At 40.6% G+C, this 279,733-nt stretch overlaps 2 protein-coding genes across 3 annotated transcripts; both read right to left on the reverse strand.

Annotated features, from left to right (window-relative positions):
* Nucleotides 1-6,236: 6,236 nt before the first annotated feature.
* Nucleotides 6,237-13,296, reverse strand: FRRS1L (ferric chelate reductase 1 like). Its single transcript, XM_058831118.1, has 5 exons — nt 13,089-13,296; nt 11,309-11,393; nt 10,699-10,837; nt 7,335-7,581; nt 6,237-6,852 (listed from the first exon to the last, which is right to left on the reverse strand). The coding sequence occupies exons 1-5, from the start codon at nt 13,294-13,296 to the stop codon at nt 6,680-6,682; spliced, it is 852 nt and encodes a 283-aa protein (XP_058687101.1). The 3' UTR covers nt 6,237-6,679.
* A 21,440-nt stretch (nt 13,297-34,736) lies between these two features.
* Nucleotides 34,737-202,414, reverse strand: EPB41L4B (erythrocyte membrane protein band 4.1 like 4B). Of its 2 annotated transcripts, XM_058833180.1 has the most exons (25): nt 201,983-202,414; nt 151,903-152,007; nt 141,718-141,760; nt 139,476-139,554; nt 136,048-136,092; nt 135,284-135,336; nt 131,079-131,199; nt 130,381-130,468; nt 129,747-129,835; nt 129,449-129,518; nt 129,107-129,276; nt 128,894-129,003; nt 126,862-126,892; nt 126,352-126,385; nt 125,277-125,344; nt 107,504-107,685; nt 101,608-101,723; nt 92,158-92,283; nt 80,995-81,062; nt 68,098-68,202; nt 65,086-65,224; nt 64,568-64,645; nt 45,110-45,178; nt 41,135-41,298; nt 34,737-39,548 (listed from the first exon to the last, which is right to left on the reverse strand). In XM_058833180.1, the coding sequence occupies exons 1-25, from the start codon at nt 202,280-202,282 to the stop codon at nt 39,479-39,481; spliced, it is 2,523 nt and encodes an 840-aa protein (XP_058689163.1). In that variant the 5' UTR covers nt 202,283-202,414; the 3' UTR covers nt 34,737-39,478. The 2 variants fall into 2 exon arrangements, with proteins under 2 accessions (XP_058689163.1, XP_058689162.1); XM_058833179.1 differs by lacking the exons at nt 34,737-39,548; nt 41,135-41,298; nt 45,110-45,178; ... (5 more) ...; nt 101,608-101,723; nt 107,504-107,685 and adding an exon at nt 120,874-122,299.
* Between the last annotated feature and the right edge of the window lie 77,319 nt (nt 202,415-279,733).

Here is a 279,733-nt window from a genome sequence, read left to right on the forward strand (position 1 = left end):
CTCCTAGGTTTAACTGTGGCTTCTGTGCTTCCTTTCCTATTACCCTAATACTCTTTATGACAACTTTCTTTTGACTTACTGAACTTTCTCTTATTCCAGCTTGTATGGAAAAAAAGTGGAAATAACACTGTAATATGTCTAAGACCGTGAGGCTAATTTTTGTACTGAAGAAAGAAGGTGTGTGTATAAGACCTGCAAACATAATTCCCACATATGTAATATCTCAGGTTTCTATATTTTTTTTCCTCAATAATTCTGTCTCTCCAAAATCAGCTAGGAATCCGGCAACATGTAAGATTCTGTGTTTTGTCTTGTCTCCAGAGCAGAATTTAGCCTTTTGTTTTTAGACTCTTGGATAATCCTTGTATGAGTCTCAGACTTTACATGCACACACAAATACCTTCACCTAAATCACATTGCCTAAACATTGATTCTGTGAAGAATACTTTTCATTATCTAAACCTTACAGATCACTGTTGTGAAAAGTCAGCAGGAATATTTTTATTCCTTAGCACAAAACCTAAGTAAATTTTTCATTTATTTGATCTTCCACCAACACCACCATAGGAAATTGAACTGAATGACGTCAAAACTAAGAGAGAAATATGAAGCTAAATCATGAGTTACCATAAAATGTTCGCTTCCCTGAGTAAGCATTGGAGCCATAACAGATTTGCAGCTGCTCAGCACTTCTGAAAAATCCAATTACTTCTTCAAAACGCAAATATGAATTTAAGAATCATATAGAAACAGCTCAGGAAAGTACTGGTAATTCTGTAATGCTCTGGTCCATAAAGAGTACAACACCTTTACAGAAAATGTCTTAAGAATGTCACATAAAAGTTCATCTTGTAAGGACCTTCCTGATTATCCTCTAATTACAGATCAGAACAAGCTTATGTGAAGCAGCAGCTGTTCTAAGATACAGTTTGTTAAGTCCTGCACTTATTCCAACCTCACACAGGTTTGGAAGAACATTCCTACTTAAGCTAAGAAACACAGAAAGAGGCCAAAAGCAACAATTCTGAATGACTATGGAACCAAGTCAAGGGAAATTCTGATGGGACCTTAGGAAAAGGTTCTTCTCTAAGAGGGTGCCCAGTCACTGGAACAGGCTCTGCAGAGAAATTCAAGGAGCATCTGGATGATGCTCTTGAGTCATATGGGTTAATTTTAGGCAGTCCTGTGAGGAACACAGTGTTTGTTGGACTCCAAGATCCTTACAGGTCCCTTCCAACCTGAAATAGTCTATGAGTTCTATTCAAAATACTTAGTAATCCAAGAGAGAAAAAAAAAAAATCTGTCCCTTTCTTTACAGCAGATTCGTTGCTATTGCCAAGTCATAACAGATTTTCAAAGCAAGTAATGTCTTTTAAGTCTGCATTTTCACACCTATCAACTCCACAAGCTGCACACATCCTCTCTGACATTTCAAAATTGCACTGCTTTTTCCTCACTCTCCGAGCCCAAATTAGGTAAGTTAAATAACCATGTTTAAGCACATAAAATTTTATCAAACCTACTGTGAAAATAGAAAACAAAGTTAGCAAAGTGATTATTTCATATTAATAAAAAATGTTTAGAAAAGGCTTACCTAGATCTTATTCTGTATTTGCAAAAATCAGACACCTCAATATACAAATTGCATATCAATAACTAGATAAGAAAAAGAATATAAAAAGATGGCATATGGTTAAAAAACTTATTTTCTTATTTATTAATTTTTGTACACAGGGACTTGACATTTTCTTTAAAATCTTACAGTTAGATCCATATCTGGCAGGTAGAGGGAGAGCTGCCCAGACTGCTACAGAAATACTGATAATGAAATTTTAATCAGAGGAGCTAATGTACAAATCTGTTCAGATTTAGAGCCCCCATCTTTTATACTCAGACTGCAGCCAGCAGAGAGTACCTGTTCACCAGCCATTCTACAAACTAAGCAGATACTCCCTGCTGCAGCCAACTGCTGCTATTGCCTCTGGGGTCTTGTTGAGTTTTTGTACCTCTGAAGGCCAGATCAAGCCTTCAGCTCTTACCTTGGAGCTTGACAGCAGAGGACATCTTGTGGCATGGTCATGCGATGCCCACATCAGCCCTTAGGGACCTGCCTAAAAGGCAAAAACTCTCAAATCATACTCTATTCCTTCCTAACCCTACAGCAAGAAATATTTGCTTGGATAAAGAATGCCAGACTGGCACTGCCATATGTAAATTTATACAAATATAGAAAGAATGCCAAAAGCATTAGCCCTTCCTTGTCATTTGTCCATTTACTAGCAGTCTCCCCATTCTTCTGTTCCAAACTCTTTGGAGTCACCAATGTCTCACTGTGCAGCATTCAAGCAAACTGCTTTGCCAGTTTCATTGCATGGGGTTAAAAAGGATCATACCAATTCATGTAAGCTATGCATATCCACAACTCCATGAAGCACTGAAACACTGTAATATTTAAAAGTATTTCTGATTCTATCATAAATCAAAGGCTGTATGCAAAGTCATATTTTGTATAAAACACTAACACAAAAGCTACTACTGAATATAACCGGTATTAGACCTTTTGTAATTTTCTGAAATACATATTTCCTTATTGTTATACCAGATACTTTACTTTGGGGAAATTATTTGGAGATGTTAAAACAAGACGAGGGTGAGGGGAAGTTCGCTGCTACACAACAGTGTGCCAAACCAAAGAAACTAGAGTCACAAAATGCCATTTAAATGCTATCAAAGTTACATAATTTGCATATAAACTTTAATTCTGGCTCTGGAGTACTGGAGGATGCAAACTTCCAATGGACCCAGAAAAGATCTGAAAGACTAGACAGTAAATGTTTGATGCATTGGAGGGATGAGAAAGTAAGGTAAGGAGAAGACAAAAAAAAAAAAAAAAAAAAAAAAAAAAAAAAAAAAGGAAGGCCTGTGTCTTCCCTTAATCTTATAGAAGTTATATTAATTATTGCAGTAACTTAGAAATAACTGCATAGTTTTCTAGTGCACAGAGGCAGTTGCAGGGCTCTTTTTTTGGTTCAGACCCAGGATATGGTGCCCCAAGTGAGCTTCAAGATCACTGCCTGGGTGTCATGCTGATGTACACCACACTCCAGTCATTCTCTAATCCCTGTGCTGAAGATTGGGAGTCAGTGCCAAACTCAGCTTGAACATAATTTAACCCAAACTGGGGGTTTCTTCAGATTAGGGAGGCCAAAAGTGTTTCTTTTTTTACTGCCCAAGTACTGCAAAACCCATCAAGACAAACAAGAAGGCCACAGAGGGAGTCCCAACTTTGCTCATCAATATGTTCTCTTTCAAAACCAGAATATTTCCATTGTAATACTAGAAGACAGCATTGCCCATTATCCAATGACATTACCAAGTCAGATACATGGGGTTTTTTTTTGGGGGGTGGGGGGGAGAGGAGGGAATCAATTCGATTTCACCTATACCTAAAAAAAAACCCAGGTATTTGATAATTTAAAAAAAAAAAAAAAAGCAAAAAAAAAATCTTTCAAATTTGTAACCACAGTCAAATTTCCAAACACCACCATATTCTAAATATGACTTCTCTAAACTCAGTGCCTGTGTATTAAGTCACTCTGCAGCAAAAAATTCTTAAAATTAAAGCACTTAGGAAATGTGTTCTTTAACAGTTTTTTGTTTGGTAGTGATTGCACTAAAGAAACAAAAAGTTATTTGGGGAAGACAATATCTGCCTCCTTTTCCAAAGCAGGGCTTTTCTTCTAGTTTGTGTTGGTAGAAAAACTTATTAGAAAAATAATAGAACAAAAAAATCTTTGAAATGCCACAATCAATTAAAAATTACCTTGAAGACTGTTACTTTATAGTAATTTTGTGCAACAGGGATAAATCTTGCTTTTCAATATTAAAAAGAACAAAAAGGCAAAATGTGAAAACCAAAATACTTTCCATGACAAGTTACTATGTCCACTTAAATGTTAAGACTTACCAAGTACCATACAAACTTACACACTATGTTTCCCTTATAACTTTTTCCTCCTCAGATTTCATCCTAGCTACCAATTTCTAGATATTCATACCTTCTTTATTTGTCAGCTTGATTTTCCCACTGTGAAGAGGAACTCTTAGATAAACTCAATGCTAAAGTCAACCATCCATTTAAATTCCAGATAATAGATTGTTTTGCTGCTTCCTGTGGCCTTTTATTTCCTTCCTTTTGATTAGAAACACTTTATTAGGCTAATTAAGTACTGTGAGCTTAGGTGAAATATTTTTAGAAGTGCACATTTGTGCTAGTACTTCAACAAGAGAAAAATACAATGACAAAACCACAGCACACTAACAAGTAATCTTCAAAAGGAAAAAAAAAATAAAGTAAAATACTCTGCTCTTGCTTCAAATCCTGAACTTTAACCACATCTGACTCCATACATGTAGAAAGCAGATTGATAGCTATCACACAATTTTACCTTGGTATTATTATTGTCATCTATAACATACCTGCATGCTCAGGTCCAACCAGGCTATCTTAAATCCAGAGTTCTATTAAAGAAGAAAAGAGGAGCCAAACAGGATTTCTATCCAAGTTCAGTACCTTTAAATTATTAAATTAGCCCTTTAGTGGGTAATCAAGTAAATGGCTGAAACAGTAAAAACCAAGCCATAAACTAAAGCAACCCTTAGGCTCTAAGAACTGCAATATCTTAGCTGCCTAAAATTAGCACAAAGGAGAAAGAATTTACCCTAATGATTTCTTCACTTCACCTGTTTGCTGAATGTAAAGCTCATTATCCAGGCTTCTGCTTATCTGCTCCAGCCAATCTTAAGGCTAAATTACACAGCTGTTGTGGTCCAAAGCAGGCCTCATTAGGTGGTCTCTACTTGATCAGATGATGAGTAAGTTAACCAACCTGAGAGAAGTAATTTATACTAAATAAAGCTACTGTATGCAGTTTAGAAGTTCACCTCTGAATTTCTCTTCCCTCTCCTGAACTCTAGTCCAGTAATTTTAAGTGAAAAAATCCTTAAAGACATCCATGAAAATATAAAATATTAATCAATCTTTTGAAATAGGGATAAAGTGTTTGTTATGAAGATAAGTTCATCTTCAATCTAATTCATATACCTTAAGCTTAGATTTGAAGAATTCTGAGCCTAAAAAACTTAGATTACAAACATCAATCTGTGAATAATGATGCAAACCCAGCCAAGCTAGTTAATCATTTTATACTCCATGCAGCAATGAGAATAGAAAGGAGTCGCATTACATATACTTTACCAGATTCTATGTTAGAGAGTCCTCAAGTTTACACATTAGATAAAACTTTGGCACTATTTAGATTTTAATTCTACTTAAGTAGAATTTTAGTGTAAGTTGGAAAGTGAATGAGTAACCTTACCTAAGCACATTTGACGGCTACATGTAAACGTGTCATACACTTCCTATTACATGAAGAACAGAAATTCTCCACTCAAAGATTTTATAATATTCTGTGGCTCATAAATGCATTTTGAACTTTTCAACTCTGTAATATTTAGCATTCCTCTTCTACTATTTATTTGTGTTAAAAACAGCTAATGTGTTTCCTTTTTAGCTCATCTTTTTTGCACAATGCCTATATTTTAGCACTGGTTTGATGAATGAAAGATACTGCTGTTCTTATTAATCCCTGTCTTTCCTTACAAGTAATTTCATTTATATTTCTTTGTAAGGTAACACCAGCTGCCCACAGTCACCCTTAGTATGAACAGGATTTAGTGGCATACAATACAGAAAAAGGGATTACTTCATACTACTGCACAATTACTGAAAAATATATTTACATATCAGCAAAATTGCTGTTTTTTCATAAAAAGAGAAAAATTGATTTCATCTATTAGGAGGACATCCTATGGCTTGTTGGAAACTTTTATATTCTGCGTGTTTTACACCTGGTTTTCCTATGTATGGAGAATTTATATTGCTGTATTCTCCCTTGCCCTGGTTTAAATCACTTTATATCTCACTCTTAAAAGAAGTAGCCATTTCTTTTAAAAAGGCTATTGAAACACAATACAGACATTCATCACCTCTTTCTGTTGAAAGAAAAAAATCATAATGCTTGAGTATGCAAGTTTGGTTTTGGAAAGTACCACAGCAAGTACACCGTGATAAATATAAAGAAAAAAAAAATAAAAATTGGGAGAATTGTCCACTACTGAAGAGCAGTTTTTATCCTGCTGTGTTGGTTTCCAGATCTTAAGATCAGAAACTGCATTTCGAGTTGTGCTGTCTTCTGTAGAAGTACCAAGCAGCATTGCAGTGTTTTCGCAAATTTGCTTTTTTGTAGCAATTTGGAAGGCAATTTTGTTATTTGATAAGATGTCCATCACTAAATTCACCTAAACACACATACAGACACCCCTCCCAAACACACACACACACATTGATTTTACAAAAATCTCATGTTCCTCAAGCAAGTAATCACAACACTGAAAATATTCTCCTATGTGTTCACTGATTATTCTTAAATGATTTGTCACCACTCTGCCACTCAAGGGAGATGATTATTTCACTCTTCTGAGAAGCTAACTATGTTCAAAAGCAGCTAGATGAGGATGGTGATGTGATATAAATTCCAATAGAAAAATCCATTGTCCATCCATATAGCCGTCCATCCTGAGAAACTTCCACTGACAAATTCTTGCTGTTTTCCATTGGTCATGGGGTTCCCATCAATAAATAGAAGGTCAGTGCAACAATGAGGAGCAAGCAGAATGGAGAAGAGAAGGTCTGATAGGCAGCTGAAGGCATGAAAATATCTTCATACTTGTAAATACTGACAACACGCTCTGACACAGGTGGAGAGTCTATATCATGACGAGTTATAGAACCTTTAGCAGGTAAGGACAGAAAGAAATAACGTCAGATGAAATTTTTCTATAACTCTACTGAAGAAACAGGTAGGCAGACAGGTAATTTTCAAACCTATGGAAGCATGCAATATTACACTGTCAGGGAGTAGGCTCATTTCTTTGCTTTCTGAAATTAAAGTTCTGAATAAAAGAAATTAAATTCAAGTAAACAACAAGCATGTTTCAAAGAAATTAAGAACTTCAGGTTATGAAGTTCTTCTAAACTCAGCTTTGGGAAATGGGGATAGTAGATGTATAGCCAAGAAAACAAGACATGTTGGACTTTTTTCTTTCCATCTTTTATCCATTTTTAAGCCTCATGCTGCCAGAATTTTAGTTCATTAAAAAAAAAAAAAAAAAAAAAGAGGGGGAGAGGGCATGTCTAAAAAGCATCATGTAATTGAAGGACATTTATTAATTTTGGCACAATAATTTAATTGGTAACACAGAGATCAACTTACCCTGGATTGCTGGACCCCAAGCAAACAGGTAGTACCAACTCAAGTGCAAATCTACGATAGTTTCTTCTCGGGGAACATACACAGGACGCTTGAATCGACATGTTACACGATTGTTTTCAAAAACCCCTTCCTCATCTCTAGCGGGGTTTCTCTGGATTTCCTTAGCCCACTGACCAACATTATAGAAGTGCTGTATTCGGACTCTTCCGTTGTCATCATGAACACAAGCCATGACGTCATCTCCTCCCTACAAGGTTAAAAAATTTGGAAGATGGGAAACAAAATGGTCATAAAACACTTGCTGATTTATGTATGTAATTTTAATTATTCAAAACTAATCAAGACCTGGGATGCTCTTTCCTTCTTTCTAAGTTATATATATGCAAATATTTGTTCCCCTAACCAAGTGTCTTCAGTAAGATTGTAAAGCACATTAAGTGGGTAGCAATAGTTACACATTGTTACTATCTCTGAATTCTCTTTTGGATCTTTCTAAGAGTTATTTTACTTAACATATATTTGTAGGATATGATATCACTCTGACATTGTATAATTAATTGATCTGTGGAAGGCTGTTTTCTTTTGTTATTTGTGAAGTTCTGGCATACTGCTTCATAAAATGTGGCAGTCTTGAATCCCTGATGTGTACAAAGTCCACAGCATCAAATCACAGACAGAAAACCAATATACTTTAGTGAGACAGAGGAAATAAACCTACTACATATGAGAAAATAATAGCATCAATTACAGTAAGTCTTTTCTATATCCCTTCTCATGTTCACTTAAGGGAACATCATTACTCGTATCTCTTATTTCTTGTAAGAAATGTTCAGCATGTAATAATAGAATACAGTATACCCCAAGATAAAAAGAGAAAAGGTAATCAATATGTGCTTCTTCACTTAGCATAAACAGCCACCCAAGAACGAACAGACAGAAGGAAGAAGGAGACACTTATTTGTAGAGGTCATTCATCGAAATACAAAAGCAGTTGCTGGAAGAGTTACTCAAGGTGACTGACAGAGTGGTAGAGCACAGGGATGAGCATTAACTTCAGGAGTGCTATCTCATAGAAGCCCCAGCAGCAAGAGCCATTAGAACACTATTCAAGCTGGATGAGTGCCACAGCTATCAGTGTTGTATTAAGCACAGGCCCTACTCCTCCCATACTCGTCTTTCTGATATGTCATACTGATGAAAGACATGATGCTTGCTAGTGTGATCATTCCTCAGTTCTTTATTACAGGGAAAAGAGACAAAAAGGATGTATTTCAGCACTATGGGAATATTGCAATGTGCATTTGTAAAAGATGTGCCAGAAGTGAGGGGAAAGAGGGGACACATGCCTGAAGAGCTTCTGCACCTTGATGCTGCTGCAGACAACCTTTCCACCCTCTATCTTGAGACTATCACTGCTCTCCATAACTTATTTCCCAAGTTTAACTTCTATAAAACTAAGCACAAATCCCTCATTCTTAAGTACAAAGAGGCAAAAATAAAGGTGCTTTTGCACTGAAGGAAAATTATTAAAAAGGAAAGAAAAAAGCATTTTGAATCTCAGTTAACAGAATGATATTTCAAAATACGGCCAAGGCAAAAAAGCCTTAAAGTGGAAAAGCATAATGTTGAGACAAAGAAATAGGTCATAGGACTTTAAAAAAAATCTATTGAGGACACAAAGTAGTTTTTTTTCCTCAATTTCTGAAGCTATCCAGGCCACACCATTTTGATTAGGGCCTCTAAAGCACAGCCCATTTCTCACAGATAAGCTGTTCCGACCCAGAGCCATCTTATCATCAAAGCCTGTGCATCCCAGGACACCAAAACATCCTGGAAGTTATGAAAAAGATGAAGTCAGCAGGGGAGCCAGAGAGGAACTGAGAGATGCTAGCTGGCTTAGCCCAGCTGACTTATGGGCATTACATGATATGCGGAGCAAATTTGGAAGCAAAACCTTTTACTTTACACTTTGTTTATTCTTTTTACCAAAAACTTAGCCTTAACCTGCTGCTTGCTGTGTTTGCATTCCAAGTGGCTGATGAGAAGAAGGCAGGGGACCCTGGGGTCCACCACAGGTACCTCGCAGTCACAAAACTGGTAACACAATCTGATAGCTTGGGGACAAATACTTAAAGGCACTGAGCTGCTTTAAAAACCCTGTTGAGTACCTGCATTGGCAAGATTCTAAACTCTTCCCAAAATCTGGCTGCAAAGATGCTCTTTACATCAAAACCACAAACTGTTTCTTGTGACATGAACTGTTCTTTATGATACAAAAACCTTCTACTGTCATTGTGTTTATTTACAGTGTCATATTAAAACACATGTAGTAACAACTGAGAAGCACTTATCCTCACATTTTCTTTCTATTTCTCATTTTGGGTCTAGTAAAACTCTGTTAAGTCAGTGAAAGTCTTCCAGTTCATTTTTTGTGGATCCTAGCCCAGGACATCTAATTCCTGTATTTTTTCAGACTTCCAACACTGCAAGAAACTGTCCTTTCTTTGACTTGTGACTTACAACATAGGTGCAGTATTGTTCTATATACTCAGGAGAGTTTCTGTACATGAGCACCTATATTAGAAACTTCATTTTAATCCTAAACATTTTACCAAGGATCACACACAAAACATCTTTGCATGAGTCACCTATTGCCCAGGCTTTTTAAGTCCACATATTACATGCTTCTGTTTTGCTCACTGGAACTCAACGAAAAGTGGAGCTTTTGAATAAAAAAGTACAGGAATAAGCATAAAACAGAACCCAATAAAAATCCAGAAGAGAGAGAAGAAATTTTAACAAGACTGCCTTCTTCAGCATAAATGTTTAAATTAGCAGGAGTCATTTTGTCACACACTTATGGCTTCCCTGGCACAACAAATATGTATGAAAGAAACACAAAAATTTCCCAAGTTAAATAGTGAAATAAAATTTTATACTGTTGAAAGTCAGCTGATTTTCTGAAGAATAAAATTATTTGCTATTCAGTTTATGATGTGTCTTTTGCCCAAATTACACTGACATAAAGTGCAACAGGAAATTTCCATGTGAATTGGCTTATCCCTGAGGGCTTTTCTAATTAAAAGGCAAAAAGCTAGTGACATTCAAACATTCAGAGCTGAACTGAAATTCTGTTGTAGTTCTCACAGAAGAAGGAATAGGAGATGTTAGGAAGGATGAAGCAGTTTTCTGTGAGGCAGTGCTCCCAGGAGGGCTACTGAATGGTGCTTTGTTTTCAGCAAGTCAGTTTTACCTTATATGCTCTGTTTCTCACTGCTCAAATATATAAATGTATATAAACCATTTGTATCCTAGCACAGGAAAGTGTGTATATTGCACACATAAAAAACTGTACATAGCTTACCATTTTCTTATCTGAGGAAAATCCAACTGCCACCCAGCCATCTGTGTCGGCACTCAACTCAAATTCAACATCAGCTCCTATTCTACGGTAACTTAGAAAGTAGTCACAAGTCTCTGCATTGCATCCAGGTTTACCATACCTAAATGGAATTGGAAATATACAGAACTTTTTCCTTGAAATTTCCTGTTATGTAACTTAATAAAGATTTTACAAGAGAAAGCTAAAATAATGTATTTTGGTATAATGGCAGTAAAGCATATATTCTGCTAGACATAAAGTTGCATTTATTATTTGCAATTATTACTCTTTTAGTGTAAGAATAATAGTATTCAAACAGTACAGCAAACAATAACACAAAATATTACTCTCTTGACCTTCCTTGCTCTGTTTTTTTTAAAGAGCTTCACGAAAATATAAGAAGAACTGTAGGTCCAGAACTATGACATGTATTCTTAAATACTGTCCTCAAATAATGTAGCTTGTACTACAAAGTATGTTCTTAAATAACAAGCATTTATTAAAATGACTATGAAACACTAACCAAAGTCTCCAATATCATCAGCCAGCATCTGTGAATGTAAAGGTATCTGCACTCTTATCTCAGACTGACCTGAAGCATCCCTTGGTTTTCCCACAGTCATCCACTCTGATTTTTGCAAATGGGTCCACAGGAGGAGCAGTGGGGAAAGGGTAACCTGTATAATCAGAATAAACCATTACTAAATAAAATACAAGGACTAAAAATCAATAATACTAAAGAGAAGGTGTTCCAGTAGCATCTACTTTGCTGATAACTGAGCTGTTCAGATGAGTGACTACTTTCTGATGTACACAATCCACTGCTCACATGGTCCTGGATCCAGATACCAATGCAACATGAATAACTGAAAACAAAAAATTTCTAAGGTTTCCTCCTTTCATCAAGGAGGGATAAGAATGCTGGAAGGCAAAAGCTAAACGTAAGGCAGCATGACCATGGACTATTGCAGTCAACTAACAATTAGGGATCTACGCTCAGCTCTCTCTTTGTGCACTCCTAGTCCCCTCAGGAAATCCATAAGGGAACTGACTCCTTAGCCATAAATGACAGCATTAGGTATAAATGCAGAGCTGTAGAAACTGATACGGAAAGGATCTTATAACACATCCTCCTTTATGAAGAATAATAAAACACACATTGCAATAAAAGGTAAGAGAGTATCAGGACAGGGAATTGCCTGCAGTTCTGGCCTGCAATCACTTGTGAAGGCAGACCCAGAAGAGCAGGCAACGAGAGTTATGATTCCAAGCAATCCAGTCTGCTGGACTATAGTACCAAAGAGAAAGTGAGAATGTTTATTAGCAGACCTATCCAGTCTTGGCTTGTGGGAGCTGGAGTCTGTTGCATAAGCACAGATATTTTAACAGGATGTTCTTTTACTTAGACAGATGAAAACCAAAATGCTAGCTGTAGAACTAGAAAGTCCTCTGAAAATGCTTCATTGAGTAGGAAGAGTGCTTCACTGCATAGGAAATTAACACTGCAGTGAGTTACAGCATCAGCGCGCAAACTTTTGACCTACACAATTTTGGGCATTCAGGAGCCCTGATTCACTTCCCTAGATTTCTGACAATGGCAATGGAGAAAGCATGCTGTAAGCTGCAAATCACAGTTCCACTAACTCTATCGAGGGCCGGGTCAATTACCCTGCATAAATAAGTTTGCAGAATTTCACAGCTGTGTGTATCAATGCATTACTGAAACACAGGTCACAGGACATGCAATTTTCTTACTCCTTACTTCTTTTCAAATCCACTGAACAAATGGTTTTCAATGCAGCCTTGCCGCAAAAGTGGAGTTTTAACATTCCGCCATCGTAAATTAAAAAAAAAAAACAAACCAACACACCAAAACCCACGACCACGTTGCTCCTTGACACTTTACGGCATCACATGTCCTTTCGAAGCCCACACAACCGAGGGCTCGTTTTTACGCTACCAGCCCGGAAAGCTTTGCAAGAGGGGAAGGCGAGGCGCCGCCGGCCGGCCCCGCTCTGCAGGAAGGCGACAGCCCCCAGCCCGAGCTCCCGCCCGGGGGTTGCCCGTGTCCGGGGATATGCCCGTGTCCGGGGATATGCCCGTGGAGAGAGGAGGCGGCTCTGCGCAGAGCGGGGCAGGACAGCTGCCCCCGCTGCGGTCCCGTTGCCGAGCGGCAGCGCAGGCTGAGGCCGCCCGGCCGGCGGAAGATGGCGGCGGGCGCTGGCCTTCGTGCTGAACGACGCTGCCACAGCCTCCCGCCCGCCGTCCCCGCGCCCGCCCGGCCCGGCGCTCCCTCCCGGCCCCGGCCGGGCCGGGCCCCTCGCCCGCTGCGCCCCGCCCGGCCCCGACGCCCGCCCCGGCCGCCGCCGCACCCTCCTCGGAGAGGTAGCGCAGGTCGTAGAACTCGCTGGCGAAGGTGCCGTACGAGGAGTCGTGGTGCCGTGCCGCCTCCTCGCCGTGCTCCCCGCCGCCCGCCTCCCGCCGCCCGCCGCCCTCCTCCGCCGGGCTGGCGGCGGAGCCGGCCAGGAGCAGCAGCAGCAGCAGCAGCCGCCGCCGAGCGCCGCGGCTCCGCTCCGCCATGGCGGCGGCGGCGGGGCGGGGAGGCGGCGGCGCCCGAGCGCGGCTCCGCGGGGGAGCGGGGGCGGCCGCCGGGGGCATCCAGCCCCGGGGACGGGCCGTGCCGGAGGGACCGCGGCGGTGGTGGGCGAAGGGACGGCGTGGGAGGGTGTTGGGGGAAAAGGTGTCGGGGCGGCGGGGATGCGCGGGGGAGCGAGATGAGCCGGGAGAGGGATGCGCGGGCGGTCAGAGGCACAGCCCCGGCAGCACCGAGCCCTCCCGCAGGGACCGCCGCCCAGGGGTTGCGCGGTGGCCTTCCCTGGACCGCTGATTTCCCGCATCCCGCAGCGCGCCCCACCCCGCAGAAAGCCCGCCGCGGGGACGTCTCCAGCCGCCCGGGCACAGCTGTCGAGGGGCAGTACCCAGCCTCTCCTGGCTGCCCCCGTGGCCTCGATTCACTAAAGCCTCTTGCCATGTGCTTCAAGAGGACGTGATAAATCCTGCTCGGCAGTTGCCGGACAAACTTAGCTGTTTTCCTATATTTTAAAATTTATTTTATTATTATTACTATAATTTTAATGACTTCTGGGATGGGACTGGAGATGCAGCGCGACTTAACATTCTTTTCAGGTAAAACCCCATGGCAGTGAGCTTTTGTTATCTGATTGCATGTTCTTGCTTTCTATTTTATACAACGTAACTGCAGAGATACCAATATACTCCAAACCGGGCAGGACTGAAGGAAATCCCAGGTTGCCCCCGAAGTTGTCTTGGGCTCTGGTATTTGAAGCTGGACTTGCAACTAGGCATTAAGCATGCAGCTGCATTCTTGCTGCGCTCTGGTATCCACGAGTTGATGGAGGAACCATGCCCTTTCATCCACTGCATTTGTAAAAGTGGCTTTTTTTTCTTGGGTTTGGGTTCCTGTCCTTTATATTTTTATATAACAACATTTTCATTTTTATATTATTATGCATGGCCACACTTCCTCCTCTGAGAGTCTGGAATAAAATTCAGCAAAACATCAGGGGGGAGGAGGGAGAAAGAAGAAGACACAGTGGTCAGTAATATTCTAGAAATTAAAAAAACCCTCAATTTGAATGTTTTCTTTTTTTAGTATCAATGACTAAGTTACCGACTGAGTTACTATCAATGTCTGAGTTACTTTTTGGTGGGGCACGGAGACTGCCCAAGACCTAGGCTGCATTAGGGATAAGTTCACTCCCTTGGGCTGAGCAGTTGCTTGTCATACCCGGAGTGTGCTCAGCTGCATCACAGGGAGGATGTTAATTCACATCTCCATGGTTTAGTCTGGTGGAGTAGCATGATATTTCTCACTGAAGGTAGAGGAATAGCCTCACAGAGGGAAAAAATAACTTGCGAAAATAATACCAGTTGCATGCAAATTCAACATGTTCCCAGTAGCATATGGAAAATGCTATAGGAAAGCAACAGCAAGTTCAACAGCAAAATGTCAAGCCCCTTCTTCCTACCACACTGAGCTTGGCAAACTTTAGCAGGCTAGTGGAAAACAAGCAAACAAATGGCAATAGAAAAGCCCGTATAAATCAGGCTAACAGGAAAGTAAGGCTACAGCTTTCTGGCAATAATTAACTCTGATGAAGGCCCCCATCTCTCTTTTTGAAATAGCTAGCTGAGGGTTGTGGTGCCTGTGAAAAAGCATTTGCTCAGTGAGAGAGCAGCTGTCAGCTGCTTGCTGGTTTTTCCTCCCTGGGAACAAGCTTTAGCACACTGAGATATGGGCAATGCTTCACAGTTACCATAAACACTAAGGATATTTGTCATGTATTGTTTGTGCCTACATGACACCTATCATTTTAAATCTGGCAGCTGAAATAACTAACTGTGATTACAGTGGAGCTGCACTGATTTTCTAAAGTGAAGCTATGGCTAAGAGACTGACCTTCCTCCGAGTAAATCCTTAAAAGTTAAAACTAAAATACTCCTGAAATTTTTGTTGCTTAGTGGAGCCTCTTGTGCTTGTCTGAAGGTTGTCCCTATCTCAAAAATGGGTTGCTCATGGGAAGCAACATCACATTGAGACATGTGGAGCTCTAATGAATACCTTCAGTTTTCAGCAGGCAGAAAGGTCTACCCTGCAACTAACAGCACTGCCAGCAGCACTGCAAGAAAGATCTTTATCTGATTAAGTAATTGAGGTTGTCATAAAAAAAAACAGTAGTAGAAAGAGCCCAAACTGTAATTGCATGAGCAGCCTTAACCCTCAAATGCCTGAACTCTCTGAATGCCATATTTCTCAGCTTGCAACACCTTTCTTAGAGGAGACACAGACAAGCAGTGTGAGAACCTCAGGCTGGAAGGCATTGCCATCCTCTGGCAGCAGGAGTCCTCTTGCTTTTGCTGAATTAGAGGTGTGAGCATTTCCACCACTTCTTGCACCATCGCCTGCTGCCTTAGGGGGATCTAGCAGTCAAATTATTTGAGTGATTAATTGCTCTAGTTTGGGGAATTCTGTGGTGCTAGCACTCAGTCTGTGGGTGTCTTTCCAGGACTGGAGACCAGATTTATCCCCAGCCTATCCTTGAGGCCCACCATGCCTTCTTTCTTGGCTGTTTTTGTCATTCAAAGTATACCTTTCCCCTGGAGGCTCATGCTTTTTGGGACCTTTGGACTAGAAATTAAAGTTTCAGGGATAAGCCATACTTCATATAACAGACATTCAGAAAAAAAAATCTTGTTTAGTTCTCCTGGTCATTTCCACCCAATCAGCATGTACTGAAAAATTAGTATGTATACATCAGTGCTGACTGAAAAAACAGCTCCTGAGACAGCAGTTTTCTTACAGTAAATCTGTAGTAACCTGAACCTGAGTTTGTAATTCCTGTGCAGTTTTCTCAAACCCTTACAATGCTCTTGTTCAATGTGGGGAATGTATCTACTCTACAAGTGATTTATCTTGGGCTTTCCTTTATTAAACAACAATAAATTGAGAAATTTGACTCATAAGTTTTCATTAGCAGTCATTTATCCCATGCTCTAATTAACCACCTGGGGCTCTACAGAAGCATGCTTGTGGTGTTCATTACTCAGACTAAAATGTGGGAGAAAAAATGGTAGGAATTTCTTGAAAGCAGAGCTTTTTCACAGCCCACAAAACAGAATGATGATGGAAAATATGTCAAATGCCAATAGATGAAGTATATCTCCTATGAGAAAAGTGAAAACGAAGTATCTGCCTTAGAGAAACCAAAACATTACAAGGGAAAAAGATGTGTGCTATTTCTGAAAGCTGCTCACAAAAGAGATGAGTGAGCTTTTTGGAGGCATGGTATTGCTTCAGATCTTCTGGAGAAAGGCAAGAAAATATAAACTCTTGATATGCTATCATCCAAATAAAAACTGTGTTATATCCTTAGATCATATTTTGCTCAGCACTGTTGAATTTTTCATTTTCTGCTGTCGCTTAGTTATGTATCTGGTCTTGCTTCAATAGTAATCATGCCATTGCAGCCACTACTGCTCACAATAGCACTCTTTCTGTAAAATTAAACTAATGTAGGAAAAAACAATGTCTCCAGGCTCTTTTCCATGAGCATAACGTACACCAATCTAAAGACTAAGCCCAGAACTAAATCAGCATGGGTTTTGCTTCAGTAAGCAATATGTACCCTTCCCAAGGTATATTAAAACTGCAGCTTTTTTTGTTTGTTAGTTTGTTTGGGTGTTTATGTGTGTGTTGGTTTACATCAGGTAGTTTCTAAGTCTTCTCCCAAGACTGCATTCTTTTACCTTCTGGAACTCTTTACTACCCCAGCTGGGATGCAGTTCTGGGAGGTATATCTACCCTGAAAGCCAGATCTACCAGATGGTGGCACAATCTGCACCAGGAGATTCTGGAGCAAAATGTTTCACTTTTTTTTAAAAAAAGTCCTCATTACAAAGAAGTTATTTTTAGTATTATTCTAATTAGGATCCAAAACAGAGCAGCCTTTTATTAGAATTGGTAATAAAGAGCATTACACTGGGGCCTCCCTGTGCATAAATACCCCTTCCTTACTATGCAATAATTGGCCTGGAGAGCAGAAAAATTCAGCTTGTATTAGCAAAGAGTTCATTTAGGTAGGAATGTTTTAAAGAGTTTAAGCAGCATTAATTCAATTAATTCCACATGTGACAATGTCATTTTATCCTAATTATTTAAGAATTCAGAAATGGGGGGGGAAAGAAAAAGAGAAACTCTGTTCCCTCATGAGACTTCATCTGAAGAGTTACAGTAAAATCCCTGTAAGTTTGCCTGGATAAAAATAACCACTTAAAACAGCCTTTCCCCAATCCCAATACAGCTATCCCTGAGTCAAAATAATAATAATAATAATAATAATAATAATAATAATAATAATAATAATAATAATAATAATAATAATAATAATAATAATAATAATAATAATAATAATAATAATAATAATATTGCCCTTATCTTCTAGGTGATTTCAAGTGGGTGAGAGAAGGCAGCAGAGGAGCTGCTTTTGGCTCACTCCTCTGCAGTAAAGGTGCTTTTTGTATGTCCTGACCGAGGCATCTTCAGCCAGGGGATCTGAGGGACATAGGCCTTTGCTCCTCCTGAGTACAGGCTACTGGAGAGTATGTTTTGTTTCAAACAACCCATGGATAAACTCCGGCATTAGGGCAGTTTTTTGTTTCTCTTGGAGTCTTTAGCGTGCAGGTGAAGAGCAGCCCCCAGGCTCCAAGAACATGCTCCAAGTCTGGTTCATGGAAAAAGCATCCCGGTCATTCCATGCGGCTTCATTTGCTGGCCCCTGCCCAAATACACCCAGCGCTCTCTACACATTTTCGGGCCTGGGCTGCAGGACAGGTGCTTTCTCTCCCCTCCGCAAAGGGTTACAGGTGCTTTCTCTCCCCTCCGCGTTGCGTTACAGCCGCAAGTGCAGCTTCGGGGTATTTTGGAGGAGAGGGGGAAGGAGGGGCAGACGAGAGAGAAGAAATCGAGGAGATGGATCTGAGTGTCCCCAGGAGACAGCCGGTTTTAGCCGGGCAGAGACGGTGGCAGGAGCTTCCCGGGCCGGGCACCTGCCGTGTGCCGGAGCATCTCCCGGAGCCGCCGGGGACAGCCGGGGCTGGCAATGGCACCCGCCCGCCGCCGAGCGGCACCACGGCACCGAGCGACGGCAGGTCCCCGAAAAACATACGGGAAACGGGGCTTTTCCCTCGCTCCAGCAGGAGGGGGATGGAGGGGACGCTGCCCGGGGAGCCCCTCAGAGCCAGTCCGGGGAGCTTGAGGCAGCCGGGATCATCCCTGCTGACCATCTCGAACAAGGCGCGCACACAAATGACTGGAAAACTAGCGGGACTGCAAGTCGGACTTCTCAGTTCTTAAGCAATAGCATGGAAAAGGTTTCTGAAGAGGTAGGGTGAGTTACACAGCGAGGAAGGGAAATTCCAGCCCAAATTCCAGCTTTTGTCTCAAGCTTCCCTCCTTGCATTTCACTATCTACAGACATGTCCATAGACGGCGAAGCCAGTCCGATGCACAAGTGGCTTCACTGACTTTAAAAAAAAAAAAAAAAAAAAAATCTGTTATTTTGTTCACATAAAACCAAGGGAAAATTAGTTATATGCAAAGTTTTGGGTACCAAAGAAGTTCATACTAATGGAGAAGAGTTATACCTCTCAAAAACCTCACTCCAGGCTTTGGTAATGTCCTTGAGGTGCATAGGAGTCATCGAACCATGGATGCAGGGACAAACTAAACAAAGAACAAGTTACTCTGATGTACAAAAGATCCCATACACCTGCAAGTGTACAACATACAACATCCAATTTTGTAGACACTTGATATATTGTTTTGAACTGCTTTTAAACTCTTTAACTCTGTTAAAAAGAGAGACATTTTTAACACTGTAATTTATATAAGTTGCTACTAATATTTAAATTAGCAAAGTCAGGTTTACTCCTCAAAAAATCAATGAACTGAGGGTTCATCATGCTTTATTTATCCAGACAGATTAACATATGGGAATGTTAATGAAGCAGTGTTATTTAACAGAGCAAAACATTTTGCAAAAGACAAGATTAAGAAACACTTATACCATTTAGTGTGGAGTTAATAGCATCGTATTTGAAGGCTGTTTGAGGCAAAGATGGGGATCTCTAGCCACTCTTACACCTCTTTTTTCTACTAGCTGAAAAAATTGTAGCATTGATAGATGGTTGTGATTTTCTGGTTAAGATCTTCATGTGACCCAAGCCATAAAGAATACTGAACTTGTTTTCTTGTTTCTACTATGGAAGAATGTAATATATCCTAGGGTTAATTCAGTGTTTTTTCATACAGATGTTTACAAGGATTAATTAAAAATAAGTATTTAACTGGCTTATCTTCATTTGGCATTCAATACCTGCCTGGAGGAAAGGTTTCCAACAGCCCATGCTGTGTAGTAGTCCCTTCCCCATGCTTTGCAATAGTCCCTTCCCTTACACTTCAAAAAAATGAGAGCATGTTATGAATTCTGAAGCCATTTCAGTATGTCATTAAGCTGATGCTTTTGAGTTTTGTTCTGATGCTGTTGCCATGCCAATTTGGGACAGGAAAACAGTCTCTAAGCATTTACTGAAAACATTGCTCATCAGCTGGGAAAAAAAAAATATGAGGAAAAAATCCAGACATCAATCTGGTACTTGAAGAGAAGCACAAGCTCTCCTGTTCTGGCAGCCGGTTCTCCCACATGTACACAGAGCCCTCTCCCTGCCATTGTGAAATATTCACATATGTCAACCACCCAAAAATGTAGCAGTGGAGAGCAAAAGAGCACTAAACAGAGGCTTTCTTGCCACTACCCACAGGCAGTCACAGTGTTGCTGGGTTGACACTCAACAGCTTTACCAAGCTCAGGCCACACTGGGACAGCAAGATTTTTCTCCATAAAGGTTGATGAGCACAAACCCTAAACCCAGACATAGAAAGAGCAATTAAACAATATTTACTGCGTGATATGGACAGTTTAAATTTGCCCTCTGAGTATTCTTATGGACCATGAGAAATTAGTTTTTCCACTCCCTTAGGCCTTTTGTGCCCTGGCCACATGCTGAAGGAAGACATTGCAGGTGGATAGAGAGTGCAATTGGCTGAGGAGGTGATGTGATTTAATTGTGCAGGCTCCAGGCAAAATGGTAACTGGCAGGCAGGCTCAGGCAGGATGCTGCTATAACCTCAGCTTCAGGCATCCCTCAAGGATAGAGTTAATGGTGTGTGGCACTAGGAATTGCAAAACAGCACAGCTTTTTCCATCCATAGTAAACAATGTTTCTTCTCATGAAATGTCTCAGCAATTAGTTGAAGTATATTTAGAAGCATTCATGTTTGATAAAACAACACAAAGAAAAAACCTCAATCTCATCAGAACTTTCATTCATAGTGAGGTATTAATATTGATAGTATTTTCAAAGTGAAAGTCAAGAACAAGGTTTTGGTTTTCTAATCTAGTTTTGGGAATCAGAGTTCTTTGTTTCTACCATTTTGTTCAAACTCATGACATCATACTGTTGCTTATTGTATTCATATTTATTTTGTGTGTCAAAAAGAATTTAACAGCATCAGAAAAAGGAAACTGGATACTTTGCATAGTGTTTACCCATGGGAAAGTTTTACTTTTGTTCCCGGTTTGAAGAAAGTTCTCCAAACACAAGAAACTCCTCCTTCTGACCAGGTTTTCTCTAAAGATCAGCCCATGTTAAACTAAGGTTGCCGCAGTCACCCCAGCCCCTCCACCCCTCTCCCTGCCCTCGCATGATGACTCAACTTCTAATGACACAGTCACACATGGGTTTTTCCACAGCACCTGTCCCATTTGACAGCCTGTAATGAATGAAAGGATTGAGCAATGTTTATTTTTATCTTCTCTTTTATATTTGAGCTCTGCTTTGGGGACAACTGCCAAAAGCATATTTAACCACTTACTTTTAAAGACTTGCATTCATCCTTCCAGTTGCGTCCCCATGCTTATGAAATTGACCTTCATAACTACAGGTAAGTACAGTCACAGTTTCCTAGTAGAAGACTATTTTACTCAACTTTTCTGGTTAAAGAACTGACCCAGCAGTCACTTCAATTTCTGTGTTTCTCATAAAGGAACATTTCATCTTTGGGGGAAAATGGAGCTCCTCCAGCTCTTCCACAGCACTGTAGTTTTAATAGAGAGAGTCATCCTGACCCATTCCACACAGGAATGCTATTACTTACTGCATGTAAAACATTTAGCGAGACAGCTGGCCATGGGCCTGAGGGATGCTCACATGGACAATGCAAGCTGTGTCAACAAGCACTAGCTTAACAATCATGTAGGCACAACTGCAAAAACAAACAACTCTTTTGCTTCCTTGATCCTTGTTTAAACAAATGATGCTCACATCACTTTCCATTTTCTTCAGTGGCTGTCCTCTATCATCAGCAGTCTCATTTCCTTGTGCTGTTTTCCTTCTATCTGTTCCCATACTGGGAGGGTTTGACAGGTACGTGACCCAAGAAGGGGCTGACAGAGAGCCTAAGAGATGTAAACCCCCAGCACCTTCTCTTACCCCGAACTTTCCTCTTCAGTCCTGGCTGCTCTTCCCCTGGAAACCCACCCATTTCCAGTGGATGTTTGCAGGCAGAAGAACTTCCTCTGTGTATGCACAACCATGACAGGCAGCAGCGCACCTCTCTGCCAGCTCCAGCTCATTGGGTGTGCTTGGCCAGCAGAAATAGCAAAGCATAAGAAACCTACAGTGAAACCTTTGCTAGGTATGATGTTTGCACAGACAAGAGCATGAGTATTTTGATCCATTTGTCGAGTGCTTTCACTTTTCCATTTACCAGGAGGAGCAAAGAGGATGGCCAGTCAAGGGCTGTGCAGGGGACCAAACCTTTGGCTTTGTGTGCTCTGGAACAATGGTTCCCGTCTGCTTACATCAGTCCCTTTTTACAGATTAGCTCCTCAAACCTCCATGACCAGGCAGTAGAGGAGTGACTGGCCACAGGGGACTGTATCATTCCTTATCCACGACCAGAGGGCTGAGCAGGCTGGATCATTTCCTAACACACGCAAGCACCTACAGTCCCTGTTTGTACAGCTGTGTATCCTTCAGGGGAGCTGCTCACCTAACCTGACCTTGTCAGATGCCTGAACTGTGTTGCAGGTGAGTAAAAAGGAAAGTGTTTCTGGATGCAGCCACAGAGTGAGTCCAGCTGCACTGCACCCTGCTCTGCTTTCAGCGTGTGGCAAAAGAAAGCAGAAAGAGAAGACAACATTTACAGAAGTTATCAGTGGGAAAAGGAGTGAGTGCCTTTACAGAAAATCTCTTCCCCAGATACTATTCACATTCACATGTTCACATCTAAGCGTGGTTTTTCAGGGACCTGCCCATCTTGCCTCCCTTTCCCCTCCCATGGATTTCTGCTCAGCAGGTTCCACAGGGGTAAAGCAGTCTTTAACAGAGACCTCTGTTCATTAGCTATCGGTGGTTATTGTTGTAGGAGGCCCACAGGTGAGCTCAAGCCTTCATTTTTCCAGGTGATGGATCCGTAAAGATGCAGCAGGTCCCTGCTGTAGGGCTGGCCCTGAAATGAGGCAGCAGATCACAGCAAGCTTTGAAATACCAGCCCCAGCTGCTACCTCAAGGTCCAGATTAACCAGTGAGTTCCCCAGAGAGTGACATTACCAAAATCTCTTGGTGAGCTGACTCCACAGGCTGGAAGGGAAAAATAATATTTCAAATAAGAGGACTGGCAGAGTTCAAAGGGATAATAAGCATTTAAATTCAACATGAAAGACCTCTTCCTCAGCAGAGCTTTAGGATGGAATGTAGCCAGGCAGATAAGCTATTTAAAAGCCCCTTTAATCTATTAACATGGAGATTTTTGTCGTAATTAAAAACATCCCCCTATTCAATCACCTTAAAGGAAAAATGATACAAAATGTAATTTATTTTTCTATTTGAATCCTTTATAAAAGAACAGCAAAAACATTTTTTCTTTGTAGGGAATCACATTGTCATTAAAATTATCTTTGAGAGAAAATTAATTTAATCTATTTTGTTGCTCATATTTTAGCTCCCAATGAACGGTTGTACTTGTATTTCAACAAAAAAGGTAGCCTACATGTTTACTTCCCAAGTGATTAATTTTCTGACCATAAGTAATAGTGAGACAACTTAAAATTATTTTTTTTCATATATTTCCTGATATCGCAGAAGATGCTGTAGAAAATAATGCCAGCTCATGCAGAAAACACACATTCTTTTTTGTTTGTTTTTTTGGGTTTTTTTTTTGTGCATTTGGAAGTAAACCACATTGAAAGAAGCCAGCCTACTTTGCAGAAAGCAAAACAGACAAAATAGTGCCATGCACTCATATTCAGCAAAGCTTATGGGTACCAGAAAAGGAAGATGACACTTCAGGAGCTACAGAGTGACACCAGTGCGCCTCTCTCCTTTCTTAATTTACTAGGTCTAAGTCCTGTCTACTGTGGGAGTCCCCTCTTCCCTCTAAGACAGCTGTTGACTATCTAGCTCACAATGATGAAGAATAGAAGAAAAATTAATACAACCAGAGAAACTTTCACAAAGCAGCCACAGCAGGGATGCTTCAGACAGAAACATGGCATCTGAATGGAAACAGGCAGTCCTTAGCAGGACAAGGGTTACTGTTCATTTTGTTTTCAGGCAGATTTGCAGACCTGAGTGGTTACAGAGGAAGAGCAGCATATGGGACATGCGTGAAACCTCACTGAGCCTCCCACGCAGTGCTAAGCCAGTTAGCTAAGAACCTAATCCTGGGCAGGGAAAATATCACCATCTGACAGGGCTTTGCTAGTGTGAAGCAGTATTTCTCACAAGCTGAGAAGCTGTTCAGTGGTACAGCTGTGGTGAATCTGAAGATGTATCGTGTTGATCTTACTAGACCTGAAGATGTTGCAGGGTTCTTTGCTTGTCATGCTTCTATTGCTTTGCACTCCTCAGATTTTTAGAAAACGCCTTTTCTGTGAATCCTTCTTCATTTCAAATTGATACTGACTAAACTGGAAGATCCAGAAGGAGCATATATCACAGTATATCAAAATGCATCAGCTCAGTGTTACCTCTGGTTTATAGCACAGCTGTGTGCTGACCCAGCTCCATTGTTTTGTCCCTGGAACTTGGCCAACCAGCTTCTACAAAAAGCCTTTTGTTGGACCGCAAAACCTGAAAAAAAATTTGAAAATACCCCATGTTCTTCATGATGTCTTGAGCAGTGCAATTTCAAGTGCATCTTACCCTCTCATGATGTCAAAAATGATCAAACTTACCTGAAAAGTGATCTCCTTACCTGAATTGAAAATGCTGAAGCAGCTGAAGTAGCTGCTACCAAGCAGCTTCATAAGGTGGAACATCCTCATGTACCCATCTGTACAGCCCTGGTGTCCTGTCTGAGGCAGAGAACATATGCTGAATGGCAACTACCATATGAGATTGCTACCTGACAGGGCTCTTCAAGATCACCCTTCACTAAGAATATTGGATATGTGTATTTCGTCCTATAGATCTGTATAGATTCAGAGCAGCATCTACCTTTTTACAAGTAAGGAGCATCTGCATCACCTTAGCTATTTATAATATAAATTTCATATCAGCCTTTCCAAGCAGGTCTAAATCACAGACATCATCCTGCTTTCCTTGGCAGCTTAGTCCTCTACCTTCACCCTTCAGAAACTTGATGAAAAATGCTAATTTCCACCAGGCTCTATTTGTTCCTGTTCCTTAGAGGGTGTCTGTGCAGGCCACAAGCTGAACAGAGCTGTGCCAGCTTGGCAGCAGGCATCAGCTGTGGTAAGACTTGCTTACCAAGCCTTCAGCACTGCCATGTTCTGCCTTGTGCAGCACAGGCAGCCCTTCCTTGAGCATAGATGTCTGGAAGAACAGAAAAGGCAGGATCCACCTGAGGTGCCTGGATGGTTCCTAGGTATTAAATCTATTTAGTCACAGCTTGAAACTAAATCTATTTGAGGGCTGTTTGATGACTTTAGTTAATTAAAGGCTCTTATTTAATGTTGGTTACCCCTACATTTAGTGAAAAAAAAAAGAGGTTATTTCCAATATTGTCTCTTTGGATAAGAGGAACTAGCTTCTTTTGCTGATATAATCTCCTCTTAGTAAGTAACCAAGAAAAATTCATTATTGTCTCCTGAAGCTAAAGAAATGTCAAAGGTATTAAAACATTACATTTTGTTGCAGAGAGACCTGTGAAATAAGCCAGTAGGCTGCCTGAAGGCAAGATCTGAGATTACTCATCTGATTCTGCTGCTGTGATATGGCATTGTGGCATACAATTGCTGTGAGTCACCCCCTCCCTTGTCAAGGTTCACACAAATGGCTGTGCACCATTTATCATGGTTATAATGGACTCAAAAGGGACAGAACTAGAAACCAAGAGCTATTTGTGAAGTTGATTTTCAGAACAAAATATGAGCTTGTTAGAATCTGGTTGGTTTTTTTTACCAGTGCCACATAAAATGCTGCACGTGATCTGATCAGATGATGCTGAGAAAAAAGACAGCATTAAATAATTTGGGTTCAGCCAGTTGGTGCTCAGAATCATCTAAATGCCCTAAAAAAAATTATTTCTTCTAATTAATCTCTTTTCTTCTACCTATCTTTCCTGGTCATATTCTTTTTTTATTATACTCCTTTTCAAGTGCATTGGGAAGACAAGATGAAAAAATCTTTGCCTGGTGAAAGAACCTGTTCTGTCTGTGTGTTCAAGGTGCCCATTCCTCTTGTTCACCTCCTGGGGACTGTGTCCAGCTGTTGCTCTGTCCTTCAGCTGCTGCCTTTAAGCTTACCATGACCCGTATTTCTGAACTTGCTTGAGTTAAACCATACAGAGGCAGGCAGTTGTCATCCCGCATGTATCAGCAGCCTCGGTTTCTCTCTTTGCTGGCCAGGACAGCCTATGGGATGCCCTTGGCTTATTTCACCCTTCCTTCAGGATGCCTGAAACTGTCACAGATCACAGTGGGACAGCCATTCCACCAGCACATTTCTTCCCTTTCTCTGAGTATATGTTTTAGAGGCAATAAATACTTCTGGGCTTTCACAGAAAAAAAACCAAAAAAACAACCCACAACAAAGCCAAACAAAACAGGAAGAATGGCTTTTTTGACAGTTTGAAAAAAGCAGATTAAGGGTTTTTTTCCATTTCTTTGTTGTAGAAGGTGGGAAAAAATGAGCTGTAGAACTACAGTAAGGGGCATCAGCCAACATTCTTTCTCTACTAGCCTATGGCCTCACTGCCACATAAACCAGTGCTAAAGCAGAGAGGCCTTGGTGCTTAAAAAGCACATTTCCTCAGACACCACTTTTGAATTAGAATGTATTTTCACATCAAAAATCACATCACCACCATCACTTCAGCCTCCACAGAGTAAGGAAACTAATCAAGCTATAGCAAAGCCTTATTGCCTTCTCACTAACTTTCTTCTGGGTTTTGTTGTTTAGCCTGGAGAAAAGATAACTGACAGAAAACCTCGTTAATGTCTGTGAGTATCTAAAGGAAGGGTGCCAAGAAGATGGATCCAGGCTCTTCCTGGTGGTGCAAAGTAATAGAACAAGAGGCAATGAGCAGAAACTGATGCACAAGAAAATCCCCTTGAAAATGAGGAAAATCTTTACTGTGCAGGTGACCATGCACTGGAAGAGGTTGTCCAGAGACTCTATGGAGTCTCCCTCATTATTCAAGATTTGCTAGCCTTCAGGTCTTTTTTCTAAGGAGAAATGAGAACTTTTTCAGTTTTGAGTGGTGTGTATTCTTCAGAGTGGAGGCAATGCTTTATTCCTGTCAGATTCTGAACAAGGTTTATGTATCTCGTGCCCACAGCAGAGTGATTTTCATCAGTCTCCATGCACGTGGAACCTTTCAGCTGAGATAGATCAGCCCCTGGAGATGGTAGGTTCCTATGCAGTTGCCCATGCTACCAACAGTTTCTGTTTATTTCAGAGTGTTTTCAGGGGTGAGCCCTCTCCCTGCTTCTCAAGAGCCCAAAAGTAAGGAAAGCCCATTCAGTAGGTCTGCCCTGACTGTGGGGCTTTGCTCAGCTGCTGCTGAAATGAGGGTTTCATTTGACTCTCTTATTGCCAGTCAGAAATGCTCAATTTTAGTGGTTCGAGTCTCCTTGAGATATTTCAAGACAGCTCTCAACCACTCCCCACTCAACCATTCCCCACTGTTGCCTTGCTGGAAAGCAGACATAGCTGCTATGCTATAGCTCCTGCTCCAAGGAAGAAAGGAAATGAAAACAGCTGAACTACCCCAGTCTCTGAAGGCCAGGAGCCACAGGTACATTTTCATGTGCCTCACGTTTGCATGGGAAGAGTGCACAGATTCAGTTTGTGAAATACATTCTATACTCAGACTTCTCTCAGTGTCTCCTCTTCCTCACCCGGGGAAGATCCAACCTTGATCTTGATTATCAATTTAATGCTCAAAAAAGATATCCCAGACTATCCTTAAAAGGCTCTTGCCATGTATCCAGGTCCAGATGCAACCTCCAGGGAGCCTCAAACACAGAAGAGCCAGAACTCACAGTGGACCCAGGCTGGTACTGGCACGAGACACAGATCTAATCCGGAGAGGGACACCACCAAATAAAAACTGCAGCTACATCACAGCCTCCAGCTCTTCTCTACCTTTCTGCAGCTTTGTTTTCACTTTGACCTTTTGCTAGGGTGTACTATGGGGTGCGTGCCCTGTTCTCTGTACTCTGAAGGCAGACAATCTCTTTTGGGCTTTAGGCACTTTTGGCTCTTCTTTCTCCAGAAGCCTGGCCCCGAAGACAGCTAACTCCCCCAGCCATCCCTCCATCCCTAGGCCTGTCCACAGCACTGGACTCTTCTTTTATCTCCCAGCTGAGCTGTCCTTCCCCATGGTGCTTTACAAACCTCTTCCCCAGGACTTCTGCCCCACATCCTGGCTCCACCCTGGCACAGAGGATGAGATCTGTGCACTTCCTGAGTCACTGCAAGCCAAACAGGCAAAGCTCAGCCCTGAGGATTTGTCAAACCCTGACCATGCCAGGCACAGAGAAGAAAATAACTCTGCTATCTTTTTCAGAGCAGGCTGTAGCTTTGTGCCTTCGTTATGTATTACTCTTGTCATCAGCCAAAAAGCATGCAGGAAAACAGCCAAGCCTAGCTTATCAAATATGCCTGGTAAGAATATCTTGTGGCTTGGCACAGCACACAGCATAGGCGAATGCTTCTGCTGCAACTATTTGAATTTCCCTGGCTATTTTGGAGGGAAGCCAAGGGGACCAGTCTCATCCTGAAGCTGGTCATGAGTGTCTTGCTGAACCAAGGCCAAAATTTCCCTAGAAGAAAAAAGGCAGAGTTTATATAAGCGTGAAAATCAACAACAACCAAAAAATCTTTACTCTCATTTCCATAAGGCATGGAAATGAGGAACAAATCCACAGCAAATTAGCTAGAGATGAACATTTGGATTCAGATTTCATTAACTTGCACATCTGGTTAAAATAAGGCACAATTTATTGCAAGCTCAAAGGAGATGTATGGGCCTCTATTAAATGATTAGGGAGACGTGTCTCCCTCCTCCCCCAATTACTTGTTTCTTGTTTTAATTTCATAATAGCCGGTTTGAAATTTTCACAAACACTAATGGGATCTGTTTTCCCTCATGAGAGTTCACTCCACCTCCTTTGATAATCAAAGATATGACAAGGTAGCAGCCTTTAGCAGAAGATTGTTGGCACAGTCCTGGGCACAGTCTGCCAGGATGGACTCAGCAGAGCTGTGAATGACAAGTCTGCCCTAATGCCCTGATGCTTCCCTACCCAGAAAGACAGCACAGTGTTTATAAAAAGTCACTCTTCCATATTAATGAAATGGCTTGCACTAAGTGGGTGTATAGCTAAGGTGAGAACCAGGCACCTGATGGTGACATTAAGCACCTGAGGGTGGGGGTGGCAGTGCCAGCCATGGTATGCTCTGGGGAGCTGCAGGTGCTGTGAGTTTTCCACCACCAAGCCCTGTTCTGTCCCATCCTTGCCAGGCTGCTGGAGCTCTCAGCCAGCCCATGTGCCCCACATTTTGTACCCCAAGACTGCAGGATGCTACTGTCTGCATAGCCCCAGGGCGGAAAGGTATTGGTAGTCCAATCCATTGCTTTTCTTCACGGCAATTCTGCATCCCTAAATAATGTGATTCTTTAACCTGATATTGTAAAATTTTCCCAAAAGGCAGTCTCCATCCTCTCAGGGGGAAACTGGTGGGCTAAGAATTATGTCACTTCTCAGGTACCCAAGAGTATGGAAAGGTAAAGGTTACTCCAAATAACCCTCATGTATGTCATTGTTTACTCCTAGCAAAAGTTCAGCTGACAGTGTTAGGTGTGTGAGGAAGAAATTAAGCAGCCGTGGGTTTCATGTGGCAGCTGGAGCTGAAAGTACTTAGTTACTGCTCAAGCCCACACAGTAAGGCTGTGGAAGAGATACATACATAATTCATATACTTTTAATTAAATGGCAACATCTTTCAATATATTGAATTTGCTGCAATTACATTTATTGCAATTACCTTTTTCTCTTCACACCCTTTGACCTACTGAAGCACCACTTTTTTTTTTCTTTCAGTTACAATATGAGCATAAACAACACTTATTGGACTTCAGGACTAGACATGACAAAGGAGACCCAGAGCTGTTCCAGGCTGTCCCCACTGGAGACAGCAGTGCCAGAACAGGCATGCCCAAGGGCCACTGAGGGAGAAACTGCCCTGAGCTGATCCACAGCTGCAGGGAACAAGTCCTGTATGTCCTAAACCTCCTCTCTGGATACAGTGTTCTTGGGAGGGTTTTCAAGCAAGCAAAGCTGTCCTGCAGGACCTTTGTTCCAGCAGAGATCACAGTGCAGCCAGGACTGTGCAAGCAGGGGTGAACAGGCTGGTGGGAACAGTGGTTTGGGACTGGCAGAGGTGGCCCTTGGACACCAACTGAGACAAGGATTTCATTCAGGAGGAGAGTGTCCCTAGAAAGTGAAGCCTGTTCCTTTTGCCATTGAATTTGTAGGTAATGCACACAGCTAGGAGATGTGCCACCTCTGAGGAGCAGGCTGCTGAGACCCACCATGGCACATTCTTCTCTGTTGAACTCATTGCTCTGCTCCCCACAGTCTGTGATGGGATCTACTGGGTGCAGTGCAGGGTCAGTGTCTGGGTCTGCTGGGCTGTGCTGGGGACCACTCGTGTGGGAAGATGTTTCAAGGCACAAAGGATGGGCCACAGGACTGGCAGTGCAAGGTTCAAGTCACTGCACTAATCCAGTTTTTCCAGAGAGGGAACCTAAATCATCCTGCTGGGGAAGGATGGGAGATAGAAATCCCACAAGGGTAGAATGAGGGTGAAGAAAGGAAACTTCTCCCTCTTCCACCACACCCCCCATTTCTTTCCAGTGCTTCAAAGTTTAGCACAGCAATATGGAGCAGCATAGCAAACGACCTCAGCGGTAGGAAGGGATAAAAGGGTGGTGATTGCTACTATGTAGGATTATGGTGAGGACAGGGAGGCCGCAAAAATACTCTATTTGAAGCAAGAAGAAAGAAAGAAGACAGGAGGAAGTCTGGGAGGAAGGGAAGGAGAAAGAGAGGGAGGGAGCTAGGGATAGAAGGTGATTTTGTCACGTTTTTTGGGGTGCCCCCATTCACTAAGGCCTCACTGATAAAATTGAGAGTAACCATCCAAAATACAAGAGCAAAATTACTCACTTCAGGGGTAGGATATCCTCTCTTTAACATTTCTCCTCTGTGTCCGTCTCTGGTGCCATGGAATAGACAGGACAGTCACCGGGGCTGAGCAGTGTATCCACAGATATTTACTGGACTTGATGGGAGCTCCTGCAGCCCTGGCTGATGGCAGACCCTCATTAGCCAGCTGGTCTCTAGTGAGATGTCATCTCATGGAGGCTTCCTGGTTGGCAAGAGAACCTGTTGTGCTGTAATGCCTGTTAGACACTGGACCCAGGACAACAGAAGGGGAAGTGAGAGAGAAGTGAAAGACAGAGGAAAGGTAGAAAAGTGCAGATGGAGGAGCACCTTCTGAGAGTCAGGGAAAGCAAGAGCTAGCAAGGGCCTTAAAAAAGGAAAAAGGTTTTCAACTGAAAAGTCAACAAAGCCAGAGGTGCTTGTGTGGGAGGGGTGCTCAAGTGGGTAAAGGAAGCAGGCACCCATGAACCAGTCTGTGAGTGAGTGCCAAGCAGAGGAGGGAGGAGCATTGGCAGGGTGGCACAGAAAGGCACTGAGAGGCTGCGAGGCAGGTCATTAGAGGAGATGCCTTCTGTTCCTGGTGGCTCGCAATAACCAGGGCAAGTTGTCAGGAAGGCACACTGAGCCTTGGCATGTTGAGCTGGAACTGTAAAAATGGGAATGCTCTTGGGCTGCAGAGCTAAGTCAGCTCCAGCACTTCCTATCCCTGTCTTCATACGCCGGCAGCCTTGGTGGAGGTGCTTCTCAGGGGCTGTCATCCCCGCATTGCCGCAGGGGAACTGTGAGCCAGTGTGACAAGGGCACTGCCGCTCTCATTCAGAGCAAGCATGTGTACTGCCAAAGGCACTGGCTGCAACTCTGCTGCAGGCCTTGCTCTGTTCCTTGAGCAGAGATTGGTCCTGTGGGGTTTAGTCAGCTTTGGAGGGCACAAGTTTGAAATGTCTTTGCAGGAAGGAGGAATGATCAGTCTCACAGTGATGTTTCTACCACTAAATCCCTAATTTTGCACACTCAGGTAGAGGGCAGCTCACACTGATCTTTCTTCCCAGACCATCACGCATCTTCTCATGGCCTCACAACATGGGCAGAAGACAGCCTCCAAAACCTCAGAGCCTCAGCATTTATGTTTATGGGTGTCTCTTACATACACAAGCGCCACAGCTCTCAGCCTCAACAGCCCCAAACCCTCCCTGGGTGGCCATGGAGCTGCAAATATCTCAGCTCCCAGCAAGATAGTGCATGTCCCACCTTGGAGAATGAAGAGGTTGAGTCAGCCACAGCAAGAAATGTACCCCAAGAAGGACAGAAGTGCTGAGTGCTATTAGCACTCCTCCCTCCAAAAGCCCCACACAATTTTTGTTGTCTCATGCCATACCACCTTGTGTTCTTACCAAGCTTGGCATTGCTGGAAGGGGACCAGCAGCCAGAGCAGAGAATGAGACACCACAGAAATCATGCTTTTTTGGTTGTTCTTTTTGAGAGCAAGGCAAATAATTAAAAAAATAAGATATTTGAGTTCTTCACATCATGGAGTCCCTAGGATGCTAAGTTGACTGACCAAATATCTTTTAGGAAAGTAATTATTGCTGTGGTTTCTTGGATTTCCAGAAGAGTTTGCTAATAAAAGGCAGAGGAAGAATAATGAAGGAGGGTTAACTTGCTCCCTGCTTGAAGAACTGAATAATCACTGCATGAAATAATAGAGATCCATGTGGTTTTTATGCCACTCTGATGACACAGCTGAGCACTCACTGGCATTATATAGCAAACACACACTGTAAAAATACTCATTTAAAAATAACATAATTAGTACCAATTGCATATTGCTTATGTAATGAGGCAATTTTATATTTGTAATTTTAAAATAAAGTAAAAAGGCAAATAACGTTTCAGGCAGTACTTTGCCGTCAGGCTCCCCAGCAGGTGACAGTGTGGGTTGCTTTCTGCTCTCTTTTTCGCTGTTGTTTACCCCTATTCTCCTGACCATCACAGACCCTAAAGGCTGGTGAGGAGACACCTCAGAGACCAGATGTGCTACTGGCAGCACATAAGATGTAGTTGTAATGGTCAGGGTCGTCAAACACATCTAAACTGCTAAATCTAAATGCCACAGCTAAACTGCTCCTATTTCTAGCTCCTCACAAAAAGGGCAAGCCTGCTCTCCTCATCTGACACCAGAAGCTGAGCTGCTCCCATGAGCCTGTCCTGGGGTGGCTGGGAAAGGGCAATAGTTGAACTTTTATTTCCCTCATTCCCTGGTGTATCCTCCTGCACAATCTGGTCACAACCAGACCTGACTCTGGGTTTGCTGCAGGGCTGCCCTTCAGGTCAAGTTGCACTTGGGCAGGGGGATCCCAGTGCTGATCAGCCCCAAAGGCTTCACTGTGCTTGGCAAAGGCATGGCCATTGTCTTTCATGAGTCTTGGGCTTCCTTCCACTTGCCTGTGTTCGCACCCTGATGCGTGCCTTCCTACCCCCTTCCCCTTGCTGCTACAGGATTTTTGCACCACAGCCAGGCTGAAACCATTGCCTTATTGTCCCTCTGCCCCAACATAACAGAGCCTGTATGCAAAGTCTGTTTTCTGCTTGAGAAAGCATGTCCCCAGAGATACAGAATTAATCTCAGTGACTTCACACTCAGTCTCATAGATCAGTCATCTGATAACTAACCAAAAGATTGTTCAGATTTACATCTCTGAAGTCCCCACACTTTTCCATTGCAGCTGAATTCCACAAGAGTATTTGCTGACCTTTTAGTGTGCAGCTTCTCATTACACTGCACCTCAGAACACTATTCTTTAGCAAAGTTCTTTATTAAGGAGAATTAATTAACTAAGTTTGCTGTCTGGATAATCAATTTTCTTGGTATAAATTGAGTAGAGTTGGAAGAATGCTTATCTGTTGCTCCTCTGACTTCCCCTCATAGAGAATAAAAATAGAAGAAGATCCAGATGGAGAAATTGGGTTGGGATCAGATTCCTTCTGAATACTGAGTTTTGGCAACCTCAGAAAATGGGGTGAACATTGCTGGGATTTAATTTCGTAAGTGCACTGGGAAAGTTAATGTCAAAATGTTCTGATTTAGAGATCTTTGAAGGAAAGGGAAATGTTTCATTCTGCAGCAACTTTTTATTTAGACATTGAAAGAAAGGCAAAATCAAAGGCAAAAATCCAAGTGAAACATTTTAATTGTGTTTGAGAAAAAATACAGTGAACAGGCTTTGTTTGTTTTGGTTTTTTTGGTGGGTATGTTTTTAAATTTTCCTCGATGGAGCAATTTAACAACCTGGTGTCTCTCAGCCCTGTGTGGAACATTCCTCCCCACCCCTTCCACTCTAGTAATACTTTCTGCTGCCTTTTGAGCCCTAGATGAAAGCCCAAAAACCTGCCAAGTTCTGTGTTTGTCTACCTTGATCCTGCCAGTGTTTTTCTGGCTCTGGAATGCAGCAAAGTGTGCCCCACCTAATGACCCCACAGACGACTGGCACCCTACAACACTAGACTATAAACTGGAGGAAACCCTCTGGGCTTTACGAAGAATTGCATTGTAATTTTTTTTATGATGGTAGATCCACTTTCCTAGCAAGCAAATGTTTAATTGGCATGTTGCCCCTTGCCTCCTAAATGACTGGTTTGACTACAAATTGCTCAGACTCTGTGATTTATTTTTCATCTCTTTTATTGCAGGCATGAATACAGGAACAGGTAAACAGCTGAGCCGTAAAAGTTTCTCTTTAGGCATGTTTTCAACAAAATGCCATCATACACTGTCTGATGATACACGCTGCTACTCAGTTTAAACAAAATGGTGTGAGCAGTCTTGCTTTAAAGCTGCTACCCACCACTCAGTGCTGCAGCTGCCAAAGAAGCCTTCTCCTCCACTTACTCTCTATCTTCCCTCCTTCCCCACGTCATCTACAGCTTCTTTTACGGCACTTAACTTTACAAAACACAGTGAGGCTAATCTTACATGCAATTACAGATCAGTCTCAGTATATTTATTGCAAACTCCTTGAACATCAGGACATTAAAAAAAAAAAAGAAAGAAAAAAAAAGAAAAAATATTCCATTGCATAATTACAAGTAGTTTTTTTGTAGCAAATGAAACAGAAATATATTCAGAAAAAAATAAATAAATAAAAGCAAAGGTTATTCGTAAACAGTTCAAACAAAACATGATGCTGCCTCCAATGAAACATTTCACTGCATTGCCAGCTCTGTTTCAAATGGGCACGTAGGCATCCTGTTGCAAGAGAGTGAAGCCATGAACTGAAACTTTGGAGGAGTTAATTTTCAAATTTTGCACTTCCAGGGTCTATGAAACATCGAAAGTCTGCACACACGGTGGGATCTGAGAGAGGTGTTAAATCTCAACCAACGTTTCTAAAGAAAACCCGGTTATTCCTTTTAAAACAAAATATTGGGAACAGCTGAGCCACACAAAAACAAAGCACGATTTGTTGGCTTCAATAAGAGACTGCAAAATGAGAAAATATTTAACTCCTTGCATAGCTATGTAAATGGCCAATAGATTTTGCTGGAATCACCCAAACATGACAACACTGCATTCAGCTGCTTAGAGACTTCACGCTGAAAAGCTGGGATCTGCTGACGGGGTCAGAGCATCACTCGGGGCCCTGTGAAAAGCCGGGGTCACCCCTGATTAGCTTTGCCAGTGTGGCTATAACAGGAGGTTTCATCAACCAGCTGCTCCCAGATGGAGCGTGACTATAGCGAAGCCTCTGTGCTTATGTCACTGTAAGTTGTTATCCCAGCTCTCTGTTCTTCCACAAGGGATAAAAGCTATCCTAACAAAAGGATATTTCTCGCAGTTTATTTACACCTAAAGCGCAAGGCTTTCGCCGGCAGAGCTACGCCGATCACAAATCGTACCTCGAAGCTGAACCCTGGATGATGCAGCTGAGTCAGCAAGGGTTTGCAATGTAGACCTAGCCAGAGGGACGGAAAGCAGGATTCATCTCACTTAACTTTAATCTGTATAAAGGTAGACACTTTAAGTCAGAGGCACCTCTGGAAGACAGTTCCTTTGATCTCTCATCAGGTGAGAGCTGGGCATTTTAATGTTAGATGAGATAAACCCTTTCCCAGGAGAGCTGAAGAGACAAAATCCTTTCAGCCACCCTTTCCTGTCACCAGTTCTGGAGACCATGCTTCAGAAGGCTGCTGTTCAAATGCATTATCTTTACATATGTCAATGTACATGAGAGTGATAGCCTGTGCTGGGCTTCATGCTGCCACATCTACATATGCAAGCTTAAAGCTAGCTCAGATACCTCTGCACTATTATATAGACATACCTTCAGGCAGAGTATCCTTTAACACCTGTAAAGTTTAACTGTAGGGGCAAATCTGCAATATCTACCCCTCTGCAATATGTTCATGTAGACACTGTCTTGTTCACAGTAGTTTTGGGTAACAGGTGTCCTAACACTGTAATTCCCAACCAGAGGTGAGGCAGAAGTGTTTCTTCAGAGGATGTGAAAACTGAGATGCTGAAGCATGGCTGAAGAAGGTACGTAGTAAGAAAGAACAAGATGATGACATTCCACAGTTAAAAGTTTAGTTTGATATCAGTAAAGCAGTTTTAATAAAGCTCCATTAGACTGCAGAATAGGAAACGGTGGCAGCCAGTGGATAAGACACTAAAACACGACAAGGCAACGTACTTGGAGTTGTTCTGTAGAAAATGTCCCACAGAAATTAAGGAGACACATAAGCCTTCCCCTCTTCTCCTCATGGGAAGCAAAGGAGGAGGAATTTCTGCCCTTCTTCAGCTATCCCAGAGCATGCCTCAGCTATAAAGACTTGGCCATATAAACCTTGGTTCACATTGTTTTCCAGTTCTGACTATTTCAGCTGAAGAAATTTTATACAATGGGAGCAAAAATGATGCATTAAAAACAGTAAAATAATAGTCTGTTTATGAGCCAGTACATCTTATGCGCTAAAGGCCCATAGTTTAGTTTTGCCAAAGGCTTTTGCTTAAGTGACCAGACTGTCCTAACATGAATCTGTTTTGCCCCCAAAACCTGAAGGCATATTGTGGGGTTCCTAAAGTCCACTCCATGGCAATCAGTATGACTGAAAGGTGTGTTTGGATTTTTTTCTGTTTGTTTTTTTCCCCCGGGTTTTCCTTGATAGTGACTTTGTGAAACTGTTGCCAGTTCAAACACAATTGGCTTCTGCCTAACAGGCAGAAAACTAGATTCAGTTAGTCAGCACTGGGCCACTCTTAACCTTACTTAATTTTCCTCTCCCAAACCAGCATTTCTAGTTAAAATTTTCTTTTATTTGTTCTTCAAAATGCTCACTCTCACTTGGACACAGGCAAAACGTGCTGCTGCTTCTCCCTCACCAATACCTTCTGGGAAGCGGTGAGAAAAGAGTAGCAGGAAATTGCATTATTTTGTGCCTGTGCATTTTCCCCTCCTTTCTGATTTCCTCACAGGGATTTAATGTACCTAATCAATTTTTAAGAACCCTGGATTGATGGAGTGGGGCATTAAAACATAAGGAACAGAAGTGTCCTGGCACTGTAACGAGAGGGTAGACAGCATACAAGTCATATCTGATTACCCAAAAAAGTCATTGGAATGTTCTTAAATCTACAGTCCAGGTATGGTTTTGTGGCTTCTTGTGCCCACTGCTTGTGTTGAGCCACTTGATTAAATTTTTTAATGTTCTTTTCTATCTAACTGTTGTGCTGTGTATTTTGACCCAGTTTATGGCAACCAGAAAGTTTTGGGTTTGGTGGATTTAAATGGGAAGCCTAATGCTAATTTTTTTGTCCTAGCAAATATAAAATAGACAAATCATTTTATACCTTCACACTGCAATCCACAGTCTTATGAAGATCTCCAGAACTCTCGTCTTAGAAAAACAGCAGAAGCTAACTCTGAAGGAAACCCAGCCTCACAGCATTCACTTCCCAGCCTCCACACAAACAAACTTCTTAAGCTGAGATAAAGCCATTGTAATCAGTGCCAGATGAAGGGCAATCTTTTATAGTAACACAAATTACAGAACATAGTGTACAGAGTAACAGAAAAATATACATCTTCAGCCATACAAAATGCACAAAAGCTTTCCTGTTGAAAGAGTACCTTGTAGCTGACAGTCAGATGTTGTAAGTTTTCTAGATGACCCTGCACTACTGAAGAAGGGGAAACAGAGACCTTTTCTTTCCCTAGGAGACAGTTGGTAGCATTACCTGTATACCACTAATTCCCTCCCTGCGGTTGCGGCTCTGCTAGTGCTGGACCACCCACCCCACCTCATGCCTGAGATAGCTCCACTGGATGTAGAGGCTGCTTGGGTGTTGGAGGTGAACGGGATGTATAGCCAGGCACATCCTCCACAGGTTTGCTGGGACAGACGTGCTGATAGGTAGAGTTAAAAATATGGGTATAGGCACAGCTATGCCATAAACTGTCATTGTTCTTGTTCTTAAAAGAGACCAATCAATTCATGTCAGTCAGGAAGGTGGTTTATTTACCCAGGAAGGAAAAAATTCTCCATATGTGAGCTACGTCCACACCGCTGAGGCTCTGCAACCTTCAGTGCTGGGGCAGATGTCTGAGTGTGGGCTAGCCCTAAAGCCTAGGCAAACTGGAGAAGGTAAAACTCTGCACTCACTTTAAAAAAGTCAGTATCAAGCTAGAAAGTCAGTAGCAAATTATTTTAAACAACGGATTCTTTTCCATCCATCATTGGAAATACCTTAAGATTTATTTAGCTGAAGGTTTAGGTCAAGGTGACAAGCTATAGGGAGTATTGGGTGTGTATATCTGTGTGGTGGGGTGTCTCTCCCCCTTGCAGCTATTTATATCTCTGAGTGAAGGTTAAGGTTAGGAATTTAATAAGACAGCCATTTATTCTGTGGAGACTAACAGTCCTGGGGTTAGGATGCAATAATCATTCTTCTGCTTTAAAAATGGTTCTCTTAACAAATAGCAGTAGCTCATTGCAATTTTCAGTTGTACAAAATGACATATTTTCTATGTTACTATCAAAATATTCTGCATAACATTAATTTCTGTGCACTTATTAACATATGTACAGAACAGTGTTTCCCAATAGAAATCAGTATGCTCCTTGCTGATCCTCTTTGCCCTAGATTTACCAAAACCAAACCAGAAATTAATTGTGTTAATAGTATAAAATCTCAGGAGAGATAAAGGATTGAAGGTTTATTTCCCAGCAGCAAATGAATAAAGGAACTCCTTCAAGTTAAAGTCTAGCCGAGACGTAATTTTAACCAACCGTGGTGAATCCAGGCGAGCCAGGAATATCACACATTTTCCCAATGCATTATGTTGAGTACACAGAAGCAGAGGAATGTAAACAGACAGAAGGCACATGAAAGGCCCCAATCCATTCTCCATCTGACGGAAGTGCGAATTTCATAATTCTGTCATCAAGAGTCTTTTCATCATTTTCTCTCTCTCAAGTTCACGCCTCAGAGTCTCAGCACTGTGTAATTAATGCACAAACAGCCAATTATGGGAACAATAAGTCTCAGATTTCAATTTAAAATAATTAACATTTTCAAAATACCAAAGGAGGGGGGAAAAAAGGTCAGACTCAATTCAGTGAAAAAACAGATAACTGGTGGCTGATTCAAAAACAAGTATCGCTTGATATTTCTGAAGAGCAAACAGAGGCAAGAAGAAGGATATAAAAAGATCCACATGGCAAAACAGTTTATAATTTCATCTAACCCCATTAAAGGCTACTGATTTCAAAGGAAGCTGGACAAGGACTCTAAAAATGGAGCAGATACAGTAAATTCCATTATGAAAGAATACCGGTACAGTCTTCTGCTCTTTGGTGTAATCTGATATTGAGGGATATCTACATATCTATATAGATATATAGATGTTCTGAATTTACCACAGTCCTTCACATATCAGGATGCCAAAATCAGAACCTGAGGTCCTTGCTCTCACCAATTCACTCCAGAGCCCATAGGCTTTGTAACCCTGGGAGTGCCCTGAGTTAGCAATTCCATTTCTGAAACTGTTTACCATGCTTTTCTGATTTTTAGATATATCTCACATTTGTAACAAAGTTTGGAGATTTAAACTGCATTGCAGAAACCTTGAATCCCATTCATGGACAAGCAGGGGTAGAATCACCCACTTGTACTCGAGCCATCTTACAGAAGCTGAGTTCAGCACTACAGCTTCAGAGTTACATTTTCACTGGAATGATAAATTCTTAGATGAGTTAGCAGTGTTGAACAAGTGTGCAGGTGCAATTAACCAACATCTGCAAAAAATAATTAGCAACCAAAAATAGGAATTGACTAGGAATCCAAAAGTAAAAAAGTCTAATTCATTATTATGTCAAAGAAACACTTTTCATAAGGTTTGGACTATTTGTGCTCCAGAAGTACTGAGTACATCCACTGATACATTTATATTCAGTAAATTATCAGCTTTGAGAAGTTCAGCTTTGAATAAATTACAGAATAAGGAGCCAGCATGCAAAACCAGTAGAATGAAAGAATAGAAAACTGAAGAGTCTGCCTGTGGAAAGGTGGTATAGCTTCTTGTTTCTCTGAGAAATTACAAGACCACTGTAGTTTGACATTAGTAAAAAAGAAAAAAATAAAAAGAGGAAAAAAAAAGAAAACCAATGCCTGTTTTTCATTTAGAAGAACCGACATTTCTCAACCTCAGCTTTCCCCCATGTACATCTAATTTCAAAAAACAAATTGTAATGGCAATTATTAAAACAAAACCTTTGTGGTTCAGACAAAATGACTTGCCTGAGGAAAATCTTCACGCTTTCTCTCCAGGCCATTGGCCACAGAAACGGTGTACTGCTGGCTGCAGCAGTTAATTAAGGTAGGCTTTTTTTAATCTCAGAGCATGAGAGGATGAGTTACAGATATTTCTTTACATAACCCACCTATTCTGAAGTAGTCAAGCAATAATCTTTTGGTATAAGAGAAAATGACACTTTATGGTATTTATGAAAGAAAAAGGGAAACCAAGCTGATTCTTTTGATGCAGAAAGCATCATAGTATTTCTGTGAAAGAACTGCACAGTACCTGTCTGCCAGCGAAATGGGCTTATGCGACGTATATACTGTCTGGACTGTTGGTGTTGGTATAGTCTCTGCCAGAGACCTCAGGACAGGTGATGGAGACACCAGCGTAATCTTAGGAGATGACTGCACCCCACAGCACTGTAATTTGCTGTCTGCAAATTCTGCCTAAAAATAAAAAAATAAAAAATTATACACACAGATAAAGAAAAAAATGTAGGTTAGCTTCTACTGGTCTCGCCATTCTTCACTTTCCAACTCATTGCCAAGCACTCAGTAACAGCAACTAAGAATGAGAACAATTGAGAGGCTGTGGCTATAACCTCTCAGCGCAGCCTCTGCAGATGCTGGACAGCCACCTCTTTTGATGCCTGAGGAACAAGCCTGATTGCAACATGCACCAGGTGAAATGACACTGCACGTATGAGACTGGCAGCATTCAGGTAAAAAAAATGATCAGTTTGGAGAATGACACTTATCATTATTGCATTTTCCCTAAAAACTATGCAGAATGTTGACAACACGAGATTCCTGGAATGTGCTTCAGTAGTCCTACACAATGTGCTGGTGAGTCATCTAACTAATCTGTGTTTTTTTAACAGCTGGGAGTCTGGGCTTTTAGGAATCCAGGTTTCAAAATCTCCATCCCTTTCCCACTTTTGCTAACTGGAACATGCCTCAAGAGAGATATTCTTGCAGTACCCAGTGAAAGGCAATGTTAAGGCAATATTGAAAGTGGAGATTTAAGACAAGCAGCAAGCAACCATCCATCTCCTGTCTTTTAGGTGAGGTATTTCAGCAAAACAATATTATAGCAAAGACTGGGCTAATTTTACAACCAGAGGAGGAGGATCCCTAAAGACCAAACAGCCCTGTCTTGCTTTTTGGCATGGGCTATTTCTCATGCCAAACAACAACAGCTAGTGTCTGTGGCTCATGTCTGACCCTGACCTGAGAAGAATACAGAGCAACTGCAGTTATCAGTGTGTGAGGATCATTAAAACACACTCCTACTGGTATCAGCTACCTTTCTTCTTCGATGACTATTTCTTCTGGACATGGTTCAGAGTCTAAGGCAGGAAGGAAGAAAAGTCACCATAATAAGAAAGCAGCTATTTGAAGAGCAACTTTTTTTTTTTTTTTTGGTCTAATTATTTCTCAAATTCTGCAGCCCTCTAGTGATTCACAAACTTAGTTTAAACAGTGGGAAAACTATTTGAGCCCAGAAAAGACTGGCAGTTTTAGGTTTGCTTGATTATTGTCACTTTTTAACATGTCTAAACACATCTTTAATGATCCAAAATAACCTTTGAAGCAAAAGGAATTCCATTAATTTCAAAAAAATTAGTAAAATGGAAAATCAATTAATGAAACTCTCCTGTGTGTAAATAATGGCTAATATAATCTGCTCAAAATTCTCTGTCATTCAGCTTTTAAAACTCAACCTTACAAAATGCAGGGGTATGAAATTTGGTGTTCCTCATACAGGATCCCTGTGCTACGAAGACTGACAGATCTTACTCTATGGCATGAGAAGAAGACATCACTCTGAAGGTCATATATTCTCCCAGCCTCACTGAAATCAGCAGTGATGACCAACTACACTTGCTGAAAAATTGCCTTGAATCCCATAATGTGTTTGCTCTGGATGATTATTTAACAGTAGATATCCAAAGTATCTTTTTGTATATATGTCTGATTGCACAGTACACTTAAGCCAAATATTTAACTGACCTAAACAGACATAATTTCATTAATTTAAATCTATGTGACTTACACCTGCCTGAGAATATGGCCATCATGCCTGCCATTTTTCTGTGGAAATCTCTGAAATTCAGATGGTTCCTGGCTTGATTTAAACATTTCAGGTAACCAAGTCATCTAATTTTTCATCTGATCAAATCAACACAACTGCATATACACCACCAAATTTGAAGCTGTACATAAAAGGTAAAGCCTTCTAAATGTCACTAATCCTTTTCCTGCTTAATAATATTTTAATGTTTCCTTCCATTTAAAAAAGAAGAAAAAAAAGGAGTGAAGGGGAAGGATAAACAAGGAAAGGAAACAACAAAAAAAAGAAAACAATTAACAAACATTACCATCTGGGTCTGTGTGTGACTGAAGACCATTGAGAGTTAAATCTGCCTCCAAGTCCTAGCTACCCTTCCCTTACAGCTCCTGCCTGTGGTGTAGCTCTCAGCAGTGCATCAGGATGATCTGAACTGCTGCTGTGGAGAGACACCTCCCTTTGGGCTGGGACATAGGGCCAAGAAACACAGGACCAAAGCCACCTAACCCCTCCTAATCGTCTTCCATCTCTGTGCAGTCCCGTAGGTAGTTGCCTGTTTGCTCCAGATAGTTGTACATAACTCACTAAAAGGAATGTACAAGATCATGTGATGCATCATACATCATTTTATTATTGAAATGGTACTTTAAATATTTGTGATCTCGATTTTGTCCTCCACCCTGCCCAGAAAAATAGAAATCTGGGCGGAGAAGATGGGATTTCAGAAACATTAGTTTGAATTCTGCTTTGCTTCTTTCCTCCTGATAGAACATAACAAAAATTAAACATCTGAATTTGCCATGAAAGAGCCATTTTCTGCAATATGGAAATTTCTGTGAGTATATTGGTAGATCTTCTGTTTGTATTTTAGATTTCTGACCCCCCAATTATGAAAATGTATGTTATATAGCCCTCCAAAATTTTACTTTCATCCTAACTGCCAGAGACAGAAAAACAACATCTGACAATCAATACTAATTAGTGGGAAAGCTATTTTGGGGGGGCACATCATTTTGCTTAGATAAAGGAGTACTGTGAAATATGCATGCACTGAACTTTGAGTTAGCTTTCATCACAATTGTATGGTCTGGACTTGGCTGACACAATGAAACACTGCTGTGACATTCCTGTGTGCTTTCAAATGCATTTAATTAGAGCTCAACTGTGGCACTTACACAGCTTGGGGAGGCTAACTAACTCTGGCTTTAAAGTACCTATTTGGAGAAAAAAATCACATTTACATAAAAGCCCATGATCAGGTTTATTGTGAAAGAAAAGCCTCTTTCTTTAAATCATTAAATACAAACAGAACCTTCACATGATCCAACAGTGAATGAAGTTACTCATCTTGGATTATATGCCAGATATAGATTGCTGCAACCAGTAAAATTTAAGGTCAAAGTCTGAAATGCTTCATTTTTCAAATGTAACTTTAAAATTTTAAGTCATTTGACATGGTGTTTATAAGCAGGGTGTTTTTTAAAGAGTAGTTAATTTTGTCATACTTTTTTTATCCTACTTATTACATAATGCCTCTGCCACCAAAGCAAGATTTTGATCATACTTACTTTTAAAATTGTCAGATAAGTTTTTTCTGTTTGTATGTAGTTTACCACACCAAAGTCCCTAAATCACATCTTCTTTGAAAATTTAACAAGAATGCAGTTCAATATTGGATTCAAGTTTTTGGGTAAACATGAGAGTTTGTACAAAGATACCACTGTAGTCATTCACACACTAACTATAATTCTTTAAAATTCAGCTGTAAATTCAATGAGAATCAGGGCCCTCTTTGTGATGGCACAGCAGGCGGTTTCAGGCAGGAAGCCATGCAGTTGATAGACAGAGGACTAAGTCTTCCCATTCCATTACTGCTCCCTGTAAAGATGTTATGGAGCTTCACAAGGGACCTCTACAGTCCTGAAATCAGCATTTTGGGAGTGACTTCATTCGTGGTGAACCTTGACCTTCAACTTTTAGTCCTCTGTCTAGTAAGGAGCAATGTCTGAATGCAGGCAACATTTCTGTATAATGGGAATATTTAACTGCTTCGTACTCTTAATTTCTACTTGGAATTTCTATTTTTTATTTTTTTGAGGAATGCTTAATGCATAGATTTCTAACACTTAAAAAAAATCAGTTGGAATTGTGTTAAAACACAGTTTTTTAGTTGCACATTCTACTTACAGAAAACTGTGGTACTGTTGTAAAGGGATCGAAAAAAGGATTAGATGTATCAGCAGGGAATGTCTTTATCTTTAAAAAAAGATAAAGAAAAAGATGTTACTTTCAGAGCATAAAAATGCAAAAGAAAAAAAAAAAGCAGCAAAGCATTGCAACTATAGTGACATATCAAACAAATCAGAGCAGTTCAGCAGTGCTTGGACCAGACCCAAAAAAGACCCTTCCAAAAATGCATACAGAAACCTGATGATGAATAGTCAAGGCATAAATATGAAAACTTAATAAATTCACTTTACCATGTAATTAAATATGTTGAGCAAATACAGACCTGGTTGCATACAATATATCTTCCAATTCTGTCACCAGAATTATTATGTGATTCTTTCAGCCAGAACTACATTTTAACACATGCAATATGAAGTGCAGGAGCAAAATTTTTCTGTACAGGAACTTTGGCTAAAGAACTTGTGCTTTAAATATTTTAGACTTCCAAATTTTCACTTACACAGTTGCTACTGAAGACAAAAAATCACGCAAGTTGGGATCAAAAGAAAATAATTTATTAAAATACCACATGGGCAACTGTTTGTTTCAGGCAGCTAGGAGGCCCTGTGTTGAGCTAGGAGGGCTGTGGACAAAGGATGAGCCTTGGAGGTTTTTTGAAAAGTGTGTGGAGACAAAGAGGGGAGAGAGCAACATATCCATCTGCTGAGAGGACTTGGTCCATAAGGATATAGTCACTGGTGTGACCAGACCCTGCTGGAAGTCACTTCTGCCCTTAAAATAGTTTCAAACAATTAGCTGAAATTAAAAATGTATAAAAGCAGCAACAATCTCTGTCCCACTTCATTGTGAATGCTGTTGCTAATTATTTTCCATTTTAGAATGCAGACATTATTATTCATTCATTCATTCATTCATTCATTCATAGGACAAAATAGCAAATAAACATTTGAGTTTTGAATAGCACTTCATGTGTTCCTTTTGGAAAATTACATTTTTCACTGTAAAGGCATGTTTTTCACTTTATTACAGAAACTGCTGTGCATTGGTTTGTTATGCATGTCTTCAATCGTGATTTATTAACTACAGTAATATACCTGTTGTTTAATAATGAGGTAAGCTACCTTGAGGGCCCTGAGCCCCTGTAGGCCAAAGAAAAACCTGGAAATATGACATCAAATATAATTAAGTAAATGTACAGTGTTTATTTTGCAAATAAAATAGCAGGAACATATTGGCTTATAAGGGTACCAAGGGAAATTAACAGCTATCTGCAGGCTCGCTTCCACAAACATGTGGAATTCAGCTTAGCGTTAATTGTCAGGCTTCTTACATGACGAGTATGGATAGCAAGGATACTGTCAAGCATGTAAATAACTTTTTAAAAGAGTAAAGGTGTTTGTAAATCAATTATACAGGTGCAAATGAACTAATGGATCTGCGAAGGAGAAATTATTTCAAACCACAATTTTCTATGCAAACTTATTAAAGGAAGTTTCACAATCCTTTTACAGTCCTATATTCATGTCTCTTAGCAAAGTATTTGCAAAGTATAGCAAATGTTTGCTACATTATGATTGAACCTAGCTCATTGGATGGACACAATAGCTCCTCACAAGTTTGTTATGTTACATTATACCCAGAGCCAAACCTGGACAGCTGTAGCAGGTCTCACTTTTTTGAGAGACAGCAAATACCCATGAGCTCAGGCTGACATTCTCAGGTTATGAAGGGTTTACAATATGATGTTACTGTACAAAGTACAAGTGTACTCAGTTACAAATAAAATCTTTGAGACAAAGACAAACAGAGATGGGAAGCTGGTTGCTCATGTGTGGTATGAGTTTGATATCCCACCGCTAAAATCTCTCCAATTTTGCTGGTTAGTCTCATTAAGGAAATGAAGCACTGTTACTGAACATAGGAAAGAAAAATTATGCAGAATACTGGAGAGTCCACTGAGATTTGGGAGCAGAGGCACATTACAGGAGTCAGCCTGATCACATCCTGTGACCCAGAGCCATGCAGAATACCATCTTGCAAAACCAGCACTTCAATCTTTGGATGTGTGTGAGGCCAGCCTATGTATCAAAACACGGCAAGAAATGGTTAACCTTAATGGTTTAGTTATCAGTGTGAGTCCCTCTCTTGGGCAGCTGTGCTTTTTTAATCTTGAGAATAGGACAATATCAACAAATGAAAGGCTCTCTGGATTGGACCCCTCAAATTTCTGTCCTTTTAAACTAAGTGGAAAGAGTAATTAGGGAGCAGAGGGGAAAAACCCATACCTGTGTTCAATTTAAGAGTGACAAACAGAAATCATCCCGCTTAGCCTTTAATATTTACTCTTTCTTGCTCTCATATTTTATTGCCTCTGAGATCAGGCCACTGTTACTCAAAAGGCACAATAGAGTTTATTGGTTTGGCTCAGGCCTTGATTAAATTATTGCCGCCAGCTTCCACAGGCAGGGCAGAGAATCAACACTGTTGTTGCCTCTTCAGCATTGGCAAGAAGTTCTTAACTATTAATGGCTTGGCTCTTCTGAGTAGGAAGCTAGTACAGCATCCTAATCCATACAATAGCAGAAAAAAAAATATTTAAGAATGTTGTTCAGACAGAGGATATGCAGGATGGGGAGACAACAGCGTGGAAAGCATCACTTTAAAAATTGGTTTATGTGAAACTTGATCTGGAAATTTGAAAGGTCTCTTCATCCAGGAATATACTTTGCCTACTTTGACCTAACTGTCCTGCATGTTCACCATGGCCAGCAGTAGCAGTTGCCAGGACCTGGAAGGGGGAAGAAAAGCCTATGATTCCCATCCTACCGCACAAGGAAAGCAGCGTCATGGGTGAGTCTCTTCCTTACCCTTGCACTGGAGTTGAGTTTATTGTGTCAAGTCAAAAATCTCAGAGTAACTCAGAAAGCAAAACAACTCCCTGACAGAACCTAAACTTTATCCCTTCCCCACATGGCCTCTCTCCCTGCCCTAGGAGAAAGACACACCTTTACATATCTCCTAACTCACATGGAAGAAGCAGACTCTTAAATTTTCCAGGATGCTTTCTTCTCCCTGTTGGAGCAGCATCAGTTGAAAGATGCCACCTGGGAACTGGAAGAAGGGCAGAGCCAACTCTACCTCCTACTTCAAAGCTGCAGCTCCTCCAGCATCTGGAGAACCTCAGCAGCTTCCAGGCTTTACCTGGGATGGCACACACGACGGGAAAAGGAAGAGGGAAGTGGAAGTAGCAGTTCCATGGGCAGGTTGATCTCATGCAGCTGAACTCCAGCTGCTCAGAGATTCAAAACACAGAAGCTGTCAGTGCATGGATTGCCTATGCACTGACATAGACCAGAGTGAAGTTTGCTGTCTGCTTTGGTATGAAACAAGTAACATCTTTAAAGTCTACAGGTGGGTACAATTCCTGTGGTGGCAGATGAAGCAGCAATCTCATCCACATTGCTCATAGAATGCCCACACATGGGTATTTTCTGGTACAGAGAGGCTCTTCCACGGGAGCAAAAGAAACTAACTGGTGTCACAGGGGCTACAGAAGTATGGTGAGCAACAGGAGGCTAGAGCTGTGCTCTCCATAACAACACAGACAGGATTTTAAGTGCAAAACTTGATTTCAAGTACACTTGCTCTCTCTGCAGGAGAGTCTTGCAGCCAAAGTCACAGCCATAAAATAACCTTTAAGGCAAGCCCCATGAGTAACTGTCAGGTTGCAGGGGCATGGCATGAAAGGGGAGTGAAGAAGCTTGGCATTCCAGAGGCATCTCACATGCTGAGGGATTGTTTCATAACCTGAAATGCCCCTTGCTTGAAAGGTCAGGGTGCATTACCATAGCAGAATTACTTTGGACAAGTAGCTCCTTGTCTGGAATATTTAGCTTGGCAAGTTGAGAATTTACTAAGCTTAAAAGAACGATTGACTCTCTCTCTCTCTATATATATATAATAAAAAAAAAGAAGAAAGAAGGAAAAAAGAGAAAAGAATAATAAAGAAAGAATCAGTATATTCTCAGAAGAAATCCAATGGTTGAGTAACCTTTAAAGTGAAATTTCTGAAATCCAGTCAGATCTAACAGTTACATTGATTTTTGTGGGAAAAAAAGCAAAAACTTATTCCTCTGTGGATTATTTTCTGCTATTACTCAAAGATTCTTTCTGCATTATTGCTTTCTCAGTGACATATTTTGGAGGAATCTTTGCCACAACCAGAAATAATTAACAGCACTGATTTTCCTTGATATTTATATAGCAAGGGAGAATGAAGAAGAGTGAAGGAAGAAAGAGGACAAGAGGACAAGAATCTTTCCCTTTTCATTACATTTGTGCAAAGAGTTCTTCTGGATGAAATTTCACATCTCAGTAAAAACAATGGCACATTCCCGAAATACCTTTTAGATGAGTTAGGAGAAAAAAGAAAGTAACTTTCTCATAAAAACAAATGGAAGTGCAAGGAGATAAAGAAAGAGTACCTTTGTTAAGTGACATAAAATCAGGTATTTTGGTATTTCTATCAGAAGGAAATATTACAAATGTCCTTGCTCTGAGAAAAAACCAAAACTCTACATTTGGGAGCAGTGGGCTTAATTTGGATACATTCCCTTGCCTTTGGAATAGTATACTCACTGCCCTGGCACAACCATCCTTCCACAAAGGTACAGAAACATTTTCTGCCATTGACCCTTTGCCTGGCTGCCATCCCCTGCACCTTGACTGGAGGCATTTGTAACATTATGGTGAAGACGAGTGATCTCAGCGCCTTCGCACTGTCACTTTATATACTGGCTAGATGGATGACAGACTTTAGGCCAAACACTTCATAGGATTCCCATGAGTTGCAGCAAGAAGAGGCAGAGCTGCTAACACCTGAAGCAGTGTCATAAATAAGGCCCTCAGGAAACACATAGAGCCAGAGGAATATTCTGTCGTGCTTTATTTCAAAATACACAATGTAAGTTGAATACCATTGTATATCTATACAGCACAGAGACTTGTTTCTACGCATCAAATTAGAAAAGGACATCAGCTGAAAAGGATGTTGCACTAGCATTTCCCAGTTCTGACATGCGATATGACTTTAAAAATACCGATTAACCATTAGGCCTGGTTTCCAAAACCAGTGTGAAGATTCTAGACTCCGCAATTTTTCAGTAAAGCTCCTTGTCTGCTGTCATACCATTTCCGTGGCTGAAATGAATACTAAAGCAGAAAATGTAAACCCAAAGAGTTTCTGGTATTTTTCACCATGCAATATCTACATGGACAAACAAATTCTTTTGAGTGGGAACAGTTCCAGGCTCAAATGATTGAACACTTGGCTTATGTCAACCTCAGTTCATGTCCTTCTTGTGTGGCAACATAACCAGCATGATAGTTACACTGCCAGGATGCACAGGGAGAAAATCAGACCAAAACAGTGCAGGAAACTTGCAATAGGACAGAAACATAAATCAGCAATACTACTGACTAATGAGTCTTGGAAAAAGCTGTGTGAACTAAATGCCCTGATGAAACATGTTTGGTGCAAATCCCACGCGCGTAGGATTACAGGCCACCTTCTTTTCATGGGATGCAGGATTTTTTCTAGTTTTTAAATTGATATCCAGGCGTTAGTGTCAGCAGACAGATTTTGCTCACACTCATTAAAGAGGGCACTTCTGCAGAAATGTACTATTAAAAACACCCTGAGGCACCAAAAGAGAAATTTGTTAAGAAGGTAGGGTTCTGCACAAGCCACTAAGCCAGGGAAGAAGAAGGTACGTTTTCAGAACCTCCCTGCCCTGTCACCCTCTCTGAGGAGACAACACTGGAAAATCTCCCTAATAGCTCCACCTGATATTTGGGTCTCCCTTATTCATTTTGCAAAAAACTAGGGGAGTCTGGAGCTCAAGGAAATGCTTTCAAGAATATTCATTAATTCCTAAGAACCAACATAAGTGAATCCAAGTCTGTGGCTCATCTGATTTGGTGTGAGTTTCCACAGGACCGCTGTGCAGCAGTACAGAATCCCCCTCCCCACAGGTACTGAAACACAGATTTACCAATTCCTTCTGGTAAACTGAAAAAGCTCCACTTTGAAAGCTCCGTGTTCATCCTACATGAATTTTTTTATGAGACAAGTTCTCTTAAGGCCCCCTCAAATGGTGAACTTGCCGTTCCTCTGCTCACTGATGTACACCAGTCCTTCTTTGGACCTTACTGCAGGCTGAGTCCACCTGTCCTGGAACACGACCTGGCAGCATACACTGCTTTCTTGATGTCTCACCAGCTGCTTGTACTTTCCTCTCCATCAGGTATTTTCCTCCCTCTCAGAGGGACTTTGTGCAATCCTTCCTAACACAGAGGCATTGTCAGGAGATGGCTATGTGGCTCCTTGACTGTGCTCCAGTGACTTCTGTCTCCCAAATCAATGCCAAGGGAGCTCATGGGAGTAGAAGGTATAGAAGGTTCAGTCTCTGAAAAAGCTTGGATTTTCTGCAGATATAGCATTTCACAGATACTTTATGCATAGTAGTTTGTGGCTGAAGTATAAACTGTACACTATTTGCAAGCAGGTCTACCTAAATCACAGTAGTTAAGATGCCCTGGATGTAATCCTGAATCTTCATGTCAACTTCCGTATAAATTTGCATGGATAGCCCTAAAAATTTTGTTGGTGCTAGTATCTTTTATATGCTACCTTTTAGGGATCAAGTACTCTAGATTTTCACTCAAAGGATTGTAATTATGGGTTGCTAGCAAAGGGATTTCAGAGGTATTGGGAGAGCATGAGGGACAACCGTAATAGTGTTATTAAATCAGTCCAGCATCTCTACAGCACATTGGAAGAAAATTAATGTCCTGGATCATTTTTACAACATAACTTTGCCTTGTGAATATTTTTGAGGAGACATTCTTCAAAAAAATATGGAATAAGAGCAATTTAGATGTGACAAAACAAGACAGTGTCCATGTTCTCACAGTCTTCAGGATATTCAGTACTCTTTTGCCTGTGCTGTGAAGGCCAGCAAGTTTAAGCAGAACATAACCACAGAACGGGCTGTCAACCCAGTCACCATCCCCTGAGGAAAATGTGGCAAGACAAAATGATGTCACAGTCTTGGTGTGTTGGCTAAAATGCAGACTAAAGATTGCAGCATTTGCTCGGTCTTTGTTTAAAACACAGAAAATGAAGCAGACAGAAAGCAGTAGGTACCCACTGTACATGGTTGTTCTCCAACATTTGCTGCATTAGTTGCATTTCTGGGACAGCTAATGCAAAGTTACCTTTTCTGTCCCTTGGCTTTTATCAATGAACTCAACGGTGATCCAGTGGTAGGTGCCTACACCACGTGCACAGCCAACAAAATCAAGTGGCATCTCTGCAGATGGAGGCTGTTTTCACAGAAGAAAGTCACTAAAGATGGATAACATGAAGAGGAGGAAATGAGTGTTGTGATTCTTGCTGGCTGAGAGTGCCCCAGGTAAGCCATATACTCCCAATTTTACTGCCAGCAACCAGACAGTATTTTGTATCAGATGGAAAAACTCACTCCCTCACCACACATGATTATTTATAACTACAAACACTGATGGATCATCACCCAATGATTGGTTAGTTCACCAAGAGTTATTAACACAGAGGCTTCGAACCCAGGAACATTCCCACAAAGGCTGATTAATAACCATGCAACACACCTGCCCTTTTTTAGAATCCTCACGATCACATTCCTCTCTTGAAAAGTTATGATAGATTGGCACAAGCAGTGTACTGCTTGACCTTAGTCCAACACAAACAAATAGTTTGTCTCTCTACTGTAATCAATCTCTACTTGTGTAAGAGCAAAAGCTGGCTGGAAGTCCTTAAGTGTCCAGAAACTCAACCCATCACAGTCTCCTTGAATGTCAGGATAGTAAGAAATACTTTGCACTAATTTTCTGTCCTATTTTTCTGGGCTATTGAGCTCTGATAAAATCCCCAGGAGTTTATACAGTTCATTATTATAAAGGAAAAGAATAGCACAGGTAGATTAAAGTCAGTGGAGCTGCAGAAAAAGTATTAAAATTACAAACTGGTGCACTATTTATGTATCTATTCAGAAGGACACTTGAGTGTATTTTCAACTTCAGCATGTGACCAGTCCCAGGGACTACCGCAGCCCTGATCCATACACGTGCCTACAAATTTTGGTGACCTCTCATAAATTATGATCTCAAGTACACATGGGAGTGCTGAGTGCAGTGCTGTGCTGCAGCTGTCCCACTGCTCCAAAAATCTACTCTGAATTAAACTTCTATAAGACAATAATAATTTTCCATCATAATATGTTGCCTTTTCCAATATGCATCAAGGAAGCAGAGCATTGCTTCTTTAAATGTAGTGGATACAAAACTATTTGATTCTATCAACAAGACCAGCTGGAGTAGAAGCTGAAAGTCTATAAGGAGCAATGTGTTGCTTGGTTTAAGATTTGTACATGAACAAATTCAATCCCATATTGAGTAAATCTTTTGTGATAAATGTTAAAAATAAAAACCTATTTATTCATAATGTCACACCCTTGACTGTGAATCATTCATATTGCCAGCCATCAAGCATTAAATAAACATAAATATTGTCTTGGATGCAAGTAAAATCTAGTTGTGTTCAAACACAAGAGCTCATTAGGCATATACAGATTCAAACACCTGCACTGTAATACTTTGCCAATTCAGTGCCATGAAACCCATCAGATGTCTCTGTACCATGTTACCCTAAAAGCCAGTCTCCCAGTCCGAGACACTGCACTCAGGTATATCCCACGGCTGAAGAGATTAGTCCCAGCCAAGGGATAATCCAAATCAATTAGGGCTATTAGCACATAAAGCATTCTTTCCCATCCTTAATTACAAAAGAAATATCTCCTTTGGACTAAGAGCACAAGTACAGAAATCTTCTGCTTGGCCCAGGAATGACAGCAGTTTCAGTTCCAGAAGGCTGTTCTATCATTTAAGCAGAGCTCTGCTTCCCCATATTTTGTTTATTGAGCAAAAGATTCAGAGGATTCATTATTAAAGACATTTCTATGAAGGCAACTGAAGAACATTATAATTTTGCAGGGAGCAGGAAAAGTAAAACGGAAATGAAAGAGAGGCCAAACAATGACAGTCCTCTCCCCAGATTGTGGCATCTCTTCAAGGGCAGAAATACACTACGAATAAAATGTCACAGGCAGATCCTGGTCCCCAGTCACCGACTTCCTGCCCATCCCAACAGGTGCTCACAGGTAAGCCAAACTGAGGCTGGAGATTTCCTCTGAGGCACGTTTCCAATACCACTGCCTCAAAGACCCCTTCTCAGCACCATGTGGTACCAAAACACTATTGTCTGGCAACTTCTGCTGATGTTGGGGTCCCGGGGAAGATTATAATTAACTCTTTCAATTCAGAAAGAATTGAATTTCTTCCCAAGAGCCCTGGGATAGATGCAGGCTACACTACCCAGGATACACTCTCTTCTTGCAGAAGCGTGAGAGCAGGGTGTTGTTCTGATTTGTTGGATTTCGCCTTTTAGTTTGGTTTGGGGGTTTATTTTGCAATCCTATGTCTGGTGCTTTTTGAGTGTGCTCTCTATGAGCTTGGGAACTAACTATTCCTGGTGCAGGAATATGCCCAACTTGAGCCACACTACAGATGGAATGAAAGCCTTTATCCATACTGCCTCACCACCCCTGCTCTTGATGAGGAAGAAAAGAGAAAACAATTTCTTCAACCCTTTCTCCAAACCAGTAGTAGCAACACAGGAGAGATCTGAAGGCCAAAATTGCTTTAGAGGCACACACAGTCATGGGCTCCCCTGACCACCAATATTTTGAAGAGAATAAGCTTTGTCTGAAGTCTGGGCAGCTCAGCTACTGATGTGAACACATGAATTCTGTCTCTATGTGAGCACTTGAGCTTCATGGTTATAAATTTTGACAGTTTGTTCAACTTGGATGCAGCATGGAATGAGTGCCAAATCTTGCACAAATTCAGGTGGTCGGAAGCCCACTGTGCTTGGCACATGACTTCCCATCTCCAGCACTGCCAACAGGGCTCTCAGCAGAGCATGTGCACATGGCTGGGTGTGTATGCCAGATGGCAGGGCCAGCTCCTTCATCACAATCAATCCTGACAATACCTGGTACTTCGCCAGGAAGAGGCCAGGTGACATTCCACAGCGCTGGAGCACTTGAAAGATTCTAGTCAACTTTTTGACAAAGGACCAATAATTGACATTAAGTTGCTAACTGAGTTTTAAAGAGGCTCACTTTCCTGACCTTACCATTGTATCTCCTAGAGAGTAGGGCATTTGGTCTTGGTTTGCTGAAAATTAGAAGAATGTCAACCATAAAGCAAGTCATAAATCCATAGTTCTTCCATAGTGATGGTTTTGTGGACAGGTTCCAAGGAATAATTCTGAGAAGTATGCAAGAACTGCTTTCTATTAAACAGGTTTAAAATGGTTGTATAGAATATCTACCTCTGCAGAGTTTTCCTTCCTCAGCACAAAACAGTTTAGCTTTTTTTTTTTGAAGGGTCATATAAGGGATAATGAAAGGAAGGGAACCCTTCCTACTGAGTTATTGGTTTGCAATCCAGCTACTATGATAGCTAATAAGCTAGAATTAGGGAACTCCTGTTTTCTTTCTCCCACAATTAAATTACAATTTTCTTCTATGACATACAATGTCTGGGGCAAGGCACAGAACTGTGGAATTACCACAGATGTTCTGAGGTTTATGCAAACTTTAATTTTATCAGTTTGACTTACTGGTTATTCTACTATTGCCATTCCTCTAAGACTTGTATTAAGCTCTGTATAAAGTCATAGCAAAAGATCTGTCTGGATGTAAATCTCACAAGTCAATGATTGTATTTATGTTTTGGTTTTGCTCGCTAGTAGACGGACTACAGAAAATTAAATATATATTATACATCAGTAGAGAATTTACTCACTGTTATGAATAGCAGCAAAAGCAGAATAGGCCAGAGGGGAAAATCTCTGGTCACTTAGGTACCACTTGTGGTTCATCAAAAAGGACTACTACTGCTTAGGAATTCTCATCAGAAAATGTCTATTTATTCAAACTGAATGTGTTACAAAAGAAATGGTGCTGATTCAATTTTCTCTATACTTATAAAATAAATTTTAAAAGCTTTCAATCAGCACTTTGTCAGTGCAGTTTTTAGTGCCTAATTCAGAAATGACTTTTTGGTTGGAAACATGAGTTCATTGAAATTAATAACCCAGCATTACTTGAAAATAAAACACTATTTAATTTCAAATTGGCCTGATCTTTCTATCTATTCTTCTTACTACTCTCTGACATTCAGTTCAGGATAGTTTCCAAAATACAGGCTTTTGAAAGGAAAATGTAGACAACCAGACTGTACTCTAATCAAAGAAGAAAAAACGATTTCCTATCAGTTCTGATTATTCAATTGTGTGGCAAATAAAAAGAAAGTTTACTTGATCTTTTTGCTGGTTCTACAAGTTGAGTCACCCAGCTAGTCAAAAAACAGTTCAGAAAGCAGATGTTCCCATTTTCTGCTGAAGCTTGGAGACATTCAATTGAAATTCCACAGAACAGCGAAGCTGTTAGCATCACATTTGTTATCACACTGTAAAAATGTGAATCAGAATTACACATATATCAATTCATTAGATGGCTGGAAAATAAACAAACACACAATAGTTACTCACTGAAGTCTAAATGCAGTTGTCACTAATCACAGTGAGGAAGAGAAATTAGGAACTTTGCAGCTGCTGAGACAAAAGGAATAATGTACTTCGCAGGCCAAAACAAAGGTGATCAATATGCCTTTATCAAAAGTCTGTGTGACATAACAGCTTCATCACTGTACTTGTCTCATTGAGAGCAAATGTAAAAACATATACCTGGCTTCAGTCTTTGCACAGAAGCTGAGAATTTTTGTATCACATCGATTATTGTAGAGTAGAAGAGGAGACTCAGCCAGTACAAAAAGATGATGCTTTATACTCTATGTCTGAAAAGCCCTGTCTATGTATTGTTCACTTTTATTCTTTTATTCTTCTTAGGCAGATGTTATACCTGCTTACTGATGCTCAGAACATGGAACATATTCACTTGAAAAGTAAAGCAATAACCTTAAACATAAAAGACTCTGAGCGAAAGTATGATTGAACATATCAGACCTGATTTACAACAATACACAGGTTATAAAAGCTTTGCTAAAGATTTGCCTTTTCCACTTGCTTGTAGGAGGTAGATGCCAGCTGGTTTAAAATCTGTTTGCTTGAATTTACTAGATTCCTTTCACTTACTCTGATGTTGATTTCAAGCAAAAGAGAAAGCTGCTACTGCCATGGAATGATCCTTTTTTATTTTTTTTTTTTTTTTCCTGAGGAGGAAGGAGAAAGGGAGAAAGGGATTTTAGGTAGTTTTCTTCTTCTTTTTTCTTTTTTTTTTTTAAGCTTCAATAATGTTCATGACCCTCAAGCTTTCTGACCTTCCTAAACACTGTTGAAGTGGTGGCAAGCTATATCACTTCAGAGGTACTGAGAAAAGCTCTGGCCTAAAAATGGTTGGTGCACTAATTGCACAAAAGGAGAAACACACAGACAATCTTGCACTGCTGTGCCTGTGGTGTTTGGCAGATGCTCTCCATCATCAGGGAGCAGACTCCTTGGGACCTTGCCTGTCAGTTGGCCTCAAGTCACTGCAGTCAAGCACATCCTATACCCCCCTCCCATAAATTGATCCAACTTTAAAGTAATTTCCACAGCCCTTCTTTCTGGATTACTACTCCAGAAACTACACTGCTTGCAAATGTATCACTCCTACAGTTCTCAGGAGAGCCATCTGTGAAACTCCAGGGTTTCATAGATGATTTGACCTAAAGCTAAGTCATTTTGTTTGTAGAGTTAGTGTTCATCCCCACTAAGGAACAGATTAAACCATCCAGCACCCGTCTACAGGAGGAGCTACACGTGCAGCTGTGACAACCTCGGTCCTCCAGCTTCATAGGCAAGTGTGAAAATGGTCACTGATCCCTCCACTGAACAGGCACAGCAAACATCCCACCACTGTGCAATGATCTCACAGTCATTAGCTACAGAGCATTTTTCTGATTCTCTCTCTCTGCAGGCACACAGGTTGTGCAGGATCCTCCAAGTCGTCTGGTGTAAATATCTTCTCAAATGAGATCCCATCTGCTCAGGCCTGCTATGGAGTCCAGCCAAAGTCTTAAGTTCCAGGACCAGCTCTGCTTGCATGATCTGGCAGGAACCAGATTTACTGATAGGCATTTTCACATTTTATAACTTCTACGACCAGGAGGCAGGCACATGGAATGCCAGAGAACGGTTAGGACAGCATCTTAAAAAGCAAAAAAGGTGACAAAAAATAATTGTACATGGCAGAATTTATCACTTCTCCAGGGAAAAGCTTCTGCCCTTTTGATCCAAACTATCTCCTGACATTGCACCTCACCTTCATCTTTATAAGTTTTATAAAATGTTACCCAGTGGACCATTGATTATTCAAAAGCACTGAATTAAATGATACATGCCTGAACTTTTTTCTGTTTAATGCCTTCCCCTATTTTTGGAAACTTTTCTTGCTCATATACACATCATATTCAATTTATCACGGGGTCCACAAGTGCAAAGTCAGCAATGGATTTCACTTTGTGGATATTTTTATATTTTGGAGAATTTACTTTCAATTAGTTAAAGAAATAGGGGGTGTTGAATCATCTTTCATATATCTACAGAGTGCAACAACTTGTTCTGCTCAGCATACAGATAATGGGGTAAAATATATTGAGCCAATGAATTTAAATTACTTTAAATGGAGGAAAAATAAAAAGTAAATGTAGAAGATTGCAGTACATCTTTTAGAATTCTCTAATTTCTTCACTGACTACTTCTATAATGGATGAATAGGAGCGAGTCCCTAAAGAGCTGAGAAATAGCAGTCAAAGAGTTTTAGTCACTTTAGTGAATTTTAAACTAAGATTCAAGGGGCTGTCTCTGAGACTGACAGTCAGTTATCTTCCCTGTTCGTAATTCAACAGACTGCTTGTGAAACTGGCATCCACCAACAAAGCCCTATACTTTGCAGAGCTACATATTAGTCACAAGTCCTATTTATAATGCTTTATGTGCTCACCCATTTATCTGGTTGCCCAAAGACTATGATTCTCCTAAAATATTCCCAGTCCCATCCCTAGTTACTGACATGCCTTATATAACCTAAATGATGCTCAGGTAATGTGCATTTGCTTGATTCAAGCTGTGTGCTCCCAGGAGCCTTACACTGCGTGGGCCCTCAAGCGATTCCTGCAAATCCTCAGTCAAATGTGTTGTACTCAGTTTGACTGAGCCTTCCACTGCACCCCTTTGCAATCTGTTCTCATCCAGCTGATGCCCCTTTCTTGCAGCAGGAAAGAATGGTCCTTTGCAATATGAGTAAATTTAGAGTCTTTCTTGAGTTCACATGGATTTATTAGATTTATTGCCTGTTGCTGTAAGTTTTTTGTATTGAAGTTGTTTGTTTTAGCAATTGCTTTTCTATGCTTTTTTCTTAGTTTAATATGGAGTTAAAGAACATGAACTGGGAATAAATGTGCATTTGACATCCTGCTTGCTGCTTTCCTTATTTCTATGTGTAACAGATGAACAATTTATTTTCACAAATTCTTGTGCTCATAATTGGCCATTGCATGTAAGTTTGAGTGTGCCAATACTGCTAATTGAGAAGCTGGCTTGGGAAATAGCATTTTTAATACTCCCCTTTGAATATTTTGCATAGTCATTGCATCCAACTCATTGTACACTGGGAAACTTTTTTTGTTGCTGTTTTTGTGATGACAATATAAAAGTAGGAAGCTTCTAATTCTGAAATATATCACCCAGTCTTCAAGAGTCCTATTTTTTCTTCAGTATGTAGTTCACCATAAGTAAAGCATTTATAAATTTGTCTCTGCCTGGGCTGTTTTAAAGATCTTGGGTGGGGGCATGCAAAGATACTTGATCTACACTTTCAGGCAGTTAGATAGTAGATACATGCTAATGTTCTTATCAAATATCAGTCTTGAATTACATTATAGTCACTCTTGTTTAGAATTCCATGACAAAAGGACTGGTTATGGATGTATTAGAGTTTGATATGTTTGCCTGTCTTGCACTGAAAAATTGCTTTGCACAGAAAGTGAAAAGTTCTTCAAAATGAAAGCAAAAAGTACTGAACTCACTTCCCACTCTGTTATTTGGCTTATTGCAACCTTGTCATATTGTCATAAAAATTTAGCAGCTAAAAATTAAATTAACTCTTCTTTATTAATATATAAAACATTAAAGGGGAGTGGAATGAAAAGATACATTACTTATTTTGCTCCATTCACTACCTCTTTCTCTATGATCTCTTTACTATCCATTATCTACTGAGAGTTTGCAGTTTACTGAGTGTTTTATCACCTCCATCAAGATACAAAAACTTCTCCCAGTTTCCCTCTGAGCTGACTCACTTTTGACCTGGCTACCTTCACTGTATTTCCAAAATAGTACATGCTAATGCATCAAATTCTGTGCACTTTCAGACTAAGTGAGATCCCTTTGGATGAACAGGGTTGCATGCCCTAGCAATGCTATCACTAAAATAGACATACTTGTTTCCAACTCATTTTAAATAAAAATATCTTGTATTACACTGGAAACTTTTTTTTTTTTTCATTTTTTAACTACCATACTGGCGATTGATATGTTTTAAATGTTATATATCTCAAGCTTTAAAAAGGCAAATAGTTTTCTACTTTCTGTTTTCCACCAATAGATGGCAGGAGAAGCTCTAGAAAATTATTCACTTGATACAGCATGAGATAGCCTATAATTTGAAAGTACATAGCCAGCTGTTAAATTACTGCTCTCTGATACCTCTTTAGATGTGATCATGACTTAGTCCTAGCCCATCCACCTTGCATAACAAACCTTAGTCTAAGTTTAGGAATAGCTCCATGTTGTATGTAAAACTCTTATTTCTTTTGTCCTACTCCTCTAGGTCAAACTGAAGTTTGTGCATGCTGGCTTTCTCTCTTGGTTGAGAAGGTATTGTCAGCGTGGTGTAGCAGCTGTTACATTAATTCAGGGTCTTAAGATTGAGCTTTCTGTAACTAAACAAGAAAAGCTCTGCATTCATACATGTCAGAAATCACACTGATTATAAGCTGCAACAGAACAGCTTAAAGCTCCAGCTTTGGTTTCCAGTTCCAGAAAAGCTAGAAACACAAGAAGGGAGTGCAGGAGGACAAAAAGCCTACTACACTGACAAAATTTATTCTAATATACCTCATTAAGGATGCTCCTAATGTGAAAATAAATTCTTCATATACAATGCTGTATTTTTTTTTATCCATTTGCTCTTTCCGAAACACAAAAGCAAGAGGATTGAATCTTTTTTATATACAAGCTAAAAGGATGTGGTGCTAAAAGTCACAATAGAGTGGTAAAAAAAGATAAGTATTTTCTTCTGCACACGTTATAATTAAGGACAACAAGTAATATGTTGTAGTCAATTAATTGTAGAATCTAATTGAAAAATTAATAGAAGTGTGCATAAACCACAGGGTTCTAGGACTGCAGAGCACAAAAAGATACCTTCCCCTCTAGGCAATCTGCATTAGTAAATGTACATTATTTTTCCTGCAAGATGATTTCCTGAAATCAGTCTGCCTCGTAATTGCCCTACTGTTACTGGCAGTCTAATATTGATGACTAAGTGACCATTAGAGATCAGCTGGTTCTTATATATATCATAATACCTCCTCCAGGCTGAACGAGTAGACAAATTTGATTGCTCTCATCCCTGCATGGTAGCCTTGATGACTTCTATTAATTCACTCAATTCAGTAATCTTTACTTTTTTATAAGTTAATTTGGTTTTCTGAGCTCCACTTCTAAGTGTAATTCTCAGCATTTATTCCACTGTATTTGGTATATTCCACTGTTTTGCTGGTGACAGCAGCAAAATATGGATAAAACCCAAGGTCATCAGGAAGCATCAGTGGTTAGACACTGAACAACAAAGATCATGCAGCTCAGTCAGTGACTATTAATCACTCTCTACGAGTAATGTTACAGAGAAGAAGGGAGAATATCTAAAGCTGCTTGAAATTAACAGCTCTCCAGTGAACTGGGGAAGTTTGGAAGCATATATCATGACCAAAACAAATGACAAAACCTAATTTTGGATGACCAATTTAGGTGTCTTTATCTTTGCATGACACTCTGCAGGAAAACCTTGACTGCACAGGAACCTGAACTTCCATCTCTATCACCTCAGGCAAATACCCCAAATAAGACAACATGAAGGACCCCTTCAGATACTGTACTTGTCACTGAATGTGAAACAAATGGGTGCAATTAACACACAAATTCCCAAGGGCCAGGTCACAGCATGCAAAACCAGCACGTGACCACAGACTTGACAGTAACATGATGCTAAGTTGTGCATTACCTTGACCCTCAAATAACAGCACATTCTATCACAACAGAATTTTTAAATAATCAGACTGTCTCAAAGCTACACATTTGCCCTTAGCTTGTCTTTGCTTGGAGCTTCTCTCCCTGAAGAGTAAACTTTTCATTCAAACCTCAACTGAGAGCAGCCTATAGTCACTGAAACTGCAGAGAAAGGTCTGTAAACAATACCTGCTCTGTAGAGAACAAGCTGACCTTTATAGATGTTAAACAAAACAAAAAGGGTTGATTGATGCTGGGCAGTACCTGCTCTCCAAAATATTAAAACCAAGAAAGTCAATGGAAGGTTAGTTCATGAACATAGTGTGATAAATTATGTCAGTGGGTGGTGGGGTAGGGAAGGGGAAAACATGATTTGGTAAAATATTTAGGGCAAAAAGCCTGTATCGTCAGCTGGAAAAGGAAAAGTGTGTAATGCTGACTTCTGTTAAATGGAAAAGAAACCAAACCCAAACCTATGTTATCTAGAGCAGATCAGTTGCTGAAGTCTCCATGACTCATTTTTTTAAATTCTGATTAACACAGTAAGAGATTGTATGTTTTGTAGAATAAGAAATCTATTTGTAGACTCCAACAGATAAATGTGCTACTAATATAGAAAAGGACACTCTAACCTAGATAGAATCATAGATTCACTTGTGTTGGAAAAGGCCCTTCAGAGCATTAAGTCCAAGCACAACCCAGCACTGCCAAGTTTCCCCTCAAACCATGTCCCTCAGTGCAACATCCACAAGTCTTTTAAATACCTCCGGGGCTGTCAGCTCAACCGCTTCCCTGGGCAGCATGTGCCAATGCTTTATAAAACTTTCTGTGAAGAAACTGCTATTAATATGCAATTTAAGGAGTAATTTGAAGCCATTTCTTCTTGTCCTGTCACTTCTGACTCGAGAAGAGACCGATACCTACCTCACTACAACCTCCTTTCTGGTAGTTTCGTTGTCAGTCTGCCTGTGTCTTGTCAAGCCCCACAGCTCTCATCCAGTGGTAACAGGACACAAGCAGTTACTTACAGACAACTACAATACTGTCCAGAACCAAAGGCACAACCCCACAGCAGATTTCCAATACTGTAAAATAGGACCTAAACCTGTAGTGGCAGCAATGCCCAGGACAGAATTACCTTAATACAAAAACATTTATGCCCAAAATATAGTGCTGTCCTTGTCATTATTTTTATACTCTTTAACTGTGGTTTCTGGAAGACAGCAAAAATCCCTTTGGACAGCAGAGGAGATATCTGGCATTAGAGTTATTTGCAATGCAGGATAACTTGGAGGAAGTTAAGGATTGTGTTATGATTATGCAAGAAATCTGCTGAGAATCTGAGATGAAAGAGTTGAGATCGCTGGAGTCAAGAGGCATTTTGCTTTCAGTGGGACTGGCATCTCTCCCTGGCTTTTAAGCAAAAATATAAATCATGTAGCTCCAAAAAAATAAGTTAATAATCAATACAGTTTAGTCAATTTTGTCTAAAGTGAGGAAGAGAACTCTGCTAATGAAACATGAAAGTGCAGGTACACGTCTTGGGATTGGCTATTAGGTAAGCTCTGAACAAAATAGGGACAAAAAAAAATGACTTCAGACAACTCCCAAAAGCAAAGTTATGATCACATTAGGAATCTGTGTTAAAGGGACAAAGAAGCTCGTGAAACCAGTGCAGCAAAGTGTAAAGATCAGAGAGAGAACACAAGTAGTTATAGTTAAATGCATTCATAAGATCAGCCATAACACTTGTTGATGTGGACTGATTTTCAGAAATTCTGAGCTGAGTTTGACAGAGGCTCAGGATCACTGAATATCAAGGAAACTTACTTTATTCCTGTGCACTCCCTAACACACTGCATTGTATCCCATTCATTTTAGCTGCAGACAAATGACTGAAACCTTCTACATTTTCCTGGTTACAAACTAAAACTATTTACCATTGGTGTGGCCTCTGTGAAATCCATCAGGAGATCACCTGGCTCCAATGCAAATGTACTCCCAGCATCTGTAGAACTCTAAGGGCAAAAACAGAGACCCAGCATTGGAATAAAGAACCACTTAATTTCTGCAATTTTGTTAGTTATTTCTGTTGGGCTTTTTTAATTCCTTAAAGCACAGATTGTCAATGGATTTAAAATTTGACACCATGTCTTTCAGGTATGGCTACTCAGGAAAGATAAGGAACACAACTATGCATCTTTAAAATCCAGGTGAGTTATCCTGATCCACTGCCCACTGATGCTGATGAAAAAACTGTTATCCATTTTAGCTGGGTCTTAGAGCAGGCTCTAAATACTTCCTTACACAAGTTAAACATCTTTCTACAACTCTGCATTAAAAAACTACTCTTAAATGTAGAATCACTCCATCTAGGGAAAGCTTTTTACTCAGAGTTCCCTCCTACCCCTTCTGAATCCTCTCCCAAGTGACATAAGCTCATCTCTTTGTGTGTTACCTTGCCACCAGGCGAAACCTGTGCTTGTCCTTCCGATGTTTGTGGCGTACACGTCTTCTGCGATCCAGGAGATGCTGAAGATACAGGTGTTGATGCTGCTGCTGCTGCTGCCAGTGCTGGAGGAAGGTCATCTTCATCACTGCCATTGATAAAAACAGAGAGATTTTCTCATTAGAAAATGCCACTGGACCTTTGACTGCACTTGTATCAGGGGAGGCACTGGTAACCTGTATGTCTGCTGTAGTGCTTTGAAGTGAAGCTCCGCTTCCTCTTCCCTCTGAAATGCAGCTACCTTTTCAAGTAAATTTTTTTTAAGCTTTAAAGATTCCTTAAAAATGGGTTGGCTAGGTACTTCTCATCTGCAAATGGAAACCTGATGGTTATTACGTGCAAGTACCGTTTCTATGGATTATGTATATAAATGCATAAATGAAGTGACTAGATATCACTGTAATGTTTATTCTTCTCTATGGAGGCTGGCAGCATTGATAAGAACAGATACGGTGACATCCATTCATGGATATGACTGCTTCATTGGTTTCAGACAACAGTAGATTTGACAGCCATTATGGAGCTAGTCTCTGCTGCTATTTTCAAACTGTTTTTAAAGGAATTTTATTGACTCAAAAAAGGATCTCTTTAAAAAGATTCTTGTGAGGGTATCTTTTTCCTGTCCCATTTATTCCATTTACAGAGAAAACATTTTATTTAAGACGAGGTTGCGCATTTCCCCTGGGCTTTAGGCCTTCAAGCTGAACTCTTTCCATCTCACCTACTGTCACTATTAAATGAAAGCCAGTAAAGAATGTTATACCTTCATTTACTTTTGCAGAACCCCATTGGCTACAGATCACTGGGATCAGTCAGCCCTGAGTCAGGATGTTTCCAGTTGTTAATTGCAATTGGATGGAAGTAAACAGAGTCATAATTTGGCCTATGGAAGCCTTATTACTAGGAATGGTGTGTGAAAAGGAAAGACTACAGATTGACAGCTTAATGCACAGCGAAAAATAATGAGAAAAATTACTTCTGCTCATAAAACAGAACTAATTTTGACTAGCAATTAGGTACTCACAGTGCACAGAAGCCTGCCATGCCAGCTTGACAGATACTTCCAGAACAGAACTACACTTGATTTAGTGCCACTTGAAGGCAGAATGCCTGGGCAACACAAAAAACTTCAAAACTACATGACACACAGGTTACACAACCTTATGCTGGGTTGCCTAGCAATGTTTTTTTTAATTATGATATAAAATTTTCGTGATTAATACTATCTTTTTCAAATGTCATTTTTTATTTCTTCTGGGTAAGCATAGACTTCAGCACCACAACATGCACAGTATACAGGTTTTATGCTGGAAAGAAAATGTGAAATATTTTGGACCTGTTGAATAGACATTTTTGTAATGTAACAAGCCCAGAGCTCGGCTGTTGACCTAGTTAATCTCTCTTTCAGAAACATGTAGCTGACATTTCCCTAGCCCTTGCTCCCCACTCTCAGCAGGAATTCACTGGCACCCTCCCCATTAGTGCTGGGTAAATATACTCTGGTGCATACATGGAAGTGGAAAATTAAGAGTTAGGGCTGATTTATCAGCCATCAAGCACACTAGCTGTAAGACTGAGAATTGGCCTTCACTGTATTACTTTCACAACAATCCTTCACTGTTTTTTCACATTTACTGTATTTGCATTCCAGATACAAAGTAATTTGTAAGGTAATGCAAGGTAATTTAAATTGAAAAGAATTTGAGTTTACAAAAAGAAAAGAAAAAATTACAGCCCATATTTTTATCTGGGGAGTCTTTGGCCCTACACATGGCCACGGCATAGGTGACATCTGTGGTTAGATGTGTTCACCTACTGTTCCTCACACCTAGTACTTGACAACCGAAAACCCACATGGGAGCAAGACATATTCAAAACTGTTCCTCAAAACCTCATCAATCAGAAAGTGATTGTTTGTTTCCACATGCCATTCTTGGCCTCGTGAACAAATACCTATTTGGCTAATAGCTTATTTTCCTCGTCTCTTCAATTTGACTAGTTCTTCTGCTTCTTGTCCTAAATAATTTTTTTGGTTTTGGCAATACAGATTGCTAAAAAGACAATGTTAAATGTTAAAATGCTCTTAACAGTGAAAAAAAAGATAACAACATATTGATATTTATTAGAATCCTTTTGAAGAGACAGAAAGGTTTTCCTAAGGTTGATATGTATTTACTGATATTAGAATATTGAAATCCTGGGTGGACTAACATCTGCCATTCCACACACAAAGCATACATATTTTTTTCTTTATTATAGCATTGGTATTCTTGTACTAATAAGTTTATGCTGACATTATCTCTTTTTCCCCTTAATTTCTGGTGGCCTTGTCTGTCTTTTCATGGGAGGACAAATCAACACTGACTTTCACTTCTGCTCAGTACCTCACATCTCTAGAGACTTTCAAGTGGAATGAATTATGTGTAAATGGGATGCCCTGTAGGCACAGATCCCTCTTTCCAGGACTAAGAGAATTCATTTTGCCGGCTGTAGCTGTAGCAGGCTCAGCAATTTCTTCATGTGACAAATCACAGAGAGAGAGGGTGTGCTCTCTGAGAGGGAATGGCTCACAGCACAGCTGGATGCCCCAACAACTAAAGACTGTTTTCCTCATTTTGCAAATGGGATTGTAATGAAGCCAGCAGAGCAGCTTGCTCAAGCTCACACCAGGTCTTTGACATTTCATGTGGTAAAGAGGTTTTTAATTCCTAATCCATAAACTCGGGAAAAGGTGGATGGCCTGCAATTCAAAGGGTTAGCCACTGCAGAGGAAAGGCAAATTCATTTTGTATTAAAAGCATGAAGATTCTCAGTGATGAAAGGAATCATATTGGTATAAGATCATTATCATGTAATTGCACTCATGACTTTCAGAAGGCATAGCTAGAGCAATAATTAGCATCCCTTTCATTTTGAGCTGCAGTAGGCAAAACCACAAAGATAGTGCTGTGTGTTACTCACAAACTGTATTGCCTCGTTAACTTCCTCACACGAGGAGCTTTAACCTCCTGCTTTTCTGTAGGGACAGTTGTTGGTGTAGTTTCAGGTCTCACGGGAGCTGGACTTCTAAAAATAGCAAGAAAAAATATGTCATACAGGCTCTATTTAAACTGCTTCATGCATGTCAACCAAGTCCTAACTCATCAACACTTATTTATCTTGCAAAGTGGCAAGTGCCCATTGAAGTTCATCCTTTATGTTCCATTTATAGTTCACAGGCCAGTGTGTGTACAGAAAAGGATGTGTGAACTCACCCTCCTGTGCTGGGCATACCATTTACAGAAGCAGCCACTGGTTACAAACACAGAGCCCATGTGAAAGACCATGTGGAAATGTCACTGTTTCCAAAATACCACATTTTAATAAGAGACCAGCACTTCAGTCACATCAGAAATATTTTTACAAAACTTATGTTTAACAAAAGCTATTTCATGAATTGTGAAACCTGTTCTGCTTAAAATAGTTTTTATTTTAAATTAAACATTATTCTCCCACAGTTGAAAGAGCAACTCAAGGGAAATGAACTAATGGATTTGATCCAAGAAAAATGATTAAATTTTTTTTCCAACTTTCTAGAAAAAAGAAAAACTCAGATGTGTTTCAGATGCTCATTAATGTGAAAAACATCTGCAGAACTCCAACAAAAGACTGATATGGCAATGAGGAGGTCCACATGAAGGAATCTTCTCCTTAACCATTTATCAGTAGAATTAACTCAGGCTCCAATAAAAAAAAAAACAAAAACATAAATAAAAGCTCCTCATGACCTTGGGAGGAAACCATTTCAACCATGAGCTTGAGGAGCATGAAGACACATGAAACATCTTAAATACTCTTTTTATTTGAAGCAACAGGTTATGATTAAATATACTCTATGTGTACTATAAACATAAGAAATATGACAAACATTTTAAAAAATAATTTGAAATTCCTGATTAACAATTTGTGAAATGGTATTCTGCCATCTAATCTGAAGTCGGATTCTAAATTAGTAACTTGAGCAGCCCTACTGATTGCTGATGGGACTGCTGATGCACTGAGGTACATTCCACAAATGGCAAAAGTTTTTCTAGTCTACTTGCATTGTATTAGCCTTCTAAAGCCTTAATAAGATACACATGTTTAATCTGCACAATTGCAGATCCCTCTCATGCCCCTGTGTGTTTTAAGCTTCGTTAACTCTCTTTGATAACTTCTGAACCTGATGTCGAGCTGCAACTGAACCTACAGGGATGGCACAGCCTTCAGGTTACATATTCAGTTTTCCTAAATATTTTTTAGTCTTTGGAGAGGTCACAGAGCATAAGATGGAATAATGGAAAGTATTAAAGTACAAAGGTCATAAATCAATCATAAACCTGACTACTAGTTCCATTTCTCATGAAGCAACTTTTGTCAATTATTTACTCACTATTTGTTCCCATTAATTTCAAGAAGTTAGTATAGATGGCAGAAATATATCTATATAGATATATTTCCTCTCCCCAGTTCAAATTTCAGTGTCAGCCATTTATATCACTGATTTCTCAATGATATTAATGCAGAACAAGCCAGCCAGATCTGAAGGAAGACCTTTTACTGAGTTTGTTAGGCTACTAGGCTGGCGGATAAAGGGAAGATGAGCAAAGGGAAAAAAAAAATTAAAAAAAAATAGGCCCAAATAATCTATTTTAATCTTGAATTCAATATATCTGACTTGAAAATCTGTGAATCAACATCATTTATGGAAGTTTTGATAGTTTTGAACATTTCACAAGATCATTTTGATCAAGTCAGACTTTAGATCGGAAGACAACACTAGCTCTTCTTTTGCTGAAGCAAAGGTAGCTTCTGGTTACTGAAAAAATTACGTGTTCAATTTACCCAAAGTGATTTCCAATTGAAGTCTGACATAAACAGGATAAATATGTTATGACACATCAAACAATGGATAGCCAAATTCTGAAGGGGTGTAAATGAATGTTATTATTATGTCATTATTTTCAGCTCAAATACATTCGCTGACATTCTTGCTCTGTATGAGTGGTCCTCACAACTCTCCAATAATTTTGTAAGAGTGTATGATACAATTTTTAAACCTTTTAATCAACTCAGTGAGAGTGGAAACAAAAATAGTGGTATAAAATTTCTCAGGACAACATTATAACCTGTGATTTAATTAAGTCATACTTCCACACAAAGGAAGAGTTGGAGTGATAATTTCAGCTCTTTTGTTTCATTTTACAAAGCCTGTGTTAACTCCTTTGGAATACCAAGGTTTGTAATTCAAAGAAAAATAAGAGGAAGAGGTTGGGTGTGGCTTTTGAAGCAGTTATTTCAATTGTCACAATCAACTTTTTGTTTGAAAAGATGTAATGCAATTTTGTAACTAAAGCAGTTTACAGAGAGTTCAAAGTTATAAAACAGATGCATATGAAAAATTTTTAAATTCAAAGTCTGAATTAATGCTGAAAAAATGTTTAACATGAAGAATTTCACTCAACTGTAAATAAAATGCTTGAGATACAAACAGCACCTACTCTCTAATCCAATAAAAAGATGAAAAACTTATTTTCCTTTGAATGCTGCAGATTTTCAAGTAGGAAAAAAAGTCAAGTAAACATTAGACATACCTACTCCTTTTTCAGTCATTGTAATTGCTCAGATAAACTACTTATGTTTTATATCACACCAGTAAAGTATTCCACTCCTTATGTTCAAAATCAGTAAGCATTTTAAAAGCACAATCTTCTTTCCCATTATGATAAAATTTTGCCATAAATTTTGTTAGAGGTTGGCAGCAGCAACTACCTTTCCCTGATATTTATCAGGCCTCTGGAGGAGACACAAGCACCATTTATTGCACATTTTGAGAAGCTACAGGTTAGCTAGGAAGTAAATTGAAGTTACCCCTGAAAGAAAAGGAGCTGTGGCAATGCCTCTACCCAAAGAGGCCATTAGCACAAGATGAAATGTTAGACTAGTCCTACAAACTGCAGAGCTGGATTTTTTCCCTCATTAAAACCTTGCTAGGTTACCTCTTTCAACACCAGAATAAAAATTCCATGACAGCTCCTGTTTCATCTCCAAACACTCTTCCTCAGTCTGAACCTGCTCAAAAGTGTTGCTACTCTCTCAACAGCAACTAGATGCAAGAAGTGCTCAGCTTGACCAACCCAGCACCCAATCTGTGTTTTAAAAATGGCAGGCTTTTAATATCACAGAAACTCTCTGTGGTATGAGAAAAATATGAGAAAAATCTCATTGGTATTCCAGAAAAAGTAGCAGAATAACTTCTGTTATTATCCTTTGATTTCTACAGCCAGAATTCTTATATGGAAAGATATTATTTTTGAAGAGAAGCCCTGTAATTATTTCAATTATTTAAATAGAGTGATTATGTACAGATATCACCATTTCAAGTTTGTAGTCCTATATAAATTACACAGCTATATAAACTACTGTAGTGCTGTACAAAGTCTATAGCTTGAGGAAAATTGAAAGTGTTAAAGGATCAGTGGGACTCAGAATTAAAATGAAAATGTACAGTGTATTGCAGTTCCTCTAGAAGGCTCTTTTTCAATGTCATTAATTCATAAGAAACCTTTTTCCTGTAACAGTACCCAACCACTACTGCATACAAATGAAGGTACTGAAGCAAGACAGAGTTACTTAATGACCTGGCACCTTACATAAAAATCTGTCACTTCCTGGTGGCAATGACAATAACAACCACGAATGTCAGCCTGCAGTGGCAGGTCATCAGCAACTGCCTGTGCACTGAGAGCCGCAGCACACTCCTGAGCCACAGCCAGCACATTCTCCTGAACTAGCTTCAGCCTGTTCCACAAACCTGCACAGCAACACAAACATGACCCAGAGAGAGATCCCCTCCAAACGCAAGGAATCTGTTTTGTTCTCAGACTAGCGGCCAAGGAGGCGACCGAAACCAAAACTGCTCACAAAAAGAAATCACCCTGTGGAACATTTCAAGAGACCACAGAGGTGCACAGGTTTAGCTTGAACCTTCCTTGGGGGTGGCATGCATGTGCTCATGCTGAGGGAGCCAGGGTGGCCACCACACCTTGGCTCAGTTTGCAGGGCTGAGGCTGCACTGCTCCTGCACCCCCTCTTCTGTGTGCTGTACCTTCCTTGTCCCCTGCCTGCTAAGGTGGCTCTGAGCAGACCCTCATACTTGTTTGAAACGTGGCAACATCAAGTAATTTGATTTGTGGGATCAAATTATTGTCCACCTAATAAATGGAACGGCATTAATTAACTTCTCTTACCTTGGAGGATCCAGTTCAGGATTTTTAAACCACCAAAGTCTGCTGGGGGAACACAATTCCTGCACTTGTCTTTAACAAACTTTATCCTCTTTGCTTCTCTTTGTGCCTGTTTTGTCATCTGGAACAATCCCTCTCCCTGTGTCTTCCCAAACTGATGCCAAGAGATAGAGGATAAAAGCCCTGTGATTTACACAGATACAGCCAGCTGCATGAAAGTTGACCTGCTTTCAGGTGCTGACTCATGGAAAAGGAAAAAAAAAGCCCCAGAGGTTGATTTTGGCTTCAGAATTCCCTTTGAGTGGGAAAATGATAGCGAAAACTTGGGAAGGACAAGCAAGAAAGAAAGGAAAGAAAAGGAAAAATATTTAATAGATGCATTCTCTTGTATATTGAAGACATAGCCTAACAAGCTAAGCAAACACAAACACTCAAATCTTTCCTAAGCCTGTGCTCTAAGGATTTCACACATTTCTTTTCCAAAGGTCATCTGAAGTTAAGAAACAGTATGTTCTTTTTTACTTTGATAAGATAGCTTTTCTCAGAAGACAGGTTATCTTTTCAAAACCTTACTTGGACATTTTAAAGCTACTGCCCATATCAAATCTTCTGAATCAAGATTTGTGCTTCTTTTAACCTCCATACTCTCCTCCCTATAGATTGCAGATGTAAAACAAAGATCCTTGCTACAGCTTATGTGCTTTTCTTACTCACAAATTGAGCTCTGTTTCTCTTAAAGGAAAAAATGCCCACCCCTCCATTGCCCTTACAATGAAAATGTAAGTGCAGTCCAGACAAAAATACGGTGCTCCTGAGGTCTTCCAGATAGATAATGATGGTACAGGAGCTGCTCTTCTCTCACAGCTTGGGTAATGCAGGAGGTCAACACCTGGTATCTAAGGTCAAACAGAGCTGCAAATCCTACCCCTCCTCACAACCACCAGGACAGCCATTATGAATTCTGTGCTTTCCAAAGAGCCTAGGCACAATTTAGGGGACACGGGACAGAGCCAAAGAAATGGGTATTTCATTAGCTTAACCTTATCTGAAAGGTCTGAGTACTGCTCCTTTCTCTGTAGTTTGGAGGTTAAGAACACAATTACAAACAATTCATCAGCATTTGGCTTCAGGCAGCATGTCAAAGAGGTCTTTAAGACTCAGAATGAAGTCAAAGAACATACCTAGGTGTGCTATCTGCAATCTTTAATGCAGACTGGCATGCAAAGACTATTCAAGAGCTCAGCTTGAAGTTATTACTTTGATGCAGAAATTACTGCATAAGGTTCCTGCAAAAAGCTAAAGCAGTAGATCCATTAACCTGTCCATGGAATGAGGCCACAGTGATGTGTATTTAGATAATTTGCTTTATTTTTGGAAATGTTGGTTGAAATTTTTCAGTTGGAGAATGATTCTTCTTTATTATTTTTTTAAGGTAAATACAGAATGAGAAAAGGAGCTTTTTAAAACTAATTCACATTTCTTAGGAAGAAGCCAGACTAGATAATGTTTTTAGTTTACCTAGAATATTTCACAATATATTTAGAAGGAGATATTTAAATGTGATATTTCAGACCCTGTGTCACAGAGTTAACTCCATTCTGAGTTTAGGAAAGAGCAGCCTGCTCGAATCCACTGAAGTTCATGCCAGGTACGACTAAGCACATAATTCTTGATCACCTTTAGTTCCAAACTTCCTGAAAGTTCTTTTGGATATATCTAGTTTTCTAGCGAACGGAAGTCTTCAACTTGAGGAAACAAGCTGCCCATAATCATCCATGTGACATATCAGGTAGCATGAAAGCCACCCTGACATTCACTGGAAGTATATGTGTAAAAACAGATACTGAGGTGCTAGTTTCAGATAGAATTGTCTACAGATCAGGCAAACATCACTACACTTTGCACCTTGCTTATACAGTCTTATTTTGAGAGCACCTGCAGAGAGCCAGAGTTCTCCAAAAAACATGTTTCAGGTTCAGACTGCAGCAGGTATGTCAGCAGGACGTTAGCTCAGAGAGCAAAAGATGACAATTTAAATGTTAATATAGTTTGTGCAGGTGAGAACAGAGAGGGAAAAGCACAAGGGTGCATGCATTACTTTGCAAGACGCTCCTTCCCTGATGATACACGGAAGTTCTATTTTAGAAGTATCACTTTGGTCACGAAAGGTGTCAGACATTTTCCCATAAATTGAAAGGCAGCCAGACTCAAAGCCCAGTGCACCTCAGAGGCACAAGCCACAGCAGGTTAATCACATTCTGACAATCTGTATGAGCAAAGCTTACTCTGCAGTGGGCATTCAGAAGAGTGCCTGAGATCGCATCTCCTTTTTCATCTGCACCCCGTAAAACTTGATATAATTTAATGTTTTCCACCCTTCTTTTCTGGTGTGCAGCATCATCAAGCTCTATGAGATAACATTTAATTTTACGTTATGTGTTGAGCAGCTCCTAATGCAATTAGTCTCAATGTAATGGCGTAATTTGGTTTTGGATGGGAAGATTTACAAAGAAAATTAGAATAAATGAATGCACAAAGCACCAGCTGGTGCTTATACCTACTCCCACATAAGAAGAATATTTCTATTTGCAATCCTATGAAAGATGAGATAATTTGGATAACAAGGATCAACAAAGGGTGATGCAGCAGTTGGTCTAAACACAAAGAAATCCACAGACAAATCCTGAACCATGTGGGATATAAAGCCTGCCAAAGCTGGCAGTAATCCAAAAGCATATTTTAAGGGAAATAAATATTGCAGTGCATAAATGTACCACATGGTGAATGACAGCAAGTGGCAACAGCAACAAGAACAGTAATAACTGACCAGCCAGCTCAAGAGCTTCAGCTGAAGAGGGCTCCTGACTGACAAATGAAATTGTGTTTACACTTTTGATCACTATTTTGAGTAAGAGGATGTGTAATCTCCATCCTGTATTTGGAGGTTTTCAAACTCCAGATAGACAAAGCCATGGCTGACTTGATCTAGTGTTGGTCACACTCCTGCCTTGAGCCCTCATAAAATGAAGACTAACATGTAGCATATGCAGAAGGCATTAGTGTTTGCATGCACTAAACATAAAATATCTAAGCTTTCCTGAGCAGCACATGAACATGAAGAAAAGTATATATTATCAGCAATAATAAACTAATAAATAAATAATAAACTAAATATTTAAACTAAAATTTAGTTTGGCAAACAGGCTATGCCCAAAGACAACCAGGATTTTGCCTTGTCCTAAGTAGTAGCAATTCCTAACATCTGGACTATTTTGATGTAATTGTTAACTCTGGAATTCCTTAAGCCAGTACAGCAGAATTACACCTGGGCTTGCATTCAGACATATTTGAAGAAGCAAACAAAACAAAAAAAGTGCAGACCTTTATCTTAAATACAGTCCAAATCTGTATGAGTGAACCTGCATGCACATGCACACAGGTATCCATGCTACAGGCTTATCCAGGTGGTCATAGCCAGAAAGAAAACATACTTCAAAGAGTTTTCAGGAGAAATTCATGTATAGGCATTGGGGAAATTCTACAGATGGTGCTTTGAATAAGAAAAGAAATCCTCTTGATGGGGTTCTGTGGTTAGCCATATATTCCTTATATTTAATAAATTAAGCAGGCTCACAATTAGGCAATACATTTCTGCAAAAAAAGTTCACGAGTTTATCTTTCTAGCATCCATCCCTTTACTGAGAAATCGGTGAGGTTTATAAAAAGGTGAAAAGGTGACTTTGTGATTCACATTCCCTTGATATGCTGCAGAAGAGAAACCTCCATGTCCCAAATCAGAAGGCAGGACACATCCCTGATCAAGAGGAAAGTGTGACCAGAGGTGATAGGAAAGCTGCTGATTACATTTTTCATTTTTTTCTATTTTGCACAACATCTTACTTCCTTCATTATACTTCCTTCATTGTTTCTGGCAGAGAGCTGGAGCCCTGATGTCTCAAGGCTAAAAGAATCAAATACTAAAAAAAAATAGTTGGTGGAGGCAGGGGATGAGACCTATGAAAACTATACTTAAGAACATTTGGTAATCTCAAACCTGAATTAAATTAGATATCTAATCGGCAAATTCTCCCACAGCACTTCTCCCTCAACACTTCCATATGGACACAGAGACACATACTTGAGTGTAAGGAATTCTCTAACAGATGGGAAAATACCTCTGCTGCTTCCTCATAATCCCTTATGGATCACTTGCCACCATGACAGGTTCTTTTACAATACTAAAGGAGAAATGGATCTGTTAGAAAGACTTTTCAAGCTCTTTTGTAAGATGAATTCCTCTTGTTGGTTTTTAAAAGGACTTGACATGATCACTTCTTCCCTGGTACACTTGGGGTCTACATCCCAAAAGAAGTACCATTAAAAATCCTTGCAAAATGACTGCCATATACAAATTCCAAACTAACCCAGTGCTGACACAAGTACATTTTTACTACATGCCTTAAAAAAGGGTGCCTCACCACCTGAAGTGGTAACTGCAAACTAACTGTATCTATTTTTGATTCAACACAGATAGTATAAAAAGAAAAAAAAAACCCAACAACAGCAACAAAAATAGCAAGAAAAAACCCAAATCAAAACAAACAAACAAACAAAAAACCCCCTACTTTTCCCCCAGGTGTTTCATCTTCCAAAAACCAAGGTTCTCTTCTGTCTTGTCCAAAATGCATACAGCCCAGCTATGTGGTTACTAGCACACAGTTACAGAGTACATATTACTTTGGTGTTGGAGAAAACGTGTGCTTTCAGATCTGTTGTAACAGAGGTGTAATAAAGAAAGGTCTGACTCTGAAGAAGAGTCTTATCAAGGTAACTCATGGCTCTTCTATTTAACCTGCTAGAGAAACTCCCCTCCTGTTAGCTGCTCCCATTTGACTTTGTTCAGTTGAGAGCTCTGTCACATGCAGCCCAGATGGATCCAGCTGAGGCAACCATCCAACTTCCCTGCAGCCACTGTCCAGATCTGCAGCTCTGTTACAGGTTATCAGCAAAGCAGCAGGGTCAGCAAGGGGAATGTATGACCATGTCCCAATACACACAGTCCCAATGCACTCTATCAGTCTTAATTGAGGATTAAAGAGGATGTAAGCTAGAACACTGCAGCACGTATTGGGTTACTGAGTCACCAGCTTTTCCTTCATTTAATGTTGGAACCAGTACTTGAAAGAGTCTGGGAGGGGAAAAAAAAAAAATCCTATCCAGAGGAGGAAAGCCTATAGAAACATGCAGGACTGCTCTCCAAAAGCAGGGAGTGAGAGAGGACTGTGGTCTGCTGTGATCCCACATCATCCTACAGCTTAATCTTGTGTGTACAGGTTACCTATTAACAGCAGGATCAGGACACAACCTTGCACTTCCAGCCTGTGCACAAAATGACAGAGGAAATTTAACAAGATTTCTCCTCCTGAAAGCTGACAAATTAGTGCTATTTCAGCTACAGCTCTGATTCCCCCTTCCTCATATTTAAAATTACTTACATAAAGAAGTGTCTGGAGTTTGCCAGAAGACACGGAAAACAGGTGGATAAACTGCCTGATACATGACAACTTTGTATAAGTACAGCATTATCCTGAGGCCATGCCCAAGAAAATGACTGGAGACCTACTTGTAGGAAAAGTGGCTATACCACACATACATATGAGTAATTACTAGTTGAACCAGAACTAATTCTACAAAGAGCTATAGCAATTGTTAGCCAAATTGAGTCTGTCATGGCAGATGCTAAAATAATTGCTCAGGGAGATTACAGGCCATATCCAAGCAGTTAATTCCTTAGAAGTGTAATATTCAGAATGGCAATGGAAGAGCAGACAAAATGGTAGCAAAGAGCACAGTTTTTAATCAAACAAGCACTACTGCCCTCCTCTGTCATCCGCTAGTTCTCTATTTATATGAACAATTCATGCTTCAGTTACTGCTCAAAACTGCATATGTGTGCTTAGTAGCTGGCCTGAATGAATTTCCCTATGTCTTGGGTTTGGAAAAAACAAAGAATTTTGTAGTGTTTTGTACAGTCAGCAGTGTGAAAAATACACAAAGTCATTCTCTCTGCTATAAATCCCTTGCATGAAAAGAGTGGAGTATTGCTAAAACACTGTGACAGCAACTGGTTTTAACCAGCAAGATATTTCAGCAAACAGAGAGTCCTCAAAGATTCACAGAGGTGCTGTTTATAGAAAAGTCTGCATGGGTACTTTCAGGGAAAAAAATATATATTCCACATGGAAGGGTTTTTTACCAAGGGTTCTTTTGCTTGTCTCTGCCAGAGAAGAGAAAAGCTCCAAGATAATTTGTCTCCCTGTATGAACTAACCCTTGGCTCTACTCAGATGCAATTCCTAGCAGAGCAAAGGCTCATTTATGTCCATCAAATTCCACTAGATAGAGGTTATAGAGGATGTTATTTGCAAATAGGTCACATGCTGGCTGGCTGCAAAAGTGCATATATTCCTGCAGAAAGGGTAGCTGCTTGAAGGAGAGAGAGAATGGTTTGACACTGGATTTATTTTGCATTTTTCTCTGAGCTTTGAATGCAAGCAGTTAAAATCAGTCTATCTCTTAAAACTGGTCTATCCCTGAGCATTGATTACTTGTATATGTGCACTTTCAGGACACAGCGAAAAAAGAATACCATTTCATTTGGCAGAACTCACTGTAGAGGAAATGATGCTTGACATAACAGATAAAAATAAATATTAGACAAATATGCAGCAGAATGCTGCATACCAAGAACTCCAAAGTTACTTTTACAATTTTATAAGCTTGGATGTGTGTGAAAGAAAACAGTGAAATTTGCTTTGCAGCCAGGTTACCAACGTTACCTCATGCTGAAGAGTACTTTACATCACAAAGCACACCACTCATTTACAGTTCAACATGATGCAGCAGGAGAGAACCTATTCCAAAAGGTGGAGTAAAAAGGCTTTTCTACAGATGTTATGCAGAAGTTCAGCAGAAGTGATTAAGGAAAATAAGTCTGTAGCCACATTCCCAGTCACGAAGGGATATACAAATTAGGTCCTCCTGAACTGCTTCTGGAAGTGACAGCAAACCAACAAAGGGTGTTGTGGCAGGGACAACATATGAAACAAAGAAATAGGTCACTGTGCAATGTGTGTGTATGTGATGAATTTTCTTAAGAAAGAAAACAATTTTCTCAAGACAATTTTGTGGAGGTGTAAGAAGTGCAATGGAACAGAAGAAAAATGGGTGGTTCTAAATATCAAATAGACATTACAGCCTCTTGGACAAACAAATGAGAAAATCATGGCCTATCAGGTGAGACATTTCAGCTCCTCAGGGTATCCTGAGATAAGAGACTGGGAAACTGGGAATCACAGCTGCACTGCAAGCAAGCCAGGCGGTGCCATGGGAGGCAATAGCATGGCCTCTTGTGTCTCCTCCTGCCTCAGCACCACCAACCATTCCCACCATTCTTCTCTAGGTAGCTGCTGTCATCAAGCAAACACAGCAACTCTGCTAGCCCAGTCTGGTCAGAAAGGAATTTCTGAATGAAGTGGTTTCTGAAGGCTAGTGTAGATTTATCACATCATAGGAAAGATACACATCTGAAATAAAGGTTGACAAATTTTCCCAACTTAAGATGCTTCTTTTTGAGTTCAGAATGACTTAATTTTTCAAATGTAATTCATTACCACCCTCAACTAGACTTTTCTATAAGGTGAATAAATGTCTGTTTTCTGTTGCAAGAATCACCAACTGAAAGTTATAAAATAAAACAGTGAGATGACTAGTGCTCCAGTGCATATGTATATTACATGAACATATATAACAAGCAGATACACTGGCATAATTAGCTGATTAATAGCCATGCTGTAAATCTGTAATATTTTTCCCTCAAACTATCCTCTCAGATTTCAACACTGAAGATGTCCAAAGTGATAGTACTACCACACACATAGAGGCAGATGATTTCCAAATGCTCCTGCTGTAAACCTCCTCTCTAATCACCTGCTGGAAGACAGCACATTCAAATAATGTTTACAATTAATATGCCTCTTCAAAATGGCCACTCCAATAAAGAAAGCCAATTATCTTCTGTCAACAGAAGAAAAGTACAATCAAAAGTAGTCACTACTGTCTGCAAAAGAGCCATTTTTCCAAAGGCTGTATACCAAATACCTCTTCTTCTGTGAAGAAAAGACCTTGCACAAATCAGGAAAATGCAGACAAGGGGATATTCCAGTTTGGACACCTAACATGTTTCTAATAGAAAAGTAACGAAAACTGACTTATTTTTATATAAGCTTTTCTAAGATTATCACTAGACCTGATTTCTTACCCAGAGCTTTTGTCATTTATTCAAATAGATACACTCAGTCTGATATTTAAAGCTGAGCTTTTTTCAATTCTTAAACTGTATCTGCTATATATGTATAAAATAAACACTGTTCTGACAGCCACCTTCTCCTCAAGTCATTGCATGGTGAACTTTACAGAGCAACCTGGAGATATGAAAATTGAGCTGTAACAATGGGTTGAGATAATGTTTAGGAAATGCTTCATTACATCATACATTAATTTTATGCTTCCCCTACAGACAAGAAGCAACAGACCTTACATTAGGGTCCTGCAGACTGGAGGTCTTACTGGGATTTACAAAAGAGGTCTCTTCTTTCACAGCCTGTTAAAAGAAAGGGCCAAAGTTAGTACAATATCCATGCACTTAGTATAATACAACTGTTTATTAAAAAAATATTCCTGTAAGCATCTCAGAAAACTGCAGTACCCAAAATGCCTATTCTGTCCAGATCTAAAAGACATGATCTTCTTGGGCTTTCATATCCTACAGCTGAGACTCACTGTGATGAGCAACAATGTACAATGTGCAGGGCAATAGTGTAAGGAAGAGATTGGTACTGGAGGAGAAAGAAAGGAACACTGACATTTATGGTTCCTCCAGAAAGCACTTGAGCAGAAATCATACAAAATCTGCACAGACAAACGTATTGTAGTTGAGCTGTCCTTTCAATTGGAGTAGAATAAATATTTATGTAGCCTAACTGAAATAATGATGCCAACTTTTCATTCAGTCTTTGAAAACCTAACTGAAAAATGTGATCCCCTACATATATTCACACTGTATGCACAATTCACAGAAAATCTCACCCACTACTGCTCTCTGCTAAATTACAGAGTCCTGTCTATCATATACCATTTGTCTGTCGAGTTGAAAATACCAGTATTGCAAACTAACTTACACGGAAATTGCTTTATCACCTAGGAAATGCCCAGTCTGGGCAGGTGTTGATATACTCTTCATCTGAGATGCAGTATTCCACAATCCATGTGTACATGCCAGTGTGAGGACAACACTGCCCCCCCACTACAGAAAATGCTGACTACAGAGACAAAAGTATCACCAAATCAGTCAGGGACTTTTCAGACTGTGACATTTGCACCCTGCTACATGAGCAGAAGGGGACTGAAATAGTCCCACAACAGAGTGATTTTTCAGTGTTCAGTATCTGAACCACAGTAATTTGAGGCCATAGGTCCAGATCAAATTAAATTAAATGTGTCAGTCTAATCCTCTTAAAAAAGGATGAAACAGATTTCTTCAAATCCATCAAATCCAAATCAAAGGATTTTACAGACTTGTAAAAATATTGTAATGTTATGTAAGACCTTCCATTCAATAAAAAATTATATATTCTATTTGAGGGTACTCATAAGAAAAGGAAACAAAATCAAAGCTGAGTTTCTTCTATATATTAGAGATGAACTAAAATTAAAATATAAGTAGGGATACTCAATCCTTGGAGAAATTACCGAAGCTGTGATAGGTTTGGGTTTGTTTTCCTCTTATACTAGGAGGAACAGAACCTTCATTGCCACCTCCTAGATCACTATTTACCAGATCATCAGCCATGGTGGGAAGGGACTGTTCTAGCTTGTACACACAATTAACTGTATGGGCAATTAAACTGGAACCTGGGAGCCTGACAGAAAGTGAACTCTGCTCTGGGTCTTCTCCAGCCAGGCAAGCACCTGAGGTGATGGGTTAGACAGCATTTTGAGACAAGTCCTCTAGTAGTAAGTTCATCCCTTCCTATTAGAATTGTTGAACCTTGCATATTGATACCAAACCCATCACCTGCAGAGAGGGGACTCTCTGACCCTCACCAGCAGGTTTGTCCCTCTCCTAGGGGTCTAGTTTACACAGAGGAAGCTGGCTTACAGCTAGGTTACTTGGAGGAGAACAGGATCAGCAATAGCTACTGCAGAAGCTCCACTCCTATATAGTGCCCTTACATATTTGGGTTTAATGTCCCTCAGGCAGAGGGGTTTCCTCAGTCCTGCACAAACACTTCAGAAATTAAGGAATCAGATAAATGTGGGACATAATCACAACACTACTGTCCTTGTAATTCAGCCACCAAATGTTTTGCTGCTCAGGTTTTCAGTGAATAAGTGTTACATCATATACCATTTGGGGATCAGGGGTGCAATTATTAAAATTTTAATAAATCTGTAGCTTTAAGAAATTCAGATCAGTTTTAGTAAACTTTTTTTACTCGTCTTCTAGTAGCTCTGTCTAGCATAATGTTTATTCAAAATCTATTGCTTTCTTGAAAGGGAAGAAAAAAATTTTAAGGACTTGAGAGAAAGCATTGAAAATCATTCTTTGTTGGCATAGATGAGCAGTGGAAGCAATATTTCTTTGTTCTACAGAAATTATAATGCTTTTTATAAAGCTGTTTGGTTTCTGAAATCTGTAAACATGAATCCAGCTGTCAGAAACCTAATACAAAGTCTCTTCTTCCACACTGATGTCTTAGCAGCATTTTATTGTTAAGTCTGTCAAGTTAGCTGCTTATTATATGTCAAACTGGTTACTTTTTAAAACTATAAATTTTAGTGCATTCCAATTTTCACCAAATTATTTGATCTGCATTTGAAGATGCACTTGAACACAAGAACAGAAAAGAGATTACAGAGATCAAGAATGCAATGCAGGGGTTGTGACCAGTAATGAAATTATTAAAATTCCACCTACTTAAATGCTATAAGACATGGATCTCATTAGCCAGCTGAGAGGGCTTCACTGTGTTAGACCCTTGTCTCCTGCTCAGCTCCATGACACATTATTTCTCTCTTCTGTAGTCTTCTCTGCATTGGAAGGCTAAGGTTGCATCTCAAGATGTCATATATTCCTAAGCAGCATGACCAGCATTCTCCATCAAGGAGGGATTTCTCTTAGTACTAATTTTTCTCTGTTATTACTCACGTTTTAGAGATCAGAAAAGACTCCTGTACCCACAAGTAAGCACTGAAGACCAGTGAGCAGGTAGTCACACTCTAAATTGTAAGGGGAGAGGGAGCATGCCAAGAAATGGCGGCGGGGGGGGGGGGGGGGCCTGAACAGCCTCAGGTGATGAGGTCTGCCCTCAGGGTGCCATGGGATGTGCATTGGCAGCTACAGGTTAACAAGGATGGGCTCATTCTTCTCCCCTTATGACTCTTCTCCTTATCTGTGGATGAACAGATTTGGGAAAATGTTATACCTGCAAACCCTTCTGCAAAGGGCTTCAGCCATCAGAAAGTGTACCCCCCTTGCTTCACTTTAGGGCTTATTGGCTTTTAGGTTGTTCGTTTCAGAACAAGGTCAGTAAATCATCAACTGGCAGCCTGTCACTTTTATTCTTCTTCTTCTTAATGCTGCAAATCACATTCACTAATCACAGAAGGACTCAGCCCTCCTGAAAAGACATGACTGTAGAACAAGGGTTATGCTTGTAGACAACCTTTACAATGAAATGCCCAGATGGTTTGCCTTCCTTTAAGAACAAGTGCACCTGCTGGGGCCGGGATTTGGGTTTCCATTGCAGGATGTCTCCCAGCAATGGAGCAAGGGGGTTTAGCAGAGGGAAGCAAGAGGTATCTGGTAAGGAATGTACACAGAGAGCTGTGCAGAGGCTCTCACCCACTGAAAGCCCAGCACTGAGCTGTGTAAGAAAGACAGAGGCAGAAGCAAAGCATGGAGCTGCTTAGATCTTAACCAAGGCAGATTCTCCCCTCCCACAGAGGTTGCTGCTCTGAGGGAGAGATTTCAGGGCTTAGCAGACCTGGAAGCCTAATTTATACAGAAGCAGATTAATTTAATAATTACCCAAAGAGAAACAAGATACTCTTCTGGCTACCAGACTGCAAACTAAATTAAAAGTTGATATATATAATCCATCCACATAATGCCATTCTCTTTCTTTATCTGCATCAGGCTCAGAGGAAAAGAAAAATCATTAATGTTCTGATTTCATATGCCATTAACTTTCTGGATGATGTTAAAAACAAAGAATTATTTTATCATTTTAAACATTACTTTATGCTATTTAGGGACAAAAAACATGACTGGGCAGCAATGCCATTGTATAGGCTCTCTTCAAATATGATTATTAAGAAATAGTTTCACCAAAGGATGAAAAGAGGAGAAAAGAATTTAAGTAAAATAAAATTTTGCCCACAACTCTCTAAGCCATCTACCTATGGGCAGCCTGGGAGTTCTCAGACTGCTTTTCAGTCAGCTCCTGAGCACTGCTAATCCCTGCTGCTGCCTTGGCAGCCAGGTCCTTTGGAGCCTTAGAGAGGGGGTGGATGCTCCAGGGATGCTAGAGCAGACTCTGCTGAGCTTTCTAGAGGGGGTGGGAACACTTTCTGGCCCATGAGAGTAATCCCATGCATGAATTCATAAGTCCTGGTGGCTGGATTTGCCTAGTGAACAGCAGCTCCTTCAGTTTTCTTCTGATTAAAGAGTTAGCCCCAGGATAATAATGGAGGACAGAACCTTGAAATGGGAATTGGTTGCACCAAGCATGTATCAAGAGAGAAAATACAGTAAAGACAGAACTTTGGGTGCAGCCTTCTGTGATTTTTGCCAGTGGAGCACTGTGCAAAGCAGTCTGTGTTCTTCATGCCTCAAGCCAACACCCTGGGGAGCTAATGCCACCTGTGCCTCTCCTCCATCACACGGGACATTGCTGCAGCTCTCACCTCCACTGACCCAAAACAGGAGTACTTTGGATAAGCAAAAAAACTGCATGAAGAAGCAGATCACTGCAGACAAGGGGGACTATCAGGTTCTCATCTGAGAAAGACAAGGGTCTAGAAAGCTCATAGGAAACATATGATGGCTCTTATTTAGCAATTTCACAAAGTTCTCAGTTGCAGAAAGGAAGGGAGAGCAAAACAGCTTTCAAGTGTTTGAAGATCTTTAAAGGTAAGGAAGGAATGACTCTCACTGCAGTGGCCTGGAAATACTTCTGTATTTTGGCTCTTTCTGAATCTCTAATGATGGTAAGGAAGCATGAATCATATTTGATTTTTCAGCTCTTTATCAACATTTTTATCTTTTGTCAGCCATGCCAAATGTTGGCTGATCTCATTAGATAATACAGGCTAAGGAACATGTCATCAGGAAGAATGTTCTGCCAAGGTAAACCTACCTTGGTGATTTAATATGTCAAATGTAACTTTTCAGGCAGAAAATCATGATGTTTATGTCTCTTGGGAACAGACTACTCTGTTTTTCTCCCTCTGAACAAGGCCTGGCACCACGGGCTGTGGCGGGGCTCTTACACATCAAGGCAATTAACAGAACTTGTCTCATCATGTCCTGGCACTTAGAGGCAGCCAGAGAGGAGACAGAGCTGACATACCCACAGCTCTCAGTCTTGTGACACCACTGCCACATTTGCCTCCACTATCCCAGGGAATAAATTCAAGACCTCATCAGTTCCCACATTCTGTTTATGTAAATCTTCACTCCCCTTCTGTACCTCCAGCAAGGCTGCCACATCATTTCCTCAGTTCCTCGCCTGATTTTGAGGTATCATTGCTGACACACTTCTAATGAGCTGCCATGTATCATATGTGTATCACACACAATCAAAATCTTGTACTTTTACACCTGTGGAACCATCAAATTCCTGTAGCCTAACTTTTTAAGTTGAGCAAATCTGTTTCCACATAGCAACTGAACACAGACAATTTGAAGCTGAGCTGTTTTTAAATTCCATTGTTATGAACCATTATAACTGATGTGATGCTGCACTTGCTGCTGTTCCAGTTGAGAGTCCCAGTGCAGTTGCTTCTTTTTACCTAGCCTGAAACTTGACAGTGAGGTTATTGCTCATCCAAGTGGGTGACTAACAGCAACAGCTTTAGCAAGGAAGGCACAGTGTACATAAGGAGCTGTGGAAGCTTCCCCCACAGCCTGAACACCTCAGCTGCGACCTGTTATGCTCACATAATTTCAGTTCTGATCTCTGTGCAGACTGTCAAATTGTGCAGTAGCTCGATGCTGTGAATAAGGATGGATGGAGGGAGGGAGGAAAAGAGGAGAGGGAAGCAAACAGCACCTAATTCATGATGGAAGGAGCCTGAAATGTTGGAAAAGCTGATCCTTTCAAGATAGTTAAGTCAACATCTAGTGAAAGCTGAAAATTCCTCTGGGTATCCAGAAGGATTTATTTAAGTCCTTTTATAAGAAAGATTGCATATGATTATAAATCCTCAAGTGTCTTCCCCTCACCTACTCTATTTTCATTCATGACCTGATTAGGGTTTGAATCCAGATCTCCTTAAGTGAATAAAGCTCCAAAGACCCAGCTTACATAAAGACTGATTTTTTTCTAGAAGTACACGGTAAAAGCATCTGGACTTCGAAGATGACAAGTCCTTACATCTTTCCTTAAAGGAGGCAGAACACTAAAAGAGACAAAGAATTGTCAAAAATGTAGCCATGACACACTAGCACTGTGGATCACCTCACTTATACACCTTTTCTACCATAAATAATGCATAGATGCCAGTCTCATTTACATTGCAGCCATGGCTTGCATCTATGTGGAGAGCACAGGATGACACCAGTATCCTGCATGACCCGAGGATATTTTCTGTATTAGGGACCAGTCCTTTCCTCAAGACAACTCTAAACAGCACAGGCAACCTGCACTTACTCACATATTTGCAACACTTAAGGCAAAACTGCATGATATTCAGCCTGTACTTGTTTCTAGGAAAGGGAGAAAAAAGAGAGATGGCTATCGGCCTGGCCTCGAGATTTACATGTGTATAGGCTTGCCAAGAAAGTTAGTGTGTGAAAGGACTTAGAGGACTGAGCGTCCCTTTGTTCAGCCTAAATGTCCCTTTGTTTACTGAGAACCAAGGCAGGGGAATCAATGACGGGAGAACCCAAACCTGGCTCATTGAAGGTACCTCTCCCCGGCCAAGAGTTTCCATTGGGGTTGAAAAGGAAGAAGAAACAAATGGGATTTTGTGTGCTCTTTTGTAAGGATCCTGCAGCTCCAAACCACCTTTTCTCACCACATTTTTTTCTCAGCAAACAACCCATAATGTAGCTCGGTAGTACTGTCACCTCTATTTGTCTTCTATAAATTGCACTGCAAAAAAGTGCCTGCAGAATGAGCTTGGCCTTCCTTTGTCTGCAGACAAGGGGAAGATGTGAGTGATGCAAAAATCAGCTGCAGCAGAAATCTGTGAGAAACGGGATCCTTCCCTGTGCTAACCTGCTAGACGCACATCAACCCAAGGATTTAGGAGAGCCTGGGTAACAGGTGCAGAATACAGACACCACTTGTGGATGACAAACTGCTAGAACGCAACACACACTGCCTGCCAAAATAAAAAACCCTGCTGAGATAGCTGTACATTTGCTCAGGACCCTGTGCTTAATTTTAAGGACAATTAGGATTTGTCCAAAGCCAAAATGGATATAAATAGCAACTGAAACCTGCAAGTATCTTCCCTTCATCACTTGGGCCGTGAACTTTTTGGCAAAAGGGACTCTTTGTGATACTAACAAGTCATGTCTGCTCAATCACAGCATATCAGCACTGACTCATGCAAGCTGCAAAAGGGGGTTTTAAATGCTAGGGAGAGCTGGTCTTTTGTATTCTGACAGCTCCTTACTGCTGCTTTATACTAGTACCTCTCAAATGAAGAGCCTGGAATATATGCAAAAAAAAAAAAAAAAAAAAAAAAAAAAGATATGTCAGTTGCTTCACAGTGTTTAGGGCTCCCCTGGAGCTTAATTATGGGGGAGCTGTGACATGTAGTGTGTCAGCTAAAAGGTGGCATATCCCTGTGGCACAGTTTGAGAGGTGTGTTGTGAAATATTACTCATTTGCTCTTGCCCTACAGGTAACTCTGTGGCATGTCCCGTGCAAACCACAGGTTCCCACAGCTGCGTGTGGGTTCCTCACACTTCTCACCTGTGGGGTCCATGGCAGTGAGCTCCTAGATCCAGCTTACAGCATCCCCATGCACATGGCAGTTTGATTCTACATTTAGCACATAGTTATCCACATCTTCTCCAAATAATTTTTTTTTTTTTTTAACCCTCACTCATGATAGTTTTCTGCTGCTCTGTAAACCACAAGCAGGGATAAGTGATCAGCACCATAATCTTACAAATTTTTGGTGTCTAAGTCAGAGCTATAACTGTGGGAGATGTACTGTCCCCTAGGAATGTGATAAAGCGCTCTTCAGCACAATTCTGAAATGAAGAAGCACAGAAATCATATTCCAGGATATATTTTCAAATGCCTAGTAACATTTCCCCTGGTTTCATTTTTTTAGATCATATGCACTGGAATCATTAATTTCTAAGGCTCTCTTTTGTGTTGGTGCCTAGCTACCATTAAAAAAAAAAGTAAACTACAAAAAATTTCTGGCCCAGCTTATATTTTCCATTTGCAAACATCTACTCCATTCTCTGAATTAACAAGGAACAGCTTCTTCTTCTACTACATGCAGGAGGTGCTTTCATAAACTTGTCACATCCTGATGTTAGTAGCATATGGTATTGAAAATATTCCTACTGCTTGAAGGGAGAGCTGTTACAAATGCTTCAAGCAACAGTTTGTTAATTCTGGATGCGATCCTACAGTGCACCAATATTTTTCTCATGCTTTTAAACCTAACCATAATGAAGATGCCCCATGAAGTTTCAAAAAGAATGAGCAAGACCATAGATTTTTTGGGGCCCTCAGAAGAACATTTCCTTCCAAACATCAATGTGCATAAGTGTTTCTTTCTTCCTCCTTTTACAAACTAGAGGAGCAAATTCTCTTTTTTTACCTTCTTTTTTATTTTTTTTGTGCTATCATGAAATATGGGAATAACTGTGCTCTACATGAGGAAAAGCAATGCTGCCTTGCTTTACAACTCAAGGAATATAGGCTGTGCCTTACAGAGCCTCGATGCACCTCTTGCTCTGGCTAACTAGTAAATTGAAATATGACAGTACAAAAAAAAGAAGAGATGAGAAATTGGAGTGTTACAAGTAAGGCCAGAAGGCAAGACTTCTCAGGGATGAAATATGGAACTGGCATCAAAAGACAGAATTGGGCAGAGGATAACATCATTAGCCTTCCAGATATACTGAGCAGCAAGATATGTCAGATGGGGTCAAAGAGGTGCAGGATCACAGCCCTGGGGGAATACATGGAGTTAAATAGTTGTCTTCCATGAACAAAATTATTCCTTATCTGCTCCCTTAAAAGGATGCTGTGTGTCTCAGCAGCGTAATTCCATCCCAGCTCACTTTTCCCAGAAGATGACAGAACTGACACTGGGAAATGGCTTAGCTATTGGTATTCATCTAGTTGTCTGGGGGGCTGGGGGCAGGTAGAGAGAATAATTGGGTGGGTTTATAATATCCAATAAATGTGGTTTATCAGGTCCTCCTGTAGCTGCCTTCCCTTCTCCACCTTCTAGATGACAAAGGTTGTGCTTCCACTGATTCCTTTACCATGACCATTTTTTCTACTCTTTTCAGTGCTTGTGTAGCCACAGCTTCTCACTGTAACAGCTGATCATTGTTTGGTCTCTGCCTGCTTATTTTTGCAGTGTATCTGAGAAGGGTGATCTTTCATAATTGACAGAAGGGGAGCTCAAGTACAGAAGAATTCATCTGTAATTACACAGGCAATTCTGTGGCTAAGCAGGTAGCTGAATGAGGACTTCTAAGATTAAGGTGACTTCCTAATTTACTGGCTATAAATCTTAAACCATACTTTGTTAGCAGTGAAAACTTCAGGGAATTCAAACTGAACCTTATGCCATTATTTTTCCACAATATATGCTATACTGAAACAGCCATCTTTACCTTCTCTCTCCTGAAATAATAAGATTGTTCTCATTGAGGCCAAGTCCACAGACATCTACTTGATCCTATTTGACTTTTAAAGCCATGTGAAAAACAACGCAGGCAAGAAGGAAAAGAGGAATGCTCAGTTTGCTCTGAAAGTGATTTACAACACAGCAGCAGCTAAAGAATATGGTTATGGCAGAAAAAGCAACCCAGAACGTTTTCTCTTGGAAAGCCTCAGACTGAGAAATTAAGGCAGAGCAGGTCAATTGACATATGCATACGCTGAGCGTATTTCCTATCTTGCCTTAATAATGTATTCTGAATGCAGCAGCACACACTGCCTCCAGCCTTTAACTATCCAGTCAAACATGACCATTAAGCATATTCAGGAGAAAATACAAATATGAGAAGTATACCATGACATCCTGTAGAAAAGACACACAGGAAAAACAGAGGGTAAACCCAAGGGCAGAAATATGCTGCATAAAACACAGTTGATACAACACAGAATTCAGAGAGGTGAAAGAACTGCTTTAAGCAGAAATAAAAAGAAAAAAAAATCACCCAAACAACTACTTCCTCCTTATGCTGCCAGATTTATGGTTTCTGCTATTGAAACCTAAGGCAGTCAGAATAACCAAATTTTTGATGCTTCCTTAGATCTAGCTAGACCAGATGTAATGTAGCTCTCAAATGAAAGTTCTTTCAGGGAACAACAAATACATAAAGCTGATAGTTAACAAAGTCCTTTGTGGGACAAGTTGACCTGGTATGCTATTGTGAAAAGAAACAAAGCAATGGAAATACCAACATAATTTCTATTCAAAGAGAATGGTGTGCTTAAGGATACCACAAGAACTTGGGATAACATTACAAAAATCTTTCTACATCTATTTTTGTTCCTAAAACTTTGCATATGGCTTTAATTTTTGGCACAAATGGCATTATCTCTTGTTCACAAATTTCACATTTTAGATTTAAACCTCTGACTGGGAGAATAACTTTTTACAGTCATGCTATTTAGCATCAGTTTTCAGTTGTATGGCATCATTAAAAGCGTATTTTTGAAACAGGATGTATCTAATATAAGCATTAACCAAACAGTGAAAATAGAAGCTTAAAATTGAGTTCAAAACACACAAAGAAGTAGGAAAACAAAAGACTAGCTAATATTTCACACTCAGACATCTAAAGCTATTACCCTGAAATAAGGGTTGAATTTGGATATATAGATATTATCATTAGAACAATCTTAAACCCAGTTTCCCTGAGTAGTACATAGTCTCAGAAAACTCTAGAGGTTACTCTTTCTAAGCTACAAAGTAAGTAAAAGCTACAGTGACAAAACAGAGATTTCCTTAGGCCATCTTTCCTATTTTCTCAGCCTCTCTTGGCTGTATTAATCATGACAGTAAGGATAAATTTCCTACCATATCAATCTTTTTGAGTTACCTGAAGAAACTGAAGGGCAGCAACAGAACACTATGTCAATGTGCATACTTGAATAAAAATAAGGTGCTTCCTCAGAAGGAACAATGGGATTTTGGAAAACTGGTGAAAGCTATGCCAAAACTAAAAAAGTAGAATATTAAGCACAGATTACCTGGGCACCTACTCTAAAAGCAGCTTCCACTTGAGCTTTGAGGATGTTGCACTTCAAATGGTCAGGTACAGATGAAGGTGACACGGGGGCATGAAGAGTCTTTTCCGATACCTTCTTCTCTTCAGCCTATGTTTATTAAAAAGCAGCGACATACATTAGAAAGATAAGTTCATAAAATTATCAAAGATTAAATTTTTACTTGTAATAATTTGATTCAGCAATACTGGCTACAACTTCCATATTTATACCCTGATATATACACCTTAGAAGCTTTCAAAATATTTAATGACTTGATACTATGTTCAAGACAAGAATAGCCCCAGGGAAACCTGAGTAATAGAATCAAGAAAACGATGTGGAATGAAGATACATTAAAAAAACCCAGCCAAGGCCAGGAGTGGTTGCTCAAACCTGTGATTATACTGAGGAAACGAAACATTGTCTCAGAATATCCCACAGAAGGCTGAAGAGCAAACAGCACAGCTGTAGTGAACACTATAACCTTAAAATGCAGAGATTTGCAAGTTTAACCAGAGAAATACGAATGAATCTCCACTTAATTGCAAGCCAAGCAAAATCTCCATAATCAGAAGAAAAATCAAGGAACTTTAAGCATTACTGATGCTGTTTCCACTTGATATCAATCCTTTACCTACGCAGTGCTCTGAATCAGAAATTTTGGCCTCAGGACATCTAGTGTGGTGCCCTAGCTAAACATGACCTAACGGTTTTATGCCTTGAACAAACTATATCCATCAGAAATTCCACATTAATAAACTTCCCACGCAGAAAAGGAAAACAAAAAGACAATGTAATGCTAATGTATCAACAAAGAGAGTATGAGACCAGGATTATAAACATGAACTCTTAAAAAATCAAACTGTAATATGTCACATATTTTTAGAGAATATCTGGGCAACAGCATAGCAGCCATTGCAAACTTCCCTATTCTTCCTGTAAGTGACACCTGAATTACAGATGAGTAACAGCCTCAATTGTGCATTCATATTCTGCTCTCATGGCTGAGAAGGGCGAGTGGTTGTATATACCCAGACAGAACAGACATGTAATGCTGTTACTCAGATATCAGCCAAAACAGGTACAATGCATCAGTACACCAGGTCTAGTGATCCTTGAGGTTCACCTCTGTCAAGTGTTTCAAAACAGAACAAATCATTTTGTTGCCACTGAAATTATAATATAATTAACCCTTTAACTTAAAAATCTGTCTCCTTTATCCTTCCTTCTGCCCTCCCCCATGCCATCCCACTGGCTGATGGTAACTACAGTCTTACTGACTCTTTCCTCAGGTCCTTGAGCAAGCACAGACAAATGTGTGACATATCAGGATTCAGGGGACACTTTCTGCAAGTGGAGCAAGTCACAAAAGCGATTGTGTTGCCTGAGGAAACTGTTCAGCAAATACTGGGGAGGAAAAGAGCCAGACCTTAGGAGAACTCTGTTGAGACTGCAAGATATTTATGTGTAAGCAAAGTTGGTCTAGCAGCCTTCTGCATCCAAAATACCATAGCTGCCAGGTATGATTTTGAACAACTGTCTGTTAAAAGACTGCTCATCATGAGATTATTTTTCCTTCCAAGATTATAATAGTTCTTACATGTTTATTTGTCAAGATACGTTTATATTTTTAGAGGAAGATATATTTGGACTTCCTATTCTCCCCAGTCTCCTCCTAAGGGAAAAAGAAAATACATAAAATGAAAAGTGACAGTGTCTATCTGGAGCAACTTATGGAACTGTAGTCATCTATTCTGTCTTAAATATAATAGTAGTAGCTTGGGAAGTATATGAAGAAAAAAACCCTGGCAAATCTAAACATAAGATATTTGATTGCCATAGGTGTCTTTTCTGGGATACTCCTAAAGTTGAGAAGTGGAGATAAGCAAAAGGACAAAATTATTTGTAAAGAAAGCACAGCTTTTACTTCACTGATATTCTTGGTAGACAAAGTGAACACATTTTAAAAAGGCTGTTATTACTGCCAGCTTTCATGTGTATTGATTTCTAACAGCAGAAAAAACAACACACTAAGCAGTGGCATTTCTAAAGACCATGCAAAATCCCACCTTTGTTTTAATACTGTATACCAATTAAATCACACTTCACTCAAGCAAGACTAAACAATTGTATTTTACTTGCTATAGCAAGACAAGGCTTGTTTAGGAGACAAGCTTGTTTCATAACAAGAAACGTTCCCAAGTCCCATCCTTCTGTTATTCACATGGATATAGATATTTTTCAGTCCTGTTGTTCCTCTTTCACTGCCCAATTTTCCCACACTGACCAAGAGGAAGATAAAAGCTCCCAGGGGTGCTCTATAGCTGGGAATCCTCAAAAGATCTAAATCTCCCGCTGTATTCAGTATTGTGCAGATGACTCCATTTAATGGAGAGCCCCAGTGTGAGATCTGATGTGCAGGTCTCACATTGAGATTTTTGAGAGGTCCAGATGCTGATGGTGGCTGAACTGGCTGAAAGAGAAAGCTGCTGCTAGAAGGTGCACACTTCTCAGGAGCCAATCCTGGGTATTCAGTTCTGCTTTAGTCCTTGTTCAGGTCACACTTTAAGGGTTTCATCTTCAAGCAAGCAAAACTTGCAAGGGGAGCAGCAGCACCATTAGTGACTGGTCACACAAGAGGAGCAGACACTGCTGCAGTTGCTGCTCACTTGTCCTGCTCAGCAGCTGCTGAGCCAACAGCCAAAGGCCACCATGTCCCCCTGCCCCAGTGGAAATGCCGACTGCACACAAACCACACACAGGGCGTGGGAGTTCTTAGCCTGACCCAGGCCTTTAGCTTCTCAACATACATCAGAGGCTCCTTTGCCAGCCTGCCTTGGCAGTGACAGGCTTGTCTGCCACAGAGCAGCACATCCTGAACCATTGCTGAATTCTGCTCTCCCACAGCTGATTAGCTGAGACTATCACACGCAGAGTCAGTGGCACTGAGGATCCAGATGTAAAGTAAACTTTCATCACAGAACAAAGCAGCACCTCCATTCTAAGCAGCACACATTCATTCAGTTCTAAGCATCTGTATAAGTTCCTATTTTTCCATAATGTCACTAATCTTCACATACAAGCTCATTGATCCCCCAATTTACCTCCTAAAGTATAACTGTCATAAAGAATGCAAAAGAAAATAAAATACTTCATGTCTATAAAAGCACATGCAGAATCTTCCATGGTTCAATTCACTAGTTTATAAGAAAATCAAAGATCTAAAACCTGTTTACATTAGGAATCTCCAAAGACTATTACTACAAGAATAAAAGCTTTATTCTACTTTATTTTGCTGTATAACAAAGAAATTTTATATTTCCAGAATCCTCACTGCTCGCAGCATAAAGACAGCAGCTAGGTATTCATCAGTTGAGCCAGGCTGGCAGTTATTAACATTGTTTTTTTATAATTTATAAACTCAGAGTATTCTATTTGGAAGTGATTAGAATGCTAAACATGCCAGGATGTTAATGAAACGTCCTATTTTATTATTTTTATTATGCAATTCAAAAGAATCTTAGATGCCCCTTTCTAGTGAAAGTCCTAGAGACAAACTTGCATTTGATTTGAAAGAGATAATATTTTTGCTTAGAATTGCAATTTAAACTCATCCTAAAAGGTTTAGAAATTAAGAAAAAGCCCATTAAGATATCCGATAACACTCCAGTTTTCCATGTCCAATTCTGTTGATCTCAATAAAAGCAGTATGTTTACATTTCTTTCACCATTAATGTGGAATATTATTTTTCCATAGAAGGAGAACACTGGAGAATTGCATTTAAATGGAAAAAGTCAAACAAGCTCAGATATATATGCATATAAAATTAGAGGCTTTTTTCCTTTTTGTAATTGAGGTCTTACATTTGCTTTTGCCCCTCCCAAACATTTACTTTAAATTCAATTACATTTGCTGATACTAGAACTGAAGGCAGATTTGTAGAGTGTTAGATAATGATGACACTGACTTTGGTTTGCAAAGCTAAGTGAATATTAAGTACACACACAGAATATAAAAATAGTTTAATGAAACACAGCAATACCACTCCTGTACATAACATTTCCAAGCCCTGCTTTAAAAGATTCATGCTTTGTTCCACATCAAACTTTGTACCAAGAGCAAGATTCATGATCTTGTGCCTCTGTGAATTTATTGATAGCCTCTTCTTAGCCAAACAGCATGTTTAAAACATCTATTTGACTGAAGATAACTGAAGAATAGAATGAATATTTTTTTTAGGAATGCTGGTCTATTTTTGTCTCTAGTCATCACTATGAGTGGGAGGTAAAATTTTAACAAAGACAACACAAATATATAGGTTCTGAAAGCACACTACCTAACTGAGATTTGGTGGGACTCAACTACATCTGCAAATGTGCGTGGAAATCTACAGACTCTTTTGCCCCTTTTTCACCAGGAAATTTATTGCTTTTAACCATGTGACAGCTAACACCAATTATGAACAGACACCACAATGATAAGACCTATACAATTATTCTTATTTGAGGAAAAGTTTACAAGCACAAACTGCATCTTCTTTATTAGAAAAAAGTACAATTGAACAAACAAACAAACAAACCCCTCATTAAGCTGTCAGACAGACTCTTTTCCTCAGGTTAGCCATTAGTTGGTCTAATGAAAGATATAACTCCCAGTAAATCTTGTTATGCTTATATCCTCGGAGTAAACCTCTTTAGTTCTTGGTATCAAATTTATTTTATAAAATGCTACCTCTGTCACTGCTAGCTTCACGACAGTCTTAGTGGACCATGGTAGCCATGTTTCCTGGCATATACCCTCTGATCCATGTATCACACAGAAGAGTCTCAGGTACATCAACACGGTGGGTTCATTCTTGGGTTTGCTTAAACTACAAATGATTTCTGGAACCCCTGGCTTTGGGCGTCTGTTATGCAGGGAGCAGGTAGTTCCACATATTTTTGCAGGTGGTATTATTTGGAAGCAAACAATCTGTGTTACAGGGCAGTCCTAGAATATAGTTTTACCCTGCTAGCAAAAGGCTATAAGTTCTGAGCAGAGTTTGCAAAGGCATTAAGGCTCGTCAGGCTGGCTGACTGAACCTTTCTCAATCTGCCTGCAGCTTTGTTCTAATAAATTAAGCTGTAGCAGCAATAATTTTGTATAGAAAACAATAACACCAGTATTCTTTGTAGAATAAGGTATTTATGACTCTAACACAAACGTAGTTTAAAGCAGTGAAGGGCTGACATGGAAACAGGGGCCTTGAGAAGGGAAGACACAGGACATGGTGTAGAAGAGTGCTGATATGGAGTGATAGTGCAAAGGGCACAGTCTGGCACTGGGGACCCATGGCTATAAACAACTCATCAATGGCTGGCTAAACTGCAGACCTGAAATTGGACAAAATTGGGTTTAGGGGCAATAAAGAGAGCGAAGACATAATATATAGCATATATATGTAAAAGCCACCACATACAGTAAATTGGGGTGTAATGCAAAGATGTAGATTGAGGAAGAAAGAGAAAGATGTAAAGGCTTATTTGAAAACATACGAAAGGACCCAAAGGATATTGTAGAGTGAGGGGAAAGAAGAAAACATGAATATGGCTGGATAGAACATTGGAACAGGCTTGCCAGGGAAGTGGTTGAGTCACCATCCCTGGAGGTATTTAAAAGATGTGTAAATGTGGCACTGAGGGACATGGTTTAGTGCTGGACTTGGCATTGCTGGCTCAACAGTTGGACATGATGGCCCGAAAGGTCTTTTCCAACCTAAATGATTCCATGATTCTATAACCATCATAATTCCCCCTCTGACCCCACCAGAATGAAATCATCAACATTAGGACCCACAGGTGTAGGGAAAGGGTGAGCATAACACCAGGAAAAGAGGTAGAAACAATCTGAAATGTATTATTATTCTTTCTTTTTATGCAATAATTACAGCTGGGCTAATAATTACTAGACTCCCAAGATTTCAGAAATGCTAACAATACATTCTTGGCTTTATATTACACACAAACACACACACACACACACACACACACACAAAGCAACTAGGGATGAGTGAACACATTTTTGTAATGAAAGGCTTCCAAGAAGAAAATCAGAAATACATTCATAGCTGCAACACTTCGGATTGTCTGTCTTGGAGATTAAGGAGTCTGCTAGCACCAAAGGGCATGAAACACAAGTTGAAACAGACTTTCATCATTCAGTAGGTGGACAGACATGTACACCGTACCAAACAGCACTGGAAAAGAGGTTGGACACATCCATTCATCATTCCCATGAGACAAAGTTTGCTGTAGCAGACAATCAAATTAATTAACTGCAGAATCTAATTTACCCAATTTCTTGCTAATTCTCCTATGGGTCGATTATTAAGCCTGACAAATTCTAGCCTGAAAGCACTTTGCCTGAAAAAAAATAACAATTAGCAACAGGAAGAGAGAGTGAAAACTGGGACTCCACAACAGATGTGGAAATGGTTGTTTTTTGGTTTGTTTTTTTTTTTTTAATCAGAAATAAAGTAAATTAAACAGCTTTGTAACAGCATCACTGGTTTTATTTAAGCATAATATTTTGGAGGATGCAAAAGTAGGCCGTAAAAAGCACTTAGTAGACCAGAAATCAATGGACCAGTGCATGAGAGGAGTTAGCACATTTTTTTGCCAGAAACTAGACACACTGAACACTCATTAAAATCTGTTTGCTGCTGGACTGAGCAGCTAGTTAACTACCATAACCAAAGGAACTTTAATGCCCCACTCTCAGTTAAAAATTCTTGTCACACTTTGGGGTTGTTCAATCCTGTCAAACCTGCCTTGTTGCCTTTCTGCTGGGTAGTGCTCTATGGCATTTCAGCCCAGGGTTAGCCCAATATTTGCAGCATGTTCCTCTCTTTCACTTGAGAAGTCATCTGCTGAGGCAACTCCAGGCTCTGCTCAGAGCTCAGGGACCTGTGGTTTGTTTGTTTTAGCTTTGTGAGCTCTGTATACACATTTCACCAGGATCTAGGTCAGACAATGGTGCTTGAAGTAGAAACCACCAGCAAAAGACCAAAATAACTTCAGAATTATTTGTTGGTCACAACCTGTAATGTAAGAGCTGGATCACTGAAATGCTTTCCAGTGGTGACTGGGCCAGTTTCAAGAGTATGTACAATTTTCAGATTGCTAAAAACAGTAATTTTAATAAATTTTGAGGGGCTGGCCTCTTTTGCATTCACATGGTAGCTGCTGTTCATGGGAATGCTGCCCAGTTCTTAAACCCAAACCCTCAATGACTGCCAGGGGAGGGTTTTCATTAGACAGCCTATGTCTCTAGCCTTGCCTTTTGCTGAGCTTCTGCCAGAAACAGAAGTATTTAGCAGCTCTTGATGCTCATTACAAGACTTTTTCATCAGCTAAACTTTGACTGATGGCAGACTCATCACTGCAGACACAGGCTGCATTTGCTGTGCAGCTGCATTTATTGTGAAGCTCTGACTTGTTATGATACTGGGTTCTGCTAATTAGTCCTTAAATAAATAATCCATCTGACTGTAGACAAGATTCTAGAGCCGTCAGGACAAGCCAAGAAAACCTTTAATTATAGAATTGCTGAGTCCTCCCGCCACAGACTTGCAGTGAATATGAACGAGCGAGAGGATCAGAGATCAGGCAGATGTTGCAGGTACAATATTTTAATTACTTGCACATTATGATGGGATATAGGACCAAAGTGTTCTAAGCTTTCAGCTTAAGAAAGAAGACAGATTGTAAATCAACTCATTTTGAAATCACAGGGGTACCATTAAGATCACATCTCTGAATCTTTTGTGCAACATAGGTCAGATTGGTTTACACAGTTGTGCACTGTGATCAGTGTGGGGGGAGTCCTTCACTGTGGCCCTTTAAATGTCAAAAAACAGCTCTCAGTGAGCTCAATAGTGTAGGACAGTCCTTTAAAGCATGTTTTGGACATTGCACCTGAGAGAATGCGCTCTGCTGGGGTTCAGATAGAGTATCAGTAATCACATCTGAGCTACACAAGTCCTCTCACAAGACATGGTTATTCATTGGATGAGTCTGAGATGGAGAATTTTCCTTTGGTAAACTATGTCAGTGCTTAAAAACCTTTGCCTATAAAAAGCTGTACTTATTACCAGTTGAGAATATTTCTAGAAGATGAACATGAGAAATGTACATCGGAATAAAAGACGACTTTTGCATTTCACCCCAGTTTGTTGACTTTATGCTTTATCTTTTTAATTCCCACTTGAGCTAGACAAAATTAGAAACCAAATAGATTTGGGAGAAAGTCTAAAATATTCCTTCCTCTGTTCATTGAGAAATCTCCAAAAATCATGACTACATTAATAAGGCATAAGGACTGCAGTCCATATCTGAACTACACCACAATCCTATGGCAAACACTGAACATGGTTCAAGGAATTCTTAATGATAGTAAATCCACTGCATAATGGAATAAATTCAATTAACTGTAATGTTGGAAAAAAAAATCCAGTATTTAATCTTCTCATTAGAAACACCTGGCTCACTGATTTTCAGCCTTGACTTCCATCTCCTGGAATCTCTCATCCAGAGAAGAGAAAGACACTGCTGGATAGATATACAGTCCCTTCATGCTTGTATTTTTGGTACACTTGGTCACGTCCCCTTGGATTTTTAATCTCCCTAACACTTTCTGAAGGAATGTCAATAACAAAAGGCTGTTTGTAAAACCAAGGTAAAGTAATTTAGTTGAGTTCTTCCTTGAGCTGACAAAAAACTCTCAAAACACCACTTTTCTTTTAACAGGTCTGTACAGAAGAGTCTCTGGGGGCCCAGACTCATCTCTTTTGAAGACAGTGGCAATGCTCTCATTGACTTCACAGGGTCCAGCTCACAGGACCTGTGTGGTTGCAAACCAGATATTCCTGATCAAGGAATCCCACAGCTCAGGCACAGTGGATTTAGCCTCACATGGGTACAAAAAGCCACAATCTTGCTGATCTCTGGCAGAAACAGCAGGACATGGCTGTTTGGCCACCCCTGCAAAAACTGTCTCATAAAACACCCACTAACATCAGATGCCAGGGAGAGTTTATGGCATAACACGGACTCCTCATGTAGAAAAACAAGATTTTTTTTATCACTTAAAGTGTTGTTATTTTTTTACAGCTCTGGGCTGCCTAGATGACTAACTCTTCACAACTAAATTAAAACTATATCATAACATTGTTGCAGCAGCTTCTGAAATTTTAAAAGGCAAAGCTGATTGAAATGCTAAATCTAAAAACCAAATCCCAGTCCCATAAGATGATGGTGAGAGGTGATTAAAAGCAAGCCAATTGAAGATTAATGTTGATTTGAATTGGAGGTGAAAAAGCAGCAGCTTTTGAATATGAAGTGACAAAGGTGCTCTGACACATACATGTAAAAGTACATATGTACATGCTATACCTTGTTCATGCTGACGTGCAGGGCTGGCCATGGTCCAACTACCTTCACACTCTCCGTTTCTATTTTCTTCAGATGAGAAGTTTCATCATAAAGAAGGGGAAGTCCTGAGCTCAGTTCTAAAAGGATGCCCAAAAGAAAGAAAGAAAAAAACACAGTCTGAAGGGAGGCTACAGAAGAACTGCAGAGCAAGACACTCAACTGCATTTGAAGAGACAGCGGTCGACACAGCACCTTCTCTGTAAGACCCTCTAAAATGTTTCATAATTATGCCTGTTGGGTCATTTTGCCTTTTTCTATTTAGCAAACAATTCCTCCCCCTCCTCCTTCTCACCCATCCTTCCATTTCAGCAGAGCTTTTGCCAGATTTGGGCTAGATATTTCCTTACCTCCCTGCTGCCTCTACCCCCTCTACATTCTAAAACTTAGTTGACACCAGAGGGATTATTTATGCAGCCAAGGTGCCACTCTCAAAACATGTGATGTGTGAAGAGCTCAGAGTATAGCTTTTGGCTTCTCTCAGACATCTTTATTTATATGCCAGCCTCTTTAAGACTGTTGTCAGGAATTTGCTGTGCTTTGTCAACAGAGATTTTGAGCAAGCCACCGACACAGAAAGACAAGGAAAAATACTTTTTCAGACAGCCCTGAAAGGTCTCTGTCATCATCTTGGGGATGGTGTGGCATATATATACATATTTGCAAGTACTCTGAGAAAAATAAACTTCATCATGTGATGATTTAACGGATCTCTGGGTCCTCCCATATTTCTTTTTGCCATGGATTCTAGATAACAGTTGGGAACAATCCAGTTCTGTGCAGTCTGATTCAAAGCCTACTGAAATCAATAAAAACCTTGCACTGACTGCAGTTTGTTTTGGATCAGGTTCTTAAGCTGTCCTAAGAATATTAAATATTACTCACTCAAGATCTAATTCTACAGCTGTTTAAATATACATTAAGGGCTTTGCTGACTAGAGACAAATTGCTAAAACCAGCTTATAGGGATATAAGCAAAAAGCTGGTTTTGGCATTAGTGAAACATTATCAGACCCTGAGGTAATAATGTCCTAAAAGGGTTGCAATATCAGCATTGACCTCCTCTTGGTGGTCCTTCATCAGAAGTTAGTGTTGCCAGAGTTCAGCATTTCCCACATCACAGCTGCTTCTGTGCGTATGAGAATGTGAAACTGCCTGATACCCTGGGAATAAATTACCACAGCCATATAATCAGACATGATGATGGGGAGGTTTTTTTTAAGAAACAATCATTCTGTGTTCCTCCTAAGAAAGAAAATAAAGGGGGGGGGGGGAGAAAGTGCCTTATTTAAATTATTCAAGTTTGCTATTATTTAAAACCGATTTTTAAACTAGGTTTTTTTTCCCACTTGTTTAAAGGGAGAGCTCTAGAAGACAAGCAGGCCAGCTTATCCTTTTAACTCAACCTCAAAAACAAACAAAAGAAAAGGCAAAAAAATTGAATTCCTACAAAAGGCATAAATTTCCTGAGTCAGCATTAAGTCTTGGCAAACCCAGGCTTTCATTCCAAGAAAGGATTTGGCAGCATCGTGGTTTTTCAAAGCGCTGTTTTCAGCCTGAAACTCATTCTGTGTTAGACCATTCTCTGCTCAGGGTTATGCAAGGTCTTTTGTAGCGAGCTGCTCAGGAATAAAGGATGCCTTTTTTTGAAGTGATAACCTGCAAGCTCAGCCCAGAGTTCAAGAGGCTACCTGGGTCCCCTCTTCTCGTTCCTCAGCTTCTGTCATAAAAATTCTGCGAGCTGCACTGCATACGTGTTGGCATCTGCTCGCAGTGGTAGCCCCAGCTGCTGCCGGTGAATCTGCTCCTGTGCACGTGGTAATCCATGCATGACCTTGCCGTGCCAATTGGGCTCAGCAAGCGGCTCACCCTCTCTTCCCTGTAAAGCCAACTGCTGTTGCGTGGAGTGGGACTGGGGTTCTGGGATACGCTGGGGGAAGATGTGCTGCACCACAAGATGTGATCCACGTACATTAGCTTTGTGGTGAAGAGAAGCATCGCGAGTACAAGAATCAGGCTGAATGCAGGAAAACAACATCTTCTGCTGAGCTGCCTTCATAAACACACACGTCAGATTTGTTTCACTGGATTTCACTTCCTTCAGTAATTGAAGTAGACAAATTACTTGGAATGTGAAAAATCAGGCAGGTCTGGCCCAGGTTTGTCTTCAGTTTGTTTCTGTAACAAAGTCCTGTGCTGTGTGTTTGCTGGGAAACATGCACAAGTATTTAAAGGAACCCTAGCTGGGCACATGTTGTTTACCTCTCTCCTGCACATGTCCCGCTAATTGCACTGGAATTTTGGCATTTCTCAGAATAGATGTAAGTGGAAGAAAGGCAGATGCTTTCTCCCTCTTTCAGCCTGATGGTGGGTACATATCAGTGGGTCACTCCATGTTCCACTTTAGACGAATTCAAAACCATCTCAGAGCCCAGTGATGAGTCCAGTCCATAGCAACTGGAACAAGTCACAAAACACCTGTGGTCCCATGGAAAAGCACAAGGTAGGTGAAGTGCTGGTGTCACCTCTGTCAGCCTTATGGGGAAGTTTCTGCTAGGATAACATATTTGCTCCATGAGACCTTTTTGCTCTTCAGGCATTTCCACTTGAGATATTTTGGTCACAAGCACCCTCTTTCCTGAGAGCGTCCCCAGTTTAGTGACCACTTACTTCCTAGAAACACTTTGCTGGCACTGGCCTTTCCACAGAGCCTGGAGCCAGACATCACTCTCCCATGTCCTCACGTTCCTGAGGCACACTGCTGATAGTGTTTCCTCTCTGCCTGGCTTTTCTTGTCCCACACACTGTGCCATGTCCCCAGCAAATGGACAATGGCCAGCATGTTCCTAACCATTACAGTACATGCACTGTGAACCTTCCCCACAGGCTCTCTACAACAGTTTTCTCAGCTGAAATAGCCTGAGCAGCATTTTAATGAAACCATTAAAAACAAACCAACCCTAGTCCCCTGAGCACCAACCTTGAAAAGGCACTTAGACCTGTCACCCCAAGCTGCAAATGAGTTAAGTCTGATTCCTTTTTAAGGGAAGTGCTCCTACCCAGACTGCCACTGCTCTCACAGCATAAACATGCCAGATATATTATATATATAGATCTATTTTCTCAAGGAAAATCAGCTTTGCATCTTCAGCCAGATGCACAGGTGCCACAGAGGATCAACAATGGGTTGCAGTGGGGCAGCACGGCAGCATTAAGACACCCAGCACACTGCATGCACAGCTGCCTAAATAGCTCAGCTGGGAGCAGCCAGCACAGCTGCACTCCAGCCTCCCCTTGGAGGTGTCCCATCCCTTTAGAGAATCTGGGAATTGGCATTTGGTGCTACTGGCATTGGGCAGGAACCAGCACTGATTCTCTTCTTCTGCACCAAGTAGTTACTGTGGACCAGTCTTCAGCAGACAAAGTGAAGAGAAAGGTAAATCTGTCTCCAGCAGCAGGTGCCACACACTCTGGCTTCTGAAGTCCCTTTCAGAGCATGGCAGCTGCCAGACAGGCCAGGGGGGCTGCTCCCCATCACCAGGGCCAGGTTTGGAGGAGAGGGCTCACTCTCCCCATGTCTGGGAGAGGACATGGAGCCTCCTGGGCTCCAGTTTCCTCTCACAGGCAACACTCACTGGGCACAAAGAGAACTGAACCTGATGTTTGCCCTTGTATTCTTCTAGACTTTTTCTAAGGTTATTTCTGCCATGAGGAGAAGCAGGAAGGCTCTGTGACCTGAGAGGAGACAGACTGCTGGAATTAACACCCTGTGCTCTGTGGTTTTTGCTGTTTAATTACCTCCTCCTGCAGGTGGGCCCATGTCAGGGCTGTGGGGAGCTGGAGACCACCATCAGCAGTGCTGGGGCTGAAGCTGGGGCACCAGGAGTCTGACATGGAGCTGTGGGCTGGATGGGGGGAGCCCCGAGGAGGTGGTCGGGGCAAGCAGGGCCAGCAGTGCCCTCTGGGTCGGGACACTCAGCAGCAGCATAGCTGGCTCTGAATGAATTTCCTGGCATGCTTCAGATCTAATTTGGGAAAGGAAAATATGGGCTGGCACACCCCCCAGAAAGGTCACTGCCTCCCAGTGTGCCAGGCTGCCAGCTGGGAGAGGTTTTCCAGCACAGCCTTGCCAGCATCCCCCAGCACCTGGGCCCAGCCCTGCAGCCAGGGCAGCCCTGTGACAGAGCGGCCCAGCAGGTGCAGGGCCAGGGGAGCCACCCAGCAGTCCCACACCAGGACAGTCTGCACTCCCCTCCTGGATGATGACGGCGGCTGCAGAGCAGGGCCGAGATGCAAATACCTGTCAGTGGCACAGGAGCACCCAGCAGCCTGCTCTGAGCCTCCATGGCTGTGCCAGGCAGGGGCTGGCCACGCTCCATGCCAGCCCCATGTGCTTCCCAGCATGAAGGATCACTGGAGTGCAGTGTACAGTCAGTGGAAAGCGGCACATCTTCTGGAGGTTGCTCCTAAGGGAGTAGCTTTATTGAAAGCCTCAGCAAGCAAGTCGTATTACTGCTCAGGATTCCTTCCTTAAATGTCTACAATGCCTTCCATTTTATTTCTTTAGCTTCTCTCCTAAAAACTGCCAAATTCTCTTGCGTAAAGAAAATGAAAGAAAATGTTTCTGATCTTCTGAAATAAAGTCTGATTAAAGTGCTTGTCCAAGTAGATGCCTGTGCAATACTGCTGAGGTGGGACAGCTTACAGTCAGGGTCACCCAGTACAGTCCAAGACCCTGGTTTCAGGAATTTGAAAATTGTCAGATTACCTGACCAGAGTGAAAGATTCCATAATGGCTAGCTATCTCAGGGTCATTTACTGTTATGAAGGCAAAATCTGGGCAATGGAAGAACTCACAGTTTCCTAGAGACATGGAATATAATAGATCATATCTTGTTTTGCCCGTCATCTGACATTCTTACACAGCTTCAGCATCTGATGCTGCAGAGTGCAGAGATTGTGAATCTGGAGAGCAGGGAGTAGGACTGCTCAACAACAGGGATGTTTCTCTTCCAGTTCCTGTGTAAACCTAAAAATATTTGGCCAAGCTCCATACTTCCATATGTTTAAAAATGCCTGTCACGTTCAGCATCAGAGACTTACACCCAAACTCCCCAAGACTACATCAGGAATGGATAGGCTTCTCTCCTCATTGCTTTCTACAAGCCAAAAATTTCTCCACTAAGGAAGCAAGAATATTCCAGTCTTGCTAGCTAAAGCTTGAAATTGTTCCAATTACCCAAACTAAGAGCAAGATGCTGTATGTCCAGTGCTCCAAAATTTCTGCTGCTTGTGCCCAGACATGAAACCAAGATCCAAACAAAGAGGGCTGAGGGCCAGCTGGACAGATCAGCAAAAGACAATAGCTGAAGAGAGTAGGTTTGTGAAACTATACAAACACACGGTAACAACAAAAAAGGAGCCTGTGCCAAGTGGTTAGAGAGACAGTATCTGTGACTAATGGGGTATTTGTTCAGCTATGGAACACCCACCAAACACCAAATCCCACAACCCTGTAGCAAACCAAGGAAATTGCAAATCTTGTCTCATTTGCACATGCCACAAAGCTAGCAAATAATAACAGGAAGCACATTCTTCAAGGAGGAGAACTGAAATGCACCCTTCCCTTCCCTTCCCTTCCCTTCCCTTCCCTTCCCTTCCCTTCCCTTCCCTTCCCTTCCCTTCCCTTCCCTTCCCTTCCCTTCCCTTCCCTTCCCTTCCCTTCCCTTCCCTTCCCTTCCCTTCCCTTCCCTTCCCTTCCCTTCCCTTCCCTTCCCTTCCCTTCCCTTCCCTTCCCTTCCCTTCCCTTCCCCTGAAAGCACCAGAATCACTGAAATAACAATCACTGCTGTGGACTTACTGGTTGGGTTTGGAACAGCAGAAACAATGTCCTTGCTTTCGGGAGCAAGGGCACCATAATTGGCGTGGTGGTGGTGATGCCGATGGTGGTGGTGGTGCCTTGCAGCCATTTTTGTGGTATATGGAGTTCCACCATTCTCCTCAATGTTGAATGGATGCAGATCGCTGTTGTTCAATGGATAGCTACAAAATAAATTCAGTTCAAATTAGAGCAGTAAACAGTAGCACCAATTGTACTTTTGGAGAGACAGAGTGAAAACTTTCTTGGGAAAAAATGCACAGCTCTTTCGTAAATACAAATTTTAATGAGGTATATCCCAAATCTTTACAGTTTTCTATATCCACAAGATTTATCATATGAGGAAAAAGGATGCCTCTGCTTGTTGGTATGACTTTAAGATCAGAACTATTTTTGATTTTACACAATACACAGTCTCTGCTAGAATCTGTCCTGGGATAGGAAAGTCATGAAGCAGAAAACAACTCCTTTAAAATAAAATTGTCCGAAGAGCAGACCAAGGAACAGTCTCAGAGTAACACTACATTCCTGAGAATGTACATGTCTCTAAATGTATGTCACTAAAATAGCTATATAAAAAAATTCTGACTTAGGGAAAAATTGAGAAATAAAATATTTTACAGATTCCAACATACAAAATAGCACTTGGTCAAAAAGGAATGGTACCTATGCTGGGATAACTAGTTTGGGTTTTGGTGGCGGTTTTTTGCATGTGTTTAGTTAGGAGATTAACTATTGTCAGACTACAATAACTGGCAAACGGGGACACACTGACATTTTAATTCACCATCTCTAACTGAGAGGTGACAAATGACACTGCTGCTTTTCTTCATTAGCTTTAACTGATGCTGTTTCAGTTTATTGTTTGAAATTACACTGAATTTCTAGAAGTGATATTTTCTCTCAATTGCAGCAACCAAAAAAGATTGAGATAATTCTACAAAGATATTGCAAACGACTTGAATGTGCTTTCCTCAGAGGAGTGCTTAAAATTTTTATAAGGTTTTAACTTATTCTGTAGTAGTGCATTAGACAGTAGTTGCAGTAAATCAATTCATTTCAACAAAAGATTAATCCCCTGCCTATTTGAAATATGCTAAAGAAATTATATCTTCAGCTGTATGGGTTTTCAGTTTGCTTTTATTAATAACAGCAGCCGGAAACCTGACAACAGGAATGAAGACAAACCGAATAATTAAAGGAACAATAAATAAATTATACCTAAGATATTTGCTACATATGTTCTCTGCAGATTACTTAGTGATTCAAAGCAAAAATAACCAAATAAACACATCTGCATAATTTCCAAAGTTATACTGAAACACGCAGCTTGGTACATCATTAATAACCACTGTCTTCTTAGTAACAACTTCAGACAACATGAGATTTCTGACTGGGTACTAATTGAAAAATACTTTTATGCTGGTTACTATTTGAAAGCAGGAGACGGGGAGGGGAATGTTGCATATATTAATCTTGGCAGGTTCCCAGCATGAAGCAACCACCGCCAATAAAGCCACTTCTGATGCCTTTTTTGCCTTAAGGAAACTATACAAATAGGTGTCTGATGCACAGGGGACAGCTTTCGTGAGCTCAGATAATCCAGGACCAGTCTGTCTTTTCAAACTGCACTAAATCTTTACTTCTATAATCAAATCAAGCAAGTGCCTACAGGGGGAAAATGGTACAGTCTAATGAGATTGCACACTAATTGTAGTAGCTCTCCTGCACTTTCCCTTCAAGGGCCTAGGGTTGGCGTGACATTTTTTTACTGAGAAGATAGGTGGTTTTGTTCACATGTTTAAAACCCTGCTGGGAAATAAGGTAAATTTGGGGCTGGAGCCTCAGCACATCTTATTTTTTTGTTTGTTTCATCTGATTCAATTTTTTTCAAGACACAAAGCCCTGTGTGTTGTTACATTTTACCCACCAGCAGGCTGGTTTAGCAGATTTTCAATTGGTCTTTTCAAAATGGATCACACCAAATCCTTACACTGACTCCTCATACTGCTGTGGGCCTAAGGTATCTTCCTTGCTGAAATGAGAAGGAGCTGAGGAACTGAACGAGCCAGCTGAATTAACTTCTGGCCTGAGGGCAAATGTGCACCAAATTCTCTAGATGTATTTCTTGACTGTCCAGAGAGGAGAGTAACATGTAAAGGTAAAATGTAAGGAGACCATTACATCAAAGAAGTAAAGAGCCCAGCAAAGCTGATGTTCAGCTATGCACTGAAATCCTTGAGGACAGCAGGTCACAAAGCTCCAGACGGGGTGTCACTACCCAAGCAGCGAGCTCCGACGTGAAATCCCACCTTAAATCTGCCAGCCCATGTAAAAGCGTGTGGTCATCTGCACTGTTCTAGGGCTGACAGCAGCTGACAGATGTCGAGGCAAACTCATCTCAGGGTCAGCCAACTCTTGCACTTCAGATGCATATGAGGTTGGGCATTTATAGATACCCTCACTACCAAGAAGTTATGAACTATCAGAAACAACACGCCTTGCAGCAGCCCCAGAGCCTGCCAACTAAAAAAGGTGACAGTACCAAATAAAAACATTGTAAGTAGTGCAAATCCCTTTTCTGTGTATTCTCTCATATATATTTTAGGGGCATATTAGATATCTTACTGTAATTTCTACAAGCTGACATCATTATATCACATGTTTCTCACTTTTCTTCCACTGTCTTAAATACAGAGACTTGACACTTTTCCATTCGATGCATCCTTTTGTTGCCAACTTTGCTTTCTATTGCTTGCTTCTATCTGGCTTACCTGAACAGAAAACATGCTCATGTATCCTTCTCAATCTATTGATGTAAATAAATCTCTACTTTCAGCGAACCAACTTTTTGACTATAAAGTATTCATACTCCTGACCTCCAGGAATTTATACTTGCTCCCCAATCATCAAGTAATGCTCTCAGACTATGTGCATTATGTGGACAGGCAGTAGTTTTTATCCTTTCTCCTGGTATGCCAATGTTACACCGTTGGTTTACTTTTTAAACATCAACTGGCTGTCCTGCAGGTTTCCTCTTTCTCTGCTATTTACCTGTGTAGCTTTCTCAAAAAGCTCCAGCTGTTTCCTATGCAGAGAGCTCCTATCCTTCAAGGAAAATGAAGTACGGCCCTACAGGCAAGTGAGCAAAGGAAGCAAACATTTCTTCTTTGTCCCCCACTCAGGAAAAAGCACTCCTGAGGATTCAGTTTCTGGAGACTGAACCTTCAAAAAAGTAACTCAGTGTTCACAAAAAGGTTAGTACTGCCTTTAGCCTCAAATTCACATTAATTAGTTTTTTCTGACCAAAAAAGCAGCACATTGAGGAACAAGGCAAATAACACATATCTACTAATTTCTATTTTAAAATTTTCTATTTTACAACCTTTCATTTTACATTTCTAGTCCTCTGTCTCAATTTTACTCTTTACCCTTTACCCAAAAAGCTATTTTCAGTTGACATTCTTAGATTTCATGTGCTCCAGTCACCTACTGCTTTATCAAACTATGTCTCTAGTGTACAATTCACACACACAAGTGTTAAGAGGACATAGGAAAATGGGGAACAGAAAAGTTTTTGAAAGCCTTCAAAACCAAACTATGTGGGCCTGTGTTACCTGTACTGAACCTCCCTCACTAGAAGAGACTCCGTGACCCTCCTGTGCAATTGATTTCAGCATATCTACACTTGTTTATTCTGTCTCCTTTACTGCAATTTAAGTCACTACTTTATCTCCCATCACAGGCACAGTGAGAAGGTTACTTCTTACTATAGAAGCCTGTCTTTTTGAAAATGGCCCTTTACATCTCCCCTAAGGATCTGAAGAGCTCTGAATTCCTCAGCTGCCCCTCACAGGTCACTCTACATTCCCTACAGCTCTGAGACACCTTGCTATCCTTGTCCACCCAGCCGCCCCTGCTTGCTTCCAACATGTGGTGCTAAGAACTGGACACCCCATTGCAGCTGAGGCCTTGCAAACACATTTCAAAGAGGAAGGGCTGCTTCCCACATCCTACAGGATCTACTCCTGTTTATACACTGGAACATGACATTTTTCCATGCAGCCTGGGATTGTTGACTCATGTTTAACTTGTGGTCTTCAAGAACATCAGATCCTTTCCTAAACTGGTTTCCAGCCCTACAACTTCAGTTGTGACACATCACTCCTACCTAACAATACAAACATTCCTCCTGAGCTGTGCCCTTATCTTTCTGATGTGCTAACATCAATACGTGATCAGGACAGGAAAGTCCTCACCCATGACAGGCCCGGTACGCAAGGACTTCCATTTTGGTGTAAACTGTGAGTGACAAGGGGTTTTTTATAAAACAAAAGGTTTTTTTGCCTTTCCATGCCATCCTCCCAGCTGCCATCCCCCGTCTCCTGTAGCAGAACTTAACTGTGCAGCCCTGCAGAAACATCTTCCACCTGTGTCCCAGAACAGGCTTTCTCCTGCACCCTGCCCATACCCCTCTTTCCCCACTCTTCCTCTAGTCATCTTCCACCTGTCTGAAGTTACACTTGGAGTGCAAATGGTGGCACTTTCTTCTCTCCTCTCCATGGGGAGGCTGGAGGGGCAATAGCAGGCTCAAACTATCATGCCTCGTGGTTGACTCTAAGAGTTGAGACCTCCCCTACTATAGCTGAACAGTAGTTTAAAAAAATTCCAGGCTTCTAGGTCTGGTTGTCATAAGTAACCTTCAACAATTACCACACCCACCTCTATTTGCTTTGAACATTCCTCCTGCACCAAACCAATGCAATTTTCCAGTATTTAAAAATCCTCAAGCTTTCCACAAACATCTTCAGAACTGCTCTCAGTCCTCCCCCATCTGCAGCTCGGAGCAAGCCTGCTGGTGATTTGCACAGGTTTTGGCAGCAAAAATTCACGCTGCTGGCACACTGAATGTGCTGGGAGATGTATCACCCATCCTCGTATCATTACAATACCTTCTCCAACATCAAAATGGGCTTTAGGTGTGCTCCCAAATGGCAGCCAGGGGAAGTGTTGCAGCGCCTGTTAACATGTATGTGTATTAATGAGTATGTAATGAGAGCAGGCACTGCTTGTGAAACTTCAGTGTGGCAGCCAGGGGGGGAGACTTAACAGCTATGCTAAGCCAAACATTCATTTTTGGGTTTAGTATTCCCCTTTTTTGGGAGGAAGGAGGGTAGACTGGGTTAATTCCCTGCCCATACTTCAAAAGCAGTTAAAAAAGTAAAGAACAAATAAGCCATAATGAACTTTTAGCTAAACTTCCTTTAATCATATTTAGAATCTCACATACCACTTGTTTTGCTAAAGCATGGTAAGTGGCACAGAGAAGGAATTTTGCATTCTCTGAAAATGTCCATGTGGAGAGGAAAGAAGAGAAAATGAGGGGATAAGAAGGCAGTACATGTGAGTATCACTTAATTGCCAGGACTATTGGACTGAAGCAAAAGACCCAGCATTACATGAGAAGTGAACACAGACCACAGCAGGGTGACTGCAATAACAAGAGAGAGGGTAAACTTTCATTCTGCAGCCAAGGAGTGGGACATACAAAAACAATGAGTATTCCTAAGTAAAGGAAAACTGGGATCACTAAAACCAAACTTATGTTGTTTTTTTTTTCCTTCACCATGTAACCAAGACCTCTTTGCTGGCCAAAACTGGCTTCCTGAGTTGTGTGAAGTGTACCTAAAGCTAGCAGAGTGGTTACACTTCCATGCCTGCTCTGTGCTCTGGCACCAGAACATCACAGCTGGCCCATTTCTTTCCTTCAGGGAAGGCATGGAAAACTGTGCTACAAATTTCTTTCCCTGTTGCCAGGGATGATCCACAGTCCCCATCCAATCCTAGGGACACCTCAGAAAGCAGAGCAGTCAGCCAGCAGCCTTCTCTCAGACAGCCTTGATATTACAGAGAAAATTATAATAGGGAAAAATATATTAATAAATGGTGATGGAAGCCTGCTGTAAGATACAAGATGCTGAAGTAAGTTTTGAAGCAAGACTAATCTGGAATTCTCCACAAGAAGAGTAAAAAAGCCTGCAGCAAAGCACGTTCTAATAAAATACCAAGGAACAAATCTTGACTTGATAAAGACATCATCCTTATAGATTTCACCTTATCTGCATAAAGATCATTAAAAAAATACTGTCTTGCAAAACTGTCCTGCAAAATATGCCCACTGGGAACTAAGTGTGCTTTTCTTCATTTACAAATGCTTTTAATTAACACTAACAATAGCTAATGATATTTAATCACCTGTCAAAAAAAATTGTCCCAGATGTCCTTGTAGATGAGAAAACTCTGAAAAGCAGACATACAATTTTCTAAGACCAACAAGATCCTCCCTCAAGTCTGCTGCCTTCCCCTTTCAGACAGAGGCCATATATTCTTGTCCTTTTGAAATAAAACAACTTGGGCTGGCTAATCCAGGCGAGCTAGCTCAGGTTAAAACAGCAGCAAAACCAAGCAAGGAACTCTGGCCTCTGAGGTAGCCTGCAGCTGATCTCAGACTGCTAGCCATGGAGCAGCTTTTCCCACCACTTAACCCATTGAATAACTCAGGTCCTGTGAGCTAAGCACATCCCTGCCTCATCTCTACTGTGCTCAGTATCGCATTGCTGCCAAAGGATGCAGAGAGAAGCAGGCACAGGCCTGAGGCTTAGCTAAGAGAACACCAGAGATCACAGGATGTGACAGAAGTTGCTGGACATAAAAGATGAAGGCAGAAGCAGCTACAAAATGCTACAGAACATACCCAGAAGGATTCCTGAAATTCACAGGTACTTATGGTAGGGATATATGGCCAAACACCACAAAGCTTTGATGGGGGAGTATCAGGATCTCTTGGGCGAGAACAACCTTGTAAGGCCAGCACTCTCTAGGAAACTGTGTCAGGAACTGTGTAAGGTCCAAACTACCGTGGTAGCCCTGGGACATTTGAGTATGGACTTAGCACAACCAGGAGCAATGCAAGGAAAAACCAGGGGTAACCATGAGAAGACAAGAGAAAGAGATAATTCATGTGCAGGATGAATTTCATTTAGAATGCACATGAGAAAAGTGGGAAGTGACCAGCCCCATATAAGCAAGCTGCTGGTCAGTCAGCTTGGCTGGTCAAGCTCCCATCACCACAGTCCAGGGCATCTTCTCAACTGCAGTCCTATATTCTGTGGAGGTGTGTGCATCAAGGATGGAGCTCTCTGTGCTGCCCCACATTTGTGAGAGGCTGTTTGCGTGTGCGGTGCTGCTCAAGGTGCTGCCCTTCACCTCCTCTGCTCCTCGGCAAGGCTGGATGAGTGGGTGCTCAGTGAGCATTTCCATCTCTGGAATGAATGCTCAGCATCTCATCCTGGGCTGTGAAGCCAGGAACTACAGCAGCCTTGCATCTAGCAGATTAGAAAAGTGTAATCCCTTTAGCCTTGAAGCCAATCCACTGGATTTGGCTTCCCTTAACAATATGCTTCCATCTTACAAAATCTTCTCTGTCTCTGTCCTTACTTAGCTGAAATTCCTTGGGAAAAAAACTTTTTTTAAAATATACTAACCAAACTGTGTAATTTTAATACTTCTAAATTATTCTGATTCTGAATTCTGCTAATGCTTTACAAAAAATATGCTGTCTTGTGAATTTTCAGTAATTTGCGATAACTTTAAAGTCCAGTGTGAACACAACTGACTCTGTTGCTACACAAATGACTTCTTTTTAGTTTATAGATTTTTAAAAGACAGTATTAACTGGTAAAATTAGTACAAAATCACACACTCAGCACAGCAAGGCCTCTCAATTATGTACTTGCAACCTCTGCCCTATCTCTGGGCAGAGAAGTTCTCACTTCAATACTTGGGCAACTCATCTGACTGACAGCAGGAAACTGTTAATTTTACCTTTAAAGCCATTTTCACTGTTTTTTTTTTTTTTTTTTTAAGTCAGAAATTGAGAACAAGACACACACATTAAATGCAACCATTGAAACTGAAAATGAGTAATAACAAACAAAGGCCTGGGCTCAGAATTTTGATACCGGAGCAGCATCCAATTTTACATTCAAGTTTGCTTCAAATCAGCCTTGCTACAGAATCAGAGAGCCCTAGGTACCGAAGACACAGATGCTGAAATCACAAAGCTCCCTTGCTGTTTTCATGCCTCTTCTCCATTCTCAGAATTTCTAGCAGAATCCATTGCTTTTCATTTTCTAGTTCCTTTCTTTTGCACATAACTATAAAACCCTGCTCCTCCTAAACCCTCTACTTGAGCTTTTTGTTTGCCTGACCCATTTTTTCCCTGAGCTCTTCCTTCCTGTTTGACTCCTGCATTCCTACTGATGAGAAAGACTTGTCTTGGAGGCACCGTGACGCTGGCTCTGCTGTTTGCCAGCAAGGCCTTCATATTCAGGGCCTTGGCCCCTGGAGATGAAAAGAAACAGCCACCCTGTCGTCTGTTTAGGTACTGAGTTTGTTACTACGCAATTAAACAATTCAAAGAGCTCTGGAGATTCATTAGTGATTTGTATTTCCACTTCTCTAGGAAGACAAAATTGCAGAAATTGGTAATGGCAGGTAAAGCTGCTGTGGTTATAATGACAGCACAGAATGTTATGGGTTTAGTAAGGAAAAAGTAACTTATAATTAGCTTCTTATCCGGAGTTTAATTGCATTAGATCAGTACTTCCTACTTCTCTAATTAGGTATGGCTAATTCTTTCATTTTTGTTGCGACTTGGAAAGTAGATGTTTTTCACTGCCTCAGTTAAAAAATAGAAAAAGAAATAGCATTTTTTTAATCCATCAACATAAGACATTGGTAAGACAGGAACTAAAAGTTTTCCAAGATGTTCCTGTATGAAACATCTGTTCTTGTGCAATCCAAAACATCATCTATCATATGATGAGGTGCAGATTTTGCTGTTTGATGGTTTTAAAGATTAACGTCATACTATTGGTTCTATGAAGGAAAAAGGAACAGGAAAGGAAAGAAGAAAAGATAGAAATGGAAAAGAAAAAAAAACACCAAGAACATTACAAAGATAGTACATTCATGGTAGAAATATAATTGTGGTGGCAATTTGAAAACAGAACCCTAGGGGCACTTCCACTGGTTCCCATAGCCACAGCTCAATATTTATCTTAATTTTAAATTGGCATATTCTTCAGTTCTGAGAGGGCGTGATGATTAAGGCAGTCATCATGAATGCTTCTTCTAGTGACAAACTAGATTTCTTCTGAAGAGATACAGGCAATAGAGCACAGAAAATAAGGTGCCACCAAACTCAGAGGAGTATCCCACACTCATTCGAAAGCTGCTATACAAGAAAACACAAACCAGTGAAGTAACATCGGGTCAGGCTGGTGGAACTTCTTATCTCTACCATTCTCTGCCAAGTCCGCCAAGATTCTAACTGAAGGGAGAAAAATCATCTTTAGAAAAACTGGATGGAAGATCAAGAGTTGTTTTGGTGTTTTTTTTAATCTCTTCTTTCTGTTCAATACTGAAAGTATATTACATGTGTAAATTTAAAGCAATATGCAAGTTATTACAGACATGCTTGTATTTCTGTAGCAAGATACTCATATCTGCAGGGGACAGTGCACAAAGAGGCCTGACACGTGAACTTTACAATTAAATCAGATTAACAGTCATGAAGTCACCTCTGGGAAAGCACTCTATTTTGCTTTAAAGTACAGTCATGAAACAGTCATTAGTAAGTGCTCGAGAACAGCATTTACTCTGCATCTTTATTGCTGGAAATGATTGCTATCAATGGAAGAACTACAACTGAATTATCTGTTGGGGGTTTTTGGGTTTTTTTTTGTTTGTTTGTTGTGGTTTCTTTTGGTGATGGAATGGCAACAAGAGCAATAGCACATACACTGAGGAAGGGAAACTCTTTAGCCAGTCACTTCAAAGCACAACAGTAGGTAGAAAACAAGGAAAGCCGAACATTGTCTTCATGATCACCACACACCCCTTTGCCATGTACTGCAGGAGGTAGACAGAAAAGTGTGGCCCACCTCTACGTGTTTTTTCTGGTCTGATTTGACTAGGATTGTTTTTTTCCAAAAGCTGCATCCTTCTATATGCCTGCTGAGGAAGGAGGACTGATTTTCCTGCAGGCTCTGCAACACTAAAACTTGGGAGCAGCATAAGAGCACTGTGATTTTCCAAGCTTGTGCAGTTTGATTGTAATGCAGGAAAAAACCTATTTATTCTGAAACAGTTCAAAATCTCCATCCTCACAATATAGCAAAAATTTGGTTAGGGTACAGAGTGTTAGTTCAAGCTGGCTCTCATGAAACTTCTGTATTAACAAAAGTCAGGGTCCTGGTGGATCAGTACCCCTTCTTCAAAGCACACACATGAGGTCAATCAAAAAAAATACATTTCCTAACTGATCTCCATTGATGTTGGTCTGTAGCGGCTCTGGCACCAGCAGTCTCTTTAGATGCCATTAGCAATGCTGCAATGACAGCATTCCCCCTACAAGTCTGTTTTCCTTGGTTCTCTGTTGTAGAGTAATAGGAAAACCTCTCATTGCCAACAGCCTTTCCAGAGATCTGGAGTGTCAGGTTAGATAGATGTGCATCAGAACTTCTCTCCTTTGAGGTAGGAAGAGCAGCGTGCCTGCTTGATACACAAACTGAAAAGATTCCTCCTCTGAAAAGAGATGATTGCAGTGCTGAACTGTCTCCTCTCTCTCAGAGAGCCCCATCTCGCCAGCTTTGATGCCTGAGAAGCAGGTGATATACGTGGTTTCATTTTCCCCTGCTGCCTTTGATGTTCCCCAGCTCATTCCTCGCCAGCATTTGAAGTTCCATTTTCAAAATTACTTGCAAACTCCGACACTTTCTCTTGCAGGCTGAAGAGACATCTGCAGCGCTTATCCAGAGGAATAGAAAATCACATTTTACATCACCAAACCATAATATATGCTTTGTTGCCATCCACATTGTAAGAAAACATTGGTTTTCTTGGTCAGTTTGCACATGGGTTCAATAGTAATGGGGTTCAGAAGGACTTAATTCTTTCCTTTAAGTATGCAAACCCCTGACTGCCAGCTTTAGAAATGCATTATAAAACCTGATCCCTTTGTTCACTTTGCCTGTGACTCACATTGACTAGAGAAAAATAGCTGAAAATGAAAGTTTGAAGAAAAAGCCCACATTAAAACAATATATTCAAAGTGACAACACTTTCAGTATTGTATTTCAGGTATCATATTTCAGTATTCAATATTAGTCATTAGTTTGCATGCCAGGGCCTGGCTGGGGCTGAAAAGCGATGTATTTCAGCTGGTGTTACAGATGTGGTGTCACAGTGCCACCAGCTTTTCAATTCCCCCAGCAGTTCCTGGGGAAGAGGACATGGGATTAGAGTTATTACAAGGCAAAGGTAATCTCCCTGAAAAACCAAAGACATAGAGTGTAGAGCCAGCCCTGCTAGGGAAGCCGTGGTTTCCAGCCTTGTTAAGCACAGGAGGAAGATGTGCAGAGAGATGATCAAAAGATACGCTCAGCCAGGTTGTATCAATTAATTCTCCAGCACAAGGAAGAAGCAATTCCATGCTGGACTTCAGATCAATGTAATTTCTCCAATACCTATCGCTATACTCAGACTTCCCCTCCATCCCTCCAAGGTGAGGCAAAGATAGTGTTTATCATCTGTAATCAGATTACAGAAGCTTCTAAGTGTATGTTGGACTTGTAAAAAGGTTTCAGACAACAAACACACTTCAGAACAGGGTGGAGAAAGTTTGCACATGCAATTCAGTGGGTACCCATGAGAACATGTTTCATTTGTATTAAGGTATTACCTCCTTTAAGCAATTTTCAAGGCATTTTTTTAAAAAAAACCAAACCTCCCTGTGTATATTTAGAACACATTTAAAATGTGTTGACTTAGAACAACTGTGTTACATGCTCTTTGTTAAAAATTACGCAGCATTTCCTCATGAGGAACTCCTAGGTAAAGTAATTCAGTCATTTGGTGTATAAACACTCACATACCAGAGCCATCAAGTTCCTATACTAAGTTTGTGCCTATAAACTACCAGAGGATTCCTGCAGCAGCACAAATTTAAGAAGTAGAATTGATTTTTGATAGAGCTTTCCCTGTATTTTAAATAAAAATTGCTGCTGTGTTTAACAACAGACTTAACCCAAACATTTTCCACTTTTGCTCTCTCTCCCCTGTCTACATGTAATCTGGTATCAGCTGAAGTGTTTTGTGTTACTTCAAATAAAAAATTGTAATCCTAATATCACAAGACTTCTATTCCTTGTTAAAAACAAACTATTGTGAGTTATGACTGTGCTAATTTTAGGGAAAAACCCCGCCCCTGTATTTTTTAATATTTAAAGCAACTCTTTTATACTACCCTGTTCAGATACCACCCATATCCACCTTTGTTCGGGTGGTGTAAGCTGCACAGGTGAGAGCACTACTGGGGTCAGAGAGGAAACAGGCAGATATGCTCCCTCTTCCTGACTGCATCCCAGCCCATTTGCTACAGGATGCCAACAAAGTCTAGAGGAAGGAAGGACAGAGACACTGATCTCTTCTTACCTAGCTGTTCGCTCCGTGACTTGGCTGGTTCAGATTTCTGCAGACAGCAGGGAGGATGAGGGATGAACAAGTGAAAAGGGAGTACAGGATGTGTGGGCTCCCTCTCCTGAGAAGCAGAATGACAAGTGCTTCCCTCGAGGCGACACACACAAACTGCAGAACACACAAGGCCCACAGGTTGTTCTTCACCAGTGTGCCTGAGGCTTTTTAACACTTACAGGACCAGTTGGGCCTTGTGCTGTCTTTTCTTGCAGTCTGTCACAGGGAATGGATCCCTCGTTCAGTGCACCTTCAGCAACAAACCAAACATAACACAGGATGAGGTGGAACACTGGCAACAAACCACATGGAAGCCGACAAGGTTATAAGACAAGAATGATACTGTATCATGAATGTAGGTGTGTAAATAATAAAGCACCATTGCCCCACACTTTAATGTGAGTATTCAAAAAACCCTCCTCCACAGTGCTTTCAGAGAAGCAGCTAACCTAGATGTTTGTTCCAGTGGTTCCAACGAAGTTTCTCTTCCTTTCTTAAATAAAATGCGCTGCTGAAATAGAGGAAGACTGGTCTGGGGAAACTGAAGTCAGCCTCTGTGATTACACACCTCAGGTTTAACTCTGGAATTTTCACATCTCAGTGCACAATTGCTTTATTGTCTTCCCCTCTCTACAGACTGTAATGGAAACATCAATCCACCACAGCATTAGTAACTACAGGGGAAATCGGGTACAAGCATATCTACGACCCTCCCAAAAAGCTTTCAAAAATAAATAATGCATCATAACCAGATCAACAAGACTGACATTTTTTATTTGTACTTAGCACATACAGGAAAGATCAAAACAAATAATAAAAGATAGCATTTGTAAACAAATGTATTTCACAAAAAGTTATAAACTATCAAATTTTCTCTGAAAAAATTCATTATAGCCATTTATAAATGTGTATTTATCAAAATCAAGTTAAAAACTACTTCATTTTGAAAACATCCCAAATAAAGATTCATTCATTCCAACAACTTCAGAAAGACCACAGATGTAATGCCTAACTAAAACAAATGCACGTGTGAAGATGGCACTGTGATTTTTGGTTTAAAGATAACAAAAAAGTCTGCAAGCGATCAAAATACCAGCCAGTCAAAGTCCTATGTCTGTAAAATATACATTCAACTCACAAATGTTTTTAAACTTTAAAAAAATAGAGCTATTCCACTGGAATGTCCTCATTTTTAATGTACTGATTATATGTTGTGTTTTTGAACCCACTCAGAGAAAAGTTATCAGTAGCTAGTTTCATGTAATTATAAAGTTCACTTCCATAATCACATTAAAAATAAGACAACAGCAGCACCCTTTTAGCAAGGATTAATTTATAACATTCTTGCCTTTATAGCAGCAGGTATGGTTTTGGGGAATGCTATCAATATAATCAGTAAGTTAAAAAAAAAAAAGATACATACTCTGTGAAGTTTATTACAGTGTTCTTTCCCTATACTTGTTTTCAAAGTTAGGTAAGCACCTCTACTTTCTTCTGCAGAACACAAAAATTAGAAACAAATGAGATTCAAACCTATGACTGCCTCAGTAGGCTCCCTTTGTTGGTGTTCCACAAGCCAATTTGATTGCCAGTATGAATTCTGTTTTTTCCTCCCTCCAATCCCCTATTTGCATGCCAACTAAAAAACAAGATTCTCAAACTTCATCTATTATTTTGACTCAAAAGAAGCAAGGTAATAAAAATAACTAAGGCACAAAAGTCTGATCTTCAACAGCAGGCAGAGGGTCACAGATATGAAACTAGGGTAGAATGAAAAACCCCAGAAATATTTCTGGTCTCAGGGCACTGAAAATTGTTACCAGAATTCAAAAAAGGTTTTTCAAGATTTTTTTTTAACAAAGATATGGAAAACACTTTTCCCAAGAATGTCCACAAACACGAAACAAGGATGGATGTACATACAAAGACACACACTTTTTGCACAATACACTTTGAACATACTGCAGACAGACAAGGACCATGGAATGCAATGATGTCTGTAAGATGGCAGATGAAATGAAGATGGCTCTTTTTCAGAGAGTCGTCATGAGTTTATCTTGGTACACCATGCTTTGGACTCCTCCTAAATTCTTCTGGTTCTGTTCCTGGATATACCGTAAATTGCTGTCCTCTCCACTTGTGGGGGGTTTCCAATAGGGCCTGTCATCATGATAGGGTGGCCTGTACCATTTGCACAGTTATTGGTTAGTGAGGAATGGAAGTCAACTTAGGAGTACTACACAGTAACATGAGCTCATCCCGCAAGTGCTAAGCATGCACATGGAGCTACAGCATGGGAAGGAAAGGGGGACAGACCTATAGGTCTGATGCTGAAGCTGCTGAAGCAACTGGAAATCTTTTAGCTAATCTCCAAAGGCTTTCAATCAGAGCTCAATCACTAAAAACCCTCTCTGTCTGCAATGTTACAGACAAGCATAGTGCATCAATGCTCCGGAATTCCAGTGGGGAGGTGGGGACGGAGAAGGAGGCTACGGGAAAACTAAATTTGTACAACACACAAGTAAAATAAAACACCATGCAAAACGCTGAGCTCATGAAAGTACATCCTTCAAGTGCAAAGGGTTAAAAAAAGGCAATCCTATTATGAATGAAAATTGCTCTTCTGTAGTTACTGCCATTCCTTTGGCACTGGTGCAGTTAATTAACTCTAAAGCAGCCTGTAATTTACAGAGTTTAATTTTCTTAAGAACACCCCCAGTCTACAGTTACTACAGGTAATTCTCTGAGACTTGCAAAAGTACTAAATGGAAAACACCTTTTTCCTTACTTGCTCATTATTTATTGCTGCTTAGAGATACTAACTTCAACCATTCCTACAGTGTCCCCTGAATCATTGCAGTGGAGTGGGGAATAAATAAAACAACAATTTTGAACACTATGTAGGAAACCACAACATTTAACATTACCTTATTACCAAATTGAAGTTGCAATTATTATATATACGGAAGAAATTCTTTTCTGTGAGGGTGGTGAGGCACTGAAACAGGTTGCACAGAGAAGCTGTGGATGCTCCATCCCTGGAAGTGTTCAAAGCCAGGTTGGATGGGCCTTTGGGCCACCTGGTCTAGTGGAAGGTGTCCCTGCCCATGGCAGGGGGTTGGAACCAGATGATCTTTAATTCTCTTCCAACCCAAGACATTCTATGATTCTGATAAGGTTTTTTTGAAGTAGCAGAAACACAGGCAAGGTTTAGATTTTACCTTTTTTTAAAATATATTCTAAAGTTATATGATGACAGCTGTTAATTGGACTTTTTTTCAGAAGGTTAAATATTAAGCTAACTGCAAACAATTTCACTGAAATAATCTGCACACAATTTTAGTGAAAGAACTGTACTAAGAAAATTAAGACACAATTCCACAATTTCAAAATTATTCAACAAAAGCTCCATATATGACACGTATTACACAGGTCATTGCATTTCAGTCCATACTCATTCCAGACTTTCATGCCCAGCATAAAGAATTTTATGCATCTGTAGTTGTGATCTTAAGTTTGTAGTCAAATGGCATAAGCTTGTTCAAATCAAGCTATCCAAGGCTGATAGCCTTACATGTCCAATTTTTTCACTTTGAATCCAAGTTAGAATAACTTGAAACTTCTACTTTAACCACACATTTAAATGCTTCTACCTGAATGGAACAAAAATTCTGAGCATCTTTTCTACCAAGCTTTTATGACTGAGCTTTTAAGTGTGGGTTGGGGTTTTTTTACAGCCTTACAAGCCTTGCTATAAAAAAGCCATTGTTCATATTTCACTGACCTTAGTCTTTGCCCAGGCAGTGGAGGGGCTGAAGGGGGAGGTTGTCTACACACACTACAATACATTATTGTGCTTATTTCAATATCACTCTGCTCCAGGGTGGACTACTTGGCTTTAAAATGTCACGGACTGGTATCCTAAGTGATGAAATCTTTAGAAAAATTTCAGCAAAACCTCAAATGATTTATGAAATCATTAGGCTCTCTTGACAACCACTCTTTCATAATGTGAAATTGTACATTTTAAAGTGCTCATAATAAACTGGATAAAGAAACCCTAAAATCAGGAAGACTCCTGAGCCTAAAATACAGGCAAAGTTCATGACACAGCTTGAAGTCTCCTGTTTCTAACACAAATTTAATATCTGCTTTACTGCTGTGTCCTAGAAATTTCAAGATGACAATGCCTGTCTGCTTCTCTGCTTAGTATTTCTAATAACATACTTGCCTTTTTCCTGCGTCCTCAGACTCTAACTCACACCAAATTGTCTTTTCATTAATTTTAAGCTCAGCCTCATCCCTAGAGCCTGTCCACACTAGAACCAAAGTCTACCTATTGTGATGTAAGTATATAAATGCTAGATAAGGAGGAACAAAGATAAGGGTATTGGTGTTTTTCACTGAAGACAGTAGTTATTTGTCTACAAAACTGAGTCATCTAAGAAGGTTACTTTTTATTAGAATAAAAAAAGTTGCTGGTTTTTATCATGTGGACATGTATAGACACATATCCACGAGCAGATGCATGCCTTCACCATGCATTCCACCAAGTGGGTTTTAATTGGACTGAATTTCTTCCAAAATGTCTTTTCACTCAATGTCTCTCATCACTAGCTACAAACAAAAAAGTATGCGAGAAGATAACACAACAGCACATGCAGGAATACTTTTGTGAAACAGTTCTCAAAAACTCAATGCTATAAATTTACTCATTATCTGTGATAAATTGTTCCATGTATTTGTCATTTTTCCATATACATTTCTGGAAAAGATAAAAACAGTGCTCCACTGCAAGAATGTTATTATTAATAACTTAACTTTACACTAAAAAATATTTCTTCTCTGGCTTAGGAAATTAAATGCAAACAAACTGATCAATTTGCAATTAAACTACAGTGCAGCTCCCCATCCAACATACTTCCTCCAGGAAATCACTAACATTTTATTTTGAACTAGAAGTCAACTAGAAAAAAACCACTTCATATTTCAAAGCAAAACTTAGGAGCTATTTAACACTGTCTCTATAGCCCATAGTTAAAACTTCTGCTTGCTTTTTATCTGCAGGGAACTGCCCAATACAGCCACCAAATCCTCATACCAGGTAACATAAAGAAAGAAATAACCATCTTTTTTTTACAAAGGGAAGATTGCTTACCTTACATTCACAGGTGTGTGTGGATGCCAGTGTGGCTGAGCAGGATGTATATTAGGATGATACTGTGGCTGCAAATGGAAACATTGAACCTGGTTAATGAAACCATGTAAAAGCTCCTTATTAACTTTTCCTGGGGTCATGAGAAATACGTTCCTGGTGAACCCTAGAAACCCTAATGCTTCAGACCTTCTCCCAGGTCACTGAGCACACACACGAAGTCTCTTGGTGATGAGTCTGCTCATTAGGACACACTCATGGGAAAAGGCAAAGAAAATTGCTCTCCTGTTTGACAGACACCCTGGCACATCTAGTGCTTCTCATAGAAAGCACATCAAAAAAATGTCAACTTTGATCAAAGGTGGAGAATAAGAAAGGTTACTGTTATAAGAGCAGGCTTCAAAAGGTCACCTATCTTTGGTGACAGCACTTCCCTCTCATAACCACAAGATCTTGAAGAGAAACAGTAAAAGAAAATCCCTGGTGAGAGGTTTAATAAAAAGTGTTAAGACTAAGTTCTCATGCACATACAGAGATTGGAAGCTTGCTTTTTTTCAGTACCCACTAACTGTCAGTAGCACAGATGAAAACCAGGTAATGTTTCCCTGGAGTGCATAAAAAAAGCCCCAACAAGCATTTGACGAGCAACTCTTTAAGCGTGATGAGGGAGTTAATTGCAACTTTGTAATTGTCACAATCATCCAGTGTGAAAGGCTGCTCTAGACAAAAGCTCGCTCACAGAGCAGTCTCCTGGGGCCCATCACATTCACAGTCCCAAAGGCTTTAACCTTCACAGAAAGGAAAGGGATGGGGAAAAAAGATGGCCAATGGTGTGCATTCAGCTTGCAGAGCATCCAAGGACACAGGGGAAAAAAGAGAAAAGAGTCCCTCCACCTTCTCTTTAACCCCAATAGTTTAAAGGAATAAAACCCAAAGGTTTATTTCTGACATATCAGAGAATCTCACCCCAGAGTAAGGAAAGGGGAGCAAAACAGCTGTACAAATTATAAAGAGCAAAAATATTTACCACAAAATATGAAAATGCCAACATTTTCCTCTGTAACCGGTATGCTCTTACCTGGTAGTTATGGACTTCAGGAGTATTTTTAGCACTAAGAGAGAAAAAAAATTTGCTTTTATGTAATCAATTCATCTATGTCACAATGTTTTTTAGTTCAGGGAAGTACTAAAGAGAAATAAAATTAATATTTTTAAGGATAAAAGTATTTGTTTCAAGATACACACCACAGCAGTTAACATGTGAAAGAGGGGTGTAAAATTTTTCTTTGTCTTACATTTAAAAATATGAACAAATTATGCTTGATAAGCTGGCATAAGAGCAGTGAGCAAAAAGGAAGTTTTAGTTTAGTCTGAATTAATATATAAAAATAATTTAAAAAAATAGATTAAACAATGGAAGCAGGCAGTCCCCAAGAAGAATCTGGGGATGCATAATGTGACATGCCAAAGCAATTCATCCCATACCAGACAATCTGTTTCTACATATCCTAACACAGATATTATCTTCAGAATCCTTTCACCCAAGAACAGCAACTGAGAGGCAGAGAGAACTTAGGCAGTCACTTACCACAGTTGTGCTGCTTTCACAGGATTGTTTGCTTAAAAAGAAACAAACAAAACCTTAAGACAAGTGAAATATCAGCCATTTTTCAGCACCTGTTGGGCTGTTACACTATGGCTAAAGTGAATCCTCACACAGACATATTTGCACAGAAGTATCAGAATTTCAAGTGTAGCCCTGTGCTTTCTAGCAATCCTGTGTAACATCAAAGTATGAGGCAGACAAGTATACTCTTCCCAAATGCCACAAAAGGACTTTTGGCAGAGTATATTCTGCACAACACTTAGTTTTCTCACCTTATTGTAGTACCATGTCAATACCATCAAGTCCCCTGGAAATCAAAAACTACCCCTTGTTGAAATTTTCACCATCTTATAGGAACCAGAGTATTCATAAGGCTGATAATGGCCTGTGTCTTATTACAGGGAACAACAGTAGCCAAAATAGCCCATCAGTTGTAATCTTGAGCTACAAGGTCTTGGCTTGTGCGTTGGACAGGCTGGAAAGAATGGTGAAGGTGGCAGCTGAGTAACTGGGATGTACCATCCCTTTTTCATGACTGTGTGTGTTTCAAGAGAACTGAAAAACTCCTGAGTGATAAACTGAAAGTCCAGCTGACTGCCAAATGCAGGAGGTTAATGACACACTGCAGAGGTCTCAAAAGCGACAGAGCTAGGAGAGAATCCAACCCTTGCGGGCTGCACTTAGGTACACATCTTAATGGCCAGAAGATGAATGAAAGGTAATAACCTACAGGGAGTTTTTGCATTAACTTCACAAACATGCTGTTGTGCTCTCTAGAAGGAGATCACTTGGGTGTGAAAAGTTCTGACTGGCTACAATGGACAGAGAACATAATTAAGCATAAGCCACACTTTTTCTCTTCTCCCTCTACCTCACAGACATAAATAGAGAAGCATGGAGACTCAAGGCAAAACCTGCAGGTCTGTCAGTTCCTGTTATGACAAGAATAAAACTTACAGAATTCATTCTTCCACTGATAAAATAACCCATACTATATAGTTCAGTCTCGTGTCTCACATAACCAGCACCTCACAGATTATTAAATTTGCATTTCAGCTAAACAAACTCCTTCCATGTACTAAGGAAGGAAGCAGGGGAAAGACTTACAGCCTCTAGAAAGCATGCATGCTTGTTACCCTTTCTGCCCCCACTGTAAATGAGCCATAAAAATGTCCCCAAAATACCACAAGGGCTGCTCACGGAACTGTGGCTTATATTTGGGGAATGCAAAGGAGTGTAAGGACATTCTAAGGGAATGTCATCTCACCCTGCTCTGTACAGCAGCCTTGCTCCATACGGCAACTATACCTGCAGGCTCAACTGAAAACAGAATTTGGAGAGGGCTATCTTGCAAGGCTCCTTCCTAGGTTTTTCTACATGGAACAAAAAGCTCAAGTTTTTAAGGACAAACTACAAAACCACAAGGGAAATCAATTCCTTATCATTCCATTTAAATTCAGTACATCTCAATTCCCAGGGCAAGCTAGTTAAGGTCACAGTCTGGATAGGTGAAAAACATGTCATTACAGTCAGGAAAGCCACAACAACTCCGTAATGAGACTGCTCAATAACCCTAAAATTGTCTGGGTAGATAAGCAAGTCAGTAAGGCTTTTGGATACTGCTCCACCCCACATGACACAAGCAATTCTTCAAAAAAAACATTACAGGCTTTTCCTTAGTGGGTTTTCTGCAACTTTTCCTTCCTCCTCAATAGAGCAACAAAAGAAACCATAGGTACCTCCTCCATAGATGGGGGTGGAAGAATTAACTGTAGGCAAAGATTAAAAACAGAAGATGGAAACAATGAACTCTGGCCAATAAAACCCCATGTACGTTCTGATTTTTTAGGTGATCTGACATTTTTTTCTTTTCATAATGTGGTTTTTTCATAATTTTCAAAATTTTCATAATTTTTCATAGTAACAGATGTCATGATTGTAATGCGACATTTATGGGATTTAACGGGGCACCTGCATGACCAATTCAGTGAACAGATGTATAAAAAACACTTACCCTTATAAGTGGAATGCCTCCGAGAAGGGTATCTCTTGCTGGGCCTTCTTTCAAATGTACTAGTTCTGCGTAATCTTGTCCCATGTGTTGCTTGATATTCTGTCCTCCCACTTAAAATACAGAAATAAACAAAGTAAGCTACTGCCTTCTGCGGGAAGCTGTACCTGCTCCTTTGTATAAAGAGAAATACATTGCTGTTACTTCACTAAATACCTGAATCTGAAGCGTGATCCCAGCCTTATGAAGTCAGATCTACTAGATTTACTATTTGCTGGGGCTCGCAATCTGAAGAAAGCGTGGTGCTCCACTGCACATTTCCACAAGTGCTTGCACGTTTTGGCACTGTCTAACCGGAAAACAAATGTGTGCTCTTGCTCTCTGCCCTAAATGCAGAAACAAAAGCTTTGGGAGTTGGCATGCATGATATTAGTTATTGTCCTTGGTAGGAGAAACACAGCCTGGGCCAACAGTGTGCTGAGCCTCCCTTGTCTTCTTACCAGCCTGAGCACACACCACACTTTGTTGGATCAGGCCCAAGTAAGGGAAAGAAGTTACCTGTTCATCATCTTCTACAACCACGAGCGTTAGTTTGCTCTTTTTAAAATCCATTTTTGTGATTTTAGGCCTAAACACAAGAATCAAAAAGAATATAATTACAAGAATAGTAAAATAATTTTATTTCAACAACTACTTTACATTTGAGTGTGGTACTTCTAACCAGGCCAATCTACCTTCAGATTTTAAACTTTGTAGATCCAATTAAAAATTACAAATAACAATCATCATCCCATTATGCAAGAGAAAAAGATTTCAGCATTTTAACAAAAAGGAATATAACACAAAAGAGGATTACCAAAAGAATAAGCCTATTTTGTTGGCTCCTTCAAAGATCAATATGCCTGTTGGTGTCAGTCCAAGAGCATATTCACAACCATCTCTTCCCTGCAAGCAAGTACAGAATAAATAATCTGCCATGAGCAGTGTAAATCTTAATACAGTAGTATTGCAAAATCCATAGGTCTTAAACTAAACAAGAAGGATGTCATATTTTTTTAACATTACAGAGCAGAAGAAGAGCAGTAGTGAGTGCGAAGTGGCATATTTTGGCAATAGGAGGCTGCAGAGTGCCCTTTGTGGGAGGAGGCCATGTGCTGCTCAAAGTGGCTCTGAGATCCATGGAGATGGACCCACACTAACACCACATCCAGGGGAGCTCACATCTCACCTCACCTGTTTAAGAGCAGGCAGCTCCTGCCTGGGGAAGAAGACACAACAGGAAGAAATGGAGGGACACAGGAAAAGGCATGTGGAAAGGGATACCGTGGGAGCACAGGGAAGCACCCCTGGGAGGAGTGCTGCAGGTGGGAATGACTGCTGAGGGCCCATGGGACAACCCAGACTATAGCAAGGACACTCCTCAGGGACTGACCCACAGGGACAGGGCAGGGACCTCACACTGATAAAATAAAACATCACACGGATCTTACCTTAACTACATGCATATCTACACCATACATTTCTAGCCATTTAGCTTTGTTCAAGTAGCACAATTCAGCCTGCGCTGGGCTCTTTCCCCTATGAACAAAAAATTCATACTTCACGGTAAGAATTTTTTATGTGCTTTAAATGCTTTCAGATTCATTCCCTAACCTTTTTCTTTGTGCCCTCAATCTTAATGACACTAAACGATATTTCAAGCTTATGTTTTTACACTCTTCCCTCCAAATGAAAATAAAACAGAAGACTGAAAACGCAAAAAGATCTAAAACTGCCAACAAGGATGCAAGTTCAGATAACAAAGCATCACGGAAATTTACCATATTTATTAAGAAAAGATAGGAATATGAATTTGTAACCACCCTGAACTCAAAATTTTTGTTTGCATGAAAGAGAGAAAGATATTTATTTCCAACATAAACAGGATAAAGACGTAGCTCCTTAAATTATTACAAAATAATCTAAAGAAAAAACAGTAACAAATTAAACCCACCACCTTCCAAAAAAATCACCCCAGCAACCTTGCCTAAATTACTGCTTGATATTTCTAGGGAAGGGAGTGCTCAAAGCCTTTTTGTAATACTTCTCTACTGACAAACATAATCGCTATTTCATGCCTGTTGAAAGGATTTGACTTTGGAAAAGAAAACCTGTTGCTAAAGACCCCACTCCCACACAGGTACTCTACCTGCACTCTTTCCATTTCTGAAAAATGTCAAATTCCATTGCTTCAGTCTGGTTTGGTGCAAACCTGAATTCAGACACGAGCTCTGGTGTGTGCTCGGGATGCTCACACTCTCCCAACTCAGCTGAAATCAATCAATTGAGAAATTAAAATAATAAAGACCTTGGGATGACCAGAAACATTTAATTCCACTATCCCTACAAAGACAATGATAGTCTGCAAGTTCCTGGGCATGTTGCAGAATGTACTTGTGTCAATGCTTTGAGTCAACACCCCATCCCCCCACTGCTGGCCCCAGGAAATTCAAACCAGATTTTACAGCAGAAGTCAGATAAATGCATTTGCAGGAGCAGTGTAAGGTTGTGGTACAGAATTCTGACATTCAGGGATGTTATGACTGAACCAGCTCAACTAAAGCTGCTTCTCTGGATTTTAAAGCACTTATAGGAAATAAAGTTTCTATTTAAAATGATCATCAATGCATCTTCTGTTTTAGAACAGATAACTCTGAAACTTCCTCACATTGCATACTTTGCATTCCCTAACACTTCCTATTCTATTGCACGCTTTGTTTTTTGTCCTAGTTCAGGACAAATTTGGGAGTTATGTTTCTGTTCATGTCAAAACACGAAGGGAATACCTTGTCTCATGAAACCAGTGATAAAGCTGTGTAGTCTTTTAAATCACAGTGGTGGTGTAATATTCAGATTAAGTATTTTTTAAGGAAAAAAATGCTGAAACGTTAACATAATTAAGGTGTCGTTTTCTACTTATATGCTTAGGCTCTGGTGTTTTCTTTTCTAGGAGCAGAACACTTTCCAACTCCACAGAGCTCAGCAGGAGATACATTTCAGTGACTGACACCCTTACCTGCCTCGTGTCTGTGACAGCTTTGCTCCTGGAGCCTCTCAGCTGTACTAAGAGGCTGCAGCGTCACTGCCTCAGGATTGTGTGGCAAACATCAGTGGAAAATACACTCTTCAGCAACACCATGTGCCACTTGATATATGATGTGATTCCCAACTGGGCCTTTGTCAGTCAGCATTTCTTAACTGTTTACTACTCTTAACTTCTACTACCAAAATAAAACTATAAATGAAAAAGCATAGAGGGAAATAAACTCCCTTGAAGAAAACAGTTTTATTCCTTCAGGGGGCTTTTACACTTAACAACTGCAAAAATTTTTTTCACAGCCAGACTCCAAAAATACCTAACAGGATCCATCAGTAGACAGGAAGTTACATTCAAAATCCAATCTGTTGGCTGATAACACCTACTAGGTGGTTTTGAAAACTTGTGCTCTGCTGAAACATTTAGCAGTCCTAAGGATATTAAACAGATTGAGTTCACTGGTCTTAATTTTTAATTACTGTCTCACACACATTTTTTTCTCTGAACAGTAATCTTCCATAGTGAGTTACAGTATTATCATCTCTGTTAAAGAAAAGGACAGAGATATCTCAGCTCTGTGGCTGTTTCATCAAAGCTGGAAGCCTATTTAACACAAATATTACTAAGAATTACTGGCAGCCTAGTCTCCAGTACACAACAGAGAGCTACAGCAAACACATCAGCAAGGAGGACATCGAGGGGAGAGAAAAAGGCAAAGATCTGAAGTTTGATGCATTGCCAACCATCTAGGAAAAACATAGGAGATTTCTCTACTACCTGAGAGAGACGGTTGACTGAGGCACGAAGGTTGACTGTGCCGTAAAGAGGATGTGTAGGGATGAGAAGAATCATGAGCTTGTAGGACAGATGACACAGAGAAGCTCAGGCAGCAATATTAGGTAGGAGAAAAATACCATCCTTGTTTCTCCACAGCTGCACTCACTCTTTATTCATTTTCAGGTGAACAAACTATGGTATCTTTTTGATCTCTGTTAATAGGTCTCCAGCATAAGAGTCAGTCAGAGACTGCCAGCTCCCTGCACAGGGCTGGAGGGCAGAGGAAGAAGGGGCTGCCACAGACTCTATGAGGATGCTGTCGCTGCTGGGCTGGAACTCTACTCCCTGAATGGCTCAGCACCACTAATATTTTGCAACACAAGGGCACGGCAGAGGACCCATCTCCTCATTTGCATCTTCATGACATGCTTTGGCATGCATCTTCTCTGCCCTTTTTTGGGGGAGGTGGAAGGTGGGGCAGGCACATGTACCTAGCACATGTATATACAGTATCTGTGTTCTTCAAAAAATAACTGGGGGTACATTTTCAAAAGGGTGTCTCCTAGAAAGTTTTTGAAAACTCCAAAAATGTATTTACTTTTAAATATATGTCTGACTCTTTTATATGGAGGGATGAAAAAGTTTCCAGCATCCCATGAAGATGTCTTATGATTAGAACTGAAAATTGGACATGTGAGAAAACATTTTCCTTTTCAATTTAATTAGCAGCTTCAAAAGTTTATCTGGTTAAACACTAAGACCATGCACCACTAATGAGGTAGTTAAAAACTAACTGAAACAGTGAGAACTCAAGTTTGACAGGTTCTGCAGATAATCCCTGTAAGTGAAGCATAATATTATGTATCTGCTTCATGTTACCCCATACTACAAACCAATGTTACTTGCTACAGAATCTCCTTCAGCTCAGACTACTAATGCCTAAATAGCAATTCATAGCTTTTTTCCTCACTCTTAGGAAAGGCACACTAAGGAGCAAGACTGCATTTTACAGAGAAAATGTAACCCACTGAGGAGGGAATAATTGACATTTCTTTATACTTTTCTGCCTAATTAGGTCAATAAAATGTCAATAAAATGTAGCAAACTTTACACCAAAAATGCTTATTATTATGTATGTCAGCAAAGAGAATTAGTTGCAACAATGAAATAATTTTGGACAAGCTTATTGTAATGATGTCAAAATAGTGGAAAACTGAAACAAAAAAAGCAAGAAAGCATAAAAGCGTGTTCCCCAGACAGCAGCAAAGAGTATTAGTTTTGGTAGATAGCTGGACACATCATAAACATGATGGACAGCTATTGTATTGCATTTACACAGTAATCACAGGTGTCAGTACTACCCAAAATATTGAGGCATCAACCTATTATTCTTTGCTTGGTCCTCCTTGCTTGGACCAGATGTGAGGTTACCGGAGCTTTTATCTGTGGAAACGTAAGCAACAGATCAAATTCGGGCTCTGCATTTCCTCCACCTCAAAAACACAAACAGAGCCTGCCTTCAGCAGTTCTTTGCACACCTGACAAATCAGCTGTGCCAACTGGTACAGTAAAACTACCTTAAGATTTACACCTATTGCTGCTTGGAGCTGAATTCCCAGTTTTGCCTGTCAAGTCCCTCTAGAACCACTGAGTTAATTCCACTGCTGTATTAAACCAAGTGACTCTGCCTAAGCTCTCTGTGTGTCACGGCCCAACCACCAGTGAAACAGGAAGAGAGTTTTTAATTTCAATTAATTTTGCTGCTGATATGCTTAGATTGGTCCAGATCACTGCACTTTCTTTTATGCAAAAATGAACTTGATTTGAGCTTCAGTACAAAAACTTCCTCCCCATCTGCAAAACAAATGGCTCAAAATGGAACAAATATTTATATTAACATGCTTGCAGCAACACAAAAACCACATTGTCCTACAATAACATAATGAAACCCAGCGTACTGGAATTGCCTTTACATAGTGAAATTTCTGCTCCTGCCACAGAAGTGATATTAGTTCTTAATATCCCGTGTAATTCCCTCCTCTCCAGTACCTGCCACTCCCTCCCTCCTGTCCTGTAACTATCTCCTGAGTCACCCACTGTGGAGGCTTCCTCTCCCAGGCACTGTTGAGGCAGCAGGAAGCCCAAATTCACAGGCACCCACATCCCACAAACTGTGTGAAGGGCCAGCTGGCTCTTCAGGCTCAAGTGGTAACACTTGTGCACGCACCACAGCTTCTCCCTCAGTAGGGAGCTATTTTGGGTCTTTCTTCCCTGATCAGCCCTGGGTTTCCATGAAACTTTTGCATAGCCATGGTTTAGAGTCTCCCTCCCCATACCAAGTGTGCTGATATTGGCTAATATAGTTCAGAAGTTATGAATGGAGGCAAGCCAAGAAAGTGATCTCTCTAAAATTCTTCTTCCTGAGTAAAAGAATGGCATTTATATATGATCAGTGAGAATGCATTAGTAACAAAGGAAAAGAAACCATTAGGTGAGATTTTTAATGAATTAGGACAAACCACTTTTGAAAGATTGCATACCTTGAAGACACAGAGCTGCTAGTTCAACAGCAGTTTCGTAAGGGCATTTCAGTCTTAAAAACAAAACAAAAAACAAAACTATAAAAAACATCTCTCTTGTCAATGAATTCCTCTAGCAATAAAGGTAAAAAGAAGCTTGATGCAAAACCCAGAAACACTGACTTCCACAAACTACTAATTCTATGAAACACCTACAATTACTTTTTACTTGTATATGATTGTTTCCTAGGTTGGTACATTCTGATTAGCATTAAACATGTTACACTTCACCATAAAACAAGTTTGAACTAACAGAGAAAATGCTAAATCAACTAAGGAACCATTTTTGCTTTAACACTGCATTTTAGAATATATGAGTTTGAGGATTTTTGTTTCTGTAATTTAAAAAAAAATAGTGCAGGTGTGAATGAATATTGGTCGGGGTAAGACAAAAAAAGCACAAAATATTTTTGCAGAGTTGACCTGAACAAAAAGTGTTGCACTTCAACTTTCTCATACTCTATTTCACCCACCATACTGAAAAAATGTAGCAAGCCCAAGTTACATTTTCAAGTCATAAAACCCAGGACAGTTTTTGCTCTCTTTAAACATTTCCATCACCTGATCAATCCATCAAAATCTTTACCCACTCTATTTGTCAGTAATATTGTCATGATGCACACGAAGTCCCATGTGTCTGTATTCTAAAGAAAATCAAAATGCACTAGGAGATTAACTATTATAAATTCTTTCAATTACAGCTGTAAGTGTAAAAAGGTACTTACTTCCCTGAAAGAATGTCTTGCCGGAGCTGTAATACAAACAGGTACCTGACAAATAAAAATTCAGAACAAAAGTAATTACAGTGGCATCCTTCTAGTTCCATTGGCTGGAAGAATACCCCAATTCACTGCGTAGTAACAGCAATTTGAGTAACTTGGTCTTTACAAAAAAGGCCCTTTGGGATCACACAGATACACCCTGCAAGCTTCAAAGCTCCCACAGCTTTCACTAAAATCAAAGAAAAGCACATTTTTTGTCCACTGGTTGTGTTCAGGACAATGTCCAAAGTCTTGCTATTTAGGATGTGCTCTATCTGAGCATACACCACAGCAACCCAAATGTTACTAACACTCCAGTGTTCTCCTAAACTTGGGTCTTACCTAATTCAGGCAGGAATTGAACTACAGTATCTAAAAATGAAACACAGATAAAGGCATGTAGGCTTCAGGGCTGCTTTTTTCAAACACAAATGCAGAACATGGAAAAAGTCCAAATTGGGGAAAAGGAAAGGTTCATACCAAAATATCACTTAAAAATAGCAGAGAAGTTCTGAATAAAAGAATTCCATAGAGCTCACACATTTATTTAATAAGCCAAGTAGGAATTTACAGCCTTCAAACTGTTGAGATATTTTGAGCTGTGACTTTGCTAACCCTCATGTATGCTTCACTGACACCACTCAGGGGGGGCTCTGAGGCATGCACAACTGCCCTGGGTCATGCAAGGGGTGGGTAGAGCACAGGAAGGCACAGGCAGGCTCTGCACTGCTCTGGACACTGTGAAGTGAGGCTTGCAAATATGAGTGATCCAAGAGAAGAAAGCATAAAGCACTCCTGCAAGCCCACTAAATGCAAGCATAAACCTTTTCCATCTTCACAAATCATAGAAAGACAAAGTGCTTTTGTTTTTCAACACACAGGACGTGCAGTGAATGCTGTGAAGGACAAACAGTTGGAATCAGACAGGGAAACAGAAATGAAAAGGAAGATTAGGATTTCTCATGGTAACACTAGAGCAGAATTTCATTTATCCATGTTAGCTCTTTGTTACATCTCTGATTCACATACTTGGCTGATACTTGCCAACCAAATCTGGGTATCTGCATGTGTAGATTAAGGGTAGACAAGCATACTCCCTGTTCTTATTGATAGCCCAGATGACTTAGAATCCCATGAACTCTTCTAAATTTGCAAGAAGTCTCTGGGCAATGCTCCTATCAGTGTCAGGAGGCTTGTGCAGTGCTGCAGCCCCGCTCTGGTAGGTATGGTTTACCTTTGTTCCTTTTCTGTGCACAGGCTGACAAACAGTGGCATCACAATTGCTGCTACTTCATCAAAATACCTTAGAAAACTCTCCATGACACACAAGTACAGACATGTTCTTCTAACTAAATTAACTAATCAGGTCACACACAAGTGATAGATGTTTTCTGAAACACACTGTATTTCAACTGTGTTTTTAAACTGAAGAAAAGACAGAGCAGGTGAAGGGTTTTAATGCTTCCCAATACTGTGTTAATTATGAGAATACGATGTTTGTAGCTTCACTAGAAATTTAAGTCTACTAGAAAGTACATCTCCAGAAGTAATTTTGAACACCCCCTACCTGGAAAGTTCTAATACTGTTATGGTTGATGATGATTTTTCTTCTACTTGGAATAATTTTGATTATATAAATAATATATATAAATTGAGTTATTAATCTTCAATTTTCACTCAACATGCTACATGGAAAATATGATTCAACAACTAGGATAAAGACTCTCAAAAAAACCTCCATAAATCAAAAGAATTTAAAATTTAAGAACTATAAAATTCTTAAATTCAAAGTTACTTTCCCAAAAAAAAAAAAAAAAAGAAAAAAAGGCACCCAAATTTTTCTTACACATTTTCACTCGTAGTGGTCTTCTGTCAAGCTTATAATTAAAAGAAGTTGTTCACAACACTGAATATTTAGCTGACTAAAGTGTTTTTCTAATTAAAATAGTCTTCTGAAATGTCACCTTTCAGCAATAATTAGATCACAAGGCATCAGAGGTTAATACTTTCAGACAAAATGTCTTACTTGATCACAGCAATGATCACATAGTTCAGAAACCCAGTCTCACAGTGACTAGGATCATATGCTTCAGAGCATCAAGCAAGAAATCTTGTGGTAGACAGTAATGCAATAATTTGACCACAGGGGAAATGTAATACTTGTCAGACATGCACCCTGATGTATGAAGACTTACATCAATTTCCAGAAAACACATATTATTCCTACTAATTTAACTGCATTTTCTCATTAGAGATGTCCATAAATCATCCAGATTTTTGGATTCTCTTAAGATCTTATACTCAGCTACATAAGTGGCGGGATTTCTGCAAGTTAATTATACATTCTATGGGAATATGCCCTTTTATAGAATTATCACTCCTGGACTAAATTGATAATGGATAAAGACCCTATGTCTGTATCATGAGGTGGTCACAATTAGCCCTTTAATCTCAGGCAGTGAAAAAACCCATGGTCGGCACAGCAGACAGCGAAGGAGACAGTAATCATTTGCCTGCAGGCATAAGTTTAATGTAAACATCACATGCACATGAACTACAACAATCAACCACCTTTAAACACCTTAGGCTGATTAGGAGTACACTGATTATTGCCAAGCAAATTAGAAGACACAGAAAGTGCCTACGGTGAGAGGCAGAACAAAAGAAAAGATAAAATAACATTAAGATAGATGACTACTATACAGAGAAGACACAGAGTAAGCAGATACAAAAGATAAGTAAACCCTTTCCTACAGCTGCTCCTTTCCCAGCTTTCAGAATACCCTGTGAACCAAGGTGCTGTGGACCCTGCAAGGTACAGGTCCACAGAAAGAGGCCCAGCAGATTGAAACAAAAGAGTTTCAGATATTTGTACAGTGACTTTATACAGGCTTCTGCTTCACAGAGAACCAAGAGGAAACAGAAGCCATTCAATCAAGCATTAACCCAGAGCTCAAGCTGACTATTCCCACAATTCTCTACCCTTGGTACCATTATTAAATCACCCTCAAGTGTCAGGGCAGGAGGAACAAAGCAGGCCACTGGCATTTTAGCAGGACATAATGGAGAACCCTCTCAGAGGACGGCAGGTATCAAAGAGCAGGTGTCTCCCAGCTGCAGCCCTCCCCACCCAACACTGCCTTTCTTTGCCATCTTCAAAGCACCAAAACACAGCATCTCCTCCTACACACTGACATGCTTGGAGAGGCCCAAGAATGCCTTCTGGCAGCATACAAAAATGAAGAAAGAAACACATGTTTCTCTGACAGTAGGAAAACACCTAAGAAGGCAAACAAAACGACCACTCAGTAAGAAAGCTCGAACCACCTGCTTACAATACCCCACGTGCCTTAGATGTCTTAATTTCCCCATCAGCCATGCACAGTTCCTACCTTGTAAACTCTTCGTGCAGGTTGTTCGGTTCTGATGAGTAGTACTTAATTCGAAAATGCAACGTGTACGGAGGTCCAACTGCAAACGCAGAGATTGTAAATGGGGAAAAAAGGTTTATACTCATTGCAGTCCTGCTAAGGCAGAAAAGTCAGCACACCACCTCACAACCCAAGAAACACAAAATTAATTACATTTTTCAAATTCCTCAAAGACAATATTTCACGTTTTTCTAAATTTAAAAATGCATGCAACAAACCAAAAAAATAGACAATTACCATACTTTATGATACTAATTAATTTAAATTTATCAAGGCAATAGTCCATTCGGCAAACACCTTTTTGTCCTAAGAGGAGTGCCTCACAGCACGCTGTGAATGACAGCAAATTCCAGGTACACTGCCTGTTTCTGGACCCAGGGAGAAAGGGAAGGAAGAGGGAAGGAGAAGGTGAAGCTCCTTCTTACCAGGTGCAAACACTACTCCAAAAAACCTCCCCCACCCATGACTGAAACACATGCATGAGAAAATGTGAGATAAATAGGGTGAAAAGAAGTCTTCTGCTGGAGAAGACTCTGGAAGGCACCCACGAACACAGAGAGGTAAAAAATTCCATGGGGTTGCAAGAATTGCGTTTCCTTGTAACACAGATAATAGCAAGTTATTCAGCCACCATGAAACTGTGACCAAGGCATTCTTATCTGCTTAGCCCTTATCTTCCAACTGCTTGCTGATGTATTAATTGACAGAAAAATTACTTTTCTACACTTTTCTAAAGTCTTCCATAACACTACATCAACATAGTAAACATGTGCCTCTTAATGATCCTTCTCCTAAATGATATGCAGCTAAAATTCAGGTAACTAGAGCTTTGATTCTGTCTCCGGGTACAGCTCCTGTAAGTCAGGTTATAGCACCCTGAGCTCACAGTTCTGCACCACCAGTGAGGTCTGCATAGGTGAGCTAAGGACTTGGAAAAAAGAGCAGTGGGCAACATCCATTTTGAAAGAGAAATTCTTCATAAAGCATCTTCTAAATGCAAGGTAAAGGAAAGTAACCTGTAGTGAGTCAGACCTTTACAACACCCAACAAACTGCTTCCTTCTTAGGCATTTCTCAGAGCCAGGATTGACCAAATGCTTTCTAAAACAGGCCCTTCACAGATTAAGAACACAAAAACATGCAACTAAACTGGCTGAAGGTGTTACAGAATCACTAATTTTCTAGGAGAAAAAGACAAAGCTATTAGAGAAAGTGCAGCTGCAAATCAGTTAATCACTTAAAGTAAAGCAGTCTGTGACATGATGATGAAAACCAAACAGCAAAAACCCATAACAGCTATCTTCACCATGGATTCTAGCAGGCTGACAACCACACACCACGGGGTGACAGCAAACTATCCTAAAGGCCTTTGAAGAACTCCACTATTTACAAAAATACTCTAGATATTTGGGTACTTATCAAAAAGAAAGGCAAAGCACCACTGAAGCAATCAGGTCCTATCTTTGTGAGGTCGTCCAAGGGTGTCAAAAATTTCCTTGAAAAATACATTTTAATCTCACAGAAGCCATGTCTTCACGGCCCATGACTGCTGCCAACTGCAGTATTGTAACAAAACACATTAATGCCAACGCTGCACTGTGCCCAAGCCTGCAACCTGATTATCAAAGATCCTGGAGCTAATTCCATGCCTTAGACAATTTTCACAGAAAACTCAGTGGCCCAACCCAACCTTTCCATCCAAAGCTACCTTTGATAAAACAGCAGCTATTTCAGAACTGCATTTGACAAAACAGCAGGTATTTCTGTTAGTTTTACATCTAAGATAATAATCTGGGAAAAAAAAAAATTAAAAATTAATCATTACACAATGCAGTATTTTCCATTCACTCTCTGAAAGAAATTGCAGGATATCTGTTCTGGATCAGAAGCAGTGACAAGAACTGCGATCTGTGTCCAGGCAACCTAATTTCACAGATCAGACTGAAATTACCTGGCAACCTACCCGGTGCCTCAGACAAACAGCACAGGTTTAACAAGGGCTTCTGAAGTCTGGGGTACTGCTCAATAAGTGCTCTTGCATTTAGACATAATACAGTCAGCCAATTACCCATTAAGTTAAAACTATTTCCTAATAAATATTTATTTTAAAGGCCATATTTAAACATTCTCTATCATGTTCTAATACACTAAATTCAAATTCTTTAGGAAGTAACAAAATAAACAGGCAGAGACATAGTACTTACTTTTTATTTGCTTCTTAATGAATTTTGAATGGTCCAACCAGTGCTAAAAAAAGAAAATCCAAACTTAAAAGTAGTTCCATTTCAAGATTTTTTTGACTCCATAAACTGATTGCAATAAAATTTGACAGAAATCTCTTATACGGAAATATTGCCATATTTACTTTCTAACTTCTGTTAAAGTGTTTATTGGCATATTTAATAATTTCCCCTCCTCCACATGGGAAAGTTTGATTTTTAAATTCATCAGTACTGCCAGGCAAGCCACTCTTCCAGAGAAGAGACTTCAAAATCCAAGGGCACACAGCGGTGGTGGGTAAGGAAGGCACCCTTTTGCCCAAAACCCCTGAGTTTCAGCCTCCTTTAAACGTCTGTTTAATGGTGACGTTCCAGATCCTGCACTATCCACTGCTCCACAGCCAAGTTTTTTCCAAGGTAGGGATGGAGACTTAACCCCACTAAAAGCATTTGAGAAACACTGATGTATACCCCCCCCCTCCCTTTTAAACTAAGGCAGAAGATCTGGAATAGTGCAACAATGATGACAAAAACATATGATTCCCAGCAAAGTTTACGCACTCTCTTGTCAGTGTAAGCTGCATCTACAGAAAGGCAGCAATAAACACAATCTGGTATAAATTTAGCTTAAATCTTTGACAGTCTCTGCTCAATGTCCTACAGACGCCTGCAATCTTATTTGAAGCAACTCCATGCTTCTGTCATACAAAATGATGAGAGTTTTACATTTCCTTGAAATAAATGTTTTTCTATCTTTACATATTTTTTAAAATTATAAACTAAGTACTATAAAACAAAATCTTCGGGAAAAAAACCCTCTTCTTTCTTTCCTAAAGCATTAATGTTTCCAGAAAAAGGACAATTCCTCAATGACTGCTTATCATTACACCAACACCAAGCTACAATGGTTAAATAAATATGAAAAATTATGTTGTCTAGTAATACTGGTATTTATTTACTAAGTATGTTCTAAATCAAGGCAAAAATTTATCACAGATATCACAGGTAGATGTGTACAAATCAAAAGTCTGACAGCTTATGACCCTTAAGGCAAGTAAATCTCACAAGAAGTAGAAAGAGAAAGGGAACAATGATTCTGAAAGCGATTTTATTTGCAGGAGACTTGCAAGTCTCCCTTAGGTGAGGTTGCCAAGAAATCCATTCTTATAATCTCTAATCTGGTAGAAATGTCTACCAGAATGGAAATAAAATATTACAGCAGCTCATATAAATGCATTCCTTAGAGTTTCAAGTAATTTACTTTGTCTCTACTTTGCTTTCTTATGAAAAATTACAGCTTTGTGAAATCTCAAATTTTTGATATGGAAAAAAATATCAACATTGAAACTTAGGCTTTTTTTTTTTTTTTAACCGGAATTATATAAGTCTGTTACTTTCACAGCTTCAGGGCAGATTAATTTTTTATTCTTCATGTACCTAGCTATGAAAATGTCTTTCTATTCAATATTTATTTTGGCTAAAGAAAAGCCCCTTAAAGACCAATATAATGAATGCATTAAAAGAAAAGTTTAGCTTCATGTAAAAAAACATCTATAATACATGCTAAAAACTCCTGTTAGTACCATGTTCTGGAACAAGCACTGCACAGCCTGAACTATAATAATTCCCAGTGAAAAACCAGCTGACAGTTCCTTTCCTGGCATGTGGTCTTTAAGGTACATTAAAGCTCAAATAAGAGTAAGTTTCAAACTGATTGTTTGCAAGTGCAAATTCTTCAAATAATGGCTAAAAGAATACCTAACAAGACTCCAGAAACCACTTGTGCAGATCATTAACTGAGACCAGCTTAGACAGAAAACCATCGTCACTCTCTGCACCTAAGCAGCCAGAGGCAGACAGCTCCAGGAGATAAAGCACAGCAAGCACTGAAGTCACCTCTCTTCAGAAGCACCAGTGAGCTGCTGTTTTAGCCCCATCCCACTCTACACATCAAGTGTGAGATGTGCCACCACACGGATCATAAATACAAAGACGGAGGTAGGGCACGGGCTGACAGTGTTATTGGCCCAGAGCTCTCAGGCCTGGAAGTTTTCATGCAGTTTTATGAACCAACTCCAATTTCAAAGCCAGATATTTTGTGCAATTTCTGTGAAAATCAAGCTGAATTTCAACACTTCTTTGCCTCAGATAATGTCAGAGGGCTTCTTCACACTGTGTACCACACCAGCTTTCCAAATGTCCCTCTGAGCTGAAAAAAAGAATCAAAGCATTCTAGCTAAAGCCTAAAATAGGTTTGGGCTTGGCTACATACTGCTTGCTGACTCAGTTATAAGGAAGTGAAAGCAATGAATTCTGAAGTCTCACTAGGAAGCTGAATAAAACCAGAGGAACCTTGCTCTCTCAGCACCTAAGACTATAGCTCTGCCTATCTTTTGCTTTGGCTAAACAACCATACATCATTTCAGGATCTGAACTCAGCAAAGAAACTTAACTGTGGATCTCACAGCGTAGGACCGAGACTGACCAGACTCATTTCAACCATACATCACCTTAATCCCCGTATCCTGTCTGGACTCAGAAATATCAGTGCAGAACAAGGAAGAGGAAAGGGATTAATTGCTTTAGGACCGTGTTATGATAGGAAGACAGTGTCTAAGTTTACCCATAATGAGGGAAGAAAAACTCAAATGTGATCAAACTGCAGGTAATCAGAATTCTATGATTATGCCAGAACAGAACAAGTAGTTCAGCTGGAAGGGACCTACAATGACCATCTAGTCCACTGCCTGACCACTTAATGTTATTAATGGCATTATCCAAACACCTTTTAAGACTGACAGGCTTGGGACATCAATTACTTCTCTAGGAAGCCTGTTCCAGTGTTTGACAACCCTCTTGATAAAGAAACGCTTCCTGATGTGCACTCTGAACTTCCCCTGATGCAGCTTTGAATCATTCCCAGGCATCCTTTCATTGGATACCAGGGAGGAGAGCTCAGCACCCCCCTCTCCCACCATCAGCTGCAGAGACCGCTGTGGTGCCCCCCTTTAATTCTGTCAGATAAACTGGAAGGTCAAATGCTAGACTAACTTCCATTTATTCCTCTTTAATCTCAACAAAATTTCTTTGCTCTATCAAACAAATAATGCTTCCTATGATATTAACTGACAACACAGTAGCCATTGACTGGGACTCGTGTTGAAAACAAACACCAATGAATTCCACACGAAAGAAACACCATTTAAAAAGTAATTTCTTAAAATAGTGGAAGCATGTATTTATCTCAATACGGCCTCCTGTTGATCACTCATTTTATTGAAGTGAAGAAGGAAAAATAAGTACTTAACATTTCCTACTATTGGTAGCAGCCAATATTTTCTCAAAATAGATATACAGCACGGGAAAGATATATTTGTGTCGAGATACAGCAGATAAACTACAGCTGCTAAAGCAGTCAACTTATAAGGACTGTGTGAGTGCCAAATGAAAACTGAAAGGAGGATTTCCACAGGCTGACACAATCCCATCACACACCTGAGCTTTGCAAATTCCACCACCTCTCTACTTGCTTCCTAAAAGAATGAAAATTCCTTGTCTTGATTTATACAGCCCTCAAAGGTGACCTGAAAAGGAAAAAAATTGCATTTGACCCTTTTTGGTTTGCTTTCTTTGCTAGTTTAAAATGCATGAAGAACATATTGAATAGACTGTTACTCCTTATGCTTATTTATGTATTTAACTATCAGTTAGAGGAAGCTGATTTTCACTGGAAGCTTTATTTGCCCTCTGAAAAACATTGGTTTAATGCTTTCTCAAGTCGTGCCTGGAGGTACAGAAGAGAAAACATGCTCAACGATCAAGTTCAGAAAAGAAGGTGTGCTTAACAAAAGCTGGCACCTTTAAAACCAAAAGTCAAAAACCAATTATTCCTTCAGCTGTCTTCTTTTCTGGTTTCCTAGGCACCTGAATCCTACCAAGCTGCTTGCCATTACTCAAACAACCTTCTAAAGCAGAGAGGTTAAAAAATGCATGTATCACATGGAGGAAGGAATCACCAAAAAATCAAGTCAATAAAAATTCTACCCACCAAACCACAGTTTGGGGATTTCTCTACATTTACAGATTTAAAAGGGAGCAAAGGAGTGGAAGTCCTCTTTTCTTTCGCAGGTCACCTTTCAGCATTATTACGATAATAACAGAAAACCAAATGGGAACTGGGGTTATGTAGAAACTCAGGGAGTACATAAACATAAACTTAGAAACAGGATAATCTCCCAAGAGTTCACAGCTTGAAACAATGAGCTATTGTTCTCATGTTTCTCTAATCCCTCCTAGAAAGCTATGCTCCTCTAGAAAATGAAGGCTCACCTGACTGGTGACTTCAGCTGCCTACAAAAAGGCTGTCAAGAAGATGATCAACACTTCTCAGAGGTATTCCGTGGCAGAAGGGTGAGTGGCACCAGAGTCAGGAGAAATCCCAGCTAGACAGAAAGACTGTCACCATGAGGCTGTTCAGACAAAGTACAGGTGCCCAGAAGGACTGTGAAGCCACCATCCTTGAGGGTATCAAACATGACTGAACAAAGCCCCAAGAAACCAGATACAACTGAGGCTGCTATGAGGAGCTTGGACAGAGACACCTGTGGTAGTTTAGCAATGCTGTCCAGCAGCAGAAGGGCAGATGGAGCTCTGATGAAGCTCTAGATTGTGATCTTGGGAAGTACAAGGCCAAAGATTCCAACTCCAGAGATGTGAGGGCACTGGTCAGCCTTAATGGGTATTAACTAGCACTAGCACCTTCACATATTGTGTGGCATTCATGGAAATCTGGCCTGTCCCAGTCTGAGTCAGCACAGAGCCATCTCAGAAACATCCTGATAAATGGTGTGGTTTAACTGCAGACTAGATAAACTAACCAAGAATAATAGAGATATATATATGGACATCCTTCAAGACCATTAGCCTATCCTAATTCATATCCATGTGATAACCAAAGAATATTTTGTTTTGCAGACTTGATGTGACTGAGGTAAAACACAGAATTATATAAAAATTATATAAAAACCTTGCCTGGTCTAGTATATTTCTCGTTAGATTTAGTTTACAGACAATGAAAGCTGATACCACTCCAGATCAATTCTAGCAGTTTACTTTTAATTTTGATGCCTATGTCCAAACATTCAAAAATAAACTGAAAGGATTTGTAACAAGTAGGTAACAAATCGGACTAAATCTGTGGAAGAAAACTGAGAAAACCACTTCAGCTTATGCTCCTACTACATACAAAGACAAAAGAAACCAGCACAAACTGCTGTCCTGGAGAGAATTCTTTACACTCAGGAGACAGGTGCAGAAGCATCACTGACAGCATCACAACCACCTGCCCTGTATGCCTGCTTCTCAAGTCTGTTATAGAAAAATGTCCTCCCAAAACAACAGGTTCTACTGGAAGACTAAAGACTGGAATCTGTTAGTGTTTTGGTGTCTTCCACCAAGTGTTCACAAACCACAACACAGACTTGGACAGCCCCAGCTGGAAGTGTTCCACATTCATCAGGTGTTCTGCATCACTGTGGAGTCAGCCACACTGCCTCGTCCAGTTACTGAACTGGCATTCCTATCACGGCCACTATTAGACACTGAAGCAGTGAGTGCTACAGGATGTTCTACAGCTTTTGGGACCCTCCATCTGTGACTGGTAATTTTTGTTCTTGGCTACAATCCACAGACACACGTCAGCAAAATCCACAGTCCCAAAGTGCTCATAATCCAGAGGAACAAGAGAGATTCAGGAAGGGGAAACTGAGTCACAGAGGAAAGTCACAGCTTTTTCATGGGGAAAAGAGTGTTTCTAACAGTAGCAGGAAAGGAAACACTTAGCATCGTCAAAATATTTACCATTTGCCCTTCTTTCCCACATCCAGCATATTGAAAATAAGGCTTGTCCCTATTTTCTTCTTCATGAAAACTTGTTAAAATATTAAGAAGTACAAAAGGAAGAAGACTCCCAGATATCACACCATGAGGCTAATTGACTGGTTTGAACTGCTCATTTTTCCACATCCCTCTAATCTTAAGAAGTCACAGCAGTAATATCAAAAGCAGCAGCTGAAAAAGCCCGATCAATGAGCCCTTTAAAGAAAATTCAGATAGATACAGCAGAGGCAGTCATAATGAACCAAGGCCCTACAAGTCCCCGACCCAATACCTGCTGAAACATCCAGGAATCTAGTTCTTGATGTGTAGAAGAAACAAAGGTATTTTTATTATTTGTTGTTCAGCTTGCTTCCTACCTGCTCCCCAGCACTGTTGAAATCCTTTGTCATGAGTCATACATGATCCTGACTCTCCCAAAAAAATCCAGCCAGAAGGCTGAGGTGAGAATCTCAGTGTCAGAATCAGTGCACACTGCTGCTGGTCCGGCCCACTCTGGGAAACACAGTTCTGGCCATGTTTTTTCCCCTACTTTTCTACTTGGAGCAATTGCTTTCATGAAAGCCTATTTCACTTCTATGCAATCTTCTTCATGTCCTCCCTCCATTGTCTTCTCACTCCTTGCATCACAACCCAATTTAGAAATTGGTCAATTCTGAGAAGTTCAGATACAAACATGGTTTACCAGGACAATTCACTGAAGACTGGTCCTGGCACTCATCTTCCCAGAGAACCCTCGTTCCCACCATAGCTATGAGCACCTGCAGGAGGCACAGGGTGTCCTCACACATCAGTCTTGCTGTACCCATGCTGTAAATCCAGTGCTCCCCAACGTGCCAGATACACAGTGTGCAACCACACAGCCTCAAAATGGTTCAACTGGCTGCAGAGCATGGCTGGGAAAGGCTGTTCCATACAGACCTTCTTTAATTGAAGGGGTCTTTGTACCCCTTAGAGATCAGATATAAAGGACTTAAACAACTCGGAAGATCACTGAAAGAGACATGGGAGAAAAGGGGCATTTTATTTCTTCTGCTTCCATCCATTCCCAGAGATAACAGCAATTCATTTGCATGAGCTAAAAAAATAAATAGAATTCAGAGATTTATCTTAAAAATTCTTCCCCCTCAATTACTCTGTAATTGTTCTTGTAAGCAGAAACAAAATCATGATAGAAGCAAGCAAATTCCAAGCTAATAAACGTGGACAATCCTTCAATTACGAATTCTTGTAGAACACAGGAGTGGGGCTGGGAGGGTATCCATGTTCTGGCATCACAGGACAGAGAATTGGAACAAAGAATGCAACTGTAGAAATGGAGATATCTAAATCTTAAGAGACCCTATAAAATATGAAGCTCACAAGGAGCTGTTAACCACAGAAAGCCTTCATTTTATTAAGATGATTTAGAGATTTAGAATAAGAGACAAAGAAAGGACACTTCTGGATAGAAAACGAATAAGCATTAGCTACCAACAGTCAAAAAATAAATGTCAAATACCCAAACCAACCATAGAATACACTGCACACAACCAGTTTCTACCAAGATCAATGAAATACTTCCTTGTGGCAACTGAACTTCAATAGTATGGTCTCCCAAGATTTTATTATTGCTATCACTAACCTCAGCTGAAGCTTTCAAGGCCTCCTGTTTTGTTAGAAAACACAGATGGTAGTAAAAGTAACTAAAAACCCAATAAGCTTTGCATTTTCTCTAAACCACTGCAGAGACCTCCTACATCAGAGTGACACCCTTCAATCACCCCAAGCACAACTTTTCTGTTGTAGTTATGTAACAGCTAGAATAAGAAATTGTTTTCTTGTATTATAATATTTCTACTTCTAGAGTTAATAGCAAGTAACTCAAAATGCAACAGTACACCAAGTTTTTAGAATAAACTATTAGATGATTATCTACATCCTTTCATCCTTCTGCATCCTTCTGATAGGTATCTTCAAAGAGCACAAGACACAAACTAATGCAGAGTTCACTGAATAGGCAACACAGCATTTTCTGCATTATTGCTGACATCTTGCTTTTTACAGCTTTATGTGGGGTTTTTGTATTAAAAATAAGCTGTTCAAACAAAGTATTTTCTCTTTCAAAGCAGATAAACTCTAATCATGATTTTGTTTTCTAAATCACAGCTATCAACACTGCTTGTCCCAACTCTTTGGCAAAGTTACACAACTGCAGGAAATACAGTGCATGCAAAAGCAGCTGGCCTTGAAGCACACAGAAGCAATCTCCACTATTCAAAGACTATTTTGTGCTCCCATACTTGTAATGGTGGCTTAAAGATGTTTAGCCTTTAACTACACATATTAAAGACAAAAGCTTAGAGCCTCAAAGGGGTTTGCACACAACTTTAATCTCCCAGTCCCCCACTTGGCATCGTGTGTCTGGGCTGGCACTAAGCAGAAGCCCACGGAGCCTATGGATTAATTGCTGTGAAAACGAAGAGAGCAGGTCACAAGTTCAAAAGACGAAGGAAGGCTGGTAGAGCATGGAACCTTTTGGCACTGGGTGCTGGGCAAGATAAAAGCTTGTGCACTGAAGTTCTCTAAGCTCTGCTCTCTGCTCAGCTTGAGACAGACAGAAAAAAAACAAAATCCAAGTAAGAGCTTTTGGCCTTACACTTCAGTGAAGGTAAAGAACTTTGCCCTCAACACTCCTCTTAATTCAGGAAAGCCCTGCAACCAGAGTTGGCTTTCTTCAGACCCCCTTAGCAGCTGTTCAGAGTCCTTATCCCTCTTGTAACTATAGATACATCATGCACTTCCCTCCTTAACAGAACAAAGAAACAGCACACAAACAAAGCTAAAACACTTGCATGTATAGGCACATTTTGCCATCAACACCAGTGAGACAGCTACATACAGAAGACATAGCTACTCACATCTACATCTTTCTTATCAGTCAAAAGAGCCCTTCAGTTTCGCAAACATACAAGAAAATGAGTTTTCCCAGCTTCCTCAGCCCAGCTTTTGGCTGATCTGCCCTCATTCTTGCTGAGAAAGGATATTTCACTCTATTTTTCCGCTTCCCTTCTTTCAAAACATTATGGAACTCCTTGCTAGGTAACTCTTCCTAGATGTCAAATTCCCAGTTGGATGATCTGGCAATCAGTGACAACATAATGTGTTTTCCCCATTATAAGGTGGCTCTGTGCTATTAGCTGTGTCCTTATAATCAGATCCATCATAAAAGTACACCCAATTTACTTATTAGAAATTTTATCAGGAGCATACCTAAACCACCTAAAAATCCCAAACCCACTATGGACATACTTCATTCAAAACATCAGTTTTCAGTGATATTAACTTAAATTAATTTAGACATCAGGATAATGTTTAAATAGATTAATACCACTTCTCCCCAAACCCACTTCTTCCAGTATCAAGTCATTACAGTAAATGGACAGGCTTCCTGTTTGTTGTTTATAAAGTGACTGGTAAAACACAGATGATAATGCAGCTGCTTCAACACTGATCCATCCTTTGACCCAAGCTTGTTAGAGAAGAAAGCTGAGAATTCTGGGATGATGAACTTTGAACCTATACTTCCCAGGATGTCAATATTGCTGCTACATTTTCTCATTATTTTTCTGTATTATCCCAGAAAAGACATTTTCTGTTGCTTCATGGAAGAAAACATTTACGAACTGACCAGAGAGCACTAAAAGAAACGTTTATTTTCCAAATACGCATATTTTCTATCCACAGTGTAGGTTTTTGTCAAACTTCCTGTTCACACAGAGTGAGCAGACAAAGGAGAAGGTTAAATATATGTCAATAAAGTGTAATCATAATGCTGTAGTCTTTTAACCCTATCCTATTAATATATCTAATTTAGATCTGTAAATATTTTTTTTAGATTTATTTTAACTGTAGATACTGGAGGTCCTTATATAAGGAAGAAAAGGAGAACCTTTAGCTAAAACTTGTTGCTCTTGCAAATGAATCTCAACCTACAAAGTAACACAACGTGCATGGAACAGCAGAGAAAGAAAATTTACAAGAAATGCTTGCTTTCAAAACGTTTTCAATACCATGAGTCTACTAACCATAAAGTACATTTTCCTTTACCCACATTCACTGTTTTTTTTTAACTTGTATGCAATCAAGTCACATGCATGGAGCTTTATGTGCACAAACCAAACATGGCATCACTTGTTTCAGCAGTACATCCCCCAATGCCAACATCCCTCCATGGAACTGCACCAGCAACACAAACTACTGCAAAACATAAAAATCAACTGAAGTTATACTCACTGTAATTTGGGAAGCATCCATGAATTGCAGGCCAAAGTAATCCGTTTCTACAAGGTCCAGATGATACACAATCTGGTCAAACAACTCCTGTCCCTTTGCATTTTTCTGTAAAAGAAAAAGAAAATGCGTTTTTTTAAACTGGTTAGTGTGGGTTTGTTTGGGTGTGTTTCTTTTCAAGTTCAAATGAATGAGAAGAGATACACAAAGGAAAATAGTATCAAAATAGAAATTCTATTTATTCTGAAGAATTGCATTGACATTTCTTTTTATTTTCCTCACGAAACAGAGTGAGATGCAGTTCTTGTATGCAGCTATTCTAACAGCGTCAGATTTCACTCTGAAAGAAAACTTTCTAAGTTCTTCATAACTGAAAATATACAAGAGAAAGGGAAGGCTTATGCCCTACAAGTGTCGTAAGTCACAGAGCCATCATTTTGTATCCCAGGAAGTCAGATTCTCCCAGAAAATCTTGCTTAACACACTGCCTGAAATCTGCTGGCCATCAACAGCAACTGCAGTCATGCAGTGTCACACCACCACTGAAGCTGCAAAACAAATTCTGGACAGCCTGAATACTCGAAGAGCACTGTGAAGAAAATCAATGGGATTTGATAAGAATCATTTATATTGCCAATTCCCATCATATTTACTGCCTTTAAATGAAGAAACAAACAAGGGCCAAAATAGCTGTAAATCTTACTTAGCATGCCCTCTGAAACATGCAGGCATGGAAATAACAACTAAAACCCAAGCTGGACTACAGGTAAGGGTGGAAAACTTAGCAATTCTCAAAGGTTAGGCTGCATTGGCCTGGGTACTTATTTTGAGGTTAAGGCAAGAATTTAGATACTAAATCTTCAACACTAGAAAACCAAAATTTGAAGACTACAGGTGGGTAAAAGGAAAAGACAGTAACAAACCAACTTTTCATGCAAACCCTGTTGAGTTACTTGGGGAAGAAAGTTTTCAAGTTCTTGAGCAAAATCACCCCTTGGCCAAAAATACATGAGATGATCATAAATGTGAGTCAGAGACTGAAGCTGTACTTTATACAGTGAAGTACTGATCAGGATCCACTTTTGTGACTGCTGTCCCTCTTACAACTTTAAGGATTTTTTTTTTAATTTTTTTATGTTTTGAAAATAACATATTAGGCATTTCCACTTTACCCCAAAATGTAGCAAAATTCACAGAGTTAAGCATTCAGTTCCTTTAGTTCAGGCTTCTGCACAAAGGCAGCATCAATCATAACATGCAGAACTCCTAAAAACGGTTTTCTTCAACAATAGACAAGATGATAAGTTACACCTCTATTTTACCAAGAAGGTCAAGCAAGCTCAGGTATAGGTAGAAAATTTTATTTAAGTTGTATTTTTTGAGGTTTTTTAAACTAACAAAACAGCAGAATAGAAATTGAATAATCAAATTTCAAGAGAAGAATTAGGAACTCCATTAAAACAAGCTGCATAAAAGCTTGATACCAACATTAATTTGTCATTATAAGATACTGTTTCATTATTTTGAAAGGAGGAAGAGGTGGATAATAGACATTCTTAACCAAATTTCAACATTCTGTTAAAGGCAGATGAGAATACAATGGGTTCTTGAAACAGCACATTGCTAAGGAATCATCATCTTTACTTATACAATAGTTGTTATAAACTGAACAAAAATTATCCAGAACATATTTTCTCATATGTAATAAAATCAGCACTTGTTAAAAGAAGCCAAACCAAAGCACAACAAAATTTAAACAGACTTTGCTTAAGTGAGGGAGGAGAAAACCCTCAAAAGCAATAAAAAGAGAAAAAGCAGAACATGAAAAATTCAAAACATAGGAAGAATGCACTTGATGTCCTGCTCTGCTCATGGTTGCTTGCTTTATGGCATTAACTACCAGTATATGTTTATCTTCCACTGCCACACATGCAATAGAAACCAGAGAGAGCACGCTCCACCTTCTCCACCCAAGTAGTAGTTAATGTTTAACATATGTTACATGCAGAATGGATCTGTGCTGCACAGCTAGACCATAAAATGCAGTATTACACACATAGCTCAGGAGATGGTAACATTTAACTTGTCACTAAATAAGCTTTCCCAGTAACTTGTACCACTTAAATGATAAAGCTGCTGCAGCCAACAAATTGCTGACAAAAAACTTTCTTTGAGATGTTGTGCTTCAGGGGGAGATAAAATTGATTAATTCCTTTCCTCTACTAACAGTAAAGGATGACCTGTTCTTCTTTCTTCTGCATCATCACTGACTGACAACCCAGCAGGTCAGATTGTGGATTGATAAATTAACGTGCGTTGAATGAAATGGGTGGAATAGGCAAAATAGAAGGCTTTTTCCTTTGGCATTACATATACGTGATAGTGGTCTCTAAAGCAAAAAATGTCTGTATTACAATAAACTTTTGATTTTCACCATATTTTTCTTCTCCCCTCCTTCTAGACAAAACAGTAGCTAAAAACATGTTTCCCCTTTCAAAATCTGATACCACATAAAGACTAGAAAATGATGTACAGTAAAATTTTAAGAGTAGATCTAATAATCTGGAATTTAATAAATCACACTCTCTCTACAGACTTTTGACTTGTGCTTATTTCCTGAAGATACATCTAAAAACCCCCAACCATAAACTAAAAACATTTTACAGTCATACATTGCTATGGTTCAGAAGTATCAGATATAAATGGCCAGCATAACTTATATCTCACAAAATGAAGTACACAGCACCAACTAGTATGCATGTACTAGTATACAGAGTTCCTATTTTGTTAGTATGGAAGTTAGTATAATTTGGAACAGCGATGTAAGAAAAGTTACAAAACCTCATGTTGGCTTGGTTTTTTTTTTTTTGTTTTTGTTGGGTCTTTTTGTCTTGCTTTCTGTTTTGATAGTGTTTTCTTTTGGGTTTGTGAGTTTGCATTTGTTTTGTTTTGAAACATCAAATAAAGCACTGCCAGTTTCTGATGAAGCGTTCCTTGGAACTCAGGAGAACTTGTGTGGGCACCATGAAACCTCACAGGCAAGCACTGGGAGGGTGGGCATGAAATGTTCAGCTTACAAACAAAACTACAGCTTCAACCTAAGGTAAAACTGAATTAGTATGAGGCAGGCACTTAATGAAACACAAAGACTGAATTACATTTGCAGACTGGGAACCTCCCTGATAATGTGCAATCGCTGAGAAAAAGGAAAAAAAATTTCTCACATCAGTCATCCCTGTTCTACCTAACGGTTTTGTCCACTCTGATTCATTAAAGCCATTATCAAATAGATCCCCGTATCATCTCCCTTGGGATCATGAATCACACTCAGAGAGAATTCTTATGTTAAATAAGGACTCACTGCAAATCCTACCAGAACTCCAACTGGGATGGGTATAAAGCACCTTGCACAGCCACAGTGACAGCTGCATGGCCCACATTTCAAGTAGGCTACATTTTTGGCTGCCAGAGAGTTCCCAGTTTCAGGAAATCTACGGAAATTCTTGCCAGCTAAAAACAAAACAAAGATTAACTTCTCTAATTAGAAACTCTTCCAGACTTGACAGGGAAATAGGCAAGAGTTTTTAATGTGCTTCTGGTAGACACGAAGGAAAGAGAAAATTGCTCAGCCAAGGACACTTTACACCAAATGGCCCTGTCTAAACAAGCTGATTAGTGTTGATTTTAGCTATTCCAGAGCTATTTTCAAAGGTTTTTGCCAAAGGGCATGAAAAGTGGACGTACAAGCCAGAAAAGTCCCATTTTAGTGCAGACACAGTGCAAGGATGCCACTGATCACTCCTAGAGTACATACAAGCAAAGCTGGGGAGCTCCTGTCCACACATTCCCCAAACCCAAGTGCAGTTACTTGAACCCAAGTGGAGAGGCTGAAATTCTTGAGTCATATTAGAGACCTCAGACTACAGGGCTACAAACAAACTATTAACAGACTGTAGAAATAGCTGAAGCACTGCTTGGGAAAACAACCTGTCAAAAAGGCCAAGTGGTGCATGAAATAGCCTGCCAGCTGACAAAATGACAACCAAAATTAAGGAAAATAAGCTACTGCCGAGAGAAAAGTCAAAGGCAGTTAACTTTCCAATCAAAGCAAATGTGTCCCAAACTGAATAATAGTGAGTAGCAACAGCAATTTGTACAAAAGGTAGTACACACTTTCTGTTTTGAAAGAAAGCACAATATTATGTATTTTGCGATATGCTAAATATTTTTGCAGAGTGCTATGGTCTCATGGTCACTGATTTCAGGTCTGAGCTTCTAGTAAATTCTTAAAAGCACCTTTGTAGCTAATAAGTCTCACCTCTACAGGCCTGATACTGCACCAGCATTTCCTCACCTTGGCACCTCCTGAAAACAGAGTAGCTCGGTATGTCCTCTTACACCTGAACTGTTATTAACTCAATTTTCAAACCTATAGCTCATTTTCAAACCTAAGGCTTTATCTGCTGGCCATACTGCTTAGCAGTGAGAATTCACTTTGCCTTTTAACAGTCACTGGCAGTGCTGTCTCCAAGTGTTTCAGACAGGCTAAACATGCATAAAAGCCATCTGTGCTTCTAATTAGCCTGGACTCCTGGTGCTCAGTTATCATCTGTCCTTAACTTGCTTTCTTCTGGATAGTCAAGCCCTCAGTTGCTCAAACACATTCAGCTGTACTGAAAGCAAACAGTAGTTCCATAATTTTAAGCACAAAAATGAAACTCTTCTACATTCTTATAAATCAAGGGTATCTAACAGCTTTAGCCAAGTACACATTGGAGGCCTTGGCTGGGCTTGCAAAAGCTGCACTGAAAACCCTGTTTATCCATCCCAGCACTGCTGCTAGAGGCAGTATTACCAAAGTATTGCCAAAGTATTGCCCAAGTATTGTCCACTGCCACCCAGAAAGGACACTCTGGCAGAGGCCAGCTGCAAACCCTGGTGACTGTCCCACCCTCCTCTGGGGATCTAATGAGCAGATTCATAAGAGTGGGCGAAGAGTTGCATATTTTTGTGCTTGAAATCATGCAAATAATACTTTATTTTCATAAAATCAGAGCTAATTGAAGAAAAGGAAGTTATTTACTAACACATCATACTTCCATGAGGCTGGCTAACTTGCTTAGGCCGCAATGAAGATGTCTGGTTATTTTCTTACCAGCCTGGCTTAAATTTTCAGTTCTGGCTACAAGCTCACTTGAAAATGCGACACTGTTCAAATAACCATTAAGCCTCTCACCCTGTCATGGCAGTAACACCAGTACTGCTTCAGAGCCTGCTACTGCATGCAAATGATGTTTAAATGTAGTATAGACCATAGAAACAAGCAGCTTTGTTGAATGTGGCCAGAAGAAAATGCAAGTGATGACGCATGTGAACTTTTATCTGAAGGAGAACAAAATTCATTTTAGTTCCTTTGAGAAATTAGCTGAAAATAAGAGTCAAAATACCCTTAACTTTCCCCTGCATAAAAAAATCAAACCAACAAAAATGCCAAATGTATACACACACCACCAAGCCCTCAGCCGTTCATCAGCAGACAAAAACAATCCATGAATGGTATTTACTTATTATAACCTTGAAAGAACAAACATTTTGCTCCCAGTCATTTCTGTCAAGGCACCAAACTAAAATTGCTATTTCCTGAGCAGAAGTGGCTTAGAAGCAAAGTTAAAGAACCCCTTGAAAAATGACAAAACACCAAAGCAAAAAGAACCCAAAACTCCCACAAATAATAAACCGAATCAACAAACCAAACTGCTTCCTTCAAATCACTCTCTAAGTCTATGATAAAGTCTCAAAAACTAGGACTCCCACAAGTCACATCCTATCGAGGGGATAGAGGGAACCTCAGATAAGCACACAACCACTTAAGAATATTCTCTCTGTGGGCAGATTGGCCGACAGTGCAAGCAAGCTGGGTTCCTGCAACCAAGATGCAAATGAGAATTTGTAGGCAGTCATTAAGGGGAAAAAAAATCCCCTTACAGTGAGTTATAGTAAATCTCCCTACTGCTGCACAGCAGCATTTCTTAACAGAAGCCAGACTTTCATCTCTCCACCAGCTACTGGCAAGAAGATTCAGTGTTCACTGGAGGAGAAGCCTGAACAAGGACAAATAAATAGATCACCACATTTTATATGTATCAAGTCTCTGCGTAAACCCAAGTGGCACTGGGCTTCTAGTCAGATCACAGTGTATTTACCATGCTAGTGTGACACTGGAAAAGTCTCTTGCACTGCCTTATGCTTTCTACCTGTTATACAATGGCAGTCACTTGTCAATAAAAAATAAACAAATTGAAAAACGGCCCAACAACAAGAAACTAACAATAAAAAAAAGCAAACAAAAAAAAATCCAAACTATTAAGAACTAAGGGTGGGGAATGTTAATAAGCTATTTTCAGGCTCTGCAATAGGAAGAAAAGATTTTTCATTATTCATAAAGTACAAACTTATTAAGATGAATCAAAGTTTGAATTGGCAGCACAGCATTGTAGAGATTATAGACATTAGAGCAGAGAGGGAATTACCTTAGATACAGAGAGGGAATTATCATAGATGCAAACAATCTCTAAAGAGAGTCCAAAGTCATGCCAAGTAACCATTGGAGAGATTCCTATGTATAGTAACACAAACATAAAGCAGAGCCAGTAAAGTCAGGTGAGATTTGAAGGGAGAGCACAGAGTTTTCCTTTGCCACTTCATACATCCCTTCTTCTAGTCACTCACTTCCCCACCTCTCAATCATAGTCTGTCTCTTCCTCAACTGGACAAGTGAACCAAACTTATAAAATGATCTGAACAATGCTAACTTTTCTGAAAGCTGCTTTTGCATAGTTGTTTTCAAAACAGGCACTTTCACGAGCTGACTTTTACAGTACAGCTCTTCAAAAACTGATTATAGTAGCATATCCAGAGGCTCAGAATCCTGGTTTTGTTGCTGAAAAAATGAGCACGAAACTACCATGTCTCAAGACCTACATTATCTGGAAGGGATAATTTCACCATTTGCTTATTTTCAGAGAAGATAGGGCTGTCTTAGGCTGGACACAGCTGGTTTCAGTCATCTCCACAGCAGACCCACTTCCCACTGGTGGTGGGGGGTGGGAAGTGGGTACAGAAGTGGATTTGAATTAGGGAAACAGTCAGCTGTATCTTGACCCAAGAGCCTTTTAATTCCCATTTTTTCCTCCATATTTTCTACCCCCGTCCTGCAGACTGAATGAAGGGGCTGGGTAGGAGCCTGGGTGATGGTTAAGGCTAACCCAGTGCAGTGGTGAAACCTTTATGCAGGGTAATTTCACATTTCCATCAGTCATCCAAAGGGCATGCTGTCTTTGAAAAGCCTTTAATCTCTCCAAAAGTCACATGAAGGTCAGGCAGGTACTACTGTGGTGGGTGCCCTATACATGCAATTACTATTGTCAACATTATTACCAGCAGTGACATTTTTATTTTATTGGACTCAGATAAGGGTGAAGTTCTGCTCCTTGTCCCTATCACCTACAAGTACTACTGGCAACACAGACCTCTTCCCATGAGAAAAGCACTGTCAGCACTTCTAAATGGGATCCTCAGGCGACAGATAAAAGCAACCATCAGCCAGAACAAAGCAGCAAAAAAAAATCCTTACTTGCAACTTTATGTTCTCATAGTTGGTCTGGACTCCTGTTATTTCAGGAACTAAGAGGTTACCCCATCACAATTATGGACTCAGAGGCACAATTAAAGAAAGGGTTACTTGTATGTAAAGAAGATTCCTTTTCACCCCTAGAATGCCAGCTCCCTCTCCTGACCCACTTGAAATATTACACACCCCTCAAACACAAAGAGGAGGAAACATGAAGTAGCTAGGATAAGGAGAACAAAAACCTATGCTGAGACTCCTTAACCTACTTGATTTCACTCTAAATATAATTTACAGTTCTGCATTCCCAGAGGAAGAGGTATTATTTGATAAGGCTACGTTATGGGCATTGAAGTGGAAGCCACGAATTTAAGGTGATACCATCAAACAGAACACAATGTTATACTTTAGGCTTCCCTTGCCCATTGCATTCCTGCACAAATCACAATGGGATAGAGGTGCCATTTTGCTGGAGAGCTGGAGAAAATTCTAGGTCATGAATTTAAACTGTATTTGAGAAATAACATGGAACACTGGCATAAGATGGCATTAAAAAGAACAAGGAGAAACAGGCAAGTGCTATGAGAAGAAAATCCCGTGAGAGTTTAGCAAAGATTCTTCACTTCCTTAGGCTAATACAGTACCAAAGTTTCAAATGACATCTTTGCTTCCTTATACACCTGCATTTGAATGCTCCAGGAGTAGAAACAGTTTTAAAGAGATTCAACTGTACAAACAGAATTTTACATATAGACACATCCTTCATATACAATTCACACATATAATGTGTGAGCCTGACTCAACTATATCCAATTTTTTTAACTTGTTTTTAAATAGAACACATTTATGACTGTCTACAATAAAGCAGTTTACCAAAAAGGCTCTACTGGCAACCTTGCTCCTTGCAGCATAAATGGAGGTAAGATCAGCAGTAATGGCCAGACAGACAACAACACAAGTAGTTGTACTTGACATAAATTGAGGCTGCAGGGTTCCCACTCTCCCAGCTAGACAAGTCACAGGTCCCGTTCCTGACTCCTGCCCAAGAGGTTTCTCAGGGCTGCTGAATGCCTTGTAAAGAACTGGCTACAGGGAGAAGTTACATCAATTATAGATCACTACTAATTCAAGCTAACAGGGCTTTCAAACCCCTTCCCCACACAAACTGACCACACAGCACAGCCTGGCATGGGCCTGGAAGGACAAAGACTGCTTCCTAACACTGGTATCCAGGCAAGGAGGATGCCACAAAGCTGTGCTGTGGCTGGAAGGCAAAACCTAGGACAGCTGCTCTAGGAACTGGTATCTTACACAATGCCTTATAGATTGTCACTTTTGGGTGCATGAAACAGAATCACCACCACCACCTGCTGACCCATAAAAGCAAAAAGGTGAAGATTCCTTTAGTAGTATCACATCATGTGTGCTGCATGAATTTACTTTTATGTATGTCTGGATAAAACAAAAAGTTCCTTAGAACCACCCCTCTCCTCCAGCATAAAATTGCACATAATGCCCACATAACTCACAGTCAATTATTTCTGTCTTTTTTTAAATTTACACAACATATACTATTTGTATATAGTAAATGACACTTTTCATAGCACAAAATTAATTCCACATGTATGCTATCATTAGTATTAATAACCTACATTAATTACCTTATAATGTGCTAAACCTTCCATATGAATCATATTTATTATTAATCACCCTAACAGTTACAGTCAGTAAAAGAAGTTCAAAGATGTGAAACAGAAGCAGTGACCAAAAAAGGAGTTTGGAACTTGAGGACAAAGCTCTAATGTGGTTTTTTTTCCTCAGAAGCTCTATGAATTTAAAAATGCAAAGAAACTTTTTGAAGTTATTTATTCAGACAGCCAACTGACTTCACTCTTTGTTCTTTCATCCACTAAGTCATAGGATAGGACCTCTCCAAAGAATCAACCCCAATTATTTTCTTCTCTCTGAAAAGAGCCAGAAATCCAGAGATTCAGAAAAATCAGTAAACCCTCTTAAACTGCAGACTTATAATCAGCAGATTTAAATTAAAACAGAGGAAGATCAGGGAAATTTGCCAGTAGAAGTACTTCATTTAGTGGACAGCCAGAAAGATGTAATTGCTTTTAAACACAAACATAATTAGACAAGTATATGGAATTAAAGATGATCACTACAAATCACATTTCTTTCAAGAAAGACAGAATATGCAAGAGGAAAAGCCATGTGGTTTTTATTTAAAAAAACTTCATTAGAACAAAAGAATGAACAGCAGTTCGAGCTAATAGAAAACACCTCTCAGATGATGCTACTGCTCAGTTAAAACCAGTGGCAGACTTAGGTTTATTATTAACAAGGTTTGCCACTCTGATCTTCTCACAGCTGCAAAGGAATTACAAGATAAATTGTCATCACGCTATAGTACTTAACTTCTTGCTGTCTTAAAAATATTCGGATCTGAAGGACAAGTGAACACTTTATTGTACTGAAACAGGCATGGCAGCACAACGTTCTGTTTATCTTCATTCTAAAAGAAGAAGAAGGACTCGTGTGGGGTTTTTTACTGAACAAACTTAGAAGTTCTCAGTGTTACTATGAGAACACAGAAACACCAGGTTTTAGCCAAAAATTATTTGCTAATATTTCATGCCAACCAACAGATCATCCAATCCTGTTAGGTAAGAGGTTGAAAAAATAAAAGCTCTCCTTATTAACGAAGTCTATGACCTCAGAGTCAGTATGCAGAAAAGCACAGTATTCATCAGAATCCTGAAAATTTATGTTTTCAAAGAAGAGGGAAAAGAAGAACCACTAATCTGCACAAGTGTTAGGCTTCTTCCCTGTCAGGTTCCCTGCATGCTGCAGTTTTTGCTGCCTACTTGGAGGGAGTGTTGTGTGCCAGCACTTCCTCTGGATGTACTTTAAAAGACAGCCTTCAGAAATTTTAAGGTAAAAATACAGATGAAAACACGTGATCAAAGGTACGTGTACATACATTCCAGAGAGTATAGACTGATTTGCAATAGCTGGAAAGCTGCCCCACATATGGTTTGATTTGAAAATCCATTTACAGCAAGCTGCAGCTTTTAGTAGTTTGCAGGAAGGTTTGAGTTTTGTCCATGCCATGAAATGAATACTGGACATTTGCATGTCAAGGGGAAATAGAATCAAAAAAACTCTTAATGGATATTATACCCAAGCACCATAAAGGAGTAAAAAAATATAGTACTAGCTTTTCAGCTGGCTTATTATACGTGTGTATTAACAACATCTCAGTAGGAGCTTGCATGCTTCATTCAGACCACCACACAAATTTTTTCTTTGCTATTGCTGTAGTGACTGCCAGAGATCCAGTGGAACTCATTAAACTGGTGACACTCCCAGTTTACTCTGACAGGCTAATGAGGCATTCCTTGTGGCTGGTTCTTTTGACCTGGGCATTCAACAGAAGTTTTGCTACACTTGACAACTTTTGCTAATTTTTTTTCTTAGTCTGAATCTCAAGACAGAGCAGACCTAACACTCAAAATTGCCAGTTACACATGGCTGAACTACTACCACCTCAGTTGTATAAAATAACAACTGGATTTTTAAGTGAAACTTCTTAATATTTTTTATTTCAGGGAAAAAACGTCACTAAGGCCTTACTCATAGTATGAATACATCAAAGTCCATATCCAAAGGTCACTGCAACATAAAGCCACTTCAAAGAATAGGTTTTAGCTGGAGGGATAACAAACTACTTAAAAATGAAATTACTCTTTGATGGCTCCAGCAAAGACTGTACCACCAGTTCTTTGCAGACATTAACAAAAACCTTCATTTATAAAGCAAACAAAATTGGTAACATTTTGTCTCAGAAGAATTTTATTTCACAATGAAAGCAAACACAAGAGCAGAGCACTCCCACAAACTCACAATACTTCAATTAAATATCCAACAGAACTTAAACTACCAGCATTACTACCAAGCACTCTGATGGCCTAAAAAGTCACTAAGGATATTTTGCTGCCCTAATTCTGTTTTCTACCACTAATCATAGAATCATAGCATACCAGATTGGAAGGGACCTCAAGAGTCATCCGGTCCAACACTCCCTGGCAAAAGCACAGTCTAGACAAGATGTCCAAGCACCATGTCCAGGCCAATCTTAAAAGTGTGCAATGTTGGGGAATCCATTGCTGTCCTGGACACATTATTGATAGGAACAATGTTTCTCATTACCAGACTTACAGACTTGGACAGAGTCAAAAGCAAAATTGGGTTCCTCGGTTGGCGCAAAGTGCTGCAAGCCAAACTCTGGATGTAGGGACAACTTCACTGCATGACAGCTTTTAGATGACACCAGCAACTCAGATGATTTCTAAGTCATATGTATGTAGCCGGCAGAGCCTTTAAGTGCAACCAGATACAACACCACACTAATGATGCAGGAAGAAAAACTCACTTGTTCAGCTGTGCTGAATCTGAAAGAGACAGCATGTCATGAAGTTTATTCAGGCTGAGCAACAAAGCACATATGACTGTTGATACAGCCAGAGAGTCTGTAGACTAAGAGAGACTTGTCTTTCATCTCCCTGTATAGAAAATACCATATGTTGGGGGAAAACAAGCAGTTTAGATGAAGAGAGTGATAAGATGAATGCTCACTCACCAATCACACACACTGAAGATCTTTAATTATGCCCTTTTATCATCTTGGATGAGAGACCAAAAGGTGTTTATCTCAATTGCTGGGTTTTCAGCACGGTGTCCCACAACATCCCCACATCCACACTGGGGGCACTACAGTCTAGATAGGTTGATATTTGATGTCTAGATCACTGGTCTCAAAGGGAAGTGGGTAGTGGTTTGAACACTACCAGAACATACTGTAATGAGAATTCCCTTAGGCATCTATCCTGGAACCTATCTTGTTCAACACCTGCACCTACCATATGGAGGAAGAGATGGAACACATCACTTTTCAGAAGACACCAAGCTGGGGTGTGCAGGTGACCTGTGTAAAGGCAGTACTCAAGGACACTGACAAGCCAGAGACCAGGATAGAGCTACAACAGTGTCACAAGACTGAATCATATATCCTATCAGCTTGAAATAAAGAAAGATCATTACTGTGATGGGCAAAACAAACTCAGCTTGGAGAAGATTAATTTAGCTCACTGCCAACTAATAACAGCAGGATAGTGAGACAAAATCAGAGCTAAACACACCCTACCCACCCCCCTCACCCTGCCCTTCTTCCCACGCTCAGCTTCACCCTAGACTCTTCCATCTCCTCCCTCACTGAGTGGCACTGGGGAAAATGGGTAGTGTCTCCACTGCTCCTTCCTCCTCTTCCACTGCTCCTTTTTTCCTGTTTCAAGATAGGGCCCAACCCCATGGGATACAGTCTTCTACTGACTTCTCCAGAGTGCAATCTTCTCACAGTTTACAGTTCCTCAGGACTGGCTCCAGCATGGGCTCCTCTCTCCAGAGTGGCACAGTCTCCTTTGAACATCCATCTGCTCCTGCTTTGGGTCCTCCATGGACTGAAGGTGGATCTCTGCTCCCCTGTGGGCCTCTACAGGTTGCCAGGGGGTGACGGGCCTGCCTCAATCTGATCTTCACTATAGGCTGCAGGTGCCTGAAGCATCTCCTGACCCTCCTCTTCTAGTGACCTTAGTGTTTGCAGGGCTGTTTCTCAGTTTTCTCACCCGTCTCACAGCTGCTGTGTGGAGCTTTTCTCACCTTCTTAAATATGTTATAATAGAGCCACTCCAACATTGCTGATGGACTCAGATTTAACCAGTGGCAACTTCATCTTGAAACTTGCTGGAACTGGCTCCATCTGACATGAGGCCAACTTCTGCATCTTCTGACAGAACCCATCCCTGCAGCCTCCCTGCTACCAAACCCTGTCATACAAATCCAATACATATGTTTACCCCTTTTTGCAGATTCCACTGTCTTGACCTTGGTATGTAGGCTTCTCATACATGACATATAGATTACTGGGCCAACAGTATGAAATTCAAAATAGCCAGGGTTCAGGGGGAGGGTAGAGAGTCTTGCTGTACTAGCTCAAGACAAGGTTATCTTAGATCTGCCATACTCATCGTTACTGAAAGGCAATACTCTCTCTACTGACAGTATCACTGAACTCACATAACTCAACAAGGGATAAAAACTCTTTCAGTCTCTGAGCATCAGGCTGCCTCTTTTGTCTCTCTCATATTCCCTCCACACTCCCAACTTTCACAAGAGGAAATTATTCCACACTTCTTACTCAATAACTCTAGGCATTGAATTAAAAGCCAGTCTTTTAATAGATGTAATATATTTACTGATACAAACACTATCGACCATGAAAATACAGCTTTTTTCGATGCAAGAGCACTCCCTCCTTTCTGCTCAGACATTCCATGCAAAGGCAAGTGCCAAGACTTCATGGGCCACAGGGAGTCAGCGGGAAGCGCACACCTGCCTGCAAGCAATGCCAAATGCTTTCCATCTTCATTTTCACAACATCCAGGGCCTATGAAAACTCACGTGTTGGAAAGCGTCCCTCTTCAGTCTGTGCTATTCTCCTAGTGAATTCATTTTCCCCAGTGAATCCTGAAGACATAAAATTCACAAACTACAATATGACAAATATTTAACAGTTTGAAACGTTTTTAAAGCTTTATGTTATTTTCAATGTAAACACAGGTTTAGATTTATTATCTCCCAATCCATGTGAGTCATAAATGTTCCCACTTTCCCCCCCGCCCTAATTTAAGCTTCCTGCAAATGAACAGACATAAGATTGACGGTTTGTTGGTAACAAGCACTTCCTGACGCTGTGTGTAACTCATACTGAATTAATGCCATTTTGTTTATGTGCAGCATTTAGAAGCAAAGCATTTTCTCAAGTTGTGTTTCAGTTGTCTTCAAGTTTTCATTACTGTTAAAGCTGCTGGTTGTTTTGAATTTTCAGGATAAAGCATGATCTAGGGTGAGTATTAAACTGTAAGATTTGCTTTAGCACAAGGATAAGCGTAGACACCAAAATCAAACAATTATCTTTGTTATTCTCTTCTGAAGCACCCACTTAGTCAAGTATAACTGCATGAAAAATGGAAGCCTAACTACTCAAAACAAGCATTAAAAAAAAAAATAAAAAAAATCCATTGGCATAATACATCTGGTTCCCAGGACACAAGATTAAACAACAATTTCCAGAAATATACATGTCTCATTTGGTTTAAACCAGCACCTTCAGTGCTTAAACCATCATCTTTCAGAGAGTCACAAGTTGTCTTCAAGACCCTGGAAGGGATACACAAATGAAGGAATTATTTACAGCTTGTTTACTATCTGGATACAGGTGGATGCTTTCGTGGCCAGTAAGGTAACTTGACATCCCACTTTCCCCATGGAGAGACGGTGCCCCAAGCAATTTGTTCTGGAGTAACTTTTGCACTTCAGAAAGCTCAGCACCCATTCCAGAATAGGAAGTCTGCAAGGTAACCACAGCAGAACAACTCTGCTAGAGCTACTGTGGGTAAGTTGCTTATGGTGTTAAGTCTTAATACTAAAAACTAGGTTAAACACATAATTTTCCACTGCATAGTGAGACTGACTCAGCAAAGACTAAAAAGGGCTTAAAGGGCAAATCAAAGACATTGCTTGAAGTAAAAAAAATCCCTAAAAAAACCCCCAAACAACTACAAGTAGTTCTGAACATAACTCATAGAGATTAATAAGAATTCAGTGCTGTTTTTCACTCATAATATTTACATCATACTTAGACATGGGAATTCACAAAAATTGCAAACATCTTCCTCCCTTTGGAAGATATCAGCAGGTATGCTACACTTTTTACAGAGCTTCACAAGGAAACCAGAACTGCCTTATTTACATGTCAGAACAAGCTGGTGGACATGTAACACTACGTAATGGAACAGACATCACATACCATACTTTTATCATGCACTAAAATCACATCTTAATTTTTCTGAACAGCTCTAGATGGCATCTGTACTTTTGTACTTCACAGCATCCCAGCTATAGATCCTGTATTCTTTTTGCAGCATCTCTATAAACAGATGAAATCTTATTTTGATGTTTTCAGATGGGGTAGGGGCTAGTGAAGTCAAATAATATTTTGTTCGTATAATACTACAACATTAATACCAAAGGAGATTTTTTCTGTATTAAACATAGTAAACATCTGACAAAGAAAGCATGGAATACTAGATGTACAGGAGTGCACATCTAACATCTCGTACGCTACTGATCCAGAAACCAAAGGGTCAAAGTCATTGAAGTGAAGCAGAGGAGAAAGCCTTGGACTGAAAAAAGTGAAGGCTGCAACTATGTGCAGCATTGAAGAGTCAAGAGAAGACAGCAATAAAATGAAAAAGAAGGGAATAAGAATGACAGAAGCAGATGTAAATTTTCAAATATATGAGGTACAATTGAAAAAATCAACCTTGAGAAGAGACAACGTGGAAAAAGACAGAAGACCAGCTGGTGGTCATCTACTAGCGTGGAACCCATAGAGATTGCCAGCATTAATACAAAAAACACCATTCTCTTCTAAATGGTATGCAAACTGAGCCTCATAAGACCAGTTTAAGGTCATAACTTTTATCTTGCTCCAGGACCCTGCAATGCTCAACACAACCCTGCCTTAATTATGCCTGGTTGGACACCATTAAAATCTAGATGCTCATCTTTAGGACTTGCACAGCTGCAGGACTTGTAAGGAGATATTCTGTTTACTTTTTGCCCAACACAGCTATTTTAAGTTCAAGGTACTTAAGAACTTCTTCAATTACAAAAACAAATGTAAAAGCTGAAACTAGAGGGCCCAGAGGGGGAGGCGGATCACATGAGAAAAGTTAAGTAGAAAAGATAATTACAAACAATTTTTCCATAACCAACAAAATTATTGCATGTGTAAATAATTGTACTGGAGAATTGACTGCAATACAAGAATCAAGGTACAGGAGGGAAAAGAATTGAGAAATCAGTTGGCAGAAGGCCCTGCATCAACAGCCTAGGATTGCCCAAGCAACACATTGCCCAGACAAACAGCTCCAGAAAATTGTGCAACAAACTCTGAAGTGCCAGTGCCTCAGATTAGGAGAAAGGAAGCACAACTCTCACACAACCCACTACCATGCTAAAGCTTTCAAACACAACCTCATCAGCAACTTACTCAGGTATTATGCTTCCAGTTCGCCTCATTTGCCCACTACAGAAGAGCTAGGCTTAAAGATTATTATAAAATTACTGTCAGTCCCAGAAAACAGTATCAAGTGTAGAGGTATGGCATCCTATTTCTGCAAGGCAACAATTAAGCAGCAACTATGATGAAGGTAGGGGGATAATCAGTGTTGTCCTAGTGAGATAGAGGATCATTTCCCATTAAACATATTAAGCACAGAGTTAAGACTATGCTGCTGCAGCAATTCAGTGTTCTTGCAGAGTAAACTCAGTCTTTTGGTGTGAATACGCCTAGTCTTTACTAACTCTTGAAGCCACAGATAGGGATTACTAAACATATCTAAGAATTCTCAAGCTCTCTGCTGCTTTCAAGTTTCTTCTTCCTGCTATGCTGAACTTGAATTGCCATCCATCAGTGACAGCGAAAGCGCTTGTGAAAGAGATGTTGATTTAGTGAAGTACTAGGAGCTCAAGAGAAAACTGCTTCCGAAAAACTCCCAGCTACCCAAAGTCTGCATGGGTGCACACGTTAAGATACCCAGGCACACTTAAGATCCCACTTTCTCAGCCCCATTTCAGTCAAGAGGCTGACTGGAAGCAACGAAGCCTACAAGGATACTAAGGGTTCCCCAAAATCTCTATTAGAATTCCATTACTAGGAGGGAATGTCTCATCATTATGGCAAAGATTTAAAAAAAAAAAACACCAACAAAACTTGCCTAGTAGAACTCTGGCTACATAGAAAAAAATGCCAAACTATAATTTTTAAGTCTGAAATATTACCACGTTTCCCTAGGACAAAGCCGAAGAGACTACTGGTACCAATGCTGAGTAAAACATTTTTGCTTAAAGGGGCACATCTGTGGTTCTTTCTTTTCCCATCTCTTTCCCTACACACTGGAGGTAGATTCATTAACAGCAAAACTTGCTGCTAGGGCATGTTAAAGCATCTCCACTGAATTCAGAGAGATTTCACATCTATACCTACAGACTCCCAAGAAAAATAAGAGAAAAACAAAATGAGATAATGTACAACTATCAAGGAGCAGGAGGCTTCAACATATCCCTTGCCTCGCATAATTAAACACAATAAGGATAAATGGATGGCTATCCATCCAACCCTGAAAACTTTTATGGGGAGAGGAGATCTGGCTTCTCTGGATAACCAGTGTTAGTGCTACACTACCTTCCCAGTGGAGTAATTTTTCATAATGTTCACTGTAAACCTCTCAAGCTAAAAACAGATCTTTGGTCTTGTTACATCATCTGTCACTATCAAGACAAGCTTGGCTCCATCATCTATGTAACTGCCCTTCAAATAGTTGCAGACTGTCATTAGCTTACTCTACACCAGACAAGGCTCAGTCCCCTCAGCCTCCCCTTGCAGGTTTTGCACTCCACCCTGACAACCATCCACTGAAACATCTGCAGTCTTCTGACATTTACTTTTCTAGTGAGCCCAAAAGGAACGTTCTTAGTAGAGGATCCTCAGTGCCAAGGACCGAGCAACAATGATTTCCCATAATCTGCTGGCTGTACTCCTAATGTAGCATGGCATAAGATTTATTGACAATGATGGCACACTACTGGTTCATATTTAACTTGCTTTCAACCATAATCCCCTGGTTCTTTTGAGTAGAGCTGCCACTTGGCCCATCAGTTCCTAGCTGTACTGATTCATGTTATTGCTATGCATTGGGTGCACAACTTTTCACTTTGTGTTCTACTTCATGAAGCTTTTGATGGCCCAAGCCTCAAGTCTCTCAGGATCCCTTGGGATTTATGTTTTGCCATATGTCATGTTATCCACTCCCACTAATTTAGTGTAATTTGCAAATATATGTCATCGTCCAAATCACTACATATTGAAAAATATGGACCCAAGAACCAACCCTTGGCATACTGCATTCAGTCACCTGCCAGCTGGATGCTGAGCTACTGATAATAGTCCAGCTGATTTTCAACCCATTAAGCAGCTTGTTCATCTAGCCCATACTTCCTTAGACCTCTAAATGTGAATGCAGTTGGTGGCCTTAGTAACCTCAGAAGGTGAGACTTCTGTCCTTCATACAGAAAGCCATTTTGCCACAGAAGGCAATGAGATTGAGTAAGCACACTCTTGTTGAAAACACACTATTAAGTAGTAAATTCTTGACCATGTATTTACAAACCTAACCAATGTGGAAATAAGTCATGATCATTCTAGGGATGGAAATAAGGCTGACTAGCCTATTACTTCCAGAGTTTTGCCGTAGTTTTTTTGCAGATGAGCATATGATTAGCCTTATCCCATAATTTTTCCCTTATCTACTACTATACATGTAGAAACCCTCCCTATTAGTCTTCATTAGCCCCAATTCTGCTGGGCTTTGGCCTTTCATTTTTCATCCTTAAATACCTGAGTAACGCTTTCATACTCCAGTTGCAGGTCCATGTTTCCACTTCTTGTATGTCCTTTTTCTGTGATTTTGTTCATAAAGTCTCTTGTTCAGCCAAGTGGGCTTTTCTGTTCAAAGTCCTGATATTCCTGGAAAATGAGACGGTGTTTTCTTGAGCTGCCCAACAGCTCAGATTTTTAAATTTCCTCTTCTGAGTCCTTTATTAAACACCTCCCCCAGGGATTCTAATTTAACAAATTCTCAGATAAGCAACAGTCCAGTCCACGGGCCTAACTTTACTGCCCAGCTTTCTCCAAATCCTGAACTCAGTCGTCTCATGACCACCCAAAAACCAGACTCTTTCATCTTTGTTATATAATAAGGTAAACAGAGCATTAGCCTTCTCTGCTAGGAATTCATTCTTGGAACCTACAACATCATCTGCCTACAGTTTTGAGGCCTTCTTAGCAGACATCTGGATGGCTGAAAGCTTCTGTGATGACAATGGGCAGGAGACCAGAAAGCATTAACCACAATATTATAGGGCACACAAAGCAGATGAGGGACAAAAACACTAGCATGTATTTACCAAGGATAAATCTGCTTGAACAACACAATGGACCACTATGAAGAAACTAAATCTGTGAAGGACAAGGGGCAATCAAAGTTGCTCACTTTGACTAAAGAACTTTCAACATTGTATCTGACAGCTTGAATCAGGTCAGAGGGTAGTTAACACATCTAGTCAGTGTATTGATAGTTAACACATCTAGACTCTAGGTGGGTGAAACACTGGCTCGGATCATTTGGCTCAAAAAGCAGTAGTTATCAGTCCAAACTCTACCTAGAAAGCAGTTAAAAGTAGAGGTCCTCAACCAGAATGCATTCTCACTGAGATTTTGGAACACAGTGAGCTGAGGGGTCTAGTCACCCTCAATTACAGGGCAGCCACTCAAAGTAATCTAGATAGGTTGGCAGAATGGGCCAAGAGGAACATTTCTCATGAAATTCAAACATGGGCAAATACAAAGTTCTGTGTGTGGGGCAGACTACCCCCCTGCAGTGGTACAGGCTGGGGTCTGGTTAGCTGGGAGCAGCTCAGCTGGGAAGGACCTGAGACTCCAAAGCAAACCAGGAGCGTGCCCTGGTAACACAGGAGGCAACAAACACACAGCACTGTAGCAACAGGAGCATTACAAGTAGACTGAGTGAACTCACTATTCCCCTTCACTCCATAATTCTTAGATCCCATCTGGGAGAAGATAGCCAGTTTTAGGACAAGAATGACACTGATAACTGGAGCAGGTTAGGCAAAGCGCAGCACCTTCCCCATGAAGGAAGCTGGGAGGAGCTGAAGGAGCTGGGATTGTTTAGCCCAGAGGAAAGAATGCTTTTCTGTTCTCCAAACATTCTGATAGCTAAGCAGAACTGCAAAGACAGAGGCAGGGTCTCTGCTGAGATGCATGGTAAGAGAACAAGATATAAATTGAAAAAGAAAAGGTTCCAATTAGATGTCTTAAAAACCTTTTCCCTTAGGGTTGCCCAGAGAAGTTGTAGTGTATTCATCACTGTTTTCAAGACAATACCCTTAATCTGAATTTAAATAAAAGTCTAAATTCAGTTTTGACTCTGCTTTGAGTAAGAGCTTGGAACAACCCACATGACTATGAACTAAAAGCATCTAGAAAGGTCTCTAACAAGAATATCCTCTAGTTCTAAGCATTTTTCTGTTCAAGTTCCTATGAAGACACAAGCTTTGGACAGCAACTTGCCCTCCATGTACTACATCATTTTTTCTTCCACTAGAGAATTGCAATTGGTTTTGTAATTTCAGGCTTTTACAGTTCAGTAGCTTACAAAGGATCACCTTATGACAATTCATTACGGCCTCTAAATGTAACATGACACCAAAGAAAATAAACTGAATTCAAAGGGGGAATCGAAACACCTCTCAACATTGAGATACTTCAAGGTTTTTCTGTGGAAAAAATCAGAATTAATATCTATATTCACTGATAGAAGAAGGCATGTGAAGGTATTTCCAACATTTAAAAATACATCTGTACTGAAAAGTACAGAAGCAACAGCTTCTGTTGCAACACAATACACATGAGAACACAGACCACAGTATCTCTCCACTCTTAAGAGAGGGGGGAGAACTCTTTTAATTCCTGATCCTTTCTGACAAGAGTAGAAAGGCTAATAAAAATACTGCACTGACCAGCAGTGAATAGAACAATGCTCAGAGATCTCTGTGGTAGACGGCATTTTCTGGTGGAAAGAAGAAACAGCCTTTTCTGCAGTAGGTTGGAATAACCAATTTCAAAATAACAATGAACAACTCATGAAGTATCTCGATTTGCAGACAGGCCATGAAGTACCTGTTTTCCTGTGTCCATTCTTCTGTCCTGAAGGGGCCAAGGTAGGAATCTTTCTGCTCTATTACGAATGGAGGGATCTACATGCTGAGTGAGGTGTAACTATACCTCAGCAACACAAGCCTCAGAACTGCCAGCGGGCTTTCTCCTTGAAGAGATGCAGATTGGTCTGGGACCCTGAACCTGCACAACCGCACTGTCAAGCAGGCTGCAGTCAGAAAGAAGCTTGCCACTGCTGATGCCAACCAATTCTCCATGTGCCATTTTTTTCCCAAGACTTCTACTTTTAAAACAGAAAAGTCATCTATTTATTTTCTTTTGTCAACATATGATACCAGAAAAGCAAAAAAAAAAAAGCTTTTGTAACCAATTATTGTATGAGAAAAGTTACCACTGAAGTAGAAAAGCACAATATCCAAAATAAATCCTCATAACAACACAATGGCACCTCAGTAAGATAAATACAAAAGGGAAAAACTCCCAAAATATAAAACTCTCCACTCCAAGAAAGCAGTTTAAGTAAGCTCTTCCACACTATTGGATTCTATCTCCACTAATTACCAGCAAGCAAATTCACACACAAAAAACAAAACAAAACAAAAATACTCCAGAAAAAGAAAAAAGAAGAAAAAAACCAATCAACCAACCAAACAAAAACAAACAAGGGAAAAAATTCTTCTGATACACAATTCAGGTACCACATTCACTCAGAACAAAAGTCCTGGAAATTTTTTTTTTTTTTTAATTTATGTATTTTTTCTCAGTATACCTTAGAGATTGGTTGATTTCTCTAGAAATGGTATAGCAAATAGTAAGAAGTCAAATGCACTTATAAGCTAGGATCCTATTTATATACTATTTCTTCAATCCTACTACTTAAATAAAAAGCCATATACTCTTGTGCTACTTTCTCCAGCTTCTGGCCTCTATCAGAATAGGAGAGGACTGCCCTCTTTCTACAGTTAGAACATGCTGTTTTTGCAAATTCTCACTATTTCAGGTTTCAATGTAAAATACTTGGATTCTCTTCACAGGAGAGGTTCATACGAGATGTTGCGCTCCTTTGTTGTTTTTTTTCCTTTCCCTCAGACAAGGGCATTTCAAGTATTTTCACAGGACATATCCCTTTCAAGGTATCCACAGGGATCCAGGTTTCCCACTTAAGAGTCAAAGTATGGATGTATTTGAGAGGAGGGCTAAACAGGCGTTATGTAATGGCAAACCTTCCCCATTCTATTTCAGCAGAGCAATTAACCCAAAGATTGAAAGGAAAACTTCAGGTGAAGCATCAGCCTATTTTAATGTGTTCTCAAAACATACATTTTCCTAAATACACTCTTAAATAAGTTAGAGAAATGTAATCTAAAGCACAATTATGTGGGGACTCATATCCTAGATCAACTATGCTCACAAGACAGCAGCTAAATAACCAGGAGATGGACATTTAAAGTTATTTCCTGGATGTGATTCTTTCCAACAGTTTTAATTTTTGGCTTGGTTGATGGAACAGGTATGCTTTTAAATTTATAGATGTTATCAAGACATAGGTCAAGTAACTTAGGTGAAAGTGTCCAAAATAAACAATTCTGTACCACAAATTTTTTTAAAAATATTAAACCAAGAAAATCAAAGCAGCACTAATAAAGAAAGCATCAATCAAAACAGGTTTCAACATTAAAAAAAAAAAAATCCACTAGACATAAGATACCATACAAAGAAGATAAAATCAAGAAAGCAGTATAACAGAAAGAATGGGGTACTCACAGTGGATTAAAAACTGCATGCAGTCAATACTAGACTTGCCCAAAGAAGCAGGTCTGATTTCTAGCAGGAGTGTTATCCTCTTAGGAGTGTTACCAGTGAGTTCTCTGGAAAGCAATTACAGTTCCTTGGTGCTAATAACAAATCACAACTGGAATCCCACACCCATTTTGGAGCACCATGTTTATAACTGCTGACAGAAAAGAGAAAGCATCCTCAAAAGAGAACTGCAAGGACAATAATTTTAGCAAATGTGGCTTACATAGAACAAAACAAAACAAATCTGTTTGAATGTTTCTCTCAAAAATGCTACCATCTAAGAACACAGCCCAATCACCAGAGCTTCTATATTCACTCCTTCAATACACCCAAGTTTTATAAAGAGGATAGCAACCAGTGATGCTCTATATAACAGGAAAGTTTGAACTTGCAGCTGAGCTTATTTGGACTAGAAAAAGGTTTTAATAGTTGGAACACTAAAATAAAGAGCAATACCCAAGGATGCTGTGGGTTCTCTTGACTTTGACAATTTACAAGAACTAGACTGACAAACACTCCAAAGAGACTCAATTCCATCCCAGTATGCTGGGCAAATGAACAATATCACTTGCATTTCTGTGGTACAAAGTGACTTTGCAGTACTAGGTCCATGACATCTTCAGAGTAAGTCTGTTCTTTAATTTAACAACTGCCTGTGTCAGAAATGGAAATCAGAATGGTTGAGGTTGGAAGTGACCTCTGAAGCTACCCTGCTCAAACAGGACCAGCTTTAGAACTCTGTCCCGGACTGTGTACAAACTGCTTCTCCATCCATGGATGAAGATTCCATGACCTTTTTGAACAACTTACTCCAATGCTTCATCATTCTTACAGTAACAAAACTTTTCCTGATGTTCAGAGGGAGCCTCCTGTGTTTAAGCTTGTGCCCATTACAACTGGTCCTGTCACTGGAAGACACTGAAGAGAGCCTGTCTCCATCTTTGCACCCACCCTTCAGGTATTTAAACACACTGGTAAGTTGTGTGTGTCATCCACGTGTGTCCCCATCCATCCCACGAGATTTCTCTTGTACAGGCTAAACAGTCCCAGCTCTCAGCCTTTCCTCCTATGAAGTGCTCCAATCTCTTAACCACTTTAGCAGCCCTTCATTCATCTCTCTCCATTATCTCCATGTCTCTCTGGTACTGGGGAGCACAGAACTGGGCCCAGCACTCCCGCTGAGGCATCACCAGTGCAGAGCAGAAGGGAAGGATCAGCACCCTCGGCCTGCTGGTGACACTCCATCTCGCAGGGTCCAGGACGCCATTCACCTCCTTAGTGAGGTGGCACACTGCTGGCTCAGGTTCCACTTGCTGTCCACCAGGGCCCTTTTGTGCAAAGCTGCTTTCCAGCAGCTTTCCTCCAACCCAGCGAATGCTGATGCCTGGGTTTGCTCCTCCCTTGGTGCAGCACTTGGCACTTGCCTTCACTAGGGGACAGGAATGGAGAAGTAAGACTTTATGTCCTTCCTTTCAAGACTGATTCAAGCAACCCGTTTCCCAACTGTCTTATTTTATACTCTCTATTCCCTATATTCTTCCATATTTTTCCATCTTCTACCAAATCTTTACTCTGTTCCCTGCAACATTTCGTCAACTATTCAGAGCTATAAACTCCTTACAGATCACATTTGCCTTGCTACTACTTACAGTTCAAGATCTTGTCAAGCCTGTTCTTCAAGGCGCACACACCTTCAAGCTAAACGAAATATATTTAAATGAAGTCTGAAATTACTGCTTGATAAACAGCACTGCACATGTACCATGTCTCAGATGTGACTCATCTCTACCAGGGGCTAATATATATGCATGCCAAGATCAAACAGAACAAAACAAATGCCATTAAGATTAAGAAGAAACACACATATACCGAGGTTTTTATTTACGAAGCAGCCCAAAGGAGTGTGCATCCAAGTAAAATCAAGTGAAATTCAGGCACACAGCACCACCCTCCAAGCCACATAACCTTCAGCTACACTTCAGGTTCAAATAAAGAACAAATAAATTAAGAAAAACAATACACAACAACAACAATCAAGGCAGTAACCAACAGAAATAACTCAGTGCTAGGAGGCAGACTTCCCTAGATTTTGTTACTGCTTCAGTCCTTCATTTTTTCAATTTGTTAAACAGCTGTGTGTGAAGTTTTGAGATGTAAACAATGAGCAGAGGATGATATTGCTTTAAATTAAGCCTGCACAATGTCCAAGTAATTTCACTGGAAACACAGCTCATAAAAAGCTGAATTTGTTCTCAGTGATATTAGTAATAAGAATGTTCATTACTCAGTGTCATTGTGCATTTCTCTCTGCTTCCAAGTACAGAAGCAAACTCTCAGTTACCAGTCAGCTGTTTCAACACCCAAAACAAAGATGGAGAGATGGTTTGTAATGATTCTTTCTACATTAAGTTTCTCCTCTGTATTATACTCTGCAACAAGCAAGCTATGACTGGTAGAAGCTTGCTTTATTCCAGGCTATTTAATAGCATTGAGTTCATATTTCCTCCAACATATGAGGAACACTTCTTGATAATACACATCAGATAATCCAGGAACGCAGGTTCAGCTTTCACCTGAAGCACTGCTGCTTTATTGCAAGCAATTATGCTGGTTTCTACATACTCAAAATGCCTTAACTTACTGAAACTTCAAAATTCTCTGCTCTCTGGGATTTTCACATCTTTACTGGCAGAAAAGTGTTATACGCCCTCAGTTTGTTTTTGGGAAAAACACATTTAATGTCATTGTTCCTACTGCTCTGTCTCATTAATCCATTCTCATATATGAAATCAAAAAACCAAAAAAAGGCAAACAAAAAACCCAACCGAAAGAACCTGGGTTTTATTTTCTTTTTTAAGATGTCATCAGCTTTGAGGAAAATATTTACTATATTCAGAAAAGCAACTGACATGTAAAGGTTTCTATGGAATAGGATTAAGGGTCCTTTATTCTAATGGTGTAACTCCTTAACATCTTGGAGGAGAAGTACAACATGAAATTAATCAAATGTGAGTCTTCTTCGAAGTTATGTAAAAAAAATAAGCAATTCCTCCTGGCATGTATGTTATTTAAGACTAGAAAAAGAGAACAATCAAAACAGATGTCACTAGTAAAAGCTGTAGCATAAATGTCTTTTTCACATAGCACACTCATACACAAGAACAAACAACATTCCAGCCTCATTCACGTTTAAATTAAGTTTCAGAATACCTAAAGGCTGCTTGAAAACATCTGTTAGTTCAGCCTTTTTTTTTGAGGGGAGGAAGGGGTAAGACACAATCTCTCATTTATTTAAGTAGCTATTCCCAGAAAACTGATTATCTCTCCAAGGGAATGTTAATTCCTCTACCTTTTCATTCAGCAACTGAACAACAAGATATACATACCTGTAATTCACAACAAGATTGAGGCATGCACTCACAAAAGGAAACAAAAACAGTTTGGGATGCTTTCAGCAAAATTTTCTTTATATGGCAATTGATTAAAAAGGGACAAAAGTGTTTGTACTATTAGCTCTTTTAAGCAGACCACAGTACAAGTTCACAGCAAACATACAGGAGCTTTATCAGAGTACAACAGAAGTAGAACACCACTAGAAATCTGTGCCTTAGTTCGAAAAAGAGCAAAATCTTCCCTGAAGTGCACATGCAGGTTCTGAAACTCTATCTCACTCTCACAGGCAAGCATGGTAACTGGGAAAATTATAAAAGTTCTTGCCAAAGGTCTTTTGTGATGACCAGGCAGCGTTGTAAAGACATCTACAATCAACACATCAATTTGTGTGAATAGTGCTGCTGATTCTCTTCTTTTCCTAGGAGATATTGTTCATGGCATGTTATGCAGGTACTGTAACTATACAGTTAACCAGAAAATAGTTAAGTCTACAGGAGAATTAGCATAAAAATCATTATGTGATTCTGTTATCCTCTGGATGGCTAATTATCATACAATAGGAGATTACAGTATGACAAGACATATACCAGAGGTTAGAATTGTGAAATTTAGCTGCAATTTCTATGTTTATCAGAAGGCAGGCAGGAGACAAGGGAATGAAACTCTCATTTTCATTTCAGTGCCAAGAAACATTCCTCTGTTCCAAGCTCCTGCTCTGCCCTCTCTCGCTCTTGGGAAGGCCAGAATACTGTCCCAGTTTGCACAAAGGAAAAAGCCCTCCAGCATTACTTCTCTTTAAAGCTCTTTTCAAACCTATATGGTTCTGTGATTCAGTAACTGGATCTCTACAAAGAAATCTCCCTGTGGATTCCAGATCTCCCAGGAAAGCACCTCACACCTTTCAGTGTATCCAACTGGCACAGTGCATGGAGACTGCTCACCTGTACAGAGCATAGACTCTAGAACTTCCCAATAACCCCAGACATGTGCAGTTTCTATAGAAAGTCAGCTTAGACTCTGCTGTCCCACTTTCCTGGCTAGTGTCTCATCTCACCATCAACAACGGGGGCTGAGGAGGAATGCAAATCAAGTAAGACTTGAACAGAGTCCGAACAACCACAGGTTGTGTAAGATCTGCTCCCTCATTCCCTCACATTCTGCCTGCTCTCATCCCACTTGTGACAAGAAAAAAGTAAATCCTCCAAGGCTGCAAGATAAGAATCTGAGTCTTAGCTACCTTTAGCCACCTAAATAAGAACAAAAGGACCGGGCTCGTGTTGAATTATTTTGGGGAAAGGAACACCCAGAATGAAGCAGCAGCCCTACAGACATCCAATACACAAATACTTTATCACACAGACAGAAGCTGCCAGGACTTCTTTTTGAAGTGGAAAAGAGTATCTCTGTTACCTAGAGGTCTCCTTGGGCAAGCCAGGAACAAAGTCCTCATTTTTTCCCTACCAGCGAAACTAATGGACCTCAAGATCTTCCAGGTGTCCAAGTGACTTTGGAAAAGAGAGTACAACTAATATTCCAGCTTAACTGAAAAAATCAAACATGCTAAGAAACTGAAGTAGAAAAAGTAGGTAGGAGGACCACAGCAGCACCTTAGTTCAAATTAACTAAAGCAGACAGAGCTGGGCTGACCTGGGTATTCAGACTAAATTGTTCTTGTGTGTAAGTTTCAAGAACCAGCACCTGAAGATAGTACATTAGCAAAGCTCAAAAAACAGCTTATGATATAGACTGTAACACTGTAAAAGCAAAATTGCTAAAGACTCAGGAACTAGGCCAACATAAAACACACCACTAGAATTTTTTTAATAATGAAACGTAAGAGATGAGCTCAGGTGAAAAACACCTATTTTATCAATAATGCATCTTGCAAAAGGTTTCTAATGCATGATGGACCAGTCCTATTTTCTTAAAGAAACACAGTTTCTTAAATGGAAGACAACAAATCTGAGGGGTACCTAAATGCTGTTGACTGCTAGATTTGCACTGACCCTCTGCTTTCTCAAATCCCCACCCTGCAAATTATGCTTAGAAAGAAGCAAGCATAGAGAATACAGAGAAAAAAAGGTGGTCTGACGCTTGACTCCTGCTTCAAACCATGATATTTTCTGTATAGAAAAACAGGTCTACACCAAATCTGAACTATGAAAGACAAATTCATCATAGCTGACTACATATCATCTGCCAGAGTGTCTACCACATCAGTGTTTGTTCTGGGCAGGTGAAAGGCCTATTGAGATACCACTGTTTGCACTGCCTACTTGTGTTCTGACAAGGGCAGAGCACTGGAATAAGCAGGTCCCAGCTTGTTGGCACTACAGTAAACTGAGAAATACCCATCTTACTCTGGTTCTTTCCAAAAAAATGCAGTTGTGCCTTCCTGAGTTTCGAGCACAGTGTTGTGGAGTCAAATGTCTCTCTGGGACAAAGATCTAGAATGAAACAGGACCTGAAACATGGCTTGACGGAGAGAAATGCAAGGATAGATCCATGATTCTACTGGACAAAAATAATACAATCTCAGAATGCCCAAAGTGTACATCATAAAAAAAAAATGGATCCATGCAGGTAAAAAATATCCAGTTACAAATTACTACAATTCTGACATTGGCAGTGACATACTTTCAGCACAAGCTCCTATTTAAATAAGTAGTAAGAAAGTTCACGTTTAGTACCAAGACTGATAGTATGTCACCATATCAACTTGCTTAGAGCCCTTAATTAAAAGGATACACTACAACTTCTCCTTCAGTGCTTTTCTCCACCCCCTACCTCACTTCTTTACATCACACCCGTGGGGAAAATAAAATCATCCTGCAACACTTAAACATCCTTTCACTGTCACAGGCAGCTATCCTACATTTTTCAGTATGAATGAACACTGGTCTTATAGTAATTTCTAAGGCTCATTTACAATACAGCTGGATCAGTTCTTTCCTAGTTCATTTGCTTTCAATAGGGGCTTCATTCTCAATTCAAATGACAAATCGCTCCAGCAACCACACATACACATGGCTTCCTCAAGCCTGGCATTTTTTAGGTTTAATGAAGCCTTTTAAATGACTGTTGTTTAAATTACTATGTAGCAATATATACATGTTAATTACTTTGGAAGGCCTGTGCAAAATAGACAAGCGTTCAACTTTAATACATAAATATTGTGGCCAAGGATATTTTAGCTATTGAATAGAGTTCATACTCAAGAGTTGATTAATTTCATCTTTCATTTACTTTTCTGGCAAAAAGCTTCTAATAACATGAACTAAAAGAACATAATCCCTTAAACATCAGGAATAATACCAACTCTGTTGACCTGAATCTGTTCCCATTAACTTCCTTTATCTGAAAATTGGCACTCATGCTAAATGGACAACATAAATAACAGCATTTAGTGATTGGTGTTTGCTGGATAAGCTCCTCTACTTTTCCAAATTACTCTAGGAGAACAGTATTTTTTAAGTAATTATCTTTTTCAGATATTGCACCCTACTGAATACTTCTTGCTTATTTCGGGCTCCCAGAATTCATAATTTCAGAAGAAAGATGGCAGTCACCTCAGTTTCTCAACAAAATAACACCATAACCTGTACTTTATCTTTGCTAGACCTTTGAATTACACAGAGGACTTTTAAACAATTTATTACTATAAATAACATTGAGCACAGGAGGGAGGAAGCAAGAAGACTTAGGACTGGAATATGTTACAGTTGTGGACCTTGCCTACATTTGTTATTAGCGAAGTGCATGCACATTCAGTGTGTTTAGTCAGGAAGCAAGAGTCCTATTCCATTCTGTGACACTGGAAAACATGTAGAGGTGATGACTATCAACAGAGAGAGCTTGTGATCTGAAGCAGCTCAAGGTGTGCACGTGTTGCAGCCAGCAACAAAGTCACATTCTTACTGCTCTTGCCCTTCCTCTCAATTCCACTGCTCTTTTATTCATGTGACATTTTAAATTAACACAAGGTTCTCAACCTTTACACCACACCTTCCACAGCAGAGGCTTTAGTCTCATTAATTTCCTTATGTTAACCCTGATTTCAAAAAAACTATGTCAGCATAAAAATTTTAAGGAAAAAAAATCCAACATTAGAAAATGCAAACATGACAGTTCAACCTAATTTATACAAAGAAAAGATCCTTTGGCTCTCTACAACAGAAACTCTGTAATAACCAGAAATCATTTGACTAATACTTGACCACAGAAGACAATTATCCTAATGACAATAGACAACTTTTCCCCTGTTCTATCAAAGAATCATTTTCTTCAGGAATACAATTCTGACTTTACCCAAAAACCTCTCACTTATTCCTCCACTTCTCAAACCAAACAAGTACATCCTCAAAGCTGGAAGAACTAAGGTACCAGGTATTTTTTCATTTTCTTGATAAACTCATTATTTATTTTCCCAAGTTCAGGTTTGCTTTTACATCAAGATGGCAGTTTTCCCAAGACTGTGGGAAGTACTGTTGCCAGTTTATTTATGTATTGATTTATAAGTTTCTATCACTTGCTATATCTTTGGGTCCTAGAGCTGTACTTTGAGTTTCCTTTGCCCAAAGCAAGTGCAGAGTGAACCAACACACAATTAAGATGGGAACTCAGGCAACAATGATCAAAAACACATATGAAGAGCACAATAGCTTCAGGATGCAAAACACAAAAATTGTTAAGTGCCATGAGTTCGGTTTGTCACCTCAGCCCATCCCCAGATGAGTCACAGCTACTCAAAACAAAGATCATTAGAGCCACAAAGCATACATAACAAATTTTTCTTGAACAACCAGGTGCACTTTAGCATTACTAGAGCAAAACCATCAAGTTAACTGTGTTCTATGAGCATAAGATCACTGAGGAATGCAGTAGATTTTATTCAACAATAGCAAGTGCTCATGTATTTTAGAAAAACCCATCCCTCTCTCAACTCACAATCTCATATTTGCACCTATTTCTATGCAATTTAACAAACACTTTCAAATTATTAAAGGTGGGGAAAACCCTGTACCTGACAATCTCAGATTGATTTTTTTTCCTTAAAAATGTGCAAACTGAAGATACATTATTTTTGTCAAAACTGTTATGTGAGCATGCAAATTCAGCACATCAAAAACAAGAATTACGCTGAGTTGCGTGGTTTGTTACATTCTTTCTCCCTGTTATAAACAAATTATGATAAATTACACAGGCTTGCAATTTCTCCTTTAACAGAAAAATATAAGAATTCATCATTTTTTTAGAAAAATGCACTTTGAATGGATTGCTATAAGCTCTTCAGTTTCTAACTTCTGTATTTTGCGAATAATCTTTTCATGTGTTAATGCTTAACATTCCATTTACCTAAATCCAAATATCACTAAGGTTATAAAAACCAGTTTAACCCATCTTTTGGCTGGATTTTTTTTTTCACTGAGGTAGAAGACATGGTCTTATTCACTAGAAGGCCTAAGCAGAACAATTTGTCAAATCTTTTCCCATAGATTAAAGAAATTCTGCCCACTGAAATAGCAAAGTCCAGAGCATCATAAAGGTCTCTACAACTTGACTGTCTGAGGAATACTTCCTTCGTAAAGTCTCCATAAAAGCCTGTTTACAACATTACTCCTCACTTAATCAAAACAAATACAGTAGTCCTACTTCACTTATTGTCTAAAATTACATTAGCAGTCTGAGGTTGGCAGCATCACTCTCCCGCCTCATTCTTAAGAGACACTTTTACAGATGATAGCCACCACGTATGCCTTCCAAAGAAATGAGATTTCTACCACTGGTTTACGTTTTGAAGGAGACAGACTCCTTAAAATCTAGATAAAGTTAGGACACAAGCAGTGAAGACTTCAACACACTCTCATCAAATACCAAAACCACACTTCAGATCATAAGAAACAAGTTCTAGCCTTGAAACATTTCTAAGAAAAGATGAAATTCAGGACAAAACATCAAGAGGAAAGAGCAGGCTCCAGCAGATGTGAGAAGATAATTACCTCTTGACTAACTCATGACCCACAGCCCTTATGGAAGTACACATTCTGTCTACCAGGCTAGAAAACAATATGCTATGCACCTGGCACATCAGAACTGGGTATCTCAGATTCAGAGAACAAAACCAAAGTGAACAGAAATGGCCTGAGAAGGACAGACACTGGGGGAGACAGGTTATTTCAGTTAAAGGCATAGCAAAAACAAAATTCAGCTAAAGCACCAGCTGCATTCACGTAACCATCTTTGATACGTTGGCCACGGCAGTTTAATCAGATGGGAAAGGATTATCATGGTAAAATAGATGTCCTCAGTATCAGCAGCATGAAGTTCAGAAAAAACTGCAGTGATCACCAGGTAGATTCTTAGTTATCTACATATCAAAAGAGTAGATCATCCATACCTTTTAAGTACTGACCAGAACACATGAGGAAAAAAGTTAACTAGAGACAACACTAAGAAAACCATGAATCTAGTGCTTCAGAGCAAGAACAATGGAACAGAAGTCTTCCAATTCACAAGAACACACCTATTGCATTGTGACTGGCAAATCTGTAAAGTGTATTAGAGCATTTTAGATTATGCACAACCATTAGATTATGTAAAAGCATCCTATTTAAACTTAGCTGGTTTTGATTTGCTTTACACTCACAGTGAACTACTAATCTGTGTGTTTAGGCAAGTCATAAACTTATATAAGAAAATAAGTCTAACAGGTAAGATGTTCAAAGTCTCAAGTTCTATTCTGATGCATTTTTAACAGGCAAATTGGCTCTCTCTCCCTCTCCGGAGAATCTCCCAGAATTCTCCCAGAATCAGCAGACATGTTTAACAAAAGTCTCAAAGAAATCAGAGGTCTTAACTTCATAAATTTGAAACTGCCTCCCCAACCTCCCTCTTCCACCCTGTTAATTGGGCTGGGGGAAGTTCAAAACAAATTTTATCCAGCAATTAGAAAAGTTCATGACAAATATTTGTTTTTCTGTGATATCGTGTAACAAGTCACTGATAAATAATTGTAATACCTATAATCTGTCTAGATTAGCTGTAGCACAGACAGATTTGTATTTTAGCAAATTATAAGCTTTGCCTATGCTTTATCACTGTTCTTAACCAAATTCTACACTGCCAGCTTCATGCAAAAAGAGATGCTTTTAATTTAGGGTTATTGGGTCTTCCACAAGCAAAGCTCGTATCTTCTACCCTAACAAGGTTATCACAAGACAGTCACCTCAATTCAATAAAGAATGTCAAAGCAGAAAGAACTTTGTACTGTAACACTGCAATACCTTTAGTCAGCTCCCAGTATTTGTGTAAGGTGAAATTCTGCTTTTAGAACAAAGTCCAGATAAAGAGGCATTATAACAAAACTCGTTTCCTCGGTCTCACACAGTCAAGGGGCTTTGCATCTACAGAATGTGTCTTAAGTATCTAGACTTTAACATTCTAATTTCTCCCTCCAGCAGTGTTTCAGATCTTCTTTTGGCCAGTATAGAACTCAAACATTTACTCCCAAAATGCAATGGCAATAGTTTGCAGTGGCTTTCCAGACAAAAATCTGTACAGACGAATATGTGGGTGCCAAAAGAGCAATCCAGAACCATACCAAGAAGCACGACAGGGCAACCTTATTGAAGCTGTTGAATACACTCTACCAAACCCACATACTCCCACGACTCTGCTCGAGGTCACCATATCCTGCGCAACACCACACCTTTATCTCAGTCATTGCAGCTCAGTGTCTCTCGTGGTTTAAACTCGCATCTGGTTATTCAGCAGACCCTTCTGTCAGTTTAGTCACAGAGTGAGACAGCTAAATGCAATAACATCTTAGGCAATCTACAGTAATCTTTTCTGCAGCAGTTTATCAGAGCCTCAAGTCTCCTGTCCAGATGAGGATAACAGACATTGTCACCTTACTACCCAGACAGTATAACACCTCCAAAGATGCTTTGGGAGTATCACAAGAAGCAGCAAATGCCTGCACCAATATTTTATTTAAAATAAATAAATAATACATTTTTAAAATTGGATATTAAATTTGAAACCTTCACCCATGAACTCTAAAACCAACACCTCCCAGCTCTGGTCAGCATCATCCTTTAAGTTTCCCAGATTCAAGTTGATCTCCCTCACCCCAAAGCTGCAGCACAACAGTCTTGACCGTAAATGGCTGCAGGCATGCATGTACACAAAGAAGCACCAGATGGCCTGGGAACTCTGTTTTCTTTAGCCTTTTGAAAACAGGATTTATCCCACACGCCATCAAACGAACACAACTACTTAGTCATAAGAAAGAAAATCCTGAAGCAAAATTTTTTTTCTGTGGTTTTCTCCTCAAAAAAAAGAAAAAAGAAAAAAGAAAAAAAGTTTATTCAAATGTTTAAAATAGTTGTCATTCTAGTAGAAACCTGTCATTCTAATGTAACTTGTGTACTTGGAAGTAAAAGCCTATTTTCCACTGGAACACTTTCAGCATGACTCAGAGCCATCCATTTGTTCTTTCAAGACAAATAATCTTCCACCTGTTTCTTAAAAAGTACTCATTTAGATCATGCTCTTAAACAAAGCTTCCTTCCATAAATGCAGTAATTTAATAGTAAACCTTAAAAGGTTAATTTGGAAAATACAACATGGAGTCAAATTCAGCCATACTCTACTTTCCAAGTGAGACAGTAAACTAAAAACAATTGAGGTATTAGAAACGGAAAGATAAAATTTAACTGACATTTATTCACAATTAAGAATTACTGAATTCGTAGTAGCAAGACCCATTTCTGCAATATCTGTAAACAGAGATGTACAACTAAACTCAGACCACTTGAATTTTAGGGATCCCTGATAGATTAGGAATCCAGGCTCTGCTCAATGCAGCAGTCATCTTCCCTGAACAGCACAGTTTCCTTCCACCTCACCTGCAGCCAGCCTTAAAGGGATAAGGGATGCACTCCATCACAGGATATCCAGATCAAGTAACGACCCTAGGACCAACCTTTCAGTCCTTGTTGCATTTGAAGCTCCACTGGTGAAGCCTAGACAAAGGTGACTTTCTCTAAAATTCCTAGTGTCTTTCTAAATTCAGTATCAGCTTTGTTATTCTTATCAACTCTAGCTCCCTTTTAGATTCTGAAAATAAAAACTAGAGACAGCTGGGTCCAGTCAGCAATGGATTAGATAACAGCAGCACAAATTATACCACTCATCATGATCTCAAGAAAATTGTCTCATAAAACAAGTCAAATTTCTTCCTCCATAGAACTACACTGTTATTTCATTACAGCAATAAGAAACCTTAGATAAATTTCTGCAAGATCTCTGGCTTTGGAGCAGATGAGTTCTTGCAGATCTAGTTTGAACTACTGGCCACAATTTCTGTCCTTGAACAACAGGACTGTATCAACCAAGCACTTATTTTTTCTCCACTTCACTCTAACCTGTCTTTCTTTGGTGGGGCAGACCAGAAGCATTCACATGGCCAAGCTATGACAGCATCAAGTACATGAATCAATCCATTCCTAAAGTGATTACTTAGAGCCTCATGGCCCAACTGAACAACATAGGCTGTTGCAGAACTTTCACTTTAAGGAGCTCCTGTGCCCTCTGTTTACTGCTTGGGCCTTTACTTATGCCATACTTTAAACAAATTTCTGACATTCAGGCTGCAAATGCCTGCTTTGTTTTTGTTTGTTGTTTTGTTGCGGTTTCTTATTGTTTTTTGAAACATCCCTGTGTCTGATCCCTGACCTGCCTTTCAGCACAGCCCCACAAACAGCTGAAAGGACAGGTGTCTGTCAACAGCACCATGCTGGGATGAGAAGCCAAGAACTGTTTCAAATTAAACTGACCATGAAACACCCATACTCTCAAAAAACAGCTGATGAGTCTGACAGAAGCAAGCATAAGCATTCCTAAAATAGATGTGTGTAGCTCACAAGAGGCAGATTTTTAAAAAAAAATTAATCACGAAGGCAAAGAAGGAAAGCAGCCAGCAAGAAGCACTGTCAGTGCAACCCTAAAATGTTCTGCTCACAGTCACCAGTTTTCCCTGGGAGAGAACTAATAAAATTACTCCTGCTGAAAAACTGGCACAGTAGCAGGAGATGATGGGTCTTGTTGGTTGTACATACTGATTTTCAAATCCTGGGGATGGAGAACTGCATAGCACACTGTAGCTAAATTCAGTGAAATCACAGGTCACACAGAGAGGAACGTGAGTTTCACTTACACTCACTAGGTCAAAGACAGCGCCCTGACTTTCAGCAGCACTGCACAAACCTTGGTATAACAACAGAAAAACAATGGACTGTGACCTCTCAGTATAACATTACAGCCAAGAAAACAAACAAGGGAACATTAGGTAAGAAGCAATGCCATTTCATATTACATTCAGCAAACCGCTGTAACACAACACTGCTGTTCCCAGCTCAAATGCCTGCACATTATTCACTAAGTCAGAAAAAAAGCTATACACAATATTTCTGAGCCTAAAAAGCATCTGTAAATAAATTTAGTTTTTATCTGCTTAGACATAGAAAAGACTAAGACGTGGCATGTGTATGAACTTAACATACCTGCATATGAAGAATATTTTTCCCCATAGCTCCATGACTTTTTGCTGCTTGCCTGCTCAAGTACCAAGACAGGGGATAACAGGGACCATAAAAATATAAGGTACAATAAAAGATCAATTATTATACTCACAAGTCCACATGCAACATGAATAAGTAACTGTTTCTCATTAAAGACTCTTAAAGACAGATAAACTAATGAGATCCAAGGAGAGCACTGATGGTAAAAAAGTGACAGGCTTAAAGCATATTCTTGGAAGAAATTCTAGAGATTGATCAAGGAAGGGAAACAGATTAAGTGTTCACAATGACCCTTTCTGACCTGAAACAAAGCTACAGTTCAGATCCTATTTACAAGCCACCCATATGACTCTCCTCAATATAAAGAGTGACAGAAGAAATGATGTCTAGGAGAATAGTCAGTTGACTTCAATTTAAGATCATCCTAACCAGGAACCAGCAGCCTCACAATGGCTTTTGAGATACAAAAGGCACTCATATATTTTCATCGTAGTACCAGAGTAATTAAGGTTGGAAAAGATCGCTGGGAGCAAGTCAAAACACTACCCTAACACTGCCAGGTCCATCTAGAGCATGTACCTAAGCATCACAACACATCACATTTTTTTAACACTTCCTGGGATGGTGATTCCACCACTTTCCCAGGCAGCCCATTACAATGCCTAATAACCTGTTCAGCGAAGAAATTTTTCTTAACATCAAATCTAAACATCTCCTGGCACAACTTGAGGCCATTTCCTCTAGTCCTATCACTTGTTTAGGATAGAAGTATCTCTTCTGGAAGAAGAGACTGGCCCCCACCTGTCTACACCCTCCTTTCAGGCAGCTGTGGAGCAGTAAGGTCCCTCCTAAACCTCCTAGAACATCAGCCCTACACCCAGACTCCCACATCCTAGTCCGCCTCTCAGGGAGCTTCCGCTACCATCTGTGCAGAGGCAGTGATTTTGGCATTTCACAGAAGATACTTTCCAAGCAAAGCAGACAACAGTCTCGGAAGCAGAGGAAGTGATCACATCTTGTCCCTCCAGAACCTCATTGAATTCATCTTTTGCTTTCAGAGACATTTTTTCAGCACCACAAACTGGAGTTGGATCACACAGGGTCAGTCTGCTGTTTCCAGTGAGCACTTTCACATCTTGCACAAGACAACAGAAACAAAAGACCTTCGTCCTCCACCTCACCTGTATCAGCTCTGAAATGCAGACAGAACGACTGCACCATTTAAGAAACCAGTACAAAAAAGAAAATATGTAGTTTTCTAAGACTCAAAAGGAAAACTGGGAAAAAGCTTCCTTCCCATATACAGGGTCTTGAAGTCTAATCCAAAACTTGTGCAAGGAAAGCAGGCAGTGCTGCCCAGTGAGCTGCTGTCTATAAGGAGAGTTCCTCAGGCCTGAAGCTTTTCATGGGATCTATATTTGCTGGCTTCCACAAGTCATTTCATGCTGTCCCAGTCTTGACAGCCTTATCTTGTTAAGAAGGTTAGTGCACATGCAATAAAGAGGAATTCATATTCTTTAAATGTTTCCCTATCTCTCTCACAACCTAACCAGTTTTCCCTGTAGCTTGCAAGAAACAACTTTTCCAAACACCTTACTGAAGATTTTGGTGTTATGTAAAAGCTCTATCTGCCTTGAATTAAAAAGTAACTTTTGATTTCAGTAAACAGTAAGATGCCTTCCTGAATGCAAAAGAAACAAAATTTTGAGCCAGAACTTGCACTGCAGCTTTCCCACTCACAGCAGCTCCTGAAAGTCACAGCAAGCTCACACAGAGGTGTCACACAGAGGTTCTTCAGACTCTTTTCTCTTCCTAGGAAGCTTCCAGCACACAGCTTACTGAAACAGCTGGGAAAGTTCTCCCCACCTGGCACTACACAAATGCTGAGAAACTGGCAGCTTTTACAGGGAAAATTCTGCTTTCCGAAACAGAATTTGGATGAACAGTATTTTCTATTTACAAAAAGCGTATCTTTCTGCCTTGACAATTTTTCAAGATTCTGTTCATACTGGAAATGCTACCAGATGATCTGTTTTGCTCTGTCAAAGTGAGATGAAATTCTTCAAGAAGAAACTGTTCTATCAGTAGCTAATACAATAACATGTAGGGGGATAAAATCATGGTCTGCTTTCCTGACCATAACAATGTTGTTAAAGCAAAACATTTCCTGAAACAGATGAGCTTTTTTTTGCAAAATACATTTTATGATCAAATCACAGGCCAAAATATGCTGGGTGTTTAATGTGAAAATACATCAAAATCTAAGCACATGAAGTGTAAAATGAGAATATATGCTGGCAAATTTCAATAGCAGCAAACAAAACCCACTTGTTTTTGTTTCACAGCACTGAATTTTTCTATTCCCACTCCCTCCTGAGAAATGCAGTCATCAACTTAGGCCCATTTTTTTGCTAATATACAGACAAATGCTCCAACTCCTTCCTCATTTTTTCCATCTTTAAAGTAAACATCTCTATTTTCTAAAGCCAGAAATGATGCAACATTAAAGCTTTACTACAGGATAAATTTTAATGCATATAATGCATCAACATGCTACACAGGAAAAAAGAAAATTTTAAGTAATATTAACGAAAGGGGATGGCTCAGAGAATTCAAGGGAAAACAGGAAGGCAATGGGTAAATAACATCTAGTTTTCCATTCTAAGTTTAAGAATACCGTATAAAATATTTGCTGTTGAGATTATTTCCTCATAGATTGACCTCCCAAAATGTATTATATACCTTTCATGAACTAAACCCCTTTAATTAAAATAAAAATTCCTCTCCAAGTGCCTACTGTCTGCAATAGTTTGAGTTTTGATGCCCCAAAGGTTCACTGATTTTCACACCTAAAAACAAGGAGTTTGATTTTATAAGTTTTGAAACAGTTCACTGAACAGAGAGAAACCAAATGTGAAATATCATTGTAAGAGAAGAAGGGAATGAAGGGAGACAGAGCACACATACAGGCTGATAACAGCTTAAGCAATCAGCTTAAAGGAGAAAGGGAAAAGTGCTACAGTCAACATTTAATGGCTTCACTGGCCTCTGTAAAAGGCATCAGTGGTCTCTGCTGTCTTAGTAAGCACGTTCCCCCCATTAAAAAGAAAACCCATCAAAATTAACATCTTCTCATTAACTGGAAGTCAAGAACAAAACTCCAGTGAGCAGAACTAATAGTGCCAGGGTGATGCTGGGCACACATGGAGCCTCCCTGCAGCTGGCTGCTCCCAGCCCAGCTCCCAGCTCGGCCTTGGCAGACGAGACTTGTGGGCCGACTTGAGACAGTGGGAGCGGGGCTGGAAATGCTCCTCCTCAGGGAAAGCGGATGCCAGCCACAAAGAACAACATTTCCTGCCACCCTCTCTTCATTGCTGAACAGCAGGGAAAGAAACTGAATCAAATCTAGTAACGTGAAACAGCAGGAAGAGGGAGGAAAAGAAATTAAGTCTTTTGCACAACCAAGTTATATTGTTATGCTGTTAAACCAGCTTGTTCCTCCGCAGAGCTAAGGCAGGACATCTGAATTCAGATCTCTTTACATGGATATCCAAAGCCCAAAAAATGAGAGAAAAGTGGATGCTGCCCACTGGACTTTACACTTGCAGGGTGCTGCCCTTCCTTGCGATACGACCTATTTTGAAGAATACCACCGCTCTTCACTTATTTGCTTAATTCAAAGAGATAACAGACTCATCATTCATCATCTCTCAAAGCAAAGCACTCATGGAAGGTTCATTATTCAGGAAGAATTTCTACTCAGTAAGTAGCTTGAATATAAAATCTCCACACTGAGGATCAGCATCTCTACTGAATAGTGATCTTTATTGCAACACAATGATTGCACAGAACACTGGTGTGCTCAGACCTGCTTACGAAAATGGAAGTTCTTGAGTTTGGTCTTTTTACATAAATGTAAGCTCTTAATTTAAAATCGTACCATTATCATAAATACAGGAACCACTAACAAGGTATTAAAGAGATTTGTTTAAATGATAGAAAGCAGCCTCGACTGATTCTCAATGGAAACAAGGGAGAAGAAGGAAAAAATTTCACAGGACTGCTTCTTTTCTCAGGAAATTTGGAAAATATTTATTTGCATGGTTAAAGCAGGTAACGTCTGGACCTCATACCAACAAGAGAGATGTGATGCAGCTAGCCTGTTAACATTATTTATCAAAATTAAAGTGAGAATTTGTTCAGAGCCTGGGATAATTGTAAAGCTTAACAAAGAAAACTGACGTTGTTTATCATCCAATAACCTACAAGACCTCACACAGTGAAATGCATGCAACAGGAAACTTTAAACTTAAGAATGAGAAGCAGTATCCTTGTTTAGTCTCAGTTGAGGACAAAAAAGAAACAGGTGTTTTCCCAGTCAAGACTGCTAAATTACAAAAATCCTCTCAAGGCTACATTTATTTTAGATATATACAGACATATAACATACCAATGAAAATAATGCATACAATCAATTACTAATGCTACAAAAAAAACTGAGAAAATCACTCTTTTCAAACAGCCACAAAAGAATAAATCCTCATGTAAGTTATCCTTCAAAGTTATCTTACAGTCTAGAATAATTTAATTACAGGTCACAATCCATAAATGGTAGCACTGGTTTTCTAACTCTGTATCTGATTCCACTATGTTCATATAAAGTGAAGTTCTTCAAAAGGAAGTACCAACATTCTCCATGTATCTGTGTAGAGTTATTTGTAATATTTCACAAACATTAAACTGGCTCTTCTGTTAGGATTTCCAGTCTCTTATCATACAAACTGTATCAAATGTATCAAGATAATGAAATACAGAATAAGTTCAATATGTTTATTAGCATACTTAAAGAAAGGAAGGGAAGAGGAAAAAAAAAAGACAACATTTGGTATTTGGATAAACTATCTGTGGTTCCACAACAACAAGGAAGGGAAACAATCTGAATCTGTAAAGATCAAAACCAAACAGCCAACATAAATTAACTCGTAATATTTTTCATGCTTCATAGCCAGAATCTGAGTCTAACTTCAACAAATATTTCAAAATAATCTCATCACAATATAGCTAATGGACCAGGACACATTTAAATTGATGCATAGAAATAAATGGAAATAGTAAGTCAAATGAAGAGCAGATGGTCACTCTAAACACTTCATTACCCTCCAACCCTTTGATTTCTAATGCAGAAAAAAATAAAAGAACATTTACTATAGCCTACATTGGAAAACATCCCCTTGTTTCTCAAGTATTTAAAATACTAACCCAGAAACACTGTACATACTGTTAGCAGCTGTTGCATTCATCCTTCTAGCAAAAAAAGGTATTGTTTGTAGTTATCCTTCTATTTACTTTGCAAAGAGCCTATGAACTCAATGATGTGTATGTTCTCCCTCTTCTCTCTACCTCCTGTACAAATCATTTGAGTTTTCAGGTCCATTTTGTTGTCCCGTGTGAAACCATACATTTTTAAAGTATGGAGGCTTAACCGTTGAATTAATCATTTCACCAATAGCTCCCAGTGTTTCCCTAATGTCAGTTCTACAAATGTTCACAACAAGCTGTCCTCAACCTGCACCGTTTGTGCCATGGCAGTCAGGGCACTTAGGTGAGTCAAGCTGGCTGAATGAGCTGCTGAGCCAGCCACAGACTCATGGCCACAGCAGGGAAACTGAGGAGCATTTCAACTTTCTAACAACTGCAGAAAGCCACAGAAATTTTCTAAACTTGTAAGAGGGAATAGGACAGAGAATTATGCTCAAGCCCCAAACCAGAAGGAAGCAGAGCTCTTTAAAATGCCTCCCATAAGAGATCCCTCACAGCTTGCGTAGCTAGCTGCTCCTGGGAGGAAAACAAAACTACTTTTACAGACCGGCAAAACAGGGTCAAGTAAAGGAAAACCCACAAAAATAAAGGAAATCTGCTCCTATTAAAGAGAAAATTCATTAGGTATCATGCTAGTAATACTAGCATAGATGATATCCACACAGAAAAAGTACAGATAATTGCTCAAGGAGGAGACTGCAAATGAAAAGGGATTGTTGAAATGGTTGGGAATTTAACAACAAAAGCCCTGAATTGCAAAATGGACTTATGCTTCAAGAAGGTGAGGCACTAAACAAGGCCAGCTTCTCAGAGAAAGTTACATAAAACAGGTATTTACAGAGGCACTACAAATAGGAGCAGAAGGAAGTTCATGAAGACAAAGCATGTGCAGAGAAGCAGGAGTGGAGATAGCCATCCCATTTCTGTTTCAGAAAAGAAACAGATGAACAATACATCCCTTACTTTATACATAGTTAGACAGTTATATATATAGTCTCTTCAGCTTTTTTCTTCCTGTACCATCTTCTGCAATCCAAACAAAACTAGTCCTCTGCTTGCTCTTACACATGTACTGAACTTCCAAAGCCTCTTTGCTCCTATTTCTTGCCTCACAGGAACGTTTTACATGCCCAGATGATCTTTTTCCTCTTCAGGACTCCTACTATGAGCCTGAAGATACACTCGCCACTCAGCACTATAGGCTAGAACAGAATCACTGGAACAAAACCCCAAAACATATTAGATGTACACCGTTGACAAAAATGTTCCTGTATCATCAAACTGTTGTGTAACTTTCCTTCTTATAGACCCTCTCCCTTCAAATCCATGGTGGTCTTCAAAGTTTCTCCAAGGTTTGCTATTGGATAGGTAAGCTCAGTGCAAATACCTGCTAGGAAATGCGTTTTTGTGCTAATGAACGAGAGCCACAGTGACATTTCACATGGTTACTCTCCTAAGCATAGCTGTCTTCCCCTCGACTGCAAAAAGGCTTCTGAAAGAATATATACAACAACCTTATCTTCTCCCCATCTCTCCGCCAGAAAATTAGTACCAGGTGCTCTTACTTTTGCATTATACTGTTCTCATCACCGGCTTTCTCCCCCACCCTGGTTGTCAACTCTTTGCAGCAGCACTCCTGTCATCCTGTCTATCTGTATTACACTGAAAAATTGTATTGGTTTTCATTAATAACTAATGGAACTCACAAGCAGAATTTCTCTTACATATGCCAAAACAAAACACTGCTTTTTGTCTCCTTTTTCTACTATGTACTCCTTTTCCTACTATGTTTCTTTTACCCATTGTCGATTTATTGGGGATGTTTGGCAAGCACATCAAGGGCCAAAAATTCCCACTTCCCTCACAAGAGCCTAACATTATGCATTTCTGAAGCATGGCTGCAGTCACGTATGCACACCCCATCTCATTTCTCTCTCTGGGGCTGTGTATGTTCCTGATTCTGTATGTGATTGTACTATGAATGCCTCTCACACACCTTCAGCACACGCTGCAGCAATGCATCAAGGCACATGGAACAGAGATAACATAATTAAAGGTTATTACCACCAGACAACACATTGAGTTCTAGCTACAGCTGCTTAATCAGAGCTGTAAGGTACTCAAAAGGCATTGCAACGTGAACTGAAGAAGCAAAATTATCCAACCTCTTCTACCCACAGAGCCTGATCAGTTTATGAAGGAATTAACTGGTGCTGGTGCTCGCAGGAGCTCATGAACACAAGAGGCCTTTCCCTTTCCAATGTTGCAAACATGCTTTTAACATTTTCCAGCAAGTACTCTAATTTTATACTGTTGAAAGGTAATTCCTGCACAAAGACAGCATATTACCAATTTTATAAGTGATAAAAGCTTTAATGACTTTATTGAAAATCCCATCACCCATGTGATGGAACACATCTGTTGGAGGGGTGTGTAACTCCTTATGAAAACTCCAGAGCATGACCTGAATCCAAGTGTCTACATGCATATTAGTGCATTTCTCTAGAGTTAATATTTATGAAACATTGTTTGGAAGTCATGTGTGATAAAAAAGAAAGAAAAAATTAGTTGGACTTCTTTCCAGAGATTTTTAACTTTATCAAGTCAAATACACTAATCAGTAAAACTGAGATGACTGCTAAAGAGTTATTTTAACATTTATATTTGATGTAAGCATAGAGGCCAGACAGCAATTTTTGCTATGTTCATGTTACCCCAATAAGAATACAACACATAGCAGATCAGAGATTAGTTGAAGAACATTTACTATTCCTATCCCTATCCTGAAGTGTTTCCATAGCAGCCAAAACAATTATTAAAACAGATACACCAAAAGGAAGGCAAAGAAATAATATAAAAGCCATTCATCTGAAAATAATTTACAGATTTAAAGTTATATTTGAGTTGTTGATTAATTTAATCCTTTAACATTACACACTTTCTAATACATCACACGAGTCTCTGTAATGGTTGTTCACAGCAGCAGAGGAATTTATCAGAGCAAGAAGATTTTTAGAAAGAAGTATTTATAATAGACAACATGTTGACTGCTGTGGATTCACATCACAGAAAATATAAGGTATCTTAGATCTGCTTTGCAGGATGAGGATTTTCATAGTGGAGGAAGCTTACCATTTGCTTCTTCGTTTATCCCACTTAAGACTACAGAAAGCCACGAACACTCCACAAATGTTCACTCTCCTCCTACCCTCCCATAATTTATCAGAAAATACCATTTTCAACAGCATTAAGTGACATTAATTCCTGCTACTCTGGACAGTCCTACTGAATAGCCATCTTTCATATCTGCTCTTTATGCTTTTGTAAAATGCACCTAATTAAAAATCAAAGACTCAGTTTTTAGAAATGTCAGCCATCATGCCTTAGAGTTAAGAAAAATTTGGCTTTTTGGCTTTATCTGAGAGCCATCTCTGCATTAACTAGCAGACATCACTGCTAGTTAAATGTCAATGCTCTCTCCTTGCATTCTTTCTGTAAGAACACAGCATCACCTACAAACAGTTTTTCTTTCATTAAAGTCACGAGTCCTCTAGAAAAACAGAGGCAAGCTTGTTTTGGCAACAGTGAGCAAGTGGCCTTCCATCTACCTACAACCAAGTTGCAAACTCTGACCAGCTCATAGCCTCCAGTGTAAGTCAGAGTACAACACAAAAGATACTGAACAGGTTTCCCAGTGGTAAAAAGAAATACACAGGCAGCTATGTGTGAGGGAGGGGGGATGGCTTCTAATGGAAGTGTTTTAGTCTTTGCATCTGTTCTCATCACTGGATTTCAGATGTGCAGGCACATGGTGTCAGGTCAAGAAGAAGTAATGACACCATTTATGTTCCCCTTCCCATGGGAAATAACCCCACAGCAACAGAACTGGGCAACTGCCACTCATTCCTGTATAACAGATCCAACCTTAATAGCATTTCACATTCAATACAGGGCCCTGAGGAGCTTGTGGGTTTAAGAAGCCATCCACTGCATTATTCTGTTTAGAAAGAATACTTTCAAAGTACATGATTCTTGCCTTAAGAGTGGAGAAAAAAGCCAGCATCATTAAGCAATCCTTGAAATTTCATTCAAGAAGCTGAGTATAGAAACCATTATCCAGGGGTATCTGCAGTGCTCAGAATAATCTTATGTTGACATTTGTGTGGGGGCAGCTGGGTACAAAACAAGTTTGTGAAAGCCAGAGAACACCTACAAATGAAAGAGCACACAGCACATAGAAGGGCAGGCTAGCAAATGGGGTAGTCCAAGGGCAGAGCACCTGCAGTAAAAAGAATAAAGTGCAAATGTCCCAGTAGAAAGCGGGTGTGGAAGCACAGATAAAGAAGAGCGATTACTCTAGTTCACTATTGCTGTGCAGCTTACAGAAGAATGAGGTAAGGAAGAACCTGGAGATCAGGGTAGATCTCTGCTTCTGTTACCACCACAAACTGACGAGAGTTTACAAGACACGTACTTTCTCATACAGACACTATCACACAAACTACAACATTAACCACAAAGACAGTTATCAATTTACTGATGTAGGATTTCTTTTTCCAACAGCCCCACCTGTAAGAAAACACTGTGGCAGAACTTGGACAAAAGTTTCAGGGTTCCTTTCAGTTTTATTGGAATATTTAAAAAAAAAAAAAAAAAAAAACACAAAAAACCCCTGAACCTTTTTTCTGTGTAGACAGCTAGTTTTCCTCCAGTTAATGTCTTTTCTGGCATTCCTCCACACAAACAAATAAAGCCCATAGTCTTTGAAATCAAATAAACCTTTCAATTACTTCTAAACGAAGACTCAGAGATAGCCTAAAAAGTTGTAGTTGCAGGAGTATTGTGTTCTAATATCAAGAACCCTTTTCAACTAGAAAGGCAAGAGGGGTAGAATGTCAGCATGAAGAGCACATTTTGTAGATGCCAGTATCTCCTGAAATAAGTGCTTGCAAACACAATCAGCAGCACAGTGAAATCCTCTGCAATCATCTCTGTACTTGACTTCATGAGTAAGCTGCTCATTGGTGATGAAGCCCACACTCCCTCCCTTTAGATAAAATTTGATCTGAAATGAAAGAAAGCACCACACACATTTTTTAAAGAGATGCTACTCAATTCATTCAACTTAACCAGTCCCATACCTCAGCTTCTGAATATTAAAGCACGTTCTGTTTCACGCCCTATTCCCATAAAATCTAGACCTGCAAATCTCAGGGAAACTTTACTGATCAACATCTATAAATGGTGCAATGCCTCTTTCAGTTTTTCTAACTCTCAGTGTGGGTGTTACTTTCTGTGAAAGAAAGGGAAAAAAAAGCCATGAGGAACAGATATGTAATTCAACAGAACAGTTTTTAATCCTCAAAACACTGATAGCTATTAAATGCTCCGAAGTCCTCCATCAGTCTAGGGATTTGCATGAAAAAAAATGCCAACTTCTTACTCTGTCTTTGGACAACTGAGCTATAACCACCACATGTGCAGCTCACATTCTGACAGCACTGGCAAGTCTTAGCTTCATTTGGAGGTTAGTTCAAGCCAGAATGCTTCACAGCTTCTTTACTGGGCAACACAGATAGGTTCATGTGTTTTCAGCACTCAAGGACTAAGAGTGTCATTACCTCACTTTCTGATCCTGCAAATCCTCAGACTGTCTTAAACGGGCTCTACAGCAAAATCTGACCTTTGATAAATCAGAGTATTACCTTAAACAAAATATTTACCAAGCTTATTGACATAGACCTCTATAAGTAAACCCTTAGCACACTGATAACGATCAAGTCTACTTTATAAAATATATGTGCTGAGATGCTAGGAGGAGTGCAGCAAGTTGTGAAGGAGATGTGAGGAGAGGAAATATATTAGCATTTCAAATATCTGGAAATGTGCGATGTAGTCTGCAGGCAAGGGAGGCCTGATAATGCTGCAGGCAAGTATCTCTAGGTGGCTCCGTTCACATACTTCTCTATTCACTTGTAAGAGTCTTACTCAATCTCCTCTGTTTCTTTTAAGCAGAAACAATAGGGTTGCCAAAATCCATGTTTTCGTGAAATGATGCCAACATATACAGATGACAGCTAATATGAAAGGCACCTAACACGCGTCTAAAGGTACTATGAAAAAAACCTCGCTTTTACACGGCCGGAGAGTAAAGCAGTGCACAATTTGTCGGATTGTTACATTCACTAAGTTCTCCCACGGGTTTTTGGAGACCAAGCTTCATGGCTGGTCATTATTTGGGTTGAAATGGAAAGAAGATTAAATGTTTTTCAAACACGATAAACTTCCGCACTATTTCATGGGAAACCTGGGTTTCCCTCCCTCAAGAGGGAGGGAGAAGGTCAGCGAAGAAGGATGCGTGGTGACTATTTAGAAACTGTGAGGAATGAAAAAAAACAAAACTGCAAACTACCAACACACACCGCGCAGCTGCCTTTAGGATTGATAAAATGACACACAATGGGCTTTGGGGATGCCAAAACACCTACAAACGCGGCCCAACCTCAGCCAGCAGTCACAAACAACACACGCACAGCCCCGCAGGCCAGCACCGTCCCTTCCTCATTCCTCCTGCACAGCGGCGGCAGGGCAGAAAGTTCAGCGGCGGCACCGTCCCCGCACCCCCGGGCTCACCCCTGACCCCGGCCCCGCACCCGGCCGCCACGGGACGGGGACAGCGCCTCGGCTATCCCGGAGGGCCCGTCAGCCCGCCCCGGCAGCGGGGGCGGTGGGCAACAAGAACTAAGGAGAAGCAGGAGGCGGCGACCCCCCGGAGACCCCGCCGCGGCGGGGGCAGCGCGGCCGCGCCTCGCTCTCCCCGCGGCGCCACAGGTGCTGCGGGGCTGAGGGCTGCGAGCCGCAGGGCAGCGAGGCCAAAGGCACCATTCTCCCCCGCCTGGCACACCGGGATGCCCCCCATAGCCGCCGGTGCCGTCGGGCGGGCTCAGCGGGCGACCCCCCCGCAGCAGCCGGGGAAAGGCACAGGTAGCGCCCGCACCGCGGGGACGGCCCCTCCCGGCGGGAGAGGCGCCGCGGAAGGCAGCGCTGCGAGGGGCTGTTTTCGGCTGCGCAGGAGGGGAGGAGAGCGGGTGCCCCCTCCCCGCTGGCTCTGGTGAGAGGGAAGAAGGGCGCAGACGGCTCCCGCCGGCAGGACGGGGGCGGGCGGCGGTCATGGCGGGGAGGCGCGCCGCGCACCTGGCAGCAGGTGCACGCAGGCGGGGACGGCGGCGAGGGCGCCCGCGGAGGGAAGGGCGAAACTAGCGAGGCTTTCCCGGCGAACGGCGCCTGTTGTGCGGCCGGGGGGGGGCACTCGCAGGTGCCTGTCGCCAGGGAGGGGGGGACGATGCGGAGGAGGGGAGAGGGTAGTTGCAGGCGCCGTTTTGCAGGCGGCGGAGGTAAGCGCACGCTACTCACCGGCAGCTCCACGTTGACTTCGGTCCCGTCCAGGAGAAGGACGCGGCACTGCAGCACCGGCTTGCTGCCGCCGGCCGCCGGGATGTGGACGGGCGCTCCGGCGCTGTGCACGACCCCTCCGGGGAGCGGCGAGGAGGGGAAGCCTCCCGAGCCGACGGCGGCGGCGGCCGCTCCTCGCAGCCCCCCGTCCCGCTCGTCCCCCTCGCCGCCGAGCCCACCTCGCCCGGCTCCGCGCCCGGCTCCTCGCCCGTAGCGCTGCATCGACCGACGGCCAAAGGTCCTGCGCAGGAACCGCAGCATCCTGGGGGCGCCCTGCCCGGCCGCTCACACCCCCGAGCCCGCAGCTCCGCGCCCGGCCCCGCGGCGCCTCCCAGAGCAACGCAGCAGCGCCGCCCGCCGGGAGCCAGCCCGCGCCGGGCGCCGGCCGCACCGCCCCGCCGCCCGCTCCGCCCTCTGCAGCGCCGCCCGGCAGCGGCACGGCGGGGCGGGGCGGGACGCGGCTCCTCCCGCCGCCCCGCACCGGGGTGTGCGACAGGCGCGGCGGGCAGGGGGAGCTGCTGAGGCGGGCGGGCGCCCGCGGGGGAGGCCCCGCAGCGCAGCGCAGCGCAGCGCAGCGCAGCTGAGGAAGAGCCGAGCCGCTCCGCTTCTCCAGAAAGTGCCCCGGCTCCGCGGCCGCTGGGGCGGTGTGTGCGCCACGGCAGCCCCTCGCCACCGCCTCCGTGCCGGGGAGGGGAGAGAAGCGGCGGGGGCGTGGAGACTCTTTCCCGGCCGGGATTGCCGGGCAGCCCCTGCTTCGCGCCGAGCTCTCCGCGCTGCCCCCGCCCCGCGTCCCCCCCCGCGCCCCCCCCCGCGCCCGTCTGCCGCTTCCGCCCCTTCGGACGGGCGGGAGAGGGGACGGGGGAAGTTATTTGGAAACGAAAAAAGACAAGGGGGGATGGAGAGCTGGGCGCAAGCAGAAGGACGGATCTCGCCTGTGGTGGAGGTGGCCGAAGCGGCGGGACCCGCCGGGAGGAGGAGGAGGAGGGCACCGACCCGGCTCTCCCTCCGCCGCCTTCTTTCCCTGTGCACAGACACGTCTGCCCGGTGCGTGGGAATGCCCCCGCATTTGCCTTTGCGATCAGCGCGGTCTGGTGGTTTAAGGAAACCGCTGTGAGAACTTGGCCCCGTGGAAAAACCAGACCCTCCCGACCGTCCCGGGGTTTTACTCCCTTTCGTTTCCGTAGCTGTGAGGAAGGAGTACGGGTTTGTTTATCTGTCACAATAAATCCATAGGTACCAATACTCTGACGGTCGCTCTGCCAAAAAATTAAATATTTGTGTATTCTGGCTCGGGTGGGAGCGATTTTGCTGAATTGCTATGTGTAAAATACTGGACATGAATCATATCTTGCAGAAACAATCAGTGAGGCTAATTCTGTCACCCTATGGTCAGATGTGATCTGAAGAGCTTTTGAACTGAAATAATTTGCTGCTTCTAAAGTGTGGGCTTGGGATTTTTTTTCTGCTGTGAATTTATTTCTCTTAACCTCACTTCCAGGCCCGTTTACACAAGCATTGTCCTATTAGGTATTCAGAAAGCCTGCCAGAATGTCTCAGCTTGTCTTTTTTTTATTGAGACTTGATAGTATTAGGTAACTGCCTGCTGCTTCTGCATCCTTTTCCATGTTCCTTCGGTGCCCTGGATCAGGTCTTGAAGAGTCTCATCAGCCAAGACCGTCACTAAACTGCATGATCTTTGGCAGAGATCTACCCGCAGCCCTTCTGCACTTTATGGCTGCATAAAAGAGCTTTTATAGAAACAGAGTGGAAAGGTGCTAATCTCTGCCTGCTAATGTTCACAATCAAAAGTAGACACTTATTACAAATTATGAGGGGTTTTTTCCATTTTTTTTTCCCTTGAATTAGGAGCAGAATTTCAATTTTCTTTCAGATACCAAATGGTGCAGCATACCTTGGGGTTCTTGCGCTGCTTTGAACGCTGTGAAGATATCCCAGTCCCATAAAGCTCGTTTGCATACCACAAGCAGCACAAATTATCTTAAGAGTTCGAAATTCAGCAGAAATACTCTTGTCTCTTGAGGGAGCTACAGCAATTCTGGTGCAAAGGAGAGTGGGGCGGAAAAGAGGTCTTGCGTCACTTGGGACTGGACTGGCAGAAAACCGAGTAAATCTTCTGCCATGCTAAAAATCTTTTTTACTCTGAAGCTGTGAGACTTCAGCCCTTTGTCTCTCTCAACTTCTGTCATGGAAACAGAAGCTTGGTATTTTAAAATGCATAAACGTAGGCTTGCTTGACTTACATTAGCAGCACACCTGATACAGGCCAATGGCCATACTGCAGAGGCAGTCCTGCATTTACAGAACTGCCATAGAGATACTGAGGTCCCACTAAGGCTCATATTAAGAAATACAAGGTAATGCTCACAGTAAAGGTTCCTTTAGAAGGAGCTGGTGGTGGGAGGAAATAAAGCTGGTTCCTTAGTACCCAGCCTCTGTTGGAGTAAAACAATTCCACCGTTATTTTGTCTCATGTTACCAGCAGAGCTATCTTTAGCCATGAAACAAAAACCTTGAGCAACAGTGGTACTGAGGATGCCTTGAGAACTATTTAAACTAGCATTTATATTCAGATTTGCACATATATCTTTCACCCATCTGCATCCTCTCTGCATTTTCAGATGGACAGGCCCTGAAGGGGCTTGGTTTGGTGGCACCTGTCCTGCAGTCCCTCCTCAGAGTGCCTGCTACTTGCTTGCTTTCAAGTGAAAGACACAAGTCAAAACTGCAATGGTCCTCCTCTGTACTGTAGTTAAGGGCATTTTCTTTAAATTTTTGTCAAAATAGCCTTCCACTGCAACATCAACCTCCCATGGAGTACTCCAGTCTCCGCCGGAAGCCATGGTTTGGTTACTGCCACAGGAAAGGTGGTGGCCTAGGCAAGCCATTTCTCCTAACCCATATTGAAGTTCTGGTAGCAATCCCTGCAAGTAACCAGTCTTACCCACGGCTTTGCCATGGTACTGAGCAGTGTGTAAATGGGAGAGCATTTACCAAAATCCTTCCTGACATTGGTGTAGCAGCAGCAAGATGGGGAATCTCTTACCACTGGAGCCCCTGTTGCTGCTTGTAGCTAAATAACTACACAAAAGTTGGATAAGCAGTTTATGCTTGCTTTTTAATCAGTGTTTTGGTTTTGTTAAAATCTTGTCTGGAAGCTTTTGGAAAGCTGGGAAATGAAGGCAGCCATGTCATGGGCATCAGCAAGCAAAGCTGTCGACAAATCTGTGAAGAGACTTTTCCTGCACAGGGCGTGCATGTGCTGCCTGGACATCAGAGACCTCTTTCTTGTTTTACTTTCTGTCACTGCAATCACATTTATGGATTTCTCCTGGCCTGACAGACTTTCACTCTATGCAAAGGAGTGTTCTAAATTTAATTTACATGCGGTTAGAGTTTCTTTTTCTGCATTTTTGAAGAAATGTTATCTTTACTGATTAACTTGAACAGGCTTATATTTTGCAAGGTTCTGCCAGAGTATGTTTTGTTACAGACATTACTTGGAGGAAACTTACATAAACAGATTCAAAGAGCAAGTATTGGTGCAAACCCAAATGTCTATGTTAATAAAACTGGGGGGGGGGGGGGGGGAGGGGAGGGGAAGGGGAAGAAACGTAAGGAATTATGACATAAATTTATTCAAGCTCTTGGATATTAATTTTCTGTGGCTTTTTTGTCTAAACACATAAATGAAATTAAATTTTTGTATTAAAAATTTCATTAAATGAGATATTTTCAGCATTAGCACTCATTCTATTACAACATTCATGCAGAAGCTTGCTGCTGGCAGTTCTATCTGTTTATTTTCCCCAAAAGCATGTCAGTTATATGAGCAGGGCTAATGTCACCGGTTTTCAGGATTTTTGTATATCCAGATACAGATTTAGAATAAAATACAAAGGTAATTCTGAGTTATATGGCTAAGGATATTTTGCATTTCTAGTCCATCTTTTAGATAGAGAGGTCCCAAAGCACTTTCGTTTGCAAAAAAGGAAAATTATATGTAGAACTATTTTACCAAAACTGAAAGGAAGCAGCTGTTTAACAGCAGAGAAAAATACTAAGAATCTCTCTCCTACAATTGTAATGGAAATATGCGTTTGAATAGGCAGAAAGTTACACAAATCATAGGGCCATGATGCTGGAGCTGGTGGATGAATTCCTGCAAAAGGTACCACGTGATCATAGGTAGTCAGGACTTTCCTTTATCATGTGCTACTCCAAGCATTTCAAAAGTCCTTAATTAAGAAAACAAATGAATGCTTCTTCATTTAGAATACCAGTGTTTCAGTGGGCATTAATTTTGGCAGCTATTGCTGCTCATGTTAATCCATACATACAGAAAAAAAAAACTCCTTTTTTTTCAGAATAAATAAAATAGTACCTCACTGAAGAATGTGTCCAGTCAAAGAGCTGTTCTTGTATATTCAGAGAGATTTGTTCATAAATATGTAAGAGCAAAAACCTTTCCATTGGAAAATCGACAAAAAGAAAATGTTTTTTGATGAGTGAAGACTTTACAATGCCTCCCGTCCATCTAATAAGCAGGTTCACTAAGACTTAATCATGTGTTCTTTCTTTTAATGAGAGTTTTATCAGGTTTTTACTGACTTCAGTGAATAGAAATAATATTGAATATTATTTATATTCAAACTTATGATTGGGTTTAAAGCATTATTGAAAAAAAGTTTTCAATGCTTTGTTAAATTACAAAGATAACAGATGCTCAGCTGAAAAACTGAGGCATCTTTCCATTGGTGAATTGTTTTGATATTAATCTTTGGTGAGCCTAGAACACTGTTCAGAATATTACTTATAACCAAGCACCACATGCCAAAAGAGTAAAGTTTTCTAGGAATATTTTCTAACCATAATAATGCATCTTTTAATTATATCTCCACTGAAGATAGATATCCATGGCTTCTTGTGCTATGCATGAATTAATAAAGTCTCAAATTTGCAACAAAAATACCTTTGACTGACACTGCAAAGCTGGATGGTACCTTGTATAGGTCTGATGGGCAATGAACCACTTATGACAACTGCTGGAAACCTTCAATATGTATTCAAAATGAACTGAGCAATAAATCAAAGGTGAAGGTTATAATGAACAAGCATCACAATAGGTTTGGTTAATTAAAAGAAGCATAAGTCAGATACTTTGGGTACTCCACTGCCTGGATGTTATGCTGGTGGCAGAAAGGACATCCCCTCCTCATTTGGAGACTTCAGCTCTTCACCTGTTGAACTGTTTGAGAGAACGAGGGACAGGATGCAGCCAGGGTGCTGTACTTCAAGAGCAGGAACTTGTTGGAAGCAAGCTAGTCAACAAATGAAGAGATGAGTCAATAAAAGTATTTCTGAGGGAAGAAAAATGGAAAAGTAACAAAAAAGAAAATAATTAAGCCACTGACAAGGCTGCTGAGTCAGTTTATTTGTCCTATGCCTACCAGTAACAAGAAAACAGGAAGGAAAAATCCAAACTGAAAGATTGAACAATCAGTGCCAATACTTTAAATAGAAATATTTTTTAAAAATTATTTAAAATAAATAAATAAAATAAAAATTTTATTTCTAATCTTATACTATCTAGCACAGATTTTGCTGAAACCTGAGGGATGTGGAACCAAACTGTTGACATACTACAAAGTTGTTTCAAAAAGTAAAAATGTTTTGTGACTCTTGTTTTTAAGAACTGCATTTTTCTAAACAGCAAACATTCATTCTAGAATGTAATATATATCTTAATTAAAATGTTATCTATATCTGACTGATAACCTGAGTATAAAATGAAATAACAGCATGTACTTCCAAGTGAACAAGAATCTGCCACACTAGTAAAACTGCATTGGTGTTTGAAAGAGGAAAATTGTAGGAGGACTGAGTCACTTACTCACCCTACAGCATGGCTTTTCATTTCTGTTGTATGGCATAACTAGGGGGAAGTGTACAGTTGTCTCTTGTGTGTGTATGGACTTCAGCTTCCTAGATTGATTGTCAGACACAAATGCAAATTCATCCCAGTAAAAAAAAAGTAAAGTCTGTGATAAGATTGGAAAGCAATATCTCTTCATAGTATGTGACCTGGAGTGGAAAATCTTTCAGAGATTTTGTGACTTAACATCTACTTGATCATTGAAGTTTCCTGGCATGCTACTTTCCTACTAACTTTGTGGGGTTTTCATTTCATAAGAACTACAGCTGAAGGAAATCTATTCTGAATCCTTCTTCTCTCCTTCCCTTCCTCCATCAAATATTAATAATGTACATGTACTGTCAGCAGAAACTCCTTCTTTCCCCGTGTTTTCCTCTTTTTATGGCCAGGCACTGTGCTGTGCACACACTGTTCTGTGCTATCTTGCAGTGACAACATCAGAACACTCTAACATTCTTCTGAGTCTGTTTTCTCTCTCCCATCACATAAACACGTTTTATTTAACAGTATTTTTGTCTCTCTGGATCCTCTGTCAGATGATGGCAGTGTAAGGTGGAGAGAGGCTTAGACCACAGAAAGGATATGATGCTGCTGAAGGGTAGAAAAAGGGGTTCGTATCATCTTTGTCTGAGATATTCCCATGCCTATGACAATTTACCAGTTGGAATCAATGGGAAAACTTCTGGCAGGTTTTCAGAAACCCTTTCCCAAAAACGAAAGTGAAGTCATGTAGACTGGCTGGAGTCCTTCACTGGGAGGAAATTTGTATCCTTCAAATGTATCAGGAGGAAACACAGTGAGTCCCAAGCATGGAGAGAAATAAATTTATTTTTCTCATCTTTCTAAAGTCAGTGACTTTAGAAAGATATGTTTCCTCTAAAATACAAACATGAGGGGCTGTTTCTGTTCAGGAGACAGGGCTGCATAATAACACACAGCAAAGTGGTGGCTACTACATCTTGAGCCAGAGAAGTTTAAAAAAATATAAATTATTAATATATTTCCTTTTTTGTATCCTAAGACTTAATTATAAAGAAATGTTTTTATATTTTCATAAGAAAGTTTGAAATTTTAGCAATATTATAACACATTGCTGAAGAGATGAAAACAACTTTCTTTGTTTAGCTCTATTTCCCCTAAGTATAGTCCAAGTTACAGCACAGAAGAAATCTGTCTAAAAAGCAAGTCATTCTAAAAAAAAAGACCGATACAGAGAGTTCTGCCTGAAATGAACAAATAAATTTACATAGCACCATTTTTATGTGAACAACAATTCCCATATTTTCTCCAAAATACTTGGTGTGCCTTCAGCCACACCTGAACTCAATTGACAGGATGCAGATTTCTTTCAAAAGCAATGGCATGATTCTGACTCCTTTACAAGTTTGAATGTGTGAGCTCTTCTAACATTTGAAGCACAGAAAATGTCTGTCCAACACCCTGACAATTAGGACAATTTGCAGATCTGAAAGTCACTGGGCAACTTCAGGTGAAGACTGGAGATTCATGGACTGTTCCATTCCTGTTCACTGGTGTGAAGCCATGCAGAAAGAATTTTGCTGGGCTAGACGGGATTTTTTTACCCTGGCAGCTCATAAAAGAGTAAGGCATGTGTCATTCAAGTTATTAAGATGTAGTGGAAATAATTGTAAGCCTATTTAAATGTAAGTTCTTTTATATTGTGTATAAGATCATTGTGTTAAAACTCGCAGCAATTAAAAAAAAAAATCTGAGCCAGAAATAAAGAATGTTAGTAGTTGTACCTCACTGTAATCTCTTTTCCTGCTGAAAGCACAGCAGATGTTTGATTCCCATGTTTACAGTTTTAGAGGCAGGCGTAAAAAAAATTGTGCTAACAGGCAGGCAACCATAAGTATTCTCTGTTTAGATATTTAAGTATTCTCACCATCATAGATGAGCAAAATTAAATGGGAGAATAGACTGGGCTGTAAACATTTGTTCCTTGAGGTTGCCTTGCATGATGCAAGATCAGCGATAGGATGAGGGGTTCTGACTGCTCCCCTCCTGTGTGCCAGGGAGGTGAGGGGGCCTTTTGAAGAGAGGTGAGAAGAAAAGAGATTTCAACTCTTCTGGACCTGGTTCTCCACAGGGGCATACCAACATGTTACCATGTCAGCAAGGGCCTGAAACTTATCCCAGAACCTTTGAGCCAAACACTTGCAGCTATCAGCTTGGAACCCTGAAACGTTTAAGTTCCATTGTGTCCAGGCTGGGATCCTGTTTAGTGGAGAAATGGAGTCAATATATTTTGTCTGAACTGAGTCAAAAAGAGTTTCAGTGCACTACTGGAATGGCTCTTGAGTGTGGAGAAATGGACTGCTTACTTTTTGTCAGGAGGTCTAATGTTTTCTCAGGTTTTGCTGGGAGATTAAATTTAAAAATTAAAAAATAAACACACAGGGTTTTGTGGTTTTTCAATGTATTTTGAAATTGCTGAGCAGGTTTATAATGTCATCCAGAAACGGTAAATAGAAAGTTACTGGATTAGGTTTACATGTGGCATTTATATAAAGCATTATGATTGAAATCTTCCTTTCACTGTCGTTCTTAAATGTTAGAAGCTGCAGTTCTGTGTTCTCAGCAATTAATGTTTTATTGAGTTTGAAAACTAGAGCAGAGGGAGACTTTCAAGCGCAGAGCTGCAACAAGTACAGAAGCTGGCAAAAGCCAAGTCAGAGCTGAAGTGTAGATAAATGCTGCAGTCTCCAATGGTGGCAGAGCCCAGGCTGTAGGCAGCTGTTGGATGCTGTGGGAAGCTGGGATTGGGTCCCTCCCCAGACTGTGGGAACACCAGGGCTGCATTTGCATAATGATGCAAGCTAATATTAGGAGTGGCTGGGCTCCCAAGCTGGAGTTTACCAAGAGTTCTTTCACTGTGGGAGAAGGACTCACTTCCCAGAAAAAAAAAAATAGGATGGACAAAGTGTTTGTTTGTTGATGCACACATTCTTTCAAAGACCAAATTCTCAAAAAATTGTGTTTGGATGAATGCAGCCAGCCCCCTCAGCCAGACAGTTTCTGTGAAATACCCTTTAGGCTTGGGGAGAAAGGTAATCCCATTTTATTTTCCAAGAGCAACAGAACAAATGAAAGTGTACCCAGCCATGTCTAGTGCCTAGTGTCACCATGTGCTCTCTCTGACTGTGGTGCTTATCACTGTTTCTTCAAACTCTGAAACCAAGCATGCATTTTATTCTTTCTCTGACCCAATCATGAAAATTTTGATTTTCTGTAGGGGTGAAAACTATGAATCTTTAGAGCACATTGGATAGAAATAAATTAATTTCAAGGCTTCAGATAGCCCAAAAAGGAACACTGCCATGTATAAGTTAGAACAGAAGTATATCTCTGGGAAGTTACATCTTATCTACTTATGTTCATTCTGCATGGTGAAATAACTTGCCAAGATCACCTGTGTAGATGAGGTATTTATTCAGTTCCTAAAATGTATCTATACCCGCCTGGAGGCACATCTGCACAGACTAGAGAATTGTTTACCTAAAAAGAATGAAACCCAGAGTGGTATGGCCTCCTCTGGTAAAAAGTCAAACAAAAAAATCCCCCTCACTTGTAAGGACTGAAAACCCTTCAGGCCTGGTTTCAGGCAAAAACCTCTGCAGATAAAATAAGCCTGGCTGCAATCCCAAACTGAATCCCAAACTGGAGTTCTGCCCAGCCAACTGGGAGAGCTGGGAACTGTGCAGGGGCAGTGCCTCCAGTTCTGAGATACAGAGGCTGCATCAGAAAAGGTGAGAAGAGCTCCCTGGCTGCTTCTGCTTAAGGTGGGGGAAAAGGATGAACAGGGAGATAACCTCTCTCCAGCTCTTAAGTAAGCATTAGTATGAAGTGAAGCCACCAACTAAGCAGACTCTGTGACCTGTGCTGCAGCAAGACCAAGCTTTTCACTGCAGGAATACATTGTGGCAGACAGGTGACTGGGCTGCTGGTGGCAGTGGGTGGCCTTCAGGTCCAGTCCCGGGTAAAGCACGTCTCAAATGCTGATGCAGGACGGTGCTAACAATCATGCTAACAAGAGCAGTGGCCTGCTGCCTGGAATCTTCCTACTGCCTCCTTTGGCAGTCATAGTTAATAGTACAATTACAGATCTCTGCTATCAGGTAATGTATAATTTTACAAATCTCAATCAGCAGTTGATGAAAAGCCCATTGCCAGCATGGAACCTGGCTGTTCACCCATCAAGCAGCAGGGTTGTCTAATATCCTGTATTACAGGAAGAAACAGCCCTTTGTAATCTTCCTGAAACAGATTTGGAGGAGACTTTTGGAGGTATAAGACAATTCAAAATGAAAAAAAAACCCTCAAGATAAAAGAATTTTTATTTAAAATAATTACAATTAAAATAAATTATTCTGATAATATGAACTTGGCAAAGAAAAGAGTAAAGCTCCATATAATAAAATTGTAAAAAATATTTAAGTCTGCTTTTCTATTCTCTTTCTTGTCCAGCTGGTGTTGTTGTAGAGGCATGGAGCAGAGTTAAAGCTCTGCTAGTCTTCCTCCTGAGAAGTGTCAGGAAAGATGAGTGCCTGTCCTACTCCTGTGATCCTGTGCTTGTAGCTATTTGTACTGCTTTTGTTTCCATCCATCCAGTGGAGACAAGCTCTGATATCCCATCTACAAGCAGAGGAGGAGTAGTCATGATTCTATTGCTTGCCTAAGAGGATGGTCAGTCACTTTTTGTTGGTTCAGAATCAGCACTATTTGTGCATAGGGAAAAGGAAAGATTGCACTCTCAGAGCAGTTGGCTGCTAGCTCAGAGCTCCTGCTGACCCTGAAAGCAGCACACTGGGCATATCTGGCCATAGAGGAGTTATCATTCTTCTCTTCCTTCTGTTCCAGAAGAATGAGAATAGATGTAACAAGACATGTTGTGGAGTGAAGGGTGTGCTTAAACAGTAGGGCTCTTTTGTCAAGTACAAGACAACTCCAGCTTAGGTATACTTCAGTTTGCCTTTTTTAGGTGAAATTAACAGAGTTCATGTGCACTCCCTCAGTCTATTTCTGGGCTTTGCTAGTTTATGTAACAAATCTTTCACATCAGTTTGGGCCCAGATCTCATAAGAGTATTCTGAGCAGATTTGAAGTCTAGATGACAGTCATAAGGAAACAGAAGTAAATAGCCAGGAGTGAACCAGTGGCAGAGGAATGGACTGGATGCCTTTGCTAATGATAGGATCTGCAATTTTATCTGACTTTACCGTTCAGGAAAGAGTGACAGGAGTGTTTGAGAGCTACCCACTCAGTATGCCAATATGCAGACACCTCACCTTTGTTTTTCTGAGCTAGAGCTCTGTCATCTGATAACACCTAAAAATTATAGAATAAAATGAACCAAGAGGCAGATATAAAACCTCACAGCAGCACTGAACTTTGCAGAGTTTAATTAAAATGCCTAACTGGATTAGCAAACAATAATTTGGATTATTAGACTTGCCATACAAGAGTTTTCAAATGCAGGATGAATCTCAACAATGCAAATTTTCTCTGTTAAGTGGGGCAGCAGTTGAAGTGCACTAATTGTTCCAAAATATAGCTTGGAAACAACTTTGTGAAATCTTTATTAAAAACAAACAAACAAACAAACAAAAAAGGGGAGCATGGTGTCCCATCTCTGAAAGTGTTCAAGGCCAGCTTGGATGGGGCTTTGAGCCACCACCTGTTGTAGTGCAAGTTGTCCCTACCATGGCAGGGGGATTGATGTAGATGATCTTTTAAGGTCCCTTCCAACCCAAACCATCCTATGATTCTATGATGATTCTACAATGATTCTATGATTCTCAGGAGCACTTGAAAAAATCAAACCGAATTGAAACAACACCACCACCCTGACAGAAACTTTTTTGGCAAAGTTACAGGATTGTCTATACCATCTACTAACTTCATAAGCCTGATCTGTAGCTCACATCAGCAGCTTGATTTTTCAGGTTGGACTAAGTAACTCTGCTTTGAAAATACACGTCCATATATGCCATGTCAGGTATCTAGGCTGAGCAGCAACATCAAACATTTAGTCTTGGTCTGTGGTCATTGCTCTGACTCTGAATCTGAAACTCTAAACAATCTTGCAATGAAAAAGATACTGTGCTAATGCTCAAGCTTGAGAATACCTGGGAGCCATGGTATCCATAGCAGAACTAGCAAACAAACAACATGGATTCAGCCAAGTTAGTGGCTGCTGATCATTACGGACAATAGTCTTCTATGTCTGACAAAAGACAAACTGATGTAGAAGTTCGACATTTTGTGAACATGGTTAAAATGTAAAGAATGGAAACACAGTGAGGAAGTCTGGCACCCATCAGAATTCAAAACCCCAAAGCCAATCAGATGCCTGATTCTTAAAGAAATGCCTAGAAGTTGGAAGTGCTGCAAATTAATTTTCACTGTAGAAGCTTGCTGAAAATGTCATCAAAATATGATTCCCAGTAATTATTTGTAGCCCCGGACAAGTGTCATTGTTCGTGACCAGCAGTGTGAAAGTAACGTGAATATGTGGAATTCTGTCTAAAACAAACAGCTCGACATTATTTGTTCAGCTTGTGAGGAGCATTGTTTCTGTGAATACCAGCCATAATAAGAGTCTGAGCACAATATTTCAATAATAGCTTAAAATAATCTTTGATCAAAGAGCAACAGGGTGGTATTAAGAGCCAGACAGATTAAATCTTCCTCAGGGAAGAATATGGAGTCCCAGATCTCACCACTGCTCCAGATGAATTGACTAGATCGACTGGTCTTTTCTTATGCAATGGATGCAACCAGGCAGCACGTGAGCAGGGAAGGGGCAGAGCAGGGCCGTGGCAAGGCTGTGGTGATGCCTACCTCTACAGGTGTAGAAGGACAGTGAAAGATCCCCACAGAGAGGCACAATTGTCCCTTTGACTGCCTGACTCCTGCTCTCTGAGGGACCAGAGGCACAACTTGTGTCACAGTCCTCCCTGTCTTGGTGCTGCCTTTCTCCATTCACTTGCTCAATTGTTCAGTGTAGCTCAGCTCACAGCAGTTAATTCTTTCCTGGCCCAGGAAGCAGCAAAGGAACTGGAAGAAAGATGTGAGGATGATGGTCATTGCCTGCTGCGTGCTGTAAGGTGCAAAATCAAAGACCCTGTCCAGATGGACACATACCTGTGAGGCACTATGTTTGCATGGATTTATGTGATAGTCACCCCTGTGCTGAGTGCTGCCAGATGCCCAAACCCTTGCTGCTTGGCTATCCAGAGTAGAGGAAATAGTAACATGAAGTCTGAGTGGATTTGTAGAGTTGGATACAGCAGGCAGGGCAATCCCTTCTGTCCTCCTGCAGCATGCTGCGGACACACCGCTTGCTTCCCTGAAAGAAACTCTGCCTCAGCCACCTTATGCAAGTTATAGCCCATGGCAGAGTCTGTGACTGCATGGTGGCATCAAAACAGAGCAACTCCATCACAAAACTCCTGTTCACACCCTAAGGAAAAGGCATTTTTGGATGCATTGCTGTCACTTTATAATCCCTGCGACCGCAGTACAGAAATTCTTTGGTTTCCTACCTTTAATCTGTATATAGCTGTGGCTTTCCCTATACACAGAAAGAGGGGATTAGAAAGGATATTGTGCATTCAGTCAGTGTATCACAGACTATTCTACCATCTGGATTTGTTCTCCATTTTATGGTGGATCTTGGTAAATCAAAGTTGTTTGCTGTCTGCAGAATAAAGAAAAAGAAGGTGGGAAGTGCATGTAAGAGGGGATTTCATCAATGTCTCTGATTATCTGAAGGGAGGGTGTAATGGAGATGGCTCCAGGCTCTTCTCAGTGGCGCTGAGCAATAGGATAAGAGGTCACAGGCAGAAACTGGAACAGTGGAAGTTCCACCTGAACATGAGGAACCTCTTTCATGTGTGTATGACCAAGCACTGGAACAGATTCTCCAGAGAGGCTGTGGAGTACCTCTCATTGAATATACTAGAAAACCATCTGGACAGTCCTGTGCCATATGCTCTAGGGATGACCCTGCTGGAGCAGGGAGGTTGGACAGCATGACCCACTGTGGTCCCTGCAACCTGACCCACTCTGTCACTCTTGGCAAGTGCTGTGCACCAGTCTTCTTAGGAAGAGGCACTCCCAAAATGAATCCTGCCTGCCCAAGACTCAAGCCCTGCAATGCTTATCTTTGAAGGTGTACAGAATAGCAATCTCCAGTGCGTACATGCAGATCCTGAGTTATTCAGGCAAGTCTGGCAGCATCACATCAGCCAGCTTAACTAAATAATCTACTTGTTCTTAGTGCTTTCCCTCATTACAGCATTTTACAAAACCTACCTTAATTAAAGTTCACAGCAGTCCTGGGAGTTAAGCAAAATGTCATTATCTCAATTTTACAGATGAAAAAATTGCAACAAGAGGTGAAATGCTGTGCTTGAGGGCACAGAAGGAGACAGTTTTAGGGGCAGGATTAGCCATTGGGAGCTTTTGGCTCTGTACAGCATAGCCAGCCTCCAAGGGCACTGAATGGGCTCTCAGAGATGCTGAAAACACCATGCTTCCCCTAGGGCTCCTTTGCAATCTCTGTGTATTATCTGTAAGGTGACAAAGGAGACTGGTCTGGGATCTGGATGCTGGCATTTGTTATCCCATGCTTACCTTGCAGAACCAGGCTGTGACAGGTATGTGCTAAGGAGAAGGACAAAATCAGCAATATGACGTTCCTTGGACTATTGTGGAGTCTCAGAGAGCTGCTCTGTGAACAAAAAGGGGCCACAAACAACTTAGAGCAGTCTGAGGCTGGGCCAAGCCACAGCAGGCACTGTACCACCTTTGACCGCTGCTGGATTCCAGAGGGCTCAGGACTTAATCCCCAAACCATGCTGCCTTGCTGAGCCAAAAACATAATGGTGACCACAAACGTATCAAGGACATCTACGAGCAAGCTGAGGCAAGCACGGATCCAAATGGCATGACATTGGCAGCCCATCTGGAGTGGTGCAGGGGGAAAACTTCTACTCTGAGTCATGTAGCAGGGATGGGAAGCTGGGTCTCCCACCTTTTGAGCCACCACCCTAGCCAGAAGGCTCAGATGTGTGCAGCTGACTCTCCTACACCTTCCATTTTCATGTAAATATTCAGAAGGCTTTATTTTTCCTAATAAGAAAGGAAAACCCCCATTCTACATGTTAAAAAAATGCTTCACCACAAAGCAGAATCATTACCTGCTACTCAGCTGAGCCTAAAACATTTGGGTCGAAAAGCACCTCAGGATGTCTCTAGTCCCACTTTCTGCTCAAAGCAGGGTTAGCTCTGAAATCAGACCAGGGCACTCAGTGTTTTATCTAGTTGTGTCTTGAAAATCTCCAAGGATGGAGATTGCACAATGACCCTGGGCAACCTGCTCTAATGCCTAATTTTCCTCCTGATGACTTGTTTTTCCTTATATCCAGCTGGAACCAGTTGGACTGGTGTCCTAGAAAGTAGTGTGTTATTTCACCTGTGGCTACTTCCACATGTTTTTTCCCTTTGTTTAAAGCTCTGCTTAAAAAAAAAAAAAAAAAAAAAAAAAAAAAATTAAATTAAGTTAAATTAAATTTTAAAAGAAAAGACCATGGAAATTTTTCAGTGTGGATTTTAGTACAGTAGCACTCTGTCAAGATCTCAAGCTGAAGGCTCATGATTAGATCAGAAATATAATAAGAATATATCTTCTTTTTTATGTGACAGAATGCACCAACTTTTTTAAAAATGCCAGTGTTATTTCATTTCCCCCCCCTTGTTTTTATGAGACAGTGTTTTCATGTCCCTGTAATGGAAGACAGATCAGAGGTCTCTAAAGCTCTCTGCATCACGTCTTAATACCCTAAGGCATAGGAAACATGATTAAGATTTACTGCTGAAATTCACCTATTATACTCTTGTTACATCAGTAATATTAGTCACCTGTTACTTTCTTAAAATTCTTTTATAGAAACATAATACTCAAATTTTCTTGTGAAATTATCTCTATATTTACTTCCCTGACTTGGGGGAAAGGGGAAGAAAAATGCGTAGTGCAGGATCTAAACTTCACCTGAATCACTTCTCAGTAATTATACATACACCAAAGCCAGGAACTGTGTGTGCCATGCGAATGAAGGAGGTAACATGGATCTCATTTGGCTTTGTTGTGACAAACCGCACCATAATCCTGTGCTGAAGTAAGCCTAACATTAATCTGGTTTTGCCTGTAACTGTGTATGGCACAGCTGTGAAATATTCTGCTGTGTTTACTCGATTCAGTGGGCAGGACTCACTGCACCCACCTCCCAGACAGACAGACTTACTCCATGGATATGGAGTATTCCTTTGTCTGGCAACCAACAGAAATGTAGCATGGAGTCTCCCAGAGATCGATGGACAAGGCAGTGAGGAGTTGGATGTAACTGATAAGAGGGTGTGCCAAAAGTGATGCCAGGCAATTCTGCCACTGGTATCTTCAGGTGGGAAGTTAATGAAAGGATCCTTCCCATGGAATGAAATACAGAGGGATACTATGCTAAAGCTGTAGTGTTTCAGCCTTCAGACTCTGCCATTTGCTCATGCATATTGAGGTCCATGCCTCCTACACCTCAGACTGCAAATGAAAGTATAGTAATCAGTGGCTACATTTCCTGGTGAGCGCTGAAACCCCACTGTGAGTCAGCCAGGACCTTGCTCTGCTTACTCCTCCCTCGTGAGTTCCTTGTTGCTGTCACTGTCTTTCCTCTCTCTCTCTCAGGTTTCAGCTGATGTGCGCTGCATCAGCGGGAGGACAGCACACACAGGGCAGCCAGCTCTGCCATGCATGAAGGGAGAAATGAAGCAGGGGAGGCTGATCATGCCAAAGGACTGAGATCCCTGAGAAGCAGAGGGAGTTGTATTCCTGAACTGTGGCTCAATGGTTAATGCAGAGCAGCTCTCATTAATTGTTCTGGAGAAGAATGACTTTTGGAACTTTCACTGTTCCTTTCCCCCACCTCACTCTTATTTTTTCCTGTTTTCACTGTTTCTACATCTAGTTGGGGTTCAGAGAGACAAAGGCACTGCTTAGACCATAGGTACTACAGTGATGGTGCCAGAGGAGCTGCCTCACTGAAGAGGTGAATTTGCACTGATGTCCCTGCTGCCAAGGCAGGCCTGGGAGAGAGCTCAAGCCTAACTCAGGTTTCCTCATGCGACCTGCAGTGACTGCAGTGTAGACATATGGTCTGTTTTACTCGAGGCCAAAAGTGACAATTATTTATAACTCAGTCTTGGCCATGGGGCTGTGCTCTTATTTCTCACCAAGATGAGTAAGATGCAATAGGAGAGTCTTATTCTCATGCCCCTTTTTCTCTCCTCCCTCGCCAATGTTCTGATTGGTTTCTGCTATTCTTGTTTTGAACACTCACGTGATTTCATCATGAAAGTGTCTGATGTGAAAAATACCTGTCTGTACTTTGACAGAAGTTGAGAAATAACTCAGTAGGTTGAAATTCCTGCATTTGTAAACACAACATCATTGTTTAGTGTTCAAGGTTCTGCAGTGAACCAGCCATATAACCACTAGTATTTCACTGAAATTCAATACAGAAATTCTTACCTGGTTCTGTGCATATACCCTCTTTGGACAAAATGGTCAAGGGGAACCTGCGTCTTTTTAAAAACAGACTTTTCATGTTTAGGAATGACATCGGTAAATGGGACACGCAATCCTATAATTTTGTTACACTTCTAGAGTGAAGTGAAATTTTATTAAGTACTGAGAAGAAAACAATAGAGTATTATACAGCTTCCCCTAAATTTAGCTGTGAGGATCTTATTTGTACTAGAAGGTTCATCCTGCTGTGCCTGGTATCTCGTTCCAGAGCCCAAAATGAATTGAAAGCACAGGAATAACTTCACTAATGCTCATGAAATGGCAGGGTGACACACTGATAGGAACCCCAAAGTCTGCAGCCCTGAGAGGCGGGGGCAGTAAACATAGCGACCTGTGAGAAATGCTGTGCCAGAGCTCTTGGAGATTCAAGTAGCCTCACAGGAAGAGTTGATCAATTTTCTGTCTCTTGTATCAAGGATAGCTGGAAAGCAGCACCAAACACACTGAAGGCTGTCACCCACTGAGGTGCACAGGGCTTTCCCCAAACAGAGCCCAAAATGAATTTTTGATGAGTTAATATATGTTGTGCCTAAGGCCAGGTTTTGACTTCTGAGTGGGTCCTGACACTGTGAACAGACACCTTGAAGTCAGTGGGAGTCCACGCAGAGTAATGTGTAACCCACCACAAGTCAATGCATCACAACACGTTTCAAATAATATTCAAGGGCCCAAATCCAAAAAGCACATCTCCAGCTGCTAGAAACTGCATCAGCAGAGAACTTTCCCTTACTTCAATAGAATTACCTGCAAGGATAAATTGTCCACATCCATAAATTGGATCAGGACCTTGAAGCATATTTCTCCTGGAGCCAGGATTGAGTATCTGCATTTTTGTGAGCATAACTGAATATTCTGCATGTGCTGAAATCACAATAATAAACCAAATTTCTTGAATCTGCTATATGACTGCTTTCATTCCGTGTCCCATTTTCATAGACCAAATACCTGATGTAGGAAAAATACACAAAAGAAACGGGAAAGCCCCATACCTTCTGCTTGGGTAAGACTAGAGGCCAGAGGTTTGTTACATAACCAGTAATGAACTCTTAGTCCATAAGATGTATATTGAAAGAAAGCAGATTATACAGTGGCATATCTTAATTGTCTCTCCACAAAAACTGACGCATTTTTTTCCATGTTATAAGAGAACACAGAATGGTTTGGACCCCACTGCTATTTTATAAAAATTATTATTTTGATTATTTTAATGTCTGTGGGGAAATGTTTTCACTTAGGAAAGAAGACTTATGTAAAAAAGTTCTTACACCTGTAACTCCAGAGTGCTGGGGCATGTGGGATGTATTAGGCACTTTTGGTCATTGAAGTTATAGATTCTCTTCCTCAGTGTGAGGAAAGAGTGCATGGGGAGTCAGTTATCAATAGAGGTATCTATCAAAAAGCAACCTTTGTGACACTATAATAGTGTCCAGTCCACTATAACAGCTTCCAAAAAACTAAGTCTGAGAAATGTGATTTCTGTCTCTTCCCCTTCCATGTCCCAAAATTGCCATCTATTTAATCCCTATTTGAAGGTGAGAGGTATCATCTGCCTTTGATCTTTAACAGGAAAACTCAGAAACAAATGACATGGTATAAAGGACATTTTTAATAGATACTTAATATTTCCCCAAATAGGTGCAGCATGAAGAAGCAGAGGTCAACAATGAACATGTGGAACAGTGAACGTGTTAAACTCTGTCTTCAGACAGCAGTGCATAATTTACATTAATTATGTCTACAGCCATTACATCTGACACCAATCCAGGCTTCTCTAAGCAAATGAGAGATGCCATATTTGTATCAAGGGTATTGTTTTGTCTGCCAGTGAATTGGACTTTCTGTCTTTCAGCAGAGAGCTTTTCAATCGGGTGTCCAATAACCATGTTTTTCACAGCAAAGTTTCTCTGTTTAAAGCTTTTACCAGTGCATGAGAGCATTCTGGAAGTGATTATATGTTTGATGGTGTTCAAATGATGTTTGAAATGCTGAGGTGCATTTTTATATGTAAAATTTGCAAGTTGTGGTTAGTTATTCATACCAAAAATAGCTTTTTAAGAATGTTCAGCCAAATGGTTTGCTTTTATACAAGAATATACACTGAGACCAAACAAAAAAAAAAATTAGATTTAGTCAGGAAGCTATTGTTTAAATATCAATCCAAAATTTCATATAATTGCAATGTGAACCGAAAAAGAAATCTTGAAGTGATTTTTCTCTGCATCAGTTTTCTTGGTTAGCAGTTCTTTGAAATATTTACTTTTTCCCATGAATAACTGTGAAGTCCTGCAAGACAGCTGCCTTGTTATTCTGGCAAGTGTACTGCAACATGTCTGCAGTAGCACAAAACAGAGAACTGCTTGTGACTTTCTGACCTGAGGCAAAACAAATGTAATAATAATTTACCTGCTTCACTGCAAGTTGTGTCAGAAAATACAAACTATTATATGTATGTAAGATTTATTATATAATTAAACATTTCTATATATCTTAATTAAGCATGTCTATAATATTGAGAATAAATTCTAGATTCTATATAAAATAAAATATATATGGACAATTGAATCTAGTTTTAGCTGACCTTCTTAAAGGGGAGACTGTTTTGATACACAGAAACTTCAGGAATCCTCTATTCTTTAGGAATCTATTTTCTAAATATTTGAGCAACTGTTTCCACAGAGGTTCTCAGGCTAAAAGTGACTAAAATGTAACCATTTTTACTACTACCCGGAATAGCATAATTATTCCCCATCAATTTCATATACTCATGAATATGCATTAACTACTACTTTCTTTGCAAAATGGGAGAAATGTGAGAAAACTAACTTATGGCTTCAGAATATGTTAAATATTTCACTTACAGGAATCCATGAAGACTGATTCCCCCCCCCCCCCCCCCTTGGATTCTACTGACAGCAGGAATTGATTTGCTGCACTCTCCTCAGAGAAAAGGTGCTTGGCACAGCTGCAAAGAGGGTCTGCCTTATATTCTTGCCTACATAGATAATGCATATATGAGTGTATATATGTGCTAAAGTACAATTTCTTGGAAAAGCTACTGGAGGCATATTCAGCATTTAGCTTGGGCCAAGCTGACCTAGTGCTGAGAATAGCTGCTGGAGATGTGAGGAAGCAAAAAGGAGTCCCACTGAGAATAGCAAAACCACCACCAGCACCATCTACCAATAAGTCCTCCTTGCTTATGCATACTGAAGAGGACTTGAAAATCACACACACCATTGTATGAGTGAGCATAAAATAGGTGCAAGCTGATGCTTTGAAGAGTCATAGAATTGTAGCATCAGAATTATACTACAGTTTAGGTTGGAAGAGACCTTTAAAAGTCCCCTAGTCTAACCGCCCTTCAATGAGCAAGGACACTTTCAAATGAGGTTGCTCAGAGCCTGTTGCAACCTGGCCTTAAATGTTCCCAGGGATGGTCCATCTACCACCTCTCTGGGCAAACTGTTCCAGTGTTTCACCACCATCATTGTAAAAACTGTCATCCTTATGTAAGAATATATTCTTACTTCTTCCCATCCACCAGGTTTCTGTTCAGCTGCCCACCCCCAGGAGACGTCTGCTAGTGAGAGAGAAACTTGTGCCACTGCTGAGGGAGCTGAGAAACAGGCTATTGCCAGTCCCGGCAGGACCAGCCTACTAACCAGCAGGGACATGCAGCCCATTTTCAGTGCTGCTGCTGACATTGGGACAGGCAGAAGGGTTTTTGTGAAGCACTGTCAGTGCTGACTGCCTCACTTGTTTAAAAATGAGCCTGCAAAATTTATTAGATGGAGCCATCTGCTTCTCAGTCATTCTCCTACACTACCTCTGACAGTGAGTGACAGGAGAGAAACAATGAATTTACAGTAGTGGGTGAGAATCAATTGCATTTCTGATCCCTCTTCCAGAGCTGCTTGGAGCCCTTACAGTTCAACCTGGAGTACCTGGTAACACATCTCTTGAACTTTTAGAATGCAGAGTTAGTATTCTTGGTCACTTTTGCTTTGCTCCTTGCAAAAGCCAATGAAGAAGAGTATGCAAAGGAGTTGAGTGTTTGCATTCATTATTGTTAATCAAGCTAGAAAAGGGGGAACTTCTTTGTGACAGCCCAGGTTTTCTTTTGTTTTTAAAAGGGAGCCATTCAAAAGTAATTTGGATCTTATTGATTTATCACTTCTGATTTCAATAGTCCAATAGATTTTGATAGTTCAATAGGTCTTAATATGGTTTTGAGTGTATGAGTGCATGTTCTTTGAACGAGGAGTTTTCATTAACTGAATCCAGTCTGGAACTTGAACTTTTTCTGTCACAAGTACATAATTTTCATTGAAAAATGAGTTGTAGTTGTGTATGTTTCTTTCAACTATGTTTGTTCTATTACTAATGAAAACTGAAAGCATTGTGGGTTGGTTTTTTTCAGATATTTATTTTATGTGAAAATCAGGTGAAAAAAATTATGAAGTTTTGTCAAAACAAGAGAAGAAACGGCTTTGATTCACTTGTATTGCAAAGAAATTTATTAGTTCTGCTCCTTCCACTTCAGACCTAAAAAAGAAACCATATGTCCCAAACTTTGGCTACTTTTCAAATTGTACCGGTTGATCTAACTAGCAATACTACTTTTTCCTGCAAAGCTTAGATGACAAAAATATGGACTCTCTTGAAGTTAATCAGTGACTTAAGGCAGCAGCACAGCTAATTTGTTTCAGCTACTCAAGCAGATAAAAGAAGTGAAAGATGTTGCTACCATTTCTAAAAGCTGATTCACATCTCCTCAGGAATTAGTTGATTACCTGCTTCATAAGCTGTGTGTGTTCTTGGTAGGGTTTGTGAGGGAAGCCACGCACGAGCAAAGAGGAGCACCAGCAGCAGCTCAGCAGAGAGGAGCCCTCGGGCCAGCTGCTGCATAAGGCAGAACACAGGTGCCTGATCTTGCAGTGCACGCTCAGTGGCAGACACCAGACCTGCTAATTTGGATCTGCTTCTCATTAACCTGCACAGCTTTGCCAAGGGCAGGTCTTCACCCGAGGCTGGCTGCATGCTTGGGCTTCCCCTGCTCCCAGAAAGCAGCACCCTCCTGGCTTCTTGCAGGCCAAGCAGCCACCAATGGCTGGCTGGCTAAGGTGAAAAATCCTGAGACAGGGATGTCTTCTCCTTCAGCAAGGTACACCCTATTGCACAGTTCTTTTTGTGTAATGCCTCGCTGGTGCTGCTGGCAGGGCCACCCACTCACAGCTGTGCTCACCACAGGCTGGAAAACAGGCAGCACAAGTAGGCCAAAGGCAGGCAGCATCCTGTCTGTGTTGGCTGCCACCCCCATGGACTCAGGACCCATGACCAATGCTTGTCACTATATGTCAGCTGCTCTTCTCTTCTTTAAGATACTCTCTGAGTGGCAGCTGTGGTCATTCACCTTTAAAAAGGTCCAGACTTCAGGTAGGGTTAATTTGGTGACCTGTGTTGGAGCTGCAGGGTGTCAGAGGAGTCATCAAGCCAACACATGAGCTTTCAGGCAGCCCAAAGAAAACACTGAGAGTAGGTCATCCCTTAAGCATGTCCATCTCAGGGTAGAGTACTAGGAGCCACTTCTCTCTTAAAAATGTGCAAGTCTTTACTGTCACCTGGAGACTGATGCTTAAAATTCTTGTGTTTTCCTCCCTTTCATATTTTTGAAGTATTTTGGTGTTATATCTCAGTAGCCAGCTCACCATACAGGTGACAAAAGGCTGCTCCCTGCTCAAGACAACTTAGGCCAATGTCTCTCACCTCTGCAGGCTGTAACACATGGAGAGCTGGAACTTGGGGCACTCATGCTTCTCCTGGAGGAGTTGTGCATCTTTCCATGACATTGCTAAGCACCAGCTGGAGGACAGAAGAGATCACAGGTAGCCCAAGGCCAGTTTGGTCTCAGCATTTCCCTGGGGAGAGGGGATGGTCTGCACTCCATGCCCTTCCTCTTGGTCTCAGATTCTGCCTGCCTGTGCACAAGCTCACCACCTGTAACTACTGTGGCTGTACAGAGGCAAATTCAATCTTGTGCTCTTTCTCAGCCTCAGTTAGCATTCAGTTATCCCATGCAAAGGGAACAGCATAAATAACCTCCCTGTGCCTCCCTGGAGAATAGCAGTTGCAGACATCCAGCTCTTGTGGCACATTCCTGGGCAGCAGTTTGACATTGCCCTCAGATCAGGCTCTGCTGGTGGGACAAGCAGAGGAGCACCTGGCCTGTGACTCCACAGTGGAGGGAGATGTGTGATTAGGGACTGGCCCTTGTGCTGCTCAGCATCATCAAGGCAGGAGCATGTCAGGGCTGAGAAGCAGAATGTGACAACCCTGAAAAATGCGAATTTGGAAAATACTGATGTATTCAAAATGAAGTTGCTGTGTCAATTTTTTGGGAAAGGAAAGTTACAGCAACAGTTCTTCTATTGTTTGTGAGCAGTTTGTGGTATCAGTAAATAAAAACTAGATACAGTGGTACCAAGAAGTGTTTGAGCATTATTAGACGTAAGAAACATAATGTTGTACTGAGCCATGTGACTGGGTGATGATTATATTCCTAAACCTACAAGACACAAATGAGTGCTTTATAAAAGAAAAGGGAGAAAGGTGTCATGCAAAAGGGGATAAAAATGTCATGTTATCTGTTGGAATTGCTGCAACGTGATGAAAGTGATTTGCAGAAATACACACAACTCACCAAGAAATACTGCCTGTGTCTCATCCCATCCGTAGGAGAAGAAAGCTGGCATGTGTAAAGCTTCTTGATGAAAGTACTGAGCACATCCTCCTCCTTCTCCTGCCTTGCCTGGTGGTATAGCAAGGCATGCTTAGCTTTCACTGAAATCAAGAGCTGGGGTCATTTAACATCTACCTGAAACGTTTTGAATCTTGAAAAATAAGGTACTGGGAGGCTTTGAGGTTTGTTTTTTGTTTGGTTTTTTTTTCCCCTTGCTGTGCAGGATACCTGCTAAAAGCAAGTGCTAGAAAGCAGAGGCAGAGGTATTTTCTGGTATTCTCTGGAGAGGTTGAGCTTTAGCTCCAGCAATCTGTGTTTTCTTTTTATAACAGCACCTCTCACTGTGGTATCTTACCACTTGCTAAAAGGTAATCTCAGAGAGTAAATACATGTCCACTCCTCTGAGTTGCCTAGATTGGAATTTGCCCTTTAATTCCATGTTCTGGTGTGATTGCTTATGTAACAGATTTTTTTTTTTTCTTCCTTAAACTAAGGTTATAATTCCATGGTACGTACAATTAGGCAAACATTTCATATCATAAAACTACAGCCTGTGGGTGTGATGGGCTTTGGGCCAGCAACTATGAACAGACAAATGTTTTTTGTCATTTTGAGGAGTTAGGAAATCAGACAGATCACACAAAGATAAGAAATAGTAAATGTGTTTAATTAAAAATTATTTCAACAAAAATATTGAACATTAGAAATGTTGTTAACATCTTTCTCAGCATTAAAAATGTAGGCCAGCAGGCCTGTTTTAAAGGAGTTTAAGGGAGGAATAGAAACAAAAGTGGATAAAAAGTTTCCAAAAATCCCAAGTGTGTCTCTATTTCTTAGTGAAGCCATCAGTTTAACACACATGTTGATGGGGACGGTGATACACTTTCTGTTCAGAAACAGGACTCTACAGGCCCAGTTTGAATGGCTGCATGAGGGACACGTGCATAGCATCATTTTGGTGTCTTGTGCTAGGGTGGCTTTCCAAGGAGCGGTGGAAACCACCCATGAGCAAGCTGGTGAGCTGCCCTCTCTGATTCTTCACAGAAATGCACATTAGACCAGCTTGAAAGGTTGGTACAGGCAGGGTGTCTCCTCTTTCTGTGCAGCATCTGTGGAGTCTGAAAGCTGCTCACCGCTTAAAGAGTGACATCCCACCAAACCCTGGCAGGGTAGTTCCTTCTAGTACCTCTATTCTGTCTGTTTTCTTCTACCTTGTGGGTGAAGGATGAAATTAGCTTAAAGCAGTGGATTACACATGCAGAAACACTGTTCTGGCCAGCCTCACCACTAGAAAAGTCAAATCTTTAGCTCAGGGTGGAAGGGCTCTGTGTCTCTCATCTCCTTGATGGCTCGAAGAGCAGCTATCCCATTCACCTGAGATGAGCTATGACTAAGGCTGATGGAGCAGTTGGCACAGGGAGCCAGCACCACCTCCCAGAAGCAACCAAGCCAAAGGGACACATGAGCAGATTTTCAGTAGTGTGAAGAAGGGCCAACACTGCCTTTCAAAGATGAGAGGGGTGATGAATTAGCTGCCCAGGAACCACTGTTGTCCTCTCTAAAGCAGACTCTCCTTTGGAGCTGGGAAACACACTGCTCATTCTGCTTAATCACTCGTTTGGGACACCAAGGTGCAGGCTCACCACAGCCCTGGGAGGAGTTAGGACTTGGGAGGGTAAAGCCAGATTTCCTTACTGTTATCCCAACTCTGGGCAGGTTCTCTGTGGGGCCATAAGCTGGTCATTTCTGTCTCTCTACCTTCATTTACCCACTTGAATGAATTAAAGGATGAGCTTTGTGGATTAGTTGTCTAATAAGTTATATTGAGCTTTACATACACCCCACATGATTTAAGCATCCCCATGGCAGTTCAATAAAAGCCCTAGAGCAGCTGTATAAAAACAGGTAAGCATATACATTTTGGCAGCCCCACTTTTACAGATGCATCTGGCTACAAACAGAATTTAATGTGACTTCAAATAAACCATGTGAAAACAAGTTCTTCCATTTGTCTGGATTAGCATAAGCTCTTCCTCCCGTCATCTCATTTCCTGCGTGTTTAAACTACAAATACAGCTGAATTTCAATGTAATCCTCATGTCTTTACCAACTCATCTTCACTGACAAAAGCACATCATTAAGAAATAGTAGTGTAAGAAGTGGAGGGGGATGGACTAGCCTCCCATTTTTAAATGTGATAAAAGCAAACCCATCCAAATCTGTGTTAGTGAGTAAAAATTTATCCCCTAAGCACAACAAAATTTGTATTACAGAGCATACAGGCACAAGAAAAAAAAAAAAATCTATCTTCAGGATTACCGAAGCATTTCTGTAAATTCGGGATGCCTTTCTCAGTTCATAAACACTTATTACATGTAAGCAGACCCAGTGCCTGGAGAAAATGTGCAGTTTAACCTATTATTGATTACTTTAACAATCTTCAGAAGGAGACAGATTGTATTTCAGGGCAGAAATGGAGAAGCTGAACGTGCAGTGCATACTCTGGAGAGCTGCCAATTCTACCTGTAAGGTAACAAGGGGTTGATCCAAGCCTGGTGGACCTGGGCGAGGCAAGTGGTCATGACCTGATACCCTGATCAGGGTAGCAGGGTGCAGGCAAACAGTGCATGTTTGTTTTGGGGATGGGGGTTTTTGGGGCTGGTATAAGATGAGCTGCTGCAAGAGACATTTCTTTAAGACAAGGATGAGCGTCTAGAACCTGAAGCAACTTATCACCTGGAATTTGTAGAGACATCCCAGAAGACTGACTCAGCTGTAGCTTGCTTTGCCCTGGAGAAGTCTGGGACTGTGGGAACTACAGCCAGATGTACCACCAGCCAGGCCTGAAAATGGTAAAAGTGGCTTCAGTATAGAAACCTACAAATCACTTTTCAGGAAGACTTTGAAAACCCCTCTTCCCCAGTTTAGATACTCTGTTATTTCCTGTCCTGCTTTGGAGAAGATAGTGACCACTGAAAGAGATGGTTACTGAAGGCACAGAAATGTGTAGCTTGATCATATATCCACTGCCACAATAAATGCAGAGAGAAGCGTGATATCAGGGTTGGCCTGGTGCAGCTCTTGTGCTATGGAAAGAGGAAATACACAGGGAAACCTGTGGCATGTACACGTTGTCAGAGACATCAGAGTGGCCATACTGAGTCAAACTATTTGCCAATTTGACCCAGCACTGAGTCTCTGGGACACACAGTGGACACAAGCAAGAGTGCAACAGGTTAAGTCTGTTTTCCCAGAATAATCTCCCAGCCTTTGAAAATTTTCAGCTCCTGATTCAGAAGAATTATTCTGGCATTTAGAAGCTGTAGCAGGTGTTTGTGAATTCACCCAGTTGTTTTTGGTGCAGTGTGAATATTTTACCCTGTGTCTGTGAAGAACTCTCCTTCTGCCAGTTCTGCCCTAGCCACTCTCTGGTGTCACTGCATCCTGTTGGGACATCAAACTCATCTGGGGCAGCCAACAGTCGTTCCCTACACATCCTTCCTTGATGCTTGGTGGACCTAGAGCACATCAGTCCCTGGACATGTCCCTTCCTGGGCTGAAGAGTTCTGGTCTCTGTGGCTGCTCCTAGTGTAAAAGCCATTCCACAGTTCTGAGTATCCTGGTTAACCCATCTCTGAATCTTTTCCCACCCTGTTGTTTTTGGGATGAGGACAGATGTGCCCTTTGTGGAGCAATACTGCATTTATGAAGAGCCAGCACTAGCACCACATTCCTTGGTGGTTAGCAGGGTGAGCATACAGCTCGTTGTTGCTGAGACCAGTCTTTTTTCCAATACTAGTCACTCTTCTGAAGATGCCTACCACCTCTGCAGCTGAGAACCAGAGCACAGCTGGGCTACAGGGCACTTGCCAGCCCCCAGCAGTGATTTTGGCAGGGGGGGAACAGTTGTGCCAGCCCTGTTTTTCCTGGTTCAGAGTTGATTGCAGTAGCAGATCCCTGCAAAACTGGGCAAGCTGGGGACAGGGACAGAATTCAGAGGGGGTGGTGCTTGAAGGATAAACACTTCTGAGATCATTAGCCTTTTCCTCACAAGTATAATACTTGATGGCATAACAGTAATCTTTTTTCCCCCAGCACACCAGTCCTGTGAAATGAATGTCATCCTTTTCATGTTTCCCAGATTCACAACAATGAGCTTCACTTTTGCAGGCTACCCAATCTAATTGCCATGCCATGCTGGGAGCTTACAGCCAGTTTCATGGCTTTGTTGCACAACATCTTACCCAGCACTTTTCCAGCATTGCTACTTTCTAAACACCTCCATCAAACAGCTACATGTGTTTCTTCATTTCTTCTGGGTGTATTAGCTTGTGTTGTTCAGGTTGGGTTTTATTGCTATATCCTCCAGATAAGGCTGCTGCCTCTATGATAAAGTTTTTGCCACCTACTATGAGATTAGTTTCAAATTTAATTTGAGAGCTATTCATCTCCTCTTGATTCCTACCATTAAGAACAATCAAAGTAGAAATCACAGCTGAGTTTCCTAGAGCCCTTCGGGTACCTGGCCTTATTTCAGTATACAGTTGTTGATTGTTCAGTTTTATCTATTTACAGTCCTTCAAGTAGTGTTTGGTAAACAGAGCAGCTCTCTGACATGCTATTAATCACCTTCTTTGAAATGACTGTAGAAAAGATATTGGGCCAGGAGCCAGCAGTTTTGGGATTGTGTTAACGGTCTGCTGTCATATTTCACTTGCACTGTGCAAAATAACCCAAGATGTCCTCCACTCAGGGTATTAAGTATAAAGATTGCCGACCCTGTGATAAGGGAAGATTCTCAAAAGCATTAATCTGAAGGGGGCAATTTGGTGGGAAATAAAGGGAAAGAGCATTGTCAAATGGCCTGTTCCTGCACAGGGATTGCACTTTTTGAGTGCATGCACTTTTTAGGAGGAGCCCTGTTTCCCCATCATTCTGTCATTTCTACAAATATTGGGGTGCATTTGGGTGGTTTTCAACATCTAGAGCTTTCAGTTTATACAGATTTAGAATATCCTTAATTAAACAACACAAGGCATATTATCCTGTCTCTTTTCATCAGCTTGGTACCCATCAACTACAGCTGGCACAAACCAATTATCCCTGTGGCAACCACAGCTTTTGACAGCTCTTGACACAGACCATTTTCAATTGGTAGGCACCCCATGCTATTTTTATGCTTCTGCAGATGATGGATGGCTGCACTGTGCACCTTCTTCTCTTGGACTTGCAGTGCTGTGGCAGTCAGGAGGGGGCTTTGGGATTGCCCTTCACCAACAGCAGCAGCCAATGCTTCCAGGACAGTGGTCACAGTGCAGTGCAGAATTTGGCCACCCTCATCCTTGGGAAGCGGGGTGTTCCCATCAGACTGAAGCTGGTGCTCCAACTTTCTCACAGTGGCTTCCCTCAGCCCAACACTGCCAGGGGCAGTGATTGCATCCTGAGATAAGCCTGTGTGATGGAACTACCCTCCTGTCACACCCATTCCACCCTGCAGGCTCTGGGGTACTGTCTCAGACTGCCTACAAAGCGCTGCCATCGCCTGTCAGCTGTGGAGCAGCATGCAAGGTGACGGAGACCTGTTGCAATATTTGAGAGAAAGGGGAAAAAAAAAAACAAGCCATGAGGTCTTTGAAGTCAACAACGTCAGTTCACAGCTAATTAGAGGGCAGGAGTCTCTTTCTGGGCTAGTGACCAGACTGGCTCTGCTTCATGGCCCCATCAAGCCATAGATACCTGGGAGCTCAGGCTTTGGGCTGGGTATCACCACCCTAATCAATGGCAAAGCCACCCAGCAGTTCAGCAGTCACCTCCCGTGCAAAGATTGTCTCCTGGCTCAAAGGGAGATTTAGCATTTTTCTTAGTTTGATCCATTTATCCTTCTCCAAGAGCCCAAGCCAAAAGCTGTTGACTTAAATGGGCTTTACATTGGGTTTCCAATTTGTTGCAGTGACTCACATATGAAATCATCCCAAATTTCCTCATGTATAAGAGTCTTACTTATGTTCCTTCTGTGCTTAGTTCCGTGATCTAACACAAATCCGAAGCATGTTGTAGGAGATAGTTACTGCCTTAAGGACAGAAAACTGTATTTTTCTTTGCAACTTTTCCTCATGGATTTTTAGTCCAAATCTCTTCTTGTGGAAATCAATGAGCATTTTAGAAGTGAGATCAAGGATCCAGAGCAGAGTCCCTCAACACTTTTTGTTTACCTCAGCTGGGCTGCAAACCTGGGTTACTTTTCTCTCTTCTTTCAACAGAACACAGTGTTGGCACATTTTCTGGATAAACCTGCAGTATACAGACTTTTAAGGAATCAATACAGAGATTTCCCACACACAGAGAGGATGGTTGGCTTTGTTTTTTTTTTTTTTTTTAATGAAAAGCAGAATACCAAGTAAGAATCTGAGGAGTAGGAGAACAATTGTATTATCAAATGCAGAACATCCCTAAATTCCTGGCATTTACTTTTAAAAGGAAATCTCTAAGAGCTTGAAGTTGATATTTTATGTTATGTTTGTGGGTATTTTTTAAAAAAAGCGTTTAGGAAAAATTTTCCCCAAGTATCTCCACAGGTAATTAATTGGATTTACCTTTCAAAAATTGTGTCTTCAGTAGAAAGATAACACTCTGTAAAGTTCCATATTTAAATTGTATCAATTTTTGTGAAGTTGGAAGACGCCATCAAATGTTATGTCTTTAATACACTGGTAATTTAGGCTCTATAATTTTAGCCACTGGAGGGCTCCCCAATTTTTTAATTAATTTAGTAGGATATATAATATGAAAGAATGGAGAGAGAACACAAAGCAGGGTGGTCCTAGTCACTACCATCATCTCCACAAATACTAAATTTAATGTGAATTCCAGGTATTCCTTGGCATTCCAAGGTATTCCTTGGTATTCCCAAAATACTGGGAGAAAATAATTTTAATATTTTTGGTAGAATATATAGTCCACTGTGAGTTGACCAACCAGCAAGACTGGGTGTAATTTTTTAGCTAGATACACATAAAAAATGAAGTTCCAGGGCTTGGTAGCATTACACAATCAGGTAAATTCCCACAAAGCTTACTCTAATATATCAGTACATTAATGCATCAGTTTTTCATGAGTGGTATAATTATCATTGCAGCTTCTCCATGCTCCCAGCCTACCAGCTCACCTCTGTACTGCCACTTCACTGATACCCTTTCCCAAGGCTCAGAGAAGCAGCCTTGGGTTTTTCAAACATAGTTATCTACACAGACATTTCTATACTGAACATGGCCACTCAGCCAGATCCTAGATCTGGCTGCATGCCAATATCCATGCCTGCTCCTGTCAGAGACCTGGTGATGCTCTTGCCACAGATGACTGCAGAAGGAGAAGCCAATAACCCCAACCATGAAACATTTGCTGGTGAGTACAGGAGGACAGGTCGTGGGCAAGTCTGTCCCACTGGCAACCATGTCATCAGAACTAGGTTTGAGCAGTTTTTATAGATAGTGTTGCAATCCTCTCTGTCCCACTGACCTGCTAGCTGCCATCCTGATCAGACACAGACCCAGGGATCTGGCATGGTTTGGGTGATGCAACTACACATTGGCTGGTATGTATTGCAGAAAGCAATGTGAATGGAAAACAAGCTAAGCTGTGAGACTCAGGCTTGCAAATCAAGGCACAGAGAACACAAATCCTCATCAGTATGGATGCATTTGGTGTACCCTTAGGAAAGAGAAATTGGTGGCACCAATTGTTCCCTCAACTCTTGTCCTTCCTACTGCCTTTGTGCAAGCTAAAGGTAGCCATACCTCAGCATGGTGAGCAGTAGTGGTAGACTCCTTAGCAGAAAGGCATATTTGCTGCTAATAAAATATTAACCCAGATGAAGGACTGGTAAAATATTTAAATATCCAACATTCCTGTACTCTTCAGCTTCCCAGCTGGCACAAATCACTACCATGATTTGGAATCTGATCAAACATGTTTCATCGGTACAAAGAGGCTAATTTATAAAGAAGGATTAAACCCTCTGCAAGACCAGGCTGGTTGGAGTTTCTCTTTCCCCTTTTCATGCTGTAAGGCTCTTAAACATTTTTCCACACAACGCTTTTCACTGACTTATCTTACAGCCTTTTGAGGCCACGTATTTTAATTCAGAAACCTGAGGGCTGAAATTTCCTATTTATCCATAAGGCAAGTTCTATTTTGCCCTTGGCCCTATGAACAACTTTGCAGTAACCCTTCAGCATACTTCGAGCTTGACCCATAGAGGGGCAGACAAGGTTACAGCAAGTCTTGGGACCAAAACAGATGATGACCAAAGGTGGAGAACCATGCCAAATGTAGTGCAGATACCTAGAGGTGGCGCAAATTAAGTTTGCCTGGGACATGGCAAGTGAGCAGAAACAAGGGGAGCACATAGCAACCTTGGCCTCAGGTAATGCAGGTGCACATACCATGGCAATGAAGGCCACATTTTAATTAGAAGTGGTGTGGAACAGCATTTCTTTTTGTGTTAAAAGTGGGCTGCCTCGACATTTCATGAGGTGCCCGTCAGCACTCTGAGAAATGGGACAGAGAGGGAAGATCCTGTACTTGCCTTGTGGCTTTGCTGGTTGACCTCCCTCACTTCTCTACTTCAAGCTGACAGAAGCCAACTTAGCTGGTACTGAAACATCAACATCACACAGAAATTCCTAAAAGAAAAGCCATTGCTTCTTTGGCACAGGCAACTCTGAGTCTTCTGTGGCATTTTGAAGAAAGATGCCCCCCAAATTTTGCTGTGGAAGCAGACCCAATTGGCAGCAAATAAATGATATCAAAGGAATGCTGTGGTCTGAAAGCTAGATTTTTCACCTCATCCAGAACCAACAAGCCTACCCCAGTGTCCTGGGACAAGATCCATGCCCCACCGCATTTCTTGTTCTACTCATCACGGTTGAAGAGCTGCAAACACACACACAGATGCAAGCACCTTCCAGACATATGCATTGATCATTTGCTAGGTAAATTAATTTAAACAACAACTTGGCATTAGACCTTTCTTGGAACTTTAAAATCATTAAGTGTTCAATTATTTCCTAGGAAAGCATTGAAGAGGTGCAGTTAGAGTCAGCTCTCCAGCTGCTATCAGTGAACTGCAGAACATGGCATTTGCATACTCCTGACTTGGATGCTGGCAGCTTTCCTGTCTATTATTTCATTGGGTCTAGGTGCAGATCATGGCAATGATGTAATGGTTTGTCAAAGTGATTTTTATTATTTGGTTTTAAATTTACATTACAAACACCTCTTAAAGAAGATCCAGTTAATCTCAGCTTGGCCTGTTGCCTGGGAAATTTTCTGTGTGGTGTTTAATATTAAATATAGCACTTGAAGATTTCTTTATTTTCTGAAGAGTTTATAATTATTTCTGTTTTCATCACAGTTTTAAATTAGTTATTTCATGAGTACACAGGTAAGAATGAGGCTCTTCCTATGCTTCATGCAAAAATCACCATTGTATGGTTAATCACTGCAAAGATGTTGCTAATACAATAGCCTGCAGAAGATGAGAAAGGGAGAACTGAAAGGTTTCTGTAAGAATGCCTAAAGAAATGAGAGAAACATGATACAGCTTTCAAACACAGACAAGGCTTCATTCTTTCTGTCTTGTTTGATAAAAAATGAACCACATAGTGAATGCTGAAGCTTCATGTTACTCCTGTCAAATCTTTAGTAAGTGGGTGTCCAGGGAATTAGATCATAAGCAGAGGGAATATTCCTCTCATTTGAAAGGTTTCTCATTGTATTTATCAATTTAACTGCTGGTTTTAAGGAGGCAAAATATGCTATTTTCAAAGGGATTCAATGAAGTGAGATCTGCCTGACCCCTTTACAGGCTATCCTGAGAGACACTTATCCTATGTATCAATGGAAATACCCAGAGAGAATACATGTAATATAATTATTCATAAAAGAGGGCTAGATCACTGAGCAGTTACACATCACTTAGGCTGAAAATATCTTCAATTAAGGTAGGAATGAAGTAATATCACATTTTATGCAAGTTCCCATCAATAAGCCTGACACATGTCAGCTCGCATTTAATAACATATTTTACTTCCAATAATTCTCCTTTTTTTCCAGGTTCAAAAAATATCGAAGAAGGCTCAACTGTTCACAGAAATGAAATGTGGTTGTAGGAGGAATTAAGGTTTCATGTTTCAGGGCACAAAATAATCCCCCTCTGAGGAGGTAAGATGCATTTTCCTGTTTGGAAAGGAGCACCAACATCACTGGGATGCCTCATGACTGGATTCAGGAAATGGGAGAAGTGGGAGCAGAGGTTGTAACCGGCTTGACAGGTCCTATGGTTCATACACCTCTGTTTCTGTCCCCAAAATGTTTGGGAGGTCCTTTCTGCCTGAGCCAGTGCTAATTACCTCACATAAGTAAACAGAAAGGGCCATGCCATTCTGGCACACAAGTGTTTCCAAAGCATTAACTTTTTTCAAATTAAGTGAACAAAATGCAGCTTCATCCTGAGTAGCAAATAGGAAGGGAGACAAGTGAAAAAAGCAAGGTGTTGGAGATGGGTTAGGACTGAGGAGTCATCCTGAGTGGTGGGTTCTGGGCAACCAGGGCAGCATTTCCTGCCCAGACAACACCACAGCTGGTGATCTGGAGAGACAAGGCTCTTTGCCTTGTCCATTAAACATCCTAAACATCTCTCTTTCCCATTAAACATCCTAAATCCTGCTCTGCAAAGGTTACTGAGATGCACTGCACATAATTCCCCCCACCCCAGCACCTGGATCTCAGTGTCTGCAGCAAGGAGAGAAACCAGGCTGGGAAGGGAACCAAGAACACATAGAAGCCTTTCCCACGGGGAGCCTCACTTAATCCAACCCCACACAAACACGCTCAGTCAGGAAACAGAAGGGCTGCAGCTACTGCCAGGCAGCTCTAACAGCAGTGTAATCAGAGGGAAAAAATCAAATCCATCCTGCAGCAGCTCTTAAAAAGAAGCTGCCAGGCTGCAAGAGCAGCACTGTAGGCAGCAGGAGTTAGAAACATGAATTTCCATGTCAGCATCTCAGGCTTCTCTCCCTCCATTATTTCCCTTAGTGAAAGGGTTGCAAACTGGGATTCAGTTCTTTAGGTGTGCAGTGCCATTTTGGGGACCCTCAGGCTGCAGAGGAGTTTGCAAAGCACTGGCAGGTCCCTGGGACAGCTACTGGAGGCCAGGTGGGAGGGCACAGAACATCTCAAACAGCATCCCAGCCCCATGTTAGGCAACTAACTCAAGGTAAACTCAGAAGTCGCAACAGAAACATGGATCTAAAATTAAAGGGATGAAGGGCAAAAATGCAATGAATTATTGTCAAAACTGCTCTAAATTTAGTTTCTATAAACATAGACATAAAAGCATATTTGTATAAAGAAATAAAAATAAAAAGTATTTCATAATGTACTATTACCTATTACGAGACATTTTAAATCAATTGAATGGGAAATACAGTGACTTCTGCATAGCAAACACATTTGCTGAGACATTTTCTGATGTATCTTACTAGTGCTGCCCTTCCAGAAGAGACCTAGATTTTGTAAGCTGTGTGGCAGGAATGATTTTGTTATTCTTTCTGGCCATTTTTTTATGTATTGGGATATGCCAGCTCTATGTACAGCCTGGCCTCATTCATCTCACAGACAGAAAGTTACTTTTTAGTTACAGTGGCAGTGCTGTCAAATTTCTTATGATTTTAAGGTATGGGAAGAGTGGGAGCAGAAATTGAGCTTTTCTTTCTGTCTTGCTTAAACTTATTCATATTGATATACTTTCATCTGTAGCTTACTGGTATTTCATAACACACCACTTCTCCCCATGCTCATTAAAGAGAAAATATGGAAACAAGAGAGACCAAGGAAGCTGCAAATTAATGCTGATGAAAATGAAGAGGACAGAGGGTATTCCAATAAGTCTTTTCTATCTCTCCCAAGATGTGCTCCCACAGAGAAATAATCTGACCCTTCAAACTGCAATCTAACAACTGCAGGATTCCTTTCTGACTATAAACTACACAGAAAGCCCTAAGTGTAACTCTTGCTATACAGCCTTTGGGAATGTGATGATTTCTTAAGTAGACACTGTTTGCAACAAGTCACCATGTCGAGGCAGAAGAGATTCTCGCTGAATGATTTATGGGAATTTACATTACATTTCATATGGCATAGCTGTAAATGAAACTAACTACAAATGCAAAGAAAGAGAAAAGTCTTTATCATGTTGAAATGAATTGCTCACACATGAATCGTGAGAAAATTATTAAGTACCAAGTCAACATTTCTCAGAAATTCTGGGTAATGCAAAATTTTAATTTTCTTATATCCCAGTTCCAGTTTAGAAGGATTTTCCCCCTTGTATAAAATGGCAGGATTGTCCTTGTAAAAGACATTCGGGTTCCCAGCAAACTCTATTGTTGCTTTGTTCACCTTCTGTTCCAGTCTCACAAGCTAAACAAATACTGTTGCGTGTATTAACTCTGCTCTCTTTGGCATGAGCCAGTTTACTTCACCTGTTCAGAAATCACTTAGAAAATGCGAGTTGTCACTGAGCAAAGGCAGTGGCTTTCTTCTGTCATTCATTACACCACATCTTCATGGTGGGCAGAGGCAACGATTTCAGTGTTATCCTTCTTGAATAATATTAGAAGTCTTCATGATCTGCAATTGTGAACTCACCTCTGTGCAGCCTCTGGATACAGCTATAATGAATATACCTGTATTTACTGACCTGTAAACTGGCTTTAAGATACACCTGGATAACCCCTCGCAGCTGTCCTCCATTGCTGTTCTCAGTTATATCCGCCTGGTTAGGAACAAATGATCCTGATTTCTCTGGAGCCTTGGGATCTGGTAAATGAAGTGTGAATGTGATTTCGCACCAAATGAGTTCATAAAAGTAATGATTTAATGCATGACATTTGTTTATACCTTAAAAACATCATGAACATTTGCACAGATAACACAGCCAAGGCCCACAGGGGCCAGTGTGTTGCAACAGGCAAATCTAGGGAGCAAAGGCACAGAAATGGGTCTGCTGTAAGGCCAGCAGGGAATTCCTGGAGAGAAGCATGAGGGCACACATTGCATTCCAAATGCCCTGGAGCTGCTGCCAGCATTCCTGTGAGCTGATCAACACAGGCAGAGGATGCCTGCCCAGCAGCTCTGGACCTCTGCAGGCAGGACACAACAACAGCTACTTGCACCTTCAGAGTGGGCTGAGCTCTTGGTATTTCAAAAAAATACAGGAATGATAGGTGTCAGGTACAATCCTGGACAGAGGAAGGAGACACAGACATGGAAATCAGGTTCCTAAGGAAAGCTCCTGGTTGGAGATTACTTGCACACCCCTTCTGGTTTCCTAGATGCAGCTGAAAGACATAGGGTTTATTTCTGTGGAAAACACTGCTGTCCTTCTTGGGGGTTCCCCATCCACAGCGGATGCCTTGGCTCTAGTAAAAACCTTGGCAGTTCAGTGCCAAGGAAATCAGCTCTTGGGTTTACAGGTGGTGGTTTCTCTGGTCTGGGGCTCAGATAGCCAAAAGCTAAAAAAATGGGGAATATGTGACTCAGAGTTTAAAACTGCTGTGGTTCTGTGGGATAAACATTATTTTTAGTGTAGAGGGTATATTTCCATGGGCAGTGAACATTTGAAGAGGTTCCCATATGAGTTCCTTTACCACAAGTCATTACTTTGTTCTGATGAAACATGGATACAAACAGGGCCTATACAAAATCTACAGTGAGAGAGGGCAATCCTGTAACTGGATTTACGATAAAGAAAAGAAGTAATAGGAACACCAAAATGACTCTTTAAAAGTCTCATAAAGCAAACCAGATTGAAAATCGTTAGTGATAATACCAATGTAATTCCAGTTTAACTCCATTACACTGAGAAATTACCAATAAATGACAAAGAAGTGCTTGCTGCAAGCCAGAAAGCTGAGACAACAACAGATTTTGTCATCTTTTCTTGCATTATCTATATACAATGCTGCTCAGCTTCTTAATGGAAGCAAGGTTTGAAGCTGATTTTGCTTTGTTCCAAATAATAGTAACTCCTGTTGGTGTGGCATGATTGCTAGGTACTTTTTCCTGAATACATACAATCAGTTCCTTCTACCTTTACATTTAAAGGTGTTATTGATAAAGACAAGGTCCCATAAAATTGTATTGTAGAATCTATGACTACATTTGAGTTCACACATTCCCTGGATAACAGTGGAATATATTTGTTGGAGGTTCAGTAGTCACAAACATTTTTCTCTCATTACCTGTTGGCAGATTTATTTGCAGTGTACCACAGACTATTTGAATGCCCATCTTAAATTTTCTGAGAGGCTGTGTATTTATTTTAGCACACCTGTACACACTGTCAATAAGCCAGATTCAGCTGGAAATTTCTTTCACATCAATGGGTTTTTCTTTGTTTCCTTTTTTTAATAATACTTCAGAAAAATCCACAAGAGCACAGCAGTGTAAAATGGGCATACATAAGCACACATATCTAGTCAAGATTAGAAAGCAAGCTCCCAAAGGCATTCAGAAGGAAACAAAGAGACAAGGCTACCCTTGAATCAAGCTGCAACCCCTTCCAGCAGTGAGCAAATACTTCTCTGAAATATGAATATTTCCTCTTTTCCAGGACCAGTTAAGAATGTTCGATTCTGCTCTGAAAATTGCCTGATATTGTATCTAATTTATCCAAATCTAATTTATCCATCACAGATGTCATGTGTTTGCTTCAGGAAAAAAAAAAATGCAAGCTGTGCACAGAAGAACTCGGAACTCGGAAAGGCTGCTCTTGTGTGCGTGTGTGCAGACCTGCACGTGTGCTTGTGTGTAGGCAAGGGGACATGGCCAGAAAGGCAACCAGATAATCAAGCAATTGGGGAAATAGGCCTAAGTGTCCTTAGTCAGACCTTTGCAATTTTCCATCGCCCGTCCCCACTGCCACTGGAACCCCCAGGGACTCGTCAGAGCAGTTCCCCCACATTGCTGGGAGCAAAGCTTATCTACCACAGACTGCCAGGACAACTCCCCTCCAGGCTGGGGCAGTGTCAGGACCTGTGACAGGAAGCCCACAGCAAACCTCATAACCCAGACCAAGGGTTCAAGCCAGGATGTAAACAGAAACTGGTTATGAAATCCAAGTCTGAATTTGGTGGTTAGTGTGAGTTTCATAATCTAACGCTGGTCAAAAACTGGTCCTTGGAAACTGGATGCCTTTTAGAGGTGCTAATAACACCAAGACCGTGGGTTTGATCCCTGTACTGGCCATTCACTTAAGCATTGGAATTGATGGTCCTTGTGGGTCCCTTCCAACTCAGACTGTTCTGTGATTCTGTGACAAGCACAGAAGCTGACTTTGAAGGATAGGACTCACCTGTCATCACTCGGGGTGCATCCCAGTGTGCAGCAGATGGGCACAAAGCTGGGTAGGTTTTTGCTGGAAAGGTTCAGTTCATGAGGGCAGGTGTGCAGTGACCCAGCACCAGATGCCAGTAGCCACAGTCATCCTCAGGGGGTGAGGATCTGTCTGGCCCGATCAGAGGATGACTAGGCAGTGGCTCTTCTCAGAATAGGGTTAATCCTCTTTAGGCTTCTGATTTTGGCCTGATGAAAGCTTTCCTGATGGCTTCACTGGCACCGTGTAAATTTCCATCCATTGGGCTAAACAGGGAGGGAAATGTAGTATCTCAAAATGTAGTATCATGTTGGAGCCCATTTCAAATATCCAGGTCTTGGTACTGCCCTAGTTGCTTCCCTAGGTGCTGGGGAATGAAGGAGCAGAGAGCAGTGGCTGGTAGCTGCTCAAAGAGTTTGTGTGACCTGGTCTAACCTTCAGTACAGATGTCATCCATAGGTGGGCTGTGATAGATCATGTGTAGGGAAGGCATTTGAAGCAATCTTCATGTTAAATGAAGATTTTTTTTTTCCCCTGTAATTACCAATTATCATAACAAAGAAACTGAAGGGGCTGATCAGAGTTGTGTTGAGAACAGTTTTGTTTCCACCTCTTTTCTCTTGTCTTGGCAATAAAGCATACAAAGTACCAGGGGGGAAACTTTCTTATAAATTGTTGAATTATAACCAAGCATTTCGGAGGTTGCTTATATATTTATGTATACATATATATGTGTAAGAAAGCAAAGAAAAGCATCAAGTTGACAGACATGATTTATCTTTACCTTATGACTAATGTGTATTTTTCCCTTTCTGTATTTTGCCATCATAATTTCTCTTAAACTCAACTGCCTGCCCCTGCAAGCCAAGTTAACAAGTCAAAATCTTGAGCTGCTCAAAGAATCCTAATTACTGTGCCCCACCACCTGGGGCAGAGTGAGACACATGAACTCTGTGATGCTTTTGAGTTTTACCCCAATTACTATATAAACAATAATGTCAGAGTGCTGCAAATACAGATGAGGCAATGCCTGCTTCCTCCTTCTGCTTTGCTTGTGATCAAAGCAATCCCAGTTTCCACACTGACTACTCTTAGGACCTAATACAGCACATGTGCTGTGGAGCTGCTGCTTGCTGGGCTCCAGGTCTGGTTTTCTGGAAGTGCACTGCACTGGTGCACGGTAGCCATGCAAGTGGCTGGTGGGTTTATGTGACAAGGTTTTGGTAGCAGGGGTGCAAACATCAGATTCCCATGTGGTGCCACCTGTGGGGCTCTCAGAAGTGCCAGGAATCTGGAGGATCCTGGCACCTTTGGCCAAGCCAGGTGGAGTCTAGAAACATTAAACTGTGAAGTAGTAACAGCCCTCCATGTCTCTATTTTTTAGAAAGAAGAAAAGAAAACCAACCATATACTCAAAGAAACATGGGTGAATATCCATTTTTGGAACCTACAGACTTCTCTACTTACTTCCCTTCTTTATCCCTCAGATATTTGAGCTGCATCAAGGATTTCTTTCCTTTCCCATCACTGATTTTTCCATTTCTTTTTGTGGGTAATTTTAGGCCCACAAGCTAGTTTCCCTTTCTCTGTCTAACATTCAATATAACTTCAAAGCATCCAATTAACTTTCTGTGTTTGTCTTCTTATCTACCTTACCAGTTCACCATGTTTGTTCTGGGCTTTTCTGACTTCTCACAGATGTCCTGCTCTTCCCTGCCACTTCTTACACTGGCAGTTAAAATTAACTCCTGCCATGTACCTTACCTTTTTTTCCCCCTTCTCCTCTCCTGATTCTTGTAAATCTGCTTGCCTTAGGGTGTATTCCTGTGACAGAAGCTGTCCCTCTTCTGTGACCCTCAGCATTACATCTCATGGGCTTCCTTTGATCAAAGTGTCTCCAGGGGAAATGGCTTCTCTTCACTGTTCTGTGAACTATAGTCAGAAAAGCTCCAATCCACACCAGCTTGAAGAAATTGAAATAATTTGTATATGGGCAGCAAGAACACTGTAAACATCATCTTTTCCATAGAAATGTAGACCAGTGAATACAAGGTTAGAAGGTAGCTCTGCCCTTGCATTATTGGGAAAGTGTGCACAAAGGGACACATGATAAATACTTACAGCTCTGTAATGGACTCTGGTTACCATAGGATTTGCTTATTTTCCTGCACTACTGTACCCTCTCTGAGGAGCTGAGAATGAAAGCTTGACTGGGCGTGGGTGCATTTATACCAAACTTTGTCTTCTTGTTTGTCTGCAGATACTCATTCTCAATTAACTTTCCTAAAATAAGTTAGGAAATTTGAGAAAACATCAGTGTATTTGGAACAGAGGATTAAACCCAAAGAAATTAGGCACTTTTTTACAGTCTTTGTCAATTTAGCTCTGTTTTCTTTTGAAGATTCTTATTAAATAGTAACCACATTTGAAATGTAGTCTAATTAAAAACAATCCATGAAAGGGAAGGGTAGAGAGAAAGCTTTGACATGGTTGATAATTGATAATAGTTTTTCTAGAAGTACATTCTAATTCTGTATCATTTGCCACAGCTGCAGAGTTGAAATATCTGAGCCTTGACTTCTATGTAAGAAGTAATCCTAATTTCTATTCTTGCATAGGTGGTGAACAGTGTATTTGAATTTATTTTGGTGCCTGACCAGCAATCCCTCCACATGGCTGAGTGGCTGTTCCTTATTTACTACATTCCCTTCAGATGCGTCAATTTTATATGTGAATAAATGTCTTCCTTCTGCTTCTGAGATTTGAGACCAAGAGCTGCAAAGATATTGTGAAATACCGACTTCAAGTACTTTATTTGTTTTAGACAAAAAGGATTTTAGAGATTACTCCAAAGCCTAAATCTCTGTATTTCTGCAGTTCATTATTACTCTTACTATTCTTCCAGGGCTACTTGCACTTTGACTGCTCAAAAAGTTTTACTATTTTGCACAGTTATTTTCCTCTCTTCTTTCCCATGTTTTTAACTTGCATGCACCATTATAACTAGCACCCCATTATCCCCAAGTCTCTTCTTTTAGATCATGGAGCTGCCTTCTGGGCACCACAATTAAAAATGTAGATAGAAGGGAAAACTTTTTATTTTTGGTGGTATGTGGAAGTCATCTCTTTGGGCATCCTACATATTATTGATGAATGACATCTCAAGACCACCATCACACTTTTGTTGGTCTTACTATTGTTTGTGTGTTAGAAAGCATCCAGTGTGATGTTTGGTTGATGTGACAAAACCACTCTAAAACACAGCTCATAATACAGTAGGGTCACTTATGACAGAGTGATGACACTGTCTGTTCCTGCTTCTCTTTTTCCAATTCCATGCCAACTCAGGTGCATTCATCAGGACACTATACAGTTATTTTAAGAGATTTTCTGATAATTCAGGCTGGGTTTTCTTAGTAGATGATCTTTCTCTTATAGGGACAAGATTTCAGTGTTTTCTAGGCTTTGATGCTCATCTGAATTCAGCAGCAGCTCAGAGTTGAAAAAAACAAATCTCTCTAGAGGAGAAATATAGCAAAAAGGATTTCTCAGCCACCCCTTGTATATAGCATCTAAGCAAAATCAGAAAAAGCAATTGGAAAAAAAAATACTGTGGTCTACCTAAATATCTCTACTAAAATAGGCTGCTAAAATATATGGCATTTTCATGCACATTATATGAAGTGATACTGATATGGAACTATTTTGTCTTTCCCAAGGGAAAATGTTGGTAAGATGAAACAGAACTTTTCCATGAAAAAGTTCAATTAACTTGGGATATTGATCCAGAAGGCTTACTAAGCCCAAAATTGATTCTAGGAGGTGAAAGTGACTGAGATTCACACCAACCAGTACTTAATGATTAAAGTATTCTCCTGAGATACATGAGGCACAAAGTGAAATCCTTACCTCTCCTTTTAGGCTGATGATTATTTGGCTAAATATATAAAATATGGTAGTTTCATTTGGGAGGTTAAAGCTGCTTTTTCATAAATCAGTTTGTCCAAGAAGCTGCTTGAATCATGGTAAATGCAGGAAGACTTACTCCTGTGACCATCACATTCAGCCGATTTCTGTCCACAGAGTAATTTCCAGGTTATTGTTTGGACTCTCTTGTCTGTGTTCTCTTTTCTAAGCAAGGTGGTTTCCTTCTCACTGCTCAGAATGGAAATTTCAGACTCACAATTTTTTAAACAAAGAGAAAATCTCCTCAGTTTTCTGGCCTGAGCCAAGTTAGATCTGTGTAAATGGCTAAAGCCACAAGAATACCACGTTCTTTTGATGTACCCCTGCACAGGACTGGACCTATCAAACCTGAATAGCATAACTATCTTTTATAAATGTACTTGAAGTGGCATTTCTGTCTCTCCCATAATACTTCAGCTATCTCACTTTTTGCTGCTCCTCATTACTCACAGCAATTTTTTGTAGAGCTTTCCATTTATCCTCTGGCCAGAGTGAAAACTGCTGACAATGAGAATCAGGGCTCTGTAATCCTTTCCCATATTGGATGCTCCCAGTATCACATGTGGCCCTGGGACACATGTCCAAAGAGAGCTCTTATAGAAAGTGCACAGTCACAGGGATGCCCAGGTGTTGGCGGTACATGAGAGAATATATTTGAAAACAAAATGGGTAAATGCATTAATGAAAAGAACCTGCAGTACTGGGGACAAACACCTTCCACGAGCTAATGATCCCTTGTCTAATGTGGCAGTGATGCATTTGGTTGATGTGCTCCTGCTTGTCTTAGCTAAGTCCTCTGAACTTATGAACTGAACTTTTGTTTTCAGTGTTAGCATTACCAGACTTAAGGATGGCATGAGTTGCTGACATGTTCAGACACCAATCTGTTATTGAAAAATGTGCCTCTCCCTGAGCCTGACTGGTAGTCATCATGCATTTCAGAGGTAAATAGCACCTGTGGTGAACACTGACTGAATCCAGCCAGCAGGAGCAAAGAGTGTTTATTAAATCAGTATTTGTATTGAGGTGGTTGCAGCAAAACCAGATAAATGAGTTCCATTGTCCTCTGTGGTGCCTCTCTCAAGATCCTTTCTTCAATGTGCTTCTAAAGCCCTCAATTATTATAATGATGCACGTGATCTGTTGAATTTGAAAATTAATATTTAACCGCATTGACTTGTTTGTAGTTGCATAACAGACAGATCCTGCGTCCCATATTGACAATGGCAAATGAGAACAACAACAAAAAAATGGCTTAGGTCTGTTTTATAAGACTGTCATCTGAAATGGTATTTGTGATTGCATTTTTAGAATGGGGAAGAATACCTTGCTATACTGGAGTGGAAGTCTCCATCCTCCATTTTAGAGATCTAGGATGAAAGAAGCTAAAGCAAGAGCATGTCTAACTGTACATTGTCTGTGAACATAAATCTTACCCTATATTGTAGCAAAAATCATGGTTCCATGCCTGACCAGATCCCAGGTGGTGGACGTTTTCTAAGTGTGTTAACATGGAACTAAAGTCTAAGGAGTTATGCCTGCTTGTTCACGCATAAATAGAGAAGTTAATTTCTGCTTTCTAAACACTGTATGTAAAATAAACAAACAGAACTATAGCATGACTACTCAGTGACTTATTGAACAGCATATCAGAAAAACAGGATATCATAGTCCTCGTTAAAGTTCTTATTTATCATAGCAGACTTTCATCAGATAACTTCATCATGCTGTGCCTCATATTCTTCTCTAAAAAATCTGGACAGATACCTCTCTTACAGAGTGTTTGAGGCAAAGATCTGCTGTTAGTCTGTAGATCACTTAATTAGAAAATGCTGGTTTTTTTTAAAAAATGTGCAATCAAAACATGTAAAAACTGTAATTTGCATAGAGAAGCATAAATAGTTTTTTTCAGAAATATTCAAAACTCCTATAGTGCTGAAGTTGTTGTGAGGACAGGGCTAGAATTATTTTACAAAACCCAGATATTGTGCTGTGCAGGACAAGTTACAAGTTTCCTTATCTCCTCATGACTTTGTTTTGAAGCTAAAGAGGATAGCGGTAGTGGTAATTGAATGTCAGAGTAGGATGTGCTCAGGGATGAATGCTATGGCTGTCCCAGGGTACCCAGAGATCAAATAGCATGGCTGATGGCCTTCACCAGCAAGTACAGCCTGACATCTCCAGTGAGAGCCCACCTGTGGCCTAAAGATCAGCAGCTGAACAAGTTGTCATTATGGAGAAGAATTGGTGCTTTTTTCATAGTGCTGCTGCCCTGTAAACCTCATGTTTCTGCCCCTGGGGTTCTGTGCACCCTTCTGGTCACCTAAAATCATGCAGAAGGGGTTCAGAGTGATGTTGAGCATGTAAATGTGATGGCTGGGGAAGGTAAGCATGGGTACAAACAGCTGGGGGACAGGTCACGGTGAAGTAAGTTACAGGATGGCAGAGGGATGATAAAAGGGGAACAGGAAAGCTGTGCAAGGAAAGAGCTCAGGTGGTTGTTCCCTTAATTAGGACAGGAGCTCACTGCCACAAGAACTCAGTGAGTCATTCCTAAGATAATTGAGCTGTTGTAGGTGGCAGATTCTGGAAGAGATACAAAACCTGTTTCAGACCACAAGCCAATTTTGGATCACTGAGGGCCTACACCTAACATGGGTGCTGTTCACTTCAGGTTTACACAATTTTAGCACAAGCAAACCACACTCCCTCAGCTATGACAAGACCCTAAACTGGAAAGGCAGCTGGAGCATCCAGACAGATCACTATATAGCAAAAGCATTTTAGGCAATGAAGATAAAACTCATGTGAGTAACAGAATCAGCTTTTGTCATTACTTGCAATGAAACCCAGGTGACTCATCTACCCTCAAAAATTTTTTTCCATGGTACTCTCAGTGTCATTTTTGACTGTTAAAGGTTCAAGTGAATCATTTATGAACATATTCTGGCAACTCAGCCAAGGGATATTCTTCCAAGCCCGGTTTCTTGATGAAACAAAAATGGAAAACTAAAACCTGCATCAGATCAAACTAGAGCTTTTTTCAAAATTTCACCTCAGCCCAGGAAAATTGAGTTCAAAAATCTCCTCTGGTCTAGGGCCAATTCAAACTTAGTATCTCTGCCTGTCAGAAGGGATAACATATAATTACCTAGCTCACCCGGGCATTGCAAAAATTAGTTATTTTTTGCATAGAGTGGTTGAATAATTTAAGGATCTTCATCTCAGCTCTCATGAAAGATTGTCTTTCTAAAGTAAAAAAAAAAAAATTATTAATAATTTCAAATTGGTAGTAGAGGAGAAGGCAGGTTCCAGATCATAAGCTGAGTAATTCAGTGATGCCCAAAAGAAACAGGCAGGTACCAGGGTATAGATGGGATGTTGTCCTAGGGTGACTTTATGATGCTCGTATCCCCAATCATCTGTTCTGTCTATGCTGGCTATTAAGTTCTGCACCTTTAAGACTGGATCTGAGAGCAAAGGGGGGAAGAAGAAGCCACAGTTTGTCTTCAGAAACTGCACTTGCTCCTCCACATCCAGCTCCTGGACTGTGCTGTCTGAAGCACAGACAGTGGGACAGAGCTCACCTTTGCTTTTAGTTAGTGTTTTTTTAGCTAGCTGAGGCAGAGAAGTTCCCTGGACTGTGGCTTTTCTTTTTCTTGGAACTGACCAGCTCTGCTCTGAACTGACAACCCAGACAAACCCCTGGAGCTCACACCTGTGGCCCATTGGGGCCTGGGCCTTGGCACTTTCCAGTGCAGGAGGGACTGATAAGAGACTGAGTGTGCTGAACTACACGCAACAACAAGGACTTTCTGAATTTGCCATCCCTTCAGAACAGTGAGAGGTTTTATTGTCTAATATTATTAATTTTTTTATGTTTGTGAATACTTTGCTTGTTAAATAAGTAGGTTTTTTTCCACTCTTCTCCAAAGAAATCTTTTCCCAAACCAGTAAAGGGAGGGGCTGCTTGAACCTGCTTTCTAGAGAGACCCCTTTGAAAGTTTCCTCCCAAATTTGCCCTAAACCAGGACAGATGTGAGGGACCAGATAATCTTTCTTCAGTAGCAGACCTCTTCTTGTAGGATTTGGGACCTATTTGTCCTTCAGATGGAAGACAGAAGTAGTAATTAAAGAAAACATCAGTAAGCTGCTTGGGTTTTTGTTTACAGTTCAACTGCCCTGCACTTTCATCACAGCTTTCCCTCATTTCTTGGTTAGCCACACCTAATGGAGCCCCTTTGCCCCCTCTGGTCTCAAGGGTTGCCTGTGCCCCAAGTGCAGTGAAAAAATGCACATCTGCTGACATCCCAGGATTTTCTGCTGCTTTCACCTCACACAGCAGAGCTGCCGTGACAGGGAAGCTGTAATTTGGTTTTAGTATTTAGATTGCACTTATCAAAACAGTTCATTTGCATTCACAGTCTCACCCTTGATGACAGCTGACATTTGAAGTCCATTATATTTGAAAATGTCTTGTCTGTCACTTGCAAGATAGGAGAAACAAGGTGTTCTGTGTCCCCAAAAATTGCACAGCAAAAATCTCTTCTGTCCAGTTACTTCTTCAATTCAGCAGCTTCATGTTTCCATCCACTGTGATGGGGGTGGCACATCAGGACTGAGCACAGCTATGCAGGAAAGACCTGCTCCAACTGGTTTTAAAGTGCCATGTTGTAGTGCCAGTAGCTGTGGTCAGGACCCCATGCTCCATGCACCACCCTCACAGGCTGAGGACACTGGGTCTGCATTGGGGTTTTTAGGGTAGGGACTTTCCAGTTAGAGTGTTAGACTTTCCCAGATACGCAGTGCCAAGGAAGCCTGACTAGATTTCTTTCTTGGACTGTCTGATTCAAAAGGAAGTACTCAGAATTCAAATTGTTACATGCTTCTACTATGATTTATTTAAAATTCTTGTATCCAGGTTTCCTCCATCCTTAAGACAAGTGACCCGTCATTCACACAGGGTGTCACCATGCTTTTTAACCAGGTGAGATATATTACACAAGGTTGCAGATATAGTGCCTTGTATAGGTTGGCAATAAGAAAGAACTATTACAATCTCAGTGTAGAAAGTTTTACAGCTCTATTTTGTTGCCTGAGTGTTCATAAGCTACCTAAACACCCTTAAATCCCTACATAAAGGGTGAAGGAAAGAAGGCTTCCATGGATAGGACTAGCATGAGGACAGCGTGTTGAGGAATCTTCCTGAGGTATGGTGTTGCCGCTGAAGATGAATAGATCACACGGACACAGGTTGAGGTATGGTGAAAGAAAGAGAAAGTTTATTTTTCCTCCCAGGATTTATAGGCTTCTGACCACAGCCAGGGATTGGATGGTCAGGATAACACTTTCTCACAGCACTGGCCATGAGAGATGTCCATCACAAGACGTGTAACAGAAAGAATGTACACATATCTATATTTACAGTTACTGTCCTGGGAAAGTCTTTAGAAAAGCATGTCAGCAAGCTCAGAAGCTGAGTTTTCAGGGCCACAGTATGGGAAAAAGAGTTTGATCTCCTAGGCTTGTGCTGTCTACTCCAGTATGAACTTTTGTGATTTCACCTTCACTTGGGTCTGTAAAAGTGAAAAAACAGTAAAAACAGGGATTTCACTTTACCTTCCTAGAGAACTCACAGATATGGTTTGGTTTCATCATTCACGCATTTTTTTTTATCAAAACAATTTTCTGACTAGGAGTTTCCTGTCTGAGATAGGCATGTATCATCCCATGCCATGGCATAAGTATTCCTGTTGGAGCATAGGGTTTACATTGAGTTTTGCTCCTCCTTCCAGGACTACTGGAAGAAATTAGAAGATAGATAAAATAGAGAAGCAAAAAGGGACATAAAAAGCAGATAAAAATGAGCTGTATGCTCACCCTGCTAACCACCAAGGAATATTCCTTCTTAATTGCATAAGCATTAGTTTTATTATCTCATTGCTTCTCCCCCTCTCTCTCCCTTTAGCTTTGTTTGGAGTTGGGATTAATTAGCATAAGATGTTAGAGCATATGAATTGCAGCAAACTTTTGCTTTATTCCACAGCTGGGGTGGCCAAGGCACTTAAAAGCAAATTCTCATTGATGTTTCTGGGAAGAGGTTCAGAAAGGATTTTAACCTACATAGTTTTGATGTGTAACAGGAGCTAAAGGAAAAAGGATTACATTAAAAGAAAAATATATCCTTCTTTACTCACCCAATCTTTCAACAGTTCATTTCAGTATTTATATAATGAAAAACAATAGTTCCAGCAGAGAGGGCAATGTACTATGAATTTTCCACTTCTGCATATCTACCCCCTATGGTAAAGTTCATACCAATGACAAAGAAGCTACTCAAAAAGAACAATTTTGGGTTTTTTTTGTTTTGCATTCAAAATACCATTTATAACTAAAATCCCTCTGAACCTTATTAAGAAATTAAAGCAAAGATTTTTGCTTCAGTTTCTCACTTATATCAGCCCAAAGGCATAAATAAGAAGCTTATGCTTACATGCGTATCTTATGCATGTAAGTGTCCTTGGGCATCTGCATTCACATGAGAGCCCTAGGTCTGCAGGAATATTATCAAAAGATGATACAGTTGTGAAAATATCTGTAAGAGTGCCTTTTGAAAAGCAACAGTTCCTGAATGTGTTTTCACTAATAAGTATTTGAAACTAGATTTCAAGACTGGAAGCACTTTTCTTGTGAAACTGGATTAGTTACACAGAGATCCGTGTGGCTGTTGGAAAAGGAAATGGTCCAAATGTCTCATTCCATGAAAGACCCCATTATGCTCTTCTTATTCTGATAGATGTTTCTTTTTTTTCTTTTTCCTGAAGCTATTTCCTTCCCCTTCCTTCTACCTATGAGTGAAAAGTACGCTCATTAAGAGCCATGAGATCTACTTTTCTTCATTAAAAGTAAATTAAAAAAACACAACCCAGAATTAGAGCTGCATAATGCAGTCCCCATCCCAGGATAAAGTACCGCCAAAAAGAAATACTGTTATCAACACTGTCTTATATTCATTAAGCAAATCATTGAGATGGTGCTCAGATTTTCCTCATTTTTCTATTACATGATCCATCGGACTTTATTTTCTTGTGATTATGGAAACAACTGAACATTACACCTATAAGTTCTAGTTGCTTGCTCCATCATTTTCTTTTAATAGGTTTCAACAGCAAAGAGAAAATTAAACCAGGGAAATCTTGTAACAGAAAATGAAGAATACCTGATAATGTGCATTCAGCAATTACTGAGGAGGAGGGGGTGGTGTAGCTCTTTTTAAGCTATGCCTACAGGGCACTTCCACTGCATTGGTACATAGGCATGCAGTTTGCCACTCACTCATATTTTGTGAGTGAGTAGCAAAATCACATTTCATGTAAAATACCAAAGCAAGACATTGCTTTGGTACATGCTTACTTGAAATGCAACAGGGACTGGCTTTGCAGATTATCCAACAAATGAAAATGGACTTAGACTTCAGCAAAATTCCAGCAACAGCCAAAAGGATATCTCTCACATCTTGCCTGTCACTGCCTTGAAGGTGCCTAGGTCCACTGTGTATGACTGAAAACCTGCACATGCACTGGGCATTGTCCTGTGCTCCTCTTCCAGCTGGGCTAAGTGATTGTGCACTTTGTTTCTGCTAAACTTAATACAGTTCAGGAGATGAGGATGCTTCTGTCCATGGAAAGGAGTTTCATCAGAAAAGGAAGGATGCAAATGTCTGTAGTGTCCATGGGGGATTCAGCTGAGAAGGTGGCTTTGATTCAGGAGGACTCTCAAGACTGCCACAGGATTTTAAGCAGAAGCTGCAGAAATAAACAAATGTACCAAACCAAACAAAACCCTACCGGTGAGAAACTCCTACTCCGCTCTGGGTTTTCTTTAAGACATGGATATAAGGTGCCATCTTCCCCCATGATAATGTTCTAGATGGCAGATGGAGCTTCTGCCCTGTAGCCCTTGGTAGGTGCCTAAGGCGTCTGACTAGACTGCTGCAGCAGTATGCAAATTTGGCTGATTGCAGGTGACTTGCAGCTCCCCAGTCAGGCTAGCAGCTAGTGCTAGTAATTCAACAGGATAGGAAGAATAGGCATGCAGGTCTCTCCTCAGAGGCAGAGAGGATCTTATAAATTACGTGCTGCAAAGGTCACATTTAGCTTTTGGTCCTATTGCTACCAATCTCTGGGGCCTCTCTAACAGCTCAGTACTACCTTAAAAGTGAAATTTAAGTTCTCTGCAAGCAATCTGCAGCAATATAAAGAAACCTGACTCTAAAGGAGAGTCAGGCATATGTAGAAGATATATGTGCAAAGCTCTGCAGGTTATGAAAGGACTCTTTGGTTCCACCACAGGAGCTGGAGATGAACCACCACCGTTCTGTTTCTTCCAGGACAAAGACAGCCTGGTTAAGATGAGCTGCCCTCAGTCCTTTTCCCTGATGGAGGTATCGTGCTGCAAGAAATTTATATGTTCTGTGGAGGAGAAAATAATTCAGCTAGAGATTTGCCTGTATTCATAATAGCAACTCTATGCTGATTTTTACCTCTAAAATTGTCCTTATTTTAAGGTCTACCTAGAATCATTAAATGAAAATCATTTGGTCTTGTAGCTGGAAGGAACATGGTCCTACCTTCTTCATGCATAGGGAGAACTTGGCTGTTTGTTCCTGGAAAATGTCTCACACAAGAGAAAGAGTCTTATGTCAAAGTAACAAAGCTGAAGGTAATCCTTGGCTCAGAAAAATGTGCCATGAACTAACTCCACTCAGCTCTTCTCTTCAGAAGACAGAAAAGAGGAGTTTGTGCTAAAGCATCTTGCTACAATACACATCAGATTGTTAATCTCACTTTGGTGCTGAATGCAGAAGCAGCATTTCAGTGCTGCTGACTAAGAGGTAGAACAGCTCTGCAGATAAGCAGCCTCATGCTGAGAATATGTGTGACCACCCCACTACCCTGTCCTCAGATACTGCAAGAACTCTCTTTCTTAGGCATATCTCCAGGGCTTCAAGGACCATTTATGAACACATTCCTTATACAATTGCCGTGCTTTTCAATTTGGGAGAGTTTGCTCCTTTGTCTTCCCAAGTAGGGAATTATTAATGCATGTTACTGTAAGAAAAAGAAACAGTCAGTTCAGAACATACATGCACCCTTTCCTCTGCCACTGGCATTCATGTACGCATAAAGGACTGTTTCTTTTAATCTCACATGAACACAATTTTTTTGCCAAACGCTGGCTTTAAAATCAGCCTGTGGTTTTGGGCAAGTACCACAGCCAGATTTGCTGTGAGTGTTGTAGCTGCCTAGAGTGCCTAATGGAGAAGAAACCAAGACTTCAGCACAGTTCCCTCATCTGCCTCTCCAGTCTGTTGCAGCTGCAGCTGTATCCTGCCGACTGCTCTGTTGCTATGCCAGCTTCAGTCAGAGGTTATCTGTGTGGTAATACACAGCTGCTCACAAGCAGCAGAGCTGCTTCAATAACCTAATACAGAATAAATGAACAAAATAAACATAAGTTGCTGCAGAACTGCAGGACGCTTTCAGGAGCAGCACAGCACTTGCCACTCAGACAAATAACCTGTGCCATGGCTGCTTGCTCTTCCTGGGCATGGGCTTACTGTCTGGAGTTTATTGACAATGCCAGCACATCCACATAGCATGCAAGGGAAGTTATATGCGTGTGTCCATGTGCTCCTGCCCTGGGGGCTTGGTTTCCAACCTAGTTATAATACATTGGGATGTTCTTCTCATACTCTGACCCCCAACGTGGTCACTCCTAATGATCTCTGTGGGTCTGAGTGCCTGTGATGTATAACACATGAGAATTAAGGTTCTGCCTTCTGGTCATTGCAATTTAATGCTGTGTTGGTACCTCCACTAGACATTACTGTCCTAGTGACAGAGGCAGTGCCACTTTCCCACAGCTCCAGCAGTTCAAAACCCCAAACCACTGCTGATTTCAGCTTGTTCATATATTTTTAGCAGCAAACTGCAGCGGATGAGGAGCAGAGGTACTCACTGTTCTGCTGCCTTAGCTGGCATGCAATAACTCCTGGGAGGTGGCTGGGCATTATTCCACCTTAAATTCTCCTCCAATATGAATCCTTGTGCAGTGGAATAGTAGAATTCTTGAGTTTAGAAACTCTAAGGTCATCAAGTCCTACCATTAACACAGTTCTGCCAAGTCCAGGTCACTATACCATGTTCCTCAGTGCCTCATCTACAGGTCTTTTAAACACCTCCAGGACTTCTTCCTTGGGCAGCCTGTGCCAATGCTTGACAAACCCTTCTGTGAAGAATTATTTCCCAATATTTAACCTAACCTCTTCTGCCACAACTTGAGGCCACTTCCTCTCATCCTTTCACTTGAGATATGGGAGAAGAGACTGACCCCCACCTGGCCACAACCTTCTTTCAGGTAGTTATAGAGCAATAAGGTCCCCCTGATCGTCCTTTTATCTAGGCCAAACAACCCCAACTTTCTCAGCCACCCCTCACCATTGTGGTTAACACCCTTCAGCACCTTGTTGCCTTTCCCTGGACACACTCTGGCACCTCAACATCTTTCTTGTAGGGAAGGGCCTGAAACTGAGCACCGTGCTGAGTACAGGGGAAGAATCACTTCCCTGGTCCCGCTGGCCACACTGCTTCTGATACAGGCCAGGATGCCACTGGCCATGAAAACTGCAGATGCCCAGGAAAGTCAGGTTAGGTTGGTTTTGGTTTTTTTTTATTGAAAAAATTACATCTTAATAGAAAATATAGAAGCATCTAGTGCCTGACTTCTAACCCCACAGTTTTCAGTGTGACCCAGAGACACACACTGGCTCAGGCCACACAGGTGGCAGAATGTTCTCTCTTACAAAGTCTGTAAGACCAGCAGATTGATAGAAATTGCTGCTGTTTCTCTGTGCCCCACTGTTCTTTTTCTTTTGCTTTTGCATGTCTGTTGGCATTCTTTTATCCTGAATCTTTTCTGCAGTTTCTTATACATGCTGGTGCCCAGTACAGCATAATACAGCTTGATTGGCTCATAATCAACACTTCATAATAAAAATCACGTACTATTGTCTGATATGTTAGAAGTCAGACAGAGTGGAGAATAATTTAATTTTTTTTATCTCTCTCATACTGAGAAATTTGAGGACACTTTGGCAATTCTGCTATAATGCTGTGTGTCACTTTGGAGACCTTCAGAGGCCACCGCATTGCAAATAGCTATCAATTTGTGAGACTTGAGCAAGCTTTATGTAGCAGTTTTTGCATATAGCATAACTGCAATAAGCACCAATTTTGCCTATAAACAGGTACTACTTCTCATTCTTTAGGGATTTCTTTGGTAGGAGGAATTATATTAAAAATAGACACTTTTAGTTTTGCAATTATCTCAGAAATCAAGTCTAAAATACAGTTTTAAGGCTAACCCTTTACTGACAATGGATTTTGCATCAATTTTTCTCCTCTGTTCTATGCAGACTATTTTTAAGCATTGTAATATGGTATTGCTCTATGTGGTCAGCTGAGATTTTGGAATTAAAGTCCTTCACTGTGTAACTTTCCAAATATTACTCTCCATTTTCTTGCCCTTCCTAAACTACAGGCTGCCTTCTTCATCAGGTTTTTATCTTCAACAATCAGAAAATACACTTCAGTTCCACGAAGACTCAGCACCACAAAATTCAGATATAGTCTTGATGGTGTGAAGATGTGTCAATCTCTTTTCTTAAAAAAAATATTAAAAATTAAACTTTAAACTAAACAAAACATACTTACATTGGAAATTTGCACTAAAATAAGGGAAACAAACTTCTGCCTCCCTCAAGAAGGCTGTATTACTTAAAAACTGCCATTACCTAGGCAGGCAGAGGAGTAACTTACCCACACTGCACAAAGACTACAAAGGCATCTCACTGAAAGATGCTCAGTCCCCAACACTTTTGAATGGGGTATCAGCAGACCTTTACCCACCAGTTCCCTCTTGCGTGGCACTCCTGTGGCTTCTAGGAAAGGTATTGAGCTGACATCAGACTGTAGATAGTTTAGACCCAGATAGCAATTAAGAACCAGGGAGCTGCTCTCTCACTCCCCTTCTTGCTGTTCCCCCGGCAGGATGGGGAAAAGAATTTGAAAAAAAAAAAAAAGAGGATAAAACCTGTGAGTTAAGAACCCAGTTTAAGAAATGAAAAAAAACAAAAACAAAAACAACAAAAAAAAAAAAAACCAAAAACCATCATCCTCCTCATCATCATAATGTAGCAAGAATGGAGGTAACAAAACCAGAAAGGAATAAAACCCAAAATCATAGTGCAGTTGCTCACCACACACTGACTGATGCCAAACCCTGTTCCTGAGCAGTGATCAGCCCCTCCCAGTAACCCCCCAGTTTATATAGTGGGCATGATATTCTGTGATATAAAATATCCCTTTGGAAATTTGGGACAGCTCTCCAGGCTATGCTCCCTCACAGCTTCTTGTGCATCTCCTCACTGGCAGGCCATGGAATGCTGAAGTCCTTGACTTGGGGTAAGCACTGCTAAGCAACAACCAAACCATCAGTGTGTTACCATTATTCTGATGCTAAACCCAAAACACAGCTCTGTACCAGCTACTAGGACAAAAATTAACTCTATCCTAGCTGAAACCAGGATACCTGGCTAAGTATAGTGCAGTAAGATGAAATAAGAAGGAAACTTCTGGACATTTAGTCAGCAAAAGCAACACTATAAGAGGAAAAAGCCAGACACCAGTCATTATGGCTTAGCATTAATCAAAGAGCAAAGCAAAAGTGGAGAATTAGCCAAGAAGTGAAGTCATGCTGAACAGCACAAAGTCACCTTCTAGATGAAAGCCTTATGTGACACCATCTCTAGTATGTCCTATGGAGGTGGCATGGTTCTCCATGTCAGCATCCTATCAGACGTGGTTTTTCTCTAGTCCTGTGCAGGTTTGGCATTAAAAAGCCTCTCATACACCATGAACTAAGCTGGTCCACAAGTGCTAACATGACAGAGATTTTTAGAGAACGTTTCCAAGATTTCTGTCTTGCTTTTGGAAATGGCCAGCTTATGTCAGCTAAGATTGGGTCTCTCCTTTCTTCAAACAAGTAAATACAAACAAGTTAGTCCAAGGCAGCATGAAAGCCATCTCATCCTCATATTTACTGTCAGACAAACTAAAATAATTCTTTGTACAAACACTAATGAGGACCTGACTGGTAGGAGGAGATTTTGATGGCAAATAATAAATTAAAAGTCTAACAAAGAAGAAAGGCCTATATACACTTGTCTCCCCTGCAATTAGGGTGAACATGCAATGTAGAAGAGTCTTGTACCCCATTTTTTCTCAGTTTCTGCTGTGCTTAGGCCAATTTTTAGTTTAGGTTAGGAGCAGTGTAGTCCCAGTTTTAGAGGCACACTAGCTGAAGCTGTCCCTTTAACTCAGGCAATACCATCTACCTCTGCTATTCATCTCACTTAATGATTTTTGGCTTTGGCTGGTGGCTGAGCAGAAAGAGCCTCACTGAATTAACTCCTTGCTTCTGATACTCTCTGCAGAACCAGGCACGATCCTGCTAGATCTGACACTCACTAAGACAGTCAGCCCAGTGCTGCCTTCAACTTCACAGCCATCCTGGATCATCACCAAAGACCAAAATCAGAAGAAATCCATTATTTTATTCCCTATTACAATTAGTTAAATTACTAAACCAAATGGCAGGTACTTGGAGTTGTGCCAAGCCTTTGACACTGCTGACACTGGACAGGTTGCCCAGAGAAGCTGTGGATGTCCAAGGCCAGGTGGGATGGGGCTTTGAGCATCCTGCTCTAGTGGGTAGCATGCATGTTTATGCCAGAGGATTGGAACTAGAACATCTTTGAGCTCCTTCCAACCCAAACCATTCTATGATTCTGCAGACTTTTCTGACAACTTCACAGCATAACAAGCAAGAAATCCTTCAGAAGAAGAAGATCCATTCAGTAGTTGTCTTGTTCAGTGCTCACCAGGCAAAGAAATCTCTATCTCTATAGCTTCAGGCCACATGGCTTGGCTCAGCAGTCAGTTTTCTAAGCCATATTTAAAGGGATTGATAACTAACTCCTCTTTGCTATTATCTGTCACTAGACATTAATTTTGGGGTAGAGATTGTACACTGGAGTTTTTAGGAGAATGCTAATATTGTAGCGGTAGGGGAGGGAGAACCTTTTGATGCCACAGGAACTGAAGAGAGAGAAATGAAGCCAAAATATTACAAACCAGTAATGAATTTAAAAACCAATACAATCAAGTGGAGCAAAAATCACTTTAAATGGCTTTGTATTTGCATTCACCATCAAGGTCTCATTTATGCAATTATTGTAATATAGATTATTTTGCAGAGGAAAAAATGTAGTGATAATTCTTGTTAAAATATAAGAATAATTTTTATAAATGTTCTTATAAACAGGGATGGGCTGGAAGATTTCAAAAACATTTCATGATCCTGAGGTCTGGAGCTCAATTTTTTACCAGCAGTGGTACAAATTCTAAATCTCACTCTGCTCATCCAAATCACTTATGAGAAGGACATGGTTTACAGTAAATTCCCTTCCCTTGGAGCTCTGTCCTGCATTGTCCAGCATCTGCAGATATGAGAAGTGGGCGAGATTTCTGGAAGCACTGGGTTCCTACAGAAAATGATTATGCATTAAGTTTTCAGAAATATCTAAATAGCTTGTAATTTATTTCTGCAGGTTTCAGCTCACTGTGATACCTCTGCAGACCTCACCAGATATGTATTTGAATCCCAAATGTCTTAAAAAATATACAAAAGCAACCACATCTCCCAGCATGTGTTACTGAGCATTTCATAATTTATCTGCATTTAGGAAATCCTTTGCATACATTTTAAGAAAATATATTTCCGTAAAACAATCTCCAGCGATAAGTGCATTTCTGAGAAACTGTAAGAGAATATGGGCAGATCTATGTCAAGTAGACTGCTGCCTTTTCATGGGGAAAAATGGTACCTGTTTCAGTTTCAGGCTCAGTGCATCTCCTGAGCTACAGGGAGTTTGTGTCCTACCAGTAAAAAAGTCAGCACCTCTTTTACAGTTTTAACATAGGTAAACTAAGCCTAGATTGAGCATTTATGCTATTCCAGCAAGTTGTAATGCACGTCAGTCTGTCAGTCATGCCCCCACACAGATCTATTATTTCACTTGATTGCCAGATACAAGCAATTTGAAAACAAATGCTCCTAAAATGGTTTGATTGCTCTTCTTGTAAGTAATCAATTACTCCTTAACTGATTAATAAATATATGATTTTTTGATGTCTCTTGTACCATCTCCCTCTCTGTTTTGTCCATGTGCTCAAAATATATATCTGCCCTATGAAAACGCCTTCTCCTTGCAAACAGCACAAAATGATCCTCAGCCAGCAGCTGAGATTGCTTCCAGCGCAGGGTAACCTAGTGGCCTTTGATAGCCAGCTCTGATCAGGGAAAGCCTAGAAATCCCTCTGAGCATGGGAATTGTTGGATTTCCGATTGGGCTGGGATAAATGCTATTCATATCAACCTGCTCAGCAGCTCCTGAGAGTAACAGGGAATATACTTGATGAAAGATAGTTGGCAAATCAGTCATGAACCAGCTTGTTACCACGATAGAAAAGATAAAAAATTCATGTTGTTAGGATGTGATCTCCCCTGGGACAAAAGGTCATACCTCAATGGACCACTTCTGCTAAGTGTCTGGGAATAACCTTGTATAGTTCTGGAGAGTGCCATTTCTATGTCAGTCCAATCAGATCTAGGACTGCATTGCTGCTGAAAATGGTGTCCTATTTCCTCTTCCGACTTGGGGTTTCAGGTCCCTCTGCCTGACTTGTAGTAGTGCAAATAAAATGGCAGGAAAACACGAGGCAGGGGAAGGAACGCCTTCTGACTGGGGTTTGCCTGGTGCAGCGCAATAGCCAGGCTGCCAGGCTGAAAGGACAGCCCATGCTGTCTGGTCAAATACACAAAGAATCACACTGAAAGCTTTCAAACTGCTAATAGCACAAAATAGGTGATGCACTGCAGGAGTAGCACAGATCTCCCTTCTGCAGTGAGCACTCCTGCATTGTCTAGAGGGAGTCAGCTGCAAAGGCAGAAGTTGTCATGGCAGAGCAACAGAAGTGCAACAGAAGCATGTTAGCACCGAATTCAACTTTCAATAAATGGGAGCTGGCTAAGCTTGATGTCTCAAAATCAGCTATCTTGTTGTGGTTTTGCCTTCAAAATCTTTGGTGTGGGAAAGAACAATAGGTAAAGTCCCAGCTACACTTAGGAAATGTGATGTTAAATTATTGTATTTGAAGGAAATGAAACCATCCCCTTCTCAAATGCTGACCCACAAGCACACTCAATTTCTGTCCTTCTACTGCACAACTTCAGACCAGAGCCATATCTTTCCAATTCCTCTGTGTGCTGCTTTCTCACTTCCTTGTGTTGAATCTCTGCCCAGCATTCACCCTCCAGGGTGAAAGACTTGTGGGAGGGAGCTTAGTCCTGGCAAAGGATCACTGAGAACTAGCACAGGGACAATGACCTATCCCTCACCAGGGACTGAGTTAATGTGTGCAAGCAGCCCCATGAGAACAGCCTGCAGCACGTTTCTCTTCATCTGGAGCACATCTGGGCAAGGTAATTTAGTAGCTGAACTTTCTGTCTGCTCAGGACAAATGCCAGTGCAGAACAGTTTCATAGGATGCAGTAATTCAGTGGGGTGAGGCTGCCTGGGCTGCCTGAGCTTTCATACAACCACAGGGACAGTCCCTATCTGCCTAAGATTCACTTTGGAACAACAGAAAGCACATCCAAGCCTTAGCAAAGCACGGCCTGCTTAGCCCTCTCCCCATGGAAAGATTGGGTGCTTAAGGCATCATAACAGCCTTCAACAAAAAAAAACCCAAAAACAAAAACAAAAAAAAATCCCACAGCACAAAACACAAAACAAAAAGCCCCTAAAACAACAACAAAACCAAAACAAAACCCAAATAAAAACCAAAAAATCTCCAACAAACAGAAAAACCTAACTGTCCTGGTTTAGGGCAAATTTAGGAGAGAACCTTTGAATGGGGTCCCTCCAGAAAACAAATTCAAGTGGCCCCTCCCCAAACTGGTTCAGGAGATTCCCTTGGAGAAAAGTTAAAAATAATAATAAAAAAAAAACCAAACCAAAAACCCCCAAAAACAATTACCCATATTCCAGAAGGATTTCACCAGGGAAGTCTGAAATCAGCAGCTCAGACGCTCTTTCTACATCAACATGTGGAGCTGTTATAGAAGTTGTTAAGCTTTCTGTTACTTGTCCTGCTCTTCTGCTGTCACTTCCAGCTTCAGGAACTTGCTGAGCTTTCCTGTAATACATCTTCTACCAGAAACAAGGAGAAACAGGAAAGCAGCTGCAGTCAAATAAAAAGATTGAAAGCCATAACAGCAATGCAGAATCTCTGATGCTGGTTCTCAATCCAAGGCATTCATTATCTTGCTCTGCCCAACAACCTTTTTCTTATTCCTACCTGCTGCTGCAACCATAGCCTTGTTTACCATTCATTTAGTGCACAGTCTTTAGGAGAGGATGTTTATGAGATAATTTGTCTCTCTTCATATGCATAATAAAGAATAAATTAATAACTACATTAATAAAGCAGCTACATTATTATAAGGTCTTTTTTTTTATTGCTAACACAAATCTTGAATGTCCCTCCACCAAAATTATAGCAGAGAGAACAATTCTTACTCATAGCTCAGAACTTTCAATTATTTTTTCAATTTATAGCAACTTGCTTTCTCTACCTTCTATGTCCCCAACAATTCTATTGCCTGCAGACACTAACTAGGAACAAAGCATGCAGTACAACTTGTAGAAATCACATTGCTACTTTAAAATTTAAGCAAAGCATTAACAAAGTTATACATATAAGAAGTGAGTTAGCACTACATAGTTCTTTTCAAATGATTGTTTAATTAGTCCTCATCAACCTCCAGACTTCCATACCAACAGCTGGTATTGCTTTCACTATTACTTCCCAGCAGGTATTGTGAATGATGACTACAGAAATCCTGTGACATTCAGAACTTTGACATGATGAAAATTAATCTTCATTTTAGGAACATGGGAGCAAGCAAATGTGAATGTTAATGTAATTAAAGAATTGCCAGTTGGGGAATGTTGGGCACGAGGCCTGAACTTACGAGTAACATCACTTTTTCATGGCCATGGTGCATGTGTTTAGAGAGAAGAGCGATGCACTGAATTCTAAACCATTTAACATTTGTAAATAGGTGTCATGCTCACTCTGTGTAGTTGAATGCAATTCCAAATGAAGCCACCAAACCCTCTTCCATCTTGTAAGTGGGATATTTTGCCTGCCTTCACTTCTACATGGTGCAGGTGTGCTAGTCCCAGTGCTGGAGCTGAGGGCAAACCCTAAAATCTGGAAACATATTTGGTTTTCCACATTGTTCTCTATTTTGATCCTGTAAGTCAGAAAGGGATTTCCTCATCCCAATTTTCTTTGCTTGTGGACAGCAGGAGAATATATTGCAGCAAAAAAAAAAGACATTTCATACATATTAACCTAATTTCAAGCACAAGGAGTATATTTCTTCTAAAAAATTTCGTAATGTAAGACTGTAATGATTAATACTATGCAACTGGCCTAAAGAAATCTAAAAAACCCAACATGATCCTTTCTATTTATCTACCAATATTTCTGATTTGGCACAAGGAGACAGCGCGTGACTGGGTCACAGGATGTGAGGTATTCAAACACTGAAATACTTGGAAACACATGATGCCTGTGAGAAAATTTATTTCCATTGTAAGTGTTTCACAGGCATTTATTGCATACCCAACATGCTGAACCCAGCCTTTAGACAGACATCTGCACAGAAATACTGCCTGTTACCTCCTTTTCATTTTATTTCAGGCAGAAATTAATTCATTAGCAGCTGAAGATACCCAACATTCATTTCCCAGCTAGGAGAGGCCTAGTTCAAAATAAAAAAAACCTGCTGTTGTCTTTCAAGGTCAAAGGCATGCTGTCTCTGGGGTTAAATGTGTAACTTTACCAAATACTTATCTTCTTTCCCCCAACCCAACCTTATAAGTCTATGAAGAACAGGGTGAGTAAAAGCCCAAATTGGAAATGCCACATCCCGGTGCTCAGGAGGACCCCAGATATTCAGTAAGTTGTGAATTTAGATCATGTTTCTCTGATATATTTGTCTTATAGGCAGCAGCTCTCTAGTCTTCCCTCCCAATCACAGCTTGCCCCCTTGAGCTTCAGCAGAGAAGGAAACATGGATGAATCTTTTTCTTTGAGACTGAAAATGGGATGTGATTTCCTTCAGCCAGAAAAAACAGGGAGGTCTATGGACCTTAAGCCCAGTCTAATTTTCCTCTTCACTCTTTTACCTCAGGGAGGATGACAGCAGTGGGGAAATGCCTGCTGTCAGGTAGCCTGGGGCAAGTGTACAGCACCCACACCCTGAAGGGACTTTTTTTCTCAAGGGGCTTCAGCACTGATTTTACCCCTCAAACTCCTTGGTCCACTTCTGTAAGGAAAGGGAATGCAAACATCACCTCTCCAGAGAGGAGATGGAGGGATAAGCAGTAAGAAAGAGACTGCTCCCACCAGTCCTTGAGGCCAGCCTTGAGGAGGGGAGACAGAGGACCAAGGACACCCTGGCCATCTGTTCAGTTCACTCAATGGGCACCAACATATTGCAGTGGGATGCACAGAAATGGAAACACCCTTCATCTACTCTTCCATGAGCTATGTTGTGGAATCCCTCATTTCTCCTCCATTCTTCATTTCTCAGGAAAATGCAGGAATGGACCTCATCTGCTGCAAAGGGCAGTTTACCCCCTGTTCAATAAATTTACCTTACTTGTAATGAGTTTCAGCATACTTTCATGGAAGGTTTACATGCATTTAGCTTGGTCCTCATCTTTTTCAGTTCATTAAACCAATAACGAAGATAAAGCTCAAGTACTAGGACTGCTAGTGAGCTGATCATGGCTAAAGTGGAACACCCATTATAGCCCAAACTAAATGCTTCAGGTAGACTTTCTAGTTATGAAACTATCAATTTAAAGATCTCACCATCTTAACAAGTCCTGTTGCTTTCATGTGCATAATAAAAATGAATCCATTAAACTTCAATGTGCATATCACCAGAAAGAAACGAGCAGGAAAATTTTAATTTTCAATCAGCATTTCTGGTGGATGAACACAATTAAGTACTGTCATATAAAATATCTGTGATAGCTTAAGGGTGTAGAGTAAAAGTACATGAATAAATAAAAGAGCCAGGGAATGAATCATAAAAACTTACATCTAAACCACTGAATTCTTCTTTAAGATAATAACTCAGGATAAACCTAAGCACATGCACATATTTGTGTGTACATACCTATGTGCTCAACCTGCATTTCAAATCCTTTCAAAAACCTCCACCTCTTTTTTAACCAGTGAGCACACATACAGTGAGTTGTGTGATGTTATTCCAAGCAGCAAGAAAATGCAAATAATCAAAACATGATGGTAAAATATTTATAAAAATTAATTTATAAATATACAAATTCTGCCCAATTTCCTGTTGCAAAGGCTGTTCCACAAGCCCAATTGTAAAATCTTGCTTTCCATTATGTCCCTCATGTCTTCTCTGGGCAAGCTCCAGGCTCTCCATGCATCCTGGACAGTCCTGGTGGAAAAAATTGTGATTTAGGTGAACATGGGACAAGAGGTAGACTTGCAGAAGAAGTCAAGACACAACAGCTGTGGGGCTGCCTGGTCACAGAAGTGGGAGAGGAGGAGAAGCTGAAAGAGATGGGGCAGGAGCATCAGGAGCCACTGGGTAATGTTTTGACAAGCAGGAAGGATATAATGAGAAATAATCTGCAGGGATGAAATCCTAGGACAGAAACAATGACAGATATAAGAGAGATACTTACTGTTGGACAGGAGCAATAGGAGGTAGACAGGAGATGAGGACCAAAGTCCCTGAACCAAGACAAGAGTGGGGTAGAGAATGGAGATCAGATGAAGATTGGATGGGATTCACCAAGCAAATATGTGGATAAAAATCAAGTAATGAGACTTGAAAAAGATTTCAGTAGATAGGTCCAAAGAAAGAAGATGTGTTATAAAGCAAAAAAAAAAAAAGAGATAAAACATATCTCTACATGCAAATTTATTTAGGTTTCATCGCACATTTTTAAGAAAGGTGGGATTAATTTTTCATTTCTATTGAACATTTCTATTGATTAACTTTTTCTTTCTCTTTTTAAAGTATTTTGGTGCATATGATTTATCCTCTGCACACTCCTGCAAACACATGTACCTATGTCACAAAGAAATTAACTGCTGAAAGATAAAAAGTACTAGCTAAAAAAGTGTTAATGCATTCTTCAGGGCTTTGAGAAATGATGAGTTAAAACCACCAAAACAAATATACTCTCTGCAGAATATTTTTAAACTGACTTTCACAGAAGACTTTTCCCAGACATATTTATTATAAAATACTGTGAAGTGGTTTGTCTGGATTTTGAAGAACAATAGCCTGGAAGCTAAGTCATAACCAAGTCTGTAATTTAAAAACAAATAAAAAAAAGTAAAAATGTGTAAATAAACCATATTAAAACTTGTTTATTACATTTCTGTATTCTCAAAATGGTTTTTACTGCATATTTTATCTTTCCTGGTGGTAGATCCACATTTCATTTTTCCTATCTGTCAAAACTATTTCACTTACAGTATCTGTAGCTTAAACGCTTTCTCAGTGGCAGCAATTGTATTTCTCTGTTGTCTCATCACCTGCTCCCATTCAGGTATAAGTTTTAGCTGTGGCAATATAAAGCTAAATGTGCTTGAATATTGTTTCAGAAGATCTATGGAGGCTTTAGATTTCATTAAAAGTTTATTTGTTCTACTGAATATATGTAGTATTTCAACAGTGTGAGAATAAAATTCAAATAAGCAAAAATCAGCATAAGGTCTGCTAACAGTATTTGGCTCATTAAGACTAGATTTGAAATGAGCTACTCAAATTTACCTTCATTTTAACTGTCACAGAATGCTTAAATTTTAAAGTCTATGGCTTTTATGAATTAAGTAAAGAGTAGGATGTCTATAAACAAAAAAGATACTTATTCTTTAGTTGAACAACAAATTAAAAGTTCATGTTCAGGTTCTAGCAGCACAGAAAATAGAAGCAAATATATTTTATGTTTTATACCATATACAGCAAAAGAAGGCATTTTTTTTCCTTCTTAGGAAGTGAATCTGCCCATTCCTGATTGAAACAGACACACACACCTAAAATGTGCAAGAGTGGCAAATGTCACAGTTTAATATTTAATAATCCTATGATCAAACTGGTTTTATACATCCTGTAAATGGAATCAATTTATCATTCATTACATTTTTATCTGATATCAAACACTGGGGATTTATTTCAATACTAGTTGACGATGAGATGATGTCTACCATGTCTGCAGACAAAATTTGAGTCAATCTTTAATGTCTGACAGAGATCAGCAGTCTGATACTTGAAAGATTTTGGTACTGAACATAGAAGCAAAGTTCCACCAAACTCTGCTCAAGTGAGGAGGAAACTTTACCACTCTTATCTGGTCATCAACTGTCAGAACAAATTATCAACACATGATGGAATAAGATTTGGAACAGAAAAACCAAATATGAGAACATCTCTTTTTTTCCTAGTTTTTAGTGCTAGTTAGTCCTTTGCAAGCTTATCTCCCATTAAGGCCTCATATGTGGAAGTGTCTTCCCTGGAATAAGTCTGCTGCAAGTGTTCAGTGGACAATATGAGCAGGAAAAGGAGTGGACATGGGGCATGTCCTGCCAGCCCACAGCAAGATTAAGTGTTCCCTGGATGAAGCATTCTTCTTGAAGACCTGAAATTTTTCTAAGTGTTGCATTTTTTGACAAGAAAATATGAAATCTTACCTTCAGTCAAAGTCACTTGTGAAATTCTGCAGCTCTGACTCTCCCAACACTGGCTCCTTCAACCTTGCAGTAATATTGCCTGAAACAAGAGCTCCACAGGAATCACAAAGGCTTTGGAATAGAGTGCTATGCTCCTCCACAAATATCATTAAAGCCGAAGGTGTGTGTGCCTCATCTCAGACAGCCTCAAGAGCAGACCTTGTGGCTGAAGTATGGAAATGATCTAGAAATAAGCTTTTGGTTTGATCTCTTCTCCACCACTACTTCTTCCCTGAGGGAGTTCTCTGTTGCAGTTATCTTTGCTCTTTTTCACTAGCAGGCAAGTGTATGCAAAATCCAGTCCAAGCAAGACGTTTGGACTGACTGAATATTTGCAAATGAACTACAGAAGAAGCCTAATTGCCCATACTGCCCCTTCAGATGTGATTTTGCCCTGCAAGATGTGGCAAAATCACATCTGAAGCCACAATTACAGCACAGAAAACACTGAGTTCCTGATAAAGGGTACTTTGTGTTTCCAGGGAGCTGAGGACAAAACCTTAGCTCCTGAGATGATGCAGACTATGGCTGAACATAGGCACAGAAAGGGACCATCAGGCAGAGAAGGGGATTATGTGGTTCAACACAGCTTGAACTGAACACTGGTGTCTGAAACAAATTGATGTGGAGGACCCACATCCATCTCTCTACAGATAAAATTTGATAGAGAAATTGTATTCCCACCAAGGATGGCAGATGGGGAAAAATATGGATGTACTTGTACAATTTCAAGAAAGATCTTGCAATTATTAATGTCTTCAGATAGTATTTTACATTTATAAATCTCAGTATAAGCTGTATTTAATTAATGATAAGTCCTTAAATACACTGGAGTTGAACTAATGCAGCTTAGAATGACTGATGCATGAAGATAGAAGAATCGTTAACCTTAATGAATCATGTTTGGGACAGTGGATGGAATAATTATTAGAAATAAACATGGACAGCGTGTGACAAGTTGGTAAGATAAAAAATTAGTCACCTAACAGAAGCTGTTTTGTAGTATTCTGGCTTCCGACTGTTTTCCTGGTAGATTGATAGCCATGGGGTGAGCTGAGATTTCAGTGTGCAGCCATAAGAAGATACACAGTGTTTGCTCATGATGTCACAGGCTCTGGTTTCCTCTGTCTATTGCTAGTACTGCCAGGGCACTTACTTATTCCTGAGGGTTTTAACAGGTGCAGAATCAAGTTTATGAGTAACCATTACATCACTGTTACTTTCAGGCTTTTGGAATGGGACATAAAGGATCACTACTAATTAATGTATATAATTTTAACATCACTGATGTCAACACAGCAGAATCTAAATTAAAGACCTGAATGAAGACCATCACCAGTTTGAGCAGATAACCATGATGATTTTGTGGTACGAAATTAGTAGAGATGAAACTGTTGCCTCCCCAGTCAGGCTGAGAGTGATTCTCCTCTGGGTAGAACAGCACTTCAAAAGCTTTGACTATCCATTAGTTACAGGCACTGCATCCTCATAAAAACCCTGCAATTCACTGGCTCTGTGCCCTGTATTGCTTTTCGGTAATACCAGACACTATCTCAATGTAATATATTTACAATTACATTTTGAATATATCTAGAATGATTGGTGGACAGATCAATTTTTTTGATAAAAGTGACTTTTCTATATTAAAAAAAAAATCTGTCTAAGCAGTCTGCATTTAAATTTTTCTATAATATATTGCTGTTAAACTTTCTGTGTCTGCTTCAGTGTTTATAAGTAACACCATTATCCCATGACCAGATAAGCACCCTTCATTTTCCGTTAAATTTTCTCATCCTTAGCCCCTTGAATTGAGGGAAATGGCAGGCACATCTGATTCAGAGGTTGCTAGCACAGGCTGCAGCTGAGTATCAAGTCACATGAGCACTGATTACCCACCCTTGCACCCACGGGTGCCTGAAGAGCTCCTCACAGCCCTGCTGTTTAAGCTTCCTTATCTCTAATGAGGCAAAAGCTGGGTTTGATGGCATCTGTTACTGACTCCAGAATTCTTGCAAAAGGATGAAAGTCCTCAGGCTGTAAAAAAAAAAACCCTTTCCCAACCACATAGTTTTTATTTAACTGCACAAAAAGCCATAGCCTACACCAGGACAGCAATGTCCAGATATAATCACACTGATTGCTGTGGTTAGACATTCCTATGTTTCAAACTTATATGCAATTACTAATAAAATCATAAAGCATCTTGATACTATTCTCATTTATTTAAGTGATCTACCACAATAAAAAACTGTTTATTCTTTCAGTCATGTGAGATACAGGGGCTTTGCTCCTTTGTGCTCACATCTATTAACTACCCCTTGCAGAAGCAAACAAGAAGAGGGCACAGCGCTTGCTGTAAGTATGGGTAGCTTGGTAGCTATGGTAGCAAGACTTTGTAGAGTGAGCCCTGTTTTGGAAATAGTGCATAGGTTACATGAAGCAAAATAAACACAGTTTTGCTTACTAGTAAGCTGCTGTGATAAACAGAAATGAAAATGATTAGGCGTTCCTTTGGGAAACGTGTATCTTCTTCATATTAATTACACTGACAGTAACTTATAATGCTGTGTCAGCTTTTGTTTACAGTTTTCACAGAAAAAGAAAAAAGAGAATTATTACAACAGAATGTGAATATAGGCATTAATTTTTTTGCTCAGTACATGTTTCAGTGATTATTTAAATAAACAAATGAAGATACCCTCATCATTATAAGATAAAACAGAAGAACTGAACTAAAATTATAACAGAAAACTGTCAAAGCTACACATTTGGTATTTGGGGAATGCATAATACATGTAAGATTTTCTTTGTGGAATCAGAAAATCATCTTAATCAGTTGACCTTCAGTCTCATTTTCCCCGGTGAAGTTTCAGCTTAATTTTTTTGAGGGGACATGAAGAGCTCTAGGTTCTTGAGAAGCCACACTTCTTGCTCTTTTGCTCAGCTATGAAAATCATCAAAATATGTTTATATTATAAGGATACAGAAAAGTCTGTATTGGTCCCCTACAAGATATTTGTGTTCCATAGCCCCAGGGAGACACACATAACCCTGTGCCCTAGCACAGCAGGAAAGGCCTGTTCTAAGGTCATGCTGTAGCATGTACACACCTGCCAAAGTGAGCAAGAAACATAGGAAACTGCCTGGGTTTTACAAATACAACAGCAATCTGTTTTGTTTAAGAGACTGAAATGCTGAAGGGAGGGCTAAAGAAATGGGTTGTGTTTTAAATAAAAAAGAAACTTAATGCTTGATCAGATCTCTGTTCTAGCATATGTACAAAACTCTGGTCTTGCCTAATTTTGCGTGTGGCTGTATCAGCAGTTCCATCAGGACCCTAAGAGAACAGTGGAAAAAGCTGGTGTGCAAGTGTGTTACACCATAAAAACCTCCTTTCCAGTTGTTTTTCAGTTTAGTTGATTAATCCTTATCAAACTTCTTCAACTTCTATTTTTTCTCTCAGGAGTTTGTTGCTTAGCTCAGTTGGTTAGAGCATGGTGCTAACAATGCCAGTGTTGTGGGTTTGATCCCCATATGGGCTATTCACTCCAGAACTGCATTTGATGATCCTTGTGGTTCTCTTCCAGAATAAATATTCTGTGATTCTGTTATCCTGACTCAGTCCAGATGGGAATACCAGGGATCACAATGGCATGTACTGCACTCACTAAATTGGGATCTTCAGACTGAAAATGCAGTAATTTTATTGCAGTCTTCCCAGCCTAGGATATTAATCATGCATTGTTTGTGGGGGTTAGGACTTGCTGCTTTGTCATGGAACAAACTCTAAAAATATAAGTACCAGTAATAAAACCACTCCGGCTGGCTGGGACGTGCTGCTGAGGTTTACTGTCGGAGGGACAGGGAAAAGCTGCTGGGTCCAAAATCCATCGCCCTGAGTTGTCCCTGGCATGTTTCCCTCAATGCTCCCAGCACCATGGTGAGTCAGCCGCCACTCCTCAATTGCCAAACCTACGTCAGCTGCCTGGGGTTAGTCAGAGAGGAACATGGGGAGACGTCTGTCCCTCCCCACACCACTGCCATTAAAAAGGCTGTGGCCTGAATACGGAGTGCTGCTGCAGAGGGAGGTGACCAGACCCTCAGGAGGCTCCAGCAGATGATGGTCCACAGCTTCACAGGGCCTGCTTGTTCTTAATTGCCACCATCCTGTCTCCTGCCTGTGTCACAGGGTGTCCTGGTGACAGGACAGGGTCAGAGATTTGGGTGTGCCATCGGAGGTGAAGGAAGTGTCATTCTTCATCCAGGAATGGGCCCGTGTCCCAGGATCTGGGATCCTGTGAAACCTTTGTGTTCTGCTGTCTGGCGTGACAGGGTGCACCTCCACCCCAGCAGGGCAGAGCACTTTATGTCCACCAACTTTAATGATTTACAAGTTGGCACCTCTGCTTCCCAGGAGATTCAGGACAATGCTGAGACTGGAGGGATGCATACCCAAATCTCTGGAAATCCAATGGGATGAAGTTTTCTAAAGAAGTGGCCTTTCTCTAGAAAACACCTTATTATACTGATGAATACTCAGATACCTTTTAAAAAAGGCCGTGAAAAGCAATAGAGGAGGGTGTGTGTTTGCACACATATAATGTAAAACAGATGTTAAAGCCCATTATTTGATCTCATGCAAACATTTATAATGTTCCCCTAGAAACAGACAACCTTCTCTTCTTTGGCAATTAAATGCATGTTTGGCCGCATTCCTATACATTGATAGCATCTATTTTTCGTCACATAAACAACTGAGTTAAAGAAATAAATGAAATTGAATAGGAAATTATTCCTCGCTTTTTCTTGTATTACTTATAATATTCAGCAAGGAAACTTCCCAAAATCCTGTGTATGTTGCTGGTGTTGTATAATGTTTAGAGTTTTGAGAGCCTTGTTATTTTAAGCATATACAGACATAAAATAGCAATATAGTGATACTGAATATTTGCCATTACTGTAGATGGTTTTATTTATAGAAATCCAACTGCCTGACTTCTATTTTACTCATATTTGGGTGGATGCTCTGTCACAGATTAAAAACAATGACCTGATCATACATCAAACAGATGGGTTCAGTTCTTCAAGGTCTGGATTGACATTTATTGCTTGTGGGAAATACAGCATGGATTGTCAACAAAAGTTTTCTTGCCTTAAGTTGCCACATGTATCCATACCATACGGAAAAAGGGAAAGCAAGGGATAATTAAGGACCACATGCCAGAAAGTAAAAAAATATTAATCTAGCTAAAACCTCAGAAAAATCCAATGGTTTCAAAGTATAAATCTTGACAAGTCAGATCCCTTCAATGCTAACATATCATCAATGACAACTGTGTCCTGAGTGGAGTCAAAAAGGGGAAAGACCATAGAAGAATACTTGTATTTTTTTTTTAGACACAGAACAATATGGTCATCAGGCAATAATCAGCCTGACAGTAATCATTCTGGCTACATGAGAGGACTTTTCACAGTGCGATATGAAAAAGGCTGCCTTTTGATACTCAGTATTTAGCCTTGCCGTTGTCAGGGTGACTGGAAAAGAGCTGTGTGTAGAGAGGGATAAAAGAGAAGAAAAATTATAAAACTTTTTTTGAAGAAAAAAATCCTTCTTACAGACAGAAAATACTGGCTTCAAATCATACCAGTCATGAAAAAAATTACTAGAACTTAAATTTAGGGCAAAAGCTGAAGTCTGACATGACAAAATGTTTACAGAATGATTTTCTTTAATCTAGTCAACATTAAATGAGAGAAAAGAAAATTACTTGAATGAAGGAAATGAGGGAAAATAACATGTAATGACATTTTTGTGTGACTTATAAGTTGGGCCACTCCTCAGATCTCATAGCTCCTAGTCTGTAGGATTTCATTTACTTCAATGACCAGCATGGGCAGGCCCTGTGCAGCAAGTTTCACAGGTATCCAGCTGTGAACCAGGGGCTGCTGTGCTGCTGCCTCGTTGCTGGGTGTCCTGCCCTACTGCTGACCTAGTGCAAGACGACCCACTTGATAAGCTCTAAGGGCCCTACACCCTCCCAGAGAGGCATTTCCTTGGCTTCAGTTACTAACTTAGACCAAAGACATTGTGTTTAAGGCCCAGTGCTGTGGCACATGGATTTGAATGAGTCATGTATGTGAGTAGGGCCTTGTTTTATCCCTCAGCAGTGGTGAGGGGGAAGAGAAACAGCCTCACATTTTCCCATTCATATTTTAAAAACCTAAGACATGATATAATAGACCTCCTAGAATTAGGTAACAAATAAAAGGATTGAAGCTTTTAAAGTGAAATACCAAAGCTTGCCTATGTTAATACTGAAATCACCAAAGAAATTTAAAAGTATTCTACTTCTTTACCTCACTTCTATGTCATATCGCTGATTTGTCTCTATCATGTCTCGTGTGTTTTTCAAAAATCTCTGCTCCAGGATGGACCATTCTGTGGAACTGCTGCTTTTAAAATACAGCTTTTAATCTGTGATAAAAACCAGTTTGTGGGCAACATGCAAAGCAAACTATGAAGCAGGGGGAACAGTCCCTTCTTTCCCAGTCCATCTCAAGGCCACAGATCCTGAATGAAGTCCTCAAGGGCTGGTTTCTCTGCTGAAGAAGACAAGCCAAACTCTTTTTTGATGACCATGAACTCTGAAGTCACTACTGCCAAAGTGCATCCATCAGGATGGTCCCTCTCTGACCAAAGGAGCATGGCAAATAAAAATGTTTGTCAAGTGCTGCATAAAGGCCCACAAAACAAAGAATAACTCATTTCATGTTCAGCACTTGGTAAATAGCCTATTAAACAATAAAAGCAACAAACATTTATGTTTATCCATAAACTAGGTACTATCTGCTTTGTGTGCCAGTTAGTTTCCTGGGAATAAAACTGCGGTCATGCAACAAAAGGTTTTGTTATGTGCATGCGGGGATGACATCCCTTCTCTTTCTACCATTGTAGTTCTGCACTTGGCAAGCATCATGGCCCTTTAGCACTGCCTTCCGTGTACCATCATCTTATATATTGCTGTTTTCCAACTCAGCACAGGACATGCAGACAATGCGGCTCACCAAAGGAATAAATAATGTAAGAAGGTTTTTTTCACCAAACTGAAAAAGAGACGGAAACAAGCACAGAGAAACAGTGCAAATTCGCAGGGAACTACATGTGACCATGGTATTGCCAGGTGGTTGTTGATATTGTCCTCAGATAACCTGTGCTTAGTGGGGGCTGAAGCCATGTCCAGTTCCTTGGGAACTGAAATGATGTAAGGATGTAAGGAGCACAGGAAAAGAGAGTCAAGTTTGGTCAAAACAAACTCAGGTTACTTAAAGCACATGATTGGTTTTCATTTTTGGCTGAAACAACTCACTGAAAACGTGTTATGTGATGACAGAAAGAGGGAAATTGCCATCTGCTGGTATCCAATACAGCCAACAATATTTTCCTATCCAAGCACCAAAACTGCTTTTGTGCCATATATGCTTGAGCAGCTGGCAATCGTAGCAGAGCAACAAGCTGCTTCAGTGCTTTGACACATGGTTAAATGAAAACAAAATGAAAAAAAACCAAAAAAGCAGTGAGAAGACATTGGAGAGTGATTAGAAATTGGCAAGTTGTTAAGCACTAATCTATGTCTAGACCCCAAATCAGAGTGCTGGGTCAAGTGGATCTGTGGTTTTGTTCACTCCTTTCAGAAATGTAAAATTCATCTTCCTTCCAGCATCCAGCTAATACACACTGGAATCACCTACAACCCAACAGATTTAGCACTGTCTTTGTGTTTATGTGCACTTATGCTCCCAAGTGACAGGTATGAGGAACTGCAGCAATTTGTTGCTCAGCCCTGAAGAACACCTCAGCTGCAGGGCAGGAGAACTGCGGTGTGCTCCTCACAGGCAGCCGTGACATTCATTGGTACTGTGACATGAGTTACTGTGAATGAGCAGGAGGACGCAGATATCCCTGCAGTGTCATCTCTGTGTCTCCATTGGTGTTGGTGTTGTGAATGACATGCAGGAAGAAGGCAGATGAGACCCTGGAGAAGCAGCCTCTGCAAAGCTGATGGATAAGGAAAAGCCACGTGGTTCTTACTGTCACAGACAATGGACCAGTAGATGACACATAGTATGCCTTTCCTATTTCGGAAACTTTTTTAATTTTAGGCCAATCTTTATAAGACAAGCCTGCATAGCCTTGCACTTTTTGATAAATGCTATAAATAGCAGGTCTAGTTTTGTTTTCTTTTTTTAACAATGCCTGTGGTTTTACTAGCAAGTCTCTGAAGTTTTCTGTTCGCTTCTGCTGCTGATATCTCATCTCATCAGATCAGGAGCCTGTGTCTGTGTCTGTGTACTGGTATAACCAAAGAACATATAAGCTTCAGGTGTGAACTTCCAGAGCTGCTTCTTTCTCCAATTTTAGCTGTCTCATAATATATGTTTTCCTTTTATCCTTCTCTCAATTCCTCATGTCACTTAATGTGAACTTCTTTTCTTTGAAATCACAGTATCACAGAATTGGTAGGGTTTGAAGGGATCTCTGGAGGTCATCCTGTCCAACCGCCCTGCTAAGGCAGGGTCACCTAGAGCAGGTTACACAGGAATATGTCCAGGTGACTTTTGAATGTCTTCAAAGAGGGGGACTACATGACCTCTCTGGGAAGCCTGTCCCAGTGCTCTGCCACCTTCAGTGTAGAGCAATTTTTCCTTATGTTGAGGTTGTGTTTTAGTTTATGGCCATTGCTCCTCATCCTGTCACTGGACACCACCAAAAATGTCTGTTACCATCCTCTTGACAGCTATCTTTAAGATATTTATATGTATTAATGAGATCCCTTCTCAGTCTTCTCTTGTGCAGACTAAACATCCCCAGCTCTCTCACTCTCACCTCTTTAGGGAGATGCTCCAGACCCCTCATTGGCTCTGGGACCTTCACTGGACCCTCTCTATTCCCTCCTTGTCTTGTGCTGAGGAGCCCAGAACTGGACACAGCACTCCAGATGTGGCCTCACCAGGGCCGAGCAGAGGAGCAGGATCACCCCCCTTGACCTGCTGGCCACACTCTTCCCAATGCACCCCAGGATCCCACTGGCCCTCCTGGCCACCAGGGCACTGCTGGCTCATTGTCAGCTTGCCATGCAGCAAGACTCCCAGGTCCTGTTCTGCAGAGCTGCTCTCCAGTAGGTCACAGCCCAGCCTGTGCTGGGATTGGGGTTTTTCCTCCCCAAGTGCAGGGCCCTGCACTGGCCCTTGTTGAACCTCATTGGGTTTCTTTTCACCCAACTCTCCAGCCTCTCAAGGTCCTGAATGGCAGCACAGCTTTCAGGTGTATCAGCCACTCCCATGAGTTTTGTACCATCAGCAAATGTGCTCAGGGTACATTCTATCCCTTTGTCCAGGTCGTTGATAAACAACTTGAATAAGACTGGAGCCAAAATTGATCCCTGGGAAACACCACTGACACCTCCAGCTGGATTCTGTTTTGCTGATCATGACCCTCTGAGGTCTGCATTCAGGCAGAGTTTGCCTATAAAATATTGTAAGCAAGTTTGGTCTCAGAAAAGACAAGCTACAAAAGGCATAACCTGGAAAAAGAAACCACCACTTCTTTTTCTTGCATTTGAGAAAGGAAAACAGAGCCGATTTTCAATTTTTTCAAAGCATGATATCACTTGTTGCTTCTTTTATGTTTTTCAGGTTTCAGAATATCTGGGGATTGACTACCACTGATCAAAAAGGACAGTGTGTTAAGAGGGGTGGTGGAGGTATGTGGTTTCCCATATATTTTGTTCACTGTATCACATTTTCAGTATCCTGCTGCAATATGGCTTTTTCTAGCTGATGCACACTGTTAAGTACAGTTTCGCTTCGCAGCCTAAATTCCTTACTAAACATGAGTACAAAGTGCAGCTATATCTGGCATTTCAATTTCTATTGTGGAGAAATCTCCTAATCTCCTATTGACACAGAAACTAAAGAGAAGCTCCCTGTGTCTAAAAAAAAAAAAAAAGGTTTTCATCTTCCTTGAAGAGCTGGAATAATAGAAGGCCTGTCATTTGTAAGACTCATCTGGGTGTGTGTTTCAAACACAGTTGGTGTATCTCCTCCTGTTCTACACTGTAAACTCCCAGAACTGCAGCTATTGGAAAAGGGGTAGTTTTCTGACAGAATATGCAGCAGAGACATTTCAATTGCTTAAACATGGGCTCCTATTGCCTTTTTGGATAGTACAGAGCATCTTGGATACAGATGGGGCTATCCATTTATTAGGACTAGCAGGATATGACTCAAACCTCACAGGAGACCCCCACATATCTGGGGAAACACCTGAGGACCAGGTAGTTTGTAATACCTAAAATTATGCAGGATCTGTGTGGAGAATGGGGCCAAGCCTTGTAGTCTGCACTATGCTCAGCTACTTGTTTCTTTCTTTCTAGAACTTACTTCCAATGTAAGAAGTAGGCAATGCTTTCTGTGCTACCCAAAGAATGTTTGTTTCCAGTAATTTTGTTTCAGAAGCCTGTCTGTCATTTTCGGTTTTCCACTTGGACTTGCAGATGTTTGAAATATCAGCACCCAACCCTAAGTTACTTGCCTTGATCCCTGTAGTCCATATATCCTCTCTGTGCTCCACAAAGACAGGCACTGTCAGCTTGAGACCATAAGAAAGAATTGTTAAATGAACCACCAACTGTAGGAGAGAGAATTTGGCTAGGCTAGACACTCACTTCAGGAAGTTCCAAATTAGATTAGAGGTATCTTCCAATTTGCTTAAGACAAATATTACAAATAAACCCTTCTGTGCTCTACTTCTACCCTGAATCCTTGTGTTTCCACAAGTTGCAACAGAAGATTCACTCTTCAGAGGCAATCAAGCCCTTTCCTCATACTTTGGGAAAGTCCAAAGTTCTTTGC

This window comes from Poecile atricapillus, chromosome 2, assembly GCF_030490865.1.
Source record: "Poecile atricapillus isolate bPoeAtr1 chromosome 2, bPoeAtr1.hap1, whole genome shotgun sequence".
NCBI lineage: Eukaryota > Metazoa > Chordata > Aves > Passeriformes > Paridae > Poecile > Poecile atricapillus.

Bases quoted from the DNA above. Each gene is read 5' to 3' on its own strand.
- FRRS1L (XM_058831118.1), bottom strand. From the start codon at position 13,296: ATGGCGGAGCGGAGCCGCGGCGCTCGGCGGCGGCTGCTGCTGCTGCTG. The intron at 11,394-13,088 runs GTGCGGCGGCGG...CTGATTATACAG, and splicing joins GCGCTACCTCTCCGAGGAGG to GTTACCCTTTCCCCACTGCT. The intron at 7,582-10,698 runs GTAAGCTATGTA...TTAACCTTGTAG, and splicing joins TTTCCTCAGATAAGAAAATG to GGAGGAGATGACGTCATGGC.
- EPB41L4B (XM_058833180.1), bottom strand. From the start codon at position 202,282: ATGCTGCGGTTCCTGCGCAGGACCTTTGGCCGTCGGTCGATGCAGCGC. The intron at 68,203-80,994 runs GTCTGTTGCTTC...TGCTATTTTTAG, and splicing joins CTGCAGGACCCTAATGTAAG to AAGTCCAGCTCCCGTGAGAC. The intron at 64,646-65,085 runs GTAACACACAAA...TTTTGCCCTTAG, and splicing joins AGGTTTCGCCTGGTGGCAAG to AGTTCTACAGATGCTGGGAG.